The sequence below is a fragment of the Dermochelys coriacea genome, chromosome 5 (genome assembly GCF_009764565.3).
Source record: "Dermochelys coriacea isolate rDerCor1 chromosome 5, rDerCor1.pri.v4, whole genome shotgun sequence".
NCBI classification, from domain to species: domain Eukaryota; kingdom Metazoa; phylum Chordata; order Testudines; family Dermochelyidae; genus Dermochelys; species Dermochelys coriacea.
This window is the reverse complement of record NC_050072.1, coordinates 18852888-19141245: the sequence shown is the minus strand read 5'-3', so window position 1 is coordinate 19141245 and position 288358 is coordinate 18852888. Positions and strand designations below refer to the sequence as shown.

The following is a 288358-nucleotide window of genomic DNA, read 5'->3' as shown; positions in this document are numbered from 1 at the left end:
AGTTTGATAACTTGATTAAAAAAAAATACCCGCATCAGTATGTGATCCTAAAGTTGCTATCACTCGGTAAACGGATAGTAAAGCAACCCCCCAAAATTGCTAGCATAGGTGCAGTTTTAGCAGTTTAAGTTCATCTAAACCAAACCTAACAGTCCAAGTGAACCAACAGGGGTTGATTTGCCTCCAACGCCTCAGAATTAAACAGCAGGGTTCAGTTCGTTACACATTCTGTGACATAAGCTCAAACACAGCCCTAGGTCTAATACTTGTTCCCTTTCTCAGAAAGCTTTTAACAAGCAAGACTTGTTCATCCAGGAGACTTTCTGGAGTTTTCCCCAGCTTCACTTCTGTGCAGAATGTAAGCCATTTTTCCTGGATTATGGGGCTTTTCAGCATTGACATTCACTGTGCATTGGGATAGTCCTGAAAACAACCTCTTTGCCCTGGAAGGACTAAAACAATGGAGAAGCACAACAGAGAGGTCTACTGGCTGTTCTAGTAAGGCTACCTTTTTAACTCAGGTCAAATGGTTATTTTCTTCAAAAGGTCTGCAGTCATCTCATGTTGCACTACTTCATAACTGTACCATCTGCCCTGAGCAAGAGGATCCTAAGAGGGACGATTACTTCCTCTCCAGGGCAGCGAAGGAAGTTATCTGTGCTGGGTGCAGCAGGTCAGCACAACTCTACTGGCTGGAGCATTGAGAGCTGGGGGCACAAAGCCACTATGTATACCCTTCTTGCTCCTCCTGCTCACGTACATGAGGAATGAAGGACGCATAGTGGCTCTGCTGAGCCTGATTCTCCTCCAGTGCTGCTACCTGTTGTATGGGTCACCCACAGGAGGGTATTTTACACCTTGTTACTCCCATGCACCAATGCCCATATAGTACATATAAATTCCCACAAGTTTGAGGAGTCACGCTCACTCAGAGATTATCGTTCATTTTATTTTCATGTTCATCTATCTACAGGGTGCCTTGTAGTAGGTTTCTAAGTGTCATACACCCATACAAACTTACAATACTGTACCTATTTTCACCCAAGCAGTTAGTCAAAGTACAGATCCTGCAGGTTGTTTTCAGTAGGAGGAGAAACTGATGATGGAATCAATTATCTTTGAGGCAAGCCTATTTAAAAAGAACATACAAAGTCCTGCTTCCCTGAACACAGAAGAAATCCAACAGCAGGAGTTCTTTGCTCATAGTTCCAAGCCTCCTCCAGCCAGCACTCAGCCCAACATCTCTTTCTCTTAGCTTCTTCTCAGGGCCACACTACCAGTGCTGCTCTGACTGTGTTTGGAGTTTCCCTTCTGCTTTCTCTCAGCTTCTCCAGTCTTTCTGCTATTTCTGTCACAGACATTCACAAAACTGTAGCCAGTGAAACCCTTCTGCCCACGTGTGCCTTTGTTTTGGGGGAGGAGGACTCTTTGTTTCAGCTACATGGTTACATAAAGGAGCTTAATGGCTTCTTACAAATGAAGGGCAGTTGTTACACCTAGTTTCAGAGATTTAACCTAATCCAGGACAATATTTTTTTATATGTAAAATTCAACCAATCCGCCAAATCCAATACAGGACAAACACAATAGGCAAACAAATCATCCTCCCCCCCCCCCCAAAGGCTTATTCCCAAAGAAGGAAAGGAATAAGGAGATAGAAAAAAAAAGGGAGAAGTCCCCAAATGGTCCAAAACATACCAGCTGAAATAACTGAGGCACAAAACACATCCTAAAGGCAGGCTTGCTTACTTGCTATGGATGTCCACTTATAGACAGTTCCTCAACCAAAGATTGTCTGCAGAGATAGATTCACCCCAACACAGTCTCAGTAAAACCTAAAACAAACAGTAACCATTGACTATCATGCTGACCAATACTGTGTCATTGTTTCTTTGTACTCTCCTGTCAGTCCATCTGTAACCATCTGTTGTCTCTTGTCTTGGATTGTAAGCTCCTTGGGTCAGGGATCGTGTTTTTGTTCTGTGCTAAGTTTTGTACAAACACAATTGGGTTCTGGTCCATGACTAGTGCTCCTAGGCACTATAGTAATATAACTAATCATTATCATTGAATGTCCGGGTGGCAGTTTTTCCTAATATCTAATCCAAATCTCCCTTGCTGAAGATTAAGTCTATTACTTCTTGTCCTGTCTTCAGTGGGCATGGAGAACAACTCATCACCATCCTCTTTATAGCAACCTTTAGCATATTTGAAGACTGTTATCAGGTCTCCCCTCGGAGTCTTTTCTAAAGACTAACCATGCCCAGTTTTTAACCTTTCCTCACAGGTTAGGTTTTCTAAACCTTTAAATATTTGTGTAGCTCACCACCAGACTCGCTCCAATTTGTCCATGTCCTTATTCCAGTGAAAAAGAAAAGGAGTACTTGTGGCACCTTAGAGACTACTCCTTTTCTTTTTTGCGAATACAGACTAACACGGCTGCTACTCTGAAACCTCTTATTCCAGTGTGGTGCCCAGAACTGGACACAGTGCTCCAGCTGTGGCCTAACCGGTGCAGAGCAAATCAGGACAATTATCTTCCATGTCTTACATACAGCACTCCTGTTAATAGACGCAAGAAGGATATTAACCTCTTTCTCAACTGCATCACATTGTTGACTCATTCAATTTATGATCCAGTCACCCCCAGATTTTTTTCAGCAGTGCTACTGCCTAGCCAATTATTCCTTAGGTTATACTTACCAACGGACATAAAAGACAATAAGAAGGTGTTCAATAAATAGGTCTGAAGCGAGAGATGTGCCTTAGCCCTCTACATCTCCCTCACCTACCTCCTCCTGCATCCACAAGGCCAGTATCCCTTGTCAGAGAAGAAAATTGGGCTAGTTTAGTGTGATTTGTTCTTGACAAATCCATATTGGCTATTACTTATCACCCTATTTATACTCTAGGTGCTTATAGTTGATTTAATAATTCGTTCCATATATCAGTTAAGGTGACTAGTCTACAATTCCCCAGATCCTCTTTGCTCCCCTTTTTAAAGATAGGCACTGTTTGTGTCCTTCTCCAGTCCTCTAGGGCCTCACTCTGGTATTCTCAAAGATAATCACTAACAGTTCCAAAATTCGCAAAAAGAAAAGGAGTACTTGTGGCACCTTAGAGACTAACAAATTTATTAGAGCATAAGCTTTCGTGAGCTACAGCTCACTTCATCGGATGCATTTGGTGGAAAAAACAGAGGAGAGATTTATATACACACACAGAGAACATGAAACAATGGGTTTATCATACACACTGTAAGGAGAGTGATCACTTAAGATAAGCCATCACCAGCAGCAGGGGGGGGGGAAAGGAGGAAAACCTTTCATGGTGACAAGCAGGGTAGGCTAATTCCAGCAGTTAACAAGAATATCAGAGGAACAGTGGGGGGTGGGGTGGGGGGGAGAAATACCATGGGGAAATAGTTTTACTTTGTGTAATGACTCATCCATTCCCAGTCTCTATTCAAGCCTAAATTAATTGTATCCAGTTTGCAAATTAATTCCAATTCAGCAGTCTCTCGTTGGAGTCTGTTTTTGAAGCTTTTTTGTTGAAGGATAGCCACTCTTAGGTCTGTAATCGAGTGACCAGAGAGATTGAAGTGTTCTCCAACTGGTTTTTGAATGTTATAATTCTTGAGTTTCAAAATTGCTTCAGCTACTTACTTAAGTTCCCTTGGGGTGAATTTCATCAGGCCATGTCAGCTTGAATATATCTAACTTATCTAAATATTCTTTAACCTGTTCTTTTCCTATATTGGAATGTGTTCCTTCTCTCTTGCTGTTAATATTAAACCTGTGTTAAGTATCTGGGCACACTACCTATTTTGTGAAGACTGACTCAGATTAGTCAGTAGCTGGATACAGACAGAATGGGGAGCATAGGGAAACAATAGCCATGCACAAGGGTGGATAGGACATCCACGTCCCGGATACAGCATGCTCTGTTAGACACATTCGTGTAATGAGAAGTGGTGAGAGATCAAATGCGGAGAAAGGGAGAAAATTGGTCTTTGAAGAGTTATTGACAAGGAATCACATAAGTAATTTGTTACAATGTCAAGGTTTTGGAGAGGTTTTCATATGTCATTGTAACCCCTATTCTACTAGGTCAGTGGTTCTTAATCTGGGATGCACCCATCCCCTAAGGGTGCGAGATGCCTTTTTCTGGGGGTGCAAGACATGCCAGATTTTTTTAGAAGGTAAATCATCAAAAACACAAATTAAACACAGGCACGTAAGTACAGCTACTTTGTGTCATCAAACCTATGTATTTATTAACATTATACATTTTTAATGATTACTGTAATATACAAACAAAAATATATCTAGGTTTAAAGAACTGACCTACTTCAACAATTTTTGACAAGGGGTGCGAGAACATATTTTGATAAGGGATGCAAGAACATATTTTGAGAACCAAAGGGGTGCAGGCTGCAGTAAAGGTTAAGAACCACTTTACTAGGTGATGCTAGGCAATGTGTCTAAGGGCTCGGGATGCAGTGTGAGGTCTCAGTTGTTCAATGGCAACTGGAGCTGGTGTTGTCAATTAGAGGAACCAAAGTAGTACCTGAAGGACACGTGCACTGTGGGCCACATTTTCCAAAGATCTCTGGGTTAGGTCTTCAAGTGCTCAGCCTCACAAGATTCTTAGAAGCGCTCCACACCAAATATGCTGATTTCTTTTGAAAATCTGGTGCAATGGGTGCCACTCTGCCCCAGAGAACAGCTTCAATATCCAATACATGCAAAGGGTACTCAAAAGGGAACCCAGAATCAGTCAGGAAGAATTCCTACTGCAAAGCACTAGTGGAAAGTGTTCATTGGGGAGAGAGAGAGAGAGAAAAAGGTAATAATTTATAAAACAAACATAAAATCAGTGAGTTGAGCCATCAGTCCCTCCAACCACCCTGATTGGCTAGCCCTGCAGGTGCCTGAATGGCCTCAGAATATGCCCAAGTGGTTTTACTAGAACATGCATGCACCGAGTTCTGAGCTCTGTTTTCTTTTGGACCCCATGTTGGCAGATGGAGATAGTTAAAGGTTCATAGATGCTGAAGCCAGAAGGGACAACTGTGATCATCTAGGCTTACTTCCTATGTGGTGCACAGCATAGATTTTCTACAAAATAATTCCTAGAGCACATCTTTTAGATCTTAATTTTAAAATGGTCAGTGAGAAACCGCAACCACCACTAGTAAATTGTTCCAATGGTTAACTACTCTGTTAAAAATGTACACCTTATTTCCAGTCTGAATATGTCTAGCTTCACCTTCCTTTCTCAAAAAGAAAAGGAGTACTTGTAGCACCTTAGAGACTAACAAATTTATTTGAGCATAAGCTTTCATGAGCTACAGCTCACTTCATCCGATGCATCCGATGAAGTGAGCTGTAGCTCACGAAAGCTTATGCTCAAATAAATTTGTTAGTCTCTAAGGTGCCACAAGTACTCCTTTTCTTTTTGCGAATACAGACTAACTACTGCTACTCTGAAACCTTCCTTTCTCAGTTAGACTGAATAGATTATTAGATATTTGTTCCCCATGTAGGTACTTACAGCCTAATCAAGTCACCCCGTAACCTTCTCTTTGTTAAGCCAAATAGATAGACTCAAGGCTAGACTCAATCATTGTAAGCTATGTTTTCTAATCCTTTAATCATTCTCATGGCTCTTGTCTGGAACCTATCCATTTTATCAACCTTCTTCTTCAAGCACCAGAACTGGACACAGGATTCCAGCAGCAGATACACCAGTTCCAAATACAGAGGTAAAATAACCTCTCTATCCCTACTTGAGATTTCCATTTATGGATCCCAGGACCACATTAGCTCATTGGCCACAGCATCACACCAGGAGCTCATTCCCAGCTGATGACCCACCACCAAACCCAAATCTTTTTCAGAGTCACTGCTTCCTAGGATCGAGTTTCCCCATCCTGTAGGTATGGCCTACATCCTTTGTTTCCAGATATGTACATTTACATTTAGCCATATAAAAAACGCATACCGTTTGGATTTCTTAGTAAATTAGGTGCCAGCAGACCACTCTGAATCAGTGACCTGTCCACTTCATTATTTACCATTCTCCCAATGTGTATCATTTGCAAAGTTTATCAGTGATGATTTTATGTTTTTTGCCATATCATTGATAAAGATGTTAATTAATCTAGGGCAAAGAACTGAACTCGCAGGACCTCATTGGAACCAGACCCACTCAATGACTATTCCCTGTTTGCAGTTACATTTTGAGACCTATCAATTAGCAAGCTTTTAATCCATTTAATGTGTGCCAGGTTAATCTTATATAATTCTAGTTTTCTAATCACAATGCCATGCAGTATGCAAGTCTTACAGAAGTCTATTACATTAACAGTATGACCTTTATCAACCAAACTTGCAATCTCGATTAATTTTACATAAACCCATGTTGATCTAAATTAATTACATTGCCCTTCTAGATTTCTTTATTAATCGAGTCCCATATCAGCCACTCCATTATCCTGGCACTGATTCATGGCAGACTGACAGGTCTGGGTCTTCCTGTTTACCTTTTTTAAGTTGGTACAATATTACCTTTCTTTCAGTCTTCTGGAACTTCCTCAGTGCTCCAAGATTTATTCAAAAATCAATATTAACAGGTACAGCAAGCTCCTCAGCCAACTCTTTTAAAACTCTTGGATGCAAGTTATCTGAACCTGCTAATTTAAAATTATCTGAGTGTAGTAGCTTCTGTTTAACATCCCCTAGAGACACTAGTGGAATGAAAAGAGTGTTATCATCACCATATGGTGAGGTTGCATAATCTTTTTTCCCTCTTGTCACAGAATGCTCCACTTACCACTTGTCTGGCACCTCCTCCTGGTCACTCTGGGGATTATCTCTCAAGGCCAACACCTCCATCTGTAGTTTGAACACTATCGCTGTCACTCTGACTCTGCTCTGCAACTCTTCTTGGTCCAGGACCCGCAGCATCCTCTTTGTGACTTAGCTCTCCAGCTAGGTCACGTGGTGTTCTCCTTTCTGGGGTTCAGTCCATCAACAGTCCCAGGCAGTCTTCCCTTCCACTGCCTTGATGCCACTCCCTTAGTGACTGGCAGGGAAACCCAGGCCTGCCATCTTCTCTGGGTTCCAGTTCTGAAACCCTCAGTTCAGCATTTCTGGACTTTCCTCTCTCCATCTTCACTGTTCCTTTCCTGGAATGCTTCCTACACTTCTGGTTCCCCTCCTTTCCCTGAGCATACTCATCTCCAAACCTTCCTCCTTCTTCCCAGGGAGTGGCTGCTGACTGCTACCTGCCTTCCGGCAGCCCTTCTCAGCAGCCCCCATCGGTTGCCAGCAACCTGGTTTTAATGGCCTCACCTGTTCCTGCAAGAATGAGCCTGTTCTCTAATTAGCTGTCTATAGCCAAAATATCCCATTTGCAGTCTAATTAGCTGATTAGGCCCACCTGGCCCAATTCTGCTTTTGCAGTGTTATTGTGAAGATCTGACCCCCATCACACGTCATAAAAACAGAACAGAAATATATATTGAATATTTCTGCCTTATTGTTGATTAGGCTAACATCTCCATTTAGTAATGGACCAGTACTGTTGTCAGGATTCTTTTTAGTTCCTAAAATATTTTTTAAAACCTCCTTTTTATTGTCCTGAACTGTGCTGGCCATAGATTTCTCTTTGTATCACTTGGCTTCACTTATCAATGTTCTACAATTCTGATTTATATTCGTTACTACAAACTTCCCCTTTCCTCCATTTATTATACTTTTTTTTTAAACACAGCTACCTTCAGGAGGTGCCGTTAATGGATAAAGAACAAATGGATAATAAAACAATTTTAGACAGTTGAAAAAATCCACACCAATGGTAAAATCCACCTAAGTACTCCTTATAGCCACACAGCTCAACACAGAGATCCTATGCTGCAGTTCAAGCATTTGAGTCCTCTACACAAAAGTCGAGTCCTCAAGCTGTCCTTCCCCTGATGAGTCTATTAATCTATCTAACTTAATAGACTTTGAGTGCCAATATATGCCCTGGGTACTCACAAAAGAAGCCACCCTACAGATCCAGGTTAATATGGGCACTCAGAAATAGAGGATCAGGAGCATGCTAGGTCTGAGCAGGAAGTCTACTTCACCTCCTCACAGGAGTTAAAACAATGCTCATTGTCTGAGCAATTAGTCCATCTCTCTCAACAGGCCAAGTAAAGCTTCTATGGACTGGAACAGCAAATCAGAATCAAGACCTAGAAGGCAGTTTATTCTGTGGAACCCTTCACTGGCAGGAGCTGGCTGAAGAGCCAGCAAGTTTATTGCCAGGTGCTGCAGAGGGTTTTCTCTCAGCTCTGCCAGCCAGCCCAGTCCTCCCAAAACTTCCACTGTGTCCTTCCTTCATTGGCTGTTATTTGCTCCTTCCCCCTTTTACCCAGAATTCCTTCAAGCATAGGACAACAGACTACAAGAACAAGTGTTTCCCCTTTCAATGAACATGTTGTATGTAAAGTAGTACAGACAGCTTTGCTCCTTAGATAAGCACTGACCAAGAGGTGCATTTTATGGTTATAAGCTGCTCAACAGACTAGGGGAGGGGAAGCTACATTTGTTTATTATCTTGGTGGTTTTTTCCAAGGTGTTAGGGTGTTATAGAGAGCACTTAGCATTATTATCAGAATGGAAAGGCAGCTTGAAAGAAAAGTTTTTTCAGGAGGGGTTTGAAGGAGGAGAGGGAGGACACATGTATATGTATAGAGAGTGAGTTTATCCCAAACATAGGAATATGAAAATAGGTGTGGAGTAGTGAGTGGGAGAAGGAGATAGAGGGCACAAGGGCTGAGAGAGGAAGTGAGATTTCAGGTGTAGACAGGCGCAGAAAGGAATTACTAGAAAAGTCATAGTTATAACTAAATTAGGTCCCTGCTATTCAAGAGCAGATGAATAAAAACATTGGTATGTTCCATTCTAGAAGCCAACCAGTTCTTGCACATTATGCCTGTTATGAACCCAGCATTGTGACTGAGTGAACAATAACTGCGAGCAACAGGGACAGAGTTAAGAGACAATGATAAGAGACAAAGGATTGGTGACTAATGAGATGAAAATTCAGCATCTTTTATAATGGTGGATTAAAACATAGATTGGTGAAGTTATATTACAAAAAAGTAGTTTGCTACAAATACCCAGTTAGTGGATATGAAATGCATTCTGTTACAGAATCTGTTACAGATTGTGGCTTGCTTTCTTAGGGTCTGGGCCAGCTCCCATTCAAGTCAATTGAAAGATTCCCACTTACTTTAATGAGAATTGGCTCTCCAGTCTCAGATTAATATGATTCATGCATTTTGTATGTGTACTTCATCCATTGAGGCTGTCTTTGACTATGCTAGGTCCCATGTCTATTTTGACATCAGATTACTACTACTCAAAGCTATTTTTAAAGAAGTGAAATGTTACTGCAATCAGTTACTTGGAAAAGAACAGAGTACTTGTGGCACCTTAGAGACTAACAAATTTATTTGAGCATAAGCTTTCATGAGCTACAGAAGCTTATGCTCAAATAAATTTGTTAGTCTCTAAGGTGCAAAAGTACTCTAAAGTACTCCTTTTCTTTTTGCAGATACAGACTAACACAGCTGCTACTCTGAAACCTTGAAAAAGAACCTGATTGACATTAACAGTAATTAGTAGGGTCAATAATGAATACAGTTGGACCAAAGTTGCAGGGTTTTGATCCTGAATCCACAACCAGAATTCTAAAAGGATTGAGAGTTTGAATTTGAAATTATTATTTGTACTTACAGTTTCTTTCAATTGAAAATTCTTCTCCCTGTAAGTGGTTTCCCACAACATGCATGATTTCTATTCAATACCATTGAGATCCTATAAAAGTTGACCCTGCCATCCTTCAGAGAAGTACTTTCAAGTAGGGCTGAATGAACATTTTCCATTAACTGTTTTGGTTTTTTTTTTACTGGAAATTAGGTTTTCAACACAATAAAAACAATTCATGAAAAGTTTGCTTCCTATGGAAAAAATTGATATTTCATTGAAAAAGTGCCTCCAAACCAGAGGAGATTTTGGCTGAAAACAAAAAGAATGTCTTTTTTGAAATATCACTGCAGTGCCTCATCAGAGATGTAGTTTGGCTGTTTCCTTCCCCCATGGCTCCCTGTCTGGACTAGATCTCCTATGATGTACATCAGTGGCTTAGCAAGAGAGGATACTACAGTACATTATCGGAGATGTAGTGTTGCTGGGGAGCCTGGAGCACAGAGGAGAATGGTGGTGTGAGGGGCCTAAACTCCAAGTCCCATGAGCACTGCAGAGGAATTTCCAAATTTAAATTTTGTATTTTCACTTGAAATATTTTGGTTTTCAGTTTTTCACTTCAGATTCAACATTTCCTGCAGATTTCTCCCCTCCCCCACCAACAGCTGTCCATTTAAGTGCACAGCACCTTCACTGAAGGATCTCAAAGTGCTTTTCAGATAAATATAATAAATCTTCACAACATCTCTTTGGGATGAGCATTATCACACATGGAGGGGGAAAAAACAGTTAGAGTTTAAATTACCTAATCATTCTCATGCAAGCCATACATGATTGTTATACTAAATTTAGTATAACTCTTCTAATTTAGAGAGTTAAAAATATATACAGGATAAAGTTTTCATTGCTGTGAACATGAGTATGGAGGAAATCATAGCAGGATAAAAGAGGTCGTGGCCAGGACATAGGTGTTTAAATGCAATCCAGTGAAGTCCATAAAAGCCTTTTGTAATATTTTCAGTCTTGCCTGCTAAAAATATTGGCTACTTGAGAGCTGCACTTAGCTCAAGATGCTCCAATACTATGACTGCAGGATAAGTAGAGAGTAGGGAAAGCCATGAGGACCAGACAATGACAGAGCACCCTGAGTCACAGACAGTGAGAGAGAGAAAGTACATGGTGGCAAGGTATGCAACAAGCAGTAGAAGGGGATGTTGGACCTGGGTAAAGCTAATCCCCAGAGTGGCCAGGAGGAGGTGCCCCTTTAAAGAGTTGTTCCTGGGTCTACTCACCAAAGGGCACTGATGCTTGGAAAAAATCAGTCCTCTTAGAAGTTTCTCAACCTGGTCACCCAAAAATAGAGGTACCCAAAAATCAGTAGTTGCTTTTGAAAGTATCAGACACTGTTCTTTCATGAAAAGAAAAGGAGTACTTGTGGCACCATGATTTCAACAATTTCCATCCCACCATCAACCTCAGCTTGGACCAGTCCACACAAGAGATCCACTTCCTGGACACTACGGTGCTAATAAGCGATGGTCACATAAACACCACCCTATACCGGAAACCTACTGACCGCTATTCCTACCTACATGTTTCCAGCTTTCACCCAGATCACACCACATGACCCATTGTCTACAGCCACGCTCTACGATACAACCGCATTTGCGCCAACTCCTCAGACAGAGGCAAACACCTACAAGATCTCTATCAAGCATTCTTACAACTACAATACCCACCTGCTGAAGTGAAGAAACAGATTGACAGAGCCAGAAGAGTACCCAGAAGTCACCTACTACAGGACAGGCCCAACAAAGAAAATAACTGAACGCCACTAGCCATCACCTTCAGCCCCCAACTAAAAACCTCTCCAACACATCATCAAAGATCTACAACCTATCCTGAAGGACGACCCATCACTCTCACAGATCTTGGGAGACAGGCCAGTCCTTGCTTACAGACAGCCCCCCAATCTGAAGCAAATACTCACCAGCAACCACACACCACACAACAGAACCACTAACCCAGGAACCTATCCTTGCAACAAAGCCCGTTGCCAACTCTGTCCACATATCTATTCAGGGGACACCATCATAGGGCCTAATCACATCAGCCACACTATAAGAGCGCATCTACCAATGTGATATATGTCATCATGTGCCAGCAATGCCCCTCTGCCATGTACATTGGTCAAACTGGATAGTCTCTATGTAAAAGAATAAATGGACACAAATCTGACATCAAGAATTATAACATTCAAAAACCAGTCAAAGAACACGTCAGTTTCTCTGGTCACTTCATTACAGACCCGAGAGTGGCTATTCTTCAACAAAAAAATTTCAAAAACAGACTCCAATGAGAGACTGCTGAATTGGAATTAATTTGCAAACTGGATACAATTAACTTTGGCTTGAATAGAGACTGGGAGTGGATGGGTCATTACACAAAGTAAAACTATTTCCCCATGTTATTCCCCTCCCCCCCACACACACTGTTCCTCAGACGTTCTTGTCAACTGCTGGAAATGGCCCACCTTGATAATCAGCACAAAAGGTTTTCTTCCTTCCCCCCACCCTCCCTACCTGCTGGTAATAGCTCATCTTAAGTGATCACTCTCCTTACAGTGTGTATGGTAATACCCATTGTTTCATGTTCTCTGTGTGAGTATATAAATCTCCCCACTGTATTTTCCACTGAATGCATCCGATGAAGTGAGCTATAGCTCACGAAAGCTTATGCTCAAATAAATTTGTTAGTCTCTAAGGTGCCACAAGTACTCCTTTTCTTTATACAGTTAATAGAATTTGCTGCTACAAATAGCCATTAGGCATTTAACTAGGCCTTTGCATATGCATACCAAATATGTATGTGCAATCTCAGTAATTGCAAGTGCAAATCCAGGCACCAGTCCAGCAACATACTTAACGTTAATTACACGGTTAAGTGCTTTTTTGGATCTGTACTTAAATGTGCAGTTGCCCAGATCCCTGGGTTTCTCAGATTTTTTTGATAATGCCTCTCTCTCCAAGATTTGACAACACTCATAACCATTCTCAGCTGAAAGGAAAAATTATATTCAGTTCCAGCTTAGAATAGTTGACATAGGTACAAAGAACTAAAGAGCATGAACGCAGCTGCATTATAGGCTTCTGTCCACGCCAGCATAGGCAAGTCTCTTGGTACAGTACTCACTCTAGTGTTAGGGAAGTGGGAGAGAAAATAAACTATTTGGCATCTATTTTTGTGGTGAAGCACAGTTATAAAGCTTTTGATGCTGATTGCCATCCCGGCACTCTAAGCCAAGAGACTGGAGAATCACCTGCATTTTTTTCTCATTTAAGCAGAATTCCACATAAATAAAACAGACAAGGTGGGTGAGGTTATTTTTTTATTGAACCAACTTCTGTTCATGAGAGAGACAAGCTTTCAAGCTATTACCTCCCCCATCTTGTCTCTTTAATATGCTAGGACCCACACAGCTACAGCAACACTGCATACATAAATATAACACATGCATAGCTAGCTTTGAAGTGGTTATGGAATTATAGGAACTTCTCTCGTAAGTGTTCTCCCTTTCAGTCAGCATCTTGGCAAAGTGGTACATAAATTTACATTACTGATATTTCTTGACTCGGCACTTTGTTCTACCGTTGAACAAAATTCACCACTTGGGTATTCTCCCCCCGTCCAGATCTTAATTATTCCTGCTTCCTCTCCACGCAGCACATTTTTTCTCTATATCGCTTGAAAAAAAAATCTTTTTATAAGGGAGTTTCTGTGTCTGCTGTAATGAAAAACAATGTAGTTGGCATCAGGTCAGCACACCTGAAAGAGAAATTAAATTATTGTTAGTGACTTGAGGTTTGCGTGGACTGAGCAAATATCTCCTGCATGTTAGCACTAAGCAAAAAGAGATATGGCTTTATGAACATCTGGCTGTATTTAGCAATAGCATAACACTAGCCATGAAACACTTATAATGTAATGTGGAGAAAGGAATTTCTCACTAGATTCAATACCACGTAAAGCAAAAATTAGCCTGAAGGGACATGTGGTTGCATAGAACAAACTGTCTTCCATCAGGAGAAAAACATAGACACATAAAATGAATGAGATATAATGGGGATGTTTCTCCATTCACAAAGAGTAAAACAAGTTCTTTTAGTCTAGGTCACTATTATTTTACATTAACAAATGATGAACAAATGAAAATTCTCCATGCGCAAATTGAGGGTGCAATCCTGTCCCCATTGTAGTCAATGGCAAAATTCCCATTATGCCTTCAGCATGTCTCTCCTTCTGTCAAATCTTCATCTTTAATCCAGTTATGGTCCTGTCCCACAGCCAGCAGAGTTCTTACTCTTAAAAATGTAATCCATAGAAAACCAACCACAGCTATCTACACCACTGAAATCAATTAAACAAAATCTCAACTGCATTTCTATATATCATGTTTCATAGACACCTGCTGCTAAGGTATCTAAGTGTCAATATTATGTTTTATCACTAGGTTTTTATACTTCATTTTGAAACAAGATCTTAAAGCGACACTGCTTAAAAAAACATACCTTTGGGGAAATTCCTATAGAACTTAAAGAAGAAGAATAGCTGTTCTATAGGACTTTTGAATCATTTTATAGAATTTAAGAATGGTATCTTTTCTGTAGAACTCCATAAGACTTCAGCATAATGTTGATAGAACATCATACATTTCTGTACAACCTTATTGGTTTAATACCTATTAAATTCTAGAAGACTTTTCCATAGTGGATGTATTGAAAAGAAGCAAAAACATTTCTTAAAGATTAATTCTGATATGTTTTAACATCCAGCGTTGCTAGTTTCTTTATTAGATTTCTCTGATGGGATACAAAGACCCTTTAATCTGGATCAGATGATGCATTTTCATATGTGCACATTTTCTTAACAACAACATATTTCTGGACCTAAATTTGACAGACATTTTTGTGAAAAGTTCCTGGATAGCAAACAATTGTATTGTAGTCCGATGAATAAACTACTCACAGCTATTCCAACTATCAACTAAGTGTCACTAAATAACCGTAAGACATGGATTTTAGAGTTGGGAAGACATACCAGATATCTTTATTTGAAAAGGTGATAGCTGAAGATAGGTATAGCAATTGTCAGAACATGACAGGGGTAGGAAGAGGTGGGAAGCACTGTAAAGTACTTAACAAATGATTTATCCAAAAATTACCATTCTCTGGTCATTAGCAACCTATCCCTGTCATGAGCATTCCAATGATAAGATGGCAGCTGCACAGCACATGTGTGTGAAATGTGTGTGACAAGAGAGTGGATATCTGAGGTGAAAACTGAAATGGGCCAGGATGGGGTCCCTAGCCTCTGTTTGCCAGAATCTGTGAACAGGCGACAGGATGGATCACTTGATGATTAGCTGTTCTGTTCATTCGCTCTGCAGCACCTGGCATTGCCCACTGTCAGAAGACAGGATACTGGGCTAGGTGGACCTTTGGTCTGACCCAGTATGGCCGTTCTTACGTTCTTGAGCTCACACAATACTACATTTGCTACTAAATATAATCCAGTTGATGTATTTAACAAATATTGTTACACTAAAAATTGACACTTGATAAGCTGTTAATTACTATAGTTTCTAACGGAGAGATGAAGAACATTTGTTTCCATTTTTAAATAATCACAGCTCCTGGCCCCCAATTAATAATGGATCAGTTACAGAAAGTTAGAAATGATTTTCTCACTGAGGACTTAAATATGTCATGTCTTTGGAAATCTGCATAATTTAAAATCCACATTGTGCATTCGAGATTCCGGCAGCATGGGCTAGGTCACTTTTGTGGCTGTAGGAAGCCAAATATCAATGGTCTCCCCATGTCTTCACACAGTGCTTAACACTATATTTTCAAAGAGGACGTTGGGATTTTAGCCATAATACTAATTGAGCTCTGAGAGAGGAAATCTGAGGATCCCATTGTATCATTCCTCCCAAATAATTCCTTTTGGAGAGTGCATTTTTCCTTCAGAAAAGGCCATGCAGGCTAACCAGGAAATCCAAGAGTCCTCAAGAATCCCAAGAAACACAGGATCATCCATACAGATGAGTTCTGTCTCTGCAGCTGCCCTGTCCCCTGGTAGATCTCAACTCCCTGATTACGATTGCCTCCAGGAGTCCTTGTGACAAGGGAAGTAGTGCTTTGCAGAAGTGATAATATAGCTCCAGGTTTTATCATATTTTTCCTTGAAATGCATGTGGGACTAGATAAAGGATGATGTGCATACCCCCTAGGAGCTTAAGCACTGAAACTTTTGGGTGGGCTAGAGTTTACTTTACTGCCCCTCTCCTAATACTTCAGCACTAGTCCTATAGAACGGCACACAGAGAGCCAGAATCCAGTCATTGAGGATTTTCAGCATGTATTCCACAGGGTCAAAAAAGAACAAAAGGAATTAATTGAATTCTTACGTACCAACTTTGTAAAGTTTTATAATGATAAAGAAACAATACTACCAGCTTCCTAATCCATACATATTATCTTCACAGTTATACATAAGTCTAAATGAATTAGATCTAAACAGGTCAGTCCCCACCAGGGCTGGCTCTACTGTTTTTGCCGCCCCAAGCAGGATGTCGGAAGACAGAAGCTGCCGCCGAATTGCCACCGTGGTAGCCAGAAGAGTAAAGCTGCTGCCGATTGGCCGCCAGTCTCTTCCCAGACTATCTCACTGTCTCACTCCAAGATGGCATGCTGCCCTACAGATCCCCATAGTCTGAAAACAGGACCAGAAAAACCCCTCTTAAAGTGATAGCTTGCAATTCCAACATAGTGCTCAATATGCCACAACCTACTGTTGCTACCTACTGGTGTCTGGATGGATTCTGAAGTGTTAGTATTAGCAATATGATTTCCTGACTTATCTGAAACCAAAGGCAAAGGTTACCTTGCAGTATTGCAGCTGTGAATAAAACACTTCCTTGTTTGTCCCAGGTAATGAGGACTAATAGATCTCCTTACTGTTGGATATTGATTGGTATGTGCTTTCCCAAGGGAGGCTAACAAACAACTCCCTTGAAAACATGTGGCTAAAAAGGATTTTTGGCAGTACATTTTTTTTACACTTTTAAGAACATCATAAAGAAAGAACTAACCAGAATTATCACCCAAAACTTAAACTTTTCCCTAAAGTCGATATAAAGGGAAAAACTCTGTTCTAAGTTGACAAAGGTAATCCATTGTTTCACTGGGATGACATAATGTGTCACTTGTTTCTGGAACTGAATTTTGACTGCTTGATATGCACCATTGACAATCACACAATGCAGAACCATGTGCAACACCTTTGATAAATCCTCAAAATAAATTGTTAACAGATGCTTAAAATTGCCTACATTCATATTTCTTCCATTTGAATTATACTTTTAAAATAAAAAGAAAAGCAGTACTTGTGGCACCTTAGAGACTAACAAATTTATTAGAGCATAAGCTTTCGTGAGCTACAGCTCACTTCATCGGATGCATTTGGTGGAAAAAACAGAGGAGAGATTTATATACACACACAGAGAACATGAAACAATGGGTTTATCATAAACTGTAAGGAGAGTGATCACTTAAGATAAGCCATCACCAGTAGCGGGGGGCGGGGGGGGAAAGGAAGGAGGAAGGAGGAGGAAAACCTTTCATGGTGACAAGCAAGGTAGGCTAATTCCAGCAGTTAACAAGAATATCAGAGGAACAGTGGGGGGTGGGGTGGGGGGGAGAAATACCATGGGGAAATAGTTTTACTTTGTGTAATGACTCATCCATTCCCAGTCTCTATTCAAGCCTAAGTTAATTGTATCCAGTTTGCAAATTAATTCCAATTCAGCAGTCTCTCGTTGGAGTCTGTTTTTGAAGCTTTTTTGTTGAAGGATAGCCACTCTTAGGTCTGTGATCGAGTGACCAGAGAGATTGAAGTGTTCTCCAACTGGTTTTTGAATGTTATAATTCTTGATGTCTGATTTTAAAATATAAATTATAGAGGTTCAAAGGACAGTAAGTCATCGAAACACAGAGGTTACATTGTTTTATTTTTGAATGCAGGGTTTTTTTGTACATAATTCAACTTTTGTAAGTTCAACTTCCACAATAAAGAGATTGAAGTACAGTACTTGTATGAGGTGAATTGAAAAATACAATTTTTTTTGTTTTTTACAGTGCAAATATTTGTAATAAAAATAAATATAAAGTGAGCACTGTACACTTTGTATTCTTTATTGTAATTGAAATTAATATGTTTGAAATTGTAGTAAATATCTAAAAATATTTAAAATAAATGGTATTCTACTGTTGTTTAACAGCACGATTAATTTTTTTAATCGCTTGACAGACCTACAAAGAATGTTTAACTTTAAATGGGTTATCAAAGCAAAACCAACACATCTCTTAGTGAGACCAAGAAAATATGTTTGCAGTTTCTAGGCCGAGCCATTTTGGAGGTATGATGAATCTTAAAAAGCATTAGTCTGTTTTTTAAAAAGTTAACTGTAACTAAACTCTGAAAGCACCATAACTTTAAATATCTTTGGCTACATCTGCACTGGGGCTGGGGGTGTAATTTCCACCTCAAGTCAACATATTTGTGCTAGCTGTCATCAAGCTAGTGCCTTAAAAACAATAGTATAGTCTAGGTAGCACAGGTAGCAGTGAGTGGCAGCATGGGTTAAGTGCCCCAAGTACATACCCACAGGGACCAGGATGGTTTGTGCTCAGTACGGCTAGCCCCTGCTGCCATTTGCAGCAGCCCATGCAACTAAGGCTGTCCTACTATTTTTCACAGGCAAGCTTGTTGAGAGCTAGCACTAGTATGCCTACCTGAACTGGGAATCACATCCCATGATTCCAAGTGTACACATATCCTCTGTTTGATTGTTATCAGACTTCACAGAAAAACCTCTCTCTATATAATTAGTGCATATAATAGGATGGGGTGATGTCTGATGGTGTTGGTGGAAATAGCTCTTCTGTAGCCTAATCCTGAGATGTGCTGAACAGCCATAACTCCTGTTGCTTTTTGCTGCGAATTGTGGGAAAGAAACAACTTTCAGGATTGGGCCCCTCTTTCTTTCTTTTCACATTTCCTCTCTTACTCTTCAAAGACAGGAAGACCTAATAACTGAAAACAATTTGTTCAGGTCCAAAACTAGTAACGGTCATTATTTGCCTTTGATGTTTTCTCCTGCTCCTTATGCTCCCTTGTTAGTGATTTGAAGGGATTTTATTTATAATATGAAAAGCAGTACTTGTGGCACCTTAGAGACTAACAAATTTATTAGAGCATAAGCTTTCGTGAGCTACAGCTCACTTCATCGGATGCATTGGTTTTTCCACCAAATGCATCCGATGAAGTGAGCTGTAGTTCACGAAAGCTTATGCTCTAATAAATTTGTTAGTCTCTAAGGTGCCACAAGTACTGCTTTTCTTTTTGCGAATACAGACTAACACGGCTGCTACTCTGAAACCTATTTATAATATAACTCCTTTTTACTACAATGTTGAATCCTTAAATTATGATTCCCAGAGGGTAGGTATAATTGAGGGACAGTATGTGAGACTATAACAGGACTGTGAAGAAAGGCTGACAAACTATGACATAATTGCAGGTATCTTCCTGGAATCACATTTTACAGTGTGCAAACATAGTAACCACTATGATTAAGATTGAAAAACAGTTTTGGTTACACCCATTATCATCACATGCTTCCCAAACCTTTCACCTTTTTGGTATTAAGTTTTCTATACATTGGCTCAGATTAAGCCCTCAATTTTTAAGTGGAATTTTCACAGATTTCAATAGGGAGTTCTGCTTAAACACTGACCACACAATAAGGTTGGCCTCTTTTTATTTAATTTGAGCAAATTCCCTTCAACTGCTTTTGAGTTATGAGAGGGTGGAAAATATATATATATTATACTTTTTCTCAGCATGCTGCTTTGACACGGCCATTAGTCAAAACTGGCTGACGTTTGAAACTTGACATGGACATAGAGGTCACTGAGGACTAGTGCAGTTGTTTATCTTGAAAGAACTGGAGTAGCTTTACATAAAATATAACAGCTTGCAAACTGTATAGTGAGCATGAACAAAAGGAAGTTTTGTTGTCTGCCTAGGTGACAGATTGACATACCATAAATGTGTAACTAGTAATTAATGGACCCATTCCTGCTCCTATCACAGTTCATGGGAAAATTCCCAGTGGCTTCAATGGTGCTGGATCAGGCCCAGGAACAAATTTGTCACATTAAGGACCTTTTGAGTTCTGTTGACACGAACCTGATCTTGTAAAAATGCACTACCCATGAAAAGCTGAGTTCTCAACTCCCAGATGCTGGTAAAGGTAAAACTAACTTGAATGGTGGGAATGCAGCAACAAGCAAATTCTAACTTTTTTTCTTTTTTCTTGGTTTTTTTTTTTTGTGGGGGAGGGAGGGAAAGGGACTAAAAATGAAAGTTTCACCATGGTTGAAATTACAGAGAGGGTGTTTCCACAAACTTCTGAAATACTGAGAAAATCTTCATGAATTCCACAAAGTTGCTAGTACTCTTCATGCACTAGGAACCATTGCTGATAGCACAATGCACTTTTGGAAAGGAACTACCTTGTTATACGTGTTGTCTATTGGGAAAAGAAGTTAAGTGAAAGTCCTTTCCACCAGTCTCTAGTAGTTTTCCAAGCTAGAGTTAAAATGTTAAAATGGACACTGAATTCATCCGATGAAGTGAGCTGTAGCCCACAAAAACTTATGCTCAAATAAATTTGTTAGTCTCTAAGGTGCCACAAGTACTCCTTTTCTTTTTGCGAATGTTCAAACAATGAGTTCTAAAGCACTTTGAGGCACCCATACCAAAAACCCTTTAGATCATTTTAGTGGCTGTGATTTTCTATAAACATTTGATTGTTCCCAATTGTTTTTGGATCAGTCATGGGAGGTAATATATTCTTGTTATTTTCCATGGCTTTTTGCAGGCTTGACTCCTTTCTTCAGGCTGTTTCAACCTAATTCCTTTATTGAAGATTTTACAGACAGGACCGATCGGTTAATTTCATTGATGTTTGATGCCACCTGCTGGAGGAAATCCTGTAAGGTAGTCTGATTCCAGGTTTCAGAGTAGCAGCCCTGTTAGTCTGTATTCGCAAAAAGAAAAGGAGTACTTGTGGCACCTTGGAGACTAACAAATTTATTTGAGCATAAGCTTTCATGAGCTACAGCTCACTTCATCGGATGCATTTAGATTCCAGGGAATCTAATCAATGCTCTCTTTCATTCAGGCTTCCTGTTGGCTGCTCCTGCTAAATTCTTTCCAGGTGAGTTTCTGCAGTTTCTCATAACTAAGTGCTCATGGACTGTTGTTGAGAAATGTATGAAAATGCTCATTTTTCCACCTTTCTTATGCAGAATACTTAAATATTAATTTTAATTTTAAATGGCACATAGTCTAATATTCTTATGAGTTTGTAGAGTTTATTTTCTTTTTCTTTAACAAGGCTCACGGGCATTGAATTAATATCTCATGGGCTGTTCTTTTAAATGCCTTAACTCAGAAAAAGGACTTAATCATGTGATTAACTTGAGGCACCTGCTGAAGCCAAGCCCTAATTGAGTAAAGCAGGTAGGTGCATAAGTACCACTGAGAATTTCTTTCACTGGGTTTAGAGGAGTTGTTGACCAGCTCTGTGCTGCCCCCTAGCTGCTTCTATCACTAGGTCTAGTGCCTTGTATAGCGGCTCTCCACTCCCTCAGCACAGCCTATCTCACTGCTGGAGGTGGGGGAATTTCCTTAGCAGTTCTCTTACTCTCTGGGGCAAACTCCAGCCCCTTCCCTTGGGGCTTCTTTTGCCACGATGACCTATCCAAGGAAGGAAACTGAGCCACAGACAGACCAAGTGACCTGACTCAAGGAAGGGATCCCCAGCTATGGATTGTAAGCAGAGATGGCCACCTCCCTCCAGGCCAGACTTAGGCTCTTAATCTTTGGGAGGGGTGGGATTTAGGTCAAACCTCTCTCACCAGCATCTTCCATTGGCTAGCTTAGGTGGCTAAGCATGACGATTTTTGTGAATCCTATTTGTAGGCACCTGTCTTTCTCCGGGCATTGTATAGGACACGTAGGTGCCCAGCTCAGGCTTTGTGGATTCCTTTATTGTTCCCGTTATTTTCCACATAGATTCATAGATTCATAGATACTAAGGTCAGAAGGGACCATTCTGATCATCTAGTCCGACCGCCTGCACAGCGCAGGCCACAGAATCTCACCCACCCACTCCTACAAAAAACCTCACCTATGTCTGAGCTATTGAAGTCCTCAAATCGTGGTTTAAAGACTTCAAGGAGCAGAGAAGCCTCCCTCAAGTGACCCGTGCCCCATGCTACAGAGGAAGGCGAAAAACCACCAGGGCCTCTCCAATCTGCCCTGGAGGAAAATTCCTTCCCGACCCCAAATATGGCTATCAGCTAAACCCGGAGCATATGGGCAAGATTCACCAGCCAGATACTACAGAAAATTCTTTCCTGGGTAACTCAGATCCCATCCATCTAATATCCCATCTCAGGGGATTAGTCCTATTTACTCTGAATATTTAAAGATCAATTACTTACCAAAATCCCATTATCCCATCATACCATCTCCTCCATAAACTTATCGAGTAGAATCTTAAAACCAGATAGATCTTTTGCCCGCACTGCTTCCCTTGGAAGGCTATTCCAAAACTTCACTCCTCTGATGGTTAGAGCTACAGGTTGGTTGTTTATTTACAAAGGCCTCAGTCAAGTCCAAATGATGCTGCATTTTTTAATTGACTAAGTGAAAACTATCTTTGTGCCATTACATGGTCAGAGTCTGCTCCCAGAGTTACCATGGGCTTATGGTGACATAACCAAGGGCAGGATTTGTCTCTTTAAAATAAGATAGACAATTTGCCTTGGGTGAATTTCACCCCTATACACCAGCCCTATGAGCCACTGGCCTGAAGGTTTTTCGCCTTCCTCTGTAGCATGGGGCATGGTTGACTTGAGGGAGGCTTCTCTGCTCCTTGAAGTCTTTAAACCATGATTTAAACCATGATAAACAATAGCTCAGACATGGGTGAGGTTTTTCATAGGAGTGGGTGGGTGAGATTCTGTGGCCTGCACTGTGCAGGAGGTCAGACTAGATGATCAGAATGGTCCCTTCTGACCTTAGTATCTATGAATCTATAAGTGGCACATAACATCTGTGTTGGTCCCCTGCCTGAGGGTAAATTTCACCCATTAGGAACAGTGTTCCTTTGAATATATGGCTTGAAACCTTGAACTAATCAGACACTGCCAGTAAATCCCATGACACACACACTGAATGAATTTAGTATTTTAATAAAAACATATCATACTGCTTATTATTGCCTCTGCTTAAATTAACTGTAGGTGCTGGGGTCTTTTCTATTTAATATTCTATTAACTTCCTTTTTTTAAAACATATTTTCTGCCATAATTTACATTCACCACCAGGGGACATTGCAGACTTTTTCAGACAGCTATTTTCTGTTTCAATCAATATTTTAATGCAATAATTTTCAGAGGAAGTCAAGGGTTGGGCTTTTTGTTTCACTGTTTAAAAATATTTCCAATTTCACATTAATTAAATTACTGTAGTACAGGTTTTAGTAATTAAAGCCATAGTACAGAGTGCATTCTCCCATTATTTTAAATGGGAGTTTTGCTCTGGCAGTGTAAAAGGGCCTTAATGTGGGTACATATTACATATATACTCACTTTGACATTCCTCTGCACTACCAGAGTGGTATAAAAGGATCTTAGTATAACTGTGAAATCAGGCAATAATAGTTTATATACATGGATTGTTGTGGTTTTGAACTGTCATTATCCACAAACAGAATTTTTTTTTATTTTATTCTAGTTCCATCACACTCATTGAATTAATAGACACAAAACCAGACCTTTACAAAAGCCTAATCACATATTGTCTCTCTGACATCTCTTTCTGGATGGCTCACCAAAAAATTATATTGAATAAGACCAAAACTGAGCTCCTTATTTTCCCTCCAGAATTTCTTCTCTCTCCCCTTTTTTTGTCACTGTTGACAACACCATCCTTCATGACATATAGGCCAAAATCTAGTGGTTATCTTCAACTCTTCCCCCTCCTAAATACTATCAGAGCCTTACAGTCTTCAAATCCATGTGCTTCTTCCTTTAGAACATCTCAAAGATCTAACCTTTTCTTACTGTCCTGACAGCAAAAGCTATCTTACAAGCCCTTATCTCCCATTTTGATTAATGCAACTTTCTCCTCTCCTACCTGACCACAACTTGTACAAAACACAGCTCCTACAATTTGCCTCCTCCTAGCCTGTTGACATGACCAAATGACTACCCTTTTCTTGAATCCCCCTCACTAGTTCCCTGTGCTTCACTGCATCAAGCTCAACCTTCTTGTCCTTACATTCTCCATATAACTCTACCCCCTGCCTATTATCTCACCTTGCCTCTTATCAAATAGCTCCAACACAATTCCTCCCACCATCCTTGATGCTCTGTTTATCTGCCTCTTCCACAACCATCTTCACACCTTCTTCCAGAATGCCCCTACACGCTGTAATGACCTCTCTAAACTGACTCACTAAGCCACCACTCTTAAGTTCACCCAAATACCTCCTTAAAACCAGCTTCTGCCAAGACACCCACAAGAAGTGAGTTAACCAGTATTCTGGATACCGTGCAGTCCTTCCCCATCCCTCCAGTGCACCCCAGCCTGCAAAAAGCACAATCCAGCCCCTAGTGACTAGTTCTCCTGAGGTGTTTATCGAGAAACTGATCAATGTAATAAGAGCTGGCTGACACCTGTGGTATTATCTATGGCTGTTTGATGAGCTTTTATGGCCCTGAAATCCAGAGCAGTAACTTTTAGCACCACAGCAGGTAAAGTCTGACTTTTTAGTCTAGCTCACCACGTCCCCCTTTCAGCTCTGAACAAAGACAAGGTACAGTCTGCTTAGTTAACTGATACTCAAGGAAAACAAAATCTGAAATGAGACGAAAGAGTGAGCATTTCTCTCTCTCTCTCTCAGCTTCATTGTAGAGCATCTGCCTAGAATCTTCTCCTGCTGCAATTCCTGCTACCAATTTTAAATAATCTGTCAACATACCTTGACGGTGTGTATCCTGCAAGGGTTGATAGGCAAAAAAACCTTCTCACTGAAATGAAAATCACATTTGCAGGTGTACATAGAGGGACAACCTGTTATGACCTGTTCCAGTTTAAGCCCACAGTAAATGTGTTTTACATAATGAGGATTCATACTGAGCTGACAGATTATTGGTGTGCATGTTATTTGGTCTTGTGCAGCTATTTTGGAACCCAAATACTCTTCATTGACATGCATTGAGGAAGCGGCAAAGAGTCCTGTGGCACCTTATAGACTACCAGACATACTGGAGCATAAGCTTTCGTGGGTGAATACCCACTTCGTCAGATGCTTATGCTCCAATACATCTGTTAGTTTATAAGGTGCCACAGGACTCCGCCAGACTAACACAGCTATCTCTGATACTTGACATGCATTGTGGAAACACAGGTTTAAAAATTTTAGCCTGTGTGAGTAATGCATATATATGTCTTTAAAAATTAAACTTTTTCTAGTATTATGAGATCAAAAATTCCAAAGCTATGAAGCTAATAGGCCTCAGGAAAAGGTTGAGGTTTTTGGCCAACAAAGGAATAGTGATCAAAAGCATCATAAGAGCCAATCTGCTTCAAGTGCTTAAAGATCTTTGAATCAGAAGTCTGAAATATGGCATTAGTTAACTATGTTTCAGTGAAAGCTTAGGGCCAGACCCTTAGCTGGTGTCGTAGTAGAAAGACAGCCTGAGACTTAAGTCCTGGTATCAGAGGCCTGATTTGAGGCCTGAGACCTGGGCTAAAGTAATGGTCAAAGCTTTGCTAATATAAAGCAAAGTCAGGCTGTGAAGTAGAGGCAGATCTGCTCACAGAATCTGGCAAAAACAGGGCTGATATTGCAGAAATTCACATTCCTAAAAAGCACTACGCACAGAACACACACACAAACACATTCCGGAGGGGGTGGTACCAGAACACCTCGATACCAACAGATTCCCCAAAGATAACAGGAACATGCTGACCCATCTTAAAGGTAAGGTTAGGATGACAGCATGAGGGATAGAGATGTTTTGATTGAACCAACATGTACAAGGTAATGGATGGCACCTAGCCATGTTGTTTTTATTGGTATATAAAATGGAGTCTCAAAGGGAGTGTCTTTGGCCAGCCGAGGGGTGAATGGAAAGTTCCACCATTCCATGAGCTGCATCCATTGTCACAGGCATACATGTCTTAATATCCCAGTAGAGTCTGGCAGGTGCTATTACCATGCTTTGTCGACAATAAACCTGGCTGGCTGCCTTCATACCTTAACAGATCTTGTAGTTATTGGGTGGTTCACTCGAGATCTGCTATGCCAGCTGTCTGCGCAGAGCTGCAATGGCACACAGAGAGAATTCACACACACACAGCCATACATTTGACTGGTGTAAATAGGGACAGTTCCATTTTATTTCAGTGCTAAGAACGCAGAAAGCTGCTGTAAAGCCCTTTGCACACAGGAATCTTTAGGTAGCAATGTAGCTCGCTCTACTCTGCTTGTTTCTGGTTTCCCTCAGCCACCTCCCCATCTGATTTCCATTCTATCAGTGGAGGAAGAGGGTACATTAGTGACTCCAGTGTCTTGGGATAATTCTTCTGTCCAAGATAAGAATATTCTTTTTATGGGTTGTGAGTATGATGCAGTACTTATCCAGGTCAAACATGTAACATTGTACTGAGGGGATAAGTAGGAGTGGTATTGCTTCTGCAACTCACAAGCAAGGATTTTTCCATGCAGGGGATATTTTCAGGCAAGAACTAAGATTGTGTGATGACAAGACAGGGGACTAGTTGTATCTCCAACAGTGTCTACCCAAAGCTGAATTTTTCTTTGAAAAGTCTGAGCTTAAAAAAGTTTTATTTAGAATCAGAGAATCATAGAATATTAGGGTTGGGAAGAGACCTCAGGATGTCATCTAGTCCAACACCCTGCTCAAAGCAGGATCAATACCAATTAAATCATCCCAGCCAGGGCTTTGTCAAGCCAGGCCTTAAAACCCCCTAAGGATGGAGATTCCACCACTTCTCTAGGTAATGCATTCCAGTGCTTCACCACCCTCCTAGTGAAATAATGTTTCTTAATATCCAACCTAGACCTCCCCCACTTCAACTTGAGACCACTGCTTCTTGTTCTGTCATCTGCCACCACTGAGAACAGCCTAGCTCCATCCTCTTTGGAACCCCCCTTCAGGTAGTTGAAGGCTGCTGTCAAATCCCCCCTCACTCTTCTCTTCTGAAGACTAAATAACCCCAGTTCCCTCTTAAAAAAACATACAAGGAGAATAGAAAAAAATACTTTTCCCCTTGTAAATATTTGCATAATATTTTTCAAACTGCTCTGTAGCTGAAACAGCTAGGAATAAAAGTAGAAATTTGGCTTGGAAATAGTCCTCACTAAGCAGAAGTGCCTTTAAGTGTTGTCATGAAATTTGATTTGTTTTGGCCTAATTAGAATGCTTTGAAAAATCACAATATTATTTCATTTTTATATAGGCCTAGGGACAGCACATTGATGACACAATTCAAACAAGAATACCTTCATGATTTGTAAAAGACATGAAAACAGCCATTTTTTTATTTCAACATGTGTGCAGTTTAGATGATACAAAGCCAAAACTGAAGATGATTAATTATGAAATTGCTCCATTATCTTTCTGGATACCAAAGCTAAGCTGACTGATCTATAATTCCCTGGGTTGTCCATATTCCCCTTTTTATAGATGTAACCCGTGCCTGCTCAATGTGGCACGCTGTTTCCCTCTTGTAGTGGGCCAGCCAGCTAGAGATTGATCAGCATGCTACAGCTTTGGCTAAGGGAGATGTGTCTTTTAGCTCAGGCAGTGGAGGCTCATGCATTAAGCTCAAGAGGTCCCAGGTTTGATCCCCGTTGCTGATGCCCCTGTGTGGGTCAGCGTTACAGAGTTCTCAAAGATAATTGTTATGACTCAGATCTCTTCAGCCAGTTCCTTAAGTAATCTAGGATGTGTTTTATCAGGCCCTGCCACCTTGAAGACATCTACCTTGTCTAAATAATTCATAACTTCTTTCCCTGATTTAGCCTTAGCTCCTACCATTATGCTGATGTTCACTGTGTTAGTTGTCTGATCACTGCTAACCTTTTGGTGAAAACTGAAACAAAAACGGCATTTAACACTTTGGTCATTGCTGTGTTTCCTATTACTGTCTTTCCTTCCTCACTGAGTAATGAGCCTACCTTGGTCTTCCTCTTGCTTTTAATGTATTGTAAAGTGTTTTCTTGTTTCCCTTTATATTACTAGCTAGTTTAATCTTGTTTTGTGCCTTGGTCTTTCTAATTTTGTCCCTACATGCTTGTGTTTTCTTTTTAATATTTATTCTTTGTAACTTGACCTAGTTTCTGCTTCTTGAATGACTCTTTTTTGAGTTTCAGGTCATTGAAGATCTCCTGGTTAAGCCAAGAGGTCTCTTACCATACTTCCTATCTTTCCTATGCATTGGGATAGTTTGCTGATGTGCCATGCTGAGGTCAGCTGTCCCAAATCCCCAAAGGTTCAACAAAGGCATACATATCATTTGATATAGTCAAGAGATACCTGAAATGGAGAGAAATAATTGGTGGAAGGTCATTCCCCTGCTACTGGAGCTTTTTCTCATATGGCTTGAAACTCCTGCAGCACCCAGCAGGCTCCCCCCTTTTTGCTGCTGCTCCCACGTGAAATGAGGGCTTGACTCTCCTGCAGCTCCACCTGCCCCAAAGTCCACCAGCCACCACTGCTCAATAGTTCCTTGGGCCAGAACCTCAGCTGATGGAATGGATTTCAATGGATCTGTTTTGACTTGCACAAACTGAGGATCTGTGTCTGTGTTCTGGGCAGTTGGTTCGTTTCTGACTCCATCGGGAAGAAGCAGGAGAGCACGATAGAGCAATCATGTGGCTAAACATTGAATGATGAATGACCAAATTCTGTTGTCAGATACACACATGCAAACCCATTTAAGTTAATGGACCAAGGGTTTCACAGGTGTAACTGATAGCAGAGACTGGCCCTTATGGATTAATACAACTGGTAATCTCTGGTTTCTGGTCATTATCCTGTCATCACCCACTGACTTCTAAAGGACTCCAGTCAAAGTGATGACAGCATATAGACTCCTGTTACTGGGGCTAGTACAGTGAATGCACAATCATTTACTTCAGCAACAGGAGCCAGTGTCTTAACCAAAACATTGCAAAGAGCTAAAGAGACCACTGTAGCAACTGTAAAATTATCATTATTGACAAAGGCTATAGAGTTATCCAGCTATATCTCATGATCAATTCCCTGCCATGGCATAGGCCTCAGGCAGCCTTCTGCGGGCTGCAATATTGTGGTCTAATTTCGGTTGTTGCATTTAGTGTATGGGTGCTGGGTGGTGTTGGTGGCCTGTGATATACAGGAGGTCAGACAAGATGATCTGGTGGTCCCTTCTGGCCTTAAACTCTATCACTCCAACTCTGAGTAGTACAACTGGTATGCCTATACTTTAGAAATTGAAATCAATGGAACTACAAACCTGCTTAAAGGTAAATACATGCATATGTTGGGGTTTGTTTTTTCTGGGTTTTTTTCCCCGAACTGGGGCCTTGGGCTGTATTAATTAGTTTGTCTAAAACTCAGATTCAAAATTACAGGTCAGAAAATAAGCTAATTATTTAGTCAAAACAAAAAGTATATATAGATTCAAATCTGCCTGTACGACAGAAATGTGGATGACAGGACAAAAATCACTTTTTTCCTACAAATGCATTTCACAGATTGTTAATCCCACTTACTCCATAATGCAAGGCAATGGTCACTTAATTACAATGCAATAAAGGGCAACAGTACAGTTCAATTTATAGTGACTACAGGATTAAGTCCAAAGTATGTTCACAGTGCCTTGGAAAAGAGACTATTTTAAGCCAGGCTGACTCTAAGGTAAAAGGAGTAGAATAGCATATGTCTTCTGAGTCCCTATCCAGTGCCCTATCTGTTGAGCTACAGTTAGTGGAGGGAAAGCAGGTATGGCCTGAATGTATTAAAGGGCAATTAAGAGCTCAATCCTGAAAATTCTGGGTAGTTGGGTATAGTGCTTACTACTATAAGTAGTTCCAGTCAAAAGACAAAGAACCGTGTCCACACGGTACATGAAGGGTGGGGAATTTAAATACAGTGATTGTGTGTAGCAATGTAAATTTCAGTACTTTGACGGGAAAAGGAGAGTGAGATGAAGTGCATGAATTAATAAATTGAACAGAGCAAATACAGACAAAAATGTATTTGCGTGGCAGCAGCCACCTTTATTTACAAAATACTTTAAACAATGCTGTTACTCAAATACCAACTAAAATAACTACATAAAAGTTAAAATGAGATTACTTTGTTTTCTGAACAGCTCCTCTGGATAAACAGCAAGAAAGGCAAAAAGTAGTTTTAAAAATAAGGCAGTGAAATTTAATTATCTTTGGCAATTAATATTAGCTGCTATGGCAGGTTAATTGCCTGGTCCTCACTAAACCTTGGGATCTTCTTAAATTCCTCCTGCTTCTTGAAGAAAAGCTGGGCTAGAATATGATCTGCTGTGGCATGGAAGTAGTCATCCATATCAAGGGTTTGCAGCTGTCAGAAATACCATATTTCAAATAGAAATAATTTATTATTACATGATCCTTTTATAAGACCATTAACAGCACAGACTGAGTAAAAAACCACATAGATTATGAGAGCTATAGCACACACAATAAAAATATAAAACAATAAAAAGCATACCACTTACATAACACTTTTCATCAAAGCTATTAAAATCTTAACCATTTCTGGACACGCCTTTTTTTTTTTTTGAATGGGAATAGAGAAAGTTCTGAGCTACGTGTTTAAGAATGTTTGTGTTCTTTGAAAATCAATAGTTTCTAATGCTAAAAATACAAGTAGATTATTGAATCAGAGAGATTGAGGGTGTAAAGTTTGTGTGCATGTGTGCACGCATGTGTACATAAACACACACACAATGGCTGGTTAATGAGTTGGTAATACTTAAAACGGTAAATGCCCTATGAAATAAGGAACTAAGCTAGAATAGCAGTTGCTTCCATGCTCCTTTGCTGGATATCATTATCACAGAATATGTGTAATCACAGGTCCATGGCACCACCCATGCTCACCATCAAGCATGTTGGCCTGGTCAATGCTTGTGCAGATCCCTTTTCTGTGGTACACAGTGGCTATAGTGGCCTTTGCAGGCTGATCCCCCCACAGCATGACGAGCAGACAAGCTCTCTCTGTCTTGTGCGTGCACACACACACACACACACACACACACACACACACACACAATACATAGTCTCTCTCCTCTTTTTCTTCTCCAATGTGGTGCTTTAGTGGTGCCTCATGAAGGCCCTTCACACGAGAAGTGAAGCTCAACGTCAGTGTAGCTGAGCGTTACTGGGTGGGTAGCAAAGCATAAGGCAACCACGCAGGGAATAAGTCCAATTTATGCTTCCTGCCCTCTCAGCCCCTGCTTATACAGTAACTGCCATTATGTATTCTCACCTGGTTGCCTGTGCTGAACGCTAGAATCAGAAACAAATCCTCATCACATGTGCTTTTAATATAATGTTGTGTTCCAATGGGGAAAAATACAACATCTCCAATGCCAATGTCAAAGTCAGTGGTAATTTTAGATGAAACAATAATTCCCACCTAAACAAGAGATGCAGCGATTATTCCTTGCTGTAAAATGTTCAAAATATCCAACAGTACACGCCAAGATCACTCATCATAATATTAATTAAGAATTACGGCTCCAATTCTGACCTGAAATCTGCTAGTACAGACCCAATGGTGTCAGCAGAGCACCAGACAGATGCCGGCATCCATAGGGGAAGATCGTGACTATTATTATTCAGTGTCCCATATATGGAAAAGGGGTTCATCAGAAGTTTCAACTTCTTCGCCTTGGCAGATGGATTATTAACATTATGAATTTTGGAAATACTTGGGTCAGCTCACATGACATGCAGGACCCTTAAAAAGAACCTTTAAACTTTGTTTTTCAAAGGGTTGTGACCACTGCTGGGCTATGTGTTAGGTACCTTCACCCCATCCCTTACTTCCCTTCTTTTACATCAGATCCCTTTGTTATGTTTATCAGTTTCAGTTTAAAGAGGGTGGTTTTCAATTATGATCTTAGTGTGTCTTTGTTTGTTTGTATTATGTCAAAACAGAGCCTCAAGCACCCTGGTAAGTCATGTTAATTAATACTAATCAGAGCAATGATGATTATCTGGGTTTTCCTCCTGGCATAAAATCAAGACCACCCCATTTTCCTTTCTATATCGTACTTACATGTAGTGATAGGGACATAGTGAAACATTGTCTCCTAAATCTTGTTGCAACTAAACTTCCCCTGCTTAGGGCTGGGTCCTTAGCAGTGCTGAATCAACAGGATTCCCTCTTATTTTGTCTACCCTCTTTCTAAGAACATAAGAATTCCTACTTGAAGTAGCTTGCTGCCTTTTCCCTAAATGCAGAACAATAATGGCTGATTTTTTCTCTCCATTGTGGTAGTGTAACTTCTTTTTGACTTGCTAGAGTTCCATCAGCATATCTCAGAGAAAATTTAACCCTAAAATGAAGGATGTGGATTTTGAAGTTTTACAGTACTAACAAGAATCAGAAACTTTTCTGAAAACATTCCAACCCTGCAGCCCTAACTCAGACAAAACCCTCATTTAGTTTATATAGCAACTTACCTTTCCACAGCCACTAATGACATAGCCCATCTCGTTAGCATTGAAATGAAAATGAGGTTGCCGTAGTCCATTGCTGTATATCCTGATAGTTCCTAAGGTAAGACTATTTTCATGCTGGAAGTCAAAATAAGCAGAACATTCAGAGAACAACCCATATGGCAACATCTTAGCCGTGTGTGACAATGATGATGAACTCACATGCTTCACAATGTTACCTTACGTTTCAGCAACAAGAATGCTCTACTGAATATACATACCATTTGCAGTGAGTCACTGAAGATTTTCTCATTGTCATTTAGACCCACTCCATTTTTGTGAAAGCGAGCCCACTGAATTACTCCTCCTGGAAGTTTGAATTCTGTTGAATCTGAATGAATGACAGTTAAATGAGAATTACTAGAAAATATTCCCATATGTTATTGGTAATTAATTGCCAGAAGATTTGCTTTTAGCTTATGTTGCTTGATTATCGACCAAGATCATGAGTCCGCACTGGGGACTGAATCTGGGACATCCAGTGCTAAAAGCATGAGCATCTACCTTTAGCTAGTTTATAGACTCCTATCCTTTGTGAAGCAGCTGCCAGTGAGGGATGCATAACACAAACTGACCAGTGGTTTATACTTGCACGGTATCCCACTCTGACACATGCAAGCAGCAATTGTACAAATAATAAGAAATCTGAAATCAAAATTTCTTCTTGAGTTTAGACTAAGACTAGTAACTCGGAACGTATTCACTGATATTAATGGCAAAATTGAAAGCTTCTTTCCAGCCACTCACTCATTAGCTGTGAGCTCAAACTTTTTATCATGAAAAGTAATTGTTCTGATGGCAATGATTTCAGCTGTTCTGAATCTTGCAAGGTGCTTTGTCATTAGCAGTGGAGGGTGCTCAGCATCTCCCAGGACATGCTCAGCACCTTGCAGGATTGAGTGCACAGTGTGTGATCATCATGCACTAGTGGCTGATCCACTTTATACAAAATATTTGGAAGATGATAAGGTGGTGCTTTCTATACACCATCCAAAGATGGACAACATTTCACCTTAAGCAGGTCAGTCATGGTGACAACATTTTCCATGTGCCTGAATTAGACAGGCCCTTATTCACATACTGATGTTAAAAGGCCTGTAGTATTATACCTTGAGCATACTAAAAGTCCCAGGAAGTTGTAATTGTTGCCTTATTTCCTTTAGGTAATTTGGACTTCTTTGTGCCTACAATGGCCTTCTCTATTCATTCTCTGGCACTGACAGTCTAAGGAGTACTGAAACATTCTCCAGACAGAGTTGCCTTTGGCTCATTTTGCTCTACCTTCCCCGAGGACCGAGTTCAGCTTTCCTTGGAGTGCACCAGCCAACTCCTCAGGTATATCAGGGATCCATCAAAATAAGTTTTATTGGCAATATACGAAAAAGAGAAAACTATAAAATAAAAAAATGAGTTAAATACACATACTCCCACACCATACTACAGTGGATATCACAGGCTGGCACTTCCCTTGAAGTTACAGAAGAAGACATTACTCACCTTGTGCAGTAACTGGAGTTTTCAAGATGTGTGTCACGATGGATGCTTCACTTCAGGTGAAGTAATGCGCCTCTTGAGCCACTGATACGAGATTTTCCCTTAGCGGTGTCTGTTCGGTCTGCACATGCACCCTATTCCTCCTCATGTCACACGCCAAGGCTACACAGGAATACGCAGGTGAACTGCCCTCAGTTCCTTCTCTACTCGAACGTCCCATGGAAAAGAGTCTGAAGCAGAGGGGAAGGAGGCCAGCTGGAGGGATGCCAGACTCAATGGTACCTGTTCCAGGGCCAGAGTCAATGGCACCACACAGGTTGTTGGAACCTCAGAGTGGCCCGATGTGGATCACACTCTACTAGAATCCCTCTGCCCCGCCATCCTTCGTGTTCGGGATCGACCTCTATCAGTCTTTTTCTGCTTCCTTCTCACCGATGAGAGAGAGCAGTGCCGAGGTTCCCTCGCTGAAGCACTTTTCTTCAGCACCGGGGATGTTGGACGGTGCTGAGTCTCTTGAGAAGCAGGAGTGAAGTGTTTTCTTGGTGTGGGAGAGGAGGAACTGCACTGAGTCTCCCAAACAGTAGCCAGGGCACTCCTTACAGTAATTGAACTACCCGGCTCCGAGGGAGGTTGAAGTGCTGCCTCCATGAGGATACATCTGAGCTAGTGTCTCTACTCTTTTTGGTGAGGTCTTTGATTAGTCTTTGTAGATCTTACAGCGCTCCTGCATGTGAGTGTCCCCCAGACATTTAAGGCAGCTGGAATGTGGGGTCACTCACAGGCATAAGCTTGTGACAAGAAGCAAAGGCTTAAACCTCAGAGACCGAGGAATATGTCCCAGTACCGGGCAGGGATTAACCCAGCTGAGCAGAATTCACTAACCTAACTATTTATCTAACAACTGAAACTTAACTTCTAAGAATAAAACATAACTATATACAATGAGCTTAGAAAATCCCCTGAGGAGTGCTTGCAAATACAAGGAAGGAGGCAGTTCCAGCAGCCATCAGAGGCAGTAAGTAAGAAGGAACTGAGGGGGCTGCGGGTCAGTAGGACCTTTTATACCCGCTCTATGAGTGTGCGACTCCAGGAGGCATCAGAGTCAACCCGATGGATAACACTGTGGGGAAAACTTTCTGCCAGCGGTGGTTGGGGTGAGCAGTGGGGTTGGAATGGACATGAGCAAGCACTAGAAGAAGAACTAATCTATGCAAACTAATCCTAAACAAACAGCTATAGAAAACTGTATACAAGATAGCCAAGGCACACTCAAGGTGGACAGGCTAAGGCTCTGTCTCCTACTGAGGTGGTTGAGAAGGAACTGAGTCTGATTCGCCCCCGCATCCCTATATAGCCTCGGTGTGCAGCATGAGGATGCATGTGTGGGCCAAACAGACACTGCTAAAGGAAAATCCCTGATCAAGGGCTCGAGAGGGGCATACACACCTGAAGTGGAGCACCAATAGGGGTAGGCGCATACTTGAAGAACATTGCAAAGTCAGCTGCATTTATTGCGTGGGAGAAAATGTGACTGGTTTCTGAGAGAGGCTTCCCAGAGAAGCTTTGTGATCAGTTCTACACTTCAGTTATAGGTCCTAACCATTAGAGGAGTAAGGTTCTGGAATAGCCTCCCAATAAGAGTTGTGAGAGCAAACAATTGGTTTTAAGAGACAGCTAGAGAAATTTATGACTGTGGGACTGTGTGATGAGGTTGCTTGCCATCGGGGGGGGGGGGGGAGGACATGGCAGCCCAGGGAATTGCTCCTAAAATCTCATGCTTTGGGGCTTCAACTCGTCACCTACAGAGGTAGGAAGGAATTTCCTTCCTCTCTGTCAATGTATTCTGGGTGGGTTTTTTGTGTGTGTCCTTTCTCCAAAGCATCTGAGATGGCCACAGCTGGAGAGGGGACACTGGATGGAAGGGGTTGGGGCAGTGAACATTCTCTCACATGCTTGGCTGGCTAGTTCTTGCTTGCATGCTCAGCGTTTAATTGTAGAGCCCTATGAGGATACAAATTTCTATCTGCAGATGCGGATAGCCGCAGATAGAAATCAGTATCTGCTGAACCGCAGGGTTCTCATGGGAGCCTCAGTGGCGAAAGGAGCAGAACGTGGAGCTGCTGCTCCCAGGAGCCAGTACCCCACGCTGGCAGCTCCTCCCATGCGGCTGTACTGCCCCAGTCCCACCCCCGTCCCTTCCACGCAGCTGTCTGCGTGACTGCATCTCCTGTCTGGGGTCTGTACAGCCATGCTGAACAGGGCTGGAGGCAGGACAGCCGCGCCAGAGGAGCTGCCGGCATGGGGTGCTGGCTCCTGGAAGTGGTGGCCCCATGTTCTGCTCTCCTTTTGCCACTTCAGTTCCTGGAGAGCCCTGCGATTCATCCGATACCGATTTCTGTATGTGGATATCCACATCTGCGGATATAAATTTGTATCTGCACAGGGTTCTATCTAATTGACTGTCATATGTGGGGGTCAGGAAGGAATTTCCCCCCAGTCAGATTAGCAGTCACATTGGGGGTTTTTGCCTTCCTCTGCAGCATGTGGGTGCAGGTCATTTGCCAGGATTATCAGGATATATCTCACTTAATCAAATCACTGCCATTGCAGGGGTCTTGGGCATTGGTGCATCTCAGTCCCTCCTGCTCTCTGCCTGTGGCACACCATAGCTCAGTATCCTGAGGATTATACTACTTTGGTCTAGTTTCAGTTGCTGGGTTCAGTTGCTGGGTACAGTTGGTGGCCTGTAATACACAGGAGGTTGGACTAAATGATCTGATGGAAGGGTCCCTGCCGGCCTTAAACTCTATGATTCTATGACCTGCCTTTACATGGCATTTTTTCTGTGACATCATGTGATATCTGCTCACTAGAATACAAAGAACATATTCAGTTTCAATATGTGAATTTATGCTAAACTATGGCCCTGTTTCTGAGACATAAGGCAGTCACTTTGATTGCCAGTGCAAAACAGCCCTATAGCTGCCATATCTGACTATGGGATGATCCCCTTAGTATAGCTGGATCTTCCAGTAGCCTAAAGCCAGCATGGCCACTTCTATGGCCATGCCTCTGGAAGGTTTATCATGCCACTCATATATACTCTGTGGAGAGCTTGGACAAGGAAAAGGGAGCATGTCTGGGGTGTCGGTGGAACCTGGCCAATTCTCAGCTGAAATAATAGACCCTTGATGTATTACATAGGTGCAGCTGCATTTGTGTCATATAGGCAGATTTGAATCTATGTATACTTTTTGTTTTTGATTAAATAATTAACTTATTTTCTAATCTGTAATTTTGAATCTGAGTTTTTAGACAAACTAATGAATACAGACCAAAGCCCCAGTTCAGAAAAAAACCCCACAAAAAACACAGACCAACACGTGCATGTGTTTACCTTTAAGCACGTTTAGACTTCAATTTCTAAAGTATAGGCATACCAGTTGTACTACTCAGAGTCGGAGTGATAGAGTTTAAGGCCTGAAGGGACCACCAGATCATTTTGTCTGACCTCCTGTATATCACAGGCCACCAATACCACCCAGAGCCCATACACTAAATGCAACAACCGAAATTAGACAAAATATTACAGCCCATAGGAGACTGCCTGAGGCCTCTGCTTAATATTGTCCCTTTTATTAAATTACACATTGTTTCTAGACTATTATATTACTATTTCTCCCCTCTATCACATTTAATTTTTACTTTATTTATCAACATAAGAATGGTCATACTGGGTCAGACCAATGGTCCACCTACCTAGGTATCCTGTCTTCCAATAGTGGCCAATGCCAGAGAATTCAAAGGGAATGAACAAGACAGGGCAATCATCAAGTGATCCATTCCATCATCCAGTCCCAGCATCCAGCAATCAGAAGGCTAGGGACACCAAGAGCATGGGGTTGCATCCCTGACCATCTTGGCTAAAAGCCATTGATGGACCTATCCTCCATGAACTTATCTAATTCTTTTTTGAACCTAGTTATAATTTTGGCCTTCACAGCATCCCTGACAATGAGTTCCACAGGTTGACTATGCATTGTATGAAGAAGTACTTCCTTCAGAACAAACAGATACCCCATTTATATACCAAGTTCTTAGTTCTGTACCTTTGAGATTATAGAAGTATTGCCACACTAGCTTGTCTGAAGACTGCACATAGTTGGCATTCTGAACAAGCTCTACTAAGTTAGGTGGAAGGTTAATGGCCTGATCTTCTGTTTGTTTCTTGAATGTTCTTATAAAATTCACTCCACCTTGAGGCTAAAATACACACAATAAAAATGTTATGTTAGCAAATGCATGAAGCAAACAGGGAAAGTAGAGTGGCTTGATCAAATAATGTGCTTTTCACCTTTAAGACATACTGAAGATCTGATCTGGTAAGACTTGCTGCCATGCAATATCCCATATAATTCCTAGCTCTATACATATTTTAACTTGATTTTATACTTTATTCAAATCCTAAAGAGATTTGAAACTGAAACAAAATGCAAGTCCTCTCTCATCTGGGTAAATGCTACAAATTGTTCCATGAAGGAGGGAGTGTTTGCTCCCTCCCTATGGAATGCACAGTTTCCACCATGAGAACCTGAAGATCCCCATGGATCCAGCAGATACTAAGAGTCTATATGCTAGCTCCAGGGTGCCCCACTGTGACAAGGACTAGTTTTAACAATATGAGAGGACACTGTTACACTGGGGACATACAAATCCTTCCAGGTGGGAGACAGGAGATCCAGGCAAAGAGGGGATCCTCCACAAATTGAATAGGGGCATGGTTGGGCCCTTTTTGATTACTTTCAGCAGGACAGAGCTGTATATGCTACTGTTCAAACCTTTAATGATCTTGCTGCTATGTCTTCTGGTGTAGAGAAAAACACATCATCAACATCCAAAGTTAGAAGTTCTTCGTGTGTTGTAAAAAACAGCAGGAACAAACAGTCATCTTCTCCCACATTCTTTATCCAATGCAATGTGTTTTTAGGGAAGAAAATCACTTGGCCTGTGGTAACATTGTATGTAATTACTATGCTACCACCAGCATCAACAACACCAATCCAGGCACTACCCTGAAACACAGGCAGAGCGACAGAACAAGATCATGAAAGAAACAAACAAACATTGTTTTTTCCATAGTGAGCTCATAAATTGTATTTGCCTACATTTTAATAATTCAAACATATATGTGACTGATGGTAGCCCACTCTGGTGACAGTCCCACTCTTACTCAGCTTTTGAGAGACCAAAGCAGGAATAGTGCATTCAGCAGTAAATTGTTGGAAGGCCCAATTTCTTTAAGAAACATTTAATAAATTTTCTCTCTCTCTCTCTCACACACAAAACATTAAGTTATTTAGAGAAAGCTATGAATGTTATGATTATAGTTTAAGAAGATTCAAACTATTGGGGATAAGGACCATGTGTCTGTGGAATGTCTTGCACAATTGCTCCCCAATCCTTATTGGGGCCTGAGAGTGCTACTATGATAGAAATATTAAATACTTAATAATAAAAATATTGTTAGTATTCTAAGTATAGCCAAGAGTCGATTCTTCAAAATACATAACACTTTGTTTTCAAAATTATGTACAATCTATAATTATTCCTCACAATACCCCATGAGTTCGTACTGTAAGTAACTTTTACTATCCCCATTTTACAAATAGAGAAATAGATAGTCAGAGGAGATATAACAAACACTTTCAAATTTGGGTGCCTAATATTAAGCACTTAATTCATGTGCAGGCACCCAGATAAGTAGCTGAATTTTTAAAAGTTCAGAGTATACAAAATTTCCACTAACTGCAACTATTACACTTTGGTTGGAGCTGTGAGCATATAGTATGTCTGCAAATCACGCCATTTAAGAACATAATTTCAGGCACCAAGGTTTGAAAATGTGACATGCGTTAACCAGTGATAATGCCGTCTTTATTATTATTTAGCATTTGTATATCAGACCATAGGCTGGCATGATGCTTTACTTAAAAAATTACAACAGATGAAATTAAAATAATCAGGTTGTACCTTTAGGAGAAAGCCATGTTCATTGGCATTAAAGTGCCAATGGGAGGCCGGAGCCCTTTGCTCTTGATCCGTAATGTTCCAAAAGTCATCTTAGACCGCTGATTGTTGATGCTTGTTCCAAATTCCATTTCTTCATCACTCGGATAATCATTTACATCATACCTAAATCTTGCCCATTGAATATCACCCCCAGAAAACTGAAATACCTAGCAAATCATAGACATAAGTTATTCTTTATAAGTATTGGACAAAGGCAAAGCCAGTGGGGAAATGAAGGGAAAATATTGAGGGAATATTTCAGAACATTACTTTATATGTAGATATGAAATTTGTGGGAAACGCAGGAAATTCTTGGTGAGGCTTCTCTAGCTATGGGTTTAGTACATGTTTGATGATCCCACACATACCTTTATACATCAAATTGCTATAATATCATTTTTTTCACAATGATTGATAAGGAATGGTTTTAAGGACAAAACTCTCAGAAAAATTACTGGCTAAGAATCACTTTGTAGGTACATCAAACAAAAAAACTGGAAGACCTGGGGTGAAATCCTGGCCTTACTGAAGTCAATGCAAGAACACCAACTGACTTCAGTAGGGCCAGGATTTCACCAGTCAATTCGTGTGTATCTGCGATCAAAAACTAAACAAATACAAGGCTGACATGGCCTATCATCACCTTGACCACTCTATTTTTATGTTGTACTCCCTTCCCCCTTCTCTTTCTTTGTCTTTTTAGACATTGATTCAGGAAAGCACTTAAGTACATGCTTAAAATTAAGCACATGTGTAAGCACCCTTCCTAAATAGAATGTTTTCCTGAATCAGGGTCTTAGATTGTAAACTCTTAGTGCTAGGGACTGTTCCTTCCCATTTATTTGTACTCCATCTACAATAAATCCAGTAATTTTAAAAAGTCACCTTACATTAGGGAAGTGTATTACGGGACACTGTAATCTTGAAAACCACAGTTATTTGTATGTTTGCACCTCCTATAGTTAGTCTAATGCCTAACAATATCAGAATTGGAAGAAATTAGAAAAAGACAATTTTTTGCTATTTTTTAGTTCCTTTAATTTGTATATTTGACAGCACTGTATATCAGTTTAACTGTTCACTGTCTAATCAATCATCTTCTTTCTTGCAGGAAAACCCTTATAAACATGAACATGGGATCAGAAAAATCCATATAAATTTACTTTTTAAGGATTTAAAAAAAGAGAACATACACTTTAACATCTGGCTCTATGAAAACTGGAGTTCTTCTAAAATTGGTCAATTTCTAAAAAATCAATAAGTTTTGAAATACAGAGACTAAACTCTGAAGTAATCTACCTGTTTGGTTTGTACATGAACTGCAATGCTATAAGTCCAGCAACGTGAGTGAGGCTACTGCTGCCTAAAATGAGACCATCACATTCATTTTGATTTGTGACCAAAGAATACATTTTAGCTCGGTTCTCAAGACTTCCAGTTTCAACTAAATGGCTTCTATTTGTATTCTAGCTTTCTGAAAATGTTTAACATGGTTTCACATTGTGTAGTTTCACTGCTAAATTTCAAAAGCTGACTTCCTTTTAAAACTCTGTAACTTTGGTTATTTAGACATCTAATTTCTAGGTCCAAATAATGATATATCCAAAAGATGTAAATTGCATTTTGGATTATTTATGAATTATAAATCTCTTTGTGCCTGCAATTCTGTGGACAGAAAAGGAGAGAACCAAAACCAAAACAAAAAAACCAGGCCCAGTCTGAAAATTTGCCCCCAAACTTCTATATTGAGTACAATAATACTGTTTTGTAAGAAGAACAACTGTTACACCTTCGATTTACTCAGATGATTCAGAAACTGGAATTTGACATCTACTCTTTTTTTATCTGACATTCTTATTGGTCTTTTTGGAGAGGTTATTTCATGTTTTTGAATGTTTAGCTCTGTCATAAATCCAGTATTATTAACATAGACCAAGGCAATAATCAACACTCCTATGATGGTGGAGATGATGCAGGCCAAGAAAGATGTTCATTAGCGACCAGTGGCTCTTTCTTTCCTACAAGACATTTTAAAAACCAAAGTTATTAGTTAGCAATCAAAACAACAGTTAATGCAATGGTACCTGTGTAATCAAGACTGGATACCTTTCCTGAAGATATCCTTTTGTCAGACAAGTTAGTGAGCCCATTGTAGGAGTAACTGGATGAAATTTTTATGGTCTCTTTTATGGTCAGACTAGATGCTCTAATGATCCCTTCAGGCTTGATGTTTATGAAATTATGAAAAAAGAAAAGGAGTACTTGTGGCACCTTAGAGACTAACAAATTTATTAGAGCATAAGCTTTCGTGAGCTACAGCTCACTTCATCGGATGCATTTGGTGGAAAAAACAGAGGACAGATTTATATACAGACACACAGAGAACATGAAACAATGGGTTTATCATACACACTGTAAGGAGAGTGATCACTTAAGATAAGCCATCACCAGCAGCGGGGTGGGGAAAGGAGGAAAACCTTTCATGGTGACAAGCCAGGTACGCTAATTCCAGCAGTTAACAAGAATATCAGAGGAACAGTGGGGGGTGGGGTGGGAGGGAGAAATACCATGGGGAAATAGTTTTACTTTGTGTAATGACTCATCCATTCCCAGTCTCTATTCAAGCCTAAATTAATTGTATCCAGTTTGCAAATTAATTCCAATTCAGCAGTCTCTCGTTGGAGTCTGTTTTTGAAGCTTTTTTGTTGAAGGATAGCCACTCTTAGGTCTGTAATCGAGTGACCAGAGAGATTGAAGTGTTCTCCAACTGGTTTTTGAATGTTATAATTCTTGATGTCTGATTTGTGCCCATTCATTCTTTTACATAGAGACTATCCAGTTTGACCAATGTACATGGCAGAGGGGCATTGCTGGCACATGATGACATATATCACATTGGTAGATGCGCTCTTATAGTGTGGCTGATGTGATTAGGCCCTATGATGGTGTCCCCTGAATAGATATGTGGACAGAGTTGGCAACGGGCTTTGTTGCAAGGATAGGTTCCTGGGTTAGTGGTTCTGTTGTGTGGTGTGTGGTTGCTGGTGAGTATTAGCTTCAGAATGGGGGGCTGTCTGTAAGCAAGGACTGGCCTGTCTCCCAAGATCTGTGAGAGTAATGGGTCGTCCTTCAGGATAGGTTGTAGATCCTTGATGATGCGTTGGAGAGGTTTTAGTTGGGGGCTGAAGGTGATGGCTAGTGGCGTTCTGTTATTTTCTTTGTTGGGCCTGTCCTGTAGTAGGTGACTTCTGGGTACTTTTCTGGCTCTGTCAATCTGTTTCTTCACTTCAGCAGGTGGGTAATGTAGTTGTAGGAATGCATGATAGAGATCTTGTAGGTGTTTGTCTCTGTCTGAGGGGTTGGAGCAAATGCGGTTATATCGTAGCGCTTGGCTGTAGACAATGGATCGAGTGGTATGATCTGGATGAAAGCTAGAGGCATGTAAGTAGGAATAGCGGTCAGTAAGTTTCCGATATAGGGTGGTGTTTATGTGACCATCGCTTATTAGCACCGTAGTGTCCAGGAAGTGGATCTCTTGTGTGGACTGGTCCAGGCTGAGGTTGATGGTTGGATGGAAATTGTTGAAATCATGGTGGAATTCCTCAAGAGCTTCTTTTCCATGGGTCCAGATGATGAAGATGTTATCAATGTAGCGCAAGTAGAGTAGGGGCATTAGGGGACGAGAGCTGAGGAAGCATTGTTCTAATGAATGAATGGACACAAATCAGACGTCAAGAATTATAACATTCAAAAACCAGTTGGAGAACACTTCAATCTCTCTGGTCACTCGATCACAGACCTAAGAGTGGCTATCCTTCAACAAAAAAGCTTCAAAAACAGACTCCCAACGAGAGACTGCTGAATTGGAATTAATTTGCAAACTGGATACAATTAACTTAGGCTTGAATAGAGACTGGGAATGGATGAGTCATTACACAAAGTAAAACTATTTCCGCATGGTATTTCTCCCTCCCACCCCACCCCCCACTGTTCCTCTGATATTCTTGTTAACTGCTGGAATTAGCCTACCTTGCTTGTCACCATGAAAGGTTTTCCTCCTTTCCCCCCCCCTGCTGCTGGTGATGGCTTATCTTAAGTGATCACTCTCCTTACAGTGTGTATGATAAACCCATTGTTTCATGTTCTCTGTGTGTGTGTATATAAATCTCTCCTCTGTTATTTCCACCAAATGCATCCGATGAAGTGAGCTGTAGCTCACGAAAGCTTATGCTCTAATAAATTATTTGTCTCTAAGGTGCCACAAATACTCCTTTTCTTTTTGCGAATACAGACTAACACGGCTGCTACTCTGAAACATAAAATTATGAATAAATCTTAAAAGCGCTTCACACCAGGGGCCTGATATCACAGGCTTTATTCATGAGTTACACACATTGTATTCTTTCTAGCTAAATAGCTAGCTAAGAGTTTTCTTTAGTGCCCATCAACGTAAGCACTCCTCATGTGAGCAAGGCTTGCAGAATAGAGCCTAGATCTATCTCCCTTGGAATACAAGCTGCTAATTTTCACAAGAAAGTGAGATAATAAAGAAAAGCAAAAAAGCTACTGAAATTTTCACCTGTTTTACAGATTAAGCTACAAACTGCAACAAGACAGAGCATCCTTTATACATTAAGCAAGTGTTCCTTTTTTTAACCATTTAAAGGGATGATGAGATGAGATATGCTTTGTATGGTTACTTTTTTAATCCTTTGGGAAAATGTAAAGTCCTCACTGTATTTTAACCTGGTTAGATCCCTAATGGTCACTTTTCAAACTGTATTGTTAAAGCTTTCAAACCACTGCTGCTTAAACTTCTGCTGCCCTTAACAAAATAAGATAATCAACATTTTTTTAAACTTGGGCCTTTAATGGGGTATCCACCCTACAAAAAACTGGAAGGGGTTAAGGTGGCCAGGTAGGCCCATTAACTGCCCAGGCTTCACCTGGAAGAGCTTCCAAAACAAAACAAAAAAGAGAGCAGGAAATATCACCATATTCCATTACACAACTGTTCTCCTTTATGGGAGAACATTCAAATAATTCTGTTTTTAAATAGCTTGTGTTCAAATAAATATTAGTCAGTAGCAGTCCCCAGAGAGCCCTCATCACATTCAGAAGAAAAAAATATTAGATCAGATTACATCCAAAGTCCTGATTTCCAGTGATTTGAACACACTTTATCTTATATTGTCTCCATGTCAATCCCACACAATTCTGTCCTTGAATTAAAAATACGCCTATGTTCTACACCATGGAAATTAATATAGCACATATGGTCTCACTAAAAATCCCCAATGTGTAAAGTCAGTTGGGTCACTGTGGAGTTGCTAACCCTGGTATATTTATAGCCTAGAGCTGCTGGGAAGACAGCTCAGTACTTAGGGTATGTCTACACTGCAACAAAACACCCATGGCTGGTGCTGCACTTTAACTTCACTCTAGAAACTAATTTAGTTAAATCAGTTGAATTTGTGTATAAACTAGCCCTAAGCCTTCTGCCATCACATCTTTGCTAACTGAAGCGAGGCCATGGTCATTTCTTGAGTCAGTATTACGTTTGCCAATTAGCAAAGTGAGAATTAGAAAGATTTTATTTTACTGAACTCTTTATAGTATATTTGTGTACATCATTTTGCTAAATCATGAAACAAGATGTTAAGCCCCAACCCTGATTCTTATTTGATAATGGTCTAAATAATTGCAAAATTGAAACTTACTGGTATCTCTTGCTTTGTCCATTCTTTGATATTTGAGGAACTTTGTATTCTTTCTTCATGCATTTCAAATCCTGGGTTCTCCATTTAAAGAAATCAAAACAGACTTTTGTAAAAAACTGCTTGAAAAATAATGTTAATTCTAATTTATGATCAGTGCTTCTAGAGCTGCAGCACCAAGAAACAACTAATTTTAATTTTGCATAGAAACAGTAACGACACTTAAAATGATCTTATGTCTAAACTGGTTATAATCCAGAAATCTCCTTTTCTGAACTGTCACAGGAAAGATCTGCCTATTTCCAAATTCAGGATTGAAGTTATTCAACTCATTTCTGCATTACACAAGACCTGTGAGATGACAAAATAGTAAGACAGACAAGTTCTGTTAACTGAGGACTGTGGGGAACTGACAGTGGACAGCTCAAGCTGGTGAGCTGGGAAGCAGTGCAAAGGCAACAAATGGTCTGCTCCTTTCCCTGTAAAGAGCAGCTTCCCCCTATTATGCGAGTCATTCCCATGATAATGATTGACGAAATATTTTGGGTAAGGACACAGTAATGAAAACAAAAGAAAAACAGTGAACAACTATACTAGAGCACAATGAAAAACTGTCTTGATTTTCATACACAGGCATCTGTTGGATAACAATAAAGATATTCCTGAACCATTACTATTAGTTACATTGGGAAAGAAAAACTGACAGACTGATAACAAGTGGCAATGATGGCCCCAAGAAAAAAACAGTTACTCTTGTAACTGTTGTTCTTCGAGATGTGCTGCTCATGTCCATTCCAAGTAGGTGTGTGTGCACCTCGTGCACAGTCATCAGAAGGTTTTTTCCCCCTAGTGATACCCATCAGGTTGGCTGTGGAGCTCTCTGGAGTCGCACCTTTATGGCAGTGTATATAGGTCCCTGCCAACCCACCGCCTCTTCAGTTCCTTTTTGCTGGATACTCTGACAGAGGGGAGGTGGGTGCGTCTTGGAATAGACATGAGCAACACATCTCGAAGAACAACAGTTACAAGAGGTAAGTAACTGTTTTTTCTTCGAGTGCTTGCTCGTGTCGATGCCAAGTAGGTGACGCCCAAGTCTAACCTAGGAGGCTGGGTTGGAGTTCATAGAATCGCTGTTTATAGCACTGCATCATCTCTGACCTGCTGTATAATGGTGCCGTGCAATGAAAAGGTGTGGATTGACGACCACGTCGCTGCCCTGCAGATGTCTTGAATAGGAACTCTTGCCAGGAACACTGCTGAGGATGCCTGCACCCTTGTGGAGTGTGCTGTCAGCACAGGGGCAGGAATCTTTGCCAAGTCATAACATACTCGAATAGAGGACGTGGTCCTTTGGGACGAGACTGGAAGCCCCTTCATCCACTCTGCAATTACAATGAAGAATTGCGTTGATTTTCGAAATGGCTTTGTTCTTTCAATGTAGAAGGCTAATGCTCATCTGACATCCAGGGAGTGAAGCATTCATTCCGTGTTGCTAGCATGCGGCTTAGGAAAGAACACTGGGAGAAAAATGTCCTGGTTCATGTGGAATTGCAAAACTACCATTGGGAGAAAGGCAGGATGCGGTCACAACTGCACCTTGTCCTTAGAGAAGACCATATATGGGGGCTCCAAAGTTAAGGCCTTAAGCTCAGACACCCTCTTGGCTGAAGTTTTAGCCACCAAGAATGCTACTTTTCAGGAAAGGTAGAGGAGGAAGCATGTTGCTAAAGGCTTGAAAAGATGTCCCATCGGTCTAGAGAGCACCAGGTTGAGATCCCATGGGAAAATTGGCTGTCTTACTTGAGGGTACAGTCTCTCTAGGCCTTTGAGGCAGTGGCCCAACATAGGATTTGCAAAAACCAGCTGCACCAGCGTGGAAAGCTGAGATAGCGGGCAGGTGCACCTTTACTGATGATACCGACAGACCTTACTATTTCAGATGCAGCAAACAGTCCAGGATAAAGGGATTCGATGCCTGTAAGGGTTGAATGTCTTTTTGTAATGTCCAAATACAGAATCTTTTCCACGTGGCCAAATAAGTGGCTCTGGTGAATGACTTTCTGCTATTGATGTGCAACAAAAGTTCTGCCAGAGACATGAGGCCCTGTGTAGGGGCAAGGTTGCGGAAGATTGGCAAGGAGCTAAGTGGTGGATTGAGTACGTGACTGGATGTAAGCGAAGGATGCAGGCAGTTTCAATGAACTTTGTCCGAGAGACCCTGCCAAAAGATACTGTAGCATAGCTCAGCATATTTTTGCCTATAAACAAGTTAGTTTATGTAATAAGCATAAATCATACATATAAGAATGTAACCAGCTGTGACCCCATGTAACCACGAGATAAGCACGGAGAATATAGTGCTGCAGAGGACTCCCCCCCGGCAGAGTCCTGCGTGGTCAGCTGTCCCGAATGGCCAGAGTCCCCTGCAGCCCCTCCGTGCGTCCTAGGGGCTCCCCGCGCAGATTGGAGCGTAAGTTCTTCCTTCCTTCCTTCCTTCAATAAAGCATAGTTTACAATTCTTAGCCCTGAGTGTCCTCCTTCTGCTGGTATCGCCCCCCCCGGCCCTCGAGGGCACAATTGGCGTCATGAACAGGATGCCAATGGAGGGATGCCTCTTTGGGGAAGGAAGGATAAGGGGGAGAGAGAGAGAGCCGCATCCTCGGGTGGCCCTCCACAGGACGGTGGGCACCGGTGGCTCGCAAGCTGGTGGGGTTGGTTGCCCCCACCGCATGGCCGAGCCAGAGCAGGAGCCGGGGGTTACCCCAGTTAGGCTGGAGGAACTGATATCCAAGCTCCGGCTGGACAAAGTAGGACCCACAGAGCAAAATGCAGCAGGGGACCTGGGATGGATCTTCCTGACTGCGTGCCGCACGGTGGACAAGACATTGCTGGTTCAGCACCAGAGGATAGGAAGATTAGAGGCTGATTTGCAGCAAGCAAACGAGGCCCATTCACTAACCTAACAAGTCATCACTAGTACAGCCGAACGGGCCAAGTGGCTAGAGCACCGATGCATGGTTATGACAGCTTGCATTGCGAACTGCCGGCGGTGAAAGGGAGGATGGCAAGACGTGCGTCCCCTGCCATATGCGCACTGGTGCACAAAAACGACTGGGATTCAGAGACCTGGGATGGGGACATTTGGGAGACAAGCGAGGAGGAGTCTCCCGGGGAGGGGGATGGTGGGAAAGCGGGGCTGTACCCACAACTGTGGCCTGTTGTTGAGACACGATACAAGGGACCACACGGGGAGAACGATCAAATGGTAGGAAGGGATTTTATCCGGGAATATAAATCCTCCGAGATACAGGATTTCGTGCAGCATTTCAAGCAGCATCCTAAGGAATCGCTGCTCGGCTGGCTGCTATGGTTGTGGGACGATGGAGCGGATGTGATTACCCTTACCCCCGCTGATCTAGGCAGGATGGGCTCGCTCACCACAGACCCCCTCCTTCATAGGTGTCTCAAGATAGGGGCCAACTCGGAGGCGAATTATCCGTATCCCTCCCTCATGGTATGGTTGACCATGGCTGCCAAAACCATCTGGAGCTTGCCCGCAGACATGGATGATGGGTTGGAACAGTGGGCCTCCATCCCAGAGGGGGTTAGCCAGCTCTGGCAGCTGGACATGCTCACCGTCATCTTTGCTGAGCATTTTGAAGGGCCTGATGTCGTAGAGCTGACCCATACCATCCACACCCGGCTTCTGCGGAACGCCCCCCCCCCACCTCAAGGCGATGATCCTGCTGATGGTTGGGGGGGGGCATAGGGTCGATGGGGGATGCGGCACAGCTCATGATGCAATTATCGGAAATTGACAGTATGATGAAAATCACAAAGCCACGGCAGGTGAATGTGAAGCAAAAGGAGAGGGTTAGCCACAATACTATGTGTAAAGACCTACTGAAAGGAGGGATTCCCCTGGGGGAAGTGGATGGAAAAAGCAATGCTGAGCTGTTAAAATGCTGGTTACGTCTTAAGCTGGAACAGCGTACCAAGGAAAGGGTGGGGTCCCGACAAAAAGGGGGCCCCAAAACAAGGTAGATGGCCCCCCCAGCGGCCCCAACTGTCTGCGCCGCCGGCAGACTATATTGAATGGATTGAATGGAAACTGCCTGCCCAGTATTGACGGGGTGGTGGGTCCCCCTCGCCCTCCACTCTGGAGGTAAGGTGCTATGTAGTGGGGGACCACCACCCTTATGTCCCAGTAGAGATCTACTGCCTAGCAGGGGGCGACAAGTAATGGCCCTTATGGGCACAGGAGCGGAGGTGACTATATTGCATGGCACCCCGCCCCATCAGGCCTGGTCGGTAATGGGGAGTGGCCTCGGAGGGGCGGACGTTCGGGCCGCGCCGATGCAGTTACAGCTGGCCTTCGGGAAGGCCCCCCCATATGAGTCACCGTTTTAATCACCCCCATTCATGAATACATATTGGGTACAGACCTCCTCCGAGGGCAGACAATAGATACCTAATGGGGAACCTTTTCCTTTGGGCGCCTGCTGTATGTCCGAGCAGTTGTAACCATGCTGTGGGGGCATCCATGGTGAGACCCCGTAGTGCTTCCGACCCCCACCACAGTGGTCAACACCAAACAGTATTGGATACCTGGTGGGCATGAGGAAATAACCGGTACCATTAAAGGTCTGCTCCAGGCAGACATCATTCGCCCCGACATGAGCGCATTTAACAGCCCAATTTGGCCAGTCGGTAAAAAGGACGGAACCTGGCGCATGACAGTAGACTACTGCAACCTGAACAGGGTCACCCCAATCCTGACAGCGGCAGTTCCCAACATGTTCTCCATCATGGAGCGCCTCGCGATGCGAGTAGGGCAGTTGCATGTTGTGGTGGATTTGGCAAATGCCTTCTCCATTGCCATTGCCCCACAGAGCCAGGATCAATTTGCCTTTACATGAGAGGATCGGCAGCACACGTTCACTGTGCTGCCTCAGGCCTACAAGCGTAGCCCTACCATCTGCCACCGGTTGGTTAGTCGAGACCTGGAGCAGGTGACTCTTCCAGAGGGAGTGGTACTAGAGCACTATACTGATGATGTCCTGCTGAGCAGGCCCCATGAGGCAGCACTCTCCGAGGCCAAGAACAATGTGTTGCAGGCTCTGGCAGCCGGGGATGGGCTGTCAACCCTAGTAAAATCCAGGGGCCCAGCCAGGAGGTGATCTTCTTGAGAATACTTTGATTGGGGCCTCAACATAAGATCCCACAAAAAACCATCGAAACAATTACCCACATCCCAGAGCCCACTAGCTTAAGCCCAGCCCAAACTTTCCTGGGCCTCCTTGGGTATTGGCGCACATTTATTCCCCATCTAGGTTACATCTTGCAGCCCATATAAGCAGTAGTCTGGAAGAAAGCCACGTTTAGTTGGGGGGCCAAGCAGCATGCCGCATTCCAGCAGGCTAAAGAGGCGCTCAGCCAACACGCAGTGCTAAGCCCAGGCAGACGAGGCACCCCCTTCGAACTCGAGGTAACAGTGGATGACCACTGGCCTCGTGGGGGCTGTGGCAGCAAGCTTCGTCTTGAAAGGAGCCCATAGGGTATTGGTCACAATCCCTACGAGGCTCGGCTGAGTGTTATATACCCCTTGAACAGCAGCTGCTTGCAGTAGTATGGGCCCTGCAGCAAACTGAGCCCATAACGGGCACGGAGCCTGTAAAGGTGCGTACCTTGCTTCCGATTATGGGTTGGGTCCGGGATGAAAGCCCGCTCACACAGACTTTAGTTGCCCAGACCCAGACCCTATGGAAGTGGAAACACTACCAGCAGCTGCGTATGCAAACGGCCCAGGCAAGCATTACCGATGCACACGCGCGGCTTCTGGGCGCTGTCACCTTCGAGGAACTGCCCGCTAGTGGCCAGCACACTTATGTCCCCCTGGTCAAAGTGCCTCAACCCCCCCTGTATGGAGGCCCTTCCCTACACCTCCCTAACTGAACAACAATGAGCGGTTGTATGGTTCACTGATGGATCGGACTCATACGGGGGGCAGAACGATGGTGACAAGCAGCTGCATATAATCCCTGCCTTGAGGAAATACTGTTCGAAACCAGCCCTGGCCTATCTAGCCAGTGGGCTGAGCTATGGGTAGCATTCATGACCATCACAGAAAACCCAGGGCCCCTTTATCTGTATACGGATAGCTGGGCAGTCTACAAAGGCATGACACCATGGATGGCCATCTGGCATGCGGCTGGCTGTAAGGTACATGACAAACCCCTTTGGGGTTACGACATGTGGTCTGCCATTTGGGATGCCTGTAGCCAGAGGCCTGTTGCTGTCTGTCATGTAGACGCCCACCTGACGGGGGAATCAGAGGAGGCCCGATTCAACAGAGAGGTAGATGACATAGGCACAGTATATGTAGTAGCTGCCCCCAGCCTGGCCAAGTGGATACATCAAAAGAGTGGTCATCTGGGAGGGGAAAAAGCAATGCAATGGGCCATGATCGTGGCTTGCAGACCACGATCAGTGCACAGCGGGATGCCAGTCAGCACTGCCCACAGTGTACCAGGCTCTACCCCCAGCCCTTAAAAGCAGAGAAGGGGTACCCGAAGCGAGGTCAGAAACCTGGGGAAGTATGGCAGGTGGACTACATCAGCCCACTGCCTGAAATTCAGAGACATAAATACACGCTAACTGCAGTAGACACACATTCAGGTCTGCTCTTTGTATACCCATGCGCAAGCACCACACAGGAGCAGACTATAAAGAGGTTGGAAGAACTCATCCGCTATTACAGATCCCACCTCAAGGTGCAAAGTGACCAGGGAACCCATTTTATGGGAATGGAAGTAAGAGAATGGGCTAGGGGACAGGGGATTGCATGGGTGTTCCACATCACATACCACCCGCAGGGCGCCAGGCTGACTGAACGCATGAATGGCTTGCTTAAAGAACAGTTACGCCAACTATCTCCCACTGAGTCCCTGGCTGGGTGGAGCCATAATCTTCACCAGGCCATGGCTGCGCTCAATGACCGCCCTCTGTATGGCTCCACCCCGAACGCTAGATTCAAGGGGGAGGTCATCGAGCGGCCCCGTGTGTTGCGAGTGCCATTTGGGCCACCCCGGGAAGTGCTGGTCTTAATCTGCGGGTCCCTCAAGAGGGCCCCACTCTACAGCCCAATAGCCAGAACCTTGTAAGTACTGGATTAGCCATAGGACTACCACATGGCTATTATGGGCGCATTGCTCCACACAGCAGTCTGGCCCTTAAGGGCATAGATGTTGCAGCGGGAGTAATCGATGCTAACTATACCGGGGAGGTTAAGGTGCTGTTGGTTCACAATGGCCCTCCCACAAGGCGAACGTATTGTGCATTTGATTTGCGAGCGCATTGGGTTGCCTGATGTCCAGGAAGTGGATGCGCTTGCACCCACCACTCGAGCGGGAGGGTTCAGCTCGACTGGATGTGCAGTTTTGGTCCACGACCCCACCAAACATAACCCGCTCAAAGGGGAAATCCTAGCTGATGGTCCCAGGGACACTCACCTCGTACTGCTAAAAGGGGAAAACACCCCAATTTATATGCCCTCTAAGCGTCTTTTTTCCAGGCAACCATAACCGCCACACTGCAGTTTGGGCGGGTCCGTGGAGTGTCCTGGTCACGCCACCTGAAGGCCGACACCTGCGATGGCCCTATGGCGTGTTCTCTACAATATAATCCTCGAATTAGTTTTAGCTGCAGTAGGTGCCCAAGCCACATGGCACCACAACTTGGCTGTCCAGTGGATGCAATCGATGGCACTAGCAGGTAACAAGTCAGACTGTTGGTACTGCGCACATGCCCTCTAATTGGCAAGCGCTGGCATTCCATGGGCTGGAGTGCTGTGGAATGAATCCTGGGCCCTTAACGACACCACCTGTCTCACTAAGTATAATGAAACGTCCCCTTACCGGCACCAAGGGACACCGGTAGTTATACTGGGGGACGCGTATTGGTGTGTTCAGTGTCCTTCAGCGACAGATGCCACTCGTCCCATCGAACAACTTCCCCTTTACTCATGTGCAATGATAGCAGAATACCTGTCAGACACCGGGCAATTTAACGTTACTGCTGGCTCACCAGAAATGCACAGTGAGTTGATGGCCGGAAAGGCGTGGGTCTCAAGTGACAATTGCTCTGGTTCCTCCAAAACCAATTTGACTTATACCAATGGCACCACCCTCTGCCATCGGTGGTTGCATTGGGGCGAATGGGGAACTACATACTCGTGGTTTTCTATACTCCTACAATGCTAGTACCCCCGTATGGAGAACGCCCCTCAGCACAATTAGGCGTGGGCAAACCCCACATGCACATTACTGATCTCAGTGTAACCAAAACTCCAATAGTTGGTGTTGCAACGCCTCAGATACTCAGATAGCACATGGCTCTCCACGGCAGGAGTGCTGGGGCTGTACTGGCTATGCGGCTGTTGGGCATATAAAACGCTACCAACCAATGGTGTGGACGGTGCACATTGGGACGGCTCCTCCTCTATACGTATGGAATGCAAACCATGCAAGCTAATGCAGTGTATAATTACATATTAGTGGCACGTCCACGATGGAGCCCAAACCTCATTGTGCAGAGACCCACAGGCTTCCATCAGTTTGTCCGCGCTTTCCTCCCCTGGCCAGGGGTCGCCGAACTTGAGCGGGCTATTGTAAATATTTCAGCCACATTAGAGGTTATAGAAAATGATAGATGCAATCCAAGTCCTGCAATTAGAAGTAGCTTTTTGTCACAACTTGTATTACAAAATTGTCTGGGGTTGGACTATTTATTAGACGCTCAAGGCGGCATCTGTGCCTAGATTAATGAAAGTTGTTGTTTTTACTCAAATCAGGATAAGCGCATTGAGACTGATGTTCATAATATGATGGACCACTTGAAGGTGTTATATGACGTGGGATCTGAGGCTTCTGTATGACCTTTGGAGGTGGCTAACCTCCTGGCTTCCAGATCTCAGCGACTGGGGGAGACGCATCAGGCTCCTGCTATTGATTGGACTACTGGGCTTTGTAGGTGTGTTTGTCATTCTTCAATGCTGCGTGAATTGCTCCTCTGCCCTCCTGGCAACCCCCAGTGGCAGTAACTAATACATCTCAGTCTGCCAAGGGGTAGAGTATAGGGGCAAGGTTGTGGAAGATTGGCGAGGAGCTAAGTGGTGGACTAAGTATGTGATTGGATGTAAGCAGAGGATGCAGGCAGTTTCAATGAACTTTGTCCGACAGACCCTGCCAAAAGATATTGTAGCACAGCTCAGTATATTTTTGCCTGTAAACAAGTTAGTTTATGTAATAAGCATAAATCATACATATAAGAATGTAACCAGCTGTGACCCCATGTAACCCCGAGATAAGTGCAGAGAATATAGTGCTGCAGAGGACTCCCCCACCGGCAGAGTCCTGCCTGGTCAGCTGTCCCGAATGGCCAGAGTCCCCTGCAGCCCCTCCGCGCGTCCTAGGGGCTCCCTGCACAGATTGGAGTGCAAGGTCTTCCTTCCTTCCTTCAATAAAGTATAGTTTACTGTTCTTAGGCCTGAGCGTCCTCCTTCCACTGGTATCTCCCCCCCGGCCTTTGCGGGAACACCCTGAGTCCTCCTAAGTGCACCCCCCCATCCCACTGCCAACACATCCGTGACTAGAGACACTGAGGGGTGGGGTTCGTATACACCACTTTCCGGTTGAGCCACCCCAGGAGGGACTCAATAATGGGAGGAGCAAATGTAATTAATTTGTCTAGGCGGTCTCAGGATGGCCTGTACACTGAGGCCAAACAGGCTTGAAGAGGCTGGAGATGAAGTCTCATGTGCTATACTACATACGTACAAGGAGCTATGTGACCAAGCAGCTTCAGGCCCTAGGGTATCACCTTAGGTCCTCTATGATGGCTCCCATAGTTAGAAAATGGGACTCGGGAAGGAATTCTTTGGCTTGGCTGGAGTCTAGGAGAGTGTTGATGAACTCTATCCTCTGGGTAGGGGTTAGAGTTGATTTCAACACATTCAGCATGAGCCCGAGCTGTTTGAAGGTCAACTGTATGAGGTTCACGTGCTTTTCCACTAGGCTTTGGTACGGCCCTTGACAAGCCAGTCATCTGGGTATGCGAAAACTTGTACCTATCGCCTCCTTGAGTATGCATTTGGTGAACACCCAAGGGGCCGCCAATAGCCCAAAGGGGAGAACCGTGAACTGATAATGGATGTTGTTGACTGTGAAGCAGAGGAACCACCTGTGGGTCGGCATGATTGACACGTGGAAGCATGCATCTTTCAAGTCAAGGGCAGCGTACCAGTCCCCCGGATCCAGGGAGGGAATAATGGAAGCCAGAGAAATCCTGTGTAACTTCAGCTTTTTCACAAATTTGTTAAAGTTTTGCAAATCCAAAATGGGTTTTAGCCCACCTTTGTCTTTTGGGATTAGGAAATATTGGAAATAGAAACCCTTGCCCCAGAACTCCTGAGGGATGTTCTCTACCGTCTGGCTTCTAGGAGCACTCACACTTCTTGTATGAGAAGTTGCTCATGAGAAGGGTCCCTGAAGAGGTATGGGGTAGAGGGGTGGGTGGGAGGGAGGAAGGGAACAGAACTGGAGAGAATATCCCAATTCTACCTTGTGCAAGACCCACATCTCTGAGGTGATCTGGGCCCAGGCCTGGCAGAAATGGGATAGATGATTCACAAAACAGAGAGAAGGATCTGGATTGCGATTGGTGCATCACCCCGGGCGCACTTCAAAAGTTTTGCTTGGGAGTTGAAGACTGCCTCGCCGAGCCATGGCCCTGGTTGGAAGAGGGCTGTGGAAGCCTTCACCTATTATTCCTACCCCTCTTACTACTGTAATCTTGTCTTGACTGAGAGGGGTAGAAGCATGGTATTCTGGATGGTCTTGATCAAGGGTAAGGCCACCCTTGAAGGACCCTCAGGCCTTAGAACGTCCACCATGAGATCCGTTTCTTCTGTCACCTCTTCCTGGAGGCCCAGATTTTGTGCTACCCTTCTGAGTAGCTCTTGGTGGGCTCTATTGTCCATGGCCGGCAAAGTGGCAGATAAGCCTGCTACTGCCTTGACCAGGGAGGAAGAGGATGATGTCCTTAGCAGCACCGTGTCCTCCTGACCCTCCGACTCGCGGGTTCCTCCTGCACTGATACTTCCTGTACAGTGGCAAGTATGGTACCGGCCCTGGTCTTGGTCTCAGTGTTGGCCTCAGTGATGGCCTAGGTGCCAGCTTGGGTGCTGGGCTCTGATCCTCATGGAGGTTCTCACACCATAGAGGATGACAGGACCCCCACCTGTCTAAGGCAATAGATAGGGATCTGGAGCTTGGCCCCTGGACTTGGTGATACGCCCACAGGGTCCACAAAGGCCACTGAACAATGACAAGAGCAGTGTCGGCTCTATCTGGAGATGTACGATTCCAGCTCCAACCCCAAAGATGAGTCTGACCTCAGTGATCACGGCAGTGCCAAGTGGGATGGTGCCAGAGATTGGTGTCGAGGGGAGGGCAACCGGTGCTGCATCATGGCAGGTCTACCTTTAGAAAGCATGGCTCCTCCATGTAGCGCCAGTGCTGGGGCCTGCAGGGCCCTGATCGCTATGAGGTCCCTGGTGGTCTCAAACCTGTCTGGGGTGGATGGAAGATCCAACTCCCCTATTTGGCCCTCCCGCTCCGGGGAGTCCAACAGACTGGACTCAATGGACCTGCCTGTGAGGCCAGAGTCAATGGTGTTGGTTTTGCCGGAGCAGGGGCTGAGTGTCCTGCGATGGGAAGCACTCCACGGGCACCTTCACACTCCACTGCTCTCCCTGTGGGCAAACGCCCCCTCTGCACTCTTCTGCTTTTTGTACAGCACCAGCAAGTACAAGCGGTGCCGGGATGCTGCAGAGTTCGTCTTGGGTATTGGAGAGTGGTGGTTCTGCAGGTCTTTAGACTCAGAGTTCTTATTGGCGCCACAGCCTCCCTGAAGTTGGTGTGCTTCTCATCGAAGTGCTGGGTTTCAGGCCCAACACGGTCTGTGCTGGCTGGGGACGAAGAGCGAACTCCATAAGAAATTTCAACCTAAAGTCCCTCTCCTTTTTGGTCTTTGGACGGACGCCTGTACAGATTTTACTTATCAATTTGGTGCTTCCCCCAACCACTTTAAGTAGAAGTCATGAGGGTCTCCCCTGGGTATAGGCTTCTGGCAGGACCTGCACAGTTTGAAGTCTTGAGACCAAGGCATGCCCCAGTCTCTGGGAAGGGGCAGGAGAATGTGGGGGGAATAAATCCCCAGAGATTTATCTAACTAACTATCCTATATTAAGAACACTAACTCACTCTAATTAAACTATTTACAGGTACAACTAGGAAAGTCCACTAGGGATTACTTTCCATGGCAAGAGAGAGAAGCAGCAGCTCCAATGACCGTCAGAGGCAGTAAGAAGGAAATGAAGAGGTGGCAAGTCAGCAGGGACCTATATACACGATTATGAAGGCGTGACCCACGCTTAACAGTGATTGAGTGCCTTTCTTAAAGAGACAGTGCATGGTTTGACACTTCCCCAGCAGCCAGCTCACAGTCTCTGTCTGTCTACGTGTGTGTAAGTAAGAGAGAGAGAGAGAGAGAGAGAGACACACACACACACACACTCACTCTCCCCCTCCCCCCTTCCCATGTACCCCATCTCCGCAGAGCGGTGGAGGTGAGACAGGGCTCAGGACAGCTTTAAGTGAGTGCCTTAAACAGCACACAGCATCTCTCAGAAACTTCCCCAGCAGCCAGCACACACATTGTCTCGGTGTCTCTCTCTCTCTCTCACACACACACACTCGGTCTCTGGGTCACACTCACCTACCAACACATACCTGTATTGTTGTTGTTACTTCTTCGTACTTCCCGTGATGCACATATATTCTCTATAATTTTATTCTTTCAAAGTGTGTTATTTTAGTTTTTTTGACTGGTCTGTGCATTTCATAATTTTTATCTCTTACACTTAAATTTAATTCTTTGAGTAGTGAGTTCATTTAAGAAGATTTAGTTACTAGGAAGAAACTCATTACACAACCCTCTGTGAAATTCAATCATCCTGAACTACTGAACAGATTAACTGAATCAGAAATGATTTTACATAATTATTTTTTACAAGTGAGGAGACACTATAATTGCTCTAATAAAAAGTCTTCTCTGACAAATCCTCATCTATGTAAGCACAATTCTTTATTAGGATAATTTCCCAACAAGATGCAAATGTGGTACTTAACCAACTATAATGCTCTTTCCTTTCTCCAGGGTTGTTCTAACCACATATTCTAGTCAGCTCATACGAGCTATCGCCATGACTGGCGCCCACTAATCTGCATCAACATAGGGGATCTAAGATTTCTTTATCCAAACACATATTGCTATTCCAGTGGAGAGAAGCGCACAACCTGTTTGGTTCAATCTATTTTAGCTTCTAAATGTATAACATTTCTGATTATAGGAGCTGTGGCCCATTTTTATGGAACACTCCTATAGTCACTTTTCTGTAATATCAAATGCTTCTGGGGTTCTCATTTTGTATTCAAATACATGGAAAGTAGTTGTACATTGTTGCTTTCTATATTACTGCTTTTTCTGAAAATCAGCAACAATTGGATGTGCTAATCCTGTGCCCTATTAAAGGTACACTGAGTTCTAAACACCTCAGAGTCAAAGGACATTATTCTCCACTGCTTTAATCTTTGTGGAAACATTTATACCTACACAAAATAAATGCAAAGTAGGTGTACAATACTAAAAAAGCAAAATGACAGTGTTTTACATCCACTTTGCAGAAATATGAATGACTGTGCAAAGCAGGAGGAGGATCAGATCAAAAACATCTTCCCTGTCTGTGTTTTTCCTTTGTCACACTAAATCTATTGAAAAATAGCATCAGATTTCCTGCAAAGTCTCAAGATCTTTAGTATAATCATCTTTGAAAATCAAAGATAATGTAGTAGACCCTACCTAGTCCTTGTATTAAGATTGTCTTAATATAGATACTAGATAGGGTCTACTACATTATCTAGTATCTCCATTGGTGTATTTACAATGTATTGCGGTATACAAGCATTTGCAAACAATCTTTCCCAGTAGAACAGTCCTCTCATTTACCGGACACTGATTCTACTTCCAGACATTTTACTCAATACACATTTGTGTAATCCAAACTTTTGCAACATATGCACAGAGCCAGAAGTTCTCATATGACAATCACCAGACTTCCTTTTGCAAAGTAACAGATATAGTCAAGTGGTATTTAAAGCCATCACAACTATAGGTGTTCCCCATCTACTTACTCATTCTTAACTTGCAGGGATCCAAGAGGGAGAAATTATTATATCTCCTTTCTATTATTAATCATCTTGTTTTTTTCTTTTGGTATCTTTCAGTTCTTCAAATTGGCAGCTTTGAGTTTATTACAAATCTGTTGTACAGAGGTCTCATATGTACATGTGACAGTGGCTTTCTAGAAAATAATTTGTTTTCTTTTACAGATACATATGTTTTATCTGGTGTTTTATTTATAGTGAATTTAGTAATGATACAATGTTGGCTTGACAGCCTAGGAGACTGGACTAGTTACAGAACAGGTACAGCTTATAGAGCTGCTGTAAAGGCTTCCTACAAATGTCTTGTCAATATACCTCAACCCAGACCTTGAGGGACCATATAGGGGTGTGGTGATTGCTCAGATTTCATTCCCATCCAATTCTTGTCTTCTCAGTAATAAATGTGATCTTTTTTAATGTGGACAAGTTCACATACAACTTGACTGACACCAACTTTTGCACTGACCATTGACAGATGGCAATACTACCCTGGGACAGATATAAGCAAGCAGATGCAGGTCAAAGGGTTTGGGCCCAATTCATGAGCCTGGTACATATCCTTTTGTGCTGCTCTACTAGTCTAAAAGGGCTATAAAGCAAGCAAACTAGAAAGCTGGGCTAGAGTATCTCTATATTTCTGTTCTCTAATGAAAGGGCTCATAAGGGCCATAAGGAGCTGGGTTGTAAGATGCAGCAACACAGAGATTCCTAGATCAGGGAACTACAAGAATGGCATACCCTTTCTTGGGTCCTGTGCCAAGCAGAGCTTGGCTGGACTTAGGAATCCAAGCCTTCTTATACTTTTACCACCAATACACTAAGTCAGCCTGTCCCCCACTTTCCAACCAGCTATTTCAATTATGCAGGATTATTATAAAAAGCAGAACCATGAAGGCTGGCACCAGAAGGAACTTGTTGGAACCACAGACAGACATTTATATGTATTGTGTGCCAATTAAAATGTGTAAAAACTATGCGTTATCCCATATGCTAAGTGGCCTATTCTTTACTTCCACTCACAGATACTCCACTTTACCTAATAATCAGACATCTTTTTTTACCCATTTGTTTTAGAATTTACAGGCTAACTGAGAAAACCTGGACAAAAAGTATGCACATTGATATTAATGAAGTGTATATATAGTGAATCATAACTGCTGACAATATTTTTTAATCAAAATACTGCAAATGATAAATACCAAACAATGTTTTCATGTGAGCTGTAGAAATAAAATAGTATTTAACACTTAGCCACAAGCATGTACATAGTGGTGAAGAGACATAACGAGCCCCTATCTAATTCATTAAAAATATATATATTTCATTACCAATTTACCAATGTATATCTTTAGAGACCAAATCAGCTATTTTCTAGGAAGTATGCAACAGGCATAATTAAAATACAGAATTCCTGCATCCTGGCACTTGAAAAATTTGTTTTATTTTTAATTTTAAACATAATTGCACCAGGCTTCAAGTGACTAACTTTTCCTTGAATGATCTATTTAACACTGTTCTAGCCTGAAGAATTGATGCCGCATTTTGGAACTTTTAAATGCATTCTTTTGGGTCTTTTCAAACTTCTTTACTGACAACTTGGTTTTAGGGGATTTTATACAACTGCATTAGTACAAAAAGGTAAACTGACCGTTAGCTATTAATCTCTCAACTGACAAAGTGCATGGAGGAAAACGCACAGCTATGCGAATGCATGCTTAAAAAGGTCTACGTTTCAAAGATAGGTGATATTATTTTATGGCACTTCTATCCAAAGAAATAGGTCACAGCTAGACTCATTTGGCCTCTTGAGGAGCTTTAGTGTTTCATCCCATATATCTATCATGATATTGTCTTACTGTAACTAGAAATAGTGGTTGAAAGGGGATTACATGACTTGTATTTGAGAAATGCCAGAAAAGGATTTCTAGATTTAGAAAATTCAATAGTCTTTAGGCTTTGCTCCCCTGACTATAATCATGTCAAAGGAAAGTTCTATCAGAAAGCAATGATCCTAGAGCTTTTATGTAATATTGTTGCAAAGCCTTCCTATTTGCCTAAGTTTATACCTCACTCTTCAGTTTCCTTATTTCTATCAATTTTGTAGAAGAGTGTGGGGGATGTAACGGGGCCACTGAATGTGGTATAGCATTTTGAGTTTCTGAATTATTTTATTTATAGACCACAGAGCCTTATCCTTGATGGTTGCTCAAGTTATTTTAATAAAATAAATATTCTTTATAGTATGGATCTTGCCAGATAATATTAGATTTTACTAGATTATATATTTATTGCTCATAAATTTTGCAATTTTCACCTCAATGCTAAAAAAGCGCAGAAATCCTGCATAGTACTTTTAAAATAATACACACTTCTCTCAAATTTTTTTAAAAAAATTTGATCTATGAAACTGTTCTCAAAGAAAAGTTAATGGTTATTATACAGGTACTAATATTTTAATTATATAGACAGCTCAGTTTCCAATAAAATATTTCTTATTTGTAGATGTTTTTTCCTTTCCATCTTCTTGATGATAATCTTTCTGATCTTATTTGCCACTGGTATCTTCAACTAGGCCTTTGAGCCTGGACAAATGGTGTAAAGCCCTACATTTAAAAAAAACAAAAGCCACCCTTATCAACAAGTATATTTTACGATTGACGTTACATATATTTAACAGAAATGGCAGCATTTCCTTAACACCACTTAATCAGCTTTGAGGCATCTCTTCAAATTAATACATAGACATGTAAAACTGTGAAAACAAATTAAACATTTTATTAAATGTTGATTTAAAAGGGACAATTCAACTGTAGACAACTATTTTCATGACACTGCATTTCTTTATTCTTGCTACAGATGTCTATTTTCCCTATTTAGAACTGTTAAAAGCAAGTAAGGAAGACATTTTAGTCTGTGTTATATAAAAAACCTCAGCTTCTTCTAGGGTCAATGATTTTGCCTAATACCACACTTAATACTTCAAATTTTTTAAATCTGAATTGCCAACTTCTGGCTCGATCTTATTTCCATTTTAGTCAATGAGTTTTAATGGAGAGGACTGGTCCTTTATTTTTATTACTTATTTAAGAGAATGAAAGAGGTTTATAAAAAAAGAACTGCAGGGTGATGTGCGTGGTGGTGGTAAGGGTCTCCACCAAGTATGGCATGCAACTTTTTGTAAAAGTGACAGATCTGCGGCTTGGCACCCTACTGATTGTTGGCCTCTCTGGCCTTGTGACCCATCTGCTGCTCTTTCTTTGCTTTCTCATAGCATTGCTGCTGATCCCTGATGTACTCTTTCTCCTGCATTCTCTGTGCAATCTGCTACAGGATGTCCACATTATACTCCTGCACAGCCTCTTCTACCCACAGGCCCAGGAGATCCGGTCTACTCCAAGTTGGAGCATGTAGCCAGCATGATTAGCTGCTTAGTTGCACACCATAATGGAGAGCTGCCAGGTGTGCCAAGCTGGACAATTAGGAAAAGACATTTCAAAAATTTGCAGGGCTTCAAAGGCAGGGGAGCGGGGTGGCTTCCGGTCACTGTGGGGGGTGGAGTTCATAATTGTAACTGGAGTGGTCAGTGTCAGGCATTGTGGGACAGCTGCTGGAGGACTGTTAAGGTAAACATTGGTAATGCAGGTTTCAGAGTAGCAGCCGTGTTAGTCTGTATTCGCAAAAAGAAAAGGAGTACTTGTGGCACCTTAGAGACCAACTAATTTATTTGAGCATAAGCTTTCGTGAGCTAAAGCTCACTTCATTGGATGCATTTGGTGGAAAATATAGAGGGGAGATTTATATACACACACAAAGAACATGAAACAATGGGTTTATCATACACACTGTAAGGAGAGTGATCACTTAAGATAAGCCATCACCAGCAGCGGGGGGGGAGGGAGGAAAACCTTTCATGGTGACAAGCAACGTAGGCTATTTCCAGCAGTTAACAAGGACACCTGAGGAACAGTGGGGGGTGGGGTGGGGGGGGGGAAATAACGTGGAGAAGTAGTTTTACTTTGTGTAATGACTCATCCATTCCCAGTCTCTATTCAAGCCTAAGTTAATTGTATCCAGTTTGCAAATTAATTCCAATTCAGCAGTCTCTCGTTGGAGTCTGTTTTTAAGCTTTTTTGTTGAAGGATGCCACTCTTAGGTCTGTAATCGAGTGACCAGAGAGATTGAAGTGTTCTCCAACTGGTTTTTGAATGTTATAATTCTTGACGTCTGATTTGTGTCCATTTATTCTTTTACATAGAGACTGTCCAGTTTGACCAATGTACATGGCAGAGGGGCATTGCTGGCACATGATGGCATATATCACATTGGTAGATGCGCAGGTGAATGAGCCTCTGATAGTGTGGCTGATGTGATTAGGCCCTATGATGGTGTCTCCTAAATAGATATGTGGACAGAGTTGGCAACGGGCTTTGTTGCAAGGATAGGTTCCTGGGTTAGTGGTTCTGTTGTGTGGTTGCTGGTGAGAATTTGCTTCAGAATGGGGGGCTGTCTGTAAGCAAGGATTGGCCTGTCTCCCAAGATCCGTGAGAGTGATGGGTCATCCTTCAGGATAGGTTGTAAATCCTTGATGATGCGTTGGAGAGGTTTTAGTTGGGGGCTGAAGGTGATGGGTAGTGGCGTTCTGTTATTTTCTTTGTTGGGCCTGTCCTGTAGTAGGTGACTTCTGGATACTCTTCTGGCTCTGTCCATCTGTATCTTCACTTCAGCAGGTGTGTATTGTAGTTGTAGGAATGCATGATAGAGATCTTGTAGGTGTTTGTCTCTGTCTGAGGGGTTGGAGCAAATGCGATTATATCATAGAGCTTGGCTGTAGACAATGGATCGTGTGGTATGATCTGGATGAAAGCTAGAAGCATGTAGGTAGGAATAGCGGTCAATAGGTTTCTGATATAGGGTGGTGTTTATGTGACCATCGCTTATTAGCACCGTAGTGTCCAGGAAGTGGATCTCTTGTGTGGACTGGTCCACGCTGAGGTTGATGGTGGAATGGAAATTGTTGAAATCATGGTGGAATTCCTCAAGGGCTTCTTTTCCTTGGGTCCAGATGATGAAGATGTCATCAATGTAGCGCAAGTAGAGTAGGGGCATTAGGAGACGAGAGCTGAGGAAGCGTTGTTCCAAGTCAGCCATAAAAATGTTGGCATACTGTGGGGCCATGCGGGTACCCATCGCAGTGCCGCTGATTTGAAGGTATAAATTGTCCCCAAATGTGAAACAGATATGTGTGAGGACAAAGTCACAAAGTTCAGCCACCAGGTTAGCCGTGACTTTATCGGGGATACTGTTCCTGATGGCTTGTAGTCCATCTTTGTGTGGAATGTTGGTGTAGAGGGCTTCTACATCCATAGTGGCTAGGATGGTGTTTTTAGGAAGATCACCAATGGACTGTAGTTTCCTCAGGAAGTCAGTGGTGTCTCGAAGATAGCTGGGAGTGCTGGTAACGTAGGGCCTGAGGAGGGAGTCTACATAGCCAGACAATCCTGCTGTCAGGGTGCCAATGCCTGAGATGATGGGGCGTCCAGGATTTCCAGGTTTATGGATCTTGGGTAGCAGATAGAATACCCCAGGTCGGAGTTCTAGGGGTGTGTCTGTGCGGATTTGTTCTTGTGCTTTTTCAGGGAGTTTCTTGAGCAAATGCTGTAGTTTCTTTTGGTAACTCTCAGTGGGATCAGAGGGTAATGGCTTGTAGAAAGTGGTGTTGGAGAGCTGCCTAGTAGCCTCTTGTTCATACTCCGACTATTCATGACGACGACAGCACCTCCTTTGTCAGCCTTTTTGATTATGATGTCAGAGTTGTTTCTGAGTTGCTCCAACCCCTCAGACAGAGACAAACACCTACAAGATCCCTATCATGCATTCCTACAACTACAATACCCACCTGCTGAAGTGAAGAAACAGATGGACAGAGCCAGAAGAGTACCCAGAAGTCACCTACTACAGGACAGGCCCAAGAAAAAAAAGTAACAGAACGCCACTAGCCATCACTTTCAGCCCCCAACTAAAACCTCTCCAACGCATCATCAAGCATCTACAACCTATCCTGAAGGATGACCCATCACTCTCACAGATCTTGGGAGACAGGCCAGTCCTTGCTTACAGACAGCCCCCCATTCTGAAGCTAATACTCACCAGCAACCACACACCACACAACAGAACCATTAACCCAGGAACCTATCCTTGCAACAAAGCCCGTTGCCAACTCTGTCCACATATCTATTCAGGGGACACCATCATAGGGCCTAATCACATCAGCCACACTATCAGAGGCTCGTTCACCTGCGCATCTACCAATGTGATATATGCCATCATGTGCCAGCAATGCCCCTCTGACATGTATATTGATCAAACTGGACAGTCTCTACGTAAAAGAATGAATGGACACAAATCAGACATCAAGAATTATAACATTCAAAAACCAGTTGGAGAACACTTCAATCTCTCTGGTCACTCGATTACAGACCTGAGGGTGGCTATCCTTCAACAAAAAAACTTCAAAAACAGACTCCAACGAGAGACTGCTGAATTGGAATTAATTTGCAAACTGGATACAATTAACTTAGGCTTGAATAGAGACTGGGAATGGATGAGTCATTACACAAAGTAAAACTACTTCTCCACGTTATTTCTCCCTCCCACCCCACCCCCCACTGTTCCTCAGATGTTCTTGTTAACTGCTGGAAATAGCCTACCTTGCTTGTCACCCTGAAAGGTTTTCCTCCCTCCTCCCCCCCCCCCCCGCTGCTGGTGATGGCTCATCTTAAGTGATCACTCTCCTTACAGTGCGTATGATAAAATCCATTGTTTCATGTTCTCTGTGTGTGTATATAAATCTCCCCTCTGTATTTTCCACCAAATGCATCCGATGAAGTGAGCTGTAGCTCACAAAAGCTTATGCTCAAATAAATTTGTTAGTCTCTAAGATGCCACAAGTACTCCTTTTCTTATTGGTAATGCAGTATCTATATTCATGCTGTGTCAATCTCAGTACATTGACCATAGCTCAGTTGCCACTTGGGGAGGTGGCGTTACTATGCCAGCGTAATGGAGGGCTTACATCAGTGGGAGACAAATTTAAGCATGTACAAATGCACAACTAGGTCCATGCAAGGAGGCTTACATTGCTCTTTGTAGTATAGACCAGGCTCTGGTCTAAAAGTCAAATTAGGATGTTAAGTAGTGCACTACATTATGTTAGGAAATTGTTTCTGTACCTAAGAGTTATATTATTTTCACTTTTTACTTTTAACATTATAATACAAAAGTTAGTATGTCGTGAAGATGGACAGTTTGTTGAAATAGAATTATACTCTAGCAGTTATTAATTTAAAATGGTTCTATTATGAAGTCTGTTTTTTCCAATCTGCCTTTTGGTGTTTAAGAGGTTCCCTACCAATTTATGAGCATTTATTTAAATGGGACTCATGTTTATTTCATGTATGGAAAATGTTTTCTCAAGTAAGCTATTCATTATGATGCTTCCCTGAAGTTATAAAGAACCAAAGGACAACAGCAATGAAGATTTCCCACACAGTAAATTGTTTTGTGTAAGGATCAACTCTATGGTTACTCTTGATGCAACAGTATGCTTTTACTTATATCCTCCCCCGAATTGAATTACATTGACTACTTTTGCTAGCGCACTGCATTACAAGTACATATCTAATTTTTCTGCCTGCTATTCCCTACAAGTTTCTTTCTTCCACCCATCGAAAGTTGTAATGTAACATGGTTATTCCACTTTTTAAAAAACTGTTTTCTAGGTGGAATCATTTTTTAAAAATTCATTGTCCCATATTTCTAAGTTCTTTTATTACTTCAGTTTTCACCTGCAAATGTTAAGATTCCCAAAAGATATAATGTAAATATTAAGATAAAACCCTACAGCAGCTCACTAGATACTCCTTAGATCCATAAATTGCTATGTATTTTGATAATTCACAATTAACTTTTGTTTATACTTCAGCTAGTTTCCAATCCATGTGATAATTCTCATATCCAACCTAATTTAAATTATTTTTCCAAGCAAGACTGAGACAGGAGGAATGTTTAATTGTGCGGAGTAAGAGAATTAGTACACTTACCTTCGAAGGGACTTGGTAATAGGGATCACATCATTGTCACACAGCTTTAATTCAGAAACTGCTTCTTCTGAAAGCTTAAAAAAGAAATTTGTCAAATATAAACAAATGACTAATAGAATAGTTTACATTTATATAGCAGCTTTCACCCCATAGGATCTCTGACAACTTTACAAAGTATACACATACTATAAGGATCAGCTTGTTCGCCACTGAATTGAGCTTTGTGGGTGAAGTAGAAGAGTTTAACACATTGCAACATAACGGAGTCTTCAATTTCTGTTCCTAATTTGCATCAAATCCACTTGAAACTGCAGAAAAATTGAGGTAGCAAAATGCAATTGCCCAATTCAAAACGGTAAGTTTAGTATGGCTAAAATTCCTTGCCCTGGTGAAAATTGCCATGTCTGTTAAGGAGTGATATTTTTGTTAGACCACATTATGCATGAAAGACAGCATCTCTAGCAGCGTAGTACATCCTAACAATGCTGGTCTCATTGGAGAAGTGTTTTAATTCATCTTCTGAATTAAACACTACTTGTAGCACATGTTCTTTGAGGTCTTCCATCCAATTACTGACCTGCTCCAACATGGCTTTGGGAGATAGGACAGGATAGTAGCATAACGTGACAGGCACATGGTAAGTAACAAGTAGGTAAAGAATTTCTAAAGAGATTTTATTAAAAACATTTTGTTTCTGTACTATAAGACAATTAAATGCATTTTTCTTCATCTAAATATATGCTTAGAGGCTTTCCATCTTTCTGAAGCGATTATTAAAAAGCAAATCCAAATACTAGGTAATGTATCCCTTTACTCAAATGCCATGTTTCTCATGTAAATCCTTTTTCTCTTCCTGTGCCTAAGAAGATACTGTATAGGGTAAAATTTTACTCCTATATACCAAAGGTGGCAAAAAGACACCTCATGTTGGCTTACGTGCTCAGTCTACACATCAGTGTGTTTGTGTTAAACAGATCAAATTACTATCCTTGCACTAAACAAGATGGAGAGCCTCTTCAGAGGCACTACAGTAGCTAGCACGAAGTTTCTAAGACAACTGGTGAGAGGAAGTATTCTGGTTTCATATAACTGAGGAATAGAGAACTCTCAAAACTACTAAAGGTCTAAGAAAGTCTGAAGCAGGGAAGGATACACAGATGATTCACATACAGTTGTGTGTAAACTGAAACAGTGAAGAATGCTTATAAAATATTAATATACAAAGGTATTAAACATTCTAGATCTAAAGCAGACATTTGAATTCTAGAACCAATTAAATGTCTGAATAGATCAATAGATGAGTAAAAGTTTATAAAAAAGAAACAAATTTAGAGCTAGATAAAGGAAAGAATAAAATATCTCCTGATACCTAGCCCTGTTCTCTTAAATACAATATCCCATCTATCCAATTTAATATGAAAGAAACCAAAAGATGAGAGTGGGACAGGAAGTTGGACATAATCTTGCAGTGTGATATGGCAGAAAGAGTTAGTAAGAAATTATGGACTGCATGTAAAGAATCACATAAAAAACATGACAGTTTTTGTCCATATGGTTTGGGGGGTGACCACATTTGAAATATTAATTTCTGAACATCTCTTTATAAAGATATATTGATAAACCAAAGTTCACTAAAGAGATTAAAAAAAGTGTGGGGGTGGGGGGGGCGCAGAGAAACTGACTTCGGCCCCAATTCAGGAACACGCTTAAGATTATGCTTATGTACATCCTAATTCAATAAAGCACTTCAGAACGTATTTAAACACTAAGCACAAGCCTAAGTCCCTTTGATTTCAATAGGTTTAAATGTGTTTAAGTTCTTTCCTGAACTGGGGCCTTATGGGAAAAGATTAAAAGCAGACCACTACAAATTTTTGAATGGGAGCGCGGACCTCTTTGGAAATCTTAATTTTCCCCCAGGGTCTGCAGAACACAGGTCGAAAACCACTGAAATAATATGTACAACATGTCTAACTTATAACAAAGGAAGGGCATGTTTACACTCTTCAGATATTTATACCCTGTTAACACCAAGGAGGGGGGAGAGAGTGAGAGAACGATTTAGGGTGGTCCAAGGGACTACGAGTAGTGGTTTGAAATTAAGGGGGAATTGTAGGCTGAATACTTAGTATCAGGAAAAAACTTCCTAACATGGAGCTCCATTAGGTTTTCCTCAACAGAACTGGTATGAGTTACACCACTTGTGACAGAGTTACAGTAGACTGGATAAAACAGCAGAAAAGCTACTTAGGGAACAATACTACATTGTCAAGTATATGGACTAGAAGACAACACAGGTCTTTATCTCCAACTTGAATGAATATGGGTAATTGTGGTTACATTTTTGTAGGCTGGCTGGAATTCTAGACTTTACAAGTACAGTCCCACAGAAAAATTAGACAGGATATTAATATCAATAAGACCCAATATAAAAAAGAAAATAGATTGCTTACTTTTTTAAATTCATCATTTTGTTCAGCAGTTTTATTCTGGTTAAAGCTTTCATGAACTGCTTGTAGGTTGAACAACATTAGCTTTAAAGCTTCAACTGGCCCATGGTGGTTACCTCCAGAAAAGGTATTTTCCTAAAACCAAAAAGCAGAAAGATTTTTGATCTTGCAATGAAACAAAAGCTGTAATATTTTAAAAATCAGACCGCTACTTTTAATTTTTCTTTAGGACAATTTGATAGTTGTGACCTATTGGATTTTCTACTACTTTTTTGTCAGTCTATAGAAAAAGCATATAGAGGGCCTCATTCCCCACTACATCAATTGTATGGCACTGTAGCCCATGGAACCAACGTAGGTACACTGCAGTAGATCTTGAGTAACAGATGGTATGTCTACACTGCAGTTAAACACTTGCAGCTGGCCCGGGTTTGCAGGGGTTGGCCAAGGGGCTATTTAATTGTGGTGTAGGTATCTGGATTTGGGCTGGGACCCTCCCACCTTGTGGGGTACCACAGTCCAAGCACCAGCCGGAGCCTGAACATTTACACTATGATTAAACAGCCCCACAGCATGAGCCTACTGACATGGTCCAACCACGGGTGTGTAATTGCAGTGTAGACATTCCCACGAGGTGGAATCAGGTCTAAAAATGATAAAGGAATATAGGAATTTGTCCGACAGCAAGTTGGTAGATAGATCATGCTTTTAGTAGGTCTTGACTTTATTTGATAGATGTAAGTTACACTAATAATGAACATAGCTGGGCACACAACAATTCTTAACTGACAACTCCAAATATCAATTTTAATAAAAATACGATAAATCCAGAGCCAAACTCAATCCCACATTCACCCATAACACGCACACCATATGTTCCCCAACACTTGGAAAACAAACAGCTTGGAAAAGAGTTTTTTAGAACCTGAACTGTGAATTTCCACATTTTCTAATTTTGAATGTTTACTTTTAGAAGGAACATCAGTATCTTAAGAACAAATATCACCTCTGTTTGAAAATTATTTGCCCACTTTTGTTAACAAGTAACACTTCAGATTACTATAGTTGAAAGATGAGAGGAATTTTTTTTAATTGTGATTTATAAGGAAAAGCTATGAGACTAACTAGAAAGTTATCTTTGCATGGATTTTTTCCACACTATAGATGCGATAAAAACACAAAATATATAGGAATGACAGAGTAGGTTGCAGCTGGCCTGGGAGTGACAAAACATGTGAAAGGAAGCATAGAGTCAAATATAGTAAAAATCTTAAATGAATCAAACTGTATCATAGAATCTCTATGGGAAGAAATTCCTTGTGTGAGTAACAGAAGTTTAGCAGTAGGAATATCTACTGACCATCTGACTAGGATGGTGACAGTGACTGAAATGCTCAGGGAGATTGGAGAGGCTACAAAAACCAGAAAATCCAATCATAATGAGGGATTTCAACTATCCCCATTTTCACTGAGTACATGTCACCTCAGGATGAGATGCAGAGATAAAATTTGTAGGCACCATCAATGACTGCTTCTGGGAGCAGCTTATTCTGGAACCTACAAAGGAACAGGCAATTCTTGATTTAGTCCTAAATGGAGCACAGGATCTGGTCCATGAAGTGAATATAGCTGAACTGCTCAGAAATCACTACCATAACAATTAAATTTCACATCCTTGTGTACCACAGTAGCATTTAAATTCAAAAAGAGGAACTGCACAAAAATGAGGAAGCTAGTCAAACGAACAGTCGCAAGAGCAACATGCCTGTAAGCTCCATGGAAACTATTTAAAAATAAATCATAGAGGTTCACGTTAAACATGTGCCCCAAATAAACAGCAGTAGGAGGACCAAAAATATGCCACTGTGGCTAAATAGCAGAGTAAAAGATATGGTGAGAGGCAAAAAGGCATCCTTTTAAAAACTGGAAGTCAAATACTACTTATGAAAATAGAAAGGAGCATAAACTCTAGCAAGTCAAGTGCAAAAGTATAGTTAGGCAGGCCAAAAAAATTTGAAGAGCTACTAGCAAAAAGACACAAAAAGTAATAGCAAAAAAAATGTGTAAGTCCATCAGAAGCAGGAAGCCTGCCAAACGCAAAGCAGGCACTCAAATTCAGCCATCTTAGTATTTAGACTTCTAGCATTTGTAAACAAGCACTTATATTTGTCTATATTTAGTTGTCTGCCTTTGTCTGACATAATTGAATGGGACTCTTTCATTTGACTGTTTCTCTTCAGTTTCTACATGTACTTTATCAATTCCTCTCCTCTTTACTGGGATATAAAGTATACCCTTTAATAAATCCACCCTCAACAGCTGTCTCTGTCTGACCTCTATGCTCTTCTGTACCTGTCAGCTTTCCCCCAGCCCTTAGTTTAAAACCTCCTCTATGAACTTTTTAGTTTTACATGCTAGCAATCTGGTTCCAATTTGGTTTAAGTGGAGCCCATCCTTTGTGTATAAGCTCCTCCTTTTCCAAAAGCTCCTAATAAACCTAAATTCTTTTCCCCAACACATCATCTTATCCACACATTGAGATCCTGCAATTCTTTCTAACTGGCCTTACGGCTTGCGTTTGAGATGACTGGAGAATAGCTAATGTGATGCCAATTTTTAAAAAAGATCCAGAAGCAATCCTGGCAATTACAGGACAGTAAACCTAACTTTAATATAGTTTCATATAGTTTAATATAATTTTGCCTGGTAGTAAAGGACACAATTAATAGACACACAGATGAACATGATTTGTTGGGGAAGAGTCAATGTGGCTTTTGTAAGCCAAGGTCTCTCACCAAAGGCTCTTAAGCAAAGTAAGCAGTCTTGTGATAAGAGGGGAAGTCCTAATGGATCAGTAACTGGTTAAAACACAGGAAACAAAGGATAGGAATAAATGGTCAGTTTTCAGAATGGAGAGAGCTAAACAGTGGTGTCCTCCAGGGATCTATATTGGGACCAGAGCTGTTGAACATATTCATAAATGATCTGGAAAAAAGAATATTATGAACAGGCAAAATGTGCAGACAATACAAAATTACGCAAGATAGCTGAGTCCAAAGCAGACTGTGAAGAGTTACAAAGGGATCTCACAAAACTGGGTGACTAGGCAACAAAATGGCACATCAAATTCAATGCTGATAAACGCAAAGTAATGCAGTTTGGAAAACATAATTCCAACTATACATATAAAATGATGGAGTCTAAATTAGCTATCACTCAAGAAAGATCTTGGAGTCACAGTGGATAGTTCTCTGAAAACATCTCAATTTGCAGCGGCAGTCAAAACAGCTAACAGAACGTTAGAAAACATTAGGAAAGGCATAGATAATAAAACAGTAAATATCATAATGACACTATATAAATCCATGTACGCCAACACCTTGAATACTGCATGCAGTTCCGGTTGCCCCCTCTCAAAAAAAAAAAGATATAGTTTAGAATTGGAAAACAAAGAGAAGGGCAACAAAAAGTATTGAGGGTATGGAGCAGCTTCTGTATAGGAAGAGATTAAAAAAAAAAAGACTTTTCAGCTTGGAAAAGAGATGACTGGGGGGGGCGGGGAATATGATAGAGGTCTATAAAATCGTTACTCGTATGGAGAAAGAAAAAAGTTATTTACCCCATCATAAAACACAAGAGCCGGGGTCACCCAATGAAATTAATGTGCTGCAGGTTTAAAACAACAAAAGGAAGTACTTCACACTGCAGTCAACCTGTGGAACTGGTTTCCAGGGAACATTGTGAAGTCTAGAAGTATAACTGGGTTCAGAAAAGAATTAGCTAAGTTCATGGAAGATAGGTAAATCAACGGCTATTTAGTCAAGATTGTCAGGGCAGCAACCCCATGATCTGGGAGTCTCAAACCTCTGACTGCCAGAAGCTGGGACTGGATGACAGGGGATAGATCACTCAGTAATTACTCTGTTCTGTTCATTCCCTCTGATGCATTTGGCATTGGCCATTGTTGGAAGACAGGATGCTGGGATAGATGAACCACTGATCTGATCTGGTATGGCTGTTCTTATGGCATCTTAGTTGTTTCTGTTTGACCTTACCCAGATTCCTCACCAGATTAGGTACAGTCATTTTACTGCCAGTTTTGCCCTGTCATTAGTATTGGCATTAAAATTTCCTCTTGTTGTCCATTCTCCTACCCTCTGTTGTTCCTTTCTCCATTGCTCTAGCATCTTTTACTTGATTTTCCTCCCAATCTACATTAGGCTCAAGTGTGGATATTACATGAGCATCTCCCAAACATCTCCCCTAAATTCCTTGTTTAAAGCTCTTTTAATCAGCTGTGCCAGACTTCAGCTGAGAATTCTATTTCCCTCCCTACTTAGGTGGAGTCCATCCCATGAGAACAGTCTTCTGTCAGAGAATGCCTTCTAGTAGTAGAACATTCCAAAGCCCTCCTTATAGCACCATTGCCTAATCAACTGTTGATCATCATAATCTTGTTTTGCCTTTGCTCTCCTCCTCTAGGGACATGTACATTCCCACTGAACTCAACTTGAGCCTTCATTTAAGCGTCCTCTCCAGCCAGGGGTAGTTTTCCGGCAAGACTCTAGCAGTATCATTTGTTCCCAAATGAATGAATCGGTGGATTCTTTCCCACTGCCATAAGAACCCTCTTCAGCCTCAGATCCACATCCTGTCTGCTGGGAGCTAAGATACAACACACCATTCTGTTCTCCGGATCAGCTCTGGTGACAGGCCTGTCTATTCTTCTTAGCAGGGAGTCCCCAATTACATAGACTTGCCTCTTCCTGGTGTTGGTAGAGCCTTCCCCTTCTGTTCTTTCTGGCTACAAATCTTCTTGTCCTTTATTATTTGCAATCTTCTGAGAGTCATCCTCTATCCTCCTGGGGCTGCAAATTCTAGCTTTCCCCTCTTTTTGTAGGACTAGCCACTCTTCTCCCTTGCTCTTCCATCTTTTATTACTGCTTGCCGCTCACCTTCATTTTCCAACTCAGTGAACCTGTTCCTCAGCTCTTCTTCGCTAGCCAGTCTTTTCTGCTGCCTTGTTCTCATAGTCACATGCTCCCACAGGCTACTTTCCTCATCCAGAAGTTTATCCTCTCAGTATTCTTGTCCAGCATGCATCTTCAAGTTTTGAGTTTTCCCTTCAGCCTCCTCTCTCCTTCCCTTCATCATCTGCTCAAATCCCCTTCTAAACTCAACCATTATTTCTAGCTGCACCACAAAACCTCAGATCCTCACTTCCATCAGATCTATCAAGTGGCACTTCATACAAACAAAGCACCTTTCAAGTACCCTCTCCAGAAAGATGTACATCCTGCAGCTTCCACACCAAGTTGTCTTCATTGTTTCTTCCATTCTTTAGGTCTTTGTAGCTATCATAGCCTCCTAAGCTCCCATAAACAACAAGCAGAACAAAAAACCACACACACACTAGACACGCCCTCCCCCAAACTCCCACTACAACTCTCCAGTTTTCACAGCTCTGTTTGATGGCTCCTCTGCCTCTGGTTAGCCAGTTGGCTGCCTTTATATGTTTGTTGAAAGAACCATGTTTTTGTGTGTGTGTTGAGAGAAGCAGAGCATTAGATCACAGCTATACCGTGACTGGGGGTAGGATTGCCTAGCTATCATCTAATGCTCTGCTTCTCTCAACACACTGCCCCCTACCCAAAACTTTACAAACTGAAAACAAACCACCGAACAAACACATACTCTCAAGAACTCATTCACTGCCCCTAAGGAACAGGGGCTTGTCTCCTTTTTCCAACAACAGATCTCTACTCAAACTCCTGTTTTCACCATTGTTTGCTAGTTTCTGTGCTGCTGCTCCTTTGGAGGAACAACGCAGATGAGTATACATCAATCAACTCCATCTATTTTGCCCTTTGAAATTCAGCAAGAGGAGGTGAGGAGTAAAAAGCAGAAGAAAGAAGTAGATGTGATTTGGAATATCACTTGGAAGTATTTGAAATTGAGGGGAGGTGCGAATGCTGGATCAATTATCCAAAGAGGATCAGGAGAATGACACCTCATATGTAGATGGGGAGGTGGTGAAGATGAGGAGGTGTCAACTTATAAGTAGAAGAGAAGGTGACTGAGCAGACTGAGCAGAAAGTGTAGAAACTCATCCAGGAAATGGGTTTCAAGACTAAAAGAGAAAGCCCAACTAGTGCAGAGGAGAGTGAATTATTTGGGGGTGACCCTAGGGGAACAAGGAATTCAGGTAGATCAACAAAAGGTGAAATCATTAATGAATTTACCAAGGCCAGATGATTCTCATATATTGAGGGTGATGTTAGGAGGGTTTAACTATTTAAGGAAACTGCTGGAATTTTGCTGGACCCTTGTGGCATTTATTAAAAAATAAAGTAGCATGGGAGTGGGGGCCTGAACAAGAAAAAGCTTTCTGTACTTTGAAACAAGCCTTGATGCAAGCTCCAACATTGAAATTCCCAGAAATAAACAAGCCATTTGTGATTAAGTTGGCAGCAACCCAACGAAGTCTAGAGGCGGTATTGATGCAAGAACCTGAAAGGAAGTTAATACCGGTAGCACATGAGTCTAGAAGATTAACCCCTACGGAGCAGCAGTTTGGAATCTGTGAAAGAGAATGTTTACCTGCTGTGTGGGCCTGTAGTGGGGCAGCTGCCCCACTCCCACAGAACAGGGGATAAAAGCAGCCCTGGAGAGAGCTGTGGCTGGGAAAAAGTGAAAACAGCTCGGGGAGTAGTTGACCACAGCTGTGGCCAGCTCAATTAGAGCCCAGCTGGCCCTGATAAGAGGGCTGTGAGCCAGAAGCTGTAGGAGTTTCACTCTAGCCCCGGAGTGGGAAGGGCTAGCTGCCTGAGAGGAAGGTACCTGAAACAGAGCAGTGCTGGGGAATAGGGCAAGGGAGCTCCAGCCTGGTAAACCCCCAGGCTGCAGGCCTTGGTGAAGGCCTATAAAGGTAATGAGGCTACACAGGTGCAGCTTGGGAAGAGGCAGAGGCAGCTGGTCCTAACCCCTTTGCCAATGATAAGTGGCCATTACAGACTGCAGTCTGTCCCAGTGAAAGGGGGCTAGATGATGACTGACAGTAGCCACTGAGGCGAAGTGGGCTTAGAGGGTTCAGGTGGGGAGACCCAGAGTGTGGGGGTACTGCTGGGGCAGAACCCTGAGGTAAAGGGTACCCAGGTCCAGGGGGAGACGGGGCCAGCAGCAGGCAAGACACTGGCCTGCAGAGGGTGCTCTGTATGTTGGAAAAGAGCTAATTCCCAGACGACCAGCAGGAGGCACTGCACTGGTGAGGAGTCACTTCGCTACAGGGCCATTGAAGCTTTTGCTTTGACTACTGGCACAGTCCCTGTTATAATACCAACACCTCACTCTCCCCGAAGTATATTTTAATCAAGAAAACTGCAGGGAAAAGTGGCATCATATACCATGATGGCCCAATGGACCTTGATATTAACTAGCAGAGATGTTACATATGAGAACAACAAACAAGCAATGATGTTACCATATGCTCTCCTGATGGAAGGAGAGAAGCATGAATGCCCACTTCTAGAAGCTGAACCAAAGTTAGCTGAAGAAGCACCCCTGGTAGATGAAGTGTTAAACCTTGGAGAAAAAGAGGTTTGGTTTACAGATGGTAGTTCATACCATGAGAACGCTAAGAAATATACAGGCTATACCACTGTACAAATTGATGGTGAAACTATTTCTGGTTCTATGAGTGTGACCTCAGCTCAGGGAGCAGAGATCAGAGCACTTAATAATCTGATTACACATAAAGACAGTCTGCAACATTATTTTTCTGTCTATTTGGATTCAGACTTTGTGGTACAAGGACTGTTACACTGGATTGGGATTTGGAAAAAGATCATTGGGAAACAGCTGAGGGGAAAAATTTGGTCCAAAAGGAGGATTGGAATATCTACCTATAATTGGTTGAAAAAACACCCAGTAAAATTAAGAGCAAGTCATCAAAAGCAAGAACGGAATGAAAAATATTGGAATGATAAAGCGGATGCTTTAACTAAATTAGCAGTAAAGGAACCTTTGGGAGTTATGGTAGTTAGTAGAGCTCAAGCCATAAAACAGGAGGTTAAACCTGAGGAATGATGGGGAAACTGGAATATACGAGGTGGATATGTGGTGAATAAAAAAAACGGAGCGGTAAAGTGGGTACCTGAACAAACTTCAAAGAGAAAAGATTAACAACATGTGTCACTCTATGGCCCACCAAGGAATAGAGAATACTCTCTTTAAAATAAAACAAATTGGAATATAGCCTAAGGTGAGAAAGCATGTAGAAAACATTGTTAAAAATTGCATAAGGTGTGCAGCAGACGGAAATAGACCACCAAATTTGGGACCCTTGTTACATCAAATAATTGTGGGGCCATGGAGTAGAATACAGGTTGATTATATTGATAAATTGCCTAAGACCCAAGGGGGGAAATCAATATTTGTTAGTGATAGTATATTCCTTTTCTGGATGGGTGGAGGCAATTCCCACCAGAAATCATACTGCAGAAACCACTGCCAAAAAGTTGTGCGAAGTAGCGTTTAGTAGATATGGAATTCCAAAAGTAACTGATTCAGATAATGGGCCACATTTTGTAAGAGGAATAAAAGTTTATTAAAAGCCTTAGGAATAAAGCAACAACTACATATTCCCTAAAAGAAAAGGAGTACTTGTGGCACCTTAGAGACTAACAAATTTATTAGAGCATAAGCTTCGTGAGCTACAGCTCACTTCATCAGATGCATTTGGTGGAAAAAACAGAGGAGAGATTTATATACACACACACAGAGAACATGAAACAATGGGTTTATCATACACACTGTAAGGAGAGTGATCACTTAAGATAAGCCATCACCAGCAGCGGGGGGGGGGGGGGGGGAGGAGGAAAACCTTTCATGGTGACAAGCAAGGTAGGCTAATTCCAGCAGTTAACAAGAATATCAGAGGAACAGTGGGGGGTGGGTGGGTGGGAGGGAGAAATACCATGCGGAAATAGTTTTACTTTGTGTAATGACTCATCCATTCCCAGTCTCTATTCAAGCCTAAGTTAATTGTATCCAGTTTGCAAATTAATTCCAATTCAGCAGTCTCTCATTGCAGTCTGTTTTTGAAATTTTTTTTGTTGAAGAATAGCCACTCTCGGGTCTGTAATGAAGTGACCAGAGAGACTGATGTGTTCTTTGACTGGTTTTTGAATGTTATAATTCTTGACGTCTGATTTGTGTCCATTCATTCTTTTACGTAGAGACTCTCCAGTTTGGCCAATGTACATGGCAGAGGGGCATTGCTGGCACATGATGGCATATATCACATTGGTAGATGCGCAGGTGAACGAGCCTCTGATAGTGTGGCTGATGTGATTAGGCCCTATGATGGTATCCCCTGAATAGATATGTGGACAGAGTTGGCAAAGGGCTTTGTTGCAAGGATAGGTTCCTGGGTTAGTGGTTCTGTTGTGTGGTGTGTGGTTGCTGGTGAGTATTTGCTTCAGATTGGGGGGCTGTCTGTAAGCAAGGACTGGTCTGTCTCCCAAGATCTGTGAGAGTGATGGGTCGTCCTTCAGGATAGGTTGTAGATCCTTGATGATGCGTTGGAGAGGTTTTAGTTGGGGGCTGAAGGTGATGGCTAGTGGCGTTCTGTTATTTTCTTTGTTGGGCCTGTCCTGTAGTAGGTGACTTCTGGGTACTCTTCTGGCTCTGTCAATCTGTTTCTTCACTTCAGCAGGTGGGTATTGTAGTTGTAGGAATGCATGATAGAGATCTTGTAGGTGTTTGTCTCTGTCTGAGGGGTTGGAGCAAATGCGGTTATATCGTAGCGCTTGGCTGTAGACAATGGATCGAGTGGTATGATCTGGATGAAAGCTAGAGGCATGTAGGTAGGAATAGCGGTCAGTAGGTTTCCGATATAGGGTGGTGTTTATGTGACCATCGCTTATTAGCACCGTAGTGTCCAGGAAGTGGATCTCTTGTGTGGACTGGTCCAGGCTGAGGTTGATGGTGGGATGGAAATTGTTGAAATCATGGTGGAATTCCTCAAGGGCTTCTTTTCCATGGGTCCAGATGATGAAGATGTCATCAATGTAGCGCAAGTAGAGTAGGGGCATTAGGGGACGAGAGCTGAGGAAGCGTTGTTCTAAGTCAGCCATAAAAATGTTGGCATACTGTGGGGCCAAGCGGGTACCCATCGCAGTGCCGCTGATTTGAAGGTATACATTGTCACCAAATATCACCCTCAATCAATCAGGGAGAGAAGAAAGGATGAATCAAACTATTAAATAAGCTCTATGTAAAGTAGTGCAAGAAACTGGCAAAGATTGGGCCGATAAATTGCCAATGGTGTTGGCGACAACCCAAACTAGTGATCAATTGGGTACTAGCTATGAGATTGTGGAGTCCTTTATTGTACCCAGAGGGTAAGGGAGTTAACAGGACTTAAGAAAGCTGAAAATGGAATAAGAAAGCGACAAGGAGTTTTAGAGCAAGTGATCAATAAAACTGAATTGCTTGCAAAATTATAAAGTGATACAATAATTAATGGCATTAATCTTGTATCAAGAGGGGGGAATGTTGGGAGATATATACGTATATGCATACACACACACACGCATTGTGATTCATATATCCATGTAATATGTAGAGGTCACTGAGGCCTGGTATGAATGATGCGTGCCAGACATGAATGCGTCCGTTGCAAGTTAGCAACTGAAGCAAGGACTTAAGGTCAAGGACCATTAGAACTCTTTGTGCAAAAACAATCTTACGTTTCAAGAAAAATATGGAAAATCATCAGAAAAGGAAACACCACCAGCTGGACTGATTATAAAATTGTATAAGAATTGTAGGAAATGGCATGCCTTGGATCACGGCGGCCCACCCAAGATTGTGTCTTTGGAATTGTGCAGGTAGAAGGCCTAGTAAACAAAGGCAAAGAACTGATGACAACGGAATGGGCTATAAATGGATGCCTATGATTTCTGCAAATCTGAATTACTTATTGATCCAGAGTCCCATGTGATATAGGTATGGTTTTTGTCGGCTCCCCGCATCTTCTGATCTTATCCTGATGGAAGGAACCTTGACTGGCCATCAGGACAATTCTGACCTTTGGACTCTGGTATAGTATGTTTGGGGTGCGAAGGTGGAGTGAATAAGGTTTGTTTTGTAATCAATAAAGAGCCTTTAGAGTATTATATACCAACACTGTGTCCGGTATCTGCTTGCTCCACAGCTCATAGGGAGACCTCCATTGCGGGTCTAACACCCCCAAGCTACGAGTCAAATGTTGAGATGGTTGATGCTTTTAGAGGAACTTTCTTCTCCAGGGATTCCAATTTTGCCACTCTACTAGACAAAAAAGACTAGGAGGAGGAAATGGTAATCCATGATGCTTCAGATTTTATATTCCAACAATAAAGACATACATATTCGGAGTCCAGTTTGTATGCTCCTATCCCTAAGGCTGGCCCTGCATCCTGTGTACTCACTTCCCCCCCATTCATATGATGTTACTCCTAAGAACTGTGAGGTGCGAGGTTACAGTAGAAGTTCTGTCTCTTCATCGACGCACTCAAATTTTGCTCAAAGAATTGCGAGACCTCTGCCAATACTAGTGGCAGAAGACCTTGAGACAGATGAGGCTATGCAGAAAAAGTTATTTTGCTGAAACTGGGTAATTGTTATTAATAAGTTTATATGTTACACTAAATTGTTTAAGAATGATTAATTGTGCGCTATAAACTTTAAATACAATATATCAGTATTTCAAATGACATTAGAATTCTCTGATAGCATGAGAATTCCTTAAAAAAGGCTTCCTCGCTCCAGATTTTTTGTTTCCAGGGTGGGGGGGGGGGCAGGAAAGCAAAGATTTAGCACATACAGTCATATAGTAATGTAGACCTCCAGTATTTTTAATAAGTTTGTTAATGAATGTAGTAAGTAGCTTTGAAGCAGCTTGACTTTAATCTTTGATATAGAGTGAAATAAACTTTTACCCAGTTCCTCAAACGGTGACAGTTCTGCAAATTATTTTATTTATAAGGCCTTGTCCGCCTTGGGGAAGTAGAAGCCATGAACGTGACTAAAAAACAGTGCCCTAAAAGGAGAATTGCAAAAGTGGACCCAGAGTCAGACTGATATCACTTACTCATGATTGGGCAATGCAGTTGGGGTGACAATCTTGTGATCTCCGATCCGATCAGATAATTACAGGCAAGGACCTATGGGAAAATACCAGCCCAAGTTTCACTCATAAGAGACCAGATAAATGAGGAAGAAGTTCACCACAATGACAACTCAAAGGTGGATATTCCTATTGCACAGTTTCAGGGTAACTGCACCCACATCCCCTCCCTCCGTAGTCCAATCCAGGAGTGCCAAGTTAGGTGCTAGGTCTTCAGTTATCACTTATCTCTGATCAGGAATTCCTGCCCCATTACTTTCTGACCAAGGGTTTTAAGGCTTCATAGCTCCCTGCCTTACACTTGGATATACGCAGCAAACCAGTCTAACAGCGAATGCCTGCATGTTGCTTTCTCTCTCTGAGAACTACAAACAGCATATTGCCAGGAGTTACAAGTTACCACACAGCTTTTTCTAGGCAAGCACATTTATTCTTAAGATAAAGTATTACTGAGAAAACATTAAAAATAAACAGATTTAAACATATCAGGAGTTACCTATTAGTCTTTTGGCAGCCTAGTAGGCCACAGTCTTTCCAATGCTCCTGGAAGGGTTAGGGGCTCCCCTTGAACAGAAGGTCCTATCCATTTGCTTGCAGAAAGAAGGCCCCATATCAATTCAAGCTCAACTTTTTATACCAAAAGCCCTTTCTTTGTTTGGAGTCTCTGGAAAGCCAACTTTGAATCAGTATATGCAAACGCACCAGGAAGTGGTGCTTCTCTGGAGTTATTTAACAATCCTCAGGGTAATCACCCCACACTGCTATTAGGTAGTAGCCTATTTGTAGTAACCCTACCCTATGGAGTAGAACACAATCGTACATAAGGCATTCATAAATTTGATACAGTAGCCCCCAAAGATACTGCATGAGATTGCAATATCTATCACAACTTCTACTTCCCCTTCCAAAGAAAGTAGAGGGAGACATTGCAGCCTGAGAATGTCAGTACCCGAGCCAGAAGACATTGCCTGGTTCCCCAAACTAGTTGCTAATTGACTCTGACGCTTCACAGACAAGCAAACTGAAGAGCAGATACTTTTTCTAAGAAATTTTATTCTTTTTGTCTCCTTAGCAGGACATTTGAACACCAGAACAGGGACACCTGCTAGGAAAAAACTGTCCTAGCTTTTTTCGAAGTGGATATGTTTGTGTAGCTGGTAATAGCATGTGCATATAAGCCCATAGTGTAAGTTATCACTGGGTACTACTTAACCTAGGATCAAAGCAAATTATAGATCTTTAGGAGTCACCTAGGATATATAAAGATTTGATATATTTAAAGATTTAACCTAATCTTAACCAATTCTTTCCACATTAGGGAGTGTTGGGTCAAAAGAAACTAGTAATCCAGGAAGATGGTCTTCTCAAAGACCACGGCACCTTCCTCTTGTGTAAGGTACCAGTTTGGTACAGATACTTACTTGTGGGGGAATTCTGTGCCACACATGCACAATTTGTGCAGAAATTAATGGGTTTTGAGCAGAATTTCCTTTTCCTCCACAGAAATAGGCTGCAGAGCTGCTGGCTACCACTGGGGTCACTGGACCTGGCAGAGCACAGCTTGCAAGTAGAAGACACTGCTGCGAGGAGGGCAATGGAAGGATCCCGGCAACTGCAATTCTCAACATGCCCTGAAGGAAGGAAGCGGCATGTAGCATCAGGCTATTTCTCTCTCTGGATCCCTGGGCTCTGGGGGAGCGGGGTACGTATGTCTGGGCTGGCGAGGTGTCTGGCCACGGCTGAGCTCTGAGGGATGGGGGACAGGGTGTGCATGTGAGTGTCTGGGCTGGGGGCCATCCTGAAGCTGGGCTGCGGGGGGTAGGGGGTGTGAGTGCCTGGCCCTCCTATTGGGCTCTGTGGGGAGGGGGCAGAGAAACAAGAACTGTTGTAGGGGCTTCCTCAACTCTATTTTTGTGTGTGTCTGTACTGTTACAGACATAGTTGCGGATAGGTATTTTGAAATAAATTACCAAAATAATTGAAACTGACGTGATTATTGAGTGTTATTTTGACAACTAAAATATGCAGAATTTTAAATTTTTGGGTGCAGAATTCCCCCGGGAGTAATAGATATAATCCTTACATCAAACTTTGTAAAGAAAATGATTTAGGAAAGACCTGGTCATATAAAATAACATGAAGATGTTCTTTATTCAGAGATTCCAAAAAGGAATGTTGGGATTTGTTAAAATCACAAAAGCTAGAACATAAACCAGCCCCTGCCCCCCCCCCCCCACACACACACTCCTTTCTGCAAAAGAAAAGCTCTACATGTGTCCTTAAAACGTCAGCAAAAAACATGTATAGTTGGGAATGTTTTGTAGAAAACCTTTATTTCTTAAATGCAAGCATACAAGTGAAATGCAAATATATGTTAGTATAGTTTCTAATGTAAATTCCTAATATTATCACTATAACATGATTCAATGGCTGAAAGTTGAAGCTAGACAAATTCAAATTGGAAACAATGCATAAATTTTTGATAGGCTAATTAACCACTGAAATAGCTTCCCAGGGGTCAGCAGCATGGATTCTTCATCACTGAACATTTTTAAATTAAGATTGAATGTTTTTCTGAAAGATATGCTCTGGGAATTATTTTGGAGAAATTCTCTGGACTGTATTATACAGGAGATCACAAAGGTCCCACTTCTTACCTTGGAATCCATAAACTGCTATATAAATGGCAAAATGCTGTATGTACCAACATGGAATGTAATGATCTCGCTAACTTGATTTCTAATACAAGAACTTATTTATATACAGAACATTTATTATTAACACTGCATTAGGAAACAAAAAATAGAAAGGGTTCAGTTAACAAAAGTGAGACTGAAAACAACGGGAATTTTTTTTTTTAGTGAAGAGATGAATATGAAGGGAAAGAATACAAAATAATAATCTAGAGCAGTGGTTCTCAACCAAGGGATATGTGTACCCATGGGGGTACGTGGAAGTCTTCCAGGGGGTACATCAACTCATCTAGCTATTTTCCTAGTTTTATAACAGGCTACATAAAAAGCACCAGTGAAGTCAGTACAAACTAAAATTTTATATAGAATTATTTGTTTATACTACTCTATATACTATACACTGAAATGTAAGTACAATATTTATAGTCCAATTGATTTAGTTTATAACTATCGCAAAAATGAGAAAGTAAACAAATTTTTTCAGTAATATTGTGCTGACACTTTTGTATTTTTATGTCTGATTTTGTAAGCAAAGTACTTTTTAAATGGAGGTGTAACTTGGGGCTACTCAAGACAAATCAGACTCCTGAAAGGGGTACAGTGATCTGGAAAGATTGAGCACTACTGGTCTAGAGGAGGTAGACTGAAATATTTAGTTTAATTAAAAGGCAACAATACAGCTAATACAAGAGGAAAAACAATATATAACCAAGCTGTGGAACTCAACTGATTGACAAAAGCTATTACTGAAGCTAAGAGATTAGTAGGATCAGATATTTATATGGATAATGATACCGCCACCATTTAGTTACTTCAGATAGGAAAAACATTAAAATGTAGGATAGAAAATTCAAGCAAGTATTAAAACAATTACTATTACCAAAATAGGTTAAGACCAGCTGCTATTTATTTGCAATCCTTGATCATGGAATGGTCAGAATGTAGGGTTTAATCATTAGAATTATGTGACTATTTAAAGCCATTACAATTTTTTCTTTTGCTGTTAACTTATTATTAAAGCTAGAACAGAAACCAGTTACAGGTGTTCCTCATGCTACTATTTATTGGTGTTATGTACTTTTGATGCCCATGTTAGCACATGCACTAGAAACAACTTACAGAACTGTAAAGTCCTATGATTTCTTTTAAGACTACTATAAGCAAGAAATATTACAAGATAGGCATAATACAACTTAACCTACCTGACTGTCATTATTTAAACAGTCTTCAAGGAATTCATTAACCATGTTAGCCTTGGGGGATTGTAGGGCGTTCTCATCTTCCTCACAGTGTACAGGTACTGGAGGTTTGCTAAACAAAAAGTTAAACATGCAATTGAAAGTATGAAACAGCTTTACAAACTCAAATTGCTGTAAGATACATTCACATGTCATTGGGACTAATGTTTCATATGCTTATAAAATATGCAGATAATAGGCTGGGAGAGGTTGCAGAGGATAGGATTAGAATGATCCTGATAAACTGGAGAATTGCTCTGAAACCAACAAGATTAAATTAAATAAAGACAAATACAAAGTACTGAACTTAAGAAGAAAAAAAAAATCAAATTCACAATATAAAGTGGGAAATAACTGGCTAGGTAGCAGCACTGCAGAAAAGAATTTATGGGTTATAGTGGGTCACAATTTGAAGTTTAGTCAACAGCGTGATGCTGTGGTGTAGTAAGAGGTATCATACATAAGACACGGAAGATAACTGTTCCGCTCTATATCCAGTTTTGGGCACCACAGTAAAAAAAAACAAAAAACAATGAACTGGAGATAGAGAGGAGAACAACAAAAGTGATAATATGTTTCAAAGACATGATCTAGGAGGAAAAGTTGAAAGAACTGTGCATGTTTAGTCTAGAGGAGAAGAGGCTGGGGAAGGGAACATAAGTAAGTTGTTTTAAAGATGACCATGATCAATTGTTCTCCACGTCCACTGACGGTAGGACAAGAAGTAATTGGCTTAGTTTGCAGTCTGGGAGATTTAGGTTAGATATTAGGAAAAAATCTTTCTAACCAGTTAAGAAAGGGAATAAGTTACTTAAGGAGGTATGGAATCCCCATCATTGGAGGTTTTTAAAAACCAGTTAGACAAATCCTCAGGGATGGTCTAGGTATACTTAACCCTGCCTCAGCGTGCAGGGACGGAGTAGATGACCTCTTCAGGTCCCTTCCAGCCCTACATTTCTATGATTCCATGCCTACCCTAGCCAAAATGTGATTCAACACAAGTTCAATTCCACCACTGGTACTGATTGGTGCAGACAGGGTTCACCTCTTTCCACCACTGATGATTAAGTTCCACTTTTTCCTGTGTGGACAAGATCTTCATAGTCATTTTAAAAAAGGAGGGGGTGTAGTGGGAAGGAAGATAAGATATTAACATTTTTTACTATAGCTTTCCACTATACCAAATTCATTCTGCTCCCTATATTTGGAACAATACCCAGTTACCAATGCATCAAAAATCTTCGCTCTCCTCCTTCAAACAACTCATCAAAACATCCTATTTATACTACAGACCTCTTTTCCTGTGTTAACTAATTCTTCCCCTGACTTCCTTTTCACATCAAAACATTTAAGGTTACTTTCGCCTACAGTATACATCAAATTATTTGGTCCTGTAGAAGACAATCCTTTTCTGTCGGAGAAGTGGAATTTTACATCCAGGACTGCTCCACACACCCAGTCCAAGAATCTAGACCCATATTTGAAGCTGTCCAGGAGCCTTCACAGCTATCAACTGTTCCCCCCATAAACAAATGTCAGCCTTACATCAAAATTTTTCCTGCACTAACAAAATTTACAAAACTAGTGATGCAGAAATATATCACTGTGGGTTTAGTGAAAGTAGAAACCTAATAATTGATAAAATGATTGAACAGGACACAGTAGTGTACCACCTAATATGATAAAATATCAAAATCTTAGCAATTCATGCTGCATCTTCTAAAAACACTCCCTTCTCTTTCCTTAGCATTTTTATGTGAGAAAATCATGCTTATCTAAAATATTCTATAGCAGTGGTTCTCAACCTGTGGGCTGCTTGCAGTCCAATCAGCATACAACTGCAGTCCATGTGACATCCTCAGGGCCATACAGGTTGTGTGTGTGTGTGCACGCGCGCGCGCGCAACCCACATAACACAGAGAGCTGCATATGCAACTCACAATGGTAAATAGGTTGAGAAACACTTATCTATAGCATACACAACACATATCATACTTAGGCAATGATACACTTTCAAGAACAAGTTGTTTTAATGTTTATTTTTGTTTACTCACAAAGCAACTGGAACATTTTCCCATGATCTTTCTGCTTCCAGTATATCTACTGTACAAGGGCTGCCATCATTTTTCAGAGCACTTGATAAATTCTCAACAGAAGACTCTAGAGTTCTCTTTGCCTTCAAGATAAGCAACTCAATCTGGTCATCTAAAAACACAACACAGCATCTATTTACTACGATTCTTCAAGTCAGCAATTTCACTTTCATTATTACACGATACTGTTCAGACTTAGTCTAAATGATTTGTAAGACACAGGAAATAGTCTGTCCTCTTTCACAGACATTATTGCCAAAATTTTCAAAATGTGGTGCCTAAATTTTGCTTAAATATGAAATTAAGCCTCTTAATATGAAACTATGAGACTAACTCTAGGCACCTATTTTTAAAAATCTTGCCATATGATTTTACAGAACAAATAGTCCTCTATTCCAAGCTCTAAGTTCCCAGAAAAGAATCAAATACCACTCTTCCCAACATAAAAATACATCCCAGAAGATAAAATAACCTCTACAATAAACAAAAACCCTCTAGCCTTCAACCCACCTCAACACTTGGGGAAAAGATTATCTTGTATCATACCCTGAAGTTTAACAGATCTGGTGGAGTGCGAAGAGAGAATTCCAAAGTTGAGTATCCCTCTCAAAGAACGCCCTGCTAACAGCTGTCTCCTCTTTATAGTAGGGAACAGCAGCAGTGCCTCTGCTGATCTTTATTGTGGCTGTAGTGATGTGCTGGCCACCGCTTCCCGCAGCCCCCATTGGCCTGGGACAGCGAACCGCGGCTAGTGGAAGCCGTGATCGGCCAAACCTGTGGAAGCGGCAGGTAAACAAACCAGCCTGGCCTGCCAGGGGGCTTACCCTGGCGGGCCACGTGCCAAAAGTTGTCGATCCCTGCTGTAGGGCATATTATTGTTCTTGCATATTATTATTGCACCATCTGGGTCAGATGTGAATTGAAGGGAAAATTAACAGCCACAGCCTTTCCATGCAGTAGGATATTTCCTTCCATAACTCATTTATAGAATACAGCATTTAAGATTCCTTAACTTTATAAAGCCCTCTGATATTAAGATCATTTAATCAAATATATGTCAATATTGAGGATTCTTAAATGGCTGGCAAATAGGTCTTCATAGTGTTACATAATAGGCGCTTCAAGAAGTTCTGCTTGCACATACACACACCATATGTAATTATATACAAAACCTGCATTAGTTAAATTGCAAAGTCAAGCATTCGAAAATTAGGAAGTGGCAGATTTACATTTTCATGTGCAACCCTAATTCAACTACCTATCCAACCAGCCTCTGGACAGAGTGAGATAGGGGTCCTGTGGGGGGGGGGGGAAATGTATGCGATCATATAATTAAAAACTGCATTGTAACACATATACACAAAGGGATACAAACTAAAGTTATGCAGGCATCTGTAAATCTGGCATTTCCTAACTTCTGAGTGCTTGACTTTGCCATCTAAAATAATGGTTTTAATTAGAGTTTATATGAATTCCCTAGGGTTTGTTTTTTTTTTAATAAACCTAATCCCAACCATACATTACCAGCAACGTGAATGCTGAATCAACACTGCAATGCAGGACTTCTATCCCTTGAGCTACTTGACTAACCACATTAGCTAGCAACAGGAAAAAGCTGTTGGGGGTGTGCTGCTGGCACCACATGCTGGGAGATTTTTTTTTTTAAATAGAATCTAGCTCAGCAAGCCGCCCCCCACCCTGAGAATTGAAAGAGCTCCTCCTCCACATGGTGCTCTCAGGGAGGATCGGAAACTGGGCAGAAACTGGTTATGGGGTGAGCTCGGCTTTCTCATCCCCTAAAGAGTTGAGGGAGCTACTGCCCCAAGTTATGCCCCCTGCAGGGATAGGGCGCTGAATCGTTTCCCCCCGTCCCTGCAAATGGGCACAGTAATGTCCAGCTCCCTCCATTCTCTCCTACTAGATCTGGTCACAGGTATTCTCAGTGCAGTATATGCTTCTGCTGTTTTGGGAGAAACTGGCAGAGGCAGGTCACAAAGGCAAACCAGCTAGAAGTGTGAAGTCAACATGCATAAGTTAAAACAGTGTTAACCCTGTATGGATACTCTCATCTAGGAGTAAAGTGCCCTTTGTTCATTCTAACTTAGAGGGATGTTAATATTATGGTCTCTACAGCGGTACAGCTATAGCGCTGCAGCTGTGCTGCTGTAGCACCATAGTGTAGACACTTTCTAGACCATGAGGTTTTTCTGTCTCTGTAGTAAATCCACCCCCTCAAGAGGCGGTAGCTAGGTTGACTGAAGAATTCTTCTTTTGATCTAGTTGCATCTATCCCAGGATTTAGGTCGACTTAACTATGTCTCTCACGGACATGAATTTTTCACACTCAGTGGAGTGACATATCTAGGTCAACCTAAATTTTGGATGTAGACCAGACCTTAACTCTCCCAGATTAAATTGCAGTGTACTAAGTCTACTTCACTCCTGAATGACAGCACTCATTGGATGGGTGGGTGAGGTTAAATATGCACTAATTTATATTCACTTCAGACCTTTAGTTTATTTACCTTAACTTTACTGAGGGCTTGTCTTCATGAACACTACAGTGGTGCAACTGTGCTGCTGTAGTGATTTAGTGAAGACCTGTCATTGTAGTTAATCCACCTCCCCGAAAGGCAGTAACTATGTTGAGGGCAGAAGCTCTCCTGTTGACATAGCGCTGTCTACACAGGGGGTTAGATCGGTATAACTATATCGCTCAGGAGCGTGGATTTTTCACCACTCCCCCATGTAGGATAGGCATGAATAGTCTTACTGCACAGTGGTTCACACTGCGCAATATAAGAGGGGCATGTTCTGCATGTGTGACTAAAAGAGTAACATTTTGCATTTAACATTCTCAAGAAACATTCAAAACAAATCATGCGTAATGCAGTTACCTCTGAATGGCTGTTTGGACTGTCTTGACAGACTATTGCCAGGTTGGAAGTCTGCACTTGGTCTGACATATTGGCAATTTCCTGTTACTTTACTGTCACCTGTTGGATCCAGATAACCATTTTGTTCAAAAGAATTGCAGTCCAATTTATCCACAATGTGGCATTTTTTCAGATTCTCACACATTTGTGAAGAAGAAAATTCATCTTTCATGTTAAATGTCTGAATAAAACTTTGACTAGCTGAATCAGATAAAAGGCTATGACTCTTTAGCCATATTGGGTACTTGAAATCAGGAACACTACTTATCCCCGACACATTCAAGTCAGACTTATGGCTAGTAAGCCATCTTGGATAATTCTTGACAGAAATGGACTTAGAGTGTTGTTGAAAAAGGCAATCCCCTGCATTTTCTTTAGAAAACATAGAATTATATTTGTGAGATTTATACACATTGTGTTGCTCTTTGTCATTGTCTCTGTAGTGATCTCGATTATCCACAGCATTGCCATTGTCTTGGAAACCAAAGTCTTTTTCAACATCAAATGAGGAAGTTTGATAAGCATAGAAGGGAGATTTTTTCAGAGACTTCCTAATCCACTTCCCACTTTGAAGCCCTGACCCAGAAGGTATCCTGTGGATAAAAGGCAGTGATCCATCCGCTGGAAATGCTAGAAGATCATCTGTGGTGAGACTAATCAAGTCTGGGTCACAAACAGTTTGTCTTATAAAAGGTGAGGCAATGGAGTCAAGTTTTACTTGCTGGTTAAAGTCCTCCAAAGCTGAAAAACAGAGAAAATGTTTTTATATATTTTCGTAAATTTAAAATTCATTAAAACCATGTACTTGAAAAACCTATGATAGATACGTTTTTACATTACAATTCTTTTACTAAATTACAATGTGAATATTGTGTATTGATGTTTCAAAGCATCATAGTCGATCAATTCTGACTCCACTTCTCTCAAAATATTGGTGGCAAAAATGAACAAAATAAGGTCATTTAAAACTTTTGTCTTACTCCCCATGAGTCAAGATACTCATGTTATTCCTGTGGAACTGTAGAGGGGGTGGTTATGTGAGAAATCTAGCATCTTCTTTCTGCCGTTTATCTGATTCATAAAACCAAAACGGTGCACCATTCAGAGAAGTATTTTGACTTCAGTGCAGGACTATAAATGGCAGCATATTTCAGACAATCACCTGGATTGGAGTCATTATGGATCTAGTCCTCACTTTGTTTGATGCTCCGACTGGGGATGCAGGAGGGGGCTCCAGTGGGGACAGAGGACTCCCACAGCCCTCTCTCCCCGCAGCAGCACCTGAGGCGGGGAGTGGGAGGAAAAAGATGCCCCTCTCCCTGCTGCAAAAGCTCCACGGGTAGGGCCACAGGATAGGCACCCCTCCCCGGGCTGGTCCAGACCAGGGCTGGATTCCGGTCAGGGGAGGGGCGCTTTGGCCAGTCCGGACACAGCAGAGTTGGGGCTGGGGGAGGGGTGCCCCGGCTTTGGCCACTCTGGGGCTGGGTGCCCTCCCCCAGCCGCAGCAGGTTCCCCGGGTGGGTTCCCTAAGCATCTGTGCGGCGCTAAGAAGGCTGCTGCGCAGCTTTCAGGGAACATAGATACCAATGTAAGTTTGTACTGTAGACCAGGGCTGAGTGCTGTATTTTCAAAGAATTGCCTTCGTATATAAACATTTGTGTACTTAAAATCTGTGTAATGTATGTGCACAGCTAACCATTTTGCCCATAATACATTTCAAATGACAATTTACAGGATGCACAGAACTCACAGGATGCTGAAACCTTTTCTGCAATTGGCTTTTTAATTTTAAAGTTTTATTGGGACACAGAATACAGCTAACTACTTTTTGATGTACAAACGTTGAACCCCTACAGAGAGTGCCCAAGTTGCTATCACATGTAAAGTGTAGCTGTTATCACATTATGTAGCACCACAAGTGCACATGGAGTCTCACAGACATAAGACAGACCCTGGCCCCCCAAAAAATCTTACAACATGAATACTGTAGGATCTAGTGTCAGCAAAAGAAACAGATTTGTCCAATTTTAGGGTATGCCTTCAAGGTTAGACATTTTTCTAATACATCTGTAATATTTCAGGCAGAGTCTGACTGTCACCTATGCACGAATATTGAAGCTGATTCCCTGTCTGTCTATCTCAAAATGCAGCAAGTATATTAGAAGAAAAAAGTAGAATTGAAAGGACAAGACAATAGCCTGCAGCTACAGAACCTGAGCCTGTGATTATAAGAGGACTCACAAGATATGCAGGGTCAGAATTCAGTCTTTTAGAAGAGATTTCTAAAACTGAGATTCTGATGGCATCATTAAAATGTATTTTACTTTCCTAACCAAATTCCATTTTAAGTATTTTTACTACCCAAAATCTTCCACCAATTTCAACTGCATAATATATTAATCTACTGTGTTAAACTCATCCAGTCTTGCAAATGTATAACATGCAGACATGTTTTAAGAAAGGAAAAAAAAGTGATCCAGGTAACTACAGGCCAGTTACTTTGACATCTGTAGTATGCAAGGTCCTGGAAAAAATTTTGAAGGAGAAATTAGTTAAGGACATTGAAGTCAATGGTAAATGGGACAAAATACAACATGGTTTTACAAAAGGTAGATCGTGCCAAACCAACCTAATCTCCATTTTTGAAAATATAACAGATTTTTTAGATAAAGGAAATGCAGTGGATCTATTTTACCTAGATTTCAGTAAGGCATTACATACCGTGCCACATGGGGAATTATTAGTTAAATTGGAGAAGATGGGGATCAATCTGAACATCAGACAAAAGGTGGATAAGGAATTGGTTAAAGAGGAGACTGCAAGGGGTCCTACTGAAAGGCGAACTTCAGGCTGGAGGGAGGTTACCAGTGGAGTTCCTCAGGGATCGGTTTTGAGACCAATCTTATTTAATCTTTTTATTACTGACCTTGGCACAAAAAGTGGGAGTGTGCTAATAAAGTTTGCAGATGATACAAAGCTCGGAGGCATTGCCAATTCAGAGAAGGATCGGGATATTATACAGGAGGATCTGGATGACCTTGCAAACTGGAGTAATAGTAGTAGGATGAAATTTAATAGTGAGAAGTGTAAGGTTATGCATTTAGGGATTAATAACAAGAATTTTAGTTATAAGTTGGGGATGCATCAATTAGAAGTAACGGAAGAGGAGAAGGACCTTGGAGTATTGGTTGATCATAGGATGACTATGAGCTGCCAATGTGATATGGCTGTGAAAAAAAGCTAATGCGGTTTGGATGCATCAGGAAAGGCATTTCCAGTAGGGATAAGGAGGTTTTAGTACCATTATACAAGGCACTGGTGAGACCTCACCTAGAATACTATGTGCAGTTCTGGTCTCCCATGTTTAAAAAGGATGAATTCAAACTGGAGCAGGTACGGAGAAGGGCTACTGGGGTGATCCGAGGAATGGAAAACTTGTCTTATGAAAGAAGACTTAAGGAGCTTGGCTTGTTTAGCCTAATTAAAAGAAGGTTGAGGGGAGATATGATTGCTCTCTATAAATATATCAGAGGGATAAATACAGGAGAGGGAGAGGAATTATTTCAGCTCAGCACCAATGTGGACACAAGAACAAATGGGTATAAACTGGCCACCTGGAAGTTTAGACTTGAAATTAGACGAAGGTTTCTAACCATCAGAGGAGTGAAGTTTTGGAATAGCCTTCCAAGGGAAGCACTGCGGGCAAAAGATCTATCTGGTTTTAAGATTCTACTCGATAAGTTTATGGAGGAGATGGTATGATGGGATAATGGGATTTTGGTAAAAGTAATTGATCTTTAAATATTCAGGGTAAATAGGACTAATCCCCTGAGATGGGATATTAGATGGATGGGATCTGAGTTACCCAGGAAAGAATTTTCTGTAGTATCTGGCTGGTGAATCTTGCCCATATGCTCAGGGTTTAGCTGATCGCCATATTTGGGGTCGGGAAGGAATTTTCCTCCAGGGCAGATTGGAGAGGCCCTGGAGGTTTTTCGCCTTCCTCTGTAGCGTGGGGCACGGGTCACTTGAGGGAGGCTTCTCTGCTCCTTGAAGTCTTTAAACCACGATTTGAGGACTTCAATAGCTCAGACATAGGTGAGGTTTTTTGTAGGAGTGGGTGGGTGAGATTCTGTGGCCTGCGCTGTGCAGGAGGTCGGACTAGATGATCAGAATGGTCCCTTCTGACCTTAGTATCTATGAATCTATGCTCAGTAGAGCATCAAGAAGGCTCAGTGCAGGATTGGGGGCTAAGTTTGTAAAGTGCTTTCAGTATATAAAGGAAAGAGAAAATATTTTTTTAAAATAGAAAAAGTTGTTTTTAAGCAATCACTAGAATCACAAAGCTATTAAACAAAAATATCAGCCTTACCTAACCATAAAGAAACTGCATGCCACTAAAACAGTTTCTCTCACACCCACACATCTCCAGGTGTTTCTGACTAGAGTTTTTAGTGGTGGTAGTGATTAGAGTTAGTTGATAGCCAATAAACTCACATTAACTAACACAGCTGTAAAGGCTAATGCAACACTTATACAAACATTTGTTCCCAGTCACGGTGCAGCCTATGGTTCAGACAAAAACTCTAGTTCAGATAAAGCAACAAGTAACCCCCCAACTATCTGAACTGATAATACCATCAAGCACCTAAGAGGTGCTCAAGCAATTTAGTTTTATATAATTCTGATGTTACTCTAGGAACAGAAATTGGTTCCTTGTCAAGATCCAAGTTTAGGCACTTATTTACATTATTATGTTCTATATATGCACATTATAGTGTGGAGATGATTTATATTTAATCAGCTGCAGAGCAGTAAGTTTATTCCTGTACCTATGACTGTGTCATCAGACCACAAATTATTTCCCCACAGTGATGTATTCTAACATTCTTAGCCACTGATTAGTTCCAAACATCAGTTGCTCATTTAGTCATTCTACCATAATTTTTTCCTCTTTTTCCCCCAAAATGTAGAATTTTCCATAAAATGACACCTTAAACTTAAGATCCAGGACATGCAATATTCAATGTGGTATCACTGACATGTTTTCTATTTTTAAAATTTAAGTCCATTGTGTCACAGAGACATATGCAATCTGATGAGTTTTGTTGAAAAGCTGGAAAGTATCCTTAACACTAGCTTTTTGGCTAAGAGCTCAATCTCAGATCTAAAAAACACTTGGGGGGGGGGGTGTATCCAGAAAGTTATTTTGAAATTTGATTAACCTGAAATATATTTTTGATTTCCACTAAGTACCACTGTTGGACTGATAGTAATTAAAGGCACTACAGATCAACAGATACACAAAAGTAGACCTAATAACTTCATTTTTTAAAAAATGAGAGCTTCAATCCTGCAAACATGCACATCTTCATTTTAAGCATTAGTAATGTGAGTGGAATTACTCACATTCTCAGTTTCAAGCAGGTAACTAAGTGATGCAGGATTGGGCTCTAAAACAGTGCTTTCATATAGAATGTGTGGCATATATAGAACAAACAGTGGTTTTATTCACTCCCGTGGTAAGACTTTCACTATAATATTTATGTATTTGCCAGTAACAGCTATTCCAACTCAGCCAGAGTTTAAGGCCAAAATGGACCACTAGATCATGTAGTTAGTGCCTGTATATATTACAGGCCACCAACACACTAAACCTAACAACTAAAATTAGACCAAAATTCTGTAGCCCCTTTGTAATACACCACTCCAGCGGTATTCCACCTTTTACTTATATTTGCTTATGATTTCAAATCTTAAGTTCTTATTTACAAAAGTTTCATTTAATCTTTAATATGAAACTAAGGTAAACAGCACAGTATGGAAGGTGCAGTTTCACCCCAGCCAAGTTTGCAGTCCAGGAGATCCAGTTCCTTTATACACCTAAAAACTTGTACAGACAGGAGATGAAACTGAGGAAGCATAGTAGACTTCTTCCACTTCCACCATACATCTCTAATTTAGATGATTTTATTTTTAAAAAGATGTAAAAATTCATTTTTACTGAAGACTATTACAGAGAATGAGAAGTATCACTACCTAAGCACCATTTATTACACAATATGTGCTTACAATTTGTTATATAGCAAATATTCATTAAATCAAATAGATTTCATCTATTAAACAAGTAATTAGATTACTGATCAGTGTTAAGACTTTGACAGATTCAAATGCCAAAAGGAATTTAAAAAAGTTTCAATAAGAGTATCTATAGCCATACATAACAAACAAGAATAGATTGAAAATGTAAAAGATGACAGAACCAGTTCATGAGATGTTCTCTTTAGAGAGATGTCAAAATATTAAACAAAACCACAATTTAAGCTTCATTTACAGGAAACATACCGTATTTTTGCACAGAACAATACTTTGCTGACTTATCTTTAGGAGTACTCTGACCTATGCAGATTTTTCCAGTGCTTACTTCTGAAGACATAAGACTTTGATCAAAATCTTCAATATAGGCCTCTAAAGCCTGAGATGCAGAGTTGTATACCTTGTCTTTGTATTGAATTGAGCCGTTTGAGTAGGAGTTACTACTGTTAAGGCTCCAGCTTGCTAGGAGAGAAGACACAGTAGATTCAGGCAAGTAAATGTTGTCTTTTTCAAACGAGCATGCCATGGCTTTTATCCAAATGACTAATGGAATCTCTTCTCATCTTTCTGAAGAGTCTGAGTAAAGAAATAAAAATACAATCAATCATCTCTTATGATGTGCTCTCATACACTGTACTTCCAAATCAAGCAGCTGTATGTTTATTAATCTCCAGTAAGAGTTTCACCAATTTTGATAGCTGCACTATTTACAAGCTAATAAATTCCATTCAACAATTTTAAGCTTGTATTCAGCTCTAAGCCAGATATTCAATCTAGCTACTGATCTCAGAGCTTTACAAAAATAAAAAAAAGTTTATGATTTATGCATGTATGAGTAGGCAATAATAGAAAAACAAAGGCATTCAGAGCACAGAACAAAAATAAGTCTGCATCTGGACAGAGAAAAATGAACGAATCTTGAGTGTTCATATGCAAAAGGCACCTCATATGCTGTACGGACACCACGCTGTTAAACTAGCTTTTTCCAAACAACGTTTGGTACTGAAAGATCCCAGCTAACCCCAGTTTAGCAAGAGGGGCATTTAGCACATGAATAGATTAAAGTCTGCCAGAACACTGCCTTCAGCTGGAACATCCCAAAATGTAATCCTATGACATCACATCTAGCACAGAAAACTCAAAAAATAATAGAACAAAATTGAAGAGATTAGTAAAAATGGTTTTAACAGTATAAGCAAGTGGTTCAGTTGAACATATCAAAGTGATAAAAGCACTATCATTGCAGAAATTCAAGAACAGTTTAGATGCAACCGTACTGGGAACGGTGTATTAAAGAACCCTGCCAACTACAGGTGTGGGTAACATTGGACAGGCTAAAAGAAAAGGAGTACTTGTGGCACCTTAGAGACTAACAAATTTATTTGAGCATAAGCTTTTGTGAGCTACAGCTCACTTCATCGGGATGCATTCAGTGGAAAATACAGTGGGGAGATTTATACACATAGAGAACATGAAACAATGGATGTTACCATACACAAGGTGAGCTATTACCAGCAGGAGAGCGGGGAGGACCACACCTTTTGTGGTGATAATCAAGGTGGGCCATTTCCAGCAGTTAACAAGAACGTCTGAGGAACGGGGGGGGGGGGGGGGAGGGGGGGGGAAATAACATGGGGAAATAGTTTTACTTTGTGTAATGACCCATCCACTCCCAGTCTCTATTCAAGCCTAAGTTAATTGTATCCAGTTTGCAAATTAATTCCAATTCAGCAGTCTCTCCTTGGAGTCCATTTTTAAACTTTTTTTTATTGAAGTATAGCCCCTTTTAGGTCTGTGATCGAGTGACCAGAGAGATTGAAGTGTTCTCCAACTGGTTTTTGAATGTTATAATTCTTGACGTCTGATTTGTGTCCATTTATTCCTTTACGTAGAGACTGTCCAGTCTGAGGGGCATTGCTGGCACATGATGGCATATACAGGCTTTAAATGGGCTTGGTTATAACAATCCCATGGGTTGAAATTTATTGAAAGGTCCTAAACCTAGAGTAGTACTAAATGCTGAAGCTGGGATTTTCAAGGAAGCCGAAAGGAATTTAATCCCATGAAAACAGGCACTTACCTTCCTTAAGCCTTCTTGAAAATCACAGCCTCCCCCAACCTGGTCACCTCATACGAGGGCAGGGCTGTTACCAAGCCCCGACCCCCAACGCCCGCCCCCGGCAGAGACCTTCCGCCCCCCCTGCCCGCTCCGGCCGGGGAGGCTGCAGTGCTGAGCCCCGGTGGGGGGCTCGGACACCCCGCGGGGGCTCTAAGGCACGCCTACCCAGGCGGGACAGTCAGCAGCAACATCCGCTCCCTTCAGCACCCGTAACCCGCCGTTGCCGCCCGCTAGTTTAAAGTACAACGACATTTCTTTCAAAATGGCGCTTGGCTACTCACTGCGCAGGAGCACATGGTCGCGCTCCTTTCTGGGAGTTGTAGTTTACCTCCTCCGCCGGAGCGAGCTGGGGACTACAACTCCCAGAATGCCCCGCGGGCCGTTGCCACTCATCGGCGCCGCAGAGGCGCGCTGCTGTGATCCAGGGGCCTGAGCTGGAGCCTGTGTGCTAGGGAAAGTATCCACTCCTCGCTTAAATCCCTCCCGAAAACTTAGGTCCTCACTTATGTCTACAATAGAGGACCCAATCATATTTTATCTGTCTATCAAACAGAGCCACTCAAATGTGCCTACTTGCCTAACTCACCCCACTAGTTGTACTGCAGTAACCCTCCTCTTTCTTCATCCCACCTCCATGTCCCTGTTGCTGTCTGTGCAGATTATCTACCTGTCTCTCCCACGCCGTCTATGGCCCCATTGCAGTACTATTGATTGCAATACTACCCGAGGACACCTGCCAGGGGCGCGAAGGGTGCTGCCAAGGCAAGACTCTCCTATACCCCCCTTTCAGAGAAGCAGCCGTGCTAATCTGTATTCGCAAAAAAGAAAAGGAGGACTTGTGGCACTTTAGAGACTAACACATTTATTTGAGCATAAGCTTTCGTGAGCTACAGCTCACTTGCATCCGATGAAGTGAGCGGTAGCTCATGAAAGCTTATGCTCAAATTTGTTAGCCTCTAAGGTGCCACAAGTCCTCCTATACCCCGCTTGCGCTCGTGTTAGGAGCGGACCCTGCCAGACAGGCCAGGGCTGGACGTGGGTAAGTGGCGGTGCAGCAGAGCGGTGCTATGTCCGACACAGCCAGCCTGGCTGCGGCGGGTGAGGCTGAGCTCCCTTGTCTCCGGCCTGCAGCAGTTTGAGCACGGGGCCGAATTCGAGGGCACTGTCTGGCCGCCGTCTGGACCCACCCCCTGCACGTGGCCCTAGCCCGGTGGGCGTGGCTACGGCAAGCGGGCGGGTGGGTTCCGAGCGAAGCGCTCGCGCTGCCCAGCCCCCGGTCGGTATCGCTGGGCTGAGCTCCGCGTGCGGGGCCGTCCGGCCTCTCCGGGAAGGGGCGGGAGCTGTTCACCTCAGTCCGGTCTTCCGCTGCGGCGGCCGCATGGAGCTCCCGGAGCAGCAGCAGCAGGAGGAGGAGGAACCGGATTGGCTTTGCCCGGAGCCTGGCGGGCCTGGGAGCCATGCGGCGCCCGCGAGAGGCTCCTCCGCCGCTCTCGGGGCCCAGTGTAAATACGGGCCCCATCACACCGAGAACGGGGCCGGGGGGCTGGAGCTGTTGCCGGCGGGGCGAATCTGGAGCCGGCCGGGCGGCATAGTCAGACAGATGTCGGGAGCTGGGGCCCCTGAGACGCGAGTGTTTTTCCCCTCCCGGAGCTGAGCGACACTCCTAGGGATCCCCGTCCTGCCCCCCGCGCCCACCTTGCTCCACCCAGCGTCTCCCCATTCCCTCTCCTCCCTGTTTCCCGCTCAGTGTCCCCCATTGCCCTTGTCTCCGCACAAGCGGCCCCCCCCCCCCATCGATGTTGGGACTGGTTCAAATGTGGAGCTTGTCAGAACTCGATTAATTTTTTATCATTTTGATGGCTAATAGCCATGCTTATTTTTAAGCATTCCCCCCCCCGGGTTTTAGCAATTTTTAATTTTTCACTGGGGGGGGGCTCAAACGGGCGGTGACAGACAATAGACTGAGTGAGATTTAAAAAGTTAAGGCTTTATAAGGGTTAAAACACAAATTGTCAACATCACCTGTCAAAATATATAAAGTAAATATTCTCAAATCGCACACTAATAAGTTCTCAAATAGAAATTTTGTTACTTTGCCTGTCTGTACGTTTCAGTTATTATCAGTGGAAATATTTTTGTTGTTGGTTTGTGTGTGCATTGGGAAATGATTATTTACCAACACAAATTTAATGCTTCCAAACCTATTTAAATATTAACAGTGTAGCGTCGTATTTGCTTGGTTTCAGAGTAGCAGCTGTGTTAGTCTGTATTCGCAAAAAGAAAACGAGTACTTGTGGCACCTTAGAGACTAACAAATTTATTAGAGCATAAGCTTTCGTGAGCTACAGCTCACTTCATCGGATGCATAAGCTTTCATGAGCTACAGCTCACTTCATTGGTTACATTGTGAAACACCACATCTGCGTGAAGTGCCATATAAATAATAATATCTAGAAAATGGTGCTGCTCCGAGTGCTCAGTCCTGTTTCACATTAGGAACATGCAAAAAACCAATTCAATGGAATTAGAAACCTTGGATTCAAACAGTTAAATGTTGCACATTGCAGCACATTTTCATATAATTTAAAGTGCATTCCCTTTCATCTAAAGAAAACAAGTCCCCCAGAAGGGGGAAAATCTGATATTTTTAAAAACATTAAATCTGTACTTAAGTATTAAAATGTAGTTTAGTACATTTTTTCTCAAACTTTCCTAAGAAAATATTCATCTTTGGGTCAAAAACCAGCATAACAGATTTAAACTTTAAGAAATATATTTTTTGAAATTATATAGTATGGGCCTTACTATATAATTTAAAAATATATTTCTATAAATTTTGCTCTTTGCATTTGATAGCATTTTTGCTTTCTGGTTGATGATTGGTTGCATCACTCATGGGCTGCTAGTAGATGGAGTTCATGTGCATATTCTTTCATAGACAGGTTTATTTATTTTAAACCTGCAGCAGTAGAGAAGCAGAAGTTGTAGAGATGCTAGGCAGGTGTGTTCTCAGAGATAAAGAGGTGGGAAATATGTTTGGTGTTCTCACTTTTGTGCCCACCCCCTGGATGCTTCTAAACAGAGTAGGAAAATCTTTATACATTTTCTAGCAATAATTAAAATAAACCAAGGCATACAATGTAAAGGGTGCTATATCACAAATACAACTTTATAAAATTGTTCAGTAAAAAAGAATCGAGGTGACACTGGCCATCTAAAAGAGGTCTTCAGGATGTAGACAGCAGTATCTTTTACTGATACCAAATCACTGTGACAATTGGCTTCTGACCGAATTAATGTATAATTTATAAAGTCTCTCTACTTTACCACACAGTGCTTGATTTCCAAGCATAGTTTTCATGTGCGAGATCGTTTGCTGCATTATTGACAAGGGTAAGAAGGATATTATCATCTTTAAACTTGGTTGTATATTTTCATTGCAGCAGGTCATGGCAAGACTGTACCATCAGGAAGTACAGCACACAGGGTAATTGTGCACATTGACCTGGACTGCTTTTATGCACAAGTAGAAATGATCCATAATTCTGAATTAAGAGACAGACCTTTAGGTAAATTTATATGTTGCTGTTTATTGCTGTTTGGTTTATGTTTATGTGGTTGGGAAAGATAAAGATACTTTTTTACTCGTACTCTGGTCTTTCATAATTTACTCCACTTGGTTGTAAGGGTCAGTTGAGCTTAAAACTGTTGGTACTATTGCACGTGAATTTACTAATCAATGAAAGAAAAGAGTGAAGTAAATATTTTTAAATTAATTTTATACTAATGCAGATGTGCCCATGTATACATCAGGTTGCATGTTAAGGACGAAAAATAGTGAGAATGCCTTTTAATAAGTGAAAAATTAATATGGCATTTAAGAAAAAATATTTTATTACCATAAAATGTTCTAAGACCATGAGCAGGGGTCCTGCTTCCATCAGTCTTACACAATAAAATTAGGGTGTATTTCTTCTCAAAAATGGTATTAAATTTTTACTGATTGAGGGATTTGCATTACAGGCTTTGATAGCAAAGTGTAAACCATTGGCATGGAAGTACTATAATAAACAAGTGACTCATTAAAATGTTATGTAAATGTCAAGTGTTATGATTTTTTACTTTTGTTTCCAGGTGTTCAGCAGAAATACTTGGTAGTTACCTGTAACTATGAAGCCAGGAAACTTGGAATTCAGAAACTTATGTCTGTCAGAGATGCTAAAGAAAAATGCCCAGAGCTAGTGCTAGTTAATGGAGAGGACCTGACACAATACAGAGAAATGTCATACAAGGTTACAGGTACAGGTTAACAGTTTTTTAATAGTGGGAAATAAGTACTGTACATATACTTATTATGGTAAAAAAAATTCCTGCAGAAACATTTCTGATTTTATGTGAGCTTTAGAAAATTGTCATAAGGCTTGTAGGGTAGGGATGCCATCTCAATCTCTGATTCCATCAGATTTCACAGACTAAGCAGTTGGACCCAGCCATTATCTAGATTAGAGGAGCATGCTAGATTCAGCCAGCTGGGTGTATTTAAATGGCCTACATGACATACTAGGATTCTGCAGAATCTTTAATGTTAATATTTTTCAAATGAAAGGTAAGTTTCAAGCCCTCATGGCAGAGAGAACCTTCCAAAAATGAACTGAGGGGAAACTGATGTCATGACATCTGCCTGAGACTGCAGATAGCCTGAGTGAGACTCAGAAGTATGAACTCCTCTGTCCCTTGTTAATCTTCTTCAAGGGGTTGATAATGAAGTCCACAAGATTGGGAATTTGGAGTTACTGCAGGGAAAGAATTACAGAAGTTAAAACCTTGAAGACTCACAAAGAGAAAAGGGAAAGGAGCAGAGAAAGGAAGTAAATCAAAGGGCAAAATAGCAATGGCCTAAAGGGAAGCAGATTTTCTCATTGAGTGCTGAAGAGACAATAAGATATTGAATAAATACATTTTAGTATTACCTTGCAGCTATGTTCTCCTCTTGAGTTCTGTGCAGATTTCTCACTTAGATCAGTGGGAAATCCACTATGGATTGTAGAGAATATGAAGTCCCAAGTTTAAATTATTACACTATGTGGTTATTGTCACAATTTCAGAGCAACTACACTTCTGACTTCCTGTGTAGTTTGCTCAAGGGATGTTCTCTTAAATATCAGGGATCTAGCCACCAGCTCTTTCCAGACAGGGACCTGCGTCCCTCTCCCTCCAGACCTGACATGTAGGCTGCAGCGTCCTGCAATTCACTGTGATTATTCCCGCAGCTCTGCCCTAGCTCAGCTTTATCTCAAGGGCTAAGACTGTGATTTACCAGAGACCAAACAACCGTATGCAGAACACAGTACATTTATTTTAGGACAAAAATTTTACAGAGAAAACATAATAAAACAATAACAAGTCGAAACACATACTTTGGCTTACTAGAGATTCCCCCCATTTTCCTTATGGAGACCCAATGACATTCCAGGGTCCAATCTAGACGAGTGAGGGGTTGTCACCTCCTGCCCTGCAACCTTGGGTGCTTCACGTTTTGCTGTTGTAGGTCCCACAAACAGCCTTCTAGCATGTAGGTTACACCCTTCGTGTCTGTATAGCTGCAATCCTGGTTCAGCAACTCTGACTCCAGCAGCCTGTCAGCAACACACCAGCCACACTCTAGCTTCCAACAGCCTTGGTTACTACTTACGGAGTGACACCAATATACTTCCAGATCCAAATTTTCCCCAGAAACTTGTGTTCTGCATTTCCCAGCCATATAACTTTTTATTCCCATAATAAAACTTTATGTATAATGTGGCTACACATTTTTCACCATGATATTATTGACCAACAAATTTATTAGTTTTCAAGTGATACCTCACAAGGCATATTTTGTAAAAAGATTATTACAGTGGTGTATAGGTTGTGAACATAGGGATGCATTCAGTCACAGACCCCATTGGGTTCAACTCTTTCAAACACTTAAGGAGGGTGTCCATCTTGGTTAAAGAGTCTTGTCAATTTGTTGGCTAAAACTAGGGCTCAGTTTGAACCAGTATATGCAATTAATCATGGGGTTGGTACCTTTCTGTAAGAGTTTACCTGTCCCAGGGTCTGTAGTAATTATGCCCCCCAGCGATTTTAGGTCCTGGATGGAGCTTGATAACCTTCCCCACCAGCCAGCATACAGTTCCTGGCTCACTGAAATACAGCTGAGAAGGTGGGTGAGGTAATATCTCTTACTAAACCAGTTTCTGGTAGTGAGAGAGACAAGCTTTCAAGTTTACATAGCTTTTCTTCAGGTCACCTTGTCTCCCTAATGTCCTGGGACCAACACGGCTACAGCAACACTGCTTACAACAATGAGAGATACAGTTAACATTTATAAAGTGGATACAGTAGTCTAAAGATATCTCTGTGTTTGTCATACCTGTCCCAGTTACATACTTTGCTTTTTTCCATAGAGCTACTGGAAGAATTTAGTCCACTGGTCGAAAGACTTGGATTTGATGAAAATTTTGTGGATATCACAGAGTTGGTAGAGAAGAGACTAGCACAGCTGCAGAGAGATGGCTGTTCCAAAATGTCTGTGTCTGGTCATGTGTATAATAATCAAAGTGAGTGGTTATTCCCTATTTTGCTAAAATATTTTATTAAATATTAATAGAATTTAGTACAAAAATTATCTTGATAACTACATTTATGAAACTTTTTAAACTGCATGATAACACATTTCCTATTCAATACAGTATTGTCTGGAAAACTTTTATTTTCCCTATGGTTATACTGCCAGGAAACAACTTGCAATATACTATAATTTTAATATCTGAGAATCTCATTTTGAGTGGCATGTGTACCTTCGTATATTAATGTCAGTGGAAGTTGGACATGCACAGTGAGTTGAGTGAATAGATTCTTTTGTTTGTGGTCTTCAAAAAGACAGTTAAATGTAGAATTAAATATCTAGTTTCATTGAGCTTAAAGTAACAGCTTTCATGTTAAATTTAGTTAAATTTTCATGAAAATTTAGTTTTAAGTGTTTGATTACTGTGTGTCAGCTAATTGAAATTTTCATCAAACATATTCTTAATGTATACCAAAAAACAGAGCAAAAAGTTTTGCTGTACAGGATGACTGCATGGGAGATTTATACTGAAGTCACTGGGGCTGACTGTAGAAATTGGACTGATTCATATTCTCCACTAGGATCCTTTTAGCTCACAAGTGCACACAATTGGCATAGCAAGATTTATATTCATTTCATAAATGAAGGAAAAGAGCAGTTGATTTTTACCAGACTAGATGTTAATATCAACTGTTGCTATAATTTTTAATACAGTTCTGAGAAAGAACTGCCTTAATAAGGTCTCATTTCATTAATGTTCACCTTTGAGTAACAGAGATGGATACCTTCCAGTTATCTTAATTAAACAAATGTTGTACTCCTAAATCTCTAATTCATTTATTTTTCCATTTGGTTATATTGAGGCAAGAGTCTGTTACATGATTATATTTACATATTCTTCTTTGATATCTATTAAACATTTATAGAGTGTATTTATCCTTAAAGTACTTTCCAAACATTAAGTAATTTTCACAATAATTCTGTGATGCTAGAGTATTACCCTTTTAATTTTAGGGAGGAGGTTACTGAGGTACAAAGAGGTTAAATTACTTGTCTGAGGTTAAATACTTACTCTATGGCAGAGAACCCAATAGTCCTTACATTCAGCCCCTTGACCTACCCAGTAGACCACACTCTTTCCCATAAAGTTTTTAATAGGTTATAAGCACATGAATCTTCTTATTAGCGAATGGACCTGTAGTGATTTGAGTGGTCATTGTATGCTGAGAAGTGACCACCTCTTTTTTGTCTTCACAGCTGTCAATTTACATGATGTGATGCATATAAGACTTGTCATTGGATCTCAGATTGCAGCAGAGATGAGGGAAGCCATGTACAATAGATTGGGTCTTACAGGCTGTGCAGGAGTGGCCTCTAACAAATTACTATCTAAACTAGTATCTGGTACCTTCAAACCAAATCAACAAACAGTTCTTCTACCTGAAAGCTGTCAGGACCTAGTAGGCAGCCTCGATCACATCAGAAAAGTGCCTGGTAAGATATTGGTGCCACAGTCTTTTATTTAGACATTGTGAGAATTCATAATTTTAATATACACACTATGCTTTTAAAACTGAAAGAATTTTAAAATCTGTTTTTTCATATTTATATTTACTTTTTGCATTTTACTCAAACTAGTCAGTGAAATTATACTAGTTTGTTGTACTTCTGTTCTCTAGTCCGTGTCACTTTTTGGTTCTGCACTAACACAAGTGCTGCAGCTTTTGGGTTGCAAATACCTAAAAAGAATGTATAAATCTCAGACTGTTTTCATTGAAACCCAAACACTGATATTGATATCAGTACTTATATAACTTATGAAAAAAAATTTGCTCAATCCTAAAATGTGGGTCTCAATTACTTGAAAATGTTGCCTCAAAGAACTTCCAGTTCTATAATTTAAAATAATTACATTTGATAATGTCTTGTTTTATATGGCAAGACACTATAAATTATATTTATAGGGAAAAGGTACTTTAGTTTATTAACCAAATAATAAATTAGTTTTTAGTATTTTATATAATATATAAATTATAAATACAACTTGCTAAGCATATCTTAATCTTTTACATGGCTTTCCTGTGTACTGTTTTATTTTGTAGAGAGATTTTACTCAAGTTATCACACACCTTTTTCATCTAGGGATTGGCTATAAAACTACCAAGCGCCTAGAGTTGCTGGGTCTCAGCAGTGTGCGTGATCTCCAGACCTTTTCACCTGTAATACTAGAAAAGGAACTAGGAGTTTCAATTGCTCAGCACATTCAAAAGCTCAGCTATGGAGAGGATGACTCCCCTGTGGCCTCCTCAGGACCTCCTCAGGTACAAATGACATATGAAAATACAGTTTTTCAGAATGAGAAGGATTGCACTCTTTGAGTACAGTTTTGCTGAGCTTGCTGACATCCAGTCATAATGAACACAGGAATTGTCATACTGGATCAGACCAGTAGTCCATCTCTTCTGGGATCCTGTCTCTGTCTCAGTACTATCTGCTTCGAGTAAGTTGCAAGATATCCTACAATTATGGGATATCCTGCCACTCAGGAAAGTTTTTCCCAACTCCCCATAGTTAGAAGTTGGCTTATGCCCTAAAACATGGCAGTTCATACCCCTTCAAAATTCTTTAAATTTTATTTATTTTTACTATTATAACTCAGGATATTCTTGTTACCTCTATTAATGTCTGATCTTTTTTTGAATCCTGCTGAGCTCTAGGTTTAATGGTATTTTGTGGCAATGAGTTCCAGAGGTTAATATGTGAATTATGTGGAAAAGCTATTCCCTTTCATACCTTTTGAATTTGCTTGGTCACTTGGTAATACACAAAATTAAAAGGACTATTGCATTTCTTACAGTCCCTTAGTGATGAAGATTCTTTTAAAAAATGTTCATCAGAAGTGGAAGTTAAAAAGAAAATGGAAGAACTACTTGCTAACCTTTTAGACAGGTGACTGTCTTCATTTGTTCTTATTGCTGACTGAGTTTGTGATCTGAAAGAACACTGGGCATACGTAAGGTTTGTCTTATATTTTGCAGAGCATACTTTGGTCTCTGCTATCTTCAGAATGCTGCCTCTCTAACTTCTTCCTCATTACCTTTCATCTCTGAACTTGTGAAATGTGTCCTCTTCAACTGTGGCTTCAAATTCCCCTCCTGCAACTCCATCCTGCTCCTCTCCCCCAGTCTGGCTTTCACCCTCTCCACTCCATTCAAACTTTTCTCTCTCTACCCTGTCCCTGGGTGATCTTATCCACTTGCATGGTTTCAGTTACTATTGTTATGCTTCTGTCTCGCATCATCTTCTTCTCCACTTCTGACTGCTTCCCTTGGTTAGACCTTGCATCTCAGCCAGTTTCTCTGACATCTCTTTAATGTTGTGCCATCAGCTTAAGCTTAACGTGGCCAAAACTGAACTCCTTATCTTGCCTTCTACTGTTCTGCACAACTGCAGACAACACCATCATCATTCCTGTTACTCAGGCTTATAACCTCGAGGTCATCTTCAACTATTCGCTTTCCATTACTACTCACATCCAGGCAGTATCCAAATTCTGCTTCTTGCACATCATCATCAAGATACTTCCATTTATTTTTGTACAGACAGGGAGAATTAATTCATTCCCCTTATCTCCTGTCTTGATTATATAGCCACCACAAGTATGTTTACACTTCAATGTAAGCTGAGGGTTCAAATTCAGGCTCAGGCCTAACTCCCCTTCCATCTACACACAAATTGTGCTAACCCAGGGATTGGATCCGGGGTTCCAGGACACCACAGGGGTGGAGGATGTTAGCCTTCCACTCTGCCAGGGCAGAATTGTTCCCTTCAACGTATTTTCTAGTACAAAGAAAAGGAGTACTTGTGGCACCTTAGAGACTAACAAATTTATTAGAGCATAAGCTTTCGTGAGCTACAGCTCACTTCATCGGATGCATTGTAATGCATTGTAATGGATCGTAATGCATCCGATGAAGTGAGCTGTAGCTCACGAAAGCTTATGCTCTAATAAATTTGTTAGTCTCTAAGGTGCCACAAGTACTCCTTTTCTTTTTGCGAATACAGACTAACACGGCTGCTACTCTGAAACCTGTGATTTTCTAGTACAGTCATTCTCAACCTTTTACGTACCAGGACTGCCTTTTAATACTAGGACCTTATACCACTTAGCAATATGGGATGGACAAGATGGTTGCATCTCTAGGTTGAGAACCATATTCTAGTACTTCCAGCAGCCCATGTCTAAAAATCTCAAGCAATGGGGCTTCCACCACTTTTTTTTACTAATGTAGAGATTTTTTCCTTAAGCGAATAAAACAGTAAGTTTTTTTCTACATGTCTTCAACCGTGTGCAATACTGAACAAAAACTATTTATTGAAACCATTTGTAAAAAATGTGAAGAAATAAGTAGACATTGCCAATAGAGTTGAGTTAGGAAGCACTAGAATGGTATCAATTGGGGAGAATGAGGCAGGAAAGAAATTAAAGCTAAAGCTTTAAAGCTTCTTATGTTCTATACTATTACCATTATTTTGTTTCACTTTCTTGATGGATTAAAAAAAGATATACATTACTTACTTGATCCAGTTGCTTTGAAAGTATTTGTAAATTGCTCTGCACTGCACACCTTTATTTTCTTCAGAATATCCAAAGATGGAAGAAAGCCACATACAATAAGATTAACCATCCGTAAATTTTCATCAACCAATAAATGGTTTAGTCGGGAGAGTCGTCAGTGTCCTATTCCCTCTCATGTTGTTCAGAAATTTGGGACAGGTAAGAGCTTTTCTGAAGTTTTGTTTTCAGAAAGTATTTGGTCAGTTGTTAGTTTGATTAAGGATTCCTTCAGTGCACAATATGTTGTTTGAAATTTTAACCAGGGTCGCTTTAACTGGAGAAATGCCCAAGTATTTGGCACATTCATCGGAACAATGAAACGATACTTCCTTTCTGGGAAGGAAGGTTTATCAGTCTATTAATTTCAGTATCAATAAAGTTTCAGGTATTAAGCATTACCTTTATTTTGCTTTGTTACTTTAAATCTAGGTTTCTGAACAATGTTTCATATTCTGTTTTTTAATTTAAAGTACACCTCTACCCCGATATAACACTGTCCACGGGAGCCAAAAAATCTTACCGTGTTATATGTGAAACCGCATTATATCGAACTTGCTTTGGCCCCTCTGCTCCTTGTCCCCTGACCACCCCCTCCAGACACCCCTGTCCCTTATCACCCCCGAGACCCCACCCCCTACCCAATCCCCCTGTCCCCTGACTGCCCCGCTCCATGACAGGCACTCACCGGGAGTGACGAGAAGTGGAGCAACATGGCCCCAGCCTGTTCCACTCAGCCAGCTCCCAGCTGTGGCTCTCTGCTTCCCACCACCGGTGAGTGCGAGGAGGTTGCAGAAAGGATCCCATCCCGAACTCACCAGCAGCAGTAGAAGCAGAGCAGCCCGGCGCCAGCCCGCTCCACTCTGCCAGCTTCCTGCTGCAGCGCTCCGCTTCCCGCCGCTGGTGAGTGCGGGGAGGTTGTGGAAAGGATGCCCCCTGCATTCACCAGTGGTGGGAAGCGGAGTGCCGTGGCTGGGAGCTGGCGGAGTGGAGCGGGTTGGGGCCAGGCTGCTCTGCTTCCATCGCTGCCGGTGAGTGCAGGAGGGGATCCCTCCCCCGAGCGACACGGCTGGGGACAGGGTGAGGGAAGCGGAGTGGGCTGCTTCTGGCCCCCGGCTAATCACCCAGGCCACTCTGGGCCTGCTGGGCCCCCCAAAGTGCCCCCCCACAGCTCCTGACTCCCAGACAGGTGTGGGTATAGGGGAGGCCTGCTTTAACGCGTTGTATGCGAACCCATATTATATCGGGTCATGTTATATCCAGGTAGAGGTGTATTGCGTTGATTTTATGTGATAGCTGTATCTCAGTGAAACAATGTTAAAAGCGCAGGACTTCCTGGCAGGAATAACTTTGTTCAATAAGTAACAAAGTTGTTAACTCAGCCTTGCAAGATTGTTATGGGAGTTTACTAACCCAGGCACAAAATATACTTGCCTGCCTTTTACCCTGATGTTGAAAAATTAATTAAATATAACACATCTCTGTCCAAAAAGAAGAGAGAGAAATTACATGCAAGGGATGAATGAGTGAAAGGAATTTTGTGTGGCTGTTAGCTATAAGATTTCAGGATCACTCCTTATCCAACAGTGTGTGACATGTATACAGTCTTCCTCCTCTGAAGCCAGGGTTTGTACATCCTAAATAAGGATACAGTCTTTCATTTGCCACTTCATATGGAGTTTATCTTTTCCCTATATTTGACCAATTACTTCACAACTATTCAGTATCATTATGTTTTCTCTCTTAGGAAGTATAGAGTTTAATAAAATACTGTAATCATAGACCGAAATTGGTAAAGGGTTTCACCTCTGAATCCAATCTAGATTGGAAGAGACCAAAAGTTATTACCCTCTGATAGGTCCACACACTCCTGCGAAAGTAAATAAGTGGTCTTAGTCTAGCTCTTTGTTGTCAGATAGCCATATCACACAAATTGTCATTGTCATTAATTGGATCCGTTTGAAGACGATTTAATAGAAGTGGAGAGAGAGCTACTCTCAGTTGTATAAACAGGCCTTTTCCATTTGCATGATGTTAGTTTAATTGTGTTTGTTTAAATTGACCACTTTTTCAATTATCCCATCACTTCTCAACAGAGATGACAGGGCAGAACAGGAGAGTTTGTATCATTAATATCTATGCTATAGAGATTCCGTGGGCATGTCCCTGGGGTTGTCAATCTGGCACTTCTTGCAGTCATAAAATTTATTTTAGAAAACCTTTTTAAGTGTCAAAAACTGTAAACTTAAGTCTCTTTATTTTTAGATGATCAAATAAATGCTGCCTTACTTGGCATAGCTGTAGTTATAATCCCTCACATTTCCTAAGAACTGAGATTTTTCAGTGAATTGAACAATTAGAGTACTTTACGCTAACTTATTTTGCATTAGTACAAAGTGTTAAAAGTCCAGACTATCTCATGCACAAACCTTAATTCCATTCAGCCCCTTATAGAAAAGTTTAAATTAATTCTGCTGTTTGTTTACATTTCATGTTCAGGAAGCTGTGATGTTGTAGCCCCACTGGTTGGTATCCTTATGAAATTGTTTAGAAAGATGATAAAAGTGGAGATGCCATTTCATCTTACCCTTCTGAGCGTCTGCTTCTCAAATCTTAAAGCTCTGCCTAGCCTCGCCAAAGGATCCATAGGATTTTATTTAACTCGGTCGTCACCCCCATCAAGTGCTGGCAAAGTAAGTTGAAGATTATTAAAAACTGTCAATCAAATCAAGTGCATTAAATTCTGACTGAGACTGTATATATGCTGTAGTATCCTTAATACTTGAAAAAGTTTTATAGTCCCAAATATCATCTTGGTAGTAAAAATGAAGGACTCTGTGGGCTCTCCTGAGTACAAGCTATTTACAAGATGTGTTTATGCTATCCTTCTTTGGTAGTATTAACCTGTTTTCAATTACCATGTCTTGAATGGGACAATACTAGGCAATGAAACTTTTACTGTGGGAAAAAGAGAGGAGCTTGTGGAGTCAAGGTTTTCAGAAGTGGATGCCTAAAATTTAGGTTTCCCACTGACTTTAATGGGAGCTCTTCTGCCTGCTCAGCATGTCTGAAAAATCAGGCCACTTAAGTAGATGCCTAAGTATGAAATTAAGAGCCTAATTTTTCAGCATCCATTTTTTAAAACCTCAGTGCTTCTGTAATGTGTGATCTATAGTTCATGGTGGAACTGAAGTGACAAAGATATTTTATGAGAGAGAGAAATATTTAGAACTGTTTAGCTTGAATTTAATCTTGTTAAAGTGCCCTTAATTTACCTTTTTGCACTTAGCTATAAGGGTGTCTTCAAACACTGGATTGCTTTGCTTTCCATATGCTCTTAACTCATCCTGTTCAGGCTAGGAATTAAGGGTAGGATTTCATCTTCAAATCTCACTTATATAATTTAAATCAACTATGATGTGTTACTTTAATATAGATTTTTTTTTAATGGAAATGTATATAGGGAAGTTGACAAAAGACCATGGTTGAAATCTTGGCCTGTTGAAGACACTAGTAAAACTCCCATTGATTTCAGTGGGGCTAGCACTTCATCCCAGATGTCTTTGGGGGGAGGGATAGCTCAGTGGTTTAAGCATTGGCCTGCTAAACCCGGGTTGTGAGTTCAATTCTTGAGGGGGCCATTTAGGGATCTGGGGCAAAAATTGGGGATTGGTGCTGCTCTGAGCAGCGGGTTGGACTAGATGACCTCCTGAGGTCCCTTCCAACCTGATATTCTATGATTCTGTATTTTTTAATTCTTAGTATTTGTGAGTCACTGTACTCTTTATCATTTAAGATCTACTTTGTATTTAGAAACTTGAGGTTAAATTATCAAAATTCTGGTCCTTGGTTACATACAAGTAATCATGACTTCAAGTCACACATTTATACATGCAAACAGACACTTGCGTCTATAATGATCAGTATTTGGTATGCAATTACTCCATTAGGTGAGATGTGCAAAGTTTATATCTTTTGTTCTTGGTTCTCTCCTTTTTTCACTACACATTTGTCCATAGCTGACCACCTTCCCTTTCACAATCTGTCATACAACCTATATGCAGACATCCAGCTCTGTTAACTCCCTACCCCAGCTTCTCAGGTGTCCATGCTCTCATATCTTCTCTTTTCTCTGATAATTACTTTTACACACAGGCTCATTCTTATTTTCTGGGTGCAACATCATTTTGTTTGAAAGTTTTGCCCTTTTAAATTTTCTTTAGATGCTAACTTTAATGATACAGTCTGTAAATAAGTATTTAGGCATATTGAAGGACTTTGATGTAGCTGGGCTGCCAGACAGTACTTGATTTACAACCCCAGCAAAACTCTTTAAATATCTGGTCCATTATCTATCTCTAAGTACTATGCTGAATAGAAAAATCTTTGTTGCTGGGTCATTCAGTGGTAATTTTTGTTTGTAGAAGCAGGATTTAAGGGATCACTAGCAATAAAATTGTATTTATGACATGGTATCCTTTTAATCATTTAATATTTTTCATATGAATTATGTAGCTAAATAATATATTTTATGCTGCAGAAAATGGAAGGTGTTCCACAAGACCAGGTGAACTCCTGCAGTTTTGTACAAGACGGAAGAATTAGAAATATAAGAACTAGAGAATCTTCACTAGAAACCAAAAGCTGCACAGAAGAACCTGAAATTTCTCTTTGCCCACTTCATTTGCTTCCTGCTGGCATTGACCAGGAGGTCTTCAGTCAGCTTCCAGAAGATATTAAAGAGGAAATTATTTCTGACAAAACTGGGGAAAGGATCCATACAAAGAATGTTTTGAGTCAGCCATTACCTTTTTCTAAAGGAGCACTACCATTTTTTGCACAAGAACAAATGCACAGTACCCCGAATTCCAGAAGAGCAGATCATAGTATCAGCAGTTTGGTATGCAGTGAACACTTTCAATCTACCAGTGAGATGGAGACTGCCATGGTACAGAGGCCTAATCCTAATTGTATTCTCAGTCTACAGGATCCTCCTGAGTACCCTGAAAGTGCACTAATGGATGACTATATGGAACAAGTACCTAAGGAATCACTGAATTTCAATAACACTGATTCAATTGTATTGAACTTGCAAAGTCAACAACATTTTCTTGAGCCCCACAGTTCAGACACCCAAGAGCAGCCCACTGGAGCAGCCTCTCAGGATAAAGGTCAGAGAGAGCAAGCGTCTGGAGAAGGAAGAATTGTATTTCCTCCTAATGTTGACCCAAATATTTTTGCTGAACTACCTGCAGAAATGCAAAAGGAACTACTGGCTGAATGGAAGAATCTAAAACCTGTTTCCAAAATGCACATGAATAAACCTTCTGAAAAGCTAAAAACAAACAAAGGAAAAAAGAATGTGATGATGTGTTCACCACAGTCTAACAGTTTATTAAGGTATTTTAAACCAAAGTGATTATTATATACATAATACAGAGATGACTGGTGTAAAAATAAGGACATCATAAGCCCTAGCACTTAGAGGTAAAACAATCATATTCATGCATTAAAGAAATGCACTATTTTAAAGTGTAATGTGACAAAATAGCATACAGAAACAAACAGACCACCTCAACAATTAATAGTGTAAAACTATTGATAATTCCTCTTAAAAGTGATTAATACTATGTATTCTTGTGTTAAACTAGCAGATTAATGTTTTATTTAGTCCAAAGAGAGTAGCAAGGGAGACTGCCTTCCCCTAAAATGCACATTAGATGTGATGAAACCTCCAGTTGTTACTACCCTTATTAAAATATTGCAAACCATTTTGAAACACTTACACTTGTTCGTGTATCAACTAAATGGCATCCATTAGGGCATGGTGTTCTTGCTGTTAAAACATTTTTTAAACTCAAAATACAGAAAATACTGACTTGAATGGTGGGGCTTGTGAAACTAATGGAATATAGAGAAAATAGTACTGCTTTCTTAGTAGTTACAGTCACTAACTGCTAGAGGTAAAACACCTCAGTAATGTGAACAGAGCATCGTGTACAGGCAGTTCTAAGTCACAAATTGGCTTTTACTATTTGTAGTTGGAATAGGCACCAAGACAGTTGTCAGCATTTCCAGCCATTGATTAGGCGAGGTCCCAGTTCGGAAAGATACTTAAGAACATGCTTAACTACTTTGCTGATTTACCTCAATATTGATTTAGGAATATAATTTAAAAAAAAATCTTGGCCAGTGAAGACTGATTACAAAATTGATGTTTAAATGTTAGCTAATTATTGTTGCAAAGTAACTTGTAATAAACACATTTACAGTTGTTAATACCTTGCCTGTTTTATTCAAGATAAAATAACTTTGAGATGTACTAATCTAAAGAGATATTTTACTATTAAAATGTCAATGCTTTTAATTCTAGGGCAAAATCAAATTATGCTTAAATCCTAAATACTGACTAATTCCTGAGAGGAACATACTAATTAACAATTGCTACATAACAAATTATCTCAAAATAACTTTACACAGTAAATGAAGTGAAAGTGTGTTACAGAACACATCTCTATATCTTTAGGTTACAGTAAAGTCTGACTCTATTTTATGTGTTTTGATGGCAACTCGGGTTCTGATTTAAAAAAAAAAAAAAACCAAAAAGCTGTTTCCTAAAAAATAGCAAAACATATACTGTTATGCTTAGTCATCATTTCTGCTACTAACAGAAGTACATGAAATTAAACTACACATACACATTCTCCATATAGACCACACTTTAAATTCTTTAATTTTAAAATGAACCCAGGTGACAGCTGCATATGATTTTTATGTATACAACTTTCCTCTTATATTTGGCATTGGAGTATAATTCTTTAACATCTTTATTCCAGACCTTGTTTCAGTGATTAGATTTATGAGGGTAGTAAGCAATGTTATCTCCACCACTGAAGATAGAAGTGTTGCTTCCTGTTCTGGCTGGATAAACACAATTAGTTTGGAATGTTCTGGATTCCTGTAAGAAAGGGAACTGAAGTGTTAAAATAAAATATGTATTTATCCAACAATGAGAATTCTGGAGAAGAATAAATCTTTGAATATGATCCACAAAATGTACGTGCTGAAATATCCTCTCTATTAACGTGAAGGGATGTAGCATACACAGAGTTCATAGAAAATGAGCTTGAGCAAACCAGTGTAACCACATGCAAGTCTCGTGATGGTGCTCTCAATCACAGTGTTAGAAGAGGCAGGTCTGAGCCAAAAAGTTTTGATCTACAATCAAATACAAAGTGTCCCCAGAGTACAACTAGTACCACAGAAATTCATAGATATAAGTCAAAATGAGATCAGTTTGAATTTTTGTAGGTAGAAGGTTACTGTATTTCAGAGACCTAGCTTTATATAAGACATTAATACTTATTCCGGCAGGGGTGAATACACACATCCACAAGGGTTTTCATGACCACGGATGCAAAATGGAGATGGGCGGCATTTTTGATAGCCCACAGTGACAGCTAAGTGAGCAAAAAACAGAATTAAAAATGAAGACTCTCCTGATTAAACAAGTCAGTCATGTTGACTTGAAAGTAGTTTTTAAAAAGGAAACGTTTCTTTCCCCAAATGATAAATACAAAACTTAATACAGTTATCAATATATGTATTTCTAGCAATTACATTCTGTAGGCTAGATTTCAAAAAGATATCTGATTCTGCAAACAATTGCCCTAAATGCAGATTTCTAATAGAGCATGTATGTTAAGCTTATTAAAACCACCTTTGAGATTTGATCCTTTATGTCCAAGACCATAAGGTGTGGCAGTATTTCAGGGCAGAAGAGTCACTCAGCTGGCAAACATCAATAATTAGTAAATGCAACTGGGGAAGAGGGGAAGGAAGCTATGCTTGCTGTGTGTTGCACCTTAACTGCCCCGGTCTTCACAACACCACTGTCAAGCTCTATTATGTCAGACATAGTGAGAGATGGTGCTTGGAAAATGTACTTATTCAGTGATCAAACGAAGTACCCAGTGTGAAAAACACCTTACGCTGCCGTCACCCAAATGCCACACCCACACAAAGGAATGAGGACTAAAACAGAAATAATACAGTTGTTCCCTGCTTTTTGTGTGTGCACATTATTTACTTAATCAACTTTCTATTTAATATTTTTTTTATGTAACAGTGGTTCCTACGAAGATGGAACAGCTGGATCTGTTAATTGGCCTCATTAGCCCCCTAGCTGATATGTGGCTAAATGGGTGTGTCAGAAAAATTGACTCAAAGAAACACTGTAAAGGGAACTGTTAGTCATCTTTATTGTATACCCAAGGTCTGCCATACAGTCTGTTTTTCAATGCTTCCCAGATGCAAAGATGGATTGCAAAGGAAACAGATTGTGCTCTTTATGCTGTACAAGACAGTCTCAATGTTAGTTTTTCCAAAAAGCTGTTTTCTGCTTTTTTAGTACTAGAAATATTGAATCCTAGTTTTCCTGTTTTAATAGAGGACTTTAACAAAATTTAAATTGAGGCCTCCTTTATACTTAAAGGCTAACCAAACATTTTTTTGTTTCCTTTGCAATTCACCTTTAACAGCTACCTTTAAAAAAAAATTATTTTATATTTTTAAATAAACATTACCACTGCTTTACAAATACTTTCAAAGCAACTGGATCAAGTAAGTAATGTATATCTTTTTTTAATCCATCAAGAAAGTGAAACAAAATAATGGTAATAGTATAGAACATAAGAAGCTTTAAAGCTTTAGCTTTAATTTCTTTCCTGCCTCATTCTCCCCAATTGATACCATTCTAGTGCTTCCTAACTCAACTTTATTGGCAATGTCTATTTATTTCTTTACATTTTTGGGGGATGAAGCAGGGAAAATCGTATAGACAAATCCCAATTAAACTTCCCACAAAATGAAAACTATTGGTAATGGGAATACTTCTATCTCTGAATAGATGTGGCTTATGCTAGAAATGCCATTAACAAACCTTAGATTTAGCAACATTGATCTGTAAGATTATCATTTACCTAACAAAGTAATAGAAACAAATACATCACCCTTAGCAATTTAAATCTCATAACTAACATGCAATTCAGGAGGAGTGTTACTACAGAAGAAGTAACCTCTTGCATTCATGGAAAAAGATTTATAATTCAGCATGCTTCTAAAGTAGGTATATACTGCACAAAACTGTCTGTAAAAAGATTTGCAAAACATTTTTTTCTTAAAAGTTAGTGTACATGAAACAAAATGAGATTAGGCTGCTACTGATCTTCTAAGAATGAGATTCAATCCCACTGTTTTTATTTAAAATTGAGTAGTACGTAAATCTGCAGCTCATCCCATGGTGTGCATTTTTATTTCAATGGGACTATGGGTGGAACAAGGTACTAAATGCGAGTAGGAGGCAGAATGCATCTTATAATGACCAATAAAGAACCTTCCAGAACACAGCCAAAATAGATAAATACACACAAAAATTGTTTATAATTTACAGTTAGTAGTAAAGATACCTCCATCATTTGTTTTAATGCATACCCCACCAACAAAATCTCTTGATGAAATCAATCCTATACCATAATTGTATATATAACACTATGATGTATACCAGTGTCCGGCAAATACAGATTAAAACTATTAATTTTACTTAATTGGCAAAATATCTTGAATAGTGGGATGTAACAATAGTTGATTTTCACTTGAACCATTACTGCCTAATGGATGGAGCACTGTTCTGGGACTCGGAAAACCTGGATTCTATTCCTGATTCTACCACTGGCCTGCAGAGTGACTTTAGCCAAGTCACTTCACCTCTCTGCGCGTCAGTTTGTGCATCTATAAAACAGGGATAATGATACTGACCTCCTTGGTAAAGTGCTTTGAGATCTATATTGCTGGAGATGGGAAACTGAGTGGGATGGGCCAGGGCCATGAGGTGGCACCAAACATTCTCTGTCAGGTGCTTGGCTGTCTGGTTCTTGTTCACATACTCAGGGTCTCACTGATCATCCTATGTGGAGTTGGATAGGAATTTCCCGCCAGGTCAGATTGGCAGTGACCTTGGGGGTTTTTTTTGCCTTCCTCTGCAGCATGTAGGTATGGGTCACATGCCAGGATTTTCTGCCCCTCATTATTCCTGCTATTGTAGGGGCTTTGCGCACTGGTGTGCCTTTGTCTCTCCGATTCTGACTGGCATGAATTAGTCTATTCTCCGAAGACTTGTAATACTTTGGTCTCATTTCGATTGTTGGGTTTAATGTGCAGGTATTGGTGACCTATGACATACAGGAGGTCAGACTAGATGATCTGCTGGTCCCTTCTGGCCTTAAACTCTGCTCTGCAGATAAAAAATGCTACATAAGAGCTAGGTATTATTACAGTAGTTTGTATATGTAGATATTGCTGATGTCTGCTTAAACTTTAGCACAGAACTAATACGTTTAGTGATTTTTAATTTAAGGAAAGTTTGTGTGTGATTTTCCTAGAGCATTAAGAATCAATGCATTCACTCCCATTCCCTGGGGGCTGGATTCATTTAGATGTATACAATCTCAGTAAATGCAAATCCAAAGCCCTGATAAATTAGAATTCAAAATACACAATACCATATATGTAAATTTAATAAAACTTTTCCAGCCCCACCAGTCCAGGAGAAAAGATGGGCTTGATAGTGTGACTAAGTTTAACATATACAAACCGTAGCAGACCAGTGGGAGGGAAATGGGAAAAGTAATGATAGAGAAACCAGGAAAAAAAAGCAGTAACATCAGTGAAACAAGAAAAGGAGTACTTGTGGCACCTTAGAGACTAACAAATTTATTGGAGCATAAGCTTTCGTGAGCTACAGCTCACTTCATCGGATGCCTCCGATGGCATCCGATGAAGTGAGCTGTAGCTCAAGAAAGCATAAATTTGTTAGTCTCTAAGGTGCCACAAGTACTCCTTTTCTTTTTGCGAATACAGACTAACACGGCTGCTACTCTGAAACCTGTCATTATGCAAGGCATCAGTGAAACATACGGCTTTCAAAAAAAAAGGGGCACTTGTGACACCTTAGAGACTAACATTTATTTGAGCATAAGCTTTCGTGAGCTACAGCTCACTTCACTGGATGCATGCAGTGGAAAATACAGTAGGGGGATTTTATATACAAAGAAAACATGAAACAATGGGTGTTACTATACACACTGTTACGAGAGTGATCAGGTAAGATGAGCTATTACCAGCAGGAGAGAAAAAAACCTTTTGTAGTGATAATCAAGGTGGGCCATTTCCAGCAGTTGACAAGAATGTGTGAGGAACAGTAGGGGGGAAAAATAAATATGGGGAAATAGTTTTATTTTGTGTAATGACACATCCACTCCCAGTCTTTATTCGAGCCTAATTTAATGGTGTCCAGTTTGCAAATTAATTCCAATTCAGCAGTCTCTCGTTGGAGTCTGTTTTGAAGTTTTTTTTGTTGTAATATTGCCACTTTTAGGTCTGTAATCAAGTGAGTTTTGAATGTTATCATTCTTGACATCTGATTTGTGTCCCTTTATTCTTTTACAGAGACTGTCTGGTTTGGCCAATGTACATTGCAGAGGGGCATTGCTGGCACATATCACATTGGTAGATGTGCAGGTGAACAAGCCTCTGATAGTGTGGCTGATGTGATTAGGCCCTATGATGGTGTCCCCTGAATAGATATGTGGACACAGTTGGCAACAGGCTTTGTTGCAAGGATTTTCTTTTTGCAGATACAGACTAACACGGCTGCTACTCTGAAACCTGTCAGATGGTTTTCATTCACCCAGTCACTGTATACATAAATATATGAACACCCTGGGTCCTATGCTCAGAGCCATATGCAAAGTCTTCTCCTGAAAGTAACTAGATATAAAGATAGGCTAAATGCAGAGCTGATCCTCCTCTTCAGAGACTGTTTACCACATATTTTGTGTTCCTAACTTTTAGTGAGATTGGCACTAGATCTGAAATCAAAAGTGGTCCAAACAGGTGCTTCTGTGCTAATACAATACAATACCAAATCAATCACTAGGTTGTCCACAGTATCTGAATTTGGCATATCTCAAATATCAGCACAGCATCCAGTTATAGTTCAAAGAAAAGGACTCAGAAGAGTTGTCTAATTGGTTTTTATTTTATCCAATGTCCAAAGTGTGGCTGTGTAAGCTTCCCCTGATTGCCCCTCTAATGTGCCTCTCCCCTGAAACAGAGGGATCTTGTTTGATGTTCTTCTGTCCATTCAATTCTTGGCATCTCTGAGGCTGTCACCAGTGGTATAATTAAAAGTATTCATTTTTGCAAATACAGACTAACACGGCTGCTACTCTGAAACCTGTCACCAGTGGTATAATTAAAAGTATTCATTGTAATGTGTGAACCCTTGTCTACTGAGAAATGAGCAGAGATCATTGAAGCCATTAGATGGTAATATTTTTAGTCACTGTCAACGTTCATACATTATACTATAATGCAGTGTTTTCCAAACTGCAGGTCATGACCCAGTACTGGGTCACAGCATGTAAGGCACTGGGTCGCCTTGCTCTGGTCAGCACCGCCAACTGGGACGCTAAAAGTCTCATTGGCTGTGTTGCCCAGCTAAGGCAGGCTAGTGCCTACCTTTTCCAACACTGCACTGCATCCCGGAAGCAGCCAGCAATGGATCCGGCTTCTACGAAGGGGGGCCATGGGGCTCCGCACGCCGCCCCTACCCCAAGCACCGGCTCCACACTTTCTTCAACTGGGTCCCCAGAAAAAAAGTTTGAAAACCACTGCTATAATGGATCATAAACTGCACATAAGTCAATAATGTGATGCACTTGTGAAATGGCTAATATTCTGGGGTATATTAACAAGAGTGTTGTATGTAAGACATGGGAGGTAATTGTCCCGCTCTGCTTGGCAATGGTGAGGCCTCCGCTGGAGTACTGTGTCCAGTTTTGGGTGCCACACTTTAGGAAAGATGTGGATAAATTGGGGAGAGTCCAGAGGAGAGCATAAAAATTAAAAAAGGTTTTGAAAACCTGACCTATGAAGAAAGGTGGGGAAAAAAATCTAAAAGTTATTAAATCATGTTATGAACTGGAAGAAACAACTTTACAATATTAAATTGTCGTCATTTGAGAAAACCACGTCACAACTAGGGACATCATGGAGATGTCTTTGCATTTGTTGGATTGATTTAAATTAAATTAAAAAAGCAAGTGAGTTATTCTACAGCTGATTCATTCTTTTCCCAAATAGCATTACATTCTTAATAACATAAAAGATTTTTTAAAATGTGTTTTACAAAACTATTAGGTTGGATCCTATAGTTTAAATATACATTTCCTTTATTGTGGCACCTTAGAGACTAACAAATTTATTTGAGCATAAGCTTTCGTGAGCTACAGCACTGAAAGCATCCAATGAAGTGATCTATAGCTCACAAAAGCTTATGCTCAAATAAATGTTCAGAGTAGCAGCCGAGTTAGTCTCTAAGGTGCCACAATAAAGGAAATGTATATTTAAACTTCTAGCAACTATTTACTTATACATATTTTTGATGAGTATTTGCTACTAAAATATAAATTAAATAGCACAATGACATGCATTTGCACAAAGATAACAAACGTAAATGATGAACTGCTAAGAGTACTTTTTAAAAGTACACAATTAAAAGGAGCAAAACTATATTTCAAATGGATTACAAGGAAAGGAGTGCAATTCGGGGAGATACCACAGCAGATAAAACACATTTGTGAATTGCTATAAGATTTTTTGACACATAGTTTTTGGGGGTATATGTAAAATATTTCACTGAATCAAGTCTGTTGTAACAAGTCTGTATATCAGATAGAGAGGAGCTTCCGTGTCTAGGCGTGGGTGCCTGTGCCTTTAAGAACCCAGCCCTAGGAAGTCGGTGCTGAGACCTAGTCTGTCCTGTGAGAGAGGAAATAAAAAAGCCCTCTGCCTTTAACCCTGTTTTTGCACACATGGCAGGTAGCAATCTCTCCTCTGTTTTTTCCACCAAATGCATCCGATGAAGTGAGCTGTAGCTCACGAAAGCTTATGCTCTAATAAATTTGTTAGTCTCTAAGGTGCCACAAGTACTCCTTTTCTTTTTGCGAATACAGACTAAAACGGCTGCTACTCTGAAACCTGTGATTATCCCATCAGGGTAACTGTTACTCCCCTCCCTGTCTCTCCCCTGCAGGGGTTTTGCCACCGTCTGGCAGCCCCTGACCCCTGGGCTTAACCTTGCTGCTACTCCCCCTCTGATGTTTGCCTCTCTCCTGCCCCTGCCTCTAGCTACTTGACCCCCCTGGCCAGTTAATTTCTGCCCCCTGCTCAGACTCTGCCCACCCACTCACTCCCCTCCGATTTGCCCCCTTTTAATACCTGTCAAGAGCGGGCAGAAGAATCTGATTCCAAGTAAGGGCAGCAGCTTCAGCAGATTTACCGAGCATGCTCAGTTGGTGTGCTCCTGCTCTGAGGAACGTAAGCAGCAAATTCTGTCAGGGAGAAGTTTCTGACATTGCACATGGCTCTGAGCAGATCAGGAGACTCCCAGTCTGGACTACTAGATGCAGCCAGCCACAGCTCCATGGGGATGGGGGAAGGGGCAGTACAAGCACTTCAGAGCACAGGGCACTGGAGCAGGCCGCAGGGGGGAGAAGGGGGAATGGACTAAGGGGCAGCAACATCTTCCATGTACACTGCAAACATCACTCAAGGAAAGCAGAGACAAGAGACCCTGACAGTGCGGTGGGGCATCTTGGCAGGGCAGATCAGGAGGCTTCCTCCAGACTCCTCAGCAGCAGGGCCAGAGGAAGCAGGACAGCAAAATAGCACAAAATAACACAACCTGCAACTGCTAAAAAAAAAAAAAACCTACAACTGTCAGTTATAAATAGCCCAGTTGGGCTGGAAAACCACAGTCAGTACAAAAGACCTACAGTTTACAAAATCACAAGAGACAGCCACCATGAAGCCAGTAGGTTAATTTGTTATTAGTCACGTTTCATTTGGACAGCGCACAGTGACCTCTAATGATGTGAAAACAATACAGGTATCTTTCTCTAAACTAGGAAATGATTTAGGGAAATACATTTCTCTCCCAAGTATCAATTGTGAAGACATCATTGGAATAAAGATTTAGATTATTGCCACATTACAGTACATTGTCAGAATTTCTTCCTTGTTAAGTCTTGTTGCTGCAACATGTCACTGATAGTAATGTGTACCTTCAGCTCGTGCAAACGTTCTTATTTTTGACTCCCTACAGCGACAGATCTTCTGTTATGTTAATTTCAAAAGGCTGAATGAGAAGTCTAGGCAAACTGTTTTCTCCCCCTTGAACATAAGAATGGCCATACTGGGTCAGACCAAAAGTCCATCTAGCCCAGTATCTTGTCTTCTGACCATGGCCAATGTCAGGTGCTTCGGAGGGAATGAATAGAACAGGTGATCAAGTGATCCATCCCTTGTCACCCATTCCCAGCTTCTGGGAAACAGAGGCTAAGGACTCCATCTCTGCCCATCCTGGCTAATAGCCACTGATGGACCTATTCTCCAGGAATTGTTATAAGCTTGGCCTTCCCAACATCCTCAGGCAAACAGTTGACCGTGCATTGTGGGAAGAAATACTTTCTTTTGTTTTAAACCTGCTGCCTATTAATTTCATTTGGTGACCCCCTAGTTCATGTGTTATGAAACGTAAATAACACTTCCTTACTTACTTTCTCCACACTGGTCATGATTTTATAAACCTCTATCATATCCCCCTGCCCCAGTCATCTGTTTTCCAAGCTGGAAAGTCCCAGTCTTATTAATCTGTCCTCATATGAAAGCCGTTCCATACCCATAATCACTTTTGTGGCCCTTTTCTATACTTTTTCCAATTCCAATATATCTTTTTTGAGATGGGACGACCACATCCACACACAGTATTCAAGATGTGGGCATACCATGAATTTATATAGAGGCAATATAATATTTTTTGTCTTATTATCTATCCCTTTCCTAATGATTTCCAACATTCGGTTAGCTTTTTGACTGCTGCTGCACATTGAGTTGATGTTTTCAGAGAACTATCCACAGTGACTCCACTGTGAACTATCCACAGTGACTTTTTTTCTTCAGTGGTAACAGCTAATTTAGATCCCATCATTTTATATGTAGAGCTGGGATTAGGTTTTCCAATGTGCATTACTTTGCATTTATCAACATAGAATTTCATCTGCCATTTTGTTGCCCAGTCATCAGTTTTCCTAGATCCCTTTGTAACTCTTCTCAGTCCGCTTTGGACTTAACTATCTTAAATAGTTTTGTATCATCTTCAAATTTTTCCACTTCACTATTTACTCCTTTTCCAGATGATTTATTAATATGTTGAACAGTACTGGTCTCAGTACAGACCCCACTATTTACCTTTCTCCTTTTTGAAAACTGACCATTTATTCCTACCCTTTGTTTCCTATCTTTTAACCAGTTACTGATCCATGAGAAGACCTTCCCTCTTATCCGATGACAGCTTATTTTGCTTAAGAGCCTTTGGTGAGGGCCTTGTCAAAGGCTTTCTGAAAAAAATCTAAGTACACTATATTCACTGGATCCCCCTTGTCCACATGCTTGTTGATCCCCTCAACAAATTCTAGTAGGTTGGTGAGGCATGATTTCCCTTTAAAAAAACCATGCTGACTCTTCCCCAACAAATCGTATTAATCTGTGTCTGATAATTCTGTTCTTTACTATAGTTTCAACCAATTTGCCCAGTACTGAAGTTAGGCTTGCTGGCCTGTAATTGCAGGGATCACCTCTGGAGCCTTTTAAAAAAATTGGGATCACATTAGCTATCCTCCCATCATCTGGCACAGAAGCTGAATTAAATTATAGGTTATATACCACAGTTAGTATTTCTACAATTTCACATTTGAGTTCCCCTTGTGTCTGAATACTTTTAGCTCTACGTCTATTTTCAAGTTTTCTATCACCTCCATCACCACAGAGCTTTAAGTACTTCTCAGATTAATTAGATCTGCATAGAAGGTCTTTAAAAAACTCCATGGAGTCCTGAATATGTGGGTTATGTTCAGTGATTATTTGTAGTGAACTTTTGGTGGTTTGTAGTGAACTTTTGTTGGTTCTTAAGAGACCCATGATCAAATTCTACTGAACTGTGATAGACTTCACTTCTTAGGTTCTGTTAAATCATCCCTTCTACAGACAATGTATTATTGTGATATATACAAATAAGCAGAGCAAATGTGTTTACTTTCAAATGAACCAGGGCATACAAAAAAGCAAAAGACTTTAAAAAAAAATCTGAAGGCAGGATACTTCACTACCACCCCAGTCCATTTCCAGCAATGCTGTAACCAAGCAGAACTCTGTTGTACTGTTACCACAGCAATATAGTTTTCAAATAGGTAGTATAGAAGTTCCCAGTATACAAAGCTAATACAGTATGTTTGTTTTCCTAATGATGTTGCCTCCTTCCTCTGTTATCATTACAATGCAAAGTATGTGTGTTTAAATCAGGAGTGGAGGAGGAAAGAGGAAATCAGTAGACTAAAATCAATGAACAGCTTCTCCCTTTCTCTCTGCAAACATATGCACTATGGGTTACACACGATCCATCAGGGGACACATTTTTCTGGCAGTACATCACCAGTATACATACCTGACCATGTGGCAGTTTGGAGTTTATCCACACTCCATGTGACCTCAAAGCTGTAAGGAAAATTGTGTTCCAAACATGTACAATAAGCTATTTATGTTCATTCATAACCTTACTTTTAAATCTTTTTCATTTAGCAAAATGCACAAAAATCATGGATTTTTGAGTGTTATAAACCGCCAGCCAACACCCCATCTTCTATTGTGACACTTTATATTTCAGAGGATGTAAAACAGATTTTAAGATGATCACGAGGAAAATATAATCCCAATATATTAATATTGAATTTAATCTCTACAGCTGCAAATTGTTGAGCATCCTCTCCCGCCTCCCCACCAACTGCTGGCCCTATTAGAGTCCTGGCTATGAACTGCGTAATTCTGGCTTTTCTAGGATGCATTCTTTGATCTGGACAGACTTGGTAATGCTACAGCACTCTTAAGGTCATTCAAGCATTGGGCACTCTGGCGATTCTAGGAAGAGTTTTACAGTGCTGACACTGTTGGCTGCTAAGAGAAAAGGAGTACTTGTGGCACCTTAGAGACTAACAAATTTATTAGAGCCTAAGCTTTCGTGAGCTACAGCTCACTTCATCGGATGCATTCGGTGGAAAAAATTTTGTTTGTTTGTTTGTTTTTATTTCCCACCAAATGCATCCGATGAAGTGAGCTGTAGCTCACGAAAGCATACGCTCTAATAAATGTGTTAGTCTCTAAGGTGCCAAAAGTACTTCTTTTTTTTTTTTTTTGCGAATACAGACTGACACGGCTGCTACTCTGAAACCTGTTGGCTGCTGTAATCACTCATTTAGCTTCCTACAACCAGGGGTGCTGGAACACTTTTTATCGTGCGTGGGCTGATAATGGGATGGAAACCGTGTATTTAGTGTGTATATAAATCTCTCCTCTGTTTTTTCCACCAAATGCACCCGATGAAGTGAGCTGTAGCTCACGGAAGCTCATGCTCTAATAAATGTGTTAGTCTCTAAGGTGCCCCAAGTCCTCCTTTTCTTTTTTCGTGTATTTAGTGTCTGTTATTACTACTTCAAGCCGGGGGTGCACCCCTAGTTCCGGCACTGCCTACAGCTCCTGAGACACCAGCTTTCCCGGCCCCTCTCTAGGGTGCATTGGCACTTGACGGCCGCGCAGGGCCTCTCAATGGCTGCTCTGGCCTTTCGGCCGCCGACTCCGTGGCCTAGGGCTTGGCCGCTCTGGCCGCTCTAGAGCGCGCTCTATGACCCCGTGCGGGAGCCGAGGACGGCGGGTTCCAAGGCTCCGTTACGGAAGCGGCTGCCCGGCGAGTAGGCAGCTGCGCGCGCAGCTCGGGCTCCAGGCGCCGAGGAGAGCGCGGCGGTCGCCATCGCTAGGGGGGTCCCGGCCCCGGCCGTGTCCGGGCACCATAGCGCCGCTGCGGTGAGGCCCGGTGCCGCTGCCGCGTCGGGCCCCAGGCCCGGTGCATGGAGAGACGGGGGAGGATGGACTGCCCCGCGCTGCCCCCGGGCTGGAAGAAGGAGGAGGTGATCCGCAAGTCGGGCCTCAGCGCCGGCAAGAGCGATGTCTACTACTTCAGGTACCGCCCGGGCGACACCCGCCCCGCCCCGCCCCTCCTCCCGACAGGCCCGCCGGGACAGGTCCCCTCTTCTTCCCCCCCCCCACCCCTACCCCTCCCGGGGCCGGGACACGGACAGCTCCCCCGGGCAGGCTCCCCTCCTCGCTCCCCGCCACCGGGCCCCCCCCCCGCACAGGCCTCTCCCTCCGGGGGCACCCCCTCCACCCCCACAGGCTCTCCGCGCCAGGCGGGGGTCGCGCCCCCAGCCACTTCCCCCCACGGAGGAGATGCAACTCCCAGTGTTGGCTTCAGCACTAATAATACCAGGCAGTGCTCCCACTGGGGCCAGGATCTGTCAGACAGACCCCCTCTGCCCCTTCCAGGTCCAGGACCCCCTATGTGGCACCCCCCCATAGGGCCAGGACACCCCCACTCAGACATGCACTTGCCCCCACCCCATTATTCACTGGCAGCCCCGCCATCCCCATTTCCCTTCCCCCCCCTTCACATATATACATCCAGGGGAATGGGACACTTTCACATTCTCAGCGTCACTGGGAAGAACTGAAAGCAAGTGACTTGTTAAAAAAAACCACCTATGTTCAAGAAGTCACATTCTGGTAGCCATGTCTTTGATCTGCAGATAATTGGTTTGGGGAAAGTTGACAGGCTGTCCTCCTGCTTGTTTTGGCCTTCAGAAAGCACGTCCTGCTTAAGTCACAGAACCTGTCTTCCCCCCCATGGTGACTTTTTCCTGTTGGTCATCTGAAGAGCTTGGATTGATCAGGCTTGAATTAGTGCCAGCTTGAGACATATCATTAGACTCCACCCTCTTTTATTTATATATATATATATTCTTATCTGAATTCTGTGTACCTGCATTTGCAAATTCAGACTTTATACTACTACAGGTGTGGCAGGCATGCACAGGCTGTTAACAGTGCAGATATTTAACTAGAGAAATCATAAAGCTTGGTTTCTGAAGCAGGAGTATTGTAAATTTGAATTCTGAAGCAAGGGCTAGTAGAGCCTGTACTGCACATGTAAGGGGGGGAATAGTCCTGCTATTGTGGAGAACTTTCCTGGCTTCTGAACTACCCTGGTGAAGAGGACTAGCGAAAGGATCTGAGTCCTCGCTCCCACTTCCTTTACTCAGTGGCCTCCCTTCCCTTGAGGACTCCCCTTCCACTCTCCTGTCTGGCAAAGTCTTTGTAACCCCAACAAGGCTGGGTCTAGGATTCCTGGGGCTCAACCCCCAACCCTGCTGTGGTCACCTAGGTCAGGAGCTAGGGTGTCCCCACTCCAGAGTACTCTCTCTGCACTGGGCACTTCTCTGACCAGTATATACAATTTAAAGCAAATGCAAGTTATTTAATCAACAATTAATTTTAAAAAGAATAAGGAAAAATGGGAAAAGGTTAAAGGAAACACATCAACCTGCTCTGTGGCAGGGAACATCACAAACAGTGTCTCTGGAATGTCAGGGCAGTTCACAGTCTGCTCCTTGTAAGTCCCAGGCCTGCTTCTCAGGACCTGGCTGTGCTGCAGGGATGCTGTGGGTTGGACACTTGCTCTGGTGGTGGCCACACGCTCTCAGGCTCTAAGTGGCAGGACCCTTCTTCCCAGTGTTGCCCCTGCCCTGTCGGGGTTATGATCCAAGCCTGACCTGTAGAGCCTCTTGGCTGAGGAGTCTTCCTGTGCTGGGCCTGCTGCCCAGGGTCCCCCTCGCTCTCCCCAGCTGCTCACCGCACCCAGCTCCGGACTGCTCCAGCCCCGGCTCCACCACTTGGTCTCAGTGCTGCTGCTGCTGCTCTGCCTCCAGCTCCCTGGGCTGCTTTTCTGGCCCCTCTGGCTCTGGCTGCTACAGCTCTGCTCCCAGGACAGGTCTGCTCTGCAGGCTGCTTCTGTGACTCTGCTCTCAGCACTGACCTGCTTCGTGGGCTGCTTTTCTGGCCCCTCTGGCGCTGGTTGCTGCAGCTCTGCTCCCAGGGCAAGTCTGCTCTCTCAGGGCTGCTTTTCTGGTCCCTCTGGATTTGGCACAGCTCTACTCCCCAGCTTAGCTCGGGCCCCTGCTTTCTGCTTAGCTAGGCCCCATTCTGTCTGACCCAGGCAATTCCAGCTCACATAGAGGACGGGACCTCCCTGTCTCCTGGCTCCCTGATTAGCCTGCTTGCCCTGTCTTTCAGGCTGACCTGGAGCATTGGCCTCTCCCCATTGTTCCTGGGGGCTGTCTCAGGGTCCTGATTCCCCATCATCCCTTCCCCCTTTTTAGCAACTAAAACACCCCCACTGAATGTTAGTAAGGGGGCAACAGTCCCCTTACACAAGTGCAGCTATTAGCTGCAGTTTAAGGTTGCAGTACTGCAGTGCACTCCTTGTGGATGGACTAGTTGCAGGACCCCCATTGACTTCCATATGGAAGAGCCCACATGCTCATGCAACTTCCCATTAAAGTCAGTGATGATTTGTCCCCGACAGCTTATTGCAGAATCAGGTTCTAAAACACTTATAACATCTTTGATGCTAAATGAGCCCCTAAGCAATAGGTGTTACTTGTAAATGGTGCAAGCTGAACTGCTCTTGTTTTTTTCCTTTTGGGAAAATGAAATTAAATGGAATGTTCACAGCTGTGCCAAGAGAAACATGTCACAAACTTGGATCTCTTATTTTAAAACCATTATTTTTAAACTCAGAGTAAATACTGTTCAGAAGTGAATTTTTTTCACTTCTAGCAAAATACTGTTTTTACTCTCAATTCTAAAGTTGCTGAACTGTTTGAAAAGTTCACTTTTAGACAAACAAATTGAAACACTCTGTTAGTAAGTTAAGAGTATGTGAAAATATGGGTGTTAAATGGACAGTTTTGTAGCTGTAACTATATTCAACATTACTATCACTCACAACAATAATACAAAAACCCTACTCTTTCATTTTACTCTCATTCTTTGTAGGTGTCTCATTAGAGCAGTGGTTCTCAAACTTATGTACTGGTGACCCCTTTCACATAGCAAGCCTCTGAGTAAGACCCCCCTTATAAATTAAAAACACTTTGAAATATATTTAATACCATTATAAGTGCTGGAGGCAAAGTGGGGTTTGGGGTGGAGGCTGACAGCTCACGACCCCTCATGTAATAACCTCACGACCCCCAGAGGGTCACAACCCCCAGTTTGAGAACCGCTGCATTAGAGGCACTGAAAAACAAGTTACTACTTTTCTCAAAAGAGAAAGGAAACAAACTATAAGTCTTGGTGCTTTGGCTGTAGAACATACAGTCAGACACAAGTTCACACTACTCTGTGTTAAAGGAAACTCCCTTCTGTTATGGCCAACCTCTTACCAGAGTGCTTCTATTTATGGTTGTCTCTAATGAGTCACACCTAAAGGCCTCTCCCTAACTTTAAAGTAGTGTTTTGGGGCAGAGCAACTCTCTTCTCTTAGCCCAGTGAAGGACTAAGGGCTTAGCCTTTTCACTGTCCTACTGGGGGTAGTTTATTTGTCAGTGTATTTAGAAGCCAGTTTCTATTAGCATTGCACATAGGATCATTTGACCCATCATGTGTTGCCACTAGACAAAAGAAGTGTCTATACATGTGGAAGGGGAAGCATTGATTTCCATTAGCATTTTAAATAAATCTTACTGGAAACCTCTTTATAAAGGAGTTTCATTTGCCATTGTTCTTGTATTACTGCCTTTGTCTGATATGAGCTATTAACCGTATGCTAATATGGTGGCAGATGATTGGATAGCATCTGACATCATGATCAGCTTTTTCTTGCAGTACCACCTTATTGTGAAGCGTATCTGAAAGCTTAAACTTGAGGCCCACAACATGATTCTTATTTTCTAAATTGTTCCCTGTTGATTGTGGGTCTGATGATGCACTTTACACGTAAAGTCACTATTCACAGATTTAAATGCCAGATTTTGTTTAGGACAAACATTTATTGTGGACAGTATTATTTTAATAGGAACATTTGATTCAGAACAACTAAGTGATTACAGATATATCCTAAAACAACCATTTGGAAAAACTCTACTTAAACGGTTTAGTCCTATGTAACTGTTTCTATCGTGCCAGAACTCTGGGGATCTTAATATGCTCAATTTTCTATATTTTAGGTCCCTGATTAAAACAGGGGGAGGACAAAGCAGTTTAATTGAGATAACCATTATGGCCAAGCTCTGCAAAGGTATGCGTTGATTTCAGTGGAAGTTAGGAGTTTAAATACCTACGTGCATCTGGGCCCATATTACCAGTTTTTCACCCTGATTCTGCCGTGAGCCATGTGTGACCTCACTGTGAGGTCACTGAGCTCACTGCAGAACTGGGATCTTGTTTGTTTTTTCTAAAGGCAAGAAAAAGTTTTAAAAGCAATTTCAGTTAGCATGACCAACTAAGTAAATGATGGTGGCTAAGTAGAACTCTTACAGGATTTCAATAAGTTGTAATCAATATGATTATTGATTTTGAAATCCACTTTGGTTCACCATTGCATTACAGAATTTTAATATCAAATTCACATAACATGGTTTGGTAATTTGTTGGTCATGTGGACAAGCTGATAATACAATGTAGAGCCCTCTAGCACTTTTGTGTGGGACGGTGTTTGTCTTTCTTGGAGATAGATGCCAGTTAGTCCTACTGACTTAATTTATAAGTTTTTTATTATCCAACTGTTTATTAAAAATATAGATGGGGTGGAAATACTGCTTAAGAAATACTGTACCAGATGAAAATGTGCTTTATTTTTAATTAGTTGTGCACTGTGGTCCATATCTCAATAAGAAAAATTGAAGCCATATGGAAGCCATAACAAGAAACTCTGGGTTTTAAAAAATATATATTAAAGATGAAGAGGATTATAATCTGGTTTTTAACCTAAAAAATCTGCCTTTTTTATCTGGGAAAGAATTAGGAGTAAATGCTTCAAATTTTAGGACTCGTTCCAGCATTGTCAGCACTGATGCAGATCTTCTGTCAAAGCACCACAAAATTGAAATTAAAAATTTGCCAGGCAACTCATGGCTCGCAATGTGGTGATTTCATTATACATGTCAGGGCATTAAAATTGAGCAGTTATTTATGTCACTTGCTATGTGACCTTCAATAAATCATTTAACATCTCTGTACCTCAGTTTCACCATCTCTAATAGTAGCAATCATATAGGGATGTTTGGATATCTAATATTTGTAAAGTGCTTTATAATAATCAGATGGATGGCACTAGTGAAATGCCAAAATATAATTATATTAAAAATATGGGATGGGATTTTTTTTTTTTTGACTAAGAAAGATGAGTGGCCTGCCTTCACTTAGTGGATCATCAGACATGCCCCTTTGTATATGAATACATTGTTGTTTTTGTTTTAATCTGTGGATATAGCAGACATTGATTTGAAAAGGAAAGGGAAGTAGTAATGAGAATACAGATCGTGCACAGTAGATTCCATATCTTCGGCCCTGATCTTGCAGATGCTTACAGTGAGATGTATAGCACTCACACTTGCATTACAAACATTCTTAACTGTATTCCTGTGGAAGTCAAGAGGACTACTCATACAAAATATATAAAAAGTATGTAGTAGTGTTTAGCACATTGTGTAGGGTTTGTTTAGGAAACGTAACTTTGTCTAATTCCATTCCGTTTCAGCTGTGAGGAAAATGTCAGTAATACCATATTTAAAGTAAAAGAAAATCCAGGAAGGTAAATCAGCATGGGCCAAATACAGTTAAACAGCCTATGACTCTAGAGTTCTTCAGTGATGCTTTCCTCAGGGCAGCTCAGAACCCTAAGCTAGTGTGTTACCCTTCTGCCTTAGCGAGAGCTAGCTTTGCTGGAAATTAGACTGTGTCAACTCTATGCCACACCAGTCTTGACTGCTTCACCAGCAAAATCCTGAAGACTCTGCCAATCTTAACTTTGTCTTGCCTGTGATGATTGGTGAACCCCAGGGCCTGAGTTCTCCAGAGACATCTCTTTGTAGTGTCCGGCCCCTCTTAAAGATTTATTTTGTGTATTCAAAGCCAGATTTTATTTTAATGACAAAAATAAGTTTGTACTGATTTTTCCTCCTTTTAGCAAAACAGAGACAGTACAACTGTGGAATTGTGATCTACATTCTATTCTCTCATGTATTATCAGCAGAATTGTCTGCTTTCATTTTCAATGAGTTATGTTTGTGCAAACCATTGAAAGAAATGGGTTTGCACAGGTATCACTCATGACATAATTTGACAATAATGAGCCTTGCACAGGTGTCACTGACGGCCTAGTTTGGCCTGCAGCGCCTTTAATAGTGATGATACATTGGAATAAAAATGCAGCTCTTTTGTAGATGAAATTGAGTTTATAGGCTGATATCGTAAACTGAACCTCTTTGATACAGAAATCATTGTGACAAGCAACATGGTGTCAGAGAAATTTTGGAAACCTGAGATGCCGTTTTCAGAGTAAACCCACACTTAAAATTTTTAAATCCATATTTCAGGTTGCTATCTGTAATATGTATATATTTTAATATACTCATATCCATGGCAACATGGGTAAATATATTAGTTATTAAATGTTTGAGATTTGATTTAAAAATAAGAAATATTTGAAATAAAGCAAAAGATTGTCTTGCTCTATTGAAACAAACTAACAGCCTCATATTCATTAGACATGTTTTTATTCACTCTACAGTGCTAAAAAGTGCAAATGGCTTTTGACAGTTAAAAGAATACGTGAATTCAATTTGTGGTTATACTGCCAATACCATAAAGCAGATTGTAAGTTTACATCATGTTGGGGTGGTGAATGGGATGGATGATTGCGTCAATACCTAAAAAGAAACAGATCTCTTCTTGAATAGCTTTGTAACAGATAATCATAGACTTCCTTTGAATTTTACAAATTTGTGGTAGATCTTTCTTTCTTAAATAAAAGGTTATTGAAAGAAAAATTCCGGGGGAAGTTCATCATTGTTAGACACGTGGCTCCCCACGGTGTGCGCGTGTCTATATTTTGCTTATAATGTGCCTCATCTGAAATCCAAACACAGTAATAAAAATTACTCTGTACTGATCTACACTAAATATTATTGTGTCAGTTTGGGATATGACTTTTTTAAATTTTTAAACCCAGCATAGCTATATGAACCCTAATATGGATGCAGTTTTACTTGTATAACTGTGCTTATACAGTAAACTTTATGGTTTAAGGCACTGAATCCGTACTAGGAGGATTTTGCCAAAATATTTAGACAGCAAAACTCTCCTAGCGTAGACAAGGCCTTAAAAATTTCTACATGTTAAAAAATTACTTTAAAAACTGAAGTTTGATTTGTCCACTAAAATTGAAAAGTAGCTCTTCTTTCTTGAAAAGAAGCTGTAAACAAATCAAGACCAACTGGTGGTTTTACTTACGCTACTATTGTTTTGAAAGTAGCACTTTGAGATTAACAACCTCTTTAATAGATTCCTTTTAAATGCAACTACAAAAGCTGAACCGCATTGCTTTGACACATAGGCAGATGGACATTGCTTTGACAAAAAGAAAAGGAGTACTTGTGGCACCTTAGAGACTAACAAATTTATTAGAGCATAAGCTTTCATGAGCTACAGCTCACTAAATGCATCCGATGAAGTGAGCTGTAGCTCACGAAAGCTTATGCTCTAATAAATTTGTTAGTCTCTAAGGTGCCACAAGTACTCCTTTTCTTTTTGCGAATACAGACTAACACGGCTGCTACTCTGAAACATTGCTTTGACACTACTTCTGGATGTTTGTTTTGTGGTCTATAGTAACGCAAATACTTAGGTGTTCCAACAACATTTGGATTAGCAGGATTCTGTGCTCTTCCAAATGATGGATAGTTCAACAGCTTTGCACATCTCTTCAATAGATTTACTTGTATAATTACTCTTAGCTCGTTTACTATTAGTAAATAGTCTTGCAAATGGTACTGACCCCTGTATCCTCAAGGAACCCCATTCAAGTCACTGGGGCGCCACACAGGTGCTGAGGTCCACCTGCATGGAACAAATTGTAGAATCAGGGGCTAAATATTTGGAATTTGTCTCCTACCCTATCTGTTTGGCTAAAAATACCAACTTTCATCACCTGTGAACTTCTTTCCTCTGCTCCCGTCTGTTATTTTTTCCACACTGTTCCCAATTAACTGAATTACTTCCTTTTTCCATTTTATCAAGCCAACACCATCATCTCACTTTTCATATCTATTCTAAAACTCTCTACTTCTCTTTTGAAGCCCATAAAGCCGCCTCTTATTTAAAAAAAAACAACAAACCTGTATCTTAACATCTGCATTTCTAGTATGTTGTGTTTTCTTAAAGACTTTTCTATTCTGAAAAAAGTTATATAATATACAGTAATACACAGTGTTAATGCTAAGCAAACAATAGATAATTGTCACTGGGATTTTCCTTAAAGCTGTATTTAAGAAATTATATTTTGATTCTGGTGGATTGGTCAATCTTTCTTAATTTAGCAGCAGCGGGCATTAGAATTTACTTACCCATGTTACCTGACCAAAAGTTTCTATCAGCACTTCTGCTACCACTCTAGAGATGCATAATATTAGGTTCAAGTGGCCTCTAAGTTTTCTGTCACATTATTGAGCTTTAACATCCAGTCTTCCTTTTGCTGTCTGCACTCTATCCATTGAGGGAGAAATATCACCAAGGAGACTTCATCTTTCTCCAACCTGAGCAGTTAGACTTCAGGTTGCTCTTGATCCAAATAGGCCTGTGCAGCAGGACTACATACTACTTAGGCAGATTCTTGTGGTCAAATAAATATTCAAAAATTGTGGATGGCACATGTGTAGTCCTGACAGTAGTAGCTGTGAGGGGATGCAGAATGGTTAGTTGTCCTGTGGGGATGGCAGATGCACAAGGAACTGTTAGAGCTTTGAGCATGACCAAGTCACATGAAATCTCTGGAGACTAACTATTAAACTCTTAAAAAGTCTCTACTGAATGTGAACTGCAATTTTTAAACAATTTTTTGTCAAAGGCTTATAACTTGGTGAAAGTTGGACAGATTTTCATAGGGACAACACTGGCACAAAGACCAGATTACAAGTCCCTGCAGGGGAGGATGGGGATACTAGAACTGTTCAAATAAGATTGCCAGAATTTATTCGTGTGGCCAAAACACTAGCTTTGTTCTCAGAAATGGCTGAACTATTTTGGCAGAAATCTTCTAAAGCAATTCAGCTTGAGGCAGACACCCAGTGTCAAAAATTTCAGCCCAAAATGTTTAATGTTTGGCATAGTTATAAGCAACTGAAAACAGGGTCTTAAAATGGGAAGTGTTGAGCAACCTTAATAATTTTGTAATGTGCATCTTGAGCCTTGGGGGTCAAATAAACTAACTACCCTGTATATTAACTGAATTTCATTGTACTGTGAAATTTTAAATTATACTATTGCTTGGCAGGTCATTAGTTTATTGGGGAGGAGCTGAGCAAATAGCTTTGAAAGAGATATCTGTATTTACATAATTTTGCAATTTGGAGGCCTGTACTGTTTTATAGTAACTTTAACCCTCCCAGTTGACTCAAGGTATTTAAAACTTCATTTTGAAGTAATGTATATTAACATCCAGCCATTCAGCTTATAGGAAAAAATATCTTCACCTTTCTGTCTTGTGTAATGTCAATTCTAGACTTCATAATATTAGTGAAAATGATATTTTAGATGTTGTTCCAGGTAAAAATTCTTTATTTTGTGCATTTTAATTTGTCATGTTGATATACTGTGTGCTGTGTTGAATTCTGACTGGGTAAATTTAGAACACTTCAAGTGTTAGTGTATATATCAAACCTGAGATAATGAAGTTTTTATTTAAATAGTGATGCAACAAATGCAATGTTTGTTCAGTACGCAAAAACTTTATTGAACACTGACTTCAGTTAAGCCTTTTTTCTTCTTAAGACAAACATTGTTTCCTGAATTGGCTTTTTTAGTAAAAGTAGGCTTCTGAATATTGGAGAACTTTTTTGTTTTTGTTTTTTCTTCGTGCACATTAGTTGAATAGTTTATTTGATATTTCTTTCTGTCTCTTGTCTAAACTTGAATTTGGTATTTTTCATACAGTGGGCTTCATGTTTCTGTATAATTTAATTTAATCTTGGAAATCCAAATTCTTTGTTTTTTGGGACACATTTTAATTTAATCAAATGCTAATGCTTCCTCTGTACCCAGTATCCTGATATAAGTCATTTGTTATGACTTCTGGTTGAATGAATGAAGTCACTGTAAAATCATAGAATGTTTATGATGTCTGCATAAAGTCAGATTGTGTTGGTTCTCTTCCTAGCTATGTAAGTTCTCTTTAACTATTTTAGGAAGCTATGTTTAACTTTCCCACATATGGAGATCTATTTAACCATTGTGTACTTAGTATGTCTCAGTTTGAGTCTTTATGTCCAGAGCATATCTAAAAGTTCTAAGGAATCTTCTAATAACTCAATGTTCCATTAACTGTGAGACTGTTTTCATATGCCTAATACCAAATACATTCTTCGTTGCTCTGAAGAGTGGGACATATGTGCTAATTATCTCACTTATGTTTCAAAAAGTGTAAAAAAAATTTCAAATGTAGATTCAAGGGGTCTCAAACTACTGTGGGATAGCCACTAAATATAATCACTTTTCATTACTTATAGCTACAATGGTAGGCTTTTCATAATATGAATTAGCAAAGGCATGTGGAACTGGGAAACCTTGAAAAGATAGCTTTCCAATCAGTTTTAAAATAATTTCTCAACTACACATTACTAGCATATATTTCAAACAAGGAACTTTCCAATGGCCTTTGAGCTACCTGAACAACCATGGGATCCCCATATAACTTTTATTATACTGTACTTTTCACTATATGCTGCTGTAAATTGGGAACAACTCCACTGAAGTCAGTGTATTTACATTCATGAAAAAAGGTGCAAGTAAGAGGCAGGCTGGTCCAGTGGTTAGAGTGCTAGCCTGGAACTTGAGAGATGCAGAATCAACTCACTGCTTTGCTGCTGACTTCCTGTCACTTAGGCCCAGATTGTTTAAGGTATGTAGGCATTGCTGAGCTCTGCCTTGCTATGCCTAGCTGACTTTAAGAGCCTATGTGTCATTTTCAAAAGAGATTTAGGAGCCTTTTGAAAATGAGGCTGAGGGGTTCTCTACATGAGGAAGTTACTGAACAATGAGGTAGGATTTGAATTTAAATCCATACTATCTCCCTGTGCAGATACTCTTACTGCACACTAAAAGTGTTTGTGCACATTAGCTCTTTGGAAGTGCCCAAGGGCATTTTTCATGTGCAGTTAGCGTGTCCGCATGGGGAGTTGACAGGATCCCCGAGGTGCAGCCTGGGACTGTGGGATTGCTGTGCCCCTTAACTCTCCATCCTGGTCTGTCTCTCACAATGCTTTGCTAATGATCAGCCGCAATCCCCTCCAGGCGCTGTTATCACTCGGCACAACCACATATGGAGCCCCATACCCAACTATATTGCATGAATGCTCCCAGAGCCACTCATGAATCACACAGAGAAAGGCACCAGCCAAATCCTCCCAGCCTTATACCTCAGGAATATACTATCTTGCACTATTCAAGAACCTTTCTTGAGCAATGCAAGTTTATTAATTGGTTCACCACTTCATCAATGGAAAGTGGATATACACCAGCCTTTGTAAACCTAAGCAGATTTACCAAGCACTTCAGGCAAAGTCACTGGTAAAGATAAACAGTAAAACAAGTTTATTGATTAAAAAAGATAGATTTTTTAAAAATGATTATAAGTGATAGTTACCAAAGAAAACAAAATAAGCACACAGTCTAAATCCTAAACCTGTAAGACACTAAGTGATATTTAGGTCAAGCAGTTTACTCACTCCACTTGATGTTACAGTTCATAGTACACAGGTTTCACCCTTGAAACCTGGGCCAGTCTCCTGTGTCACAGTCTTTAGTCTTCTGAGTGTCCTTGTTGCTTGCAGTATAGGTGGGGAGAGGAGAAAAGGCCACAGGGGGCCACTGTGTTCGGTTTTATACCCTTAGTCCATGTGCTTGGAGAACACAAGTCCAGGCATGTCTGGTAGGCATTGCTGAGTCACAAGGTGAAACAATACCCAGGTGTGTCTCCTGTGAGAGAGTAATTGAACTGTTAAAAGAACAGGAGTACTTGTGGCACCTTAGAGACTAATAAATTTATTGAGCATAAGCTTTTGTGAGCTACAGCTCACTTCATTGGATGCATGTAAGTATAACTCCTGTACTGGACAATGGTTGGTGGTGTCTGTCCAGCACCCATCTGGGCATTGGTTACCTTACGTGTTATTGTCTTTAGAGAGCTAGCATCTGGGCACTTCCCAAACCCACAGCATGTTTCAGTGAAAACCATATAACACAATTCTTATAATTGTATATGCATTAATGAAACTTAGATGGAACAGTGGGTTTCAGCAGATCATAACCTTTTCCTTGATACCTCAGAGAGCAAGCTTTATATGCAATATCACAATTGTATATAGAGGAGGAATATGGGGGTTACAGGGCACTCCCCCAAGGTGTCACAGGGAGTTAGTGCGGAGTTGCTAAATTTATACCCTAGCTCACTTCTAGGAATACGCTCAGGCAGTTTAGCTTAATAGACCTCTAAAGTGCATTGAGCGTATGCAGACCGTGGCACATTTTGTGGGCATTAAGCAACATAATGGGCTTTGTCCCCTCCTAAGTCAGTTTGGTATTGTAATGCCTAAGTACCTTTAAAAAAAAATCTCTTTCAATTCCCCATCTGTAAAATGGGGATAATACATTTAAAAGTGTGAGACCTTTGGTTGCTATATTAATGGAGCTGGGTAATTACCAAAGATAAATATCAGAATTGGTTTATCCTATGCGTATAGGTCTTTCTGAGAGCAGCAGAGGACAGAAACTCTGAAATGTGAATGTAAAAGCATAGAAACACCTACAAGAGCTGTATTACCTGGGACTAATCTAACTTCTTAAAGTTGTCTAGGTTAGAGGTTCTCAAGTTTTTTCTTTCTGAACCCCCCCCCCCCATGCTGTAAAAACTCATGGCCCACCTATGCCACGACAACTCTTTCTGCATATCCAGTAGATTAAAAGCTAGGGCTGACATTAGGGGGTAGCAAGCAGAGCAGTTGCCTAGGGCCCCATGCAACGGGGCGAGGGCACAAAACTAAGTTGCTCAGGCTTTGGCTTCAGCCCAGGGCAGTGGGGCTCGTGCTTTGGCTTCAGCCCTGGTCTCCAGTGAGTCTACCTTTGGCCCTGCTCTCTGGCTTATTTTGGCGGACCCCCGGAAACCCTGTGGGTCCTGGACCCTGTTTGAGAACCACTGGTCTAGGTTAGGTTGATAGTTTCCCTTAACACCTTCCTTTCAATGAATGGGTGCAGCAAAACACCTTGTTATGCACTTTACTGGACTTCACACTCCAGAACTTTTTATTAGGTGTCTAGAGAACAGATCTTGTATGCCTTTACTACACACCCTTCAGGTATTGATCAATATTTGATTAGAAGCTCATTTGAAAATCCCAGCCTAAGAGAACCAGGCACGTTACTCCCATTGAATTACACATTTATTTAGACTCCTTTTGAAAATCTCAGCCCTGTTGGTAAAAGGAAGAGTGCCTCATCCAATTCAGAAAGAGGGAAGTGAGCTTGGGATGTTATGTTGCTTATGATTTCTAGTCAGATTTTATATTTTGGGGGGACAGGGACTAACTCTTCTGGCTTTTGTGTGTTGGACTTATCCTCAGAACACATCTTTATCTCTCCTTTTAGTTGTATGTTTGTAGACAGAACAACACTTGAAGGTTCTATAGGGATTTGGAGTATTAAATTCTGCTTATGAAATAGAGACTTAAAGCCTCCATTTCTTTAAGTGTCTTCCTCAGCCTCAAATAGTCCCCCGTGGTGCATTCCAGCGAAAATCTAACTGTATCATTTGTTCCCACATGAAGGATAATGGGTGGATTCTTTCCTGCTTCTATTAGGATCTTCTTCAGCCTCAGGTCCACATCCCTTATCTTAGCTCCCGGGAGACAGTACACCCTTCTGTTCTGTGGATCAACTATGGAGACGGACCTCTCCATTTTTCTGAGTAGGGAGTCCTAGTCATGTAGACCCTCCTCTTTTGTTTTCACTTGCAATCTTCCGAGAGTCATCCTCGATCCTCTTGGGGCTCTAAGCTCTGGGTATCTCCATTGACTCTTTCCCTCTTCTTATAAGACTAGCTGCTCTTCTCTTCTTCTCCGCGCACTCTTATCTTCTGTTACTGCCTGCTCTGCCCCTTCTTCATTTTCCATCTCAGCAAACCTGTTTCTGAGTTCTATTTCTCCTTCACTAACCAGTCTTTTTCTCTGCCTGGTTTTTGAAGTCACATGCTTCCGTTGGCCACTTTCTTCATCCAGCAACCTACCCTCACAGTTCTCCAGTCCAGCTTGCATCTGTGAGTCTTGAGTTTTCTCTTCAGCCTCCTCTTGCTTCCCTCCTTTATCTGCTTAAATCCCTTTTGAAACTCAACCCTGGTTTCTATCTGTGTCTCCAAACCTCAGATCTTTTCTTCTATCAGCTCTTCAGGCAGCACTTCATACAAACGAAGCACTTTTCAGATACCCACTCCACGACAATGTGCACTGCCGCTTCCACATCCAGTCATCTTCACTGACTCTTCCATTCCTTGGGTCACTACTGCTGCTGCCTCTGTAGCTGTCCTAGCCTTTCCTTCTAAGCTCCTGTCAAGGAGAAAAAAGAAAGCACACATACGCACATTCCCACCCCCAAATTCCCACTCGGACTCCTCTGTTTCCAGCTCTGTTTGCTGGCTTATGTGCTGCTGCTCCCATTTCTTGAAAACGTTTGAGATTTTGAAACTTGGTGGTTGAACGAGACACTTCCCCCCAGTATAGCGTATAGCCAGTGATTAGGGCACTCACCTAGGACATGGGATACCTGTGATGCCTCCCGGGGTAGCCAGGGCTGTGAGGCACCTTGCTGCCACCTGCCCTCAGCGTGAGGAAATATTATCTGTACTTGATGGGAGTCAGCTCCCCAACTCCACAGGCAACACAAGAACTTTGCTGTAGGCCTCTCAAGCCTGCTGTCTCACTTTAGTGTTCAGCCCCTGTTCTGCTGGACACTGCCACACTTCTAAGTCTTATTAAGGCAGCACTAATTTTTTCTAAGTTAACTTTCTTTCATTGAATAATGGCTTGGCCCATGGTCTTGAAAAAAGGTGTATTTGGGCAAAACCTTGTGCCCATTGGAGCTCCATTTAAGATGGTGGAGGGCTGCATGGGTGCAGGAGTCCATCTGTGTGCACCTATTGAAAATTAAGGGCTGTAGGTATGGGGGAAAAGAAAGTTCTGTAGCATGTAGATTGGTAGAAACAGCATTGTTTTAGGATGATGGTGAACCAAATGTTTGCAGATGGTGCTCAAAAGAACAGGTGGGAATAGGGTACTGTTGATAATTCATCAGCTAAATGGGGCAAATGGAGTAATTCTAAATAAAGCCTCAAAGACAAAATATTGCTACAAACAGCATCATTTCATTTGATATAGTACATGCTGGCCAAAGCTGAGACTATTCGCTTCATATCATGTGTCATGTATCTTGCTTGCTTGCTTGCTCAGTTATTTCTCCACCCTCTGATACCAGCATTAGTGAGTGAATTATGTATATGGCGCCATGCTGTATCATATCCTATTTTTATACATTTGTATCAGTCTGTTGGCATTAGAGATTTGAGATTGTTGGTGCGTTAATGATTGGGTTTAATGGATCGTCAGTTGAAGCCCTAGTCTACTGCCCTACATCTTGTACAGAGCAAGTGACTTCCTGCAGTTGGACAGAATCTAATCTCTCATTGTGGGCTTTTTATACTTAACTAGAGTAGCTGAAGCAATCATTTAGTTTTGAATTACCATTTGAAGCTACCTTCCAGGCCAATAGTGCATACTTGTGTCCATCATCCTGAAACATAGGTTAGAATCCTGAGCAAAGGATGGGACTGGATTTTAGGTGAGCGATGATACCTTGGCTCAGTTGCCTAATAAATGCATAAATACACCATAATGAACATGCTTCATGGAATAAAGATGTGGAAGCTTCTTAAAGTATCAATTAAAAAGGTATGAAACCTGTTCTAAGAAGTCAAAGCTGTATCATTTCATACAACAAAACATACTAAAGTGTTTTCTTCTTTTTAGTCCAAGTGGTAAGAAGTTCAGAAGCAAGCCTCAGTTGGCAAGATACCTGGGAAACACTGTTGATCTCAGCAGTTTTGACTTCAGAACGGGAAAGATGATGCCCAGTAAATTACAGAAGAACAAACAAAGACTAAGGAATGATTCTCTCAATCAAAATAAGGTTTGTTAGTAAATACACTATGTTTAAGTGTATCTATGCTACTTAAGATCCTAAAATTGCCCTTTCCTCTAGAGCATTTAGCAATTTTTCTGTGTAAAGCAGCCTGCTGCTCAGGGGTGTGTGTGTCTGTGTATATTTATCTTTTTAGTTGTCATGAAGGTATAGATATTTTTGAGTAGCAGCAATATTCTGCTACTACAAGGAACAATCAAGGTTAGGCTAAACCTGAAACATCAAATTTAAACAATAATTCAAGAGTTGCCCCATGTGTGTAAGTGAGAACAAATTTCAGTAGTGTTCATCTGATGACAAGTAAGGCTTAAAACACATTTCTAAATTAGACCTGTTAAGTTAGTTGATGTCAAGAGATTATCACTTGTTCGCTTGTCCAGCATTTGCCCTTGTTGTTTTCATCTTCTTGTTCTGAGCTAAAATGTTTCATATTTTTTCATATGTGCCAGGAAGCTTGTCTTTTGAGGCCGTTATATAAAATTTATACAAACGTTGGTGTCTTTTAAAATTATGCATCCAAAAGAAGCAATTTTTTTAAAGACGGGGCCTGTGAAACGAGACCGCATCAGGCTTTTTCATTAATAGGAAAATATATTCCTCTTCTGATAGTGGTTAGAAGGGAAAAAAAAGCCGGGGTGGCCCTAAAGCACACACAGGCAAAGATAATAGATGCAGTATGTTAGGAAAATCACCAATAAATGCTGACACCTAGATATCATAGTGACGGATGCAGTAAGGATGTTTTATACTGTAAGGATTCTTTCCAAAAGTTCTTTCCAAAACTGCTGGGTTTTTAAAACAAGTTGCAATGTTTTCATTTAAATTGACAGTTATATTTTTAGACAGTGCATGGAAATGCATAATAAGCTGTATCTGATTTCCAGGACATGGATCCACAAGATTAAATTAATGGCAGATGACAGAAGGCATGGACCACACAGTTCATGCTGATCTTTTACATTTAATGTATGCATTTAAAAAACACCACCACCCCCCTCACAGACACGCACCTTTTTGAAAGTGCAAGTAATAGAGGAGTAGTACCAGGAACCTAATTCAGTGAGTCCTGCAGAATTTTATGTATAAAAGTCTGGGCCACATTCTGATATTTACACTAGTGCAAATTGTGAGTAATGCTTTTGAAATCACAGAAACTATCCTGGGTTTACAGCAGTGTAAGTGAGAGCAGAATCTACGCTTCTGTTTGTTCAGTTTCTTAGGCAAATACCATTTGTTAATATCCTATGCTATTTAAAATCTGTACTTTGTGGGCTACTAGATTATTTCTTCAGTAGGTAGTAAAAAGGACTCTACATTTAATCTTGAAGTTTGCTATTTGTGAGTTCTAAAGCACAGTTGTTAGAGCAGAGCGATATGTGGTGTTCATCTTCTAGTAAATCTTGCAGCTGAATTCTTTTCAATACCTCTAACAGATTTACCTTGTCATGTTTGTGCATAAACTTATTCACACATACTGTACTAGTGGTTAGTCTTGTACAAACAGTTTACCATGAGTGGTTTCTAAATAATTTGCCTCTGTTTTATATTTTTTGCAAAGGACGAAGTATAAAACTGCAGCTAAGTTGTCTTTCTCAACCATATTGAGACAGTTAAATATATAGCCGTCAATGGCTATTAGCCAGGATGGACAGGGATCGTGTCCCTAGCCTCAGTTTGCCGGAAGCTGGAAATGGGCGATGGGATGGATTACTTGATGATTGCCTGTTCTGTTCATTCCCTCTGGATCACCTGGCATTGGCCACTGTTGGAAGACAGTATATTGGGCTAGATGGACCTTTGGTCTGACCCAGTATGGCCGCTTTTATATTCAGATGGTAATTGAAAAATCCTGTTTAAAAAAAATTTTTTTTGCCTCTGCCATCATTAATTGAACATATTAGTTAAGTTTTGTGATATCTTTAGCTTGAAACCAGCATGCAGATATTGCAAATAAGTTTTCTTCTTTGTGCTGTTAGCATTTATGGGTCACTTACAATCTGTCATTCAGGTCTTCTACACAAACTGCAAGACATCCTGATTAGGTATCAGTGCACTTACTGAACTTACAGAATTAGCAATAAAACCCTTTTGATTGATGGGCTTTGTCGGGGGGGAGGGAAGGAGGAGTTTTGCTTCATTCTTACAGTAATCTTTTCAAATAATTTGTAATGCCTTTAATTTGGACATTTTAAGTATTTAAAACTGTTTTGCTGGTTTGAGAGGTTCCTGAAGAGAGAAGATTCAGAGTAGTTTTGAATAAGAATTAATAAATGCAGTTGTTTGGCGCTACTGTTAGGCTGTAAAAATGCCTTCCACAACCCTTTCAAATTGGTGGTTGGCTTTATTTTGAAAGAAAAGTATATTAGACTACTGTCTAACCAAACATTTATATAATGAGTGACCTAAGGATCATCTGGTTGGAAAGGCTTGGAAATAATATTGTGGGAACTTTCTAAATCATACTTAGTATGAAGTATCTTTTCCAGAAGGAGGATAGCGGATGGCCTTCTGGAAAACATTTCTGCTAGCCTAGAAACATTATGTAAGGAAGAATACAGCTGGATGGAGCATAGATGTGGCACAAGGATGCATTGACAGGCCTGACAGATGATGTAATACTTTAGTTCCTACAAGGGCAAAGGGACTTTATTTGAGGAGAGCTGCTTTTAAAGGATGTTAATCAAGCAGCAGCAGAACCTGGTAGAGAAGTCTTTGGCCTTTAAACCCATTCTGATTAAGAATATTGAGCTTTTTATAACAAGTATATTGGTAACTGAATACCATAACTTACTTTGTGTCTTAAATGAAGTGAGGTTTATTAGACCATTTATAGACATTTCACATTGTGTCCTTTATCGTGAAGGATTATAAAATACTATACAAATTTAAAGTATGTGAAATACAGAGGTGCTACTTCATTCACCACTAGGATTCAACTATTGGAGCATAATCCAACACCATGAAATGAACCATGGATGAATGCTAGTTTATGGTTTCATTAAAAATTCTCAGTTTCACTCTGAAAATCAACCACACACTGTATTGCATAATTATAATTAATTATGATTTTCTGAACATCCAGAAGTATGCGGGGGGCTGCACCAAAACAAGTATAGCTGAGTTCCCTACTAACTGTTTAGGGGACTGACTCAAAGCCCACTGAAATCAGTGGGAAACTTTAGGGACTTCCTCGATAGCCCACTGAAGTCAGTGGAAAGTACAGATATAACATTAAAAGTGACGATAATAAGGACGCTAAAAGCAAGCCAGGAAGAGAGTAATGGCATGGTTACAGAATACTTTTACAGTGATTCACTCTTTGCTTGAAGAGTTTGAAAGACACCTGCTAGCTTTCAGAGTAGCAGCCGTGTTAGTCTGTATTTGCAAAAAGAAAAGGAGTACTTGTGGCACCTTAGAGACTAACAAATTTATTTGAGCATAAGCTTTTGTGAGCTACAGCTCACTTCATCGGATGCATCACGACAGCTTATGCTCAAATAAATTTGTTAGTCTCTAAGGTGCCACAAGTACTCCTTTTCTACCTGCTAGCTGTCAAACTAAAGTAGAAAGTGGTTATATGGAAGAACCTGGGAACTTTCCAGGGCCATGCCACCATAGAAATTTGAAGCCCAGACCAACTCTGGCTGACTTCAGGCTAGTTAGGTGTCTGGTAAATCTTACGCTTCCCCATCATTAATACTTGTTTCGCATTTCTCTGCAACTATCAGGTTTAAAAACTTTAAAAAAAAAATGAAATCTTAACAACTCCAGAATCTTACATTCCCTAGGGAAAGCGTCCCATTCACTGCTTTTAAGTGTATGCATGGATTCTATATGGGTTATCACATACACAAAATACAATAGCTTGTTATTTGCCTCTTAGTGTGCTAAAGTATCACAGCTTGGTTTGTTTATCCCTCTCCTGTATGACTGTAGAAAGATATCTAAAGAAACATATCTTTAAAATAAAAATTGGAACTAGAATGAGATGAAAGATTACACAGTACTTACACAGTATATTTAATTTCACTGAATAATTGGAGGGGAACACTTTTTTTTTTCCTTAAAAGGAACTCAAGTTGCATGCACAAAATGTCTTGAACGTACAACTCAAAATGCCGTTTGTTTGTTTGTTTTGTTTATTTTTCAGTGTCTCTGATTGTTTATAATGTAAAAGTTCTGAAATTCCAAAGTTTGTGTGGGTTTAAAAGTCTCTGGAGATAATGCCAAAAGACTTGACATTGTCTCAGAAAAGCTGTGAAAGACTGGTGTTCATGTCTATGTTGAAAGTGCTTGTGGAATATAATACACTTAGAAATGATGGGGCCAAGTTTATCCGTTATCTTAACTCCATTGACTTCATTAGATCTGTGTCATTTGTGAAAAAATTGGTTACAACACAGTATTTTTAAAATAAAAAAATCGCCCTATTTTTGATGGAAACATTTATATTCATTAGCCTAACACAAGTTACTCTTATTGGATACAAGACAATCTCAAAATGTCTGATTTCTTTGCCTGCTAGAAAATTAGAGGTGCATAATGTAAGAACATTGTTGCATTTTGTTGACCCTCATTGTCCAAAGCTGCTTTACTATATTAACAAATGCACAACAATATTTTGGACTTCAGCAAAAGCAAACTAATGCCCTCAGTCCACCGTGAAAATTCCCAACACTTCCCTGTTGGAAACATCTTCAAAATGAGATTTACAAGTTACCATGTGTTAATTTGTTACCATTCATTGGGCTACTTCTTAGGGCATGTCTGCACCAAAACACTAAGCAAAGTTGAGGCATATCAACTAAAGGTGTGACGTCGGTGCACATAAATTAAAAATGTTAACCCCTGTGTGGGTGCTGTTGTTCAGGAGTAATTATTTTGCTGTAACTTAATCCTTCTCCAACAAGAGATCACTCTATTCCTGAGTGAGAGCGTGGGGATGGCAGGGGGTAGGAGGGTAATGACCTCCTATTTGTAAACACAGGGTGCCCATATATGCAATGCATGGACATCCAAACCTGCCAGATTACTGTAGCTCTGGCCTTGTGAAAGTGAACAAGCAATTTCAAATCTAGTCCTATAGTTTGAAAACTAGTTGCTCAATAGGATGTGAGCAATAAGCGATACACTCGTGAATGTTTTTAAAAGGAATCTAGTAAAGCTCTATGGGTCTGACATGTCATTGGCAGCAATATTTAGAGGATTCATTATTATAACACATGGCACTAATACACACCAGGAGATCAGAGTCTGTAAGTGTCCCTTCTATATAGGGAGGAGATTTCTCAAAATAGAAGCTGTTTGAGTTAGAAGCCCAAAGACACATTCAGACTAAAAATAAGAAAATTTTGTAGCATAAGATGTATAGATTTGTTAGGTGTGCTGGTCAGGCCTTTAGGTAGAGTGGCTGGTATCCATCCGAGGCCTTGAAAGGTTCTGGACCCATTTTCCTTACTGAAGGAAATACGACTCAGGAATTGTAACTCAATATCAGTTTCTATTTTATAAATTTTATTAAAACTCTAAAACTAAAGTTTAATCAAGAAAACCTATCACCAGAATTAACCTTAATATTAAACAAAAATAAAACACTATGAAACTATCAAACAAGTGAATCTTAATATTGGAAGTAAAGTATCAGATGAGTACAAAAATAATCCCCTTATAAATTCTGAGGAGGCTAAGAATGTGGCTTTAGTTGGGATTTATAACCAAACAAAAGAACTTCACCAAATCAGTTATATCTATGATTCTCATCTGGTTAGGTATGTATATACTTATATTGAAGCTTATATTGAAAGCAGTTATTCACTTATATCTGATCTACAACCTTCGAGCCAATTATAGAGCTTCCTTCTTACATGATGGGGTACCCTTTTTCTCCCTTCTAGCACAGATATTATAATACAATCTTTACAAGAATATTCTTGATGAGTACAAGTTTAACAATTATTTATCAAAAATTACAGATGACAATATAAAGTCTCTCAAGACTTTTTAAAACACAGAACATACTTTATGGGAAAATATTTAGGGCTGTTTAATCCTGGGGAACTTCATTTTTTCCAGCGCCTATCCTGTGTGGCTTTATTAGGTGAAACCTGCACAGATATATGTGCACTCAGCCACACTTTCACTTTTACACCCTGAAAAAGGCTGGGATGTTCTTAGTAGGGCCAGTGTTTTCTGGAAATTGGCATTATTGCTGCATTTTTTCCCCTGAAATTACCTTTTATTTCTGAAATCACCGATTCCTTACGATTTTCTACCTTCTGCTTCAGGCATTTGAACCATTTTCTACCAATGTCTAAATGGTTAAACATGAGGATGGTGTTAAAGAATTCGGCAAATATATGTTCCATATGGATGGAGGGAAGTTATTTTGTACAATTTGAAGCAAAGTTCTTGACCATGTTAAAAAGGACTACATAGTCAACCACATTAAAGGTCCATGTCATGTTGCAACAATGGAAAAACAGAAAACGAAGGGCAAAGAGTGGTGAAGTGACAGTAGCAAAGGCACATCTCACAGTTATTGGTGTGCTTGCATGACAAAATGAAAATCAGAAATACAGGGAAAAGATACAGTACAAGAATGAGTGAAGGCCTGTTGCAGTGCAAACATCCCACTAGAAAAACTAGACAATCCCAAAATGAGAGAATTCCTAAATAAGCACATATGAAATGGGGCCTATATCCCGCAAGCAAGTACAATGAGATGAATCCATCTTCCCCACGTCTTTGAACTAAACAAGCAACAACTGATTGCTGAACTGAAGGATCAGCATGCAGCTATAATTGTGGATGAATATACAGACAGCCTGCACCAGTGTGTTGCAAATATTCTAATAGAGCTGATGCAGATTTCAGAAGATTTCCCAGCTGCTGCCAAGCTCGTAGAAACAGTAGAGTTAGAACATGTTAAACTACTCTACAGTTGCACAGTCTGTTATAAAGTCCCTTGTACACCATAAAGAAAAGGATGCATCCAATGAAGTGAGCTGTAGCTCACGAAAGCTTATGCTCAAATAAATTTGTTAATCCCTAAGGTGCCACAAGTCCTCCTTTTCTTTTTGTGAATACAGACTAACACGGCTGCTACTCTGAAACCTTGTACACCATGAAATCGACTTTTCAAATGTAATGGCTTATGTGACAGATAATGCAAAGTACATGTGAAAGTCATTCAAAGACGGTTTAAATGGCATTTTAACTAACTGCATTCATGTGCCTGCTGGGCACACATGACAGCTTTACTAGGTGAGTGCTGGTGCCATTTGTATACAGAAGTGGACCGTCTGTGTGCTCTAATAAAAAAGCTGTTCTGAAAACCCTTACTCAGATGTGTTCATTTCAGAGATTATTTTATTGACTATGGAGTTGAAAGTCACAACTATTCCAGAGATAATGTTGAACAAGATGGACTACTTGGTTTAAAGCGTAGACTATCACTGCCATCATGTGGAGTACTACAAGGGCTTCATTGCTTGAGAAATCGAAGTGGAGGATACGACTGCCGTTTTAGAGGAGCTAAGTGTTTTATCGCAGAGAGAATTGCTTGTGGCAAATTTAATTTTTATTGAAGCAGAAGCAACTCCACTTGTTCAGATAATACTTAAGTTTGAATCACGATCGACATTACCAACAGAAGTGTACAATGTTGCATCTGATCTGCTGGCAATACTTCGGTACAGAGGACAGAATGCACTGTACAATCTCAAGTGTTACATTTTTCAGAGCTGTGCAGAGAAATTGCAGGGATACTTAAATACAAACAGCCAGCATATAGATTTTTTTCGTGATGTGGGAATCCTTGATCCCAAGCAAGTTTGTATAATCTCCTGCAACTTCAGTGACTATAAAGAGAGTATACCACTGCTGAGTTCTGTATCTGAGGGTGAGCAAGCAGTTTACTTGAACACTGTAAATTAACTTCTTAGTACCAATGACATTTCTCTCTCCAGTTTTTGGAAAAGCATGGACAAACCTTTGCCAAGACTTAGCCAGATTGCTTGGCGATCCAGTGCAATTCATTTAATGCTAAACGCAGTTTCTCCAATCTTGAACAAGTGCTAAGCCCGCAACGTTACTGTATGTGATTGGAAAGTATGAAGATGTACGTGCAAATGAGTTTTAATGCATGCTAAGCATGTGTCAATGAATATTTGTATACTGATATAGGTGATATACAGATATTTGCAATAAAATGTTAATTTAAGCTGAAATGTAATATTCCAAATTTCCCCTTGCTGTTAGATTGTTGCATAAAACAACAATCCAACTTTCATTTTAATTGTATAGTCTTGTGTGGCAAGAATTTTGTTTTGTGTTTGTAGTGATTATCACTTAATACATTTTTTTTATGTTCTAAAACTGACAGTTTTGGTTGGTTAAAAAAAAATTGTTTGTAAACGTAATGTAGGCTACCACATTTTTGTGCTATACAGGATTACCTATTGCTCAGGTTTGTCAGTACATGTATTTTTTGTATTAATATAATGCATATCCGAAATTTCTGAAATAAAAAGCTTTGAAAATCCGAAATTGCTCTGTTATCATGGATGAAAAGACTGGCTGAAGTTCTTAAGTATGTGAGGTGTGTTAGCCAGCAATTCTTAAAATATTTGCTATTTTCGGTGTCTCAGAAGTTTTTTCAACCTGTGACACGACTGCCAAAATATCAAGCATAAGACCCTTCTGAGGAAACTAGCATACTCTTATCTGGATCATGTATCCTAAAAATGTTGTCACCGGTGTATGAAAAATAAAATATCATCCCCTTATAAAAATACCTAATGAAAATACCTGAGCACAACAAAGCCAATCATGCAAACATTCATTTTTCAGTAAAATAAAAATAAATTCAGACTTATGATACATTTTTATCTCCATTTTCTCCTGAACTGATCTAAAAATAGGGAAATTTTTTCATTCTTCTTGGAAACAAGATTTTACAGTAAGTATTCTAGTTTGGAATTAGATTATAGGTCAAACAGCTTATCTTCTAAAACCTAAAATACAGCACACTAAGATGAAACCCATTCAAAATATAAAATTTAAAAAATTATAGAAGGTATTGATATAGAGACAAGCTATTTTCACAGAAGTGAGGGTAATTAATGATTAGAACAGTTTATTAGGGTTATGGGGGTTTCTTTGTCACTTAGTGTCATTTAGTCTAAGATTTAAAATGTTTCTGAAAGAGATGCTCTAACTCAAAGTTATGAAGATCCTTGATACAGGAAATACTATGATCTATTTTTATGTAGGCGGTTCAATTAGATCATATTGGTCCATTTTGGTCTTAAGATCTGTGAATTTCTGAATAACACTTTTGTTTATTAGAACCCTAAATTACTTGCTTTGATTATGTTTTCAAACAGGTATGGAAGGCTGAATTTGTCATTAGTTTTCTGACAATAGCTCACTTTAGTAACAAGTCATTTAAATAAATAACGTATATTTTCCAATAAGGAAAGGTGGACTCTCACGCTGCTTTATTTTTCCATGAGATAGAAGTAGCCTTGAAACTTCTAAACCTCATTTTTTTTCTTTAAAATAAGTGAGTTGGTTGAAAGGTTAGCTATCCAAGAACTCATTAGTGCAGTAACAACAAATTCTTTCACAAGTCAGTAAAAATGGGTTAATCCAACAGCAATCTGTTATACAGTCCTTGCTAATCCTTTTTTTTTTTTTTTTTTTTAAACAGGGTAAACCAGACTTAAATACAACACTGCCAATCAGACAAACAGCATCCATTTTCAAACAGCCAGTAACCAAAGTTACCAACCATCCTAGCAATAAAGTGAGATCAGATCCACAACGAGTGACTGAACAGCCACGACAGGTAAGAAGGTCATCAGTTCCCTGTTGTTACCATTCAGAAAGTGGTATTGTGACCTGAGATCTAATTGGCTTTAGTTTAAATTTAAGACAGAATAATTTCTTTCCAGGGGAGATTTATATCCTTAATGTGATCCTACTAAGTGTGTCTCTTCTTTTTATTAAAAAAAAGTGTAGTGGAGAAGTAACTGAAAAGGTTTGATTCCATGCATGTTAAAATAAGTGTGTAGGAGGTTAACTCTTTAATCCATACCTTCCTTCATGGTTCTACAATTAGAGAATTTAACTGAGTTATAACACTTTTTAAAAACACATCCCTGTATTTTGACTTGAAGCATCAAACTTCATTATATTGCCCTCTTTACAGCATTTGTTCCTAAGAAGTTCACTGTTTTATAAAGGGGAGGGGATAGAACATACAAGTGAGCTGTAGCTCACAAAAACTTATGCTCAAATAAATTTGTTAGTCTCTAAGGTGCCACAAGTACTCCTTACCTTTGTAAAAGGCATTTTACTGGAAGAAGGCTTTACATAAAACATTAAAAAATGCTGTTTTGTGTCTCTTAAATTCATTATATCCCCTTTAAGTAGACTTTTGATGAATGCTCATTTTCAGAAAATAGTAGAATATATTATTATAAACTCTGTTTTGTACAGGATTTCATTTAGATCCCTTTCTTTTACTGATGTTTGATCATCTCTTCACATCAAAGGGATCTTCATCTGAAAAGAATGAACAAATGCAAGAACTATCACAAGGAACTCCCTGTTAGCTAATTATTAGTGCTATTTATATGTGAGTGAGATTTAAAAACAGTACCTGAAGGATCAGTGTAATCTTATTTATCAAGTCCCTATAAGGTTGCTATCATCAAATTAAGATGCCTTATACATTGGCTGTTCTAAGAAGAAAGTACTATAGCACTTATTTATGTATTCGGTACACTCTCATGGCCCCTTTCTTATTATAGAACAGAGTTAAGTTCTGGGGACAAACATGCTTTTAACGTTCATTTCCTATGAAATCCAGACTGCTTCTATCAGCATTGCTCCCTCAAGGTTCCTGTGTGCAGATCTTGTAAGAAATAGTTTTGACCTATCACACATGATTGGGCTTTGTTTTCTTAAAGAATCTATCTAAAGAATTTGGATCCTACATCCTGTGTAGTGTTTCTTCCTCTTCAGGTGAGCCAGAAAAGAAGAGATTTGGAGCCATATTGGATCATCTTGTTATAGAGGTCTTTCAGCAAGATTTGAAGGTCTCGACTTGCCTCACTGTTGGTCCCACGAAGTTCAGCAGGGACCATGTAAGTGTATCACATCCAGATCTAAAAGACACATAACTGCATGGGTCTACAGCCTCTTATCACCATATATTCTTTGGGTTTCCCTTGAGCTACTACACTTCCAGTGCCAGGCTTTTCCTTTCAGTGTGGCTGTACCACTAATATTCACCAAATGGTAGCTGTTATAGCACCTTCATTCTAGAGAAATGGATCTCTGCCAGTTCATACCTTGATGACTGACTAAAACCCTTCCCTGGTTGTCTGCTCCCTTACCTCCCACAAATTTAGTCACTGAGGTCTTCTACAACTAGTCTCTTGATCTTTATGTGAAAGAGTAATCTCTCCTCCTAAAGATTCCCATTATAGATGACTTTCAGTACTCAATTGGGTGAGGTCTTTGCCTTCTAAGAGAGGGTTTAATAAATTAAGAAGATGGAATGAGATCTAAAGCTAAACAACACCTGCTATATTGGACATCCTGTTTACTTTTGGACAGATTCCATTCTCATCTTTTACAACATCACTTCTTGGTAAGAGGACACACTGAACAAAATTATCAAACAAAATGTTGGTGTTCTGAGCAGAAGAGGTTTCTATAAAGATCGGTGACATTTTTTTATTGTTTTTGGAGACTTAGGTTTGAAATGGTTTAAAAAACTCTTTCCCCCCCACCCCTTCCCTATTTAGTGCTGATTTTAGACAATAATTCTAGGGCTGTGGTTAACTTAAAGCAGTGTTCTTGTTTTCTCCAATGCACTTCATCTCTTTGGAATGGTCACATAGATCCCAAGAACCTGGAGATGCCATTCTTTTTGTTTAAATCTGACTTCTGAAGCACAAGCTGGTGTGGCTTCAGCTTGTCTGCAATTTCCCTGGGTCTTTAAAGGCACTGATTTTAGCTTTTTCTTCTGTTCAGTAAAGCTCATGTGGTTCTGGGTAGTGCAGAGTTAACAGTATGCAGAAAATCCAAAAAGCTTAAAATTCATAGTGCTGCAATTGCTTGACTAACCCTGTGATATGTAAACTCACTAATCTGGATTGGTGGGGTACAGTAACAAAAAATTATATTTTTTACTATAATAATTTTCACAATTGCTAAAATAATTGATTTGAGGGGACCAACCATGGGAGTGAAGTTCAGCTCAAATATATTTCCCACCATAGTGTTTGTACTCCTTTCCAGCCTGTCTGTTGTTAGATTTTCAAACCATAAATTTGAATTGTTGTAAAAGTCCCTCCTGGAAAATTTATAAACAGTACATTTTTTTTATTATTGTGCAGTAAACAAGGAAGTTAGTTGCATACTATATACTAGAAAACTTTCTTCCAAACTATGTGTAGAGACTTTCCTAGTACAACAACTTAAAAGAAAAGGGGGGAGGGAGGAGAAAGGAAGGAAGGAAGAAAGAAAGAGAAAATAATCTGGAATCCTAAAACCCTCTTTAAAATTTAGGGATGGGTTTTCTTGGTAGAAATATTATGCAGATAGAAGCAGACTCTCCCAGCACTTCTCAATTTACCTCCAGATAAACTGTGATAGAGATTGAGTTTATAAAGACTTCCCTGTGCTTTGTATTTCAGGAAAGTCGCAATTCAAAACAGGCCATAGATTACTTGTTATTTACATTGTAACAAATATTAGTGAAACAATTTGACAATTGATTATATGCTTTTCATATAAGACATCTAAATCTCTTAAAAATTAGTCTCCTCCATGGAAAAATAATCTATCACAAAATGATGATAGAGGTCTTTTTGGTATATAAATTGCCAAATGGTCCAGAGGGAGCTCAACTACCACCTCTGTGTGCAATTGCACATCTGCAATCACTTGCATATGTGTGTATGCATATGATAGGTTTTATCCTAATTGTGCATTTGAATAGATTTGCACACTCAAATTCTGTAATTCTGCACATTCTACCAAGTATAGAAGAAGTCCAATGGAGTGCATAGGCCCTGCTTACTTTCCACAAAACAAGGATATGGTTCCCTATTAGGATCTTTTACAGGACAAAGTAATGAGGCAGGACTGGATACTGACAGTTCAGTTAGACTCTGAGAGAGTACACCAGGGTTTCCCAACATTTCATATTGTAGAGCATCTCTTAGTAGTGAGGCAATCTCATGATTGCTCTTTCCAAATCAAAGTGAATTCCTTCCACATACAATCAATTTCCCCTCCAAACAAAATCCATTCCACGCTTTCCCACACATACACTTTCAAAATAAACTTCCACTGCTGTTGATGTTGCCACCCCCACAAGTCCCACACGTGTACAAATTTCCCCCATGCTAAAACTCAAGTTCAATCAACCTACTACCTTCATGTGTCGTGGTTTCTCTATGCCTACGTTCCTCACTATTCCCCCATCCTAACCCAAATCTCCCTCTAGGTCCCTGACTCCTTTTTTTTTTTTTTTTTTCTAAGTACCTTGGTCTGGCCTCCTTTCTCTTTTTTACCTCCATCTACTTCCATCCTCTCAATAGAATTTGAAACCAGATTTTTGCCAATATTCCTTCATAGCCTGACTTTTCATGTGGTAGTCTCAATGGCTCCTTTTTGTGGTAGTCTTTGTGGTAGCTATCCCCTTAGCAATTCCAATAGTTTCTTTGTCACGTGATAGCCTCAGAAGCAATTTCTTTGGTGGCTCCCTAGGTGGTGTTGCAGTGAGATTTCGGGTAGCAGCTCCTTCAGGTAGAAGATGTCTTTATGGTAGCTCCTCCATGACCTTGTAGCAGCAGCTTCCTTCTGGGGAGAGTGTTGGTGGAGTTGGGAACTCCTTTTATGGAGCAACAAACCTTAGCGGCATCTGTGGTTCTATGCTTTTAGGTGTTCTGGCAGCAGTTGCACACAAAGGATGGAGCCAGGATCATCATGATGCTGCACAGCTCTTCATGTGCCACTGGAAAGGGCTTTTAGATCACAGTTCAGGAACATCTGGAATACGTAGTTCTTGGTTCTCTTTCTTGTTCATCAAGAAGGAGGAATCCACACGAGGGTGTGAGAAGGTACAGCTGCACATCCAGGGTTCCTAGATCTGGGCTGTATCCTTAGGTGGGGACTGAGTCTATTTATTGAAGACAGAAGCTTGCTGACAAACTACTCTTTTTTTTTCCTTCCGCCCCCTTCACTGCTGAACTATTGAATGCACTTCCAACTTCTATGAATTATTTTAAAATCCTCAAACAACTTTTTTTTCATACACTGACACCAACCAATCCAGAGGCACTTTGCTAAAACTATATTTGTCATCAAAGCACAGTGCTTTTGCCCACATGCTGCCAAACTTCAAGTCTGTCTCATTCACATAGTCCTCTTGTAGTTACTTCACTTTCTTCCGAAATTACTCTCATACCCAAAACCTGTTTTGGGGTCTCACTGAGGTGGCTCAAAGTAGTGAAGTTACTCCTTTGATGATGATTTTTTTACTACTTGCATTTTGTAGCATTTTGTTTCCCTTATTCCAGGCTTCATTTTCTTGTCTGTTTCATTACATGGACCAGAAACCCTCAGACTTCCAATCATTGCTGCTTGTCTTACTGCTTCAGAGTTGCACTGCACTCAGCTTTGGCTGAGGTTAAGCAGTCAACCTTGGACTGCTACCCAGAATCACTCTGGATGAAAAATGTCAGAATAGCTATTGGCTTCAAGAGCAGTTTAATCAGTAAAAAGCAGAAAGCCTGTTTCCTCATCATTGCTGAAAGCTAGTATGATTTTGCCTAATGTCAGGAAACTGCACCTTCTTCCAACTACTGCTCTCTCTCTCTTCCCATCCAAACAGACACCAGATGTGGTAGTACTTTATACTGTGGAAGTACTCTCTGCTCCTGCCACATACTTCCTTTTGAACCTGGAGTGGGGATTCCCAGAAGAAAGAAAAATAATATAGTCCAGTGGAGACCCAAGAGCTACACCTCAAGTCAACAGGCAATAAGTTAGCCAATCAGTTGCTTAAGTTAGTACTGCTGCCTGTTCAGTATTTCACATCTGACTGAAGAATATTAAATGACATGGCAAACCAAAACTCCTTTCTTCCTCATGGATTTCAGTATCCCTGCCCTCTAGGTGTCCGCTCTGTTTCAATCTCCAGAGGTTACTGCTCCAAGGTGAATCAAAAGCTGTACTATTTGTGAAGCACATGTTCTCTCCTTGAAAACACAGGACTCCTTGATGCTAACCAGCCTGAACTTTTTGACCTCCAGTGCATGCTACAAAGCCCACCTGTTTCTTCCCCAAAAGTTTGAACATAAGTCTCACTTAGGGAATAGGGTTTTTTATGTAGTGGATATTTTGAGATTTGACCAGTTATCTGCTGGAGTTATGAGTGTAGTGCTTTTAAATATGAGTGGCAAGAGCCTAGGGCAAGCATTATGTTTGTATAATTCAGGATGGATTGATTTAAATCAAAACTAGTTGAATCACTGATTTTAATAATGATTTAACTCAACAAGCAGAAAACCTTGATTTAAATAATAGATTTTAATCCTATTGTGTATTAGTACATTTTAGGTATTTTCCTAAAGAAAGGTTGTCTCATTAATTGGTAACCATTAAAACATGTTGATTTTTGCAAAATGAACATAGCATTTACAGTAATTTGGTGCTTCCTTTTGCTAATCAGGAGGATACAGCGCACGCGCGCGCACGCACACACACACAGACTTCTTTAAGTAATTATATAACATTTATTCAGATTCTTAGTTTTTACATTTTTATTATGTTAGAAAATGGTGAATGATGTACCATGATGAATGATGAACTAGATTAATGATGATTAACAATGATGAACTAGATTAATTTTTTACTTGTGATTGTGTCAAGCCCAATTTGGATAGAAATTCAAATTCCATTAAAATGCACAAAAACAGCATTTTAGTTTTATGCAATAAAAATATTAAGTTAAATGTTTGATAATAAGAAAAAAATGTTTATCAAAACATGTTCTGCAATTAAAACTGATTAAAGGAAATATTTGTAGTTAGTGAAATGAACTGATTTGTGGTCACCATGTCCTTCAGGATTTTAGAACTAGTAGATCATACTCCCTTACACCTAGATTTTATTCATAGATTGAGAAAAGGAAAACAAGCTTTCCTGCTTTTTTTTTTTTTTTTAAACTCCCAGTTGGTTTCTGAACTTTGAATGAACTAGTTATTGAACTGAACTAGGTGAATAAACTGAAATGAAGAAAGTATTCTCTCTGCAGCTGCAGGAAAGGCTACTGCTGTCTAAAGCTGGTTTAGCACTTCAGCAAACTCTGGCTCCAGGTACTAAGCCAGTGACTTCCTCTTCAGTGGTTTGACTTTCTTGGAAACTTGGCAGCAAATATGTATTGCTTATATTATTTTTTGTATTTAAATGATTTAAATAGATCATAATAAGTTGTCAATTTCAAATTTATTTTAAATAGTTTTTTTAAAAAAATAAACCTGTTTAAATAAAAATCTGTTTTAAATAAAATCTGGTTTTAATTTTAAAAAAACATTTTTTAAATGCTGGTATAATGTGGCATAAGTACTAATCACATTTGTCTTGCCAATGTTTCAGCTCAGTGCCTTCACGTTTCATTTGGCTTAAGTAATCCATGAGAACCTCTGGACATTTAAACATACACAGGTTGTTCATACAGTCTAACCAGAAAAAGATCCTCTGCCATAGGAATTAAGGAATCAGATGATATACCCCAGCTGATGTCTTAGATCCTCCCAAAATGAAATTCCAAAAGGGGTTGACCCTCTTCCTTCACCCACTTACCTCAGGATAATCCTGAGCAATAGATGTGCCTTGTAACATTCCCCAAGGATCACATGTGCTCACTGAAATGAGAGTTGAACTCTGAGAATCTGCAACTAAGCAGGAAAAGTAGTACAGCATAGGATGTAGTGGCTGGTTCTGAGTTGAATAATGTATTAAATTAAAACCATTGCATGTATTTATATTGTTATGAGCTGGGTGAATTCTTGTTGTTGTTGAGTTAAAACCTAATTCAGTCTGATATGTGAACACACCCCTAATTTAAGTTACTCGGAAGAGAGAGTTTCAGGGGCCACACAAAAAATAAGGCCTTATGGAGTCTGCCGAGAAACTAGTACAGTGTTCTCTCACAAAGAGAGAGAGAGAAAGAAAGAAAGAATGAGAATGAACAGTGAGAGAAAGAGGGAAAAGCAAGAAAGTCAAGCAGAAGCCTGTGGGCTCAATATGACTCTGAAAAGCTAGAAAGAGAGATTTTGCATCTGTTGGCTAAAGAGGTTTAGAGTTGTGAGCTAAAAAGCTGCTCCTTTTGTTTTTAGTTTCTCCTGCATTTGGAGAAGCAGGATTCTTTACATTCTGTGTAAATATATGATTGCATCAAACAGAATACTGGACTTCCACTTTCTAACTGGAAATACCCCAGGGCATAGGTGCAGACTCCTCAGGTAATCAAGGGAAAAAAAAACTGGTTGGTGCCACCGGCAGCCCCCCGATCAGCTGTTCCTGCACCTCCCACCTGCCGCTATCCACGCCGATCAGTACCTCCCCCCTCCAACCCAGTGCCTCCTGCCCACCCCAGATCAGCTATTTCACGGCATGCAGGAGGCGCTGCGGGGGAAGGGAGTGGGGCGAGGGTGGGGGGTGCTCGGGGTGGGCCCTCGAGGGAAGGGGTGGAGTGGGTGCGGGGTCTGGGGCAGAGCTGGGGTTTGAGAACCCCTCCAGACACCCCTCAGCACATTAGAAAGTAAGTGCCTCTGTCCCAGGGCCTGAACTTTGACTAGCTGATCAGTGGTACCTAAGGATTATATTGTAACAATTTTCCAAAGCCATTTTCTGTTAAGATTTTTTTAAACAACTCTCAAAAACTGATAATATATACTAACGGAGCACAAGTACTCCTAAGAACTTACTGTAAATGTGTGAGTTGCCTGTTCTGATTTTTCCCTTGGATTGTTGGATCGTTAATTCTAAGAAGTTGGAGAAAGAAGGGCTTCCCTGCCTCTTCCATGCAGAGTTCCTGTTTCCAGCTAAACCTCTTGTGGAGACTCTAAATCATGTATTGTACTTCTTGATTTAATACAGTATTGAACAACTTCACACATTTTGTGATACCTGGTGAAATATGTCTTATTAAGCACAGAATACATACATGCATAAAGTTTGACATGGTTTTAGGGGTGTCATTTTCATGATCTCTCCATGTGCAGTTTTATTTCAGAGGCGCTGTCTCCTCGACCCCCTTTTTATAAATGGGGAACTGAGGCACAGGGAGGCTAAGTGATTTGCCCAAGGTCACATGGAAACTCTGTGGCAGAGCAGGGAATTGAACCTGAGTATCCCGTATCCCGTAACCTGAGTATCCCTAGGCCAGTGCCCCAACTAACTGATCCCTCTTTCTTCTCTATTAAACTATATAGTAACTGGGGGTGGGAGATCTACATTTCTAACTACCAATGCAAGGAATATCAGGAAGAGAAATCATTTCTGTAGCTGTCACCATAGGAGGATTAAAGTGTAGCTTTTCAGTAATTAAGCTGCAAACTATCTTATGCTTTACATTATAATAAGTAAAATTGCCCTGTCCTCTTAGGGCCTAGTTTTGCACAATATAACTCCTGTAGACAGTCCTGTTGACTTCCATGAGAGTACTTCCAATGCTAAGGGTTTGCAAGATTGAGGGTATGTCTACACTGCAGTTAAAAACCTGTGATGGGCCCATGCCAACAGACTCAGACTTTCTGGACTTAGGCTTGTAGTCTGTTTAATAGTGGTGTAGATGTTCACCACATCTTGGGCTGGAGATAGGGTTCTAGGACCCTGTGAGTTGGGAGGATCCTAGAGCCCAGACTCCAGCCAGAGCCCAAGCATCTACATCATATTTCAGCCGCTCCTTAGCCTGAGCCCTGCAAGCCTGAGCCAGTTGATGGTGTCCAGTTGCAGTGTAGACGTACCCTGAGACCCTTAGTCTTTCTGTGTTCTGGACTACTTGTTCTAACTGCATGGGCAATCACTTATTAGCAAAGTGATTCCAATGCTTACATATTTTTTTAAAAGTAACACTTAATATGAGGAATGAGATGGAAAAGGCCAGTGCAGTCATGTTACTCTTTAGTCACAGGGCAACTGTGTAAAACAGGCTGTTTCCATTTATTGTGCTAAGGAAAACTGGCAGCTCATAACACTTTGTATTCAGTCGTTACAGTAATAGGGAGACTAATCTATCAGTGGATTTAGGCACAGGGATTTAGGCATTCCAATACTGAACATTACAGCACCTAACTGTTAGGGGCCTAGAAAAATCACAGGACCAACACTGTGATTCACGAAGTCGAACAAGGCGCCTAGCTTTCTATTCGTAGAATAGGAAGAGATAGACACCTTAGACTGCTATCCACAGGAGGAAGCACACTAGTCACAGAGCTGCCTAAGCTAGCCAAAGGGAGATGCTGACCAGAGGATGTGTGCTAAGCCCACCTCTCTCTCAGAGATAGGCTCATAAGTCTGTGCTGCAGGGAGGTGCCTGTATCTGCTTAGCAATCCACAAACAAGAACCAGTCGCCTGGAGTCTGGCATCTTAGATACCTAAAGCATTTCCTGCAGGAATGAATTAAGTGCCTGCCTGACTCTACACAAAACAGGGAGCTGGTGTGTGTGGCCACCATATACTTTAAGCCCAGTGGTTAGAACTGCTCACCTGGAATGTGAGAGAGCAAGGTTCAATTCTCCCCTTTCTTCCAGACGGAGAGAAAGATTTGAATAGAGGTCTCCCACCTCTCAGGATAGTGCTCTAATCACTGATAGTCTGATGTAGGCTTCCTTAATCTCTCTTGTTAAAGCTCTTCTGCTGTGGATAAACAATGAAAGAGTGATTGGAGCAGAGGGACTGTTTTCACGGCCTTGCTCTCTCTTGGCCCAGTGTCTGTTCCACTGTGAATAAATACTTAATCATTGGGCCAAACAGAGACATGATCCAAAATTTTTCTTGGAAAAGTGAAAGAATATCAGGGAGGCAAAAATTTTTTTAAATGTTTTAAAAATGATTTTAAATTATTATTTAAATTATTTAAAACTATTGCTTATTATGATTTGCCAAACAAAATACTTCACTTAATAAAAATCCAAATAACCTAATTGTACAAGTGCAAAGGACGTGCGAAGGATCACCAACAGAAACCTAGCAAGGAAATAAAGTTCTACCCATCCTTGCAACTGTGGCTTCATGTTCCCTCATTACTTCTCCCACCAGAGAAGAAGGGTAGCTTATATCTGATGAGTCAGGAGATATGGGCTGAATTTCTGGCTCTGCCACAGATTCCCTGTGTCACTTTGGGCAAGTCACTTAATCTCTTTACTTCAATTTCCCCTCTGTAAAAGAATATTCCTTATTTCACTGGAGTGCTGGGAGAATGGCCAAAGAATGTATCCCATACTAACAGGATGAGGGACTCTATTTGGAGAAACAGTGACCCTGAAAAAGACTTGAAGAATGGTGGATAATTAGCTGAACATGAGCTCCCAGTGTGAGGCTGTGGCTAACATGACTAGTGTAGAAATAGGGGAATATTGAGTCAGAGTAGGGAGGTTATTTTACCTTTGTATTTGGCACTGGTGCAAGAGCTACTGAAATCTTGTGTCCTTTGTTGGTGTTCACAATACAGGAAAGTTGTTGTTGAATTGAAGACTGTTCAGAGAAGAGCCACGAGAATGATAAAAGTTTTGGTAAACATGCCTTTTAGCAAAAGTTTCATTGAGCTCAATCTATTTAGCTTATTAAGGAGAAGGTTAAGAGGTGACTTGGTCAGTCTACAACTGCCTATATGGGGAACTCAAATTTGATAATAGAGGGTTTTTTAATTAGCAGAAAGAGATATAACAAGATCCCATGACTGAAAGTTGAAGCTAGATAAATTCAGACTAGAAATAAGGAGCAAATTTATAATGTTGAGGGTTTATAACCATTGGAACAACTCACTAAAAATTGTGGTGGATTCTTACCTCTAGCAATCTTTCCCACTGGATGTTTTTCAAAAAGACATGATTTTAGTTCAATCCACAGCTATTGGACTTGAAGCAGAAATTAATTCAGGGAAGTCCTATGGCCTGTGTTATGCAGGAGGTCAGACTAGAATGATTTATCTATTTTAGGTATTTATACAGTCCCTATCACCATAGTATCTGAGTACCTCACAGTTCTTAAAGTATTTATCCACATAACATTCCTGTGAGGTAGGGAAGTACTGTTAATCTCCCTGGACACTGGGCTTCCTACTCCAAGTTCTTCCATATCCTTGCTCTCCAGATATCCATCCTGGAGCAACCATGTTTCTCCCAGTGCCTCCGCACATCCATGTATCCCCTATTACCTAACCTTCCTCCCTGGCACCTCATGGTCTATGTGAGGAGTAGAGAGAGTGATTTGGGGAAGCAAGCTGTTGGCATCAGAGAACAATAGTATATGAGGGTACATCTATGTGCAAAGAAAATCCATCACCCCAATCTCAAAAGCCCGGGTCAATCACACAGTTTGGGCTGCAGGACTAACAATAGCAGTTAGATATTCATACTCTGATCCTCATCAGCTTTCAGAGCCAAGGCTCCAGCCCAAGCCTGAATGTCTACACTGATATTTTGTAGCCTGAGCCCTGGGAGCCCACATAAGTTGACCCAAGCTCTGAGCTCCAGTGCTGCAGGTTTTTCTTTGCAGTATAGGCATACCCTGTGATGTAATCTCTGTGGGTGGAGATGGAAGTTCTTGGGCCTTGAGTGTTTAGCTAGAGTAACAGGGCACAATTTTTGAAAGGAAGCATTTTAAAAAGTTTCTTTTGCAGAAATTAGTAGTTATTTTACTAAAATAACTCATTTGTCCTCAGAAGAGTTATTGTGCCAAACTGAGACTAAAATCAATGATTAAACTGAATGAGAAGGATTTTAATTCTTTTTCTCTGCTTATGCATATCTCAGTGTACTCTTAGTTATAGAGTTGCTACTTACACTTTCATAGTAAATAAAACATGGATTTCTTCAGTGTTCTAGAATTTTAAAGTCATTATCACTTTATCCAAAGAGCGGTATTGGTTCTTATAGGAAATCTATTATACTTCTTTGGAATACAATGTTTTAATGATACAGAGAGTGTCAAATAATACACACGAAAGACTCAGGATGCTAAATGTATACAGTTAAAAAAATTAAGATGCAAGGGAAATAATCTGTCTTCAACTACCATCAAGGTAACAATATAATTTAAGGGAGGGAGCTATAATTTAAAGAGGGAATCTTTTTCACAAAAGAGTAAAACAGGAAACCCCAGGCCTGCAAATGAGGAAAGGAAAGCTTCAGCTAGAAATAAGAGTTCAGAAATTGGGGGAGAGTTCACAGGAGGAATTTTAGGATTCAGATTAAGTGTTCGTAGTTGTATGAGCAAACGAGGAGTGACAGATATCAAAGGAAACTGTTGAGTCACAGAGATGTCCAAGAACAGGTTAGAATAATCTGTCAGTGGAACTATTGTAGTCAAATAGTCCCACAATCAGCACAAGTGTTGGGTCAAACTGGATGATCCAAAGGTCTTACTCAGTTAAGATACAGTTTGTAAAACAGTCATAAATATTTTGTTGTCCAGTTAAGAGAGCAGTAGTGTTGGATGACTATCTGTAGAAAGTTAATCTCTTTTTACTTGCAACATTCAGAGTAGGTAAATTATCATTCACCCACTGGTCCAGAGGTCATGATGGAACAAGCACAAGAATCCCCACAGCAATTGCTTGTCACATTTTCCTGTCAGTGCTTTAAAACAGTTGACTTTCTCGTTAACCTTTTCCTCCCCATGGATAGTGCCCTCCATTCCTGAGAAAATGGTTTCTCTTTAATGATTCTTGTTCAGAAGTTTATTGCATTTCAATATGAACTTGATTGTTCTTTTAATGAAGGAAGTCTGAATACATTGAGTACACTCATTAATTCCAAAGATACGTGGTGGGTGAAGGAGGGGAAAAATCAAATGTTATAGCCACTAATCCCTTACTGTTTGTACTCTATATCGGAGATCCCAACTAAGTGGTACATTACTAACTTGCCAAGAATGAAGGAAATGCCTAATTTTATTTAAAATGGAACTTATTCCTACCTGCTTTCAGTGTTCAGAGGTGATAGCTGTGGAGACTATATGTCCAATTGTGCAGTGCTCTATCGTAACCGGAGTGTAGGCTACTCATACATGCATGAACATACATGTATATGAAGACCACAGTGAGTGGACAGGTTGCCTCTAGCCAATTTTTTGAGAATTTTTCGTTTTTTGAATGACCTTCACTAATATGGCTGGTTTAGTATTGTATTAAGAACTCAGTAGTACTGGCAGGAGGAACCTAAGAGTATGTGTATGCTGTGTTTTTAAAACTCTCAGCAGCGAGACTCAAAGCCTGGGTCTACAGTCTTAGGCTTGTGCTATGCAGTGTAGACTTTACTGGAGTGTGGGCTCTGAAGCTTAAGGAGGGGGCTGGCTTCAGAACCCAAGCTCCAGCCTAAGCCTCAACTTCATAGATTCATAGATACTAAGGTCAGAAGGGACCTTTCTGATCATCTAGTCCGACCTCCTGCACAGCGCAGGCCACAAAATCTCACCCACCCACTCCTACCAGAAACCTCACCTATGTCTGAGCTATTAAAGTCCTTAAATCATGGTTTAAAGACTTCAAGGAGCAGAGAAGCCTCCCTCAAGTCACCCATGCCCCATGCTACAGAGGAAGGCGAAAAACCTCCAGGGCCTCTCCAATGTGACCTGGAGGAAAATTCCTTCCCGACCCCAAATATGGCAATCAGCTAAACCCTGAGCATATGGGCAAGATTCACCAGCCAGATACTACAGAAAATTCTTTCCTGGGTAACTCAGATCCCATCCATCTAATATCCCATCTCAGGGCATTAGTCCTATTTACCCTGAATATTTAAAGATCAATTACTTTTACCAAAATCCCATTATCCCATCATACCATCTCCTCTATAAACTTATCGAGTAGAATCTTAAAACCAGATAGATCTTTTGCCCCCACTGCTTCCCTTGGAAGACTATTCCAAAACTTCACTCCTCCGATGGTTAGAAACCTTCGTCTAATTTCAAGTCTAAACTTCCTGGTGGCCAGTTTATACCCATTGTTCTTGTGTCCACATTGGTGCTGAGCTGAAATAATTCCTCTCCCTCTCCTGTATTTATCCCTCCGATATATTTATAGAGGGCAATCATATCTCCCCTCAACCTTCTTTTAGTTAGGCTAAACAAGCCAACCTCCTTAAGTCTCCTTTCATAAGACAAGTTTTCCATTCCTCCGATCATCCTAGTAGCCCTTCTCTGTACCTGCTCCAGTTTGAATTCATCCTTTTTAAACATGGGAGACCAGAACTGCACACAGTATTCTAGGTGAGGTCTCACCAGTGCCTTGTATAATGGTACTAAAACCTCCTTATCCCTACTGGAAATGCCTCTCCTGATGCATCCCAAAACCGCATTAGCTTTTTCATAGCCATATCACATTGGCAGCTCATAGTCATCCTATGATCAACCAATACTCCAAGGTCCTTCTCCTCTTCCGTTACTTCTAATTGATGCGTCCCCAATTTATAACTAAAATTCTTGTTATTAATCCCTAAATGCATAACCTTACACTTCTCACTATTAAATTTCATCCTATTACTATTACTCCAGTTTACAAGGTCATCCAGATCCTCCTCTATAATATCCCGATCCTTCTCTGAATTGGCAATACCTCCCAGCTTTGTATCATCTGCAAACATTATTAGCACACTCCCACTTTTTGTGCCAAGGTCAGTAATAAAAAGATTAAATAAGATTGGTCCCAAAACCGATCCCTGAGGAACTCCACTGGTAATCTCCCTCCAACCTGACAGTTCGCCTTTCAGTAGGACCCGTTGCAGTCTCCCCTTTAACCAATTCCTTATCCACCTTTTGATGTTCATATTGATCCCCATCTTCTCCAATTTAACTAATAATTCCCCATGTAGCACGGTATCAAATACCTTACTGAAATCTAGGTAAATTAGATCCACTGCATTTCCTTTATCTAAAAAATCTGTTACTTTTAACAAAAAAGGAGATTAGGTCGGTTTGGCACGATCTATCTTTTGTAAAACCATGTTGTATTTTGTCCCATTTACCATTGACTTCAATGTCCTTAACTAATTTCTCCTTCAAAATTTTTTCCAGGACCTTGCATACTACAGATGTCAAACTAACTGGCCTGTAGTTACCTGGATCACTTTTTTTCCCTTTCTTAAAAATAGGAACTATATTAGCAATTCTCCAATCATTCGGTACTACTCCTGAGTTTACAGATTCATTAAAAATTCTTGCTAATGGGCATGCAAATTCAGGTGCCAAGTCCTTTAATATTCTCGGATGAAGATTGTCTGGGCCCCCCGATTTAGTCCCATTAAGCTGTTTGAGTTTTGCTTCTACCTCAGATATGGTAATATCTACCTCCATATCCTCATTCCCATTTGTCATGCTACCATTATCCCTAAGATCCTCTTTAGCCTTATTAAAGACCGAGGCAAAGTATTTGTTTAGATATTGGGCCATGCCTAGATTATCCTTAACCTCCACTCCATCCTCAGTGTTTAGCGACCCCACTTCTTCTTTCTTAGTTTTCTTCTTATTTATATGGCTATAGAACCTTTTACTATTGGTTTTAATTCCCTTTGCAAGGTCCAACTCTACTCGACTTTTAGCCTGTCTCACTTTATCCCTACATGTTCTGACCTCAATTAGGTAGATTTCCTTGCTGATCCCTCCCATCTTCCACTCCCTGTATGCTTTCTGCTTCTTCTTAATCACCTCTCTAAGATGCTTGCTCATCCAGCTTGGTCTACAACTCCTTCCTATGAATTTTTTCCCCTTTCTTGGGATACAGGCTTCCGATAGCTTCTGCAGCTTTGATTTAAAGTAATCCCAGGCCTCCTCTACCTTTAGATCCATAAATTCTTCAGTCCAATCCACTTCCCTAACTAATTTCCATAATTTTTGAAAGTCAGCCCTTTTGAAATCAAAAACTCTAGTTGCAGATTTATTTTTGTGAGTCCTTCCATTTAGTTTGAACTGAATTAGCTCATGATCACTTGAGCCAAGATTGTCCCCTACAACCATTTCTTCTATGAGGTCCTCGCTACTCACCAAAATTAAATCTAAAATGGCATCCCCTCTAGTCGGTTCAGCAACTACTTGATGAAGGAATCCATCAGCTATCGCATCTAGGAAAATCTGAGCCCTATTATTATTACTAGCCCTGGTCCTCCAGTCTATATCTGGGAGGTTAAAGTCTCCCACGATCACGCAGTTTCCATTAGTATTTACTTTATTAAGAACATTAAAAAGGGCTCTATCCATATCCAAATTAGGCCCCGGAGGTCTATAGCACACCCCAAGCACTATCGTAGGAGAGGCTTTACTAGTTATCTTACCCAATGTAATTTTTGCCCAGACGGACTCCGTCTTATCCATTGCTTCGCTTCTTATTTCTTTACATTCTACCTCATCATTGATATACAATGCTGCTCCACCACCTTTACCTTTGTTTCTGTCTTTCCTAAACAGCACATACCCTTCAATACCTGTAGTCCAGTCATGACTACTATTCCACCATGTTTCTGTTATCCCTATAATATCCGGTTTCACTTCCTGCCCCAGTAGCTCTAGTTCCTCCATTTTGTTACCTAGGCTCCTCGCATTGGTGTACAAATATCTTAATTTTTGCTGTTTGGCCTCGCTCACATTTTGTACCCTATTAGGCACAGTCATTCTACAGCCAGTATAACTTATTAGACTAGTATCCACACCGCCCTCGCTCCTTATATACATTCTCCTACCCACGGCTGTATCCTTTCTTACTTCGTCTTCTTCCCTCTCAATGCTAAAATCTGGCGTGGAGATTACCTGGACATCTCCCAACCATCTCCCCCTAATTCCTAGTTTAAAGCTCTCTTTATCAGTTGTGCCAGCCTTGATCCTAGAAGTCTGTTTTCTTCCCTACTCAGATGAAGTCCATCCCGAGAGAACTGTCCTCTGTCCGTGAATGCCTCCCAGTGGCCATACATCCCAAAGCCCTCCTTATAGCACCACTGCCTAAACCATCTGTTGACAGTCATAATCTTGTCACACCTTTGTTGCCCTTCTCTAGGAACAGGAAGGATCCCACTAAAGATCACTTGAGCCTCAATTTCCTTAAGCGTCTTCCCCAGCCTAGCATAGTCTCCCTTAATACTTTCCAGCGAGAATCTGGCTGTATCATTTGTTCCCACATGAAGGATAACTAGGGGATTCTTTCCCGCTCCCTTTAGGATCCTTTTCAACCTCAGATCTACATCCCGTATCTTAGCACCCGGAAGACAGCACACCCTTCTATTCTCTGGATCAGCTCTAGTTACAGGCCTGTCTATTCTTCTCAATAAAGAGTCCCCGATCACATAGACCTGCCTTTTCCTGGTGACAGTTCTATTCTCCAGTCTCTCCCCTGTTCCCTCTGGCTGCAAGTTCTTTCCATTCCTATTTTCCCTTATAATCCTCTTCAACCCATCCTGTATCCTCCTGGGGCTCATATTTGGTGTAGTCTCCCTTGACTCTTCCGCTTTTCCTATAGGACTAGCCTCTCTTCTCTTCTTCCTTACCCTTCCACCTTCAACAAGTACCTGCTGAGCCCCTTCTTCATTTTCCAACTCTGCAAACCTGTTCCTAAGCTCTATTTCTCCTTCACTAGCCCGTCTTTTCCTCTGCCTGGTCCTTTTAGTCACATGCTTCCACTGACCACTTTCCTCACCCAGTCTCCCCTCAGAATCCATACAGTTGTTTTTAGTACGAGCTCTGTGAGCCTGAGTCTATAGACATGGGCTCTGAGACTCTACCGCAGATTTTAAAACATAATGTAGACGTTGCCTAAAAGTCATAATATTGGTAGATAGAAGTAGAAAGAAGGAATCTACACCCTTCTGTAGGAGTATCTCAGGCTACTAATCCATTTTTGTGCCTGACAAACAGGTGGCAGGGGTAGAGAAATTGGACTTAATTTGAGTTGTATTTCAGATAACTTTTTTCATTAGAAAATACTAAGGGTTTGATCCCACTCCCATGAAAGTCAGTGACAAAGCTCCAGTCGGTGGATGGGATAATCAATGGAAGAATAAATATGCCCCAGTCTTTATGTAGTAAGTTGTGTGGATATTAAAAGTGATATTACTCCTTTTTATTTAATAGGGTGCAGTTGTAGATCACCAGTTATCACTTTCCTTGTTTAAGTGTCCTACGTGTTTTAGTTGTGAATAAACTCTATGCTAATATAAACATGATTCTGTTTGTGCTATGCTTCCACGTATATTTTTCTTTGCTAACAAGCAATCTCACTTTCCATCTTTCAGCTTTTCTGGGAGAAGAGGCTACAAGGCCTAAGTGCATCTGATGTAAGTGAACAAATTATAAAATCCATGGAGCTACCTAAAGGTCTTCAAGGTACTGTATGCCTTTAGTAACTATGCTATGCCTAGTAAGCAGAATGTATAAAAAAAGATAAAAGAAAAGGAGTACTTGTGGCACCTTAGAGACTAACAAATTTATTAGAGCATAAGCTTTCCTGAGCTACAGCTCACTTCATCGGATGCATTTGGTGGAAAAAACAGAGGGGAGATTTATATACACACACAGAGAACATGAAACAATGGGTTGAAACCTAAAAAAAGATAGTTAGCTTTTCAAATATTCTTAGCTGTTACAGTATGTATCTCTGACTTTAATTTACTTTAGTAACCCTCAGATCTTGACATGTGCTTGCTGGCAGAAACACCTGTCTCCTCAAAAGGGTTTTATCTTTTATCGAGTTACTTACTTAACTAATATAAAGAACATTTCAGAGTTGTACTCTTTTCTTGGCACAAGTGCAATTGATACGAAATTCAATAAGTTATAGGTCACAGTTAGTAATTGTTTATTCTACCACATTGGAGACCTCTATAGGAATTTGAAAGAGTTGTGAAAGACTTCACTACTACTTGCCAGCATTGGCTTCATTCCTTGTGGCACTGAAGTAAAGAGAATTGTGATACTGGGGTATAGATTAACGTTAAAAGCTACAAAGAGAAATTGTATTTCAAGATCAAATGTTACATTAATAAATGTACTTGAAGACAAGATAATTGCTGGAGAAGGAACCCAGATCATTAAATTGGTTGACCTTTGAGGAAACTGTAGCCAATTTGTAAGTTAGCACTTTACAAATAGCAAATATAGAAGATATTTTGGGATTTTTACTATATGTTAAAATTGCATTAACAGGGTTTCAAATCATTTGTATTTCATATCATCATTGCCATTAGATATGTGGTCTTAAAGTGTCTGCTCATACATCTGGGTGACATCTTATACATAGTTGTCTTGCAAACAGGAGAAAGTCTGCCATTTATAGTCATACATACCATGTGTACAGTAAGACATAAATAAATTAATTGTGTTGTAATTTACATTTTAGGAGTTGGCCCAGGCAACAATGATGAGACCCTCCTATCTGCTGTCGCCAGTGCTTTGCACACCAGTTCTGCACCTATCACAGGGCAAATCTCTGCTGCAGTGGAAAAGAACCCAGCAGTGTGGCTCAATACATCTCAGCCCCTTTGCAAAGCATTCATTGTTACGGATGAGGACATTAGGTAAGGGAGTTGAGACATGAAATTTTCAGTAAAATGTGCATTTTCATATCCTGAGCTTGCTCTTCATCTCTAATGAAAAACCAGAACATATTCCAAAACATTAAACAGAATCATGTACTTTCCCATTTGAACTTGTTAAGGGTATCTGTTAAACTGCAGAATAAAATGGTTGCTTCCTAAATATATTTGCATTTAACAGAATTAAAAAAAAAAACACTCTTATGGCTAGAGTGCTAGCCTGAGCCTTGGCAGACCAGGGTTCAAATCCCTGCTCTGCCACAGACTTCCTCTGTGACATTGGACAAGTCATTTTGTCACGCAATGCCTCAGTCCCCGGTCTGTTAAGTAGGGATAATAGCACCTCCCTACCAGAAAACTATGAGGCATTCAGATACCATGGAAATGGGGGCCCCAAATAAGTACCTTGGATAGATTTTTGTTGATAAATTTGTTTGTAAAACATGAATACCCATTTTTCTATATGGTTTTTGAGCCACAGAGAATCTGAGCTCTATTTTAGCCACCATTTAGCTTTTTGCAATATATAAACTAGGCTGGACTGGAAAAGCTGGAGTCTGGGTCCTTTTGCTGGCAAGCTCTTCACCTTGTAGCCTTGCACTCCAATTTTTCTAATTGACAGATCTGGGAATTGAATCCAAGAGTTTTGGCTCCCAGTTTTGTGCTCTAACCACTTTAAGCATTTCAACTTTTGGAATTCTGAACATTTCTTCCAGCAGTTAAGATGTCTCCTGAATACTATTGAATAGTGTAGTGTAAAACGAATTTCTTTTTTAGGAGTGATTCATTAATGATGAATTATTCTATTCGCTGTCATGCTTTTAATTTCCAAAACAGTGAACAAATATTACATTCATATAATCTGAATGTGATGTTATTGCCTTTGTTCTATAGATCAGAAAACTGAGTTAGAGAGATTAAATGACATGCTGAAGTCCTCCCAGGGAGCTGGTTTCAAAGCCAGCATGGGGCACTGGAGTTCTTGAGTTTCAGTCCATGGTCCAGAGCTTCTAGACCATATTGTTTGATTATTTTTTTTCCCTTTAAAGGAACATCAACTTAAAAAATAAGACTTCTGTCTAAAAATATTTTACCTGTTATTGTTACAATTACAGCATTTTATTCATAGTAGGGCAGTTTTTCCTGTATTGTGTGAGGTGTGGTTTTTTTCAACTTAACAAAGGAGAAGATACACTTCTTAGAAAATTATAAATCACAACAATTGGCCAGGAGGACTGAGGGCAGTGGCAAGTGTAGTAATTGAAATTACTTGTAACTCAACAGTGGCCCTTTTGACTGTTCAGTAGCAAGCACAGAATGTAGGATTATTTTAACTAATCTTTATTACTGCCAGAAATGAAAAGCAAACTTCACACAAAGACCATTTATGAAACTAAAACAGTGTAAATGGTAGCATCCTAATATAGCCTATCTGTTATAACACTGCAAAAAAAGGTGGTAATTCTAAAAAACACTAATTGCATTGAAAAATTAAGGGATGAAGAGAACAAGCTTTGGTCACACCTGGTCAGAGGCAAGTAATGGCTATGAATTTTGAAGACAGAGCATAACGGCTACCTCCACAGAGTAAAATTATTGCCAGTTTGAGCCTTGGGTAACTATTAGGATAATTACCACCATTACAAATTTATTAGAAAAGGAGTACTTGTGGCACCTTAGAGACTAACAAATTTATTAGAGCATAAGCTTTCGTGAGCTACAGTTCACTTCATCGGATGAAGTGAGCTGTAGCTCACGAAAGCTTATGCTCTAATAAATTTGTTAGTCTCTAAGGTGCCACAAGTACACCTTTTCTTTTTGCGAATACAGACTAACACAGCTGCTACTCTGAAACCTAAAATTTATTAGAGGCTACTTACCAGGTATTAGAGCCTACAGAAATTGTAAACACTTGTGTAGAGATGGAATATCCATCCCTATTGTATGTTAGAATGAAGAATATACTGCTTTGTGTGTTTGGGATGGGGTGACGGTTGTAAATCAAAAACTGGTCTCAAATGAAAAGGCACTAATTTTGTGGAACATATTTTGTGCTTCTGCTATAACAGCAGCTAACTGCTATTTCTAGAGCTGTGTACATTTTTGCTGACAGAGCAAATACAGCAGTGCTGGTACATAAACAAGCAAGTAAATCAAAGGGAGCCGTATTGGCCTTCACAGTATGGAAAAAGTGAGGGGGGAAATCATAGGTGGAAGTTCAAACAACACTGTAGTGTGGTTATGTACAGTTATTTGGACCAACATTTGCCTAAAAGAACACTTTATTTTGTGTTCTCCTCTGTATCTATGGAATAAAGTGTATAAATGTAAAAATCATGCTAGGCCCATTGTATAAAAAGCTAGATAGTTGATTGTACAAGAAAACAAAACAATCTATTTAAAGTATGTTCAGAGTTTGAAACTGTTGATCTTGGATTGCTGTTATTTAGACATGACATGGTTTCTTGCCATAGCATTTTTGCTACAGTTAAAACTAGTATAACCTAATTGTAATTTGATTTTTGAAAAGTTTGGCTTCTTCATATTCCCCCAGCCATTCACATTCTTACAGTTTATGTTCTTCAGTGTAATACTTTCCTACATCCTCTGCCCACCACATACATATACAAGTAGCAGTGTTGTGTGGTTCTAGTTAAGAAAAATAGCCACCAGAACATATGTTCAGTAACCTGTGTCCTGTCTTGATCCACAAAAGCTCCTAGGGCAAAAACAGACTCCAACAAGAGACTGCTGAATTGGAATTAATTTGCAAACTGGATACAATTAACTTAGGCTTGAATAGAGACTGGGAGTGGATGAGTCATTACACAAAGTAAAACTATTTCCCCATGTTATTTCCCACCCTCACCCCCCACTGTTCCTCAAACTTTCTTGTCAACTGCTGGAAATGGCCCACCTTGATTATCACCACAAAAGGTTTTCTTCCCCCCCTTCCTCTTCCTGCTGGTAATAGCTCATCTTAAGTGATCACTCTCCTTACAGTTTGTATGATAAAACCCATTGTTTCATGTTCTCTGTGTGTGTATATAAATCTCCCCACTGTATTTTCCACTGAATGCATCCGATGAAGTGAGCTGTAGCTCACGAAAGCTTATGCTCAAATAAATTTGTTAGTCGCTAAGGTGCCACAAGTACTCCTTTTCTTTTTAGGGTGATATTCTCTCTCCACTGAAGTCAATGGCAAAACTCCCTTTAACTTCAGTAGAGCAAGTATTTTGCCTTCAACGTGTACTCTGTTATTTTTTTTTTCAAAGACGAATTCATTGAAACTGGGAAAGGTATTTATTTAAAAACAGGCAACCTTATATTTTATTTGCTCCAAAGAGAGAAATGCAGCCATATTCGAAACTCAATCCAAAATCCTTAAAAACATAAAGTATCACTTACAAAAGCATTTCATAGTAGTTATCTAACATCTTTAGTATTCAGGACTAAACAGTTTTCAGCTTGACTAGGAAACTTGCAGCAAGAATGTAAAATAACTTAGAGTCAGGGTTTTTACTTTTTCTTCCTAATGGAAGAGAGGTTTAATTATGAATAATTACAAGCTGCTTATGTGTAGTTAATATTTTGTGTAACCACCAGCAGAGGGCACTTTTGCATTGCTGTTCTGCTCTTCCATCTGTAGAAAGTACTGATTTTTAAGAAAAAGCTAAAGAATCTTACTTTGGTCGTTTAAGTCTGTAATTTCCATAAAAGTTTTAATACATTGGTTTTGAATCCCTGCACTGCTGCTGCATTGCTCACCTGTAAGTGCTCGATAAGTGTTAAGTCAGCAACTTTATTGTATAATTGATGAACACAAATCTCATGGCTTTCAAACTATTTGATTAAATTAACAAGCTCTTTGCCATTCCTTGCGATTAAGTCAAGTTGAATCTGTAACTTTCCTGATTGGTTCAAAAGACATTTCAGCTCAATTAACACTTCTGTGTTTGGCGTAATTTTCATTTGCTCCTCCACAAAACTGAAGTAAAAAGTAATGTACTGTGCATGGTGTTCAGTAGTGGCATACCAGCTTCCCCATCTTCGCTTACCTGGGCTAAGGGGCCTAATAGGGTACAAAATGTGAGCAAGGCCAAACAGCAAAAATTAAGATGTTTGTACACCAATGCGAGGAGCCTAGGTAACAAAATGGAGGAACTAGAGCTACTGGGGCAGAAAGTGAAACCAGATATTATAGGGATAACAGAAACATGGTGGAATAGTAGTCATGACTGGACTACAGGTATTGAAGGGTATGTGCTGTTTAGGAAAGACAGAAACAAAGGTAAAGGTGGTGGAGTAGCATTGTATATCAATGATGAGGTAGAATGTAAAGAAATAAGAAGCGATGCAGTGGATAAGACGGGGTCCGTCTGGGCAAAAATTACATTGGGTAAGATAACTAGTAAAGCCTCTCCTACGATAGTGCTTGGGGTGTGCTATAGACCTCCGGGGCCTAATTGGGATATGGATAGAGCCCTTTTTAATGTTTTTAATAAAGTAAATATTAATGGAAACTGCGTGATCGTGGGAGACTTTAACTTCCCAGATATAGACTGGAGGACCAGGGCTAGTAATAATAATAGGGCTCAGATTTTCCTAGATGCGATAGCTGATGGATTCCTTCATTAAGTAGTTGCTGAACTGACTAGAGGGGATGCCATTTTAGATTTAATTTTGGTGAGTAGCGAGGACCTCATAGAAGAAATGGTTGTAGGGGACAATCTTGGCTCAAGTGATCATGAGCTAATTCAGTTCAAACTAAATGGAAGGATTAACAAAAATAAATCTGCAACTAGAGTTTTTGATTTCAAAAGGGCTGACTTTCAAAAATTAAGGAAATTAGTTAGGGAAGTGGATTGGACTGAAGAACTTATGGATCTAAAGGTAGAGGAGGCCTGGGATTACTTTAAATCAAAGCTGCAGAAGCTATCGGAAGTCTGTATCCCAAGAAAGGGGAAAAAATTCATAGGAAGGAGCTGTAGACCAAGCTGGATGAACAAGCATCTTAGAGAGGTGATTAAGAAGAAGCAGAAAGCATACAGGGAGTGGAAGATGGGAGGGATCAGCAAGGAAATCTACCTAATTGAGGTCAGAACATGTAGGGATAAAGTGAGACAGGCTAAAAGTCGAGTAGAGTTGGACCTTGCAAAGGGAATTAAAACCAATAGTAAAAGGTTCTATAGCCATATAAATAAGAAGAAAACTAAGAAAGAAGAAGTGGGGCCGCATAACACTGAGGATTGAGTGGAGGTTAAAGATAATCTAGGCATGGCCCAATATCTAAACAAATACTTTGCCTCGGTCTTTAATAAGGCTAAAGAGGATCTTAGGGATAATGGTAGCATGACAAATGGGAACGAGGATATGGAGGTAGATATTACCATATCTGAGGTAGAAGCGAAACTCAAACAGCTTAATGGGACTAAATTGTGGGGCCCCGATAATCTTCATCCAAGAATATTAAAGGAATTGGCACCTGAAATTGCAAGCCCATTAGCAAGAATTTTTAATGAATCTGTAAACTCAGGAGTAGTACCGAATGATTGGAGAATTGCTAATATAGTTCCTATTTTTAAGAAAGGGAAAAAAAGTGATCCAGGTAACTACAGGCCAGTTAGTTTGACATCTGTAGTATGCAAGGTCCTGGAAAAAATTTTGAAGGAGAAATTAGTTAAGGACATTGAAGTCAATGGTAAATGGGACAAAATACAACATGGTTTTACAAAAGATAGATCGTGCCAAACCAATCTAATCTCCTTTTTTGAAAAAGTAACAGATTTTTTAGATAAAAGAAATGCAGTGGATCTAATTTACCTAGATTTCTGTAAGGCATTTGATACCGTGCCACATGGGGAATTATTGGTTAAATTGGAAAAGATGGGGATCAATATGAACATCAAAAGGTGGATAAGGAATTGGTTAAAGGGGAGACTGCAACGGGTCCTACTGAAAGGCGAACTGTCAGGTTGGAGGGAGATTATCAGTGGAGTTCCTCAGGGATCGGTTTTGGGACCAATCTTATTTAATCTTTTTATTACTGACCTTGGCACAAAAAGTGGGAGTGTGCTAATAAAGTTTGCAGATGATACAAAGCTGGGAGGTATTGCCAATTCGGAGAAGGATCGAGATATTATACAGGAGAATCTGGATGACCTTGTAAACTGGAGTAATATTAATAGGATGAAATTTAATAGTGAGAAGTGTAAGGTTATGCATTTAGGGATTAATAACAAGAATTTTAGTTATAAGTTGGGGACGCATCAATTAGAAGTAACGGAAGAGGAGAAGGACCTTGGAGTATTGGTTGATCATAGGATGACTATGAGCTGCCAATGTGATATGGCTGTGAAAAAGCTAATGCGGTTTTGGGATGCATCAGGAGAGGCATTTCCAGTAGGGATAAGGAGGTTTTAGTACCATTATACAAGGCACTGGTGAGACCTCACCTAGAATACTGTGTGCAGTTCTGGTCTCCCATGTTTAAAAAGGATGAATTCAAACTGGAGCAGGTACAGAGAAGGGCTACTAGGATGATCGGAGGAATGGAAAACTTGTCGTATGAAAGGAGACTTAAGGAGGTTGGCTTGTTTAGCCTAACTAAAAGAAGGATGAAGGGAGATATGATTGCTCTCTATAAATATATCAGAGGGATAAATACAGGAGAGGGAGAGGAATTATTTAAGCTCAGCACCAATGTGGACACAAGAACAAATTGGTATAAATTGGCCACCAGGAAGTTTAGACTTGAAATCAGACGAAAGTTTCTAACCATCAGAGGAGTGAAGTTTTGGAATAGCCTTCCAAGGGAAGCAGTGGGGGCAAAAGATCTATCTGGTTTTAAGATTCTACTTGATAAGTTTATGGAGGAGATGGTATGATGGGATTTTGGTAAGTAATTGATCTTTAAATATTCAGGGTAGATAGGCCTAATCCCCTGAGATGAGATATTAGATGGATGGGATCTGAGTTACCCAGGAAAGAATTTTCTGTAGTATCTGGCTGGTGAATGTTGCCCATATGCTCAGGGTTTAACTGATTGCCATATTTGGGGTCGGGAAGGAATTTTCCTCCAGGGCAGACTGGAGAGTCCCTGGAGGTTTTTCACCTTCCTCTGTAGCATGGGGCATGGGTGACTTGAGGGAGGCTTCTCTGCTCCTTGAAGTCTTTAAACCATGATTTAAGGACTTCAATAACTCAGACATAGGTGAGGTTTTTTTTGTAGGAGTGGATGAGTGAGATTCTGTGGCCTGCGCTGTGCAGGAGGTCGGACTAGATGATCAGAATGGTCCCTTGTGACCTTAGTATCTATGAATCTATGGTTGATACTGCTTCACATGATCTGTTCAGATGCCTTTTAGAGACATCCATTTTCTTGTATGTGTTTCCAACCTAGATTGTATTTAGAGCTATTCACAATACAACTCTCTATGCTACACGTGCGTATAGCACTCCATGGTGTATAGGCTGTACAGTTGAAGATGATTTAACTAGCCACCCCCACACCCCCTGCCTGCAGCCAGCCCCTGCCACACACACCCCTGCCCTGCCCGCAGTCAGTCCCTGCCTCCAGCCACCCTGCACCCCCTGCCTGCAGCCAGACCCCGTCTCCAGCCACCCCCGCACCCCCTGCCCTGCCTGCAGCCACCCCCTGTGGCACCCCCTGCCCTGCCTGCAGCCACCCCCGCACCCCTGCCCTGCCTCCAGCCAGCCCCTGTCTCTAGCCACTTCCACACCCCCTGCCTGCAGCCAGTCCCTGCCTCCAGCCACCCTGCACCCTCTGCCTACAGCCAGCCCTCATCTCCAGCCACCCCCACATCCCCTGCCCTGCCTGCAGCCAGCCCGTCTCTAGCCACCCCCACACCCCTGCCTGCAGCCAGCCCCTGTCTCTAGCCACCCCCGCACCCCTGCCTGCAGCCAGCCCCTGCCACACAGACCCCTGCCCTGCCCCCAGCCAGTCTCTGCCTCCAGCCACCCTGCACCCCCTGCCTGCAGCTAGCCCCGTCTCCAGCCCCCCCCACCCCCTGCCCTGCCTGCAGCCAGCCCCTGTCTCCAGCCACCCTGCACCCCCTGCCTGCAGCTAGCCCCGTCTCCAGCCACCCCCGCACCCCCTGCCTTGCCTGCAGCCAGCCCCTGTCTCCAGCCAGCCCTGCACCCCCCTGCCCTGCCTGTAGCCAGCCCCTACCTCCAGTCAGCCCCTGCCCTGTCTCCAGCCAGCCCTACACCCCCTTGCCTCCAGCCAACCCCGCACCTTCCTGTCTCCAGCCAGCTCCACACCCCGTGCCCTGCCTGCAGCCAACCCCGCACCCTCCTGTCTCCAGCCAGCTCCGCACCCCGTGCCCTGCCTGCAGCCAACCCCGCACCCTCCTGTCTCCAGCCAGCTCCGCACTCCCTGCCTTGTCCGCAGCCAGCCCTGCACCCCCTGCCTCCAGTAAGCCCTGCCCCACGCCCCTGTCTGCAGCTGGCCCCACATCCACCGGTGCCCTGCAGTTCCCAGGGCAGTAACTCTGCACACCTGCTTCAATGAGGGGGTCAGGGAGCAGCTGGGACCCACACATGTGGGTGACCAGATAGCACGTGTGAAAAATCAGGACGGGGTGGGGGGTAATAGGAGCCTATATAAGAGAAAGACCCCAAAATCGGGACATCTGCTCACCCAGCACAACCCCAGGGAGTGGCGGGGACGCACACATGTGAAATGGAGCTCATTTCTAGTTCAGGCCCATCTTTTTAAAAAAGAACTTTAGGCAGGGTTAACATACATCTGTATTTTCCTGGACAGGTCAGGCTTTTTGGTTCTTAAATCACCGTCCAGGAATTTTAAAAATTCCTCCCGGGAAAATACGGACGTATGGTAACCCTGTTGGTACAAAAAATACATACGGGGCAAATCCCTTAAATAAGAATTTTGTATAGGGAACCGGTTGTTAAGATTTTGACAGCTCATCACTGAGTAGCACCCTACTGTAGGCGCTACCTACAGCAGTGGAAGGGATTTTTCCATCGTTGTAGGTAACCCACCTTTCCAAGTAGTGGGATTCTTCTGTTGACTAACTGTATCTACCCCAGGGGATACGTAGGCATAGCTACGGCACTCAGGGATGTGAATTTTTCACAACCTTGGGCACCACAGCTGTGCTGATCTAATTTTTATGTGTAGACCAGGCCTGAGTCAACGTGCTAGAGAGAATAAGAAAATTAGAGTAAAAAGACAGTTTTGCCTCTGCTTTTACATCAGCTTTTCTACTGGCCTTTGCTGCTTTGTTTTGTTCTCCTCTTGCTCTTTGTGGAAGAGAGGGACGTACTTTGGGGATTACATCTGTTCAGCTGAGCAATGCCAATGATATCCTCACAGGTCTCCTGCTTCCATCTTTGCTTGAGGCAGATTTCTTAGTATCTTTGCTGCCACCGCAAATGGAAACAAAGGCATTGGATCCTCTGTGTATCCATCTAGCACGCATTTTTTATAGTCCAGATTGGCTTCTATCTTTGACCAGCTCTAGTGATTTAGGAATATATTTTTTGTGCAAATGCTTTCCTGATGAAAAATATGATCTTGTCAAAACTGAAAGTTTTCCCAGAAAAACGTCAGTTCTGATGCAAAATTAGTTTTTTCTTGTGGAGAAACTTCAAAAAGGAATTTTTTTGTTTCAGACAAACACTTTGGAATGTAAATGAGAAATGTCTTTCATTTTGACTTAAACTGTCATTTTCAATTTGAAAAAACAAATCAAAACAAAATGACATTTTGATTTTAGTGTCAGTTTGAAACTAAAATTCTTGTTTTGAATCTGTTCAAAAGTTCAATGGGAAAATGAACATTTTTCACATAAGAAATTTTGACTGGAAAATGTGGGGAGAAAGTAGAGAAAAATACAGTCTTCAGTGATCGGAACTATTCAAGTGAGAACACTTCCTCCGTGTGGCTGTGGTTATAAGGCATAGAGTGCCATCATCAGAGGATCTGGACATGCACTGGACTCTGAACTGGATTCTGCTCCAATTTATATCAGTGAAAATCTGAAGGAAATGGAACTACATCAATGTAAAACTAATGTAAGAGAAAAATTTTAGGTCCATTGACTAACTGGCTATATCTCTTGAATTTCCTGACCTATACTTTGGAGAGCTAGTTCATATTGCCTGCACCTTGCTTAAAAATAAATCACATTATTTAGCATTGTTACTGTACCCAACACTGCTAAAGTCCAACCTAATGTGATGTGCTGAGCAGAAAGATATTTAATCAAGTTTTAACAAGAGTTTCTTTCACCCACAATGTGAACTTGACATAAAACATGAAATGAAGCTTATTGGATCCCAAACTTTTCTAACATTGTATCCATATGCAGGTTGTGGCTTAATAAAGTACCTAGGTCAATGCAGAGTGAGATTTTCATGCCAGGGTCAGAGCAGCATAAAGGGTCTTAAAAGCCCCATATGTACCCAGGGAAAGAATCCCCTGGTTCAGGCACTGCAGAAGGCAGACAAAAGACTGCCTTCTGAGTAACCCCTCACAAACTAATGGTGGGGCTGAGTCCAGGAGGGGTTTGGTAGGGGTGGGGATGCAGCACTGAAGCCCATAGGGCAATATAAAGAGGTTTCTGTAACTTAGACCCCCAGGACTATCTAATTTATGCTGGGGGCTCTTCCAGCCTCCAGGAGCAGCCTAGGATCAGGAGCGGGCAGACACTTTAGTGTCACGCTAAGAGTTCTATGCTGTGGCTCTAAGAGATCTGTTTAAATTGGGTTTTGTAACATTCTCTTAAAATTTGAAAAACTCTACAAGACACAGGACAGAATTTCATCCAGTTTGTTTTAAAATACTTATTTTTAATAGATGTAAGTTGTCTGTGTATTTGGTGTCTTGTTTTCTTTTTCTTAAAAGAAACTGAAATTAACACTGTTGTCTGTTTAGCAGCTTCTTCCGTAGCATCAAACCGCTTTTCGAACTAACATTTTTATCTGAAGTCAGAATAGAACTTGGAATAGTTTCAGTTAGAGACAATGTCCAGATAAAAACTGTACTTTTAAAATCTTGCCTGTTGTACTAGCACTTCAATTTATTCAGTTCTGGTAATATAAAATTTTAAAAAGTCACTGTACTGTTTTGTTACATTATACTTAGGTTGAATAATTAAACAAGACTAATATATTTTATGGGGTTTGGTAAACTAGTGGCTATTTAAAAATGTTCTCAGGTGTGGAGTGACATTTAGAACCTAGAGGAATTTTTCCATAAAATTATAACTCTCTAAATTAGAGTTCACATTTATGGACTAAAAGTTTGAACTGTCATCTCAGAAAACATGATTTCTGTAGTGCTTTTAACATCTACTTTAGAAACGAATACTTGGAAGGTGTTCTTATACACTTGCTGTACATACTGATAAAACCTCAGAAAAAATAATGTAGTCTGGCATTGCACTTACAGTTCTTTCCTCTGTTCCATATTGTGATACAGGAGGTTGTGTATTATTGTGTGACAACTGATGAGCCCTGAGAACTTACGCAATTATGTTTTTGAGTGATGGCTCTGTGAGAGCTAAATTGGTGGTTGAATATTTACAGTACTCAAAAAATATCAAAAAAATCCTTTTACCTGATGCTGTGAAAAGTCAGTTTTGTAGTAGGATTCATGACTTCAGCTTTAAAATGTTTCTGTTTAGACTAAAAACCAAGTCTTGCAAACCCTTTCTTATGAGTGAAGGTTAGGCAAATGTTATAGTCCTATGTCAATATACACACCGGATTGCTATTGTTTCAAATGTTTGTCGCTCTGTTTTTGAAACAGAAAACAAGAAGAGCGGGTGCAACAGGTGCGTAAAAAACTGGAGGAGGCACTTATGGCAGACATCTTGTCACGGGCTGCTGATACAACAAAAGATATGGATGTGGAAATGGACAATGGAGATGATGCATAAGAAAAGGATCAGGTAAAGCCAGAACTCCAGGTGGTTTTTCTGTGACATGGGAAAACTTTGTAGTTATTAGTAGCGTTGATCTTAACAGCTGTTCATCTTAACACTGTCACTGAGTCACCCAGTGGGCACTTGCATCTCACTCAAAAGTCGAGCCCTGTTTTGTCCTATACGTGTATCAAGGAACATACATTGTGGCTGACAAAATACTAAATTGCTATCTCTGCATGCATGCTAAAACACAGAATATCAGAAATATGCTGTCCAGCATACTAGTGCAACAGAAGAGGAAAACGTGACTCTTTGGCCCAGTCCTGAAAACCCTTACTCATGCAAATAGTCTGTTTGAATAGAAAGTAGGTATTGATGCAGAACAGTGGTCAAATTCTGCAACATTAACATCTAAGAAGGCTTCAAACTTATTTTTGAACATTGTACAAAAATTAATGATTTCTCCATTTTTTTTTTTTTTTGGTGAAAATTGCTTGAGTTCATAATTTCCTCCTCCTTAGATTTCATTTGTCCCTAACACCATTATCTGATGTACATAATTTGCAAAACTACAAAGGGCTTACATTTCATCTAGTTCTATTTTTTTTTTCTTTTACAAAAATGTATTTGGTGTTTTTTCTAAAATAACTTCCCATGCCACAGGACAAAAGGGTTCTAATTCTTTCATTCAGCAATGGTATATAATGTATAAAATCACAGAAATGTAGGTCTAGAGGGGACCTTGTGAGGTCATCTAGTCCATTCCACTGTGCTGAGGCAGGACCAAGTATATCTAAACCCTCTCTGACAGGTGTTTGTCTAACCTGTTCTTAAAAATCTTAGATGACAGGGATTCCATAACCTCTCCTGGTAACCTATTCCAGATCTTAAATATCCTCATAGTTAGGTTAGATATTAGGGAAAATTTTCTAAATCTCCCTTGCTGCAGATTAAGCCAGTTTCTTCTAGTCCTACATTCAGTAGACATGGAGAATAATTGATCACTCTCTGTTTTATAACAGCTTATACATGTTTGAAGACTGTTATCAGGTCCCCCTGGAGCAGGGGTGGGCAAACTTATTGGCTCGAGGGTCACATCTGGATGGGAAAATTGCATGCAGGGCTGGGGCAGGGGTTTGGGGTGCGGGAGGGAGTGTGGTGTGTGGGAGGAGGTATGGTGTGCAGGAAGGGGCTCAGGGCAAGGGATTGGGGCAGAGGAGGGGTGCAGGATGTATGAGGGGGCTCGGGGAAGGGGGTTGGGGTGCAGGAGGGTTGCAGAGTGCGGGAGGGGGCTCAGGGCAGGGGGTTGGAGTGTAGGAGGGGTGCGAGGTGTGGCAGGGAGTTGGGGTGCTGGAGGGGCGTAGGGTGCGGCAGGGGGTTTTGGTGCAGGCAGATGGCTCAGGACAGGGAGATGGGGTGCAGGAAGGGTTCGGACTCCGGCCCGGGGCCGCTTACTTAGAGCGGCTCCAGGATGGCAGCGGCGCACACTGGGGCCAGGGCAGGCTCCCTGCCTGCCTCTCCTGGCCCCGTGCCATGCCGCTCCCGGAAGCGGCAGCACCACATCTCTGTGGCCCCTGGTAAAGAGGGGGCACAGGGCTCCGCATGCTGCCCTTGCCGCGCTTCCAGGTACCTTCCCCAAAGCTCCCATTGGCCGCAATTCCCCATTCCCAGCCAATGGGAGCTGTGGGGGGGGGGTGCCTGGAGGTAAGGGCAACACACGGAGCCCTCTGCCCCCCCACCAGGGGCCAACCGGCCATTTCTGAGAGTGGTGTGGGGCCCGCAGTGCCACAGGGGTAGCAATCCCGCAGGTCGGATCCAAAGCCCTGAGGGGCCGGATCTGGTCCGTGGGCCATAGTTTTCCCACCCTAAAGGAGACAAGACGTACAGGAAATAGTAAACCAGAGATGTGACCAGCTAGGAAGGCATAGTTATGAAATGGAACACAATTAATACTGATATTGTGTAGGTCAATAGAGACGATATAGGGAAAGTGGATGTAAATATTAACGGAGGACAATTAAACCAGACTGACCAGTTAAAATGCCATGGTGGCTGATTTATGGAAGACAGCAAACTTGAACGTTGAGATACAGTCCAGACTGGGAAGTGCTGGAAGAGTGTGGAATAACATCTCAGGTGTTATTTATGACAAGCATATGCCACTGACACTGGAAGCCTAACAGTACAGAACAATGATTTGCCCCACAGTGCTGTGTGATGCAGAACCATAGCAGTAAAGAGATGGCAGGTTCAACGCCTGCAGGTATTTTGAAATGAGATGTCTCTATGCTATAAAAAGAGCTACACAAAGAGACAGATTTTAAAATGAAAGCCTTAGGAGGGAAGTCAAAGTCTGTGATATGGCTGACAAAATTCAGCAAGCACAACCTTGCTGTTCAGACGCATACAGAGGATGAAAGAAGAGGATCTGGTAAGTGGTAGGAGAGGGTGGTAGGAAAGAGACCCTGAGGAAAGCCAAGGAAGCATTGGATGGATTGCATCAAAGATGATGGTAAGCAAGTAGACCTTAGTGCTGTCTCGGACAAGTGAAGATGGCAGATGCTTGTATGAGGACCTAACCCCACATGATGGGATAAAGGGAAGAAGAAGAAGAAATCAGGTCCCCCCTCAGTCAACTTTTCTCAAGACTAAATGTGCCCAGTTTTTTTAAGCCATTCCTACCAAATTCACAGCCATGAAAAACGCGTCACTGTCCTTGAAATCTGGTTTCCCCCTGTGAAATCTGGTCTTTTGTGTGCTTTTACCCTATACTATATAGATTTCATGGGGAAGACCAGCATTTCTCAAACTGGGGGTCCTGACCCAAAAGGGAGTTGCAGGGGGTGTCCACAAGGTTATTTTAGGGAGTTCGTGGTATTGCCACCCTTCCTTCTGCACTGCCTTCAGAGCTGGGCTGCCAGAGAGCGGCAGCTGTTGGCCGGGATCCCAGCTCTGAAGGCTGTGCCATGCCAGCAGATGTGCAGAAGGAAGGGTGGCAATACCACACCATGCCACCCTTACTTCTGCGCTGCTGCCTTCTGAGCTGGGCAGCTGGAGAGTGGCAGCTGCTGACCGAGGGCCCAGCTCTGCAGGCAGCAGCGCAGAAGGAAGGGTGGCAATTCCACACCCTGCCATCCTTACTTCTGCGCTGCTGCTGGTGGCGGCTCTGCCTTCGGAGCTTGGATCCAGCCAGCAGTCGCTGCTCTTCAGCTGCCCTGCTCTGAACGCAGTGCTGCTGCCACCAGCAGCACAGAAGTAAGGTTAGCAGTACCGCCACCTCCCCTACAATAAACTTGTGACTCCCCCCACAACTCCTTTTTGGATCTGGAGCCCTACAATTACAACAACATGAAATTTCAGCTTTAAATAGCTGAAATCATTAAATTTATGATTTTTTAAAAATCCTATGACTGTGAAATTGACCAAAATGGACCATGAATTTGGTAGGGCCCTACTCATAGGTCAGGTTTTCTAGACCTTTTATCACTTTTGTTGCTCTCCTCAGGACTCTCTCCAGTTTGTCCACATCTTTCTTCAAGTGTGGCATCCACAACTGGATACAGTACTCCATCTGAGGCCTCACCAGTGCCAAGCAGAACAGAACTCTTACTTCCCGAGTCTTACGTACATCCCAGAGAGATATTAGCCTTGTTAGGTTTCAGAGTAGCAGCCATGTTAGTCTGTATTCGCAAAAAGAAAAGGAGTACTTGTGGCACCTTAGAGACTAACAAATTTATTTGAGCGTAAGCTTTCGTGAGCTACAGCTCACTTCATCAGCTCCATTTGGTGGAAAAAAATGCACCAAATGCATCCGATGAAGTGAGCTGTAGCTCTCGAAAGCTTATGCTCAAATAAATTTGTTAGTCTCTAAGGTGCCACAAGTACTCCTTTTCTATTAGCCTTGTTGGTGACTGTATCACACTGTTGGCTCACGTTCAATTTGTGATCAGTTATAACCCTGAGATTCTTTTCTGCAGTACTACTGCCTAGCCAGTTATTCCCCATTTTGTATTTGTGCATTTTTGATTTAGCTAACATTTAACTCTTTGAGGGCAACCACATTGCTCTCCTGAACATTCACAACTTCCACTGAAGCTAATTGGAGTTGGGTACCTATTAAAGGTTCTCAGACTTCAGATTTTTTTTTAAAAAAAGTCCTGAAATAGTAGAAACATGCAATATAATAAAATACTTGAGTAAAAATCATCCTAGTGTAGAAAGTGCTATTCTAAGCCCAGTGAACCACTGCACAAGAGTGAATTTAGTCCTTTGTACTGAGTGAGGTTACTGACTTTTCTAAAATATATAAAGCTACACTTCTGATTTTTGGGGGGTGGGGAGGAAGGAGAAATAGATGGGTTAGGTGTGAAATTATTTTTGTTCAATTTAAATGAATTACTATGATCATACTTTTCATCCTTTGCTTAGTTCTACTCAAAGCACCTCTTCTAACAAATTTTATAAATATTTTTGTAAGCACTCAGAGACTTCTCTAACTTTAGCATTCTTTTATTTGCGAAACGTCAAAGTTATGAAGTCAAGAAACAAATAAGTCAGAAGTATGAAATTTTTGTCTAACAAATAATTATTTTGAAATGGATATTAATGAGATTATAATATAGACCTATTGTGTTTTGTAATGATTATCCTTATTTTCATTGGATAATTCTGCAGAAATTTGACTTATTTAAACTTAATAATAGACCTTTTCGTAGTTCCATCAAAAATGGATTTGTTATATATACATAGCCGGCATGCTATCTTTCTATTGTTTTCTTCTAACAGCCATTTTAACTGCAGACTTAAGTAGGATTTTTGAATAAGTGATCAGTTTGTGTATATAGTTGGTGGGTTAAAAACTTTAAACTGGAAGAAAATGTGTTATCGAGATGAACTTTTATGTATTATGTAATATATATAAAAATGGAAGGTATTTATCAAAAAAATGAAAAATTAGGTTAAGGAGCAATGTAACTAAATGCCATAGAAATGCAGGTCACATTTAAGCGTATATTTGTAAACAGTTTATAAAGGGTTAGATGTTATAAACATGTTATATATGTGAGTAAAGTTAGATGGTTATAAACGCATCAGTTTCAAGTGTTTATAGATGGTTATAAGTAACTTATTGACCTGTTGGACTCTAACAGTTGATTAACCATTTATTAAAACATCACCTATTTATTAGCCTTTTGTCAACTATTTCTAAGTGGGCCCTTAATGTGAAATGTGACTGAAACACAGCTATATGTTTCAACAAAGTTATTCTCATTTACATTGTGATCAACCTATCATTTCTCCAAAGAAATACTTCTACTTTTGATTTGTTTACCCCTCTCTCTAACTTACAGGTACTTTCACTGACTTGTCCCAGGAGGAATTTCCTAAAAAAACAGAGGCACTTTCTCCTTCGGTCTTTCATTGTGAGAAGAAATGGACCCATGCACATTTATATAGCTTTCTAATAGCATTAAAACCAATGCCTTTTTAGACTCCTATTTTTGATGTATATATCTTATTTGGAAAACAAACTTTATTTTGTGTCCTATGACTTAAAATAGTCTTTTTTAAAATATCAAACAATATCCTTAAACTAAAGCTGAGCTTTTGACGCTAGGTTGCAAACCTACTGGAATTATATTGCCTGTACTTAATATTTGTTTTTCCTGTGGTTTATAATAATGATGGATCAGGAGAATTAAAGATTATTGTGACTCAATGTATATAAACAGATTTTTATACTGCTGTTGAGTGAAAACACCTGTACATTCTTCCATCATCACTGTAAAGATAAATAAATGATTATATTCAGAGCGACTGAAAATTGTTCTGTTATGGCGTAGAGCAAGCAAGGAATTTGTGTCCCTACTCCCAGTTCCAGTGTCTATTGCCTCCTTGTTCTCTCAGCTGAGATTGGTAGGCTGGGGAAAAGCATATATGTCCATATATGCTGTTATTGCCCAAAGCAGGGCCTGGGGGAAAATTGTCTGAATTTAGCAGCAGCTGCTGGATTTTCACCTGAAAGGAAATGCAGCTAAAGTACAACAGACTAAATTTCTTCTGAGAAAGAATAGAAAAAATAGGTAGGCAACATGGCTTCATGAGGTCGTGCTTTGAAAGGACAGAGGTTAAATATAAACTGTAATGGCAAAGGGTGAGCAGTAACAACATCCTCAATGCAATACAAAATACACCAGGTGTCACAGTGCCTGACGTACAATATTTACAATCTAAGTAGACAAATTGCAAGGACTTCTAATGATAGATGTAACAGCGTTCCTTACTTAAGTGGATTAACTTTGGGAAATTTGTCTTGGTTCTGATGAATTAATCCAAGGGAATGGGTTCCCGCCCACCATTCCTTCCCTCTTGACTAAGCTGCCTGAAGAAAGCCAGCGCTGTTTGAAGGTCAACTGCTTCCTCGCTTCCCTGGCTTCCTTATAGCTGTCTGCTGGCAAGTGACACACGCCTGTTTTCCAAGCTGGGAGAGTTATTTTACATGAATCCGATGAAGTGAGCTGTAGCTCACAAAAGCTTATGCTCAGATAAATTTGTTAGTCTCTAAGGTACCACAAGTCCTCCTTTTCTTTGTATTTTACTTAGTGTCTCTTTACACTTAAGATAATGCACATGGGGTCAGTAGCGTCTTACATGAGCAATCCCCTGAGTTTCTTGGGGCATGGTAGAGACCAGTGCTCAATGGCCCCGTTCCTGGCTTTGTTTCCTCCTGCCATGCAGAGCTTTTTCCCTATTCAACTTTAGAAGGAACCTCCTGGGGTCAAAAGACATGTAGAAAAGTGTCATGGATACAGCAGCTTCCTTTAATCTCTTTCCTCCCACCCAAACTGTCCTATTTGCTCAGAAGGATGATTGTGAGAGGAGATTTGGGGCCTACTTCTAACCTATACTCAGTGAGATCAGAACCAGGCCCTAGTCAGATCCTCATCAATCTGAGAGCTGTTAAATCTGATTACTAAAATTTCTTTGCAAGAAGTGAAAATATGCTGTTCTACACAGTAACTTTTTATGTAAAATATAAGACTTGATGGTGAATAAACTTTCTAGGGGCTTTAGAATGTGTATTCAACTCTGCTAGTTTTAGGAGTTGATCTTAAATTCCACCATTTCTAGTCAAGTTTTTCTGGTTTCTAGATAACTTTTATTGAGCAAGAAGCTCGTAAAAATCTTACAGAAATCCAATCCAGGCTTAGTTCTGTGCTGCTGTGCAATGCATTCTCATTATAGAGATTAGAATACAAAGTCATGATGTGCACTCATGTGAACAGTGAAAGTAAATGAAATAAAACCAGCGCAGGGATGACTTTAAGGAAACTATCCCAACTAAATGTGTTTAATGTAAGACTTAACCGCAGATGCAGCTCATTCAGAAGGAAGAAAAGGAGTACTTGTGGCACCTTAGAGACTAACAAATTTATTTGAGCATAAGCTTTTGTGAGCTACAGCTCACTTCATCGATTCTTAATAGTAATTGTTTAACTAATAGTTTATGGCTTGTTTATGCTACTGTTAACACGTATTGAATGCTTCAGGTGGCTGATGCCCTGCATTTCAGACCTTTTTACTTAAAACTGGGAGGAGTGGGGTGTTTTGTTCTCCAACTTATGACAGATACTGTAATGTTACTTAAACTGACAGGGAAAGGAGTGTAGGATGCAGTCAGGGCTCTTCCCAAATCCTAATAATAGTATGTATTAAAATTTATGCTATGGTTCATTTGACTAGTGGGGCCTAGTGCCATTTGTTTTCTTCATTCTAGCATTTTCAAATCGGCAATCCCGCAGTGTCACTAGAAATCATCTTTTACCTTGAATGTGTGTGGAGTAACTACTGAGAACCCTACAAACTATATTTTATTTTACCACTCATGTTCTAACTGTAGTTTTATTTTTTTCTGTATGAAGACATCAGAGCTGCAATTTAAAGAGAGATGCTCACGTTTTGGCAGATGAATAAGCTCTGTTTTTGCACCATCTATTTCTTTGTAAAATTCAGGTTGAAAAATAGGGTGAAATAATGCAGACGAGTCTTTTCTGGACTAAAACGGTTAGGGTGAAATCCTAGCTCTGTTGTTGTCAATGGGAGTTTTTGTCCTTAACCATGGTGAGGCCAGTATTTCATCTTTCATTTGTATTCCTAGAATTTTTTCCCTATATGTAAAAGTTGGTAACTTCTCCGAGAAGTTTAAAAAGAAATTTCTAACTTAAATGAGCTGGCATTGGTTGCATTTTTAATGCTTTTTCTTTTGTTGTTGTTGTTTTTTTGTGTTGCTGCATTCAGACTCTAGGCAAACTTTTATATAATAATGGACCAGATTCACCATTGACAGCTCCATTGACATGTAATTCCTGAAATCAATGGAGTTGCATCCATTTATGCCTGTGGTGAATTTGACCCAATCATTACATTCAACATAAGGTTCTGGCAACAGCTAATGAGGGTTGTGGCATTGGATATTCAGTGTTGGGGAAGGCCTTTATCTGCTAGCTGGCTGATTGCCAGCATTGCTACTGGTCTTCTAGCTGGTTATCAGTAAACAGCCCAGGTAGGTGGTATCCAGCCACCTGGAAAATTTTGGCCCATGTTATTCTCCCTAGGCCTGCACATGGAGGGAATATCTCTGTGTGGAGCTCCTCATTTCTGCAGACAAGGGGAAGAGGGTGGAAAACAAGCTGTTTCCAGGGTATTGGTCTCACATCTTCCCCATAGCACCATTGCTCTCAGAAGGCACTCTGTATGTCCAGTGTCCCTGTGGGAAAAAGGACTGGTGAATCAGAGGGAGACGTGGATGGGCAGTGGAGGGAAGGGTGTACATTGGTTCACTACTTCCAGCACCATGAAGCTTAAGTAGCAAAGGATAATAAATCAGGGCTCTGTGCTCTCTTTTCTGCAGAGTTCCTTCTAGAGTTCTAGAAGCCATCATGGCCAGAGGAAATCCCTGACACGGAAGCCTGGGTCCAATGGAGTCATGTTGCCAGGGCACCAAGAAATAGGATGCCAGGGTCAGAACTTGTGAGGAGGCACAGGGCTTTTACAAGGATGGGCCACAGATAAAAGAATGGGGGGGAAGCTCTGTGAGGGGCTCCTTGTGGATATTTCTTCCCTGGGAGTCCCTGCAGGTGGGTATATGATGAAAGGGACAAAAATCTCTCTCTCCACCCCCTGGCTTTAACCTGAAAACAGGCTGTTTTCTAGGTACAAGGATCATTATGAATGAATTTCCCAGTCCTCATTCTCTATTGCTCCTGCTTGTATCTCCACCAGCCAAGAACATTCCATTGGCTCCTACAGAATGTCAGGACATTGCTGGTCCATTCAGCAGCTCTGCTGGGATATACAGAAGTAGTCAAGTGGCTAAAAGCAGGAAACTGAGATTTTTTTTTTAAGATTCATAATATGTTCCCAAGTTGCTCACTTACTTTGGAGCAGGATTATCTTGCACAGACACAGCTACTGAAAAATGGCATATTTGGCTCAGATTTCCTCATCATAGATTTTCACACTGATTTCAACTTTCCCCTTCTCATCTAATTCTCCTTTTTGAAGATGGAAACTTTACCGTAGAGGAGATTGTATAGAAAAATAAAATAATAAAAGAGAGGAGAGAGCCTCTAGAGGTCAGTATAGCTCAAACAATGGGCAGCCTCTGAAAATCAGAAATGAGACCTTGCATAATGACAGGTTTCAGAGTAGCAGCCTTGTTAGTCTGTATTCGCAAAAAGAAAAGGAGTACTTGTGGCACCTTAGAGACTAAAAAATTTATTTGAGCATAAGCTTTCATGAGCTACAGCTCAGTTCATCACTTCCTCCTTTTCTTTTTGAGTAATGAGACCTGTTAACATTTCAATAACTTTATCCGTTTCATCTTAACGAAGAATTAGTCTCATTGTCTTACACTCATTGTGATAAGAACATTTCCCTTGATAGTGAATTCTCCCGGTATAAATTTTAAGCATCTGGAACCAAAGACAGATCTAATTTGAGATTTAGGACCAGTGTATGTATGTCACCTTTTCTCTCTGGATTGTTTAGGTCACTATTGGCTGGCTGTGATCTGGTAGCCCATCAAGTCCCTTCCAGCTATCAGCATTCAGAACTCACTGTTCTGATTTCACAATGCTAGAGCCCTTCTACATTTCATTGATGCTAAGCTGTTCGAGTAATTGGAATCAAGTTTTAAAAATCAGGCACTGAGGCCTTGGTCAGTTGCAAGGTGTCTGTATGGTGATCAGACGACAGTAAAATGAAATACCTAGATGCTAATGGACTTATAACCATAGTATAAAGCATGTTTTGATGGACATCTGTCTAGCTAGAACCATTTTCAGTTTTATTGGTGAGTCTGTTGTGATGTAATGAGCACTATAACTCAGCAAATAACTCAAGACAGACCATTTATTAAACAAATTTAACTTCTTTTTCTGTTCACGAGTTTACACAAGCAGCTTACGAGTTTCTTATTTGTTGTTTTGAACTATCCACCAAGTATTGTTTTATCTGAAGTTTGTTGATGAATAATTCATTGACAGTATTTGATGTGCAAAATTTTAGCTGAGTTCTGTAGCTTTGATTGGACACAATGGCACATGGTACTTTTATATTCTCTGATTGGATGAGTGTAACTCTTTTGAATGAAGTCTCATGTTTACAATGTCATAATTTGCCTCTCACATATATTTTCCTGTGATATTGAAGAACCACTGTTTCCATAACCATTTTTTGCCAATAATTTATATACTAAAATTTTAAGTAACACACAAGGGTCATGAGCATTGCCGAAGTGAATTCATTTAGGTATTTAACTAATAATCACAGTCGTGTTTTTGCACAATTTGGCCTACCCTACTGGTTACTAGGGAACCTCACTACTCTTGTATGGCAGGTGCATTTGTTTTGCAGCTTGTGTAAGTGTTTTGGAATCAACACCTCACATTTATTATTTAGCCCTTGGGAGAAAGTGCACTGTGTATAGCTATTAAAGCTTGAGTTTTGAATTACTGGTTGCAAGCAATAGCTATAACTGCATACTGTCTTTCTCAGATGGCCTGACAGAGTTAGACAAATCTGGATTTGATAACCTGTTGAATGGTGTGATAATATCAGCACAATACAACTTCAATGGTTGAAGAACCTATTAGATAATTCTTAATTACACTGATTTCAGTGAAATGCTTAAATGCTGCAGCAGAGCAAGCAGTGTGAAAGGGCAACTAAGGTACCTTTACCGTAATATCTGAGAACAATCTTTTAACATATTTATCCTTGCAATACTGTTGTGAGGTAGGACATTTTTATATCCACATTTTACACATGGGAAACCAAGGCACAAACAGTAAAATTTCCAAAAGTGCCTGGGTCTCTTATGAGTCGAAGTCCCCTCAACTTTCAATGAGATGTAGGCTCCTAAGTGCCTCTGTCACCTTTGAAAATTAGATTTAGGCTCCTAAGTCACTTGGGGTACAATTTTCAAAAATGTCTAAATGCCTTAGGGTCCTACGTTCAATTAAAAGTCAATAAGACATAGGCTGCTACAGGCCTGTTTTTTTCAAGGGCACGTAGGTGCCCAAAGAAGCAGATAGGTGCCTTGTGGAATTTTCAGAAGAACTGCTTACATACTTCGGAAAATCCTATTGGTGCATCTCTCCTTTTGCAGATGCCAAAATATTTTTGAAAATCTGTCGCTAAGTGCTTAAGTTGCTTCTGAAAATTTTACCCAGAGACACTAAGGCCCTGATTCTCAAAGGTATTTGAGCACTTATCTCCTATTGAAATCAAAGAGTTAGACTCCTAAGTATCTTTGACTTGCCCAAGCCTGTGGCAGCTCCCCCAAGTCACAGGATAGCACTCAAACCACTGGACCATGCTCCTCAGCCAGACAATGAAGCACAATGGTCTTTTGTGATTAATGTAGATGGCCATGTGTAGGTTAAGAGTAGCATGTATTCAATAGCATAAGTAGAGCATATTAAAAGGTGCATGCTTACTAATATATATTTCCAGCACACCTTTTACTGGAGTTCATGGGACCAATGCACCACAACTTTATTCCATTGGTTTACGAGGGAAGTGGGATGGCCTTGTGGTAAAATCACAGGAGTGCGAGTCGGGAGACTTAGACTCTGGTCCCAGTTCCCCCACAGACTCAGTGGGGACCTTGGGCATATCACTTAAGACTAGATATTTAGAAACAGCTTCCAATACTGCAGACACATCTGTGCACAAGTTCAGAAGTCTAAACACCTGACCTCATCCTAATGCATTGATCTTTCAAACACTTGTGCGCATGCTGAAATTTACAGAGGAGTTGTCTAATTCTCAACACACACACACACACACACACACTTAACTTTGTCTTGTGGGGTAAGGTCCTAAGTTGTTGGAGGAGTGGGCCTAAATGGGTGCAGGATCAACATATTTCATTTCAACTTTGGGGGCCAGGATGAGGCCTAGCTAAAATGAAGGCATTTATTTGTCCATGTCTGTTTCCTTGTCTGTGAAATGGGGATAATAATATCTACATAACATGGCACTGAGGGCAAGTTTATCAATAAAAGTAGAGTTCTTTGAGAGGGACAGTGGAAAGATTTAGTGAAGTGGGGACTATAGCAGGTGCAGCTAAGGTGTTGGGGGCTGTAGTGAGGGGATGTATTTCAGGGCTCCTGGGATGTGTGTGTGGGAGCTGCCAGGATAAGTGGGGTCTGATGGAGTACAGGGGGTGTGTGAGAGACTTTTGGTGGTCTGTGTGTGTGGTGGGGTATATGGGCAGGGGAACTTTAAGGAAAGTGCCCCACCCAGCCCAAATTTACATAGCACACAGGCCCCAAAATTCTTTAATCTGAGCCTGGTCTGATTTAAAGCCCATTAAAGTCAACAGGAGTCTTTCCATTGATTTCAATCTGCTTTGGCTCGGGCCCTTATAAAGCACGTTTGATCCAAACCACTTCTAGGTTTTTTTCTTTAGCCAAATCAAAGCCTTTTACAAAGAGCCACGGCCTATGCCTTGTGCAATAATCAGAGTTCTCCTCCAGCCTTGAGCCCTGCCTTCTCACATTACTTCCTTCACAGCCAGTGCTATACATGTTTTATATCTCCAACAACTGGAGAAGTAAGCCACAAGGGGGCAATGATAATAGCAATAAACATAGAGTAATTATTCTCACATTAGGTCCAAAGTATGATAACAAAATGTAATAGTTAACATTCTAAACCATAAAACTGAACATATAAATGCCCAGTGCCTTACCCGCTGAATTTCTAATAAGAATGATGAACAAGATTTATACAGATTGTAATAGGTTCACTGGCATGTCTGACTGGAAGAAGCTTTCTCCCCCATATCACATCTGTGCAACTGCAAGAGTTATTTTCACATTGATTTCAATGGAAACTGCTGAGTGCTCAGCATTTTGAATGTCAGGACACTGATTTAGGCACCTACATGAAGATTTAGGAGCCTCAATTTGTACCTAAGCCAAGATTTTCAAAAGGGACTAGCAATTTTGGGTGCCCAACTTGAGATGCATGATTTTTAGTGAATGGTGCTTAATTATTTCTGAAACTCAGGTCCCTTAACCAGAGCCAGATTTTCAAAGGTATTTAGATGACTAAGGTTGCCTCCCATACAACAGTTCAAATGGGGAGAAGCCTGAGGATGACTGCAGCATCTCCCACACCCACACATGAGGGGTAGGGAGCAGATGGTCCCAGTGATGAGGGTCTGTAGCAACAAACTTCTTTAATGTGCTTTTTAGTGTCTGATTTAAGTGGTCTACCAATCCATTTGTTTGGGGACAGAAGTTCAGAGAGAATTGCACAACTCCTTTAGTACCTGGGACAGAAAGCTGGTTCCCCGATCTGTTAGAATCTTCCAGTGCATACTCACCCAAGCAAAGATCTTTAGTAGTTCTGCTCATTTGGCTTTTGTATTCATGGAGTGTAATGGTTCAGTCTTGCGATAGCTAGTGGCATAATCTACAATTACTCGGATGTATCAATGGCTGGCTGCACTCTTCTCAAGTGGCCAGACCAGGTCCATTCCAATTCTCTCAAATGGAGTGCTGACCAAGGGGAGAGGGACTAATGTAGCTTTTCCCACTCCTCATGGTGAAGATAGTTCAGGACCTCCTTATAATTTCTGAGCCAGAAAAACCAGGCCAGGATCCAAGCTAGGTTTTTTTTCTCCTCTGTGCAGGTGTCCAGCAAATGGTAGGGCATGGGTCAAGTGAAAGATTTTCCTGTGGTAGGGTCAGGGAACCAGGAGCTGGGTTCAGACCTACACTATTTGGTGGTCCTTTTTCAGGCAATACAACCCTTCACCCTGGATTTCAAAATGGGGAAAAATCTGTTTGCTGGGGGATCACTATCCTCCCATTTAACTATGGCCACATGTGCATAGTTCCCAGCTTAAAGTCTCATCTCCCTTTTGCTCTTCAACAAAGTTAGAGAATCTGGTCAGGCTATCAAATTCAGGTAAGGGGGTGACTCTGAGCTCTGGGTGGGAGCAGAGTACTAAAGTAGTATCTGGCTGTCTGGAATTCCCGTCATCTGGCCTGGCTCCCTCTCCTATTCTGGCAAGGTCTACTGAACCATGAGTCTTCTGTTGCAGGGAAGTCAGTGCCCCCCCCCAGTTCTCTGGGGTTCTCAAAAACTTCTTTAGGAGGTCCCCAAAATATTTGCAGTCTCAGCCTACAAAGACAGAGTAAGGGGAGAGATGCAGCCAAAGTGACTATGAGGGGCTGTGTTATGTTCCCCCACAGTGAGTTGAATCTGTGTTCAGGGGTATGGCTTTATGTATTCCACACACTGTAGGTAGATGTTGCCTTGGGGTCGGTACCAAAGATTCCTTCATGAGGGTCTGATCACAGCCTCAGTCCACTAGGACAATTACTTCTACCCCATTTACTTTAACAGGGATGGTCAGTTTAGCTGGCCCTGGCCTCTGCAGCCCAGACTTGCCCATAACTGCATTCCATGAAGGGCAGTCTCAATACCTGTGCCCAGCGTGGCCACATGAACAACGAACATCCTGAGCCTGGTGGATGATATCAGGATCTAACACCATATCCCAGGTAGACCCTTCTACTTGGGCCCTCCCTGTCCCTGTTCATGGCTGGTCTGAGGTGCACCTGAGCTGCACCAGCTCCTTGGTCCAAGCTGTCCAGGATCCCCACAACTTCCTGGGCCTCTTGAACCCTGACAAGGGAGGATCCGGGAGGGGCTCTTGAGGATGTCAGCCCCCATAATCAGCTGAGATGATCTCTTGACCTCAGAGGGTTTCCACCCTGGATGTCCCTGCAGCTGTCCTAGCTGCCATATAGTTCTCCATTAGTTGTATGGCTTCAGCCATTGTCTACAGCCAATGCCATAAGATCCAGTCTCTTCTCCCAGCTGGGAGTATCTGAGCAAATTGTTCAAGATAAACCATTTCATTCATTTGTACCCCATCCTTATCTTGGGTTTTAGCTACCACCATCACAAGTCTCACAATTTCTGTGCCACTTGCTGGACACTGCAAGAATATAGTTCCTCCCGAAAACACTGGCAGAACATTTGGGATATCCAATTTGGCTTCCTTAACTTGGGTATAATCCTGTGCTGTCACTGGGTCTAGCCCATGATTGGCAGCCTGTGCCATCCTAGTTAAGTCTGAGGCTATTGCTACAACAGCCCCCACACTGCCACTGGCACTCGTTCAGAAGTTTCATGAAAAGCTTCTAAATCTTGTTCAGGCTTCATGTTCATGTGTCTGACTGGCCCCTTAGCCACTGCGTAGTCCATGCCCAGCCAACCAGAAGATTACAAGAGGGTCATGACCCTGTTGCACCAGCTGTTGCTGCTGGATCACCTGCTGCTGCTGAGTGGCCAGTAGGAGCTACTGTTGCTGTTAGCAGGGTTGGATGTTGTACTCCACTATACATTTAAGTAGTTGCTCCATGTTCATATTTCTGGGGAGTCACTTCCTTAGGGTCTTTTTTCCCCCTTTGAGTCCTGACCTGCTCCCTTTCACAGGGGTACATTCTCTACCAAGTTTGTAACCAGGTTGTGTCTGTGACACCCCCGTGTGTCCCACAGGGCACAACTCATTCAGCTGAGGGTCTCTGTTGGTAGGCTGCTGTCTATTTCGGGGGCTGAGGTAGTGGAGTTTTAGCCCTCCAGCTCAGGCACACTTCAGTCCTACCCCTTCTGGGGTGTTAAGGTCCAAAGGAAATTAGGAACAACAACAAAAACCCACAATTCAAAACTGGGTCTGATGAACCTTTGGTGGTACCCTTCTATTCAGGGGTTGTCTCCAAACACCCCATGCTTCTACTGATCCCCCAGGGGCTGGTCATCCCTTCTAGCAGAGGCTTATTGGGCCAGTATACTAGCTCAGTCTGTAGGCTGCAACCAGGGTTCTCTCCAATCAGGAGAAGCAGAATTTTGCTCTTCTTGCTGGTCATCCCTGAAATGTGCCAGGTCTCCTTGTTCTTTTTAACTCCCCTCTCCATACCGGACATTTGCTGGAGGTGGGGCCACAGCCTGTCCTTAACCGTCTTGTGGCCAGTGTGGGGCCTATATGCCCCATCACAGATTTGTAATAAAATCCTTGCAGTTTTATAAAACTAGAGGTGCTTTAGTTATTAACATAGCCAAGGACATTGGTTTCTTCATATTTTTAACCCTTTAATAACACTTGTACAGTTTAATCTAAATGTATAAAACAACATTAGTGGAATTATACTGGTATAAACCTGGAGAAATGCAGTGACGAATCACTCCCTTCTTGTTTCCTGTTGTATGGAAAAGACATGTGTAGCCACCACTTCCGACATTGTGATGGTCCTCGACAGAACACATTCATAAGAGCTTCATACCACACTTCAATGCAAAAGACATACCACTAAATACATTAGAGTGTTGGTTACCTTCCCTGAAAATGAGTGTAATTTGGGTAATAACTAGCATCGTTGTCATTTTTACTCACGCACAAAACATTCATTGTATCTGGACATCTTCCCAAATCTTTCAGAGTCTACTATTATCCACAGCTGCATACCTGGCCTGGGTCTGCTCTAGTTCTCAGTGCACTGTAGTGATGCTGATGTAGGAATGCGGAAGCAAAATGAAATACATTGTCTGCTTATTCATTTATACGTTAAGACCCTGAATGTTCTTCCAGCCAAAACCAATCTTAGGCTCAGACAAGCCCTAGGTGCTCCTCTCTTTTCAGAGTTCCCATAATCTAGAATTACCTAAAATTATAGGCCTGATCTTACATTCTGGGTGTGGAATTGAAAAGGAAGCAACTCACTACCCAATCTCTCTTTCCAGGAGTTGGACCAGGACAGAGTGGGGTTCATGGCTTAGGGTATGCCTGCACTGCAATACGAGATGTGATTGTAGCACAAGTAGACATACCCAAGATGTTTTTAATCTGGCTAGATCAGGTATCAACAGCGAAGAAGCTGGTGCAGCATGGCTAAGCTGCCCCAGTATGTAACCAGTCTCCCATGCTGCTACGGCTTCACTGCTGTTGGTTCCCCAAGCTAGCTAGACTAAAGCTAGCTTGCGCTGCAATCACACCCCCAAATGTTGGGTAGATAAGGTATACAAGCCCCACACTGGGCCTGAACAGGTTAAAAGATAATACTGGACCCAGATAACCCCGCCCCTCCATACCTGCCACGCATTCTTTGACTGTGAGGAGTGGGTTAAAAGGAGCTCAGAAGCCCAGGCAACTGGTGGTGGACAGGCTCCAGGAAGGAGGAATCCTCCTCCAGGAAGCTAGACAGAAGGTGAAGCTTGAGAAGTGATCACAGAGCAGGTCAGGCCCCTAGCCAAACATACTCCAACCACCCCCCTTTGAGAAATTGCAGGGCCCTGCTCCTTTGCAGTCTTTTGGTTGCAAGATGATTGACTGGGCTATGGGGCCATGATTCATATGTATAGGTAGGAAGTAGCCCAGGGAAGCAACTGAGACTCACTGCAGGGAGGAATCTACCAGTGTCACTTCCCACAGGGTCCTGGGCTGGGACCCATTGGAAAGGGAGTGCCTGGGTCCAATTACCAAACCCCCTGAAGGGTCTAGACAGATGTGGGTGGAAAGCTAAAGATCCCTTAAGATCAGGAACAGGTACTTCTGCCACACTGATTGGGAGGTGTGGCCAGAAGTTGGGTGCTCTAACTGCTTTGCTGCCTGGCCCTCTGAGCTTCTTATTGAACATACCCTCAATCCCCCGCTGTAAATATACACACACCTCCTAGTGCTTGGACCCCACTTTTAAGACCCTACTATTGTTTGGACAGCTGCTGTGCAAAGGCCAGTAGACAAGGAGTCAGGATACTGGGGTTCTCTTCCCACCTCTGCCATTGACCTGCTGTGTAATCTTGAGCTTGCCACTTTACCTCTCTGTGTCTCAATTTGGATAATGATCTATTTTTTCCTTTGGCAGAGCATTGAGATTTATGGATGAAAAGCCCTTGACCAGGCATCCACAGTTCTTTTATACATGCTTTACACGTTGAGAAATAACCTCTTTTAATATGTGGATAATGATGAAACAACCATCTCACGTATATCTTTGTCTGAGGTGTGATAAAAATATTTATGAAATGTTTTGCTACTGAACCAGCTGACAGATAATAACTGTTAATATCTAATCCTTTAAGAACTGCTGTAGTAGCTGCCATAATGAGTGAGGCTTAAAACAGAAGTATTGATTCTTGCCTTAGATAGGTCAGATTTGGTCTAGGAACAATTGTATTGACAGATACTTGTCTCAGGGGACCTTCAGTTGTAAAAAAATAAGTACTTGTCGCCTCTTATCAACTATGACCTCCCGAAAGAGTTCTAAATAAGAGTGAATGCAGGGAGATTTCGTACATTCATATCTTATCCAATGAACTGATGATCTTTTACTTAGTGAGCATTATTCCTTCTAACCTCTGGAATTTCTATGCAATTCAGGGTCATCAATCTGAATGATTGCAATTCCAGAACCTCTGCCAGTGTCTGCTAATGCAATAAGGGTAACCCATTTAGCAGGTATCTATCTGATGGCAGTTTTTGCTCCCTAACATCTGCCAAGGAAGCTCAAATTATTACCTAAATCCATAATTGTTTGCCCTTGTGTTTAAATAGTTTTTAGTGAGAAGCAACTCTCAAGCCTGATGGCCTCCAGCCAAACCACGTCGTGTCAGATCTCACAAGGCAAGCATGGCAGGTCTGAGAAAGCAGCTGGACAAATGATTGTTAAGGAACACCTGGGTACTGCAGGAACTGTCCCTGTCAGTGGTATTCTTTCCTATATTTCCTCTAAGCCAGTTCCTTTGAACCAACATCCCAGCATGGTATTGGTATTAAAAGGTTCACTGTTGCTGGAGGTGCTGTCTTTCAGATGATCCTGATCCTTTCTAGCCATTAAAGACTGCAAAGTGCTTTTTGTAAAAGCAGATGTGTACATCCTACTTTCCTTGCCAAACTGCAATTCTAAATTCCTCTCACACTGACAAAATAATCCTGTATTCTTCTTCACTTGCTTTCAGTTTTGCTGTGTGGTGTTTCTGCTCTATTAAACAGCTGAAGTATGTCATTCCAGCAATGGCTGCACTTCAGTGGTGGGGGAAAGTGAACCCTATACATTATTATCTACTTTAAAGGGCTATTATTATAGTAGTAATAATAATGTTTAGCTTTAATAAATCATATTTAGCAGTTTTCATCTTTATCTTCAAAATACTCCTGTAGTGATGGGTATAAAACCTAGGTAGAATAGAAAAATTAAATGTCATCTAAGTCAGAATTAGGACTCAGTTCTTGGCTCTCAGACCTGTACTCAAACCACCTGCAGCTTAGTGAAAGTACCATTTGTAAAGGGCTTAGGGTTTCTCAAATGAAAGGCAAACTAAATATCATGCTACTCTAAATTTTCTACAGGAAGAAAGAGAAAAACAGAAACATATTTAATAGAGAGGATAATGAAACAAAAAGTATCCTGTCGGACAGCATCATTATGTGGTTCAAAAATTTTTGGGTTGTTGTTAGTTTATGATTTGTGGCGCTGTACAGATAAGTAAGAAGACACTGACTGCAAGGACTCATTGACACTTAGAGATGTACCACAATAACTAGTTTCAGAATAATTATTACCTATTAGATATTTCACTATAAACTCTCCTTGGACAATCTTATTCGAATGAGCCTTACTTCTGGTATAGCTTAATCCAATTCCAAATCAGAAAAAGGAATTCTTATTCCTGAATAAGGGTACTTAAGCACTTTGCCGGATCACAGTTCAGGTGAGTCAAAAGAAGAATTCTACCACATTGCTTGGCTAGTTGAAAGGTTCAATAGAAAGGATACATCATTGTCTTTTAAATTCTAAAGTGTTTTTAAAGTTATTTCTATAGAGTCTATTACATGCAGTAGGAATTTTCCATAAAGTTTGTTTCTGATTCGTATTTATTTAAAAATATCAGACATATGAGTTGGAGTAGATAATACAGGGAACTGGTTAGTAACAGAGGCAAAAATAGACTCTTTTTTGAAAAAATTTCTCATGCATAAATTGATGTGAAAAAATTTCCTTGATTTAGATATTTTTTCTTTTAAGGAACAACTGTTCAGTTTCAGGAATTATTTTCCTTCTTACTCCCATTTGTGGTTTTAGATCACATTTTTGGTACTTGAAGTTTTTTTCCACCAGGCTTAGTTAACTGATAGTTAAAATAACTTTATTCCCGTCTTCCAAGCGTGGGGCTTAATTAATAATGCTAAAGTTTCTCTCTTCTTCTTTTTCTCAAAACACTTGAGAAAATCTGGGCAATTCTAAAGAACATTATAATCTTTTTGGATCACGCTTATTATTTATAAGACTTCCCCACTGAATGAGAAGAAAGGCCATTTTTGCAGCTATGAAGGATTTTAGACTACAGAGGAACAGAAAATGGAAGGTGAGCAGATACAGAGGTTAGATCAGAAAATTATGAACCAGCAAATAACAGGCTATTCTGTACAGTGTCCTGTTTAACAGGCGAATAAGTAAGATGTGATAGGGAATATACAAAAATCAGAAAGTTTATTTTAGATGTAGATGGATGTTAATGACTCAAGACATTTCCAGAGAGGGGATAAAACAACTTTAGTTTTGCCTTAGAAAGCTATGCGTCTGGTGCAAATTCTAGAAGAGGTTTATATTGCTTAATAAGAAAAAGGAAGTTGTAAATCAGACCATTAGCATCCTAAATAGCTCCATCTTGCTGCTCTTAGAATTATGTAACCTCCATTGAAGCCACCCAGAGTTTTGGGTGCCCAAAGTCTACAGGAAAGTGCCTGTACCTGTGTAACCCACATACCTCCTGGGTGCTCTGTCCTCTCTAGTGGCACCGAGACTACTTAGAGATTAATGAGTGTGCTACAGCCTCAGCTAAGGGCCATGTGGCTCTTAGCTCATGCAGTAGAGGCTCATGCATTTAGCTCCAGAGGTCCCAGGTTTGATCCTGTCCACCGAAGACTGGCATCTGTTGGGGCTCATCAACTGGGAAGTCTCTGAAGCTGGGGATGTGCTTCCTCAGCTGAGAGAAGACCTGCTGGGTGTGGTGCTCTGTTCCCTCTAGTGGTACTGAGACCACTTAATGAGCCTGCTACAGCCTTAGTTAAGAGCCATGGGGCTTTTGGCTCATGCATTTAGCTCCATAGGTCCCAGGTTTGATCCCACCCGCCGACGACCGTGGTCTGTCAGTGTTACACCAGCACAAAAGAATCACTGAAAATTGTTTGTTGCAGAGTTATAAATAAAATTCATGATTTAAGCAGAGAAACAAATCCCAGGTATAATAGGCCAAATTCAGAACTGGGCTACACAGAGGCTAAGCCCCATTTCTTTCCCTTGTGTATTTACAGGAAGCTCAATATAAAGTTTTCAGCGTTGGTCAAGCTAATCCAGTTAGTTATGGAGCACTAACAATTAGCAATTGGATTTGTTTCCATCTTCCTGTTTTTTAACACTATGATTTGGGGTAATAAAGATAGAAAAATCCAAGCCCCTATACCTCATCAGGCACGCCTAATATTGGTAAAATAGTGATCATGTCCATGTTTCTCTCTGATTATGGCAGCTGCCTGAGGGTTAGAGAGACTTAAGGTTGTCAAGCCACTCATCTCCACTGCCCTCAGGTTTTCTCAGCCTAAAGTTGAGCTGGGTGGCAAGAAACTAACGTATCAATAGATGATCATATCTATTAAACACAAAAAAATTCTCCTCAATCGTTCATCTCTGGGCCACAATCCACATTCAGGAAGTAAGAGATTGCTGTCAATTCCATATAGCACTTTGCACTGCTTTGTTTGCTTAACATGCCCCTTCTTTGAAATTCACAGACTGGATGCTCTGAACCGCTCTGTATTTGCAAATTATTATAATGCTTTTACTTTTTTCCAGAATAGCTTTGTCTTATCCCTTTTAGCATTCACACCTGTTTTCACTCTTTGTAAAGTTCTTTCAGGAAGGGAGCTTTGTGAGTTGTAATCTGCACATCTGCTGTTTTACATCTTTCCTATTTATTTATAAGGTGGAGAGGAGAATACTGTTTCACAATACAAACTGCTTCAGTCTACTAAGGCCAAATTCTGCTCCCAGATACACGTCCAGAGCTGCCATCAACTCTGATAGGAACTGTGTGTATGCATTCAAGGGATGAATCCAGCCCTAAATTAGAGAGTTGCATTGAGTGCATTTTATTAATGAGACCTTGGATTTTTTGTTCTTTTCAGTTTTATACTTGAAGTTCATGACCTGGAAAATTATTGGGCAATAACTGTAGAATTATTAAAATGAAACTACCTTTTTGGTTTATTTTACAGTGTAGCTGAGGGACTGGCAAAGCTTAACTTTGATAAGGTTACAAGTTTTAAAATATTCTACAACTTTTCTAAAAGTTATAATGTTTTATAAAACTAAACTAAAGGAGGCTAATGAGAAAAGTTTGTCTACCCATGGGTAACTATTTTGAATACAAGAGACATCTGATTAGCTAACTAATCCCATTTGAGTTAAAAGGGAATTTTGCCATTTTCTTGAATAGGAACAGGATTGGCCCCTTAATTTCCCATCTCATATAACTATAATCTCTAATAAATCCTCAAATCCACATCTCGTGGTGTATCTGAGAATCAGGTCCATTGCAGGCGGATATTCCTATCAGGTCATCTAGGTCATCCCCTGCCATTGCAGATTTTTTCCTTACAATATATTTTTAGCACTTTGTCCAGTCTTTTTAAATGTCCCCCAACTACTTCCCCAATTTCTTTAGGGGATTATTCCATAATTTGTAGATTCCACTGTCAGGAAGTTTTCCCCCTATAGTTAATATACATTTTTTTCTTAATTTTATCCCATTACTTCTAGTTATGCCCCCTTGTAGCATCTTGTCTTTCACTATCATTGCTGACTTTCTTTTCGCCAAGCAATCTCTCTCCTCTCTAGTCCTAAATCCTCTTTCTTATGTCAGGCCCCATTACTAGGGAAAGTGCCCCTCTTCCTTTCAAAACTAATCTTTGCCAGTCTTCTTTCCGGTGCTAGAAGTTTTTACTCCTGATCAGGGCCAGATTAACGTTTTGTGGGCCCCGGTGCCTCGATTGTGGCCCCACCCACACTCTTCTCTGAGGTTCTGCCCCTGTGGCCTCTTCGCCTCAAGGCCCAGCTCACCACTCACAAAGGGGAGAGGGAGTAGAGAGGAGTGAGCAGGGGACAATCTGGGGCAGGAGTAGAGAGGTAGGGAGGGGGTGGAACCTTGGGGGGAAGAGGCCGAGCGGTGGCAGGGCCTTGCGGCGGAGCATGGGGGCGTGGAGCCACAGTCTAGGTGCCGGGTCCCTTCTGAGTGTGAACCTGGTGCCATTGTAAACTCGGTACTGCTCCTTATACATCCTTGAAGTGATATTACTCAAGCTATGGCTACACTAGACAGATTACAGTGGCACAGTTGCGCTGCTGTAAGCTCTCTAGTGCAATGGTTCTCAAACTTTTTTTTCCCCACGGACCACTTGAAAATTGCTGAGGGTCTTGACGGACCACTTAATGATTTTTCCAAATGTTGTTTGTACCGCTAGCTAACTATTGTAAAGTGCTTTGGATAAAAGCGCTATATAAAAAAACCCTTAATAATTAGCTTTTTTTGTTCTACAAATAAAAGCACACAACTCCTATTTTAATATCAGTAGTCTTACCTTTCGAATGCGATGGATGTGCCCTCTCTCCCCCGCCACGGCTGAGGCTGGGAAGGCGGTCCATCTCTCCCCAGCAGCTGCAGCCCTGGAGCTGGGGAAAGTCGCCTCTTTCTCTGGCTGCAACAACCCTGCATGTCCCAAATTCCCCCACCCCCTCGTCTCACCCCACTGCTCCATCCCACCTACCTCCTATCCCTGCCAAGGCCACCACCTCACCTTATATGTGTGTCTTCTCCAGGGTCCAGGCGCCTAATTAGTGGAGCCACACCTGTGCAGCTCCACTAATTAGGAGGGTGGCCCTTCATTCTCTTGTGTGCGGCCACCCAGGCACGCACTTTAGAGGGAACGATCCGCAAACCACCTGAATGGAGCTCATGGACCACAGGTGGTCCACGGACCACAGTTTGAGAACCTCTACTCTAATGGAGCCGGTCTAAGCTGGTCTAAGCTGACAGGAGAGAGCTCTTTCATTGGCTTAATTACTTCACCCCCCCCTGAGTGGCAGTAGCTATGTTGGTGGGAAAAGCTGTCTACAACGGTGCTTAAATCAGCATAAATTATGCTGCTCATGTTGCTTTAAACTGTAGTGTAGCCATAGCCTCATTCGCTGTAGGGGAAAGAGTATTTCAGTTACTGTGAGTGTAAGAGGATAAGATTTGGGGTACAATCTGAATATCTTGGTGCCAGATTCTGCTCTCAAGTATAGCCATACAACCTCATTGGCTTGAATAGAGTTGTACTGATGTTAATGAGAGCAGAAGTTTGCTTGTTATCTTTAAGTGGCAGCTATGCTGAATGTAAAGTGTTGAACAACCTTTTGAAAAGCTGAGTGTCTCGAGTAAATGTTCACACGTTATGTGTCTTCAGAACCTTCTATCTCAGACTATGAAAGCACTCTACAAACTTTAATTGGTTTTCATATAATTTCTGTGAGCTAGGTTGGATGACTAAAACAGAGGCACAGAATTGTAACAGCTATATTTTCAAAGATGGCCTTTAAATTTGGATGACTATCTTTAGAAACAATGGGCCTGATTGTCAGAGGTACTGAATAGCCAAAGTTTCCATTTACTAACACTGGAGTTTCAGCTCTTCTGAAATGGGGAGGCCCAAAGCATCTCCAGCAGAGCGCTCAGAATTATTGGCCTCTGTTGAAAACTCTGGCCTAAGCAAATTGCTCAAGCTCACACAAGAAGTCTCTGGCAGAGCTGGGCATAGGACCCAAATATTCTAACATACAGTTGTGTTTTAGCCACAAGCTCGTTATTCCTCCCCCATATGCATGAGATATATTCTAATAAACTAATAAAACATTCTCCTTTCTTGGTATGTAAATGTGCAGCATACCAATAATGGGGATAAACAAATTATTTTGACTACAATGTGTTTGATACATACTTTTCTTATGAGCTATGTGACTGCATTTGAGGCATTGCAGAACAGTAATATCAGAAATGCCCTTTCCATCAGCAAGGTGCAGCTTCAGGTCTCATCAGATGATATTTTGGTAAACAGTTGAGTCATTCCTTCCACCAGCTATTCTGAATCAGGAGTGGCAAGGAAAATGGGACCAGACTTTCCAGCCAGAGGAGGAAAGAGGGGGAGAGCCAGGCACTTGTCTGGCCAGCACTGGAGAGAGGGAGATCCCAGGAACCTAGCCTGCGGGGAGGGGGAATGAAAAAGCTGAGTTTGACCTGCATAAAGAAGTCTTTCATCTGAGAGAGAAGACTAGCAAAAAAGAACCTAGGATAAGAAACAAGATCAAACAGAGTTTCAGGGGGATGGTAGGGATAGCTAAAGCCAGAAGGAACTCAGGTTAGGATTCATGTAGAGACAAGGAAAAATTGCAGCCAGTGAAAGCCCACGAGTTCTAAAGGTGCTTGCAAGGGTATTGGTTGGTATTTAAAGTAATGATAATCAATTTAGGCAAACAGTAAAATACTCTTACTCAAGTTGGGTCTCACAGCCAACTACTTCCCAAAAGTAATTCCACAGGCATGCGTTCTGTAGAACAATGTGGTGTTGTTTGATAAGATAGCAGGAAAGAAGCTATTTTCTGATTTAAGGATAGTTTATCTCCCTTGATAGATTTCATGGCAGTTCTAAAAAATGTTCAGCATAACCAATAGAATATGGATTGTATAGGGACAGATAAAACATGTTGAACATCACAAACTTGCAAGCCGTACTTGGATTTCTTCAGAAGTTGTCTGGGACTCATTGCCACATTTTTTCTGCTTAAATTAGTGTTCCAAAATAATTGTGGGGCACATGAAGAAGGAGCAGTGGGAAGAGCTATACAAGCCACTGCAGTGTTTCTGCTTTTGACACGTCTTGTGTTGGGTGTCCCTTAAAATTGAAAGGCCAGAGAGGCAGGCATACAATGTATCTTCCTTTATATCCTTATGTTGGCACCAAATGCATTATCAAAAGCTCAATAGATAACAATCCTCAGACCCAGATCCTAGGATTCAGTCAAGCTCTACGTGGTGAGATCAGGGGAGGTGACATTAAGACACCTTACTGTCCCATCCACTTTCCCAAACCTAGAGGGCAGACAGCTGTCAGTTTGGCCCTTGGTCCAATTTAGAGCAGCTTCAGGACTGCTATAAGTTACAATGGCAGCAACGAGCCCCAAAGGGCTGTTCTGCTTGATCAAGATAGCCAGAGCTATATGCTTCATGAGGAACTCCAGCCACTTCATGCCCCAAAATACCCCTATAGTGGAGGCGAGGAGTGCCAAAAACAGGTAGAATAGAATTTTCTATACCAGCTTTACCTCACGTTTAAACAATATTTCTGTCCCCACCAGTGCAGCACAAAGGATCTGGCTCTGAATTTTTTTAAAAAAGAAAGTGAGAAGCAATGCACACATTGCCATTTTGAGGCATTAACTGAGGACATTTTGCCTGTCAGAAAATTTTCAACAAAGAAAGAAACAATACAATATGAACTTGCTACCATGGTATGATGACAACTTGTTGGTACAGGTTAAGACTTTGTGGTCATTCAAAAGGGCAAGGCTTACAGTTATGAAATGTTTCTTCAATATCTGTCTATAGCTGGCTGCCAATCATCCTGACTAGTTAAAGCTTCCCTACCTGGATGCTTTTCACAAAGTTTTTTTAAAAACTCATTAAAATTCCTTTTCAGAAGGCTGGTTTTTATGCCCCACAAGAGGCACCTTCCCCATCTGTTGAAAGATTACCCTTTCTGTAACATCTCATCTCCTGAGTAAATGTATATGTGCTTGTCTCTGAGTTGATCTCAGTGTAGAAAGTCATATAACTTACTGTTCAAGTAGGCCTCATGGATTTACTTGACCCACAGATAATAGGTCAATCTGGCAATTTTTCAGACTAGTAGCTCTGACAAAATTATTTTTGTGTCAGGGCTTTTATAATAACTTCCAAGGATGACAAAAGTCAGTAGATTCCTTAAGAATTTTCAGAGGTTCCAAGATAGTCACAGATGGAAGGTTTTGTTTTTTAAAAAGCCACACCACATGGGCTTTGTACATTTTATTTCATATTCAACTGACTATTTTAAGTCAGCTTCCATATTTTAGGAGTAAGCACCATCATTTCCCCCCATTTTGTATTAATCTGGAAAATCTTGCAGAATCTCTTCCACTGATGACTGGAAGTGCTGAATGACACCATATAGTAATTTCTTATAAATACATGCTTATGGTGACATAATCTTTGGACTTTTCATTTACTATTAATTTGTGACCAGCAGTGTGAGTCCCACTTTCAAGATATTCTGCTGCAGATCCAGGTGTGAAATTCAGAGAAGGATTGGAGAAGAGTTGGATGGATTGTAGAAGATGGCAACATTGAAATGGGTGGGATGTCACTTAGAAGAGGGAGGGGATGAGAGCAGGAGGAGCAGGTAGCTTGATGTCGCCACCATATTACCTAAGGGCAGACTTGGGACAGGGTGTGTGTGTTTACCATAAATGGAAGCAGCTGCTGAAGCACTGTCAGAGTGGGAGATCTAGTCTTCAGCCAGTGCCAGGAAATTGAGGGAGCAGGAGATGAAAAGATTGTGGATGGTGGTCATCATTTTAGTGATGGAGCATGCATTCCAGTGGGTGCAGGAGAGGAATGGCTATCTAATGGAGCTGAACAGGAGTGGATTTTGTCTGTAAAGCTGGGCTTCAGGAAGTAAATTTACCATACTATTTGCTACCCTTTGTAAAATAAAGGTGCTTAAGCATGGAATTGGGGTGAATTTCTGCACACAGTGAAATCAACCAGACTATGTTCTTTCACAAAAGCAGGTTTTATTATGCAATTCTGATTCTGGAAGGGATTGGTGATCTGTATTTCAGAAACATGTAGCTAGCGTTCACTCAGTCCCTACCCCATATCTGAGACTAGTTTTACCCCTATTATACCAAGTCAGTTTCCCTTAAAACTCACACTGGCTAATTTACTTTTCAGTAGGGAAAATAAGTATCTCCCTCAGTAGGAATCTCATTCTCTGCAGCACATTCTGTTGTGCAGGAAGACTTAAGTCCCAAAGGATAATCAGAAAGATGATTAACTCTAGTGGACAGTAGGGAAGGTAAATTCTAAGCTAAAAGCATGTGGTGGGAAGTCTGCCTAACACACTGTTTATGTACCTAGGGACTCCTGAACTGGCTGTTCTCAATTTATTATGAACAACATTAAGCATACAATGACAAATGCTATTTCTAACTCTCCAGTATTTAAGTAATATTTTCAACATTTTATAAATAGGATGCCAAACCAAGCTAATCTATCTATGGTGTTTATAGGGCACCAAACGTCATTTTCTAAATGCCACACCTTGAATCTATACCTTTGCAATATAGCTGTGTCTCTTATTGTACACTGCATAACTAAAAAGTTGATTTGTATACATTCATCTTAGAACATAAGAATGGCTATCCTGGGTCAAACCAAAGGTCCATCCAGCCCAGTATCCTGTCTACTGACAGTGGCCAATGCCAGGTGCCCCAGAGGGAGTGAACCTAACAGGTAATGATCAAGTGATCTCTCTCCTGCCATCCATCTCCACCCTCTGACAAACAGAAGCTAGGGACACCATTCCTTACCCTAACAGCTAACAGCCATTAATGGACTTACCCTTCATGAATTTATCTAGGTCTCTTTTAAACCCTGTTATAGTCCTAGCCTTCACAACCTCCTCAGGCAAGGAGTTCCACAGGTTGACTGTGTGCTGAATGAAGAAGAACTTCCTTTTATTTGTTTTAAACCTGCTACCCATTAATTTAATTTGGTGGCCCCTAGGTCTTATATTATGGGAACAAATAAATAACTTTTCCTTATTCACAAAAAGAAAAGGAGTACTTGTGGCACCTTAGAGATTAACAAATTTATTTGAGCATAAGGTTTCGTGAGCTACAGCTCACTTGATTTTACATACCTCTATCATCTCCCCCCTTTGTCTCCTCTTTTCCATGCTGAAAAGTCCTAGCCTCTTTAATCTCTCCTCCTATGGGACCTGTTCCAAACCCCTAATCATTTTAGTTGCCCTTTTCTGAACCTTTTCTAATGCCAGTATATCTTTTTGAGATGAGGGGACCACATCTGTATGCAGTATTCAAGATGTGGGTGTACCATGGATTTATTTAAGGGCAATAAGATATTCTCTATCCCTTTTTTAATGATTCCTAACATCCTGTTTGCTTTTTCGACTGTAGCTGCACACTGTGTGGACGTCTTCAGAGAACTATCCATGATGACTCCAAGATCTTTCTCCTGATTAGTTGTATCTAAATTAATCCCCATCATATTGTATGTATTGTTGGGGTTATTTTTTCCAATGTGCATTACTTTACATTTATCCACATTAAATTTCAAAAGAATCTTTTCCATGCATTCCCTCATCTACTCTTTACCAGAGGATATTTTACAGGTTCTCTCTTACCTCCAAATTGTTCTCTCCCCCCGCCACTTCCCCAAATGTCTTTTCTAACGGAAGACAGTTAAAAAAGGAGTTCAGTATGTTAGCCATTGTTTGAGTCACCATTAATTTCATTCGCTGCTTTGTTTGTTAATGGCCCTAATTTCTCCCTAGCAGAGCTGGAAAGCACAAGCAGAAAAAAAGTTTAAATGTAGGAAATGAAAACTAACAATTGACTTAAATTTAGGTCAAACCTTCCTCATAATTCATTGTTCTTGTCAATTAGAGGCTTAGTGATATTAAATAAACTTGCATGCTGTTGATGAAAGCTGAAAATTAGCCCTGGTTGGCAGTTGTTTGGTTTATTAAAATGTTGGATTTTTTTTGTTCTCTCAGTCTCCAATTTGGACTAGAAAATAAGGTCCTGATTCTCTTCTCAATTATTTGCCTGTCACTGTGGGAGCATTGATGTACCACTGTCCCTCCCATTTGCTGTCTGTGGCACATAATAGCATAGTCTCCTGGGGGCTGTAATATGTTGGTCTAATTTTGGTTGTTGGGTTAGTGTGCAGGTGCTGGGTCATGTTGGTGGCTTGTGAGATACAGAAGCCCAGATTAAATTATCTAGTGGTTCTTCTGGCCTTAAACTCTGATTCTTGGTTATCATTGGTGTAATATGTACTCAGTGACTTCTGTGCAGTTACTCCTGATTTTCACCAATATGAGAGGAGAAATTAGACTCTAAATTACGTACCAAATAAGGGCCTGATCCTACAATGGTTTAAGTCAATGGCTACAGAGCCGTAACTAAGCATTTTAGTGCCTGGGAGGAGCAATCATATTTGCATCTCCTAGAGGCAACACCCAGTTAGCTGGGTAGTTATACAAAGTGAGAGTGCCAAAGCATGCCCAGGACTTTTTGGATGTAGTGGTGGGGCTCCTCTTGTCTGCTCACCAGGATGGCTGAGTGGTTAAGGTGTTGAACTTGAGTTCCAATGGGCATAAGGCTGTGGGGGTTTGAATCCAGCTCCAACCAGGGCTCTGCTGCTGCTACTCTTTGACCAACTGGTACAAAAATTCAGGCTGCTGCTTCTCTTTAACATGGCTCTCTGGCATCCTGCCCTGCTGCACCCCTCCCAAAAATTAATAAATAAAGCCAAGCACCTCGCTGCTGGGGGCGGGACAAAAGACCCAGCCAAAAACTGCTGCTCAGGCCCCAGCAAACTTTGAGTTCACAATCCCTGGTCTACAAGAGCAATGTTCTAACCCCTGAGCAATGAAGCCAGGCCTGAGCTTGCCCACATAAATGATACTGTGCCTGCCATAGTCATGCGCTTAAGGCAGCTGGCTTGTTGGAGCCATCCCAGAAGTCACTCTTTTGCTGGTCAGGTCTATGGTGCTCACCAGAATAGCCAAGCGGCTAAGGCACTAGACTTAAGTTCCAATAGACATATGTCTGCATGGGTTCAATTCCCCACTTCTGGTAAGCTGCTATTCTCCTATGTGGTAGCTCTAGGCAGCTGGCTTTCAGTCCTTTGCCATGGCACAGCTGCTCTAAGGGAAGCTCCCTCCACCCAGCACTGTCACTGGAAGAGGCAAACAAGTCTGAAACCTGTTCCTGGGGCAAGGCTACACCAAGATTTGAATTCACGGCCCTGGTTTACAAGACCCATGCCCACCCCCAGATTTTTGCCTCCCATTTAGCACAGAGGTTTTCAAACTGTGGGTCGTGCCTCCCTAGGGGGATATACCTCACAGTTTGAAAACCGTTGCTTCCTGTCAGGTGCCAGCAGATGGGAAACTGCTGGGAGCCGCCCGGCCTGCTTGGGCCCCTGATTCTCCGTGCTGGGGGAACTGGGAGGCTGGTTGGCTGCCCGGCATCCCTCCCTGCCCTTCTTCCCGAGCCAGGCTGCCTCTGGACGGGCAGATGCTCCCCAGGCAGGGCAGGTGCACAGCTCCAAGCTGCACCCTGACATGCTTCTTGCCTCTTCCCTGAAGGAGCTCAGTATCAGCCATTGACACCCCCTCGAGCTGCCCCTGCCCATGGGGCCTGGCTGTCATGAAATGTTCCCCAAAGCATGCCCTGCAATACTCATTCCTAGTCACACCCTGCTCCTCACTCAGGAACCTGCCATTGCAGCCAGGTCCCTCTCCCCACACTCCCTGCGTGCAGAGTGGAACCACTCCTTGATCCCATTGGATACCCTACCTCTGCCCCATGGCTGTCGGGCTCACGGTCACACCATCTGAGCTCTGAGCTCAGCCTCGTGAGCCAGTGCACAGGGGACAGGCAGCTGCTGGCAGGGTGGACTTGCTCCTGCCAGCTCTGGAAACCAAGGCTGTGAGAACAGAGCAACCCTTAGGGTTACTATATTTCAAGTTCCCAAATACAGGACACTGCCAGGGTGAGGGGGAGGAGGAGTTGGAGGGGATATTTGGGGGTGCTGGATGGGTTTCTGTGCTCTGGGGGGGGGGATTTTGGGGAGTACTGGAGGGGGTATTTGGAGGACACTAGGAAGGTACCTGCAGCTGGGGTACCCACAGGAGGTGGGCTGCCAATGCTGTTGGGGGATGGGCCAGTTTAACGGCAGAGGCCTAGCTGCTGCTGTGGGAAGCTGCATGCGGGGCTCCCACTTCCCCCACATTCCCCTAGCCCCTTCTCTTCCCCATCCCTTCCTCACAGCCCCATGCCCCATCTCCTCCCCTCTCTTTCCTCACCCTATCCCGTCCTCTCCCTACTGTCCCATGCCCCATTCCCTTCTCTTCCTCACTGCCTCTTCCCCCCAGGGGAACTCATTCTTGTATGGAAGACATCTTGTGGCCATAGAGGTCCCAGAAGACGGCATCCAGCTGCAAAGGCAGCAAGCACCCAGCAGGAGAAGCAGCTCCAGAACACCCCCTCTGTTCTCAGCCTGGGCCTCTGGTGGGGGGGGCAATGCCCCCCCAACTATGCCCACAGACTCCAGCTGATCCTGCTGGGCCCAATCCTGCAGGGAGGACTGATGCTGCTGGGCCTGATCCTGCGCTGCCCCCTTTTTGCACACCCCCTCCACCGGCTTTGTGCCCTGGTCAGCTGCCCCTCTCACTTCACCCTAGTTACAGCCCTGAATGGCTAAGCTCTCATTGATGTCAACGTAGGCAGGATCAAACCATAAACTACTGCAATCTGAAGATCACACATGCCTTCCCACCCTCTCAGTGTTTAATTTTTTATTGCTGCAGGCTTAGCCAGACCTAGATAATTCTTTTTTCTGAGCCACATTGTGCCATTTAAGTACTGGCTTATGTTGGGGGTGGGGTGGGGCAGGGAAACTGTGCACTGCCTCAGGCGGGACTCCATTTGATTTCTCTCTCACTGAACAACCTGGCCCATTGTGAAAGCTGTACAGAAGAGCTGTACAGCCAAGCCATAGCTCCACCTCCTCATTTATCATGCAATTGTGGGCAGGGACTATAATGCTCATTGGCCCTTGCACAAAGCACACGGGGCTAGGGAGGTTTTTGAGCCCTCAAGGGATGTGAGCAAAAGCCAGCTGTTACAGGAGTGTTCAATGTCTGTATAGATGTTGTGACAAAGTTCCTCTCTGCCATGGTGGGTCCTGTGCTTATTGGCAGATTTGCTCACCTCGGAGATTCACGGCCGCCCTCAGTTTGGCCACTTTTGCTAGTGGCTCAAACCTGCCGTTCACTCAACTAACCTCATCACTGGCCAGCATAGGGAAAGGGAGGAGAACAATCCCCACAGTCTCTGCTGACTCACCTAGTGGGTTGGGGGATAGGCCAGGGACCTTCCCCTCGGGGACCCACAGTCCAAATCACCTCCTCTTGTCTCCATTAGGGAGTTGAGGGAATCTAGGCCCACCCTCTACTCCGAGTTCCAGCCCAGATTGCAACTGTCTACAGCATCTCTTGTATCAGCTGCATGACAGCTACAACTCCCTGGGCTACTTCCCCAAGGCCTCCTCCCAACACCTTCTGTATCCTCACCACAGGATCTTCCTCCTAAAGCCTGAGCACGCTTGTACTCCTCAATCCTAATCCTAATCCTAATCCTAATCCTCCAGCAGCAAGCGTCACTTCGGGCATTGGCGGGGAGACCTCCGGGGTGGTGGAAGGGGAGCTCCCCTCCATCTACGAGGAGATCAAGGCCCTGGATCTGACCCCGGTCACCCGGGGGAGGACGACCCTCTGCCAGCGGGCCTTGATCTGAATGACCTCACCCCGGCCCTCCCTTCTCCATGTTCCCCCCCTCCCCAAGTGCTGCTTCTGTTCCCACTCCTGAGGGTTGCCTGGGCTCCTCCATCTGCCCAGCTGCGGGTGGCACCCTGCTATCTGCCGCTGAGCCCAGTGAGGCGACGGCCGGTGCCGTGCAGCTGGGACCCGGGCCCCACGGGCTGTTACTTGTGGGTGTGGGGCAACCGACCTCCTTCCCAGGTGGGGTCCCCACTGAAGATGCTGTGGCTACTCTGCCGGCCCTGGTGCCAGAGCCCAGCATCATGGAGGGCCCCCTTCTCACCCCCTAGTCCCTTGAGCTCAACCAAGGGGGCCCAATCTTCAGCTGCATGGCTCCTGCAGCCCAGGATCCTGCCTTTGCCTCTCTCCCTGATTCTGCTTCTGACCCCTGCCCTGTTCCTACTCTGGATCCCTGCCCTGCCCTTGATGTCAACCCCGTCCCTGTCCCCTCCACCTCCCGTGATATCATTGCTGCTCCTGGGGCCGTCATCTCCTCGCTCCCAAAGGATAGCCCCCAGGGAGCGGCTTCTGTATTTCCCAGTCCCGACTCACCAGGGGCTGCTATCTTCCCTCCGCCGCCCCTAATTGAGCCGGGGTTTAAGTGGGGCCATGTGGTGCCAGCCCATTGGGCACCACGTTGGGGGTCCGCCCCTTGCCTGCCTGTTTTGGTGGGTGACAGGGCTGTGTCAGTGGTCCCTCCAGAGGAAAGCTGGGGGGCTAGTGACCCCAGACTCCCATACGCTGCAAGAGGAGCTGCAGGAGTTCCTTGAGGACATCTGTGGCTCCTGTAACAAGGTGCAGCTTGCTCTCCAGCGATGGGGGGACTTCCATCAAATCCTCCGGGGCATGAGGGCCCCCATAGGGGAGAGTAAAAGGACCGGGAAGCTGGGTGCTGCGGCCTGACAGCAGGTCCACCTCTTTCGTGACTCCTTACTCATCTATGGGGTGAGTCACGGACTGTTGTGTGGCCTGTCAGGAGCCACGAGAGTCCTTGCCGGTGAGAATCCCCCCCAGCCCTCCTCATGGCACCTCTTACCATCACAATGTTGAACACCCGCAGCTGTAGGATGGGTCTTCGCAGGTGCTCTCCTTCCTTCGGGGGGGTACTCTGTGGTTTAGCTGCAGGAGACCCATACGGTTCCGACCGCCGAAGACAGCTGGCAGCTAGATTGGGAGGACAGGGTCTACTTTAGCCATCTCACAGTTCATACGGCTGGAGTGGCGACCCTGTTCTCCCGCAACCTATGGCCTGAGGTGCTGGGGGTCGCTGAGGCTGTGCCGGGCTGTCTGCTGCACCTCTGGATCCATATGGAGGGGCTTATGGTCAATCTTGTCAACGTCTATGCCCCGACATCAGGCCTGGAGCAGCTGCATTTCTTTCAGCAGGCATCCGCCTTCCTCGGCACCTTGGATCCTCGCGAGTGCCTGGTCCTGGGCGGGGACTTTAATACGACCCTCGAGGAGCGGGACCGCTTGGAGACCGAGCTGTGCCCGGCCGCCACGGATGTCCTCCGGGACATAGTCGACCATCACTCACTGGTGGACCTCTGGCGCGACCATCGCCCAGACGACGTCTCGACGTTCACCTTTCTCTGGGTTGAGGCCCATCGGTCATGCCACTCCCAGTTGGACTGCATCTACTTATCATGGATCCACCTTTCACGGGCCCACTCCTCCAGTATTCGGCAGGCCCCATTCTCTGATCACCGTTTAGCCACTGTGATGGTCTCTTTCTGCACAGAGAGGCCAGGACCGGCCTATTGGCATTTTAACAACAGCTTGTTGGAGGACGTGGGCTTTGTGGTGTCTTTTTGGGAGTTCTGGCTGGCCTGGTGAGGGCAGCGGCGTGCCTTTCCCTCGGTGCGGCAGTGGTGGGACCTGGGGAAGGAGCGTGCCCGGCTCTTCTGCCGTGATTACACCCGGGGCGCCAGCCGACGGAGGGATGCGGCAATAGGGCAGTTGGAACGGGAGGTCTTAGAGCTGGAGAGGCGTCTGGCCGCCAGCCCCGAGGATCCATCCCTCTGTGGGGCGTGCCGAGAGAAGTGGGAGGAGCTCTAGGCCCTCGAGGACCATCGGGCCTGGGGTGCCTCTGTTCGATCCTGCATCCGCCTCTGTCGGGAGATGGATCACGGCTCCTGCTTCTTCTACACCCTGGAGAAAAAGAGGGGGGCTAAGAAGCATGTCACCTGCCTCCTCGCGGAGGACTGTGCCCTCCTCACGGATCCGGCAGAGATGTGTGGGAGGGCCAGAGCCTTCTACGCACGCCTTTTCTCCCCAGATCTGACCAATCCTAACGCTTGCAGAGTGCTCTGGGACGAACTCCCGACAGTCAGCGCGGGCGACCAAGACTGGCTAGAGCTGCCTCTCACTCTGGCAGAGTTCTCGGAAGCCCTCCGTCGCATGCCCACCAATAAATCTCCGGGAATGGACGGGCTGACCGTGGAGTTCTACCGCATGTTCTGGGACGTCCTCGGCCCAGACCTAGTTACCGTCTGGGCTGAGTCTTTGCAGAGCAGGAACCTCCCTCTTTCGTGCAGGCAAGCCGTGCTCGCCTTATTGCCGAAGAAGGGGGACCTCTGCGATTTATGGAATTGGCGTCCCGTCCCACTCCTCAGCACAGACTACAAAGTTGTGGCAAAAGCAATCTCGCTGCGGCTAGGGTCCATGCTGGTGGATGTGATTCACCCAGACCAGACCTACACCGTCCCAGGCTGCACCATCTTCGACAACCTGTATCTGGTCTGAGTTCCAAGAGGTCCCGGGTGAAGGGATGGTCTGTCGTTCGCCCTGCTGTGCCTGGATCAGGAGAAGGCGTTCGACAGGGTGGATCACTGGTATCTCCTGAGCACTGTGTGAGCATTTGGCTTCGGACCCCAGTTTGTGCATTTTCTCTGGGTACTGTACGCCTCCGCAGAGTGTCTGGTCAGGCTCAACTGGACCCTGACCGAACTGGTCAGTTTCGGGCGAGGAGTACGGCAGGGGTGCCCCCTCTCAGGCCAGCTGTATGCTCTGGTGATCGAGCCCTTCCTCTGTCTCCTCTGTAGGAGGTTAGCGCTGTGGGAGCTGGAGCTGCGGCTGGTCCTGTCAGCGTACGCTGATGACGTGCTCCTCGTGGTCCAGGACCCGGGCGACTTGGCGTGGGTGGAGGCTTGCCAGGCTGTTTACTCGGCAGCCTCCTCCGCCCAGGTCAACTGGGTCAAGAGCTCTGGCTTGGTGGTAGGGGACTGGAGGCAGGCGAGCTCCCTCCCACCCGCGCTTCAGGCCATCTGGTGGAGCGCGGGTCCACTGCTCTATCTCTGCATTTACCTTTCTGCCACGCATCTGTTTCCGCTGGAGAACTGGCACGGTTTAGAGGCCAGGGTGGTAGAGTGGCTCCGGAGATGGACAGGACTACTCCGGTGTCTCTCCCTTTGAGGGAGGGCACTGGTACTTAATCAACTAGTCCTGTTCATGCTCTGGTGCAGCTCAACACTCTGGTCCCAGCCTCGGATTTCCTGGCCAACCTCTGGACGTTGATTCTGGAGTTCTTCTGGTCAGGACTGCACTGGGTCTCTGCAGGGGTTCTCCATCTACCCCTGGAGGAGGGAGGGCAGGGCCTGAAGTGTCTCCACACTCAGGTCCATGTCTTCTGCCTCCAGGCCCTGCAGAGACTCCTTTATGGTGCAGGTAGTCTGGCGTGGAGTGTATTGGTGCACGCCTTCCTGCACTGCCTCCGGGGGCTCTGATATGACCAGCAGCTCCTTTATCTCCATCTGAGGTCTTCTTCAAGACCTCTCGAGCTGTCGGTCTTTTACCAGAACCTCCTCCGGACCTGGAAACTGTTCACAGCGACCAGGTCCATGGAGGCCTCCATGGGGGAAGATCTCCTCACAGAGCCCCTGCTACACAACCCCCAGCTCCGTGTGCAGGTGGCCGAGTCCCCCGCGGTGCGCCAGAGGCTGGTCCTGGCAGAAGTCACCAGAGCCGGAGACCTCCTGGACTACGACCAGGGAGACTGGCTGGATCCCCTGGTGCTCTTTCAGCGCATGCGGCTTTCCAGACCTCGTACTCCCCTGCGCGTACTTCAGGAGGCGAGGGCTGTTTTGCCACCTGCTGCTCAGGTTTACCTCGACCGGATCCTAATGGAGGGCATGCCCCGCCCACCCACCACGCCAGGCCTGCCAGACCTTTTCATTGGACCTCAGCCCCATGGACCTGAACGACCCCATGCCTCCCCCCCGCCCCTTCACCGTGAGCCGGCTACACTAGCTGCAGCCAGTCCATTTCCAGACCGCACCAAGGAAACATCTATACACGCTCATGCTCCACACCCTTCATGTCTTCACCCTTGTGTCCTGCCCTGACACAAAGGGGCGGGACCTCCTGCCACCCCTAGAGAGTGAGGAGCCCCGGTGGGCCAGCCTCTATTCCACCTTGGTCCCGAGGCCTGCCAGGGATATCAGTTGGCGGCTCCTTCACGGGGCCGTGAGCACGGGCGTGTACTTGGTGTGGTTCACCCCAATCCCGGACACCTGCCCCTTTTGCGGCGTGAGGGAAACCCTGGCGCACGTCTACCTGGGGTGTGCCAGGCTGCAGACCCTATTCCAGCTCCTCACGAATATTTGTTAAGATTTTGGTTGCACTTTTCCCCTCACCGTCTTATCTATGCACTCCCTGTCCGTGGCCCCACCAAGTCACGGGACCTCCTGGTCAACCTCCTCCTTGCCCTGACTAAAGTGGCCATCTATAAAACCAGGGTGAGGAGTTTGGCCGATGGAGTCTCCTGTGACTGTGGGGGCCTATTTCCGATCCTCCGTCCGTTCATGCCTCCAGGCAGAGTTCCTCTGGGCAACATCCACTGGCTCCCTTGACGCCTTCGAGGAGCAGTGGTCGCTGTCTGGGGTTCTCTGCTTGGTGTCCCCGTCCAGTTCCCTTCGTTTGACCCTTTGACCACACTCCTGTCCCTATTGTTCATTAGTTGTCCCCTGTAATTATTTGGCTTTCCAGGTCCTGTGGACCCCCCCCCCCCTTAGGCTGAGGGGGGGGGGATCCTTTAGCAGTGGGCAGGCTTCACCCGCCCACTTCCTGGATCCCAATAAGACCAGACTCCTGTACTCCACTGGTCTGAGTCTGTCACAATGTAAATAGTTAAGGTGCCAATAGATCCTGGATTTTGTAGGACCAAAACTATCTATCCAAATCCCACTGAGGTCAATAGCAATGCTTCCGTTGACTTCAGTGAGGTCAGGATTTCATGCAGAGAAAGAAATCTTCTCTTGATATTGTTGTTCTTAAATGTATATGTTAACCATTAAACTGTGTTGATTGAAAGATGAGGAGAGTCAGGTGATATATTTGAAGGAGGAACTCATTTTTTAAAATCTTATAATTCAGTTGAAACCATGTAACAGGAGCCTAGAATGGTAACGTAGGTGGGAAATCTGATTCTGTTCATTCTGACTTAACCAATTTATCTCAAAAGGATTACATACTGAGCTGGATAAAGAAGATTCAGTAAGATCACAGGGGAGTAGGAGAGACATTGAATATTCAGTTTAATTATATTAGTCCTGTCCCTCAGACAGTGGGAGATTAACACATTGGTTAAACACTTCAGAAACTTTTTCATTAAGGCATGTAACTTTCTCTGTAAGGATGCTCTGGGATTTAAGAACTGGAGTTCAGGCATGAAACGGGGCAGCAGATCATTAACAGAAGTTGTTTTCTAGAAATGAGACTTAGCAAAGAATAAATGAAAAGCATGATCTATACTCACCATAATTCACTGGGATCCCACATGTTTTGGGGTGTCCTCAAGGCTTCTTTATTGTGTGGTATTAAATAGGAATGATTAATGCAGCACAGATGTCAGGAACTCAGCTGGCTTCTGGTGTGGTTGCCTAGCAACCCAATGAGCTTGGCTAGATACAATAAACCCTCACTAAGTGACTGTGCTCCCTGATTGGACAGAAGGCCCAATAGATCACCATTTAAGACTTGTAGCTCCAACAGCACAGTGACTGCTCAATGTCATTTTATGCCTGCAGCTATGCTAGACCTGCTTTTTTAATCCAGCCAACGCGTGCCTGCTCCTCTCCTTTCCTTCCTCAGAACGCCTGGCTCTGACCATTGGCTTGTCCCCTGACAAACCATCTGGTTCTACCCTCTGATTCTGCTCCAACCACTGGGTTGCACCACTTACTCCCTGGTGTGTGACAACAGCAGGGTATGGGATTTCATGCAGAGCAAGATCTACAAATTAGTACTTTTAATCCATGTTAGAAATCTAGCCACTGTACTCCTGAATGCACAAAGAGGGGCAGGAAAATTGGCATAATGTTTTACAATAATCAGGTTGACTTGAATTAATAAAGGGGATAAATAGAAATAGCAGCATCAGCTATATTAGGAATAGATTTGTGCAATGAAATAAAATGAAAGTCTAGCTATTCTTTAATGCAGTGTAAGATATAAACTGCATTCTAGTCCTAGGTGAACTTCCCGTAATTTTTTTTTTTTAAAGAAATAGTGTTTCCACAGTAATTTGAAGAAGGCTGCCATCTTTTCTTTTTTACCTGAGAAAGATCACAATCTAAACCTAAGACAGGGTAGTTTGATTATAATGAAGATGGTTCCTGACTTTGGAGAGACTGGGCCATTAAGCCATCGCTAACAGTGCTCCAAATATTGAGCAAAAAGATTTCATCTCCTCACATTCTGACAAATTAAGTGTACATGCTAACAATGTTTGCCTGTTAGCAAGCATTGATATGTCTAGAAAAAGTATTAACTGGGTTTTACTGACTCACAAAGGCAATTTGCTTGGATTTAAAGGAGATTGAAGGGATTATTTGGAGAGCCTAGGGTGTGATTTGAGCAGTCCTGAGGGAAGAACCCTAGAAGCAGGCTAGCCTACGGAGAAGGCTTGATTTAACTTTGTCAGGGTTGGTTGGTTGGTCTTTTTTTTTTTTTTGGGGTCAATAAATCAAACCCCAGAGAGGGGGAGAGAGCTTTTGATTCTACACAATATGTGGACATTGAGAGCAGGTCACCAAAGATACCTGCTCATGCCAAGCTATACTAATGGACCAGATTGAAGTCAGTGGAATCATCTGGGATTTAAACTGGCCTTAAAGATTTTTCACTCATTTTCACTGTCACAGGTGACTAGCCCCTTTGAGAGGAAGCAGGCTCTAGTGTGCTTGAGACTAATTGTTTGCTGAACAATTGGGGTTAAGGGAAGGCACCTGGGCCCTATAAAGGGACTGACCACTGCTGGGGAAACTATTGGGAGAGTTGCTGAAAGGATTCCTGGAGGAAACAGTAGGGGAAGTTGTTGGAGGAGTGGCTGAGAATCCAGAAACACAGGTCCCAAGAAGGAAGGATGGATGTGGCTAGAGTGAGCTGAGGGGAGAGACTGAGTTGAGCCCAGGAAGGCTAGAAATGGGACTTAGTGGAAAAGTGTGAAGCCAGAGAGACTCAGGGAGGAGGACTTGTGCCCTGTGGCAGACTGAGATGGAAGAGGCAGAAGAGACTTTAGTTTGGGTTTGTTGTATTTATTTTATGTTAATAAATCAGTCTCTAGAAAGGGTGTTTTTATTGGACATATGCCTGGGAATCTCTGAAGGGAAACTGAGTCAGGGTGATGCAGAGCCACAGTTGGCCAGCACCAGGCACTACAAGGTAGGCATGCCCTATTGCACCCACAGAAAGATTAAGAACCAAATTCTACCTTTGTATCTGCATAGATAATTCCTACTGATGTTACTTTGTTACTTAGCATGGGATAAACAAGGAACTAAAAAGACACCAGTGACAGAAATAAATGTTAAATGACTTTAAAATGATTATGCTGTAACATAGTCATCAGGTACAAGTAATTTTAAATACTCAAGAAATGCCATAACTTGTTATAAACCACTTGCATCTACATACTACAATAACAGGTATATTAACATAATAATCTGGAATACAAACTCACTTGTAAACACCTGTACAGGATAACCTATTTTGTAATCATATATTAGTCACTCAACAATTGCTATTGATTACTAAGGTAATTACAAATGATCTCAATATACAGTGTTACTGAAAGCCTGCTCTGTAGAGGAGAATTGTAAATGAATGACTTATTTTGTCAGAATGAGTCATTAGAACATTGTTTTTGTTTTTATTTACTAAATTATCAAATGCAGCTGCAGAATGTGAACAGAAGTAAAGGGAGCATTTACAGCTAATCCAGGATTGCACTGCATGATACTGGGTTTGAAAAGGCCTCTAATACAAGACAAACTGGCACTAATTAAAAGAAATCTGAAAATAGAGCCCAGGAGACATTTCAGTGCTCTACTGCTGGTGCCCTACTTCAGCAACAGTGCTGATGTGTTGTATTAGGAACAAATCCACAGCACTTGGCATGATTAGCTGGACCAGGCAATGGGGAGATATACAAGATAAGAGGAATATTTCCATTAAGCCCATGGAACTGCTCCATGAATGAGGTAGCTCTGTGCCCTCAACATGACTGCATCTTCGGGGAAGGATGGGAGCTTTGGCCCCTCTCCTGAGCACACCCATACCCTAGCGAGCCTTTGAAATGCTGCTCTCCATGCTGCACCTCTTGTAGAGGACCCTGAAATTCAGCTCCTTCCTGTGTGTAAGAAAAGCTACTGGTTCTACTCCTTCCTGTGGCGCTTCTATGGCTGCCTTGATAGGTGCTAGATTTGCCTCTTAAAGTGGAATATTCGCCGCCCCCGAGCACTGAATGGAACATTTAGTTGAACCTGATACACCTAACCATACATTGCAGTCTTAATTCTGGCATTTTCTTGCTTGACTTTGAAAACGCAACATTCAAAAGGAGTCTTATAATGTAGCTTTCTATAACTTTATATAGGTTTAGGAGATTATGTAGTAAGATGGTGGGCAGATGAAGTGACTCATGTTTGCACATCCAGTATTCAAAAGCGGAGCAGTTAAAGGCCCAGTACATGAACAGTAACAGCATCAGGATAATCATCATGAAATATATAAGCAGGCAGATTCAGAAATGAAACAGATGAAAACACTAATTAAAAAAGAATAGGAATGGCAGATCCCATATGGAGAACTTTAGAGCAATGCAAGAGAGGATCAAAGAGACAGAACATTGATTCTTGATTCTTCAGTGATAATACAATGTAGGCTTCAAAGGTATCTAAATTAATTGTGTTTTGGTTTAAGAAATGAAAGTGAAGAATCCTATTCAAATCAACACAGTTATATCTATAAAGCACCTTCTTCCCTTTGGGATGAACCACCACAATTTTAAATTTAAAATCCTAGCAAAGAATAAAGCCAGAAACATAGAGCCTATTACAAACATACATGCTCACCAGCTTCATTATGAACAAACCAAACTCTTTGTATGAACAAATTTCCCCCCCACTTTGAAATTTGTCTTCATACAGAGGGTGGCACACCTGTAACTTCTGCTATTCCTTTTGTGGCTGAGGTCCCATCTTGCAATACAATCCATCTGAGTGGGTTCCTGTGCCCATCTGGAGCCCCAATGACTTCAAATAATAAATCTTGCTGAAAATAGGGGTGTTGGATAAGCCAAAAAGGACAGGATACAAGATCAAAGTGGCTGTTCCTTTTATTCGGTTTCATTTGATTTCTCTCTGGGTGCCTGCCCCTAATTTTGTCAATATTGTTAAGAAACAACCCTGTTTTAAAGATATATAAGGTGAAAGCTTGACTCCATTGAAGTTTGTTATTTTAAATGCATTTTTCTTAGTGATGTGTACCTTTTGGCAAAATAAATCAGACTTTGTTCTGAGGAAGCTGCCTCTGGGTCACTGCATATTATTACTGTCTACAGACTCCTGAGAGGAAACTTGCAAGTGGCAAGCCCATTGGGCCCCCTAAGGAATATGGTTGTCAGCCAGGCAAGTGTAACCCAGAAACGCAGTCACAGAGTGGTTGGATTGCAGAATCCCACGCCAAAGAGAAAAGGAGGCACAGGTCTGTCCCTTAAAAGGACTGCAGTCATGGGGGCTGGCAAAGGTCCTCAGGGGGGCAGATTACCCAGGAGCTGACAGAAGTCAATGCAATTTCTTCACACAATGGATCTAGGGGCTCAGCTGGTGTAATTTTTCATTTATCTACTGAAGTCAATAGAAGTATCATCATGTACACAAGCCAAGGATCTGGCCCCCAGTGTCGAAGATCTTACTCAGTCCTTCCTTTATTTAGACAAAATTACCATTTAAATCATAAAGAGAAGTATTGGTTAAAAACTGAGTTAGGACTTTAGGATTTCGCCAGTCAGAAGAGGTATTATGAGCATAACTCCCAATACTCTGTATTAAAAACTAGAGATTGGTTTGAACCAAAATCCGGAAATACCAAAATGAGGGAATGGGATTGGAACAGGATAGGAATTTCACAGCTGGCCTGTTTCTAAAATTTGCCAAACCAAGGCCCCCAATCTGAACACTGTGGGCTTGGAAATCCAGATCTGAATGTACTTTCCAAGTTGGGACTTAGATAGAATTTATATTTATACTAGTGGAGCTGAGAGCAGACCGGTCAAAAATCTGAATCTAATGGGTAATAACTTATATTTAACATTTGGACAAAGGATCCCAATGTGTATTGTAAACACAACAACCACTTTACCTGGCTCTGGTGTGGAACACAGCAGCTGCCTAAAAGCACAAAGCATCACCAACAAAAGTTTTTTGCACAAGATGTGAAAAAGAACCTTACCACCTAATGACATTGCAGGGGCACTTTAGAATTAAATTCCCTCTGTTAAAATCTGGCTGGGACACCAATACACAGAACTTCTGAGAAAAGTGTGTTGGAATCTTTATTGGTGATTTCATTTGGGATCCAAAAAAAAGCACCTATGGTAACACATGACTCTTTACCTTGAATCACAAGGGAGCATTAGTTTAGTACTGAATGATTCATCTACATGAAACTCCAACACCATTTTTCTACAACACATTGGTTTTCCTTGAAGGAAAGCACTGAGTAGACCTTAGCTGGTGAGAGCAGACATTCATTGAGCAAGGTGGGATGCTGCAGGCATGAAATGTACGTCATTAAGGCTTCTCCTGGGATGCTTATTCATTTGGTAATGAGTTTCTTTTATTCCTAGCTTTTACATGACAAGCTTCTAATCAGTTGGGTAGCTATCAAAAAGGAAATGAGGATAAATGAGTAATGAGATCATGCCATTTAGAACAGTGCCTTTGAAATACACTTACAAAACCTTATCGGAGGTGAAAAGTCATTTACCCTGTGTGGTAACTCCTTGCTCCTGAATCTCATTAGCAACAAGTTTAGCTTTAGTTTTAATTTTAATGTGGACTGGATTTTATCTTCTACATTATGTTTTAATCTCTCATCTGCTAAATTTATGTAATTACATTACACTTGTAAATCCTTGCTTGTCACAACATGAGTGATTTACACCCCTTCTTTCAAGGATTTCCTATATACTGTCAGTGTCTTGTATCTTTCATCACAGGAGCAGAAGTAAGAGCGTGTTGTGGTTTTAAATGAGGCTAAAATATTGTTTTCTGATAAGCATCTATTTATTCTTTTCTAGCTCACTTAGGAAGCTTTCCATAATTGGAAATGTTGAGGTAATGCTGTTTTAAATTCCTAAGATAAGAAAAATTTCCTTAACATAAAACAGTTTTTTCTGTCTGTGTTGGTGATGGGTCTGGATCAAAGACTTGGAACATTAATTTCACTTTAGACTAGACTCTTAAAGGACATATTAACTTTTCACTATGCTGGGGGCACAGTGAAAGGCTGATATTGGCCTGGAAGGGTGATGGTCTATTTTTGTGGTGTCAGTTGCCTAGTAAGGGCTCAGACCTGGCTTCATTTGGGCCTCATATTGTCTTCACTGGAGAAATGGTCTGAAATAAATAGGATGGAACTCAATAAAGACAAATGTTACACTTAGGAATGCATAATTGATTGCCCAAATACAAAATAGGAAATGATTGCCTCGGAAGGAGTACTGCAGAAAAAGACCTGGGAGGAGGGGGGGAGAGGAGAGGCTATAGTTGATCACAAACTAAATGAGGCAAAAATGTAAATACTGTTGCCCAAAAGCAAATATTCTAGGATGTATTAGCAGGATTTTTGTAAGCAAGACACAAAAAGTAATTCTTTTAGTCTACTTAGCACTGATAAGGCCTCAACTGGAGTACTATGTCCAATTTTGGGCACAACACTTTGGGAATATATGCACAAATGGGAGAAAGTCCAGAGGACAGCAACAAAAATGATTAAAGGTTTAGAAAATATGACCTATGACAAAAGATTGAAAAAAACCTGGTTTGTTTAGTCTGGAGAAGAGAAGACTGAGCGGGGACATAACAGTCTTCAAGTACTTAAAAGGTTGTCATAAAGAGAAAGGTGATAAATTGTTCTCCTTAATCTCTGAGAACAGGACAAGAGGTAATGGGCTTAAATTGTACAGAGAGGGACTTAGGTTAGACTCTAGGAAAACCTTTCTAAGCTTAAAGGTAGTTAAGCATTGGAACAAATTACCTAGGGAGGTATTGATATCTCTGTGATTGGAGGTTTTTAAGAACAGGTTAGATAAACACCTGTCAGGGATGGCCTAAGTGTAAGTAAGTGTGAGCTTTGGTGCTTTGATGAACTGAACTGAGGGCCAGAGGTTGTATTTATACATCAATTAACACAATGGAGCCCTTTCCGGATTGGGGCCTCTGGGTTATACTAGACTATTTAATAAGTCACAAAATTCATGACTTCGGTGACCCATGTGAAACAGCTGGCCTTAACTATATCCAAATTGTGGGTAAAAAGTAGCTTTATAGTCTTCATTTCCGTTATTTTGTGGGATGACTAAAGGATTAGAAAAGCTGCCTTAGTCCATGTCTACACACACACTTATGTTGGCAAAACTTGTGTCACTCGGGTATGAAAAAACACCCCCCTGAATGACATATTTTTCACTAGCATAAGTGGTAGTGTGCACAGTGGTATGTTGGTGGGACAGCTTTTTCTGCTGACATAGCTACTGCTGCTCATTGAGAGTGGTTTAATTATGTTGATGGGAAAGCTTTCTCCGATTGGCATAGAGAAACTACACGAGAGATCTTACAGTGGCACAGCTGCATTGGTACAGCTCTCTAATGTAGACATAGCCTTAGACCAGGAGTTCTCAAACTTCATTACACCTTGACCACTTCTGACAACAAAAAATTACTTCCCGACCCCAGGAGGGGGACTGAAGCCTGAGACCGCCTGATTCCCACTGCCCCAGGGGGCTGGGACAAAGCCAAAGGCTGAGCACCACTGCCTCGGGCAAGGAAGAGGTTAAAGATGAAGCCCAAAGACTTCAGCCCCAGTCAGGGGGCCTGTAACTTGAGCCCTGCTGTCCAGGGCTGAATCCCTTGGGCTTCGGCTCTGGGCGGTGGGGCTCAGGCTTTGGTCCCGAGCCCCTGCAAGTCTAAGTCAGCCCTGGCGACCCCATTAAAATGGAGTTGCGACCCACTTTGAGGTCCTGACCCAGTTTGAGAACTGCTGTCTTAGAGTGATAGACTCAAGGAGCTCAATCTATTTAGCTTAACAAAGAGAAGGTTCAGGGGTGACTTGACAACAGTCTATAAGTACCTTCATGGGGAACAAATATTTAATAATGGGTTCTTGAATCTAGCAGAGAAAGGGATAACATGATCCAATGGCTGAAAATTGAAGCTAGAAATAAGGCATTGGAACAATTTACTAATGGTGAAGTCTCCAGACCTGGCAATTTTTTAAAATCAAGGTGGGCTTTTTCTTTTTTTTTTTTTTTTTTTAAAAAAAGGATATGCACTAGTTCAAAAGGAATTATATTGGGGAAGTTCTATGGTCTGTGTTATACAGGAGATCAGACTAGATGATCACAATGGTCCCTTCTGGCCTCAGAATCTATGACTTAGGTAAAATCCATTATATTACGTAAGTGTACAGTGTCTTAATTTTTTTGTTTTTGTACTAGAAAACAGCAGTTCACATTAGAGAGATTACAGAATCCTATCTAGGCAGAGCACCAGTTTGAGGGCTCTTATTGCTTATGATAAAACAGTTTCCTTATCCAAGGGGACTATGTCTTCACTGAAGGACCCAGCATTCTTTTTTCCTAGAGTGGTCCCACTCAAGCAAGTTCAGGAAAAGGATTTGAAAGTGATCAAAAAAAGATTTGCTATAGAAGGGAATTGAAGTAGCTGTACTGAATCCAGCCAACCTGCCAAGCAGGCAAATCCTGCTTTGGAGCCAATTCAGCAGCCAACAAGCTACTAGTGGAAATTAAAATTAAGGAATCTGAGGACCTGGACACTCATCTGTGCTACTGGAAGGACCTTGCCACTTTTGTCTGCAGAGTTTATGTTGCCTTACAGTTCAGTATTAAATACTTCTCTTGGGATATGAATGTTGTCTACTTCTTGATGCTTTGTTGTCCAAACCTAATATTAGTTATTTCTGGTTTATACTGGTGTCAAGGCTGATTCCCCACTCTGGCATTTTGAGTGCAAAAGGCAGGGGCCTGTAAGGATTCTAAAAATTAATACTGACCACTCCAGGCTGGTATTAAACTCACAAGGTTACAGCTTTTTTCTGAACTTGTATGGGTAGCTGCTGCCACCACCCAAGTGCAAAAGACACCCTTTGAACCCAGGAAGGTGCACTTGGGAATTCCTTCCAGTGGGGTATCCTCAAGCCCTTTCACCCCCCACGCCAGGGAAGAGCTGAGAAAGAAAAATTAAGGAAATCAGCTGTTTCCACCAGCTAATTAAACTTGTGCACATAAAAATTCAATCCTGTTCTTAAAAAAGGTAAAATTTATTAAAAACAAAAAGAAAGAAAATACATCTGGAAATTCAAGCTATTGCTAGATTTAAAAAAAAAAAAACACATAAGGATTAAGCATCACGAATAACTTTCTTGAGGTCCAGCTTGAAGGTTAAAAGCAAAACAGAAGCATTTAGGGTTAGCACAGAGGAGTCCACAAGCTATAAAGAAATAAAAGGAGATACATTTGATCGCATCTTCCAAACATTTCATGATCTACTTACATATCTGGGGGTTTCAAATGAATAGTTTCTAGGTATGATTCAAATGATTTTTCATACTTGGTCCAAAGCTTCTTACAGCATAGTTGCTGCCATGTTCCCTCTCTCCAGAGAACAACCACAGTCAGACAAAGGGAAAGTTTTTTCCCAATTTTAAAACTTTTTAGTCTTCTCATTGGCTCTTTTAGTCAGGTGCCCTTTTACCTAAAGCAAGTAGAGAATAACTGCTAAGAGGGATTTTATAGCTAACTGGCTGGCTGGGTGTCCATAAAAGGGAGCTACCCTCTCTCTTCCTTTCATTTATCACAACTGGTTAATAAGTTCTTTTGGACAGGGACTGTCTGTTTGTTCCATAGTTGTACAGCACCTAGCACAGTGGAATCCTAGCCCATGACTAGGGCTCCTAGGTGTTCTCATGACAAATAATTAATAATAATAGCAACATGAAGACAACAACATTTAGCTTGAATTTATACTTGGGAAGGCCTCCCCTTCACCTTAAAAGGACAACTACCCAGTCATTATGCAACAGTGTATGTCTAATGAGAAATGTATTTGTATGCTAGTTTAGATATGTGACCTGATTCTAAACTCATTTATACCATTGTAATGCCATTGAAGAGTTACAGAATTACACCCCCTTATAATTGGCATGAGTGAGATCAGAATCAGGCCATAATCTTCTTGTAATGTTGCATTAGAAATGTTATATGCTGGACACTTCCCTTGAAGGCATGAAGATTTATGAGCTTGAACATTACAAATAGTATTAAATAACTCAGCATTGATTAACTGGGCAACACAGCAGATTTTATTACGGTTGGGCGCTGTGCTGTGTGGTCTAAGCTATATTGAAACTGTACTTGGTGACTTATTTGCTAATGTTGTTTTTCTTTTTGCATTGTAACTGTTGAGTCCATTTTATAAAATGCAATAAAAACATAAGTCCTGCCTGGAGTTTTTATGGTTGAGTTATCAACTTCTCAAAATAGAGGTGTATCGTGCAGAGTCATTCCTATAAAGCTGGCCAGGCTGACTATAGTGTCAAAGAAGAGGCCTCAAACATTAATTAGACTTATTAAATCAGGAAAGAGAAAAGAGAAACGTCCATGCATCCTTACACCAAAGCAATATGGAAAGAGTCCGAGTCCACTTATAAACAGGAAAGAATAAAAGAACATTGCAGAAGCGCCTGTAGAGAGAGGAAAGAAAAGTGAAGGTTTCAAAACTCATGAGAGTTTGATTTCCCCTCATACTGCCCCATCTTGGCAGCCTCCAGACCACAGGAAATTTCAGCAGTAAGAATTTGTCACATAAAGAAGTGCGATTAACAAATGAATAGTTTCTAGGACTCCCAGGATCACACCTTGAGATTGTTTTGTGTCTTTGCTGCTTCTCCCTTCAAAGGCAGAGTGCCTCAGCAGGGTCACGCACAAGAGCTGCCATAAGAGACTGTTGTTTGTCGGAGTCATTTATTTGCAATTTCAATCAATCAGACCTTCCTTCAGAAGGAAGATAACCAGTGAGTTTATCATCTTCCTGTCACTCTTGTAAATCCTGGTGAGAGCTTCCTCACTGTACTCTGTTATTACCCAATAAAAGTATATTATGGAGAGAGTATGTCTCATAGTTGGAGCAGGGAACTTGGACAGCCTTCTAAGATCTGTTCCATCTCTGCCTTGATGTATGGGCTTGAGCAATTTAGTGTGCAATTTACTGTGCACACTAACTCCCATCAAAGTAAATAGAAAACTCCATTGACGTAAGTGGTATGGGATCAAGCCCTTAATATCTATCAGATGGCTCAGTTTACTTTTCGATAAAACAGATCTACTAATTACCCTACTTCATAGGGATGCTGCAAGACTCAAATGAAAGGCAATATGTGTATAGTAGAAGAAGTAGTATTTTGTTATATTATTTTTAGGGGCTATATATTTCAAGTTAGGTCATTTTAATTGTCATGTTCTATACATGACATGAATGAGCCAAATTCTGCCCTCAGTTACACCCATGGTAACCCATTGTAATCAATAAATGATGGATGTAACTGAAGGAATAATATTTCTATTACTTTACTATTTTTAAAGCATTTCACTTTATTTCATTTTAGAGAGATACAACTCAGTGTAGTAGTGGAGAACTCAGACAAGAGACAAAGCCTACCTCTTGACGGTGGGGGGGCATTGCATTGTCTCTGGGACAGGGAGACATGGGGAACATTAAAACTTGCCTGCTGACTTTGATGGACTTTTACTGGCAGCTGGAGCAGAGCTGTTCACAGGTGACAAGCCCACCTCACAGGGTGCCTGGCTAGTGGGCTGGCTGGGGAAGGCAGGCAAGGCTGCGGTCGGGAGTGGTCTTGCCTGTGGGTGTGAGTCTGGGCGCTGTGGTGAAAGAGAATCTAGGCTGGGGAACAAGAGGAGGAGGAGGGGAGCTCAGCATGGATTGCAGTCCTGTTGTTAGGGGTAAAGTGGGATTGAGCCCACCCAACCCACTCTACCCAGAGGTGGCAGGGGACTAGGAGGGCTCTTCCCTGCCACATCAGTGCTTCAGGGAGCAGGGCCAATGGGAGGCAGAAATCTTGGGGGGAAGGGGACACGTGACCACATGTGCACTCCCCATGCATCGCCTGTGACCTGAACATGCACTCCCTTCCCCAAGCCACATTTACTTGGGCCTGATCCAAAGTCCCCTAAAATAAAAAGAATCTTTCCTTTGACTTCAATGGGCTCTGAATCAGGCTATTTGGCCCAGATCCTCACAGGTATCCGGGTTCCTAACTTCCACTGAAATCACAGAGACTAAATGCCTGTGAGGAACTGGGCCTTCATGATTACCCAATCCCTGTTGATGCAGTCTCACTGCAGTTTTTCCTCTAAAAAAATCCCCCCTGCATGCCTGTCTGTGGAGTGGCCCTTTAAATTTGGCAGAGACCAGCAGCTGCAGCCCTACAGTGGCCATTTTGCAGCTAGTTGCTGTGACTCCTCTTCTTCCAGCTGGTAAGTACTCGCAGTTCCTGTGGTTTCAATTTCTTACTGTTGAGCAGATGGTACATTCTCCAGGCAGCTGCATTACCGATTTTAGTGCCATGTACAATTCTAAACCTTATAAGAGCAATCACATATTGGGCATGATTCCAATCTGAGTTATACATTGCACAACTTCCATTGATTTCAGTAAAGCGACTCCTTATGTGTATGAATAAGGAAAATGATTAGAGCAGGGGGACCGGACTCTGGGTCTCCCACCTCCCAAGTGGGTACCCTAACCACCAGGCTACAGACACACTCCTGTAATGGGAATCTCCTATTGTCTGGCTTAGGTGGCTCCCTGCCTAACATGCTGGCTTTTGTTGATTACTTTCTAAGGCGCCTATCTCTCCCATTCATTGTACAGGACCTAGACCCCTAACTCAGGCTTTGTGGATCATTGTTGTTCCTGTGACTTTTTTTTAAGGCACCTAAAAGGTGATGCTCAGTGTTGCAATGTCTAAGTACCTTTGTGGATCAGGACCCCAGCTACTGTGGTAACGAGGGTGGTATAAGAACCTAAGGAGAACAGAATAGAATAGCACACTTTCCATAGAAAATCCCTCTTCTGCTTTCTAGTTGGGGGAAAGTTTTCTGTATCTGTAACCCCCCTACAAGCATGTGAATCTTTGCCCTCTAGTAGCTGGTCCGCATAGGAGGATAAGAGTCTACTGCAGCTGCTAGATAACAAAATTGTTCCCTTAGCTTAGTGATAGAGGATAATGCTTTTAGTGCTGAAGCCTTCAGATACTGAATTCTAAGCAAAGGGTCATTATATAAACTTTGTTCATTTTGATTCCTAGGGAGAAATGTTTTGTTACTTGATTAACAGATAGTTTAGAACTACATCCAGAAACGTACCCTTTTAAGTACCAGTATTCTCAGACCACTTCCTAGAGGAACAGTATTCATACATTTTAAAAAAGCACAGCTGCACTGCTACGTCTAGCTGAAACGCTACCAGGCCAAACAGTATATAGACATGGCAACTGAACTTATTCCTAGACTAGATCTCTCCAAGTTGGGACTGTCGTTCAAACATTAGTGTTCCAGCCTGAGGGAGTTTTTGTGACTTCTGAGTATTCAGGACTCTTGTTCAGTGGATAACGGAGGAGTTCAATCTTCAGAGTTGTTGGGTTGGCACCTTTCACCAGCAAGCACTCAAACACGACTCATTTCTTGTTAATATGTGATTCTGCTAGCAATTTATTTGTTTGCTGCTGCTGCTTTTAACTGCAGACAATATACTGCTATCTAGGTTTTAGCTGTTATTTAATTGACACTGAAAGGGTGTCTCATCAGAGAAATAAAAAGCAAACTTTTCCTGTTGAGAGCTAAGCAATAAAGCTGACATTGGCACTTAGTGCCTACAGGGGGGACCCTAAGACTCAGTTGTCCTGTGATGCCCACAAAAATCATAACTGCAGTTTGAAGATGATGGCAACCAACTTTTAGTTGGAGGCAATGTGGTCTGATGAACGTGGCTTTCAACTGAAAGGGGCACTGCTCAGCCACTCATCATGTGACCTTAGCCAAGTTATTTAACACCGTGGTAATGCATATGATGAAGTGAGCTGTAGCTCACGAAAGCTTATGCTCTAATAAATTTGTTAGTCTCTAAGGTGCCACAAGTACTCCTTTTCTTCGTGCTGCTTCTGTTTCCCTTCCCACCCTTTGACACGTCAATTTTGTCTGTAAACCTTTTGGGGCAGGATCACTCTCTTCCTATATTTTTGTACAGTGCCTAGCACAATGGAGCTCCAATTGAGATTGTGGACATTACACAACACTGTAATATAAATCATAATTTAGGTGCTGATGTCCTCATTTGAATATGGTAATGTGGAATCTACGCACCCCACCTAGGAGCCTCAGTTTGAAATTTGTGCCTGCAGCGGTTACCTGAGTGGCTCCGTGATCACACTACCTCTTTAGAGGGAGATGAGTTTTCTCTGTATGTATGTAGTTACAGGTTTAAAACATGTTTCAGAGTAGCAGCCGTGTTAGTCTGTATTCGCAAAAAGAAAAGGAGTACTTGTGGCACCTTAGAGACTAACAAATTTATTAGAGCATAAGCTTTCGTGAGCTACAGCTCACTTCATCGGATGCATTTGGTGGAAAAAACAGAGGAGAGATTTATATACACACACACACAGAGAACATGAAACAATGGGTTTATCATACACACTGCTGGTGATGGCTTATCTTAAGTGATCACTCTCCTTACAGTGTGTATGATAAACCCATTGTTTCATGTTCTCTGTGTGTGTGTGTATATAAATCTCTCCTCTGTTTTTTCCACCAAATGCATCCGATGAAGTGAGCTGTAGCTCACGAAAGCTTATGCTCTAATAAATTTGTTAGTCTCTAAGGTGCCACAAGTACTCCTTTTCTTTTAGGTTTAAAACATGGATTTGTTTCCAAATTCTTTCTCTTATTGCGGAAGGTGCCTCAGCAAACTTCAAAATTCTTGATAGTTACAAAATACTTAAAAAACCCCACCCATGAAGCACAAGAACATCAACAATTTTTCCTGCATGGAAAGGAACAGTTTGGAATGGTGCCCTTATGTTGTATTCTATTGTACTGTTGCATATTAATGCTTATTTCCTGTGATAGAGAAGACTAACGATGCATTGTTTACTCAACACCCGGTACTCTGTAGCTTATTATACAATAGAGTGTTTTGGTCATTTTTATTTTGACTCCATGTTTTCTTTAGACTTAAAACTTTGGAGTATTGTTTTTAAAAAATGATACAATTGCAAGCTCCTCCATGATAAGACCTGATCATAATTGTCTAGTCTAAACTCAGAACTGCTGCTAGCAATGAGAGAAACATTGCTCATTTTAGTTTGTTTTCCTAAGCCAAATGTGACTATGAATTCAAATTTTACAAATCATATTCAGCCTCAACATCAACAAAAATGGAACACAGTCATTACTTGTAAACTTACCAATATGTCATGTTCCTTATTTGCACTTCTTGTTTCATCTTTCTTTGTGCTACACTAGAATACTGTGCTCTGACCTGGAAGAATAGCCAAGACAGTCAAGAAATCAATAATAAACTGCATGTTGTCTCTTGTGCCTTCACTGACTGCTTCTGAAAATCAGTGTTCTGCCCATTCTTTCATTTTCAGAAGAAAGGGGAGTGTCCATGTACCAGCAACGCAGATACAGGCAAGCAACCATTTTTCATGTTCTCTCCACAGGTTCTAATGCGGAGCGTGGACTAGATGATGCATCTGAGGGGAGGGAATAGAAGGAGACTCCGCCGATTGGAAGGCATGAGGTGCACTGTCCTAGGGATGGGGGTTCCGTGACCACCGCTCCCAAGAGAAGGAGGAGGGTGGTGGTGGTGGTCGGGGACTCTCTCCTCAGGGGGACTGAGTCATCTATCTGCCACCTCAACTGGGAAAACTGAGAAGTCTGCTGCTTGCCAGGAGCTAGGATTCACGATGTGATGGAGAGACTGCCGAGACGCATCAAGCCCTCAAATTACTACCCTTTCCTGCTTCTCCACATGGGCACCAATGATACTGCCAAGAATGACCTTGAGCAGTTCACTGCAGGCTACGTGGCTCTGGGAAGAGGGATAAAGGAGTTTGAGGCATCCATCCTCCCCATGGAAGGAAAAGGCCTGGGTAGAGGCTGTCGAATTGTGGAAGTCAACGATGGCTACGCAGGTGGTGAAGGCTTTTGATTCTTTGACCATGGGATGGTGTTCCAAGAAGGAGGAGTGCTAGGCAGAGATGGGCTCCACCTAACAAAGAGAGGGGAAAGCATCTTTGCAAGCAGGCTGGCTAACCTAGTGAGGAGGAGACCAAAGCCCTGAGGTAAGTGGGGACGTGGGATATTGGGAGGAAGCACGAGCAGGAAAGCGTGAGAGGGGATGGCTCCTGCCTCATACTGAGAAAGAGGGATGATCAGCAAGTTATCTCAAGTGCCTATATGCAAATGCAAGAAGCCTGGGAAACAAGCAGGGAGAACTGGAAGTCCTGGCACAGTCAAGGAATTATGATGTGATTGGAATAACAGAGACTTGGTGGGATAACTCACATGACTGGAGTACTGTCATGGATGATAAAACTGTTCAGGAAGAACAGGCAGGACAGAAAAGGTTGGGGAATTGCACTGTATGTAAGAGAGCAGTATGACTCCAGAAACTGCAGAAAAACCTGAGAGTCTCTGGATTAAGTTTAGAAGTGTGAGCAACAAGGGTGATGTCATGGTGGGAGTCTGCTTTAGACCACTGGACCAGGGGGGATGAGGTGGACGAGGCTTTCTTCCGGCAACTAATGGAAGTTACAAGATCACAGGCCCTAGCTCATGGGAGACTTCAATCACCCTGATATCTGCTGGGAGAGCAATACAGCAGAGCACAGACAATCCAGCAAGTTTTTGGAAAGTGTAGGGGACAATTTCCTGGTGCATGTGCTGGAGGAACCAACGAGGGGCAGAGCTCTTCTTGACCTGCTGCTCACAAAGAGGGAAGAATTAGTAGGGGAAGCAAAAGTGGAGGGGAATCTGGGAGGCAATGACCATGAGATGGTTGAGTTCAGGATCCTGACACAAGGAAGAAAGGAGAGCAGCAGAATTTGGATCCTGGACTTCAGGAAAGCAGACTTTGACTCCCTCAGGATGGGAAGGATCCCCTAGGAGAATAACATGCAGGGGAAAAAGAAAAGGAGTACTTGTGGCACCTTAGAGACTAACAAATTTATTAGAGCATAAGCTTTCGTGAGCTACAGCTCACTTCATCGGAGCTGTAGCTCACAAAAGCTTATGCTCTAATACATTTGTTAGTCTCTAAGGTGCCACAAGTACTCCTTTTCTTTTTGCGAATACAGACTAACATGGCTGCTACTCTGAAACATGCGGGGGAAAGAAGTCCAGGAGAGCTGGCTGTATTTTAAAGAATCCTTATTGAGATTACAGGGACACACCATCCCAATGTGTAGAAAGAATAGTAAATATGGCAGGTGACCAGCTTGGCCTAACAGTGAAATCCTTTCTGAGCTTAATCACAAAAAAGAAGCTTAAAAGAAGTGGAAGATTGGACAAATGACCAGGGAAGAGTATAAAAATATTGCTCAGACATGCAGGAATGAAATCGGGAAGGCCAAATCACACTTGGAGTTGCAGCTAGCAAGAGATGTTAAGAGTAACAAGAAGGGTTTCTTCAGGTATGTTAGCAACAAGAAGAAAGTCGGGAAAGTGTGGGCCCCTTACTGAATGAGGGAGGCAACCTAGTGACAGAGGATGTGGAAAAAGCTAATGTACTTAATGCTTTTTTTGCCTCTGTCTTCACGAACAACGTCAACTCCCAGACTACTGCACTGGGCAGCACAGCATGGGGAGAAGTGACCAGCCCTCTGTGGAGAAAGAAGTGGTTTGGGACTATTTAGAAAAGCTGGACAAGCACAAGTCCATATGGCCGGATGCACTCATCCGAGAGTGCTAAAGGAGTTGGCGGATGTGATTGCAGAGCCATTAGCCATTATCTTTGAAAACTCATGGTGATCGGGGAAGTCCTGGATGACTGGAAAAAGGCTAATGTAGTGCCCATCTTTAAAAAAAGGGAAGGAGGAGGATCCTGGGAACTACAGGCCAGTCAGCCTCACCTCAGTACTTGGAAAAATCATGGAGCAGGTCTTCAAGAAATCAATTCTGAAGCACTTAGAGGAGAGGAAAGTGATCAGGAACAGTCAGCATGGATTCACCAAGGGAAAGTCATGCCTGACTAATCTAATTGCCTTCTATGACGAGATAACTGGCTCTGTAGATAAGGGGAAAGCAGTGGACATGTTATTCCTTGACTTTAGCAAAGCTTTTGACAGTCTCCCACAGTATTCTTGCCAGCAAGTTAAAGAAGTATGGGCTGGATGAATGGACTATAAGGTGGAGAGAAAGCTGGCTAGATTGTTGGGCTCAATGGGTAGTGATCAATGGCTCCATGTCTAGTTGGCAGCCAGTATCAAGTGGAGTGCCCCAAGGATTGATCCTGGGGCCGGTTTTGTTCAATATCTTCATTAATGATCTGGAGGATGGCGTGGATTGCACCCTCATCAGGTTTGCTGATGACACTAAACTGGGAGTAGAGATAGATACGCTGGAGGATAGGGATAGCATACAGAGGGCCCTAGACAAATTAGATGATTGGGCCAAAAGAAATCTGTCCTTGTCCTTCAACAAGGACAAGAGTCCTGCACTTAGGACGGAAGAATCCCATGCACCGCTACAGACTATGGACCGAATGGCTAGGCAGCAGTTCTGCAGAAAAGGACCTAGGGGTTACAGTGGACGAGAAGCTGGATATGAGTCAACAGTGTGCCCTTGTTGCCAAGAAGGCCAATGGCATTTTGGGCTGTATAAGTAGGGGCATTGCCAGCAGATTGAGGGACGTGATCATTCGCCTCTATTCGACATTAGTGAGGCCTCATCTGGAGTACTGTGTCCAGTTTTGGACCCCACATTACAAGAAGGAAAAAATTGGAAAAGGTCCAGCGGAGGGCAACAAAAATGATTAGGGGACTGGAACACATGACTTATGAAGAGAGGCTGAAGGAACTGGGATTGTTTAGTCTTCAGAAGAGAAGAATGAGGGAGGATTTGATAGCTGCTTTCAACTACCTGAAAGGGGGTCCCCAGGAGGACGGATCTAGACTGTTCTCAGTGGTAGCAGATGACAGAATGCTTCCATGCCACAGAGTATCTGTGGAGAAACATGTAGGCACCATGTGGACTTCCTCCATTAAATATGTTTTTCCTTCCTTCAGTTCTACCATCTTCCTTGCTAAATCATCCTGCTCTTCCTTTGAGTCTTAGCCTAACTTTGTAGAAAAAAAGAAAAGGAGTACTTGTGGCACCTTAGAGACTAACAAATTTATTTGAGCATAAGCTTTCGTGAGCTACAGCTCATCCGATGAAATGAGCTGTAGCTCACGAAAGCTTATGCTCAAATAAATTTTAGTCTCTATGGTGCCACAAGTACTCCTTTTCTTTTTTGCGATTACAGACTAATATGGCTGCTACTCTGTAACTTTGTAGAATTATTCTTTGTGACTAAATCACTCCAAAAAGTCTACTTTACATTCATCCATCTCTCTTTTCTGGTGTGTGCATTGGAGTTCAGTTATCCATCCTCATCTCTGCTGGTCTGGACACCATCTCAAACTGAACAGAATACACCACCACCTCCATTCCCCAAAGTCCTTTCCCACACATCTCCCTTCTAAATCAGTCTCAACAATTCCTCCATCTATCTTGTCACCCAGGCTTGCTTCCAATGTCATTTTCACCCACTTACTCTCTCTTTCCTCAACACATCTGGCCTGTTTTGGTTTTATATCATGCACAATGGTATGCTAGTAGGTGGGTGTGACAGGGTCTCCAGGGTGCAACCTGGACTGTGGGACCACTGAGCCCTTCAAACCCACCAACCTGGGCTGCCTCTCACACTGTGATGTTGATGTCAGGCTACAAACCTCTGATAGGCTCTGCAATTACACTACCATCCTCAGGCGGGGCACACTCAGCTGTATTATATCATTGATCTCCCAGCCACTCATGAACCATCAATAGGGAGGTTACAGCCAGTTCCCCCCCATCCTTGCACCCCAGAAATGTACCACCTTGCACTGGTCAGAAGCCTGTTCATTAAGTAGTTCACCACTCCCTCAGTGTGGAAAAGCGCACACTAGCCTTTGTAAACTGATCTGAGATTTCCCAAGCACTTCAACCAGAACACACCATTTTAGATAACATATAAAACAGGTTTATTAACTACAAAAAGACAGATTTTAAGTGATATGTAGTTGGTATAGAGATCAAAGTTGGTTACTTAGACTGCTAATTTATTTTTGTTTCTTAAATTCTACAAACTAAGCAGGCTGTGAATCAAGCGCTGTCTAATCCTGACAAATGGCACAAGCAGGTTACAGTTCCTCAATGCACAGACTGGACTCCATTTCCAGCCTGGGACCATCCTTCCCCAGTTCAAAGTCTTTGTCCTCCAGATGTTGAGGTGGGGATGTGGGGGAGAGGGGATAAGTGATAATATCGCGTCCCCTCTTTTATAGTCTCTTCCAGATTGCTGGAAAGATCTTTGCTGTGATGTGGGCATCAGGCAGTCCCCATTGGTCAAGCAGTCTCCATTGCATATGTGCTCTGTCTGAGAAGTCTCTGGGTAAGGGGGGTGAGGCTGGGGCCATAGCTGGGAGAAGAGGTAGGAGCAGAGCCTCAGCTGGGGTTTGAGGCCAGCAGCTGGGGTCCTGGGTGCGGGGCCAGGGTCAGGAGCGGAGCTGGGTGGTGCTCCCTCCCCGCCCACTGGGGCCCAAGCCACATCCCCCTTGGAGGAGTGGGGGTGCATCACAGTTGGGGGACCTCTGCTTTAATGGGCCATCAGCACATCTGGCTGATCCTTTATTGCAATTGAAAAGTTGGCTGTGGGCATCTCCCAGCATAAGAATGGTCATACTGGGTCAGACCAAAGGTCCATCTGGCCCAGTATCATGTCTTCCGACAGCGGCCAGTGCCAGGTGCCCCAGAGGTAATGAACAAAACAGGCAATCATCCAGTGATCTATCCCTTGTTGCCCATTCCTAGCTTCTGGCAAACCTCACAACATATTTCAATAGCACATATAGCAATGCTTCATAACTTCACATACAAGGATAGTAAAAACAATCCAACAGGATATTATTGTTCAATAGATCAAGACTTCCCATAAGGTATGCATTGTACAAAACATTTCATAATCCTATCACTATAGTGAATATGGGGGTTTCAGGGTGCTACTTTGAGGTACAGACTGTCTCAGTGGCCTAGAGTAGTTTGGAAGCTCCTTCAAGCAGGGACCTTATTTTTATTTAGAATTTCTGTCAAAAGTGAGTTTATCAGAGAGGTTGGTGAATAGGTTTCAGGAGATTTGGAGTGTAGCAAATTCTGTTGCTTTCTCCTGATGAGCCATCCTTTCCCCTCCTTCACTACAGATGAATCCTTGTCTATGTACATTTTCAGCTCTCACTTAGTCCACTGCACCCACTTCCCCTCTAGTGCCTGTGTTTCACCCCACTCTCCTGCAGTTTATCTAAAGTGGTGCTGTGAAAATGTCTGATGTTTTGAGCACGTAATTCCCCTCAGGGACTCTCTCCATTGACTCACTGTGACCTTCTGAATCAAGTTTAACCACCTTCCAGTTAAAGGAATTGGTTATCAGTAGAGTTACTGATAGGAAACTTCTTTTCCTGTCCTATGAACATTTTCAAGATATTGAAATTTTTTCCTCTCCTTAATTGGTTTTCATTAACCAAAAATAAATAAAAAATTGGTCTGGGTCAATTGAAATGCTTTGTTTTTATTTGTTTTACTATAATTAGCTTAAATTTTGAAATAAAGTTGTTTTAGAACCAGAATTTTTCATTTAGAAAATGTCAAAACAACATTTGGGCCATTTTGAAACTTTTTTCAAAGAACGTTCAAGTCAAGACATTTGCTGAAATCAGCCCATTCCTTTTGGTTTCAATGAATGGCATTTTCTGATATTTCATTGAAAAATTCCCAACCAGCTCTAGTCCTGCCATGGGAATAAAGATCTGCTGGGTTGATCTAGCTTTCCTTAGAGTTGGAACTTTCCCCAGATATCACCAGGGCATTGGTATTGGAGGTTCCTCATTTCGGGAATCTACTCTGTCTTGCAGGCCATCAGGACTCAAGTTTGGTGACATTTAGGACAGAGTGTTAGGACTTTTTTTTTAATTTACCCCATTATGATGATTGATATTTGTAAAAATGGAGGATTTTTGCAAATAAGCAAGATGGAGAGGGAGTCTGTTAAATTCTGTTGATCCATAACTGATTATTTATCTTTGGAAGTGGTTGTCAATATAAATGGCTAAGTAAAGATAATTCATCCAATTTTGCCTATATACGTTTATATTACTTGGCTCCATCAGCTAGATTGGATGGTCTTATGGCAAAAATATAGGACTAAGAAGCAGGAGATACACATTCTTTTTAGGTTTCAGAGTAGCAGCCATGTTAGTCTGTATCCGCAAAAAGAAAAGGAGTACTTGTGGCACCTTAGAGCCTAACAAATTTATTTGAGCATAAGCTTTCGTGTAGCTCCTTTTCTTTTTATATTCTTTTTAGATCCTGTCTGATTTTGATTTTAAATACATTTGCAATATTTGGAGCCAAATTTTTCTCAACTGTCACTTTATCTTTATTCAGAATCTAGCTGGAAATATACATAGTGGTAGTAAAAATTTGGGTGAATTTTGCAAAATACAGCAAAAATATTCACATTTTTGTATACACAGTCAAATAACCAAAAATTCCCTTGAATGTTGTTTGCAACACTTTTTATTTAGTTTCCATGAATATGAAAAAGAAAATATTTTTTTGTTCAGAAGAGTGGTTTATGGGAATAAAAATTTGCATAACTAGTTGTGCAGATATATATATTCATATTTGTATGTTGAAAATCTTGAAAGCTCTTTTTAGGTTTTGATGTCTTACAGTCAGAGATCATGAACAATACATTGTGACTTGGGTAGTCAATCATATATCAAGAATAGTGAATCGTAAATAATTGAGGTAACAATCATGGCAAACAATCAAGGGTGAAATATGTTCAGATAAACCATCCATCTAAGAGATTGAAGTGTGAACAAATTCAGAAAAATCAGTCTGTCTGCAGATAATTTGCTAACAGAACAAACGGTGAAATTCATTAAATAATAGTTCTAAAAAGTTTGTCGGACTCCAGCCATCAGCGTGAACGCTGCATGAGTGCATGGCTCGCTGTACGTAGGTGGCTCCACAGTCTGGGCAGAATGGGGTTTGGAGCCAGCTCCCTCCAGACATCCATGTCTCAGATCTCTCATGCTCCATGAGGATTTGTTTTGCACATAGCATACTGTATTTCCATTTGTGTATGCAAAACAGTCATGCAAAAAGGGCCGCCTTCTTCTTTTAAGCAAAGATACCAACGATCAAATTTGAGCCACCCTTTCCATATAAGCAGAGAAAGAAGGAGACAAGAGGGGGATCATTAGGATACCTTCATTGTACTTCACTCCTGGTTTTCCTAAAAGCTCATGGGGTAAAAGCCTGAGTCCACTGAAGTCAATAGCAAAATTCCCATTGACTTCAATGGATATGGGCTTTCCACCAGGAAGTTCAGTCTGTAGATCCTCAACAGCTGGATCTATGGCTGGGGCATTTTGGGGGATGGGTTTTGATGTCATATGATAGGCATCTTCAAGTACATTCATTTCTGACCCAACATCTCATGCAAATTATTCCTGCCTCTCTGAGGAGACTAGATACAGTTCAAATCATAATTGATGTTTTGCACCTTAAATTATACCAGTTGGCACAGGGATCTCAATTTGTTACCTATAACTGGAGAAAAATGTGGAATGCAATAAACATCTATTACATTGTAAGTAAATGGAGTAAAATGAACAATGAACTTGACAAATCTAGCCTCATTTTCTCTCTCTGTATGTGGAATGCCCACAAAGTAGACCTTAATTTCTCAATTGTATTTTTTAATTAAATTTTACTCAACACATTTTCCCCCCCAATTAACGACTGATTGCAAACAGCCCACAGCAAGTATTCAATATTCAACTGGTGGGCGGGATTGGCTAGTTGTACGGCAGTGATTGTGGAGTGATTCCATTCCCTGATTGGACAAGCATAACTTACAGTCAACAAAAGGGCTTCCAAAAGCTACTGAGGATTTGATTCTTTCAGGAAAGGAGAGCAGTTTAAGGAGCAGAAGCAGCAGATAAACTGAATTAAGGGAGTTTTGAACACTTCACTTTTCTCTTTTGGTTAAGTCAGGCCTTGCCTGATGCATCCTAGACAATTTAGGCTATTGTAAGGTTTATTATCGGAATGCAGAGTTTACATTTTTTTCTTATCATTCATACAGATTAATTTGTGTGTGTGTAAACTCCCCGTTGTGAAAGGGGGCTCTGAAATCTTTCTCTGTCTTATTGAATTGCTTATATTCAAGTGTTCAAACAAGATATTTTGGCATGCTGTTCCTTTGCTGTCATATTTTGTCCCATTCCTTATAAAACATGCCAAGTGCATCACTTTCACTGACTGGTAACCTTCTGTTACTGACACAAAGTTATTACATTTGTGCATGGGCGATCTTAGCTGCAAATGTCAAGCTTAGATACTTGGGTGGCTCATTTCATTGTCTTTAAGCCAGGACCTGCCAAGGCTCTTGGAGATCTGTCCCCCTGTTGTGTCATTCAATGTCCTATGCTATGTCAAATACCTGTGAGCATGTGAGCTTAAAATTCACTTTTTGTGGGTATTCAAGAGAGTGAAACTTAATCAGATGCATGTACCTGGAAAGCACACGGTACAAGCACAGCTGAAGTCAATTCATTTTTAAAATCAAGAGAATGGAAAATTTTCCATGGTATTCATGCAGCTCCACTCTTAAATATGTAAATATACCAATTAAAAACCTGAGTCTGAAGTAAGAATGCAGCCCTAATTTGTCCCTGTAAATCAATGAGAGAAAGAGATTTAAAGTGATGTTTTTAACTCTTTGTGCATCATGTTGATAGCATAACTTTAGTAAATTAAGCTGTGTAAATAACCTTGTTTTTATTCCTGTAAGATGTTTTCATTGTCTTATTTTTATTCATGGACTATACATAAAGACAAAAGCAAAGTACCCAGCCCAGTAATGATCCTTCCAGCCTGTAAGCTTTCCTTAGGGCACATGAACTATATACTATATAAATAGCTTATGTATAGGCAAGATAAAAATAACTTGGAAAAAGTAAAAACTGCTGAGCCATACTGTTCTGGTGCAAGTTTATTTTGTCCCTAAAATATTATGCACTGCTTCAGAATTTGTTTTAAAGTCTCCTGTTGGTAAGATGAGGGCACAGAGGCTATTTCTGCTCTCCCATCTGGCTCCTACTTGCACTAATACTTTTCGTTTCTAACTGCTTTCAAGACTATTTGGGGCTGACTTTCTGCCTCTGATGGTTTGCATTAAATTCCCAAGGTGTCTGATGGCAAAGTGCTTAAGTACAAGCAGTTTTCCATAGCTAAGGATTTCTTTCTTCACCTCAACAGCGCATGGTCCAGGTAAAATGAGCCCTTGTGTACTGTATGTCAGTAATAATAGAGCCCATACCTTAAGTGGGCCTTCTAAGGTTTCTGTTGACCATAATGGGAAAAGACTGGTTAAAAGCGATGATATTTCTGAGTGTTACGGCCTGATCCAGTATTGACTGGAGTTAGTGGAAAGGCATCCACTAACTGCAGGGGACTTTGGATTAGTGCTTTACTTATGCCTGATGAAAAGGTAGAGGAAGGACCTCAAGACTGATGGGATGGAAGCCCAAGTGGAGCTAGAGCAGGGGTGGCCAATAATTTTCATAGGGGAGGCCACTCCACAAATTTTGGTTAGTCAGCATGGGCCACACATTTCTACTATATTAATGAAATTTTTAAATTCAACCACTCCACTGCAGTGCCACATAATAAAATAATTTGTGCAAAAACTGAGGGTGCAGGAAGGAGTACGGGGTCTGGGACTGAGTTTGGGTGCGGGAGGGAGCTCCAGGCTGGTGCAGAGTTTTGGGGTGCAGGTGAGGGGTGTGGGTTCTGGGAGGGAGTATGCTGCAGGAGGAGGCTCCCTCCCACACTCCTCACCCTTTTCTGCACCCCAAGACTCTGCACCAGCCCGGAGTGCCCTCCTGCACCATCCGGGATGGGGCACAGGGTTGCGGTGTGGGAGGGGGTGCGAGGTACAGGCTCTGGCCACGAGGCGCTTACTACAGGTGGCTCCTGGCCGGCGGCGCAGCAGAGCTCAGGCAGGCTGCCAGCCTGCATGCTTTGGCCCCACACCACTCTCAGAAGTGGCCAGCTGCTGGCATGTCTCTGTGCACCCCTTGGGAGCCTCTGCAGCTCCCATTGGCTGGTTTCCGGCCAATGGGAGCTGTGAAGATGATGCTGGGGTGAGGGCAGCACATGGAGCCACCTCCCCCCTTGCCAGGGGTACACAGAGACATGCCAGCAGCAGTTGGCTGCTTCCAGGAGCAGCATGGGACCGCGGCAGGCAGGCAGCCTACTTGAACGCCCCACTGTGCCACGGTACTTTTAGCAGCCCGGAGAGAATGAGGACAGAAATGTTAGTCATGGCAGGCCAGACAAAAATGTTAGTCCGGCCAGATATGGCCCATGGGCCATAATTTGCTCACCCCTGAGCTAGAGGATACTGCACCTCAGGAGGTCATCTAGTCCAGTCCCCTGCATTCATGACAAGGGGACTGGACATGATAGTCCAGTAGTTAACACGGGCTAAAGAAAACCTAGCTCTTATCAACTACTGTAAAAGGATCTCTGGAAAATGCATCTCAATGTTCTCCCAGTCTATGCACCGGTGAAGTCCCAAGGAATTGGTGCTGGATATGCCAGCCCTTTGTTTTAAATGGAAATAGATGGCTGTCGAGGAATGAAATCATTAAATATTTTCTTAATAGCCTCCAGGGGGAGCAGTTTTTTCTCTGCATACATTTTCACACCCTTGTTCGGATGCCAGAACTCCCATACACTTCCCCCCCCCCCACAGCTGACTTCAAAGCTGTCCTTGTTTTTCACTCTGAAATTGGGTCCCGCTGCTGGCAGGTCCTGCTGTTGCCCTTAGGGCCTTTCCCTCTCTCTTCTCAAAAGGTGTGGTAGCCCCTCTGTGGGTCGTGGGGTCTGCTCGGCAGGAAGGAGACAAGCTGGGGATAGGGAGGGTCCATGGGGACCAGGTTTTCTCGGTTATGCTTGTCCAATTGAGGAATGGCATCAGTCCACAATCATGGCCGTACAACAATCCCCACAAACTAATCCTGGTGGAGTCAGTTTTAACTTCAGCACCCTCCCCCTCCCCATGTTGCAGAACTTCCTCACAGGAAGTTTCAAGGGCCAGTGGCTGGTGGGAAAGGCCCTGTAGCATCTTGGCTACATTAGCAGAGGGATTACAGGCAGCTGGCTGGGGTGGGGAGTAAAGAGGCATAGGGTCTCCTGGCTGAGTGGCCTTAGTCTCTAGCAAATTTGGGGGGGCTAATCCCCCTTTTAGCAAAGCCCACTTCCTTGAGAAGAATCTCAGGACATTCTACCCAGTACATGGGCTACTCTCACATAGGGACCCTCTGCTCCTACTGAAACTGCAATGGAGAGACATGGGTGTTCTTACAATGGCATTTGACCTGGAAATGTAAACTGCAGAAACTTTCTTACAGCCATATTTTCTACTGAAAAATAGTGAATCTTTGTTTTTTTTTTGTTTCTCTGAACTACTTATGCAACATGGGCTGTCCCAGAGCACTTTATAAAACTCTCCATATTAATGTTTTATACTGTGCTGATTTACATTGATCTGACACAAGAAGTCACCACTTATGTATTCTGCCTTATTTCTAATTTGAAAGAATGTAACTTTCAAGTCCATTTATTTGATATGATTTATTAAGAAAGTACATCAGTTTCACCAAACTAATTATCATAGGCAAATGACTTGTCATAAAATTAATGTACCTAGTAAGAAAAAAAGTTATTATTTAAATTCATTGATTCCTCTTTCTTTGTCTTTGTCTGTAATTACTTCAAGATATGTGAATGAATAGAATTAGTGAGGTAAAGTAAAAAGAAAAGTGAATTTGATTAATATTTTCTTCTTCACAATGACCCCTCTTCCTGCAACCTTTACTCTTATGACAAAAGGTGGTGGGAGATTAAAAAGAAAAAAAATAACAATAAGGGTCTAGAGCAAATTTAGAGATCCCATCAACATGAAATCTATTTTAAAAAAGAGTTCAAAAAAGTTACTTTCTGTTACTAATGGAGCTGCTTGGAAAATGATTTGTATGTGAAAAATTTGAAAAAAAAAATGAAAAAATGTTGAGTGGAAAATTTTGACTTTTCAAGCAGGTGCAGAGAGCTTGTAAGAGGCCTATGCAGCACTGCTCATGTCCCACTCAAATGGTGCTGAGCATAATTTCACCCACCAACCATATGCTGAATCGCAGCAAATACATTAGAGAAAATTAAATCTTCTTTGTGGATAGCCCTCACACCGACTGAAGGCTGAAGTTCATTGAATATGTTCTTTGTTATAAATTATTCACCCAGCAGTAATTTACCAAGTCAGATCCTCAGCGAGTGTAATATGCTGATCTCTACTGGCTGAAGATCTCTCCCATAGTGTTGGAGGTACACTTAAGGTTAACAGTCTTAAGGTAAACAGTGATATACTCCGTCAAAGAAAAATATGAATATTTTGGGAATGGTTCCTTTGGAGAAGCTGTCTAAAAACAGGTCAAGTATCAAATGTTCCATCAATAAACTATTCTCAATGAGGGAATATGACACACCAGGCATTTGCTGGAATCTGACACACCAGGCATCATGTTCAGTAAACATGGGAATCTGCTTCAGAATTTGGGCACAGAATTTCAAGCAAAAGCAGTAATAAAGCAAACTTTGGATTTACAGTTGAGTGAATCTGCCTGCATTATTGTCCTCCACACACCATAATGTTTACAGCATCCTGTAACTATGATAAAAATTATTTAAAGCTAAGTGAGACGCAGTTTAAAACGTTACATTAATGCAAGTTATGCTTGGGAAAAGTCAATGTTTACTCAGGTGGACTCGTGTAGGGTTACATCTACTGTAGAAATAAATGCATTTTGTCAGGCTTGGATTGGTGCCTTCCTATGCCAGCAGCTGAATTTAAGCTCACCATGGGTAACCACTGAAATAAACAGAATTCTGGCATTACCAAGTCTGGTGGGTGAAGGCAGGGGTGCTAGAAAAATTTTGATAGTGGGGGTGCTGAGAGCCATTGAATCAAACCTTATATATAATGGAAACTACTTCAATCCAGGGGTTTCCATTATGCAGGAGCACCCTTGCATTAGGGTGGGGCCTCTGAGCTTGGGGGTACAATTGTCTCACCTTTGTTTCCTTCTTGTCAGCCCTAAGTATCTACTTGGAGCCTGATCCAATGCTCATTGAAGTCATTGGAAATTGTTCCTTGATTTCAGAGTTTATTGGCTTCAGCAACTAACTACTTTAGATAAAGAAGCCAATTTCTCTGACCATTTTACCTTTTCTCACAGAAAAGTGACTTAATTGCACCATGTGATATAATTCAGAGAAAGCCCTGGTATATAACCTGTGAAATCCCAAATGACTTCAGTACAGAAATGTAAATGGGGGCTGAAGTTTGCTGATCAGAACATGTTCTCTTTCCATTTCACCTTTCTTGATTCTTCTCTGCACATAGGGCCACAGGGGCAGAGCCTACCAGTGAATAACATAGGACTAAGTAGCTCCTTTTTAAAGGGCTCCCCTGCAAATGCCTGGGATTATTAAAATAGTGGGTGGCACAAAAGGGTGTGATATTAATCATCATGCTGCACTGCCTTTGAGAACATTTTAGGGCTAGATTCAGCCTAGCCAATGGAAGTCAGTGTTGATGCCTGTAGGGGTCCCAGCAGTAGAAAGTATGCTGGTAGGAAGGGAGGTTGCGGCAGCATAAGTAACTGCAATCTCCCCTCTGTGGAAAAGGGCCAGCACAGATCACAATGCGAGTGATGCTGTCTGGGGAGGGGGTGTAGCCAGTGCGACTGGTTGATACACTGCTTTGGTACATCGTCCTCCTCTGGGGATCTCAGGAAACTGCCTCCCCCTAGTAGAAACATTGAGGGTAGGTGGCTGCTGCAGAACTGCTGTGGCCATATAAATACATTTTGGTGTTCTGGAACTAGGTTGGTAGAAAGGAAGGTTCATTTATACCTCCCTTTGCCAGCATGCGTGAATCTAGCTTATATAAGTGCAGTCAATAACGTTAACATTATTGATACAATTAATATCTAAATAGTTAGAAACAGTGATTTGGAGGAGACTTTCACACCACCTTCCCCTTCTTAACAATGCATCATAGCTGTTTGTGTACAGATGGGCATGTGAGGCACCTAAACATCTCAGCAATGCTACAATTTGGTATTTGTTTTCACTCTTGGAGGAGTAAACATGTTATAAGAAAATTGATAATACTCAGATGCTGCCAGCTTTGTACAGTGTGGTGAGTTAATGGGATTCCTCTCTAATCTTGTGGCCAGACATGTCACTGCCATATCCCAGAATTCTGGTGTATCACTACCTAAAAATAAGGGGTTTTTTCCCCTGAAAAATTTTAGCAGGAACGTCCTATGTATCTTTCACACAGAATTCCCATATACAATGCTGTAAATAAGACTTCATTGAAGTCCCTTTTATTTAATATCACATCTATGTAATCAAGCTTCCCTCTTCCCACGGGAACGTCTTGTTGCTACCTATAAACCTGCCGGGCGTGAATGTGGGACACAATTTGTGACAGAGACTTCCAAAAAAGGACACAAAAATGGTTCATGCAGGAAATTTAAAACACCGTAGGATTCATCACTTTAGTGGAAATAACACTACCAGATTCTGCCACCCTTACTCACAATATTTACTTCAGTGGGAATATTTATGGAATAAGGAGCTATGAAACATAAGTAAGAGTTTCAAAGTCTGGCCCTAAGAAGACAAGAGACATATGAAGTATGGGGGATAGGGGTGAAAACAGGTTAGAGGATATTGTATGCACATCAATAACAGCCACCAGTACCACCCAAGTAACTCTTTAGATGCTGAACAACTAGGGCCTGATTCTCACTTAAATTAAGATAAATAGATTTTAAGGCTAGAAGGGACTATGATGATGATCCAATCTAAGTACCCATCCATAACACAGGTCATAGAATTTCACCATCTGCATCAAGCCCACAACTCTTGGTAGTATATATTTTGGAAAGATATCCAGTCTTGATTTAAAGAGTTCAAGTGATGGAGAATCTGCCACATCCCTAGGTAAGGGATTGGTTAACCCAGTTGGTTAACTGATTCCATTGGTTAACTTCCTCACTGATAAAAGTATGTGCTTTATTTCTAATGTCAGTTTGTCCACCTTCATCTTCCAAATATTGAATGTCATTATACCTTATTCTACTTGATTAAAGAGCCATCTACCATCAGAAATCTCTTCCCCATATAAGTACTTGTAGACTATAATTAAGGATACGATTCTCTCATGCAGGTCACAGATTCCGTGACTTTCCAGGACCTCTGAGACTTCTTCCACAGCAGCAGGGCTGGAGCAGCTGTCAGCCCTGGAGCCACCAGAGCAGTGGCCCAAGAGCTGAAGCAGTGGCTAGGGTTGGGTCAGACCCCTTGGGGCTAGATCAGCGGTGGTCAACCCATGCCGCAGGAGCAGCAGTGGAGCTGGAGCAGCTGCCACAGGTCAGTCCCTGGCAGTGCTCTGACTGATAGTCCCCTCCCCCAGGGTATTTTTAGTAAAAGTCAGGGACAGATCTCTAGTTTCTGTGAATTTTTGCTTACTGTCTGCAACCTGTCCCTGACTTTTACTAAAAAATACCTGTGACAAAATCTTAACCTTAACCATGATCCAGATGTGTGGGTTGAGGTGGATAATCAGATAAACATGAGCTCCCAGTGTGACACTGTGGCCAAAAGAGGTAATGCAAACTTCAGATGCATGCACAGGAGAATCTCGAATGGATGCAAACAGGTTATTTTAGCCCTCTGTGGCACTGGTAATACTTCTGCTGGAATACTGTGTCCAGTCCTGGAGTCCACAGTTCAAGAAGGATGCTGGTAAATTAGAGGGAGTTCAGAGAAGAGCCATAAGAATGATTAAAGGATTTGAAATCAAGACTTATAGTGATAGACTTAAAGAGCTCAATCTATTTAGCTTAACAAAGAGAAGGTTAAGAGGTGACTTTTCAAACCTTTTCACAAAATGGAATGGTGTCAAAATAGTGGGTTTTTGATGAAAAACCTGAGGTTTACAATTTATCTTCCTCTCTCACTAGTTAGATGTGACCAGAGAGCCCGTGACCAAAAAACCTTCCCAATGAAAACTTGGTTGAAACTGATATATCTTTGTGAAACATTTTAACTGTGAAAAAACATATGGTGACAAAAACGTTCTGATCAGCCCTACTCTTAATCTCCTTTTGGGTCAACTAAAAAGATTAACGATCTTATGCTTCTTATTATAAAGCATATTTGCCAGACCTCGAATCATCCTTGTAGCTCTTTTTTTTCCAATCCTTTCTGATTTTTCAACAATTGTTTTGAAGTATGGAAACCAGGACAGGACCTATTATTCCAGTAATGGTCTCACTAATGGTCTGAACAGAGGTACGTGTATTTTACACACACTTTAAGGCCCCTTTACCCTGCCAGAGTTATGTAAAGAGAAGGGCCTTAGTGTAAAGGAAAATCAAACCCCTAGTTCATTGTGCAATTTCTTGGATAATATGCTCCAAACTACTTTCATCAATGTCTCCCTAAGACAGAAGATGAAACAACCATAGAAAATTCGTGTTTTTTAAAAGCAGTTTATAACATTACTCAATCTCTGATTCTCAGTTTTACAACTGAAAAGTTCATCTGCATAATTTATTAATTAGCCCAAAAAGCTACCAAATGTGTGTTATTTCAGTACCTTTGAGCTGTAAACAATTAAGTTAAAATACAGATGGTGTTATTCAGGTTTCCTTCAGTGTAGTCTGCTCAGACCGATTATGCTACATTTTGTACTCTGCACCAAGCAACACTGTGCATGCAAATCTGTTTGTAGGAACTAATGAATATAAATGGTAAAGCTAGATGTGCATAATAAATTCCTGCAGTTTGGAGCTTGGAGCTCAGGTGTCTTTTTAGTATGCACAAGACATCAAAAGATCCCCAGTGTTACGAATTATTCCAGTTAGGACATGTACAGTTCGTTTCTAGGTTGAGGCAACCAAATAAAGACAGACTGCAGAGTGTCTTAAAGTTTTATTATGCTCAAGCGTGGTACCGCTCTGTTAAGCAGAACGGGACCCCGATTACAGGTTACACAAAGATTATATACTGTTGGCAAAACATCCTGCCTGTGTGCCTCGGGGGGCCTAAACTAATAAACAGGCCTTCTCCTTATCTATTACCAATCCCCTGCAGCCACCTTCCCCATGCAAAAAAGCTGAATTAGCAACTATTTCAGGCATGTTGGCTGGTTCCTGTCTCCTTTGTTTCCCTTATCTTGAAACTGTCCAGCTGTCCACCCTGAAGGATCCTCCCTTGGTACGTGATGTGCTCGCTTCTACTTAATGGCCAAGATGAAACCCAAAATGGAGTCACATATGCTAACTAGGTTGATTTCCCCTAACACTGGAAAGCTAGCTGCCTAATCCAGTTTAGCATGTGTGAGGAACATATTATGGTTCATCATTAAAAATAATAAACCTTTGAAAGTGACCATAAATAAAAATACCCTTACATGAAACTCATGATTTGCCAAGCAGAACCACAAGATCCATAAGATAAAATTGTTAACAGATAAGTCCCAACTCTGCTTCCTGTTGAAGTCAATGACAATACTGCTACTTGCATCATGTAGAACAGGACTGGCCACAAAAGTTAATAACACCATCAATAATATTAAAAAATGGATGCTGGCATGGGTAAGCCAGTATATGTGGCTACAACTCAGTTTCAGCTGATGAGACTGTTAACTTCTGCTATGCCTCTATGTTTCTTCTATTCTTTTGAGACAGCAGCAGCTGTGTTTCAAGATCAGATTGTTCCATTTTGTATAAGGGGATTGTCTATCTAATGTATAGGCATTTACTTTATATAATGACCTGTAAGCTAAAATCTGTTGTATAAATTCAGCCTGAAAATTCAATTGACAGACATGATACCGACCAAGTATCAGAGGGAAGAATTCCACCTGGAATTCAACAATTTCCACCCCACCATCAACCTCAGCCTGGACCAGTCCACACAAGAGATCCACTTCCTGGACACTACAGTGCAAATAAGTGATGGTCACATAAACACCACTCTATACCAGAAACCTACTGACTCCTATACTTACCTACATGCCTCCAACTTTCATCCAGGACAGATCGCACAATCCATTGTCTACAGCCAAGACCTAAGATACAACCGCATTTGCTCCAATTCCTCAGACAGAGCCAAACACCTACAGGATCTTTATCAATTATTCTTAAAACTACAATACCCACCAGGGGAAGTGAGGAAACAGCTTGACAGAGCGAGATGGGTACCCAGAAGTCACCTACTACAGGACAGGGCCAACAAGGAAAATAACAGAACACCACAGGCCATCACGTACAGCCCCCCAGCTAAAACCTGTCCAGCACATCATCAACAATCTACAACCTATCCTGGAAAGTGATCTCTCACTCTCACAGACCTTGGGAGACAGGCCAGTCCTCGCTTACAGACATCCCCCCAACCTGAAGCAAAAACTCACCAGCAACTACACACCGAACCACAGAAACACTAGCCCAGGAACCAATCCCTGTAACAAACCCTTTTGCCTACTCTGTCCCCAGATCTACTCTACTGACACCATCATACTCTACGACACCAACCACATTAGCCACACCAACAGGGGCTCATTCACCTGCACATCTACCAATGTGATGTATGCCATCATGTACCAGCAATTCCCCTCTGCCATGCACATTGGCTAAACCGGACAATCTCTATGTAAAAGAATAAATGGACACAAATCAGAGATCAGAAACATACAAAAGCCAGTAGGAGAACACTTCAATCTCCCTGGATATTCAATAACAGATTTAAAAGTAGCCGTCCTTCAACAAAAAAACTTCAAAAACAGACTTCACAGAGAAACTGCAGAGCTATAATTCATTTGCAAACTTAACACCATTAATTTGGGCTTGAATAGGGACTGATAGCTGGCTCACTACAAAAGCAATTTTCCCTCTGTTGGTATTGACATCTCCTCATCAATTATTGGGAATGGAACACATCCACCCTGACTGAATTGACCTTGTTAAGACTAGTTCTCCACTTGTAAGGTAACTCCCTTCTCTTCATGTGCCAGTATATTTATGCCTGTATCTGTAATTTTCACTCCATGTATCTGAAGAAGTGGGGTTTTTACCCACAAAAGCTTATGCCCAAATAAATCTGTTAGTCTTTATGGTGCTACCGGACTCCTCATTGGTTTTGATGATTGACCAGTGACAATAAAATCAAAGCTTTGGCGAGATTAAGTTAATCAGCTGTTTAGATATTATTGCAGCTGCAACTGAAGTCAAGGTTCCTGCAGCCAAAAACAGTGTGACCAGTTCTTCACAGTTATATCTATATAGTCCCATCGATGTGTAAAATGTTGAACTAGTATAGAAGACAGCAAGGAATGTAATAGAAATACTAGGGTATATACATTAGTTGATCAGTGAAAAACACGTAACCAGAGAGTCTAATGCAGTGTTTCTCAAACTGTGGGATATGGATCACCAGTTGCCATGTGATCTGTGGAGCTGCTTCTTTCACAAGTGAGGATATGACCCTCTTCAAGTGGTGATGCTTCCTCGTCCTAGTTTTTACTCACGGGAAAGTCTCTGTAGCAAGCATGGCTGCTTCATACCTGTCATGCGTCTGATGTTTCTTTGGTGTGTATTTAATTGTGGTTACAGTTGCTGATGTCATAGTGAGTGGGCTTGGGAATTACCATAGCACTCAGCATTGGCATGACTGCTGCTATTTCAAGTCAGTTTTTAAAAGTCCTCGCCTCCTACAAGGATTGCAAAATCTATCATGTTTATGTGCTCACTTGGTATAAAGTCACCTTTTTCCCTCTGCTAAGGGGCTGATCCAAAAGCAAGTGAAGCCAATAGGAGTCTTTCCATCAACTTTGAGAGGCTTTGGATCCAGCCCTAAGTGATGTTGAAACCAAAGGCTGAGTCATATGTAAGCCTCCCCTTTATAATTTGTCCCAAACGCCATACATCTCAATGTTTTCCAGGCTTTACTCTCACTTCAACCTCCCTAAACTTTCTTAGCCTCAGTTCAGCTGCTGGTTCAGCTTCCATGTGCTTCTCTTCTGTATCTTAAGGCTTTTACAACCTCACATGTTGTTTTTTTCTGTTACCCCTGCTGAGCTCTGTCTCTCCCACATGTCTGGTAGTGTTTAGCGACTGAGTTAATGTAATCAATCCACTAAATGATTTGAACTATAAACCCGTTCTTCCCCCAAGTAACTTCAAGCATTTCCCCACATTTTTGAATCTTTGCTAGTACATACAGTAAATCTGAAGGCTAAATATTGAGACCCATCTGCTCTTCCTCGGTAAAGATCTTCATATAGGCATCTTTTTCTCAAATGATAAATCTACAGTAAAGAAGTAGATTTTCCACTTAAAATGAATAATGACTTGCCAAAATTAAATTTAAATACATATTTCTTTAAACAGAGATGTAGTCTGTCCCTCTCCACCAAAATATGGTTTGATACAGCTCTTACATTATAGTAATTGCAATCTATGAATTTCAAATGCCGACTTGGTACTTTGTCAGTTTCATGCTAGAAAAAGATTCAGGGACGGTTGATAGCCAAAATACTTAACAGGAGTAGTGCAATATAGTGCATGCTTGGAAAGAGCACTTTATTGCATTTAATGACACTGTCAAAAATCCCTTATTCCCAAAATTCAGCCAGTTATTAATACCACTACCTAGAAAATGCAGGGGCCTCTTACTTTCTGGCACGTATAGACAGGTGCAGGGCTCACACATCACTGGGGGACAGGGACACTCCGATCCCAGCTTACATGAGGGACAGGGAGATGGGGGTGGGAGGGGTAGGGTCTAACCTAAGATATGTGAGCCAGGTTCTGGAGGGGGCTTGCCTAGGCCAGGGGTCATGTTCCTGTGGATGGGCCACGGGGCCCCAGATCATGATACACGCATGGAAGGGGAATGTGGGGCTGACAGGTGCCTCTGCCCCTATTCTTCCCCACTCCCCCATCATTGACATCCATGTGCCCTTTCCCAATGTCCCATGCCTCTCCTCGCACTTTCTTTAGTCCCCATCCCCAACCCCTCTTCCCTATTCCCATCTAGTCTTCCACTTCCTAATCCCCTCCCTGCTATGAACATTTGATTCTGTAGGTTTTTCCCCACAAAAAACAGTTTCAGGACTTTCTGACTATTCTGCTGTCAGGTTACATTTCTGCAGAATAAGAATCCCACCCTTTGACAGAGGCAGATTGGAGCAATACGCCTACTTTTTTTTTTCTTTTAAACTTCCAATCCAGCTGAACTCAGAGTGCTTGCAGTAGTGCTCAGATTCAATGACTGTGACACACGCTTGGAGACACCCCAGTCCTACGATGCAGAGGTAGTTTTCAGAGACTTAGCTTCTCTCCGCACGTGCTCACTGTAATCCGTTAAGTAGGTGACCAGGCATGTGAGTCATAGTTTGCCTAACCGGAGAAGCAGCCTCTTTTTTGAAACAACATTTTAATTGGATTTCCCTCAAAGGCTGGTGAGTATCACGCACTTTGTTGGGGTAACCCTTGAGACTCAGACCCTGGTACAATGATCTGAGCCCTGGTTTGATCTCTGTCAGCAAAAAATGTGTCAACTTTAAGAAAAGCTGTCTTTTTCCCATGGGGTGTATCTCACGAACTAAACGGCCCCAAATTAGGATCACTTATGGTACCCCATGAGATATACCAAATTTCAACAAAATTCGATTAACCATATGGATTTCAGAGCACTTAGAACAGTCAAGCTTTAAACAGAAAGTTGGCCTTAACTTTAACTATAGCAGAGATGTCGCTCCACTATAATGCTCTAGATTTTTTTCTCTTCCATAGGAATTGGTCCTCACATAACTACTTTAGACTGGTGAATTAAAAGTGCAACATCTTCATGAGTTGCTCTGCCTGTGCTGGAAAGAAGGTGAAGTATCACAAGAAATGAGAGGCTCCAACATCATCACTATCTATAAAAACAAGGGTGACAGAAGCAACTGTAACAACTATCATGGCATTTCCCTTCTGAGTATTATGGGAAAAGCCTTTGCCCGAGGTGTCCTGAACAGACTTCAGACCCTGGCAGACAGAATCTGTCCTAAATCATAGTGCAGCTTCAGAGCTGAAAAGTCTACTATCGACATGATCTTCTCGCTGAGACAACTACAAGAGAAATACAGAGAACAAAAAAGCCCCTCTATATAGCCTTCATCAGTCTCACAAGAGCTTTTGACTTTTGTCAGTAGAAGGGGACTATTCGCACTTCTAGAAAAGATTGGATGTCCCTTCAAGCTCTTAAGCATGATTTGATTGCTCCATGAAAACATGTACAGCATAGTCCAATATGACAGCTCAGCATCTGAGGCTTTCCAGCTTCGTAGCGCAGTTAAGCAGGGTTGTGTACTTGCCCCAACTCTGTTTGGGATCTTCTTCTCCCTGCTACTGAAACCAGCTTTGGGTTCCTCAACTGAGGGAATCTGCTTGCTTGCAAGGTCTGATGGAAAACTGTTCAATCTTGCAAGACTCAGATCTAAAACCAAGATTCAGGAGGTCCTTATCCAACACCTCCTCTTCACTGATGACACAGCAGTGACAACTCACACAGAAGCTCATCTTCATAGCTAATGGATAGTTTTTCCAAAGGCTTCGGGCTTACTATAAGCTAAAAAAAACTAATTGCCAAGGACTTGAGGACTCTTCATCAAGATCAACAACTATGAACTTGAAGTGGTGAACAAGTTCACATACCTGGGGACCACTATCATAGTCAACCTCTCACTTGAAACAGAATTCAACATCCGCACTGGAAAAGCCGCCACAACAATGTTTAGACTGAACAAGAGGGTATGCCAAAACAACAAACTGACAGACCACACAAAGAGCTGTGAGTATTGTACAGCTATAATTAGCATGCTTTTGTATGGGAGCAAGACATGGACCTTATATTCTCATCAGGAAAAGAAGCTCAACAGCTTTCATATGCGTTGCCTTCGTTGAATCTTTGGAATCTCCTGGAGGGACGTAGTCACTAACTCTGAGGTGCTCAAATGGGCTGGCAATATCCACCATGCAAACACTCTTCAAACAGAGATGCCTCTGCTGGCTTGGGCATGTGTGCCAAATGAATGATGGGCACATCCCAAAGGACATTCTCTACGATGAATTGGCATCTGGATGCCCAAAATTGCATGTGCAAGTGAGACCTCAAAGAAATGAACATGGATGTGGACAAATGGGAAGATCACACTCAACACTGCAGCCTTTGGAAACAAGAGCTTAACAGAGATCTCCAGAGTTACGAGAGGAAGCCGTCCAGCGTAGCAGAGGAGAAAAGAGCTCACAGAAGGCAGAGACCAAAGGGTTGAAACATCACCTTTAAATGTGGCAGATGCGACAGAGTTTGTCTCGGGTGGGTCTCTTCAGCCATGTTTGCAGCTGCCATAAAACCAACTGAGTAAATTCTTTACGTCTCAGGGGCACATACCCATGGTCTCTCGAGACTGAAGGATGCCTGCTACTACCTAGAAATCTAATTATGGGTACTTGTATATGTATAACACATATAACATACACAAAGCACTTAAAACTCTCCTAGATGTTTACTTTCTGTTTTCTGGAATATTGCAAGATTAAAACATGAGTAAACTACACAAGAACATAACTATTGTGCATACTAAATAGTGGGTAACATATGTCATATGCCAATTTTTAATTCTTCTCAAGTAAATCTTAGTTAGGTTAAATATAACTAAGCTAAGAATTCTTTTATTGTGAAATTGGTAGCAAATTAACTGTGAAAGTTATATCGTCCAACATACTAACAAAAATAAAGAGCTACTTATTTTTGGCAAGCTGGTGAACACACTTTGCTTCTAATTACTTCTATTATTAGCAAAGTGCTTTAATCCAGTGATGATGACGACGATGATTTAGGTGATCTGAGTGTCATTCTTTACAGATCTCTTCATGGCACACAAAACAACACATGGAGTGTGACATAATTCAGCACAATGGACAGTTTCTGCTTTGGAGAAGCCAGTACTGTTCTGAAATGGCAGGGATGCTGCAGGCAAGGATTAAGGGGCATTGAATGAATTGTATGGTTCTAGTTTTATTTCCAGCTTTACAGGCTCTGTTCACACAGGCATGCTTCACACAATAGATAGATAAGATGACAGGGAACATTCCCTTGTATTCAGGTATAGTTAAAAAAGAAAGAAAAAAATAAGCTTAAAGAACAAATAAAACATTACCTACATACTCCTTTTATTAAAAATCCAAGCCACATTTTTTAAATAAATGGTTTTCTTTTAAGAATTAATCACGCTTAGTATTTTTTATCCCTTTTCATTCATATACCTTAAAGTGTTTTTGAAACGAGGCTATGTATCATTAAGCCTATTTCACAGGTGGCGAAATGGGACATGCTGAATGACATGTTGAAATGACTTGCCGAATGTCCCACAAAGAGTCTACAGCGGTGACAGGAAAAAAGAAAAACTACTACCCTGTCTTCTAACTCCTGATCTTGTGCTCTATTAAATGGATCATAATGTGTCCCCAAAATGAGCTCCTTCTTGTCCTGTATAACTCTGATTCTATATGATTAGCGCTTTAATGGAGTGGGATAGTTAGTGCACCTGCACCATGAATCTTCAAAGCAAGCCTTGCTGATATTCTAGCTATTTGACTGCTCTTGAAATTCAGCACACTGCATAACTTGTGGGTTCAAGAGTCAGTTAGGGACTGATTTATGTTTTCATAGAAAGAAATAACTCAAGAGTACTGTCTGGCTGAGTTTCAGCTGTGCTGTTGAAAAGCCAGAAAATAGTGACATAACAAGTTCGGTACATTTCACACATGAAAATGAGAACATATGGGAAAACAGAAGAATCTACAGATGGGCAAGATTGGAGGGAAACCCTAAGTTGGTTCTATAACATCCAAGAAAGAAGCTGATATGAAAAATGTAGTGTAGTGGTCCGGAATATGGGGTTTGAAGTGTTAATTTTTGCATTTAAAAGATGTTGATTTTTATTTTGAAAACAGAGAGGAGGAAAGTGTTTTGAATAAAACTGTGGCTCAAATTCAATACTAAGATCAATAGAGTTATATTTGCTTACACCAAGGATGGATTTAGCTCTCTATACTTGGGACCAATATAAATCTCTAGTATTGCAGTATGAGACAAAGACTTGTCTTACAGTTAAAGCAATGGACTGGGTTGTGGATTCCATCCTTGGCTCCCAAAAAAGATTTCCTGTATAATTTTCCTGAAAGTGTACAATCCCTCTGTGTCTCAATTCCAATTTACATATTGTTTGTGTGTGTGTGTGGTTGAGAGGGATGCCCTCTTATGGAGATGGGCGCCTAATCTAAGCTTCAGGGAGGCACCTATCTCTGCTAGCAATCCACAGCTGGGTACGCCTCCCCAGGAGTCAGGTGACTTAGGTACCTAAGTAATTTCTTGCAAGAATGAAGTAGGTTCCTGCCTCGCTCCATGCATAATGGAAGAGGAGGAGCTCGTAAAAACATAAGAATGGCCATACAGGGTCAGACCAATGATCCATCTAGCCCAGTGTCCTGTCTTCAGAGAATGGGCAACACCAGGTGCTTCAAAGAGAATGAACAGACCAGGCCAATCATCGAGTGATCCATCCCCTGACATCCACGCCCAGCTTCTGGCAAACAGAGATTTAGGGACATTCAGAGCATGGTGTTTCAACCCTGCCCATCCTGGCTAAAAGTCATTGATGGACCTATCCTTCATTAACTTATCTAGTCCTTTTTTGAACACTGTTATAGTGTTGGCCTTCACAACATCCTCTGGCAAAGAGTTCCACAGGTTGACTGTACATTGTGTGAAGAAACACTTCCTTTTTATGTTTTAAATCTGCTGCCTATTAATGTCATTCAGTGACCCCTAGTTCTTGTGTTGTGTGAAGGAGTAAATAACATTTCCTTATTCACTTTCTCCCCACCAGTCAAGATTTTATAGACCTATCATATCCCCCCACTTAGCTATCTTGTTTCCAAGATGAAAAGTCCCAATCTTTTTAATCCCACCTATTAGCCCAGTGGTTAGAGAACTCCTTTGGAATGTGGGAGACTCGGGTGCAATTCCCTCCTCTGCCTGAGGGACAGGGAAGGATTTGAGCAGGGATCTCCCATGTCTCAGGAGCATGTTCTAACCACTGAGCTCTGGGATAGTCTGATGTGGGGCTCCCTTAATTTTCCCTGTTGAAGTTGTTTCACTTAGTTACTGGGCTAATGAGAGAATTAGAAAAAAGAAAAGGAGTACTTGTGGCACCTTAGAGACTAACAAATTTATTAGAGCATAAGCTTTCGTGAACTACAGCTCACTTCATCAGATGCATTTGGTGGAAAAAATCATCCAATGAAGTGAGCTGTAGCTCACGAAAGCTTATGCTCTAATAAATTTGTTAGGCTCTAAGGTGCCACAAGTACTCCTTTTCTTTTTGCGAATACAGACTAACACGGCTGCTACTCTGAAACCTGAGAGAATTAGAATGACTCTTTAGCTTGTGGGTTAGGGCATCCATGTGGGAGACCCAGAGTCCAGTCCCTCTGCTCAATGAGTCTTTAATTGTTTAGCCAAACTGGAACAGCTTCAACAAGAGAGACTGAGGGGAGGCCCACATTAAAATCTTGAGACTGCAGTGAGAGACTGCCAAAGATGGAAGGCGGCAGTGAAGACCCTATGTTTCATATGGAATAAAGAGGCATAAGTCAAATCCGGGTTGTACTGCTCTCATGGGAGGGGGGAGTCAACACAGTAAAAGTCTTCCCTGAGCCATGGGTGGCTTATCAGGCTGATGTCATTTAAGCCAACAGTACCCAAAGGAGCAGTGTGCTGGCATTACGTCGGACCATCTTTGACTTCCCCAACCTTGTGCATCAGGTACCCTTTTTTGTCACAGCTGGCTGAATTGGAGGCAGCCTTTTAGTGTGAGATTAAGCCAGGCTCAAACCCGTGAACTCCATGATTGTCATCAAGCTGGTGTACCTCTGGAAAGGTGGGAGGCCTGTGTTCAAATCCTATCTCCCCCTCTGGCAGAGGTGGGGAATTAAACTTGGATCTTCCACATCTCAGGTGAGTGCTCCAGTTATTGGGCTAAAAGTTATAAGGTGAGCCCCACCACCTTCTCCTCCTCTGGCCAGATTTTGAATGGGATATGATCCAGTAGGCAGATTCTGAGTATGCCTTTGACAGATATTGCAATCCCATGCCATATCTTTGGGGTCATATGATATTAGGTGTATTTATCACTCTAGGCCTGGGATTATATGCAACTCCAGGGGGAAGGGTTATCAGAACTTCTCCAGGAACCAAAAACAGTGAGGGGTTATTAAGGTGAATCACTTAAGTTGTAAACACCTCCGGAGAGGTACTTGGGGAGGCTCGCATATACTGATTCAAACTGGATTTCCCAGAGTCCGAAAGAAAAGGCTGCATTTAAACTGACTCAGGGCCTTCTTTCTGATCCAGCAAATGGACAGGATTTACTATCCAAGGGTGGGGCCAAATCTTGCAGAATGGTTGGAAAGACTTTGGCCTACTAGGATCCAATAAGATTGATGGGTGACTCCTGGTATGTTTAGTATTTTTTCTCTGCAATCCTTTTATCTTAAGAATAAATGTGCTTGCCTAGAAAGAACTGTGTGGTAACTTGTAATGGCTGGCAATATGCTGTTGATAGCCCTAATAGAGAAAGCAATGCACAGGTGCTGGTCTTTAGGGAGACTGGTTTGCTGGGCATATCCCAGTGTAAGGCAGGGAGCTGTGTAGCTTTAAAACCCCCGGCCAGAGGGAAGTGGGACAAGGATTCTTACCCAGAGAAAGGTGATGGCAGAGGACTAGAGACCTCACTGGGAACTCCTGGAGTGGAACCTGGCTGTGGGGAACACATATGCACTTACTCTGAAACTGTGACAGTGCCTGCCAGATTGGGCCTTGTGGGTAAAAAAGGTGCTTCTCTGCCTATCTTCTCCCAGTTAATGGGTTGCACTGGGACTTAGGTGGAGATAGGCATCCAGATGCCTAGAGAAAGGCAGCAGTGCATATGCCCAGAGGAAGAAAGCTAGGGAACTTTTGCAGCAGAAATTTAGATGCTTACAGGATTAGGCTGCAGCTGAACGGGGTTTTGTGGATTGCAGTGGTGCCTAAAACTGGGACTTGGACACCTAAATGCATCTGTGGATCTGGGTCTAAGTGACTTTCCAGAGTTCTCATAGGAAGTATATTGTAGGGCAGGAAATTTAAGCTACATCTCTTTAGTCCCAGACTAATGCCCTAACCACATGACCATCCTTCCTCTGGAATGAAAGCGGGCAATATATGTCTGACACAATGTGACTGACATGAATAGTAATTATTTGCGGTGATGTTTATGGCATGTATAATTTGTAGATTAGTATAAATATAGTAATGATAGACCCAATTTTACTAGCAAAGATGATTATTTTTAAATGAGGCAATCATGAAACATAGCAATTTTTTCAGAGAAATTACCCACTTTCAAGTTCACAATGAAATGCAAGAACACTCAAATTTCCAGTAGTGTCACTTTTCACAGTTATACTTTTGCTCACCTTTAACTTGCACCTGTAGTTTAAATCTGAAAGTGTGGTTCATATTAACCCAAAGGGAAACAATGTGAAACTGATTTCCACCTGGTTTTGGGTTCAACCCATTAATGACTCTGAATTTATCACTTCAAGGTCGGGGCCCTGCATATAGGGCAAGATGCTCTGCCAGATTAAAAAACTATGGGTTCCTGTACATTAAGGAAATTGCCCCACTTCTATAAACTGGACAGCAAAGTGCTCCCACCCCCCATCGACCCCCCCAAACACCTCTTCCCCCCATCCCAATACACACTCCACCCACACAGACCCTGAAAAGTTCCTCAGACCCCACATACTAACCAACAACTCATCACCAGCCCCTACTTATCCTCACAGCCCCAGTATTCATCCCAGCAGTCCTGACTCACATCCCACTTATCACAGCCCCCAACATGTCAGCCCCACCGGCCACTTGCAACCAACATCCCCTCACCCCACAGTGCCCCAGCATGACCCACTCACCCCATAGTTTGCCAATAACTAACCCCCAGCTGCTCTCTCACTGCCCCTTGTATGTCCTGAGTCACTCACCAGCCCCCCTACCCCCAGCTCAACTCTCTGTTCCAGTCTCAGAGGAAGAGGGGCTCCTCCCGATACAGCTTCCCATCTCCGCTCGCTCCCATTGCCTGCCCTGAGCTCTCATGGCACTGGACCAAACTTGAGTGAGTAGAGGTGCATTGCATCGCACAGGGTTGCACTGCTGGTCAGTTCTGTCTTCCCCCCAGTTGTTCAGTCCCCTCTGAGAGGGTCTCTGTGCAAGTGCAGGCAGTGCACATAGGTTAATCTGAACCTGTCCTCAGCTTTGGCCAAGGATGGTACAGCTAAAGGTGAGTGTAAGTCACCTGTCTGACCTCTAATCCTGGTACTGGCTGGATTTTGGGCTGGTCTCTGGTCGAATTTAGAAAAGCTTTCTGGATGCTATTAGTTGTGCCGGCTGTCTATGGACCCAAGGGCCCACTTCAGCAGTGGGACTGCTAAGACATAAGGGAGACCCAACTACAGGCAACAAGGAATGGGTTGATGTAGGAACCAAGGAAGGAGGAATTCTCTTGGGGTTAGATCTACCATCTCTAAGGATGCTTTGTGCCACTGGTGGAGAACAAAGCAATCTTTTCATATAGGAGAATCTGAGCAGCACATTTCAGATGCATGAAAGCTACTTATATATATACACACACGATATACAAATACACCATATTGAACTAGGCTTGTTTCCAACACTGCTGCTCCTGCTGGCTGTTAACAAATCATTCAAGTGTCTTCTGTGTCAAAAAGTACAGTGGAGTTGAGAGAGGCACAAAGAAAGGCTTTTATTGGAAGGAATGTGGCCATTCATCTGTGAAAAAGTCTATAGCAACAGAACAATAAAATTCAAATGCTGAATCTAAGGGATGAAATAACATGGAACCAAGAGTGTTTTTATTAAGCTTCCCTGTGTTTTGCTCAGTGACATGTCAGACTCATTATATTTGATTCATTGTTTTCAGTGTCCAGAGCTGAGCACCAGTTTCAACAACCAATTGTAAAAGAAAAAGTGATACCTTGAATAGACTGCTCAGCAGCTGAGAGGAGCACCATAGCCCCTGACCATTTTAAACTCGGTCACATGATGAGCTTTACTACAGGCGATATCCAGGACATCTCCAAACCTGAGCATGCACTCCAAGGGCTTGGATGGTTTTCATTAGACAACTTTGTTCAAATGTGGTTGGGATTCTTTGGGAATATGATTTTGACATGATGCTAGGCATGAATTTGCAATTGATTTAGACAATAAGTCATTTTCAGTGTTGTGCCTTGACTAAGCCTTCTGGTTTCTTGTCTGTAATGATCACAAACTCCTGGTCAGCACAATGTAATCTGATCTGAGTGTTTCCAATTGTGTTCAAACACAATAACATTTTCTAGAGAAGGATGAGCCTCGTATGTGCCAGAGAGTGCGTACAAGTATGTGTACAAGTACAAATTGTCCATGGGACGTGTTGGGTCAAGTATTTCAGATCAGGATCAAAAGTTCTTCCAGATGAATGGAGGGGAGAGGTTGTCATCCATTTCATAGAAATTAAGGTCAGAAGGGACCATCATGATCCTCTAGACTGACCTCCCGCACATTGCAGGCCACAGAACCTCACTCACCTGCCAACTCCTGTAATAGACCCCTAACTTCTGGCCGAGTTACTGTAATCCTCAAATCATGGCAGATGATGAGGAGGAGCCATTGTGGTCTAATGGATTAGGCTGAAGTCAGGAATTCCTGAGTTTTAAGCCTGGTTTTACATATGATTTTTATGATCTTGAGCAAAATCTATCCTTATTGTGTCTCACTTTCCCCATCTATAAAATGGGGATGATGTTACTTATTTACCTACCTTCCAAGGATATATGAAAAATTACTTAATGTTTGTTCAGTGATGGGAAATATTAAATTCCAAGAATGACAATGGTGGAGAGACTGGCTTTGTGGCCTCTATTACCTATTGCTTTGTGACTATTAGGGAGCATGCCTTGCTACTCATGATAGCTGTTTTAGCTGATGGTCTTTAGGTGCAGTTGTTCAGCTGCTTCCATTCCCTCAAAGTTACTTGAAAATAAGGAGTTAATTGTAAGAGAATGAATATGCAAATACATTTTACAAAATTTTAATGAGGGAATCACATAAATTGAGGGAATCTTTTGATTAGATACATCCATATTCTATAATCTTTATACTGTGCTCTTTCATAGGACAAACTCCCCTTCTAGTCAATGGCTGTTTTGCCTGAGTAAAGACTGGAGGCCTTGGCCTTTAGTTAAATAGTTTCCTCACTTTCTGGTCTTGCCTCCATTTTCTGATTGGTAGGGGCCTGGTTGATTGGATAGAATACTTCTTTTCACAATGTGACCTTTCCCTCTCCTCCTAAGAAAAGACAAGGAGGATAGAGGAAAGCAGTGAATTATGGTTGGGAAGAGAAGGCACAAACTCTCCAGAAGCTTCAAAGTAGTTGCAAGGTGAGCTGTAACAAAAGCAGGGTGGTGGCAGAATCACTGACAGCTTGGGCAGTCATTAAGGCCTATTTTCACAAAATTTTCATAAAAAGATGCCTAAATCTGGGTTTAGATGCCTAAATCACAATTTTAGGCTCCACTGTGATTCACAAAACTCCCACTAAATCCTGTAGGTGCTTAAACTGACTTGGCACCTATATTTTTGCAGTAAAAGTTCCCTAGGCACATATGTTTCTGCCTCTAGGCATGTATCAGTATTGCTGTCTGATTCCAGGCATCAAGACACCGATCTCCCACCCAAGTCCCAGAGCAATTCACAAATTGGGGAAAGATTGTATTCTTCCGCCTAATTCGTGTGTGGGCCCGATCAGGTAGGCATCCTCAGAGGTGGCCTGCTGGATTGTGTGACAGATTTCTGTTACCAATGTGCTTGAGGCGTCAGGTAATCAGGCTAAGGCCACAGGATCATTAGGGGAGGAGATGACAGAACATATCAAGTGTCTAAGTTTTAAAACTTTATTGAAAAAATAGTAAAATAACAGTGGAGAGTGATGGGTGCTCCCCACATCACTCAGAGGAAGGAAGAAAGCGTTAGTGCCCCAAGCCCTAACCCACTTTCATACTCTCACACTCACAATCTGAGGCTGGCCAGGCCCAGGTGTAATGTAAGAAGAAGAGGGGGAAGGGTGGACGGGAGTTCTGTCCTGTGCACACAGGTCATCCAGGGTCTGCTGTTGATCTCTGAATTGCTCCAGCTCTCAGGAGGGTTTTAATTCCTGGGTTCCTTAGGGGGTGTTCCGTTCCACAACCTCCGTTCCTGGTGCTTTTTGTACCAGTCCAAACCAGCTTTCTGTGGTCTTCTCCTCAGTCCCAAAACACACCGGCTCCAGGGACGCGAAGCATATACAGTGCTGATCTGCCTCCCCCTGGAGACCCTTTGAGGGAGGGGGCCCTTGGGGTGTGACAATTGGGCCTCTCAGGCAAGTTCACACAAAAGAGCTGGGGAGAGGCGGACGATGATGAAATCCCTTATTTTAACCCATCAGTTAGAGTACTCACCTGGGATGTGGGATTCACCTGGTTCACCTCCCCTTTCCATCTAAGGAGTGAAAAAACAGGGATCTGCCTCCTCTCAGGTGAATGCTATAGCCACTAGGCTATGGAATATTTTGATGTGGGGCTCCCTCAGTCTCTCCTATTGAAGCTGTTCCAGCATGGATAACCAATTGAAGTCACTTGCACCAGAGAAAGAGAGAGAGAGAACACACACAGAGTCTTTCTCATCTCATGCTTGGGGTTAGAGCACTCACCTAGGATATGGGAGATCCAGCATCCAGTCCCCCTGACACAATGGCTTTTTCATTATTTATCCAGAGTGCAACAGCTCCAACAGGAGAGACTGAGGGATTCCCAGCATCAGAATATCCTGTAGCCCAATGGCTAGGGCACTCATCTGAGAGTTGGCAGCTCCCTGTCCAAATCCATCCTCCACATCCCTGAGCAATGTAGTTAAGTTGACCTAACCCCCGGTGTAGACAGCGCTTCTTCTGTCGACCTAGCTACCACCTCTTGGGGAGGTGTACAGTGACGGGAGAACCCCTCCTGTTGCTCTAGTGAGTGTCTAAGGGCTACAGTGGTGCAGCTGTGCTGCTGTAGTGGTTTAAGTGTAAACATAGCCTTAAGTGCCTATCTCCATGAGAGGAGTGGAATTTAGTTCACACCCTGATCACTGGCATCTCTCATTGGTTAGCATAGGCAGCTCCCCACCTAGTGTGCTGGCTTTTGTGAATCAAAGACTAAGGTGCCTATCTCTGCCCATTCATTGTATATGGGGCCTAGGCACCTAATTCAGGCTGTATGATTCATGGCATTGTTCCTGTTAGTTTCTAGGCACCTAAAAGTTAGGTGTTGTGATGCTGAGCATCACAGTGCTTAAGTACCTTTGTGAATGTAGGCCTAAGAGCCTTGTAAGGCTGGTATAACTAAGACCCTTCCCTACAGCTGACTGACATCACCATTACCTGAAGCCAGTACCTTTTTTGGGTAATAGCAACAACAGGCTTCCTTGGCCTAATTCTCTCCTATGTTCAGCAGCACCCTCAACTGGCTCCACTCCTTCATGAGGAATGATTTACGAGAGTGTGTTTGAAGGCATATGGTGGGATATTTAAAAAAAAATATACCAAGCCGTATTCTATATCAAATCAATGATCTGGATGATGGGATGGATTGCATCCACAGCAAGTTTGCAGATGACACTAAGCTGGGGGAGTGGTAGATATGCTGGAGGGTAGGGATAGGGTCCAGAGTGACCTAGACAAATTGGAGGATTGGGCTAAAAGAAATTTGATGAGGTTCAACAAGGACAAGTGAAGAGTCCTGAATTTAGGATGGAAGAATCCCATGCACTGCTACAGGCTAGGGACTGACTGGCTAAGTGGCAGTTCTTCAGAAAAGGACCTGGGGATTACGGTGGATGAGAAGCTGGCTATGAGTTAGCAGTGTGCCCTTGTTGCCAAGAAGGATGTGACAAATTGGAGAGAGTCCAGTGGTGAGCACCAAAAATCATTAGGAGGCTGGAGCACCTTACTTATGAGGAGAGGATGAGGGAACTGGGCTGATTTAGTCTGCAGAAGAGAAGAGTGAGGGGAGATTTGATAGCCACCTTCAACTACCTGAAGGGGGGTTCCAAAGGGGATGGAGCTAGGCTGTTCTCAGTGGTGGCAGATGACAGAACAAGGAGAAATGGTCTCAAATTGCAGTGGAGGAGGTCTAGGTTGGATATTAGAAAAAACTATTTCAGTAGGAGGGTGGTGAAGCACTGGAATGGGTTGCTTAGAGAGGAGGTGGAATCTCCATCATTAGAGGTTTTTAAGGCCCGGCTTGACAAAGCCCTGGCTAGGATGATTTAGTTGGGGTTGGTCCTGCTTTGAGAAGGGGGTTGGACTAGATGACCTCCTAAGGTCTCTTCCAACTCTAATCTTCTATGATTCCGTGATAAGATTTGAATGGCTAGATGATGTGCCAAGTAAACAGCTGCTATTCTAGTTCTGAACAAGTCAAAATTCTGTTCTCTTTTACACAGGTAAAAGTCCCATTGAAATCAATGGGAGTTTCACCTATGTCAGTGCAGACTGTGGTCCCAAGTCTAATTAATGCTGTATATCTTAGATCTGTCAATCAATTTTGAAACTGCATTTTAAAAAGCACTCAGGAACCCCTAATTAGATTGATAATGTTATTAATTTTCAAGTACTCCTTGAGTCCTCTTCTCCAGATTAAAATAAATCTTAGGCCCCTCCCACCCCCAAGCCCTAACACCCCAATCACATATCAGGAGAGAGGCAGACAGAGAAATGGAAAGTACAAATGGACAGACGCTATATGTCGATCAAGAAAAGGAGATTTATCATTCAAGTCAGGTAGTGTGTTGTTAGTTCCTTCAAGTGGTCCTGCACATGTCATAAACCATTAGAGTAGTTTAGTTCAAGAGGTTCACAAAGGTCAGCTGAACCCCAAGAATTACTGCTAGTGGTGGGTCTCTTGGATATTGGTTGTTAAATCTTGTATGTTACCTCTCCCCCAAAAGAAAAGAAGCAAGGAAGACAATGCTAAAAAAAATCAGAACACATGACAATAAGCAAAAAAATATTGATATCGATAAAATGCATACCATATATCTCCTTACAGAAAAATATACTCCGAGAAAGTTGGTATATAAATCCAACATTCTGCTATCTTTCCATGAACCTCAGTGCCACAATTAGAAATGCCACACAGCCTCTCTGATGTTATGCTGGCTCGATGCTGTTTCAAATACTTCCACTACAGTTTTAGCACTCTGCTTACACACACTCACATGACTCTCTGATTGCCATGGGGCTCGAAAATGAGAACGAAAAAGATTGTGACTGAGTTCTGCCGGGGGAAAAAAAACCCATATGTTTTGGCAGTCAGGTTAGGGTGATCAGATAGCAAGTGTGAAAAATCAGGACACTCTTTTTTTTTTTGGAGGAATATAGTTGCATATATTAGACAAAGCCCCTAATATCAGGAAGTTCCCGATAATATCAGGATGTCTTGACATCACCCTAATTCAGATTGAGTTCATGGGGCACTCCTCAGTGAAGAATATTATGCAGCCTTTCAGCATGAGAACACACAATAGGAGAGATCTCTTATTTGTTGGAGCTACTCAAAAATCCTCTTCCTCTTCCCCCACAGAGACTTTACCTCACCTTCTAGTCATTCTTATTATTCCCTCTAATTACTGTACAAGTTCTAACCACAGGGCTGCTTCGTAAGTTTCTAAAATGGAAAGTTCCACAGCTGGACTTTAAATGTCCCAGCAGAAATGTTTTTTAAAAAATAATAACAATAATAATAATGATGAGTTTCTCAGGACCAAGGATAGGTTGTCTTTTATATTCTAACCACTGTAATTTTTCTTCACTGCTGCGAATAAGAGGGATGTCACCAAAGGCAGGAATAAAAAGGGATGGATAATTTTGGTCCTGAAATCCCACTTAGATTCTTAACTGTACCCCAGACATGGTTTTCATGGCCAGAACAATCTGAAGTTTTTGTAAAATAGAGCTCATAATTAATACGCACCATATTTCATGTATAGCACATTAAATCTGTCCAACAAATCAAATTAATCTTCAGAGCCTGCCTGTTACTCATTTGTTTGTCTATGTGGTAAACAGGTCAGGCTTGTCTGGATAACTTCCTGCTGTATAATTGCCTTCTGTGGAGGTCTTTGGTACAGTAGCAAAATATTAATTTTATGTTGAGTTTAACAGTATGGCAGATAATCCACACAACCCACAGTCTGCACACCATAAACAGCAGTCTCTCCAGAGATTTAATAGTCGACTGCTGTAGTAAGATTTCATTTACAAAGACATTTTCATTTTCATTTACTAATACATTTATGATGTATACCAAAGAATATTTACTAATATACAATATAATCTCATAAATAACTACAGTTTTAGAATCTGTCTCTAACTAAATATACATGTTAAGTGAATTTGTCACATGTATTCAAGTTGCTTTAGTCCAACCTCATTAGACCTCTAATTATTTTAATAATGTTTTGTTTATTTCTGAACAGTATTTAATACCAATGAGGGTTTGCAATGAAACCCATGTTATTTATAGTTGCAAATCATGACATTCCTTAGCTTACATATAGATAGGGGTCTGTGTCTGTCTCCAGGGACCACCTGACTGGTGGCTGGTGTGGCTGGCCCTGGTGACCGCCTGAGCAGCTGGCCCTGGGGTCAGCCACACTGGCCGCTGCAGAAGTCACAGAAAATCATGGAATCTGTGATTTCCATGACCTCTGTGACTGACACAGAGCCCTATCTGTATGCAAGCCAAGGAATGCCATAAGGAATGCCATTAAATCAAACTGTAAACCCTATTTATAATGGAAACCACGTCAAGCCAGGAGGTGCTGCCGCACCCCTCTTCCTTGTATTTCCAGCACCTATAGTCCTGGGGCAGCCCCCGGCAGCTGGTGTTGCTGGCCCCGCCCCCCTGAGCAGCAGCCCCCCGGCAGCAGTCCGAGGGCGTCCGGAGCACTGTCATTGGCTCCCAGCAGTGGACCCGGCGTGGCTGTAGCAGCCACTGTCAGCGGCCCGCAGCAGCAATCCTGAGGCAGCTGGAGCAGCCACTGTTTGGTGGCCTGCCCCCAGCAGCTGGTGCCACCACTGTTTGGTGGCCTGCCCCCAGCAGCTGGTGCCACAGGTCCCAGCCCTCCGAGCAGCAGCCCCCCGGCAGTGATCCCGGGGAAGCTGGTGTAGCCGCTGCTTGGCGGCCCCTAGCAGTTGGTGCCACTGGCCCCACCCCCCTCAGCAGCAGCCCCCTGGGTGGTGCCCCCAGCAGCAGTCCCCCAGGGCATCCCCCCCAACAGTGACCCAACCCCAAGATTTAGTCAGGGGTATTTATAGTATAAATCATGGACAGGTCACTGTCTGTGAATTTTTGTTTATTGCCCGTGACCCATCCATTACTTTTACTAAAAATACCCATGATTAATTGTAGCCTTACATATAGACATAATATCACTTCTGGAGGTAAATACCTCTCTACAGAGCAGACAAAGTGTAGACCCAGAAAAAAGATCAGGCATCCAGAAAAAGGATCAGACATTTTGTGATGATCCAGCAAAGCATCTAGGATGTGCTTAACTTTAATTACAGTTTCAATAGTCCCATTGACTTCAACAGGACTACTCATTCATGTAAAAACGCTCCAGTTATTAAAAAAGGTCTTAATTTTTCACAGAAAGTAAAAATAATTGGAAAACAGGAATGTTGTGGGAAAAAAATCAATTTTGGAGAAATGAAATCTATGAAATTTTTTTTGTTTTTAAATTTTAAAACGGCTCTATTTACAACCCTGACTTTGGACTTGAAATCACTCTAGATTTGTGCAATACAGACATTCTTTCTTACATCAGAGGACAAGAGTTTTTTTATAACAAGAGGTATTTAACAAGTTTGTTTATCCTTTTCTCTGCACTCCTACCAGAAGATTGGAAGAAAGGACCTCCCTGTCTCTGGCTTTGTCCATGCTCTGCTACCTAATTATTCCAGGCTGTAGTTTTGGTCACGATAACCCCTCATCCCAGTTCTCTTGCCCTTTCATTACTCAATGGTGTAATAACATTTTATTATGCCAACACTTAAAAACTTAACTGAATTTTGACTAAAATGCCACAATCTGTCATATAACAGAAATTGAAATGAGATCTGGCCCATTCGGTTATTTCCCCCTGCTCATGAACAAATATGGGCAGAGAGCCCCTCCAGCCCCAATGGAACTTCTTGTGGCACCTTAGAGACTAACAAATTTATTAGAGCATAAGCTTTCGTGAGCTACAGCTCACTTCATCGGATGTAGCTCACGAAAGCTTATGCTCTAATAAATTTGTTAGTCTCTAAGGTGCCACAAGTACTCCTTTTCTTTTTGCGAATACAGACTAACACGGCTGCTACTCTGAAATGGAACTTCTGTCCATCTGGAATCCTCAAGCAGCTCTGAATTGCTCTTTTCCCCTGTTCACCAACAGTTGTACTGTCTTAAGGCTTCAGCCATAAGGCTTACAATGAAAAGTCAAAATTCTCTGCAGGATGAAAAACTCATTTTCCATCCTGCTCTAACAGCTACACATTTTTAGGGACTATTCACTATAGATATACTTCTCTGCAGCTCCAAATAGCAGACAATCAAATAAAGAAATTCGTTCCCTGACAGTTATGATTCCTCAACTTCAGCCTGCCGTTATACACTTCATGACATGTAAACAATGCTATTTTGATAAAGAATATAAATAGTGACCATAACTAGTTATACTGTAATCCCCTTTTAGTGTTGACACATTATAATAAAGAGGCTTTTTGAGAGTTTTTGTATTCCATTTTTTAGTTATACAATTCTCTATTATTCTAGCTTCTCTCTGTGTAAAACCTAAAGTCCTTAAAACAGATGTTGTAAGAAACAGAGTAAAAATATTGCATATTTCAAGCTGAACCACAGCTGATATTGAACTTTAACTATTTACACTGCAGGACATTCTCTTTTTGTAGCCAAGAAGTTATATTTGTTTCCACTGGAGTTGAGATTAAAATTATGCTTGTGTGTTGTGTCGTTATCCACAGCTGCTTGCACACACACTGTCACCAGTAAACCACATCATGTGACAGGACTAGACCTCATGATGACTACCTGTATCAAAAGCTCATGCTCAGTCAGTAATACCATTCATTCTATAATGAATATGTCACCATGTTAGACAGATCACTAGGGAGGAGTGTAAAAATATTGCTCAAGCATGCAGGGGTGTAATCAGGAAGGCCAAAACACAACTGGAGTTGCAGCTAGCAAGGGATGTGAAGGGTAACAAGAAGGGTTTCTACAGGTATGAAGCAACAAGAAAAAGTCAGGGAAAGTGTAGGAACCTTAATGAATGGGGGAAGCAACCTAGTGACAGATGATGTGGAAAAAGCTGAAGTACTCAATGCTTTTTTTGCCTCAGTCTTCACAGACAAAGTCAGCTCCCACACTGCTATCCTGGGCAACACAGTATGGGGAGGAGGTAAGCAGCCCTTAGTGGGAAAAGAACAGGTTAAGGACTATTTAGAAAAGCTGGACATGCACAAGTCCATGGGTCCAGATCTAATGCATCCGAGGGTGCTGAGGGAATTGACTGATATGATTGCAGAGCCATTGGCCATTATCTTTGAAAACTCATGGCAATCGGGGGAGGTCCCAGATGATTGGAAAAAGGCAAATATAGTGCCCATCTTTAAAAAAGGGAAGAAGGAGAACCTGGGGAACTACACAGCAATCAGCCTCACCTCAGTCCCTAGAAAAATCACGGAGCAGGTCCTCAAGGAAACCATTTTGAAGCATTTTGAGGAGAGGAAGGTGATCAGGAAAAATCAACATGGATTCACCAAGGACAAGTCATGCCTGAGCAACCTGGTTGCCTTTTCTGATGAGATAACTGGCTCTGTGGATATGGGGAAAGAAGTGGACGTGATATATCTTGACTTTAGCAAAGCTTTTGATATTGTCTCCCACAGTATTCTTGCCAGCAAGTTAAAAAATGTAAGGATTGGATGAATGGACTTTGATACTGAGCTATTTCTGTTAATTATGATTTTTATGTCTGTTTCGAGCAGTGGCAACATTTTACACTCACTTTCCTTCCCACTGACTATGGAAAGAGCTTTGCTCTATGTTCTGCTGTAATATGCACCACCTTAAATCTTTACATTATTTTCTGAGTTATCCCCGGTGTTGGCTTTAATATAATGGAAGCAGAAAAGTATTCTGGAAAATGCGAGCTATGTTCTAATCCATGTTTCATTTGAGGGCAGATGGGAATTAACTGTATATATCATGATCAATTAAAGCAGAAGAATGGAGTGTTTTTTTTAGATAGCTCTAACTCATTTACAAGAAAGAGTAAGCTTCTCTCTTTTTGGAGGGGGTTGATTTGCATTGGAAGAAGGATCCATTTGCAAGCATAATGGAGACTAGTACAGAAGGAGTGTTACATATAGTTTGAGACTATATTTACATTTAGATGATAGTGATAAGCTTTAGTTACAGTTTTTCTTTGTGCAGCTGTGAATTGTGCAAGCAGAGGAAGAATCCAGTAATCATTTTCTTATACAAACTCCACTTTCAACCTTGCTTTTTCTTTTCTCAGCTATTTGTGCATGATACTTTCCCTGTGCTATTTCTTGTTTCCATTAAGTCTTTGTAACAGATATGTTGTATGTTCACGGCACACATCTCGCCACTCTTCGAAAACATTATTTTAAGATGACCCTTGTGGTTTACAGAATGTCTAGGCATACTTCCGAACCAGAGTAGCAAATCAGTTACTTGTCCAAGGTCATGCAGTAGCTCAGTGACAAAGCTGGGTACAAAACACAGGATCTGTCCAGTGGACCACACTGTCTAGCTTTGGGATATGTGTTTTCATTGGAAAAGCCCCCAAAATTGAAACTGGGTGCTCCAGGGATTAATGTTATGTGAGGCCACTCAAGCCAAGTCACATGTGATCAGTGACCTAGCTGTATGAGTAGAAAATGGAAAAAGATCTAACTGTTGTCAGATGGGAGAAGAGACTCAGAGGAAGCAGGAAATGTCATGAATGAGGTCAAATAATAGTACAGCCGCCAGCATCCATAAAGAGCCAGATAAGTCATAGATTTGTATTAAGAGACCAGGGGAACCAGAAGAGATGATATAGTCCTGACCTTTGATTTTGTGTACCTCATATGCACGCCTAAAACCCTCCTTCCCTGCTGACCCTTTACTGCCACCTGAACTACTACTTCAGAGGACTCTGCAAAGCAAAAATTGCTTAACTTGTAAATTAACTTTCCTACATTGTTTTGAGATTATCTGAAACCTCAGCATACTACAGTCTGAAGTAAAGTACAATGGAGAATTGAAAACCCTTACTGCAAATAGTTCTGGACGAGAATCCCATCTCATTCTCTTTTCAGATTAACAAATTTGCTGTTAATGTCAGTGAAGATTAATTGGGTAGGACATTGATTTGAGAGTTTAATTGTCTGGGTATAACAATGGAATTTTCAAGTTAATTCATTTAGAAGAGTTATTAATGTTAATTATTAAGAACTACTGTCACCTTTTCTGAAATAATCTTAGTTGATAAAATAAAATCCATTGACGTGATTGCAATTCAGTGACTGTAAATTGTTAAAGTTCAGACACTACTTTGGGAAAATTTTGGTCTACCAAATGTGTGGCGAACCCAAGATATATATATATATATATATATATTCTTCCATTTGTTTAATGGAATAAAGGCACATCTAGATAGTCATTTAGTTGTATAATAACTGTGTTTTATTCAGAGAATTGAATATGAACATACTATTAGATATAAGAACTGTTAATGTAAACAAATATCATAAACGATCATATTCTTTGCTATAACTAAAAAGAGGGGATGGTCTGTAACTTGGGGATCAGAGGTAGGTTAGAGATTGGTTAATGAGCCATATAGTTAGTAATAATCAGATTTCACAAATATCCTTGTCTTATTGGCTGTAATAATAATGCGAAGGTTGGTAAATATCCTATAACATTACTTGGTGCAGAAATTTTACCACTTGTAAGCAACTGTTACAAAAGGATGCTGCATAATTTCTCACAAATGGCTATGAAAAAACTTCAGTTGTATGACTCACAAAGTGTATTACAATCCAATTAATATGCAAAAAATGCTTAGCAGTGCTACAATGTGGGAAAAAAAGGAGGCCGGGAAAAGCCATTAGTGAATGTCAGCATACCTACATGTGAACAAATCTGATCTCTTATAAAGAAGACTATCATACCAACTGTGACAGGGCGGAGCCTTGTTCCTGTCTCTATTCAAGCAACAAGCAGCTCCGAAAACTTCTGGTCAAACACTTTGTGGCTTATTTCATTATGTTCTCCCTACCACCTATACAAACTCGTGAAGCTTTGTATTTACAATATCATACAATCCTGAGCTCACTCAGCCAAGGAGTGGGAAGACAGACGGTATCTGCCCCCTGAGAGAGCTCTCTTGGTCTTGACTCAGAAAAACCTGCCAGTCTCTCTCTTCCTCCTGAGCAATTACTTCCTGTGCCTTTTCTTCCTCTTTGGTGATTGGATCATTAGCCTTCTGGGCCTTCCTCAACCCCTCCCAATCCACCAGCCAAGCACATCTCTTCCTAACAGGACTACTCCAGAGCAACTACTTCTGGTTGCAATGAGCAGAATGCTGCACCAGTTGCTGTTCCCCAGCTCTCTGTAATACCAACGCTTTAGTGCTGTCACCTAAAAGGGACTTTGAACAGAAATGTCACTTGAAGGAGTATTTGAGTTATCCATCTCTAAATCCATTTTGTCTGGCGTGTATAAACTATAGTAATGATTTTACCAACCTCTGAATGGATGGT

The 288358-nt window shown here is 41.7% G+C and overlaps 3 protein-coding genes, 2 long non-coding RNA genes and 1 pseudogene across 15 annotated transcripts; 3 read left to right on the top strand and 3 right to left on the bottom strand.

Annotated features, from left to right (window-relative positions):
• Positions 1–28632: 28632 nt before the first annotated feature.
• On the bottom strand, positions 28633–46115 carry LOC119855357 (annotated as a pseudogene).
• A 15413-nt stretch (positions 46116–61528) lies between these two features.
• Positions 61529–101036, bottom strand: C5H18orf54 (chromosome 5 C18orf54 homolog). 5 transcript variants are annotated; one of them, XM_038401119.2, is made up of 8 exons: positions 100551–101036; positions 98400–98726; positions 92016–92795; positions 89080–89230; positions 86990–87098; positions 70926–71057; positions 68473–68546; positions 61529–62976 (listed from the first exon to the last, which is right to left on the bottom strand). In XM_038401119.2, exons 2-8 carry the CDS (start codon positions 98674–98676, stop codon positions 62919–62921), a joined length of 1581 nt encoding a protein of 526 aa, XP_038257047.1. In that variant the 5' UTR covers positions 98677–98726; positions 100551–101036; the 3' UTR covers positions 61529–62918. The 5 variants fall into 5 exon arrangements, with proteins under 5 accessions (XP_038257047.1, XP_038257046.1, XP_038257045.1 ...); XM_038401118.1 differs by having other exon boundaries at positions 100435–100563; XM_038401117.2 differs by lacking the exon at positions 100551–101036 and adding an exon at positions 100231–100381.
• LOC122460139 lies at positions 87075–98089 on the top strand. Its single transcript, XR_006281238.1, has 3 exons — positions 87075–87466; positions 90727–90744; positions 98076–98089. It is a non-coding gene; the product is annotated as an uncharacterized LOC122460139 (long non-coding RNA).
• A 226-nt stretch (positions 101037–101262) lies between the features above and the next one.
• Positions 101263–117773, top strand: POLI (DNA polymerase iota). 7 transcript variants are annotated; one of them, XM_043514234.1, is made up of 11 exons: positions 101503–101771; positions 103713–103838; positions 104404–104568; positions 106719–106871; positions 108137–108373; positions 109022–109200; positions 109737–109828; positions 111523–111656; positions 113994–114187; positions 116035–116044; positions 117484–117773. In XM_043514234.1, the coding sequence occupies exons 1-11, from the start codon at positions 101648–101650 to the stop codon at positions 117663–117665; spliced, it is 1596 nt and encodes a 531-aa protein (XP_043370169.1). In that variant the 5' UTR covers positions 101503–101647; the 3' UTR covers positions 117666–117773. The 7 variants fall into 7 exon arrangements, with proteins under 7 accessions (XP_043370166.1, XP_038257042.1, XP_043370169.1 ...); XM_043514233.1 differs by having other exon boundaries at positions 101504–101771; positions 116035–116394; positions 116475–117773; XM_043514231.1 differs by lacking the exon at positions 101503–101771 and adding an exon at positions 101263–101308 and having other exon boundaries at positions 116035–117773.
• Positions 117774–130254: 12481 nt separating this feature from the next.
• Positions 130255–194635, top strand: MBD2 (methyl-CpG binding domain protein 2). The gene is made up of 7 exons (XM_038403276.2): positions 130255–130683; positions 146903–147062; positions 156787–156924; positions 175602–175692; positions 176705–176882; positions 188701–188842; positions 194170–194635. The coding sequence occupies exons 1-6, from the start codon at positions 130571–130573 to the stop codon at positions 188828–188830; spliced, it is 810 nt and encodes a 269-aa protein (XP_038259204.1). The 5' UTR covers positions 130255–130570; the 3' UTR covers positions 188831–188842; positions 194170–194635.
• Positions 194636–262208: 67573 nt separating this feature from the next.
• LOC122460224 lies at positions 262209–271716 on the bottom strand. Its single transcript, XR_006281385.1, has 3 exons — positions 271704–271716; positions 271057–271061; positions 262209–262584 (listed from the first exon to the last, which is right to left on the bottom strand). It is a non-coding gene; the product is annotated as an uncharacterized LOC122460224 (long non-coding RNA).
• Positions 271717–288358: the final 16642 nt, after the last annotated feature.

What these genes read in the sequence shown, in the direction of transcription:
- C5H18orf54 (XM_038401119.2), bottom strand. Translation starts at nt 98,676, where the DNA reads ATGGCATGCTCGTTTGAAAAAGACAACATTTACTTGCCTGAATCTACT. An exon ending in GAAAATGTTCCAGTTGCTTT is followed by an intron (nt 87,099 to 89,079) that starts GTGAGTAAACAA and finishes CTTTTTGTTTAG; the next exon opens with CAAACCTCCAGTACCTGTAC. An exon ending in ATTACCAAGTCCCTTCGAAG is followed by an intron (nt 62,977 to 68,472) that starts GTAAGTGTACTA and finishes TTTTAAATGTAG; the next exon opens with GGCTTTACACCATTTGTCCA.
- POLI (XM_038401114.2), top strand. Translation starts at nt 101,648, where the DNA reads ATGGAGCTCCCGGAGCAGCAGCAGCAGGAGGAGGAGGAACCGGATTGG. An exon ending in CGCCGCTCTCGGGGCCCAGT is followed by an intron (nt 101,772 to 103,712) that starts GTAAATACGGGC and finishes TTTTCATTGCAG; the next exon opens with CAGGTCATGGCAAGACTGTA. An exon ending in TCATGTGTATAATAATCAAA is followed by an intron (nt 106,872 to 108,136) that starts GTGAGTGGTTAT and finishes TTGTCTTCACAG; the next exon opens with CTGTCAATTTACATGATGTG.
- MBD2 (XM_038403276.2), top strand. Translation starts at nt 130,571, where the DNA reads ATGGAGAGACGGGGGAGGATGGACTGCCCCGCGCTGCCCCCGGGCTGG. An exon ending in AGCGATGTCTACTACTTCAG is followed by an intron (nt 130,684 to 146,902) that starts GTACCGCCCGGG and finishes TCTTCTTTTTAG; the next exon opens with TCCAAGTGGTAAGAAGTTCA. An exon ending in TGACTGAACAGCCACGACAG is followed by an intron (nt 156,925 to 175,601) that starts GTAAGAAGGTCA and finishes TCCATCTTTCAG; the next exon opens with CTTTTCTGGGAGAAGAGGCT.